The 288,358-nt window shown below is 43.9% G+C and overlaps 9 protein-coding genes across 12 annotated transcripts; 4 read left to right on the top strand and 5 right to left on the bottom strand.

The window, feature by feature from the left end:
• Positions 1–69,128: 69,128 nt before the first annotated feature.
• foxd1 (forkhead box D1) lies at positions 69,129–70,975 on the bottom strand. The gene has a single exon (XM_083794163.1). The coding sequence runs from the start codon at positions 70,771–70,773 to the stop codon at positions 69,595–69,597; it is 1,179 nt and encodes a 392-aa protein (XP_083650289.1). The 5' UTR covers positions 70,774–70,975; the 3' UTR covers positions 69,129–69,594.
• An 8,411-nt stretch (positions 70,976–79,386) lies between these two features.
• LOC310878634 (E3 ubiquitin-protein ligase RNF10-like) lies at positions 79,387–81,321 on the bottom strand (the record flags this gene model as incomplete). The annotated part of the gene is made up of 1 exon (XM_083792987.1): positions 79,387–81,321. The coding sequence occupies one exon, from the start codon at positions 81,319–81,321 to the stop codon at positions 79,387–79,389; it is 1,935 nt and encodes a 644-aa protein (XP_083649113.1).
• Positions 81,322–85,185: 3,864 nt separating this feature from the next.
• LOC310878717 (alpha-actinin-1-like) lies at positions 85,186–87,189 on the bottom strand (the record flags this gene model as incomplete). Its single annotated transcript, XM_083793088.1, has 1 exon — positions 85,186–87,189. The coding sequence occupies one exon, from the start codon at positions 87,187–87,189 to the stop codon at positions 85,186–85,188; it is 2,004 nt and encodes a 667-aa protein (XP_083649214.1).
• Positions 87,190–88,634: 1,445 nt separating this feature from the next.
• On the top strand, positions 88,635–99,194 carry ankra2 (ankyrin repeat, family A (RFXANK-like), 2). Of its 2 annotated transcripts, XR_014571010.1 has the most exons (10): positions 88,635–88,721; positions 90,361–90,895; positions 91,770–91,928; positions 93,023–93,088; positions 93,281–93,378; positions 93,908–94,033; positions 95,083–95,149; positions 96,287–96,367; positions 97,969–98,431; positions 98,503–99,194. XR_014571010.1 is itself a non-coding variant. In XM_083794105.1 (9 exons), exons 2-9 carry the CDS (start codon positions 90,628–90,630, stop codon positions 98,022–98,024), a joined length of 921 nt encoding a protein of 306 aa, XP_083650231.1. In that variant the 5' UTR covers positions 88,635–88,721; positions 90,361–90,627; the 3' UTR covers positions 98,025–98,443. The 2 variants fall into 2 exon arrangements, 1 of the variants encoding a protein (XP_083650231.1); XM_083794105.1 differs by lacking the exon at positions 98,503–99,194 and having other exon boundaries at positions 97,969–98,443.
• A 9,726-nt stretch (positions 99,195–108,920) lies between these two features.
• On the top strand, positions 108,921–160,555 carry LOC310879473 (uncharacterized protein). Of its 3 annotated transcripts, none has more exons than XM_083794188.1 (11): positions 108,921–109,085; positions 110,550–110,601; positions 128,274–128,427; positions 129,351–129,593; positions 130,186–130,401; positions 135,973–136,168; positions 136,983–137,169; positions 138,896–138,959; positions 146,545–146,591; positions 148,467–148,557; positions 159,332–160,555. In XM_083794188.1, exons 1-11 carry the CDS (start codon positions 108,991–108,993, stop codon positions 160,387–160,389), a joined length of 2,403 nt encoding a protein of 800 aa, XP_083650314.1. In that variant the 5' UTR covers positions 108,921–108,990; the 3' UTR covers positions 160,390–160,555. The 3 variants fall into 3 exon arrangements, with proteins under 3 accessions (XP_083650314.1, XP_083650315.1, XP_083650316.1); XM_083794189.1 differs by lacking the exon at positions 108,921–109,085 and adding an exon at positions 109,917–109,983; XM_083794190.1 differs by lacking the exons at positions 108,921–109,085; positions 110,550–110,601; positions 128,274–128,427 and adding an exon at positions 128,632–128,642.
• On the bottom strand, positions 133,267–134,436 carry LOC310879474 (26S proteasome regulatory subunit 10B-like; the record flags this gene model as incomplete). The annotated part of the gene is made up of 1 exon (XM_083794191.1): positions 133,267–134,436. One exon carries the CDS (start codon positions 134,434–134,436, stop codon positions 133,267–133,269), a length of 1,170 nt encoding a protein of 389 aa, XP_083650317.1.
• A 1,392-nt stretch (positions 160,556–161,947) lies between the features above and the next one.
• Positions 161,948–207,037, top strand: arhgef28a (Rho guanine nucleotide exchange factor (GEF) 28a; the record flags this gene model as incomplete). Its single annotated transcript, XM_083792986.1, is given in 27 exon segments — positions 161,948–163,590; positions 164,370–164,988; positions 166,098–166,224; positions 166,540–166,614; positions 169,442–169,484; positions 173,933–174,050; positions 175,947–176,082; positions 176,842–176,897; positions 177,029–177,083; positions 177,290–177,425; positions 177,593–177,705; positions 178,525–178,665; positions 179,056–179,897; positions 181,222–181,347; positions 181,885–182,002; positions 182,517–182,765; positions 183,434–183,510; positions 185,517–185,695; positions 185,995–186,083; positions 186,375–186,566; positions 187,934–188,145; positions 191,042–191,071; positions 191,073–191,090; positions 192,605–192,796; positions 193,665–194,036; positions 200,334–200,574; positions 206,534–207,037. Coding segments are annotated over 27 exon segments (6,393 nt in total). The 3' UTR covers positions 206,728–207,037.
• An 8,629-nt stretch (positions 207,038–215,666) lies between these two features.
• LOC310878632 (glycerol kinase-like) lies at positions 215,667–217,292 on the bottom strand (the record flags this gene model as incomplete). Its single annotated transcript, XM_083792985.1, has 1 exon — positions 215,667–217,292. The coding sequence occupies one exon, from the start codon at positions 217,290–217,292 to the stop codon at positions 215,667–215,669; it is 1,626 nt and encodes a 541-aa protein (XP_083649111.1).
• Positions 217,293–218,407: 1,115 nt separating this feature from the next.
• LOC310878630 (glycerol kinase-like) lies at positions 218,408–220,012 on the top strand (the record flags this gene model as incomplete). The annotated part of the gene is made up of 1 exon (XM_083792982.1): positions 218,408–220,012. The coding sequence occupies one exon, from the start codon at positions 218,408–218,410 to the stop codon at positions 220,010–220,012; it is 1,605 nt and encodes a 534-aa protein (XP_083649108.1).
• Between the last annotated feature and the right edge of the window lie 68,346 nt (positions 220,013–288,358).

Here is a 288,358-nt window from a genome sequence, read left to right as displayed (position 1 = left end):
GAACAGAACAGAGAACATAGAGAGCCAGCTCACATTCTGTGCCATTTTTATTCACACAGCAACAATCCTTCCAGTCCTCCTCCTCCTCCTCCTCCTCCTCCTCCCTCCACCCCAGAAACACTGGAGGGAGGGAGGGAGGGATGAGGCTGGAAGTGTTTACAATCCAGCACAGCTGGCTGGCTCCCCCCAATCTCCCCATGCATACAACCAGCGACTCCATCTCAAACTTTCTTTCTTTTCCATTTCATTGGTTTGATATTACAGGTGTCCAGGTGGAAACCTTGTATGTCCAAAACCCGTTCCTTTATTATTATTATTATTATTATTATTAGCAGTAAGACGCCTTAAGCCAGGGAACGAGAAGTGACCTCGCCCGGCCTAAAGGGTGAGGTCGCATGCGCACATCCGCCTCGTTGACGGCAGACTGCTGGGCGAGCGCTGGCGCTTTGGCATGGTCAGATCAACATGGAATGAATTCTGCACTGGCCATATAAGGAGCATGTCTTGAGTGTACGAGAAAAAAAAGGGCAGGGTACAACACCTATTTATTTATTTTTTTGGCCCAAATAAATGTGTTTATTGTCATGAGTTGTAACCTGCCGAGTTGGCTTTGTCCGAAGCTTTAAAGGTCTTTAAATAAATACTTTTTGAAACGTCTATGGGGATAAAATGCATGGGGAATTATTACCTGCATGGTGCCCTCGTCGTTCTGAAAGTGGGCGGGACTGCGACGACGTTCTATTGATGATTTTGGGGGGACACGAAGGGTGCGTTCGGGAATGCACACCGGGAGCGCACTCGTCTATTAGTTTGCATTGCGCAGTGCGCTATTTGCGAACGCGCCCATACTGTGTAGTATGATCGAGTAGGGCATTCGTTTCCAAAAGTCGAACCGCCCGATTTGATTTGACGTTTTTGTTTTAAAAACTTTGAGCTACACAATGGGGTGTTCACACAATCAGTGCTGCAATGATTCAACTCAAAGTATACAGAGTTCAAGGACTTTTTATTGTTCCATCTTAGGTACATGCATGTATCTAAAAAGCAGTGGTAGAAAGTACATTTTCTTACTGTACTGTATTGTACATATTTGAGGTACTTTTGTTTTACTAAATATTGTACTTTTCACTCCACTACAATTATTTGAAAACTAGTTACTAGTTACTTTGTTAGATTTTGATTACAAAACATACATTAACCACTTCAGGCCTATGTGTATAGGGCGCGTTCGGAAATACCGCACCGGAGCGCACTCGCCTATTAGTTTGCAGTTTCACAGTGCGCTATTTCTGCACGCGCCCATATTGTAACATTTAGCACCCTGAGCTGGAATCGAACCCTGATCTCCAACTCGGCAGGAGAGCTACGTACAGTAGCTCCCTTGGAGGAGCACATCGAGTGGCAAAGTGAGTTCAACGTTGTTTAACGTCGTTTAATCATTAAACGATGTTAAACAACGTTGAACTCACTTTGCATTAAACTTTAATGCAATCAGATAGGACTTTTCTGTCTGGATGTATGGGCTGTCAAGGCAGGCTTTCCCGCGTAACTTCCGGATATGATGAGGATGTCACACGCATACCCTCTAGTCTAGCCCATTCTGACCTGAGATCAGATTCATACGAGGTTTCCCGTGGCCACACACTGGTCTGATTAACCCATTCTGACCCGAGATCAGATTATAAAAATGTCAGTCCTTCTTCGATTTTTCAAAAATAGCAGACCTACAAGCTCGTAGCGCGCCACTCTGACAACACTTGTAGGCATTACATTTAGTTTGACTCAGTTCCACAGATAAATATTGTGAAAATAGCCGAACTATAAGCTCACAACGCCTCACACACTGCAGCATGCGACGCGCTGTGAGCTTGTAGATTTGTCTATTTTCACAATGTTTGCCCCTTTCTTACATAATTTGACAATTCATCTACAAGCTCATATCGCGCCACCGAGTGGCGCGATACGAGCTTGTAGGTCTGCTATTTTTGAAAAATCGAAGAACGACTGACTTTTTTTTTAGAATCTGATCTCAGGTCAGAATGGGTTCATCAGACCAGTGTGTGTCCGGCGGAAACCTCGTATGAATCTGATCTCAGGTCAGAATGGGTTAAGCCACCTGTTGAGTGAGACAAAATTGTTGCTGGGGACCTCCCCAAAATAATGTGGGGTACCGACCCGACCAAACCCACCCCCCCAGTTTGGGAACCATCTAAATTATAATTGCACTTTTTATACGTGACCGTCATGAGTCCTCTCTGGAAATAAAAAAAACGGATCACTCCAACAGACGCTTGTGCAAAAAAAAACGTCACCACAAAGTACATTGTTATTTCCAACTTGATCACCATCACAGTCCAGGTCAATAATAAATGAAGGGCTGCTGGATCATTCATGTGTTGGAAGTTGATTCATCCCCCAAAAAGCCACAAATACCACATTTTATTGACTCCCATACTCTGGCCATGTCATCTGAAGTGTTATGGTCATTCAATTATAGGCTCATAATACCATTTTTATGGCCTTGGGGGTCTTCGACAGGGGGTCCCGGGACCACCATATAGGGGGTACACTCAGTGTTACTATAGGGGATCCAGTGCACCACTGATAGGTTTTTCAGAAAACTGTCATGAGTTGGAACTGAAGACATTTTCTAGGATCTCAACGGGTTAAGCACTACTATAAAGAAAGGGTTCCCAAACCTTTCAGGCCATGATCGACCCCCCCAAATTAATCCATTCTGACCTGAGATCAGATTCATACGAGTTTTCCACTGGACACACACTGGTCTGATTAACCCATTCTGACCTGAGATCAAATTCTAAAAATGTCAGTCGTTCTTCGATTTTTCAAAAAATAGCAGACCTACAAGCTCGTATCGCGCCACTCGGTGGCGCGATATGAGCTTGTAGATCTGCTATTTTTCAATAGCTAAAGCATAACATGATGCCAACACCAAAATGGGTGCCCGGTCAGAATGGGTTAATCAAATTATCTGAACTATGGGAACCCTCCACCCCTGACAAGCACTTGGAATCATATACTGTAGTTTGACTCGGTTATACAGATAAATATTGTGAAAATACTAGCCAAACTAAGCTCACAACGCCTCGCACTGCGAGTGGCAGAGCTATAGAGCTTTTTCACAATATGAAATGCTTTGGCAAAACCCATTAAAGATCTCGACTCCCTACTCGAACTCAACTGACCTGAAAGAATGACTGAACTCAACATACAATGTGACTTAGTAGAACCTGGTATAGTAGCATCCTCTGCCCCCACCATTTGTTTTGGGGATTCTTATTCCTTTATTGATAGGGAACAGTATACAGACATGAAAGGGGGGGAGAGATGGGGAGTGACACGTGGCAAAGACCGTGCTCGGGAGTCGAACCCGCGGCCCACCGTCCGGCTGGCTTGGCAGCCTAGTATCGGTGCCCAGGCGGCTGAGCTAACCGTCCGGCTGGCTTGGCAGCCTAGTATCGGTGCCCAGGCGGTTGAGCTAACCGTCCGAGCCGCATTGATGCTTCATGTGTGACGCTGCGGTCTGTAGCATGATTGGCTTTAATTTACCGGGGGGAGGAAATCACAAAAAGTTAAAATGTTATGGAGATAACAACTATGGCCCACAACAACAAGAATATGCAAACATCCACCAAGTTGTTGTTCTGGACAAACTCGTCAATGTGTTTATTGCAATGTGTGAGTGGTGTGGCTGTGTGTACGTGTGCACGTGTGCATAGTGTGTGTGTGTGTGTGTGTGTGTGTGTGTGTGTGTGTGTGTGTGTGTGTGTCAACCAGCTGTGGCGCTCTAGGGATTAGGGAATCAAGCAGAACGATGCATGATGTTGGCCACGCAGCATGGCTACATGTGTTTATTGTCTGAAAACAAAAGCACATGAAGCACCGCCATGAGCACCGCACACAGACTGACCCTCTTCTGGACATCCTATCTGAGCCACGCCGTGAAGACATGTGTTTTAAGAGCAAACCAATATGCTCGCACAGAATCAGACATTGGTGTCATTGATATTATTTATAATATAATCTCATGAAATATGTAAAGATTAGGGGGCTCACGACCTCAGCCTGAGGACCTCAAAGTATAATATCTTCCCCAGATTATAGACTTATATCTCTTCAGTCTAATGGTTAAGATGATGACTTTCCACACAAGAGACCCGGGTACAAATCCATCCACAAATACACGCATCTAACTATAAAAAAGTATGTCCTGGTCATGACGTTAAACTGTTCCGTTCGAGAGGACCGGCGACCCTCGAATGTAAACTATGGATCAACTATAAATGCACCAATAAAGGCAGAAAAGCTTCAAAATAAATAATCCTGGGCGCTACACTTCCTCTGCCAACCTGGGGGGGGGGGGGCAGCGGACTGACCTCATGCTTCCTTCTATGCATGAGGAGTCCAAGCTGCTTCTTTTCACTTGACAGGGGAGAGTTTCCCCGGCCGGACGTATAGCGTGTGGAAGGAACACGTTATTCCGACCAGTTCCTTTCCCCTCCATCAGGCGCCCCGGCTGGCCAGGGGGAGGCAGTTTAGAGACCAGGAGTTCCTTTCCCCTCCATCAGGCGCCCCGGCTGGCCAGGGGGAGGCAGTATAGAGACCAGGAGTTCCTTTCCCCTCCATCAGGCGCCCCGGCTGGCCAGGGGGAGGCAGTTTAGAGACCAGGAGTTCCTTTCCCCTCCATCAGGCGCCCCGGCTGGCCAGGGGGAGGCAGTTTAGAGACCAGGAGTTCCTTTCCCCTCCATCAGGCGCCCCGGCTGGCCAGGGGGAGGCAGTATAGAGACCAGGAGTTCCTTTCCCCTCCATCAGGCGCCCCGGCTGGCCAGGGGGAGGCAGTATAGAGACCAGGAGTTCCTTTCCCCTCCATCAGGCGCCCCGGCTGGCCAGGGGGAGGCAGTTTAGAGACCAGGAGTTCCTTTCCCCTCCATCAGGCGCCCCGGCTGGCCAGGGGGAGGCAGTTTTGCATGTTTCTGATTCTGTATTTTATTAGGAAATAAAGTCCACTCAAGGGTATAAAGGTGCAGAACCAATAGAAATCACATGCAGTCAGTTGAATAATAAAAGTCTGCACAGTGCTCCCGCATGTCAAAGACGTTTTATAGGCGAAAGGTCAATTAAGTGAAGCTTTGACTGGGAGCGCGTTAAGGCACAGTGTGCAGAGTTTTATTTTGGTATTTTCACTCTCTTCCCGTGACGGGCAGGTAATTGGCCTTTTGTTTGAGAACATAGGATATAAATCATATAATATTGGCCTTTGTTTAAGGACATAGGATAGATGAACTCATCTGATATGATTCTTACAACGATGTGAATCTGGGGCATGAGCGTGTTTCTTCTAATCGTGATACTATCTCATCGTGATACTATCTTCAAACGGGTTAACCCATTCTGACCTGAGATCAGATTCAAACGAGGTTTCCACTGGACACACACTGGTCTGATGAACCCATTCTGACCTGAGATCAGATTCTAAAAAATGTCAGTCGTTCTTCGATTTTTCAAAAAATAGCAGACCTACAAGCTCGTATCGCGCCACTCGGTGGCGCGATATGAGCTTGTAGATCTGCTATTTTTCAATAGCTAAAGCATGACATGATGCTGACACCAAAATGGGTGCACGCCCGGTCAGAATGGGTTAATGGATAAACTTTACCAAACACTTTTAATGTGTTGTTCTCTACTCATGGTGTGTGTTTTCTGATTCACGCTGCCAAAAACTGTTGCAAGAATTTTTTGGTTTATTTTTCATCTATTGGTTATTTCAACATTTTTAATTAAGTAACAAATCTGTTTGAGGATTCAAGGAGGACAAATATTTTCCTAGCCTAACGCCGTCGGGCAAACATTTGCAAAGCACAGAGGGTCTACTTCACTGGTAATAGCCTCATTTTATAGTTTGTTCTACGCCCGTGCCCCTCGCCTAAATAACATGTTTAAAAGGGCATTTCTATCTATCCAACCATCCAGTTTTGGCTCATGTTAAATGCTAAACCTTTCTCTCTTTTAAACCCCCCTCCCCACAATTTAGACTACAATTCTAAACTGGCTTCACAATAACATCTGTCGGTTCACTTATGCCCTCATTATGTCCAAAAAACCAAAACGGTTACTTTTCAGGACACTCAAATGAAAATAAATAGCATTAGTAGCATATCTGCTACTTTTGATACTGTTGTGTAGCCTGTTTCTGGTCCCGTCGGGAGTGGATGGTAACTTATAACGTCATGTTGTAGTCACTGGGTTGTAGTCATTAGGAAATAACTTGTCATGTTGTAGTCACTGGTCAGTGGTTTGTAGTCATTAGGAAATAACTTGTGTCATGTTGTAGTCACTGGTTTGTAGTCATTAGGAAATAACTTGTGTCATGTTGTAGTCACTGGTTTGTAGTCATTAGGAATTAACCCTGTGTCATGTTGTAGTCACTGGTTTGTAGTCATTAGGAATTAACCCTGTGTCATGTTGTAGTCACTGGTTTGTAGTCATTAGGAAATAACTTGTGTCATGTTGTAGTCACTGGTTTGTAGTCATTAGGAAATAACTTGTGTCATGTTGTAGTCACTAGTTTGTAGTCATTAGGAATTAACCCTGTGTCATGTTGTAGTCACTAGTTTGTAGTCATTAGGAATTAACCCTGTGTCATGTTGTAGTCACTGGTTTGTAGTCATTAGGAAATAACTTGTGTCATGTTGTAGTCACTGGTTTGTAGTCATTAGGAAATTACTTGTGTCATGTTGTAGTCACTGGTTTGTAGTCATTAGGAATTAACTTGTCATGTTGTAGTCACTGGTTTGTAGTCATTAGGAATTAACTTGTGTCATGTTGTAGTCACTGGTTTGTAGTCATTAGGAAATAACTTGTGTCATGTTGTAGTCACTGGTTTGTAGTCATTAGGAAATAACTTGTCATGTTGTAGTCACTGGGTTGTAGTCATTAGGAAATAACTTGTGTCATGTTGGAGTCACTGGTTTGTAGTCATTAGGAAATAACTTGTGTCATGTTGTAGTCACTGGTTTGTAGTCATTAGGAAATAACTTGTGTCATGTTGTAGTCACTGGTTTGTAGTCATTAGGAAATAACTTGTGTCATGTTGGAGTCACTGGTTTGTAGTCATTAGGAATTAACTTGTGTCATTTTGTAGTCATTAGGAAATGACTTGTGTCATGTTGTAGTCACTGGTTTGTAGTCATTAGGAAATAACTTGTGTCATGTTGGAGTCACTGGTTTGTAGTCATTAGGAATTAACTTGTGTCATTTTGTAGTCATTAGGAAATGACTTGTGTCATGTTGTAGTCACTGGTTTGTAGTCATTAGGAAATAACTTGTGTCATGTTTTAGTCACTGGGTTGTAGTCATTAGGAAATAACTTGTGTCATGTTGTAGTCACTGGTTTGTAGTCATTAGGAAATAACTTGTGTCATGTTGTAGTCACTGGTTTGTAGTCATTAGGAAATAACTTGTCATGTTGTAGTCACTGGTTTGTAGTCATTAGGAATTAACTTGTGTCATGTTTTAGTCACTGGTTTGTAGTCATCAGGCCTAGATCAGATCACACAGGCCCTTTTGGAACACTACAGACCAGGCTTTCCTCCGAGGTGGTTATACTGTAGCTTTTGTGTGACACTGACTAGTGTAGTATGATCAAGTAGAGCATTATATTTATTTATGACAAAAAGTTAAAATATGGAGAGGTCTCTCTGCCCTACGGCAACGACACACAAACGGTAAGGGTTTAGCTGTGGGGCAGCGGGACTAACTATAATGGTTTTCATGTTTTTTTGATAATGCACTGAAATCAGTTTAATCGTGTTTTAATCAGCATATAATCATGTTTGAATCAGGCAATCAGCATGTAATCATGTTTGAATCAGCATATAACCCATTCTGACCTGAGATCAGATTCTAAAAATGTCCTCTACATCCTGACAGTTTCATTATTAACCCATTCTGACCCGAGATCAGATTCTAAAAGTGTCTTAAAGGTTTTTCAAAAATAGCAGACCTACAAGCTCGTATCGCGCCACTCGGTGGCGCGATACGAGCTTGTAGATCTGCTATTTTTAAATAGCTAAAGCATAACATGATGCCAACACCAAAATGGGTGCCCGGTCAGAATGGGATAATCATGTTTGAATCAGTTCAATCATGTTTAAATCAGTTTAATCGTGCCCAAAACAAGTCCCCCCCCGTCACAGTTGCAGAGCTGCAGAACATGATACATTTCAGATCGTCTTTTTTTTCCAAGTGGTTGTTATTGTTACTCATAAGACCGTGAAGAGGGCAACGAACACTGTCGAAAATTGGTTTATGTTACGGCCCGAAGACCTGACGGTGCACTTTGGTGTGCCGTTTACCCAAATCTACACGTATAGGCCACACACACACACACACACACACACACACACACACACACACACACACACACACACATCAAAAGCACAGGAACTGGTGGTGCTTTAACGCAAAAAATGTGTACTCCTTCGTACCACGGTGATGCACGTGCCAGCCAGGAAATAAAGACGATCTACAAGACCATAACGTGTATGTGTCGGCGCGCGCCGTGCACTTACAGATCGGCTATTTTGTGTTGGCGTGCGACACCGTCCCATGAACGAACGTATACAGAGCGGTTTAAATGAAAAGTGTCAGAACACTGTGCAGGCCCGGCCAATTTTCGAGGCGATTGCCTGAAGTTGAGAAGCGGCTCTGGGTCTGTGAGTGATTGTGGCGCTTCTCTTCACGCTGGTGATAATCATGTTTTTCCAGTGGGGTGAAAGTGGTACAAATGGAGCAGGGGGGGGGGGGGAAACGCTTAATCCATTCAGGACGGGAACCCCTTTTGGTGTTTTTTAAAAGCATTATGTTATACTTTAGCTATTGGAAAATATAGCAGACCAGATCAGGTCTGCTATTTTTTCGAAAGTCGTGAAAATCTGGTGCAAATCTTTGAATATATATATTCTTTCAGAGCGAACGTTTTTAACTCAAATCTTTGCTTCTGGGGGGGGGGAGTCCCTGCATGGAACTACATATTTTCAGATGGGGGGGGGGGGGGGGGGGGTCCGCAGCCAAATACAGATAATTCTGGGGGTCCTTGACGTGAAAAAGTTTGAGCACCACTGACATAGAAACATAGGTTTTTCAGAAAACTGATATATATTTTTTAGAATCGGCCTCAGGTCTAGATTGGTTAAGAGAGAGAGAGGAGAGGGGTGGGGGGTTAGAAAGCCTGGGACATCATTACAAACCACACATTTTTAACTCCCTTCACCCACGAATGACACGTCCCCGATAGCAGATTCCAGAGCTGTTGCTTTGGAAATTAGAGCAGAAACAAAAAAAAGTTGAGGTTTGTGTCGTTATAACGCGTTAAAACTGCATACAGATGTCCACGCACGCACGCACGCACGCACACACACCCACACACTTATCTGGGTTCTTGCTTAACATCATCATTTATTTTACAAAGCCCTTTTAAGAGCATAATTCGCATACACCCCATTGACCGATCACAACGGCCAGTGACTATAAGCTTTGGCCCGTTTCTAGCTAAGGCTAAGTCGCCCTGTGAGTCTTTTAGGGTTCGAACCCCCTGCCCCCAAAAGGTGGCACCTTTTGGGTCGGTGTCACGCTCCCTCCCTCTCCTATACATAGCCTTAACTCTTATACGGTTTCAATCCACTCCTTTTGTGTGTGTGTGTGTGTGTGTGTGTGTGTGTGTGTGTGTGTGTGTGTGTGTGTGTGTGTGTGTGTGTGTGTGTGTGTGTGTGTGTGTGTGTGTGTGTGTGTGTGTGTGTGTGTGTGTGTGTGTGTGTGTGTGTGTGTGTGTGTGTGTGTGTGTGTGTGTGTGTCGGCTCTGCTCTGCTCCATTGTGGCGTAATCCCTCATTGTCCAGCCCCCTGATTGGCCGGCTCAGTGTGTAAGCTCTCCTGTCAGAGGGGAATCATCCAGTGATTAGCCTCCGCAAATTACAAGGGATGATCCCGTGTTGTCTGTTCAGTCCTCATTAAGCGCTACAAGCAGAACCACCCAAAAACAGCAGGACTATAGCCTACCACCCCTGGACCTCTAGCCCCTGGTCCTAGACCAGGGGACCACCCCAGGACCTATAGCCTATACCACCCCTGGACCTCTAGCCCCTGGTCCTGGACCTGGGGACCACCCCAGGACCTATAGCCTATACCACCCCTGGACCTATAGCCCCTGGTCCTGGACCAGGGGACCACCCCAGGACCTATAGCCTATACCACCCCTGGACCTCTAGCCCCTGGTCCTGGACCAGGGGACCACCCCAGGACCTATAGCCTATACCACCCCTGGACCTCTAGCCCCTGGTCCTAGACCAGGGGACCACCCCAGGACCTATAGCCTATACCACCCCTGGACCTCTAGCCCCTGGTCCTGGACCTGGGGACCACCCCAGGACCTATAGCCTATACCACCCCTGGACCTATAGCCCCTGGTCCTGGACCAGGGGACCACCCCAGGACCTATAGCCTATACCACCCCAGGACCTATAGCCTATACCACCCCAGGACCTATAGCCTATACCACCCCTGGACCTCTTGTCCTAGACCAGGGGACCAGGACCTATAGCCTATACCACCCCTGACACCTGGAGGTCTGCAGAGCTATAGCCTACCACCCCTGTCACCTGGAGGTCTGCAGACCTATAGCCTACCACCCCTGACACCTGGAGGTCTGCAGAGCTATAGCCTACCACCCCTGACACCTGGAGGTCTGCAGAGCTATAGCCTACCACCCCTGACACCTGGAGGTCTGCAGACCTATAGCCTACCACCCCTGACACCTGGAGGTCTGCAGAGCTATAGCCTACCACCCCTGACACCTGGAGGTCTGCAGAGCTATAGCCTACCACCCCTGGCACCTGGAGGTCTGCAGAGCTATAGCCTACCACCCCTGACACCTGGAGGTCTGCAGAGCTATAGCCTACCACCCCTGACACCTGGAGGTCTGCAGAGCTGCATGTATGTGTGGTTGGTGTCTCTTCTGTGAGTCGCAGCCATTGTACGAGTCAAAGCTAATTAGCCACCTTTTAACCCATTCTGACCTGAGATCAGATTCATACGAGGTTTTCCACTGGACACACACTGGTCTGATGAACCCATTCTGACCTGAGATCAGATTCTAAAAATGTCAGTCGTTCTTCAATTTTTCAAAAATGGCAGACCTACAAGCTCATATCGCGCCACTCGGTGGCGCGATATGAGCTTGTAGATCTGCTATTTTTCAATAGCTAAAGCACGACATGATGCTGACACCAAAATGGGTGCCCGGTCAGAATAGCCCCCCATATCTTCTTTAGATGGTCTGGCATGAAAATAGCTGATATATTATAAGCTCACGATGGTGACACGTTGTGAGCTTGTAGATATTTGGGGGGGAAAGTATGTAGGCCTATATACTGTATGTAAAATATTTCTTCTTGTTTTTTTTCTTCCACTTCTTTTGGCAGGGAATTCTTTCATAATAAAGGCGTTAAGAGTACCAAGCAGATGAGGCAGATTTTACCCTGAAAAGCTCCGCCTTCCATTACACTCTCTAGAAGCGTTTATTTTCCACTGTCACGCTGTCACGCTCCACTGAGCGTGACAGCGACCCAAAAGGTGCCACCTTTTGGGGCAGGGGTTCGAACCCTAAAAGACTCACAGGGCAACTTGGCTATCAGCGTTTAAATTCCACTGTCACGTCTGAACTCTCTCTAGAAGCGTTTATATTCCAAACGAGATGCTTGCTGAAGTTATGGAACGAGGACAGAACATCAGCGTTTTGGTCAAAACTATGGAGAGCTCCGTCCATTAAGAGTAGAGAACGGCAGTGTGCATGCATGAGCGAGACAGGTCTAGGGTCGCTGAAGAATTAAGGAAAGGCAACAAAAAAAACAAATTAATTAAGAGATCTCGTTTGATATCATTAAAAAGGACCTAAAGATGTGTGTACACGTCCAAGACTCCCCACGGTTTGATTAGAAAAGACGGGTATAGGCCGGGCGCCCGCTGGCCTAGCGGTCCAGGCGCATGCCACATATAGGCTCTGGCCTGACAGCGCGTCGCGTGTTCGAGTCCCGTTCATGACGACCTTTGCTGCATGTCTCTCTATCCTTCTCTCCTGTCTGTCTTCACTATCAATAAGGTATACACGTCATTAGCATAATTAGTGTTAAATGAATGCCCTATACTTGATCATATACTACAGCGTCACACAATGGCTCATGGTTGTCGGCTATAGTTCCGTAACCATCTGGGACTGCAATGTTTGGTCAGCTTCTCTCAAGTTTTTGGATTTTATTTTCCTTGATTTGAAATCAACACACGCACACACACGCACACACACACACACACACACACACACACACACACACACACACACACACACACACACACACACACACACACACACACATCTTATTCCCAGACAGACTTGTCTATAGTGTATTGCTTATACAGTAGTAGGCTGACCTCTCATTGTTTGTAGTAGAGAAAAGGTTATAGTCTATATCTGTGAGCTTATGCTGTGTCGCTTTGGCTGTGGATTAAAAAACAGAACAAGAGAAATAATCAGACATTTTTTTTAACCATAAAAGAATAGAAAAGGCCATTTCATAAATGTGTTGCCCGCCCCCAACACAAGGTCTTGTAATACCTAGATCTTGTGCGCACGCACGCAGTCGCTTTCTCTCTTCTCTGGGATTTCTTCTATACCGATTTGCGTGACATAATTATGGATCAAATCTGTACTAGTAATCTAAAGAAAAACTGTTTTGCAAAAATCGACATTCATGGTGGCACTTTAAAACAGTTTGACTGTTTTACACGCTTAACCCGCATTTTAATCAACCCCCCTTCACTGCCGAGATTGTTGTATTACCTTTAGAGCATACGCTGAATTATTTGGGCTTTTAATCCGCGAAAATCCAGCAAAAAAAGCTCCCGTGGTTTGTTATGATCCGAGCGTATCATCCACCATCTTGGTGCACCCGGAAGACGCACACAAGACTCGTCTCAATGAGGCGTTGCACCCCATGCATTTCCATTGGCCTCAATTTCCCAGAAGCCCTAGCAGCCCACAGCATGTGACGATTTCCGGTTTCGTCATCAAAGCGAATGCATCTAGTCTCTTTCTCCGCGACGAAGACGGATTTTATTTTTATTTATTACAATACAGCGGATTAAACACATAAAACAAAAAGCGGTATTAGCGGGGTTGGCAGCGACAGTAACCTGGAGTAATCCATTCCCGGCACGGAAACTGTTTTAACAGGCCATTCTGGAAAATGTGGGGCAGAGGCTCGTCGTTGGCATCCAGGGAGTGTGTGTGTGCAAGATTTGGCATCGACGGGGCCAACGGTGGCGGAGATGAACAGTACGTACACGGAAGGACGGACAGACGGGGTGCAAAACATACTCAAACCCCATGGGGGGCCTTTGGTCTGGTGGAGACGATAAGTTATGTCGATCCATTAGAATTCATGGACATTTTTTTAGTTTTCGTCGCATTCATGAGCCAATAATTTGAGGAAACTCTTGGTTCCCTATACGGCAGTGGTTCCCAAACCTTTTCATGTCAAATTGACACTAATTACTAGCCCCACGGACCCCCATTTGAAGAGATATGCCAGGGACCCCCATAAAAGAAGATTTTTACGGCTCTAGCAGTGATTCTCAACCTGTTTAATTTCAAGGACCCCCAGTTTGACATGCATTAGTCTACAGACGCCCATTTAACCCATTCTGAACGGGAACCCATTTTGGTGTCGGCATCATGTTATGCTTTAGCTATTGAAAAATAGCAGATCTACAAGCTCATATCGCGCCACCGAGTGGCGCGATACGAGCTTGTAGGTCTGCTATTTTTGAAAAATCGAAGAACGACTGACATTTTTTATAGAATCTGATCTCAGGTCAGAATGGGTTTAATCAGACCAGTGTGTGTCCAGTGGAAACCTCGTATAGAATCTGATCTCAGGTCAGAATGGGTTAATGGCATTTCTATATCTCTGAGACCCCAATTTATATTGTTAAATCAATGTTAATTTAACTCAGAGATTTGTATACACTCTCAGAGTTACAGACCCAAATGGACCCACCAAGGGTCCATTTGGGTCCAAACTATCATTTAGCTGGGGACCCCCTGGAGCTCTCTCAAGGACCCCTGGGGGTCCCCGGACCCCTCTTTGGGAACCACTGCCCTATGGAGAGATGACCTGCTGGTCATCACATCACATTAGTAATGTCTTTCAGCTTGACTCCATATCGACTCATAAACATCTCAATGGTTCAAACTATGTGTCTTCGTTATCCGGTGGTGACTTTCTTCCTCTTCGGTATTTCTGGAACGTCGAGGAACCCAAAATTGCTGCAACACTCGATCCCACACCGTGCAAGAGACCATGGAGTACAATGAGAGAAGAGAGAATTAACACAGTTAGGCCTGACCTCAGAATTAAAAAAATCTAAATCCTTTTTATTTTCTGAAATATTTTCACGATTTTTCAAAAATAGCAGACCTACAAGCTCGTAGTGCGCCACTCGGTGGCGCGCTACGAGCTTGTAGATCTGCTATTTTTCAATAGCTAAATTATAACAATGTTTAAAACACCAAAAGGGGTTCCCGCCCAGAATGGGACCGAGACCAGATTCTACTAAATGTCTTCTAAAAGTTTTCTAAGACAGTTTTCTGAAAAACCTATGTTTCTTTATCAAACTTTATCAAACTATACTTCATGTCATGGACCCCCAGAATCATCTGTATTTGGCCGCGGACCCCCCATCTGAAAATATGTTGTTCCAGGGACCTCCCAGAAGCAAAGATTTGAGTTAAAAAAACGTTCGCTCTGAAAGAAGATTTATTAAAAGATAAGCGTCACATTTTCATGATTATTCAAAAAATAGCAGAACTATACAGTACAAGCTCATAGTGCGTCACTCGGTGCCGCGCTATGAGCTTGTATAGATCTGCTATTTGTCAATAGCTAAAGTATAACATATGATCCTTTTTAGTTGAAACGCCGAAAGGGGTTCCCGTCCTGAATGAATTAACCCATTCTGAACGGGAACCCATTTTGGTGTTAGCATCATGTTATGCTTTAGCTATTGAAAAATAGCAGATCTACAAGCTCATGAGCTTGTAGGTCTGCTATTTTTTGAAAAATCGAAGAACCACTGACATTTTTAGAATCTGATCTCAGGTCAGAATGGGTTAAGCCATGCGGCGCTCAGTAAATATGTCCTCTCGCTGTTTTATTGGCCTCACCGGGACAAACAACGGACGCACTTCGACTCCAGTCAGTAAACAGGAAGCGGCGTACTTAAGTGCTTGCATGATAACAATCACGGCCAAGTGAACACAGGTGTGCGTAATTGTCCGATTCATAGCTAACAATAATGTCTAGATTCATCACGCTGAATTGATACCAGCGCGTCCGCGGAACCAGAAAACGACCCCTTTAACCTCAAAGGGAGCAACAAGCAGCACGATCAATGTGATATACGACGGGTTCACGTGCACGTGTGCACACACACGCACGCACACCGACGCGCGCACACACACACACACACACACACACACACGCCGACACACACACACACCGATGCACGCAGTGCCACGCACACACATGCACACAGTCACACACAGTCGCGTGCACACAGAAACGTTCTTACTGCAGGAAGAGACAATGAAATAAGCACACGCACATGGAAACACATCTGCACATATGCACGTGTGTGTGTGTGTGTGTGTGTGTGTGTGTGTGTGTGTGTGTGTGTGTGTGTGTGTGTGTGTGTGTGTGTGTGTTTGTGCGTACATGCGTGCGTGTGTGCCTCGTCCGTCTTGCTGTTCCTATTAATGGCCCATCAGATGTCGTTATTGAATCTTCTATCGTTTGCAATATACTGTACATTATAATGTCAATCGGAGTGTCTGAGGTTTTGGGCCAACTTTATTGTATTACCTTATAGTAATCCTTTACATAAACACTTTGTTTCCATGCAGTGTTAGGGTTGGGTTAGTCTTTATTTATTTTATTTATTTTATCATAAATTCGTTTCTACTGGTTCTACCGAGTGATAGACACGCCCCTCGCTGCGGCTTCAGCCAATAGCATTAATTTCCTGTTTGCATTTCGGACCCGGATATGGAAAGATGGCTGATGATTTGAAATGGCTGTAAAAACGGATGCTTCAAAACGGATCTGTAGAAACCAATATGGCGTCACTTTGTCCATTTCACTTTTAACAGTCTATGGATGAAAATGAATTTCGGAAGGTGACTTATTATGACTGATTAAGTCACTGACGTAATTTTTTTTTAAATGTCTTCTAAATCATGACAGTTTTCTGGAAAACCTTATGTTTCTCTATCAATGGCGCTCAAGGACCCCCAAAAATTATATGTAATATGCCTCCGCCCCATCTGAAAAATATGTTGTTCCAGGGACCTCCCCATGAGAAGCTCAAGTTAAGTTAAAATGTTCACTCTGTAACAATATATTCAAAGATTTGAGGCACATTTTCACGATTTTTCAAAATTTTCACGATTTTTCAAAAATAGCAGACCTACAAGTTATCTAAGAGCTATCTGAGAGAGATCTGCTATTTCTCAACAGCTAAACTATAACATAATTCTTAAAACAGCAAAAAGGGGTTAAAACAATGGTTAATGTGGTTAAAAGCTATATAAGACTATAGTCCTTAATGAATAGGCTAAAAGCCAGCGTTGTGCTACCGAGGCCTGGCTTCATGAGCATCATCATCATAGGCCTATAATATCCTCCCCTGAGGGGACTTGACCTCTCAACATGTGAGAGTTTAAATTTAACTCACACACACTTATACTTAACCCATTTTAGGCGGGAGCCCGTTTTGATGTTTTAAACATTATGTTATCATTTAGCTGTTGAAAAATAGCAGATCTACAAGCTCATAGCGCGCCACCGAGTGGCGCGCTACGAGCTTGTAGGTCTGCTATTTTTGAAAAATCGTGAAAATGTGGCACAAATCTTTGAATATATATTTCAGAGCGAACATTTTTAACTAAAATATTGGCTTCTGGGGGGGTCCCTGGAACTACATATTTTGAGATGGGGGGGTCCGTGGCCCAATAGAGATAATTCTGGGGGTCCTTGACATGAAAAAGGTTGAGCCCCACTAACATAGAAACATGGGTTTTTCAGAAAAAGGTTAGGATTTAGAAGAATTTCTTTGAATCGACTTCAGTGCAAAATGGGTTAATGTATCAACTAACAATTCAATTCCAATTCACTTCAAAGGAGGCTATTATTGGCATGGGAAAAAACAGTTTTTAAAGGCCTACATTGCCAAAGCAAATAATAAAATAACTTGAGAAAACAAAACAAAAAAAATAGAAATTGTTATATAATTCATATACATATGTTGGTGAAGTGTATTTAAAGATCTTTGATGTGAAGCTTTTTGCTTCTTTTACGAGACATTTAATGGTTTTACTGCATGATATTCCAGTGACATTCATTTGCACTTTTTTTTTTTTTTTATTAATTAAGGAAGCCATATATCCTTTAATTCATGAATTGTCAAACATTTCCAAGTAGATGTTAAAACAAATTATTTACTTGGGAGTAAATATGGCATTTTATGATTCTCAACCTGTGGGCCATATAAGGATATTGCATGTGGGCCCCATAAAAATTGGCAAAAGACTTAAGATTTGAACGCTAAAATAATAATTATGTTTCATTTTATAAAAGTTCATGGTATGTTTTCTTTGAAACCTTGACAGGAAAATAGTTTTCATTGCGTTACAGATAAATTATCCCATTCTGACCGGGCACCCATTTTGGTGTCAGCATCATGTTATGCTTTACCTATTTAAAAATAGCAGATCTACAAGCTCATATCGCGCCACCGAGTGGCGCGATACGAGCTTGTAGGTCTGCTATTTTTTGAAAAATCAAAGAACGACTGACATTTTTTAGAATCTGATCTCAGGTCAGAATGGGTTCATCAGACCAGTGTGTGTCCGGCGGAAACCTCGTATGAATCTGATCTCAGGTCAGAATGGGTTAAAGTACAAGTCCACTGAAATCAGAACAACACACAAATTAACTGAACCAGCTGAGAGCCATCATGGTATTATACTTTAGCTATTGAAAAATAGCAGAATGAAAGCGCATGTGGAGTGCACGCACAAAGCACGCACAAGAACACAATCAGCACGAGCACGCACACACCAACCACGCCTGCAAACCACGCATACGCATTACGCGCGCATATTAAAGGCAATAACAACTATAATTTGTACTATTAGGGGGTCGTTCGTTAAGCGAATCGTCCAGAATAATGTACAGTATCTATACTGTTCAATGCCATTATATTTATTTATTGTTGATGTTTCTTTTCTTTTTTTTCTGTTTTTTTTCCTCCACATAGAGGCCTAAAAAGTTAAAAGTTATGAATTTGACATCTTGAATCATTATGATTTGAGTTATTTTCATCTTCAATGAACAATCATAATTAGCCTTTATTCTAAAGGATCATTTTGCCCTCTAATATTTAATTTAGTTTTGAAGTCTATGATTTTTTAATGGAATGTGATATTCACATACAATGTATAAAACTAAAATATTCTAGTTTTATTTAATTGATATAATGACTATATATATTCCCTACCCATTCGTACAATTATAGGCAACCTATATATGCACAATTCATTATAACAGTTTTCTGAAAAAGCTATGTTTCTATGTCAGTCGTTGTTCGATTTAAAAAAAATAGCAGACCTACAAGCTCGTAGCGCGCCACTCGGTGGCGCGCTATGAGCTTGTAGATCTGCTATTTTTCAATAGCATAACATAATGCTAACACCAAAAGGGGTTCCCGCCCCCAAAATGGCTTAAGTCAAAAGCAGTGCAGATATTGTGGTTCTCAAAGTTGGGTCCAGGGACCCCCAGCTTTCTTTGAAGGTACCCTAACAACTGCTCATGGGTTTTCCTTGTAATACAGAGAGAGAGAGAGAGAGAGAGAGAGAGAGGGAGAGAGAGAGAGAAACCAGTGTTGTAGAACCTATTTAGTCTCGAGTTGATGAGCATGAACTTGAACGCGCGCGTGTTGCACTTCTGGGAACCTTACAATTAGGGTTATAACAGAGCGAGAGCTTTAAAGCACCACCAAAACAAAAACAAAGTGGTCACTCCGCGCCCCCCGGCGCATTGCATGGTGACATTTAACAGCGAAGGAAAGCCATTTCCTCCGCCATTCAAAGCAAAACGGCTCATAATTGAGCCGAGGAGGGAGAAGTCTGTTGCAGTTTGGAAGGAGAAAGAAGAAGAGGAGGAGGAAGAAGAGGAGGAGGGGGGAAAAAGAAAGGAAAGAAAACGTTGGATATTCTTTTGAGGCTATTCCACGTGATTGTTAACCCATTCTGAACGGGCACCCATTTTGGTGTTGGCATCATGTTATGCTTTAGCTATTGAAAAATAGCAGATCTACAAGCTCATATCGCGCCACCGAGTGGCGCGATACGAGCTTGTAGGTCTGCTATTTTTTGAAAAATCGTCAGAATGGGTTAATCAGACCAGTGTGTGTCCAGTGGAAACCTCGTATGAATCTGATCTCAGATCAGAATGGGTTAAGAGGCCTGTGTTTATTCCTCCGGCGTTTGGGGGGGGGCCCCAAATTGGTTTACTTTTGAGTTAGTATAATTTTGATATGACACCAAAAATATCCCCTTCTTGACTTGAACACGCATGCACCCATTTATGGGGGGGGGGAGACGGGGGGGACGGGGGACCCTTTGTAGTCTCGGGTAATGGTTATTCATTACGGGTGTCAGGATAAGTTTATGTTCTCATCCAATTTGAGCAAACACAGAAACAAACATTTCTTTAAATGAAAGAGCTCAGAGGTTCCGCCTTATCTGTTCAGCTGGATAGCGTTAACAAACGATGCCATTAACCCGTTCTGACCTGAGATCAGATTCATACGAGGTTTCCACTGGGACACACACTGACTGGTCTGATGAACCCATTCTGACCTGAGATCAGATTCTAAAAAATGTCAGTCGTTCTTCGATTAAAAAAAAAATAGCAGACCTACAAGCTCGTATCGCGCCACTCGGTGGCGCGATATGAGCTTGTAGATCTGCTATTTTTCAATAGCTAAAGCATAACATGATGCCGACACCAAAATGGGTGCCCGGTCAGAATGCGTTAAAGAAAAGGTCCAGGGGCATATCAGATAGCCTGGTCATCTGTTATAACCCCAAAGAACGCTCATTTTCTCCCCCCCCCCCCACGTCCCCGATAGAAATCTTGGGAATGTTTCTTTCTACACAAACTCTTTTTAGAGTCAATCACTCGTGTGTCTTGTGAGTCGACGGGCCGGCAGGCAGACAGAGACAGGCACCCTCACTAAGTCCAGTCCGGTCTAGTCCGGTCCAGTCCACACATCATGCAGACAGGCACCCTCACTAAGTCCAGTCCAGTCTAGTCCGGTCCAGTCCACACATCATGCAGACAGACACCCTCACTAAGTCCAGTCCGGTCCAGTCCAGTCCAGTCCACACATCATGCAGACAGACACCCTCACTAAGTCCAGTCCAGTCTAGTCCGGTCCAGTCCACACATCATGCAGACAGACACCCTCACTAAGTCCAGTCCGGTCCAGTCCAGTCCGGTCCACACATCATGCAGACAGACAGGCACCCTCACTAAGTCCAGTCCAGTCTAGTCCGGTCCAGTCCACACATCATGCAGACAGGCACCCTCACTAGGTCCAGTCCGGTCCAGTCCAGTCCGGTCCACACATCATGCATTGGGGAAATAGAGTTTCCCTTCGTATTGTCATCATCCCAGCGTGTGACTTAAACTCAACAGAGCTGTGTTTGTACAATATGTGTGTAAAACCCATGGGGGGATATATTATGGCCTTATACGAGCAGCACAGCAGCACTGCCAATGAATGGCTATAGAACTAGTCAAATGGACCCCAACGGGTCCATTTGGTTCCATTTGTACACAGTCTCTCGAAGTTCAATTAACGATCCATGATTTTACAATATAAACTGGGGGTCCCAGAGATAGAAATGCCATTAAAAGGGGGTGCCTGTAGATTAATGCATGTCAAACTAGGGGGTCATTGGAATTAAACGGCTTGAGAATCACTGCTAGAGCCGTAACAATATTCTCTTATGGGGGTCCCTGGCATATCTTTTCAAATGGGGGTCCACATGCTAATTGGTGTAAATTTGGGGGTCCTTGACATGGAAAAGGTTTGGGAAGCACTGGGATAGGGTACTTGAATTAAAACAATAATCAGGTATAGCTAAAGAGAAAATAACGTAAAGCAGTATACATTTGAATCCACTGAGAGTTTAATCTATACTTTGTACATTAAATAGCAGATCTACAAGCCCTGCACAATGCATAGCATGGTTGGTGATGTGCGCTTGTAGATCTGCTATTTTAAGGCCTGTGTGTCAGTCAAATCATGCATGAGGTACAGGTAATAGCTGTGCACCGCCACCTGGCTACAATATATACCTTCTTTGGCCTAGAAAGCGTTTATTTAAAAAAAAAAAGTCAATTTTATTTAACAGTGGCGACTTGAAAAGTGTTTTTTTTCCTCCGTCCCCCACATTTAACTCTCACTCTGCATTAAGACCACTATCTACGACAAGGAGGGCAAATTAATTATTAACCTCTCACATCTGCTCGCCATTACGCATTACGCGCGTCCCCTCCCCCCCCTCCCTCCCCCCCACCCGTGGTACAGGGCTCGCGCACCATGCAGAGCCGCAGACCATGCAGGCCTGGGGTCTCCCCCCCCCCCCCCCCCCCCCCCCCCCACCACACACGCGCACACACGCACACGCGCACACACACACACACACACACATGCACAATTTACAATTTAGGCATTTAGCAGACGCTCTTAATCCAGAGCGATTTACAGTAAGCAAGAACATAAAACATGGATATACATCATATCACTGTAAATCCCTGGAACATGTGACGCGTTTAAACCTAAACACCATGTGTGTAATAATAAAATGCCAAGTGTTTATTAATGGTCATACAATACAGTAGAACACGAGTTCACTCAAACACCTCACGAGAACACCTAGTGTTCGAATTCTAAACACCCATATGACTGACTTTGATTGTAAAAACTAAACACGTTTATGTGTTTAAAAAGTGTTACAGGCAATTAAACATGTTCTTCTGTTTATAATCTAAACACTGTGACACGTTTAAAAAGTGTTACAAATATGTGTTTAAAACAGTTTATAACCTAAACGCTTGGGTTTAGTGTGTACATATAAATAGTCATCATGCGTATAAGCTAAGAACCTAACAGTGGAATATGGCAGTATATAATGAAACCATGCATGCGTACGACTACACACACACACACACACACACACACACACACACACACACACACACACACACACACACACACACACACACACACACACACACACACACACACACACACACACACACATCCTGTGTTTGCCTTCTAATTCTTTACATCATAATTAGAAATCCATTAAATTATAATGTCTTTATAGTTTATCAATTGTTTATTTTGTACAGGCCTATATACTTAATATATACTTAAACAGATTCATCCACAGTTCACACATACTGTATATATATCTGCAATACTGTAGAGGACATGGTTTTTTATTTTCATGCATTTATTTGGAGGTATTAATTAATAGAGCAGACCAATTAATAGCCCAGTGGTTTTCAACCCTTTTCATATCAAGGCCCATTATTTATTTCGGCATTTGAGCCACGGAACCACCATTTGTGTGAGATTTAGCCTCTCGGACCCAAAACACAGAATATGTTGTCCACAATTCCATTCTGTATTGATGTCGGTACCATTAGGGGAGACGACAGGCAAACGTTGATCAAAATAACAATTCTTCTATATTCTCTAATTAATTGTGTATAGACTTCTTGTATAAATTAACTGATGCAGATGCAAATTTAACTCTTGAGAGCCTAAAATGAAACCAAAATGGACCCGTACGGGTGCATTTTGGTTTGGAACCCCTTTTGGTGTTAGCATTATGCTATGCTTTAGCTATTGAAAAATAGCAGATCTACAAGCTCATAGCGCGCCACCGAGTGGCGCGCTACGAGCTTGTAGGTCTGCTATTTTTGAAAAATCGAAGAACGACTGACATTAGAAACACAGCTTTTTCAGAAAACCGTGGATGTAGAAGACATTTTTTAGAATCTGATCTCAGGTCAAAATGGGTTAATGTTATATGCTCTCAAGAGTTAAAGATCTATAATAAGGGTCCATTTGGTTACCAACCCTCCCCATCATTTCTCTGCATGGTGGAACCACCTGGAACCCCCATGGTTGAAAACCACTGACTGGGCCTCTCTATAATACTGCCTGTTTCCCCCGTCCGTCTCCAATATGAAGGCCCATGTTTGATGAACATGTGTTTTTCAAAATGAATGATGGTCGTTTTGGGTTTTCCCGCGGAGGAGGCCTGCTAACATGTGGAGGGAGGTGTAGGGTCGAGGTGGGAGGTATACAACACAGACTAATGGACGAAAACACAGGAGTCTATTTAGCCCGCGGGGCTGAAAGGAAATGGTTCCCTTTCTCTCTCCTCCTCACCGCTAAACACTGGGCTGGGCTCGATGCGTCTTGCTTTGGATCAAAGGCCATGTGGACGCGAACAAAGTACTGCAGTACATTTACTTATTTTGAGTATATATCCCTATACTTGCGAGCGTTTTGTTTAGTACTTTTGGATACTATCAAGTGCATTTCAAAGACGGAAACAAATGGAGCCTTACGGGTCCTTTTGTTCAGGGGGGGGGGGGGGGGGTCTGTGCCATTGCCAATTTCATGCATACCAAACTTGAAATAAATACATTACCCCATTTAGGCCTGACCTCAACATAAACAAAAAAAAAATCTAAATCCTCCAGTTTTCTGAAATAAATATTTTCACGGTTTTTCAAGAATAGCAGACCTACAAGCTCGTAGCGCGCCATCGAGTGGCGCGCTATGAGTTTGTAGATCTGCTATTTTTCAATAGCTAAATTATAACATAATGTTTAAAACCAAAATGGGTTAAAAGGTTTGAGAACCACTGATGTAGTCCTATTTGAATGTAGGGTATGTTTTTTTATCCACATGCAGCTAACAAGCTTCACATTTTAAGTGTCTATAAGTGAATGAAAGTATGGCGAAGAGAGCCATGGGATTAAAACTAATCTTATATGAAACATTGGCCACGTCAAAACAAATATAATTCAGTTAAGAGTTCTTAGTTCGCGGCTCAATTAAAGTAATATCCTCACATATGCCATAACTTCCACTTGAGCTCTGAGTGCCTTCATTACAACGATTTGGACTGTGGCACTAATGGAGATCTGTCTGCTTTGCACAAGAAAACTTTTGAAACTTTTTATATACTTTAAATATAAGTTAATCTGTCCCAGTGGAGGGGGTCCAGACAAGACCACCACGTGTATACGTACATGCATATGTATATTATTTGGTGGGGGAAACTCAAGACTACTTACTTTAACCCATTCTGACCTGAGATCAGATTCTAAAAATGTCAGTCGTTCTTCGATTTTTCTAAAATGGCAGACCTACAAGCTCGTATCGCGCCACTCGGTGGCGCGATATGAGCTTGTAGATCTGCTATTTTTCAATAGATAAAGCATAACATGATGCTGACACCAAAATGGGTGCCCGGTCAGAATGGGTTAAAAGTATAGCGCAACTCCATCATTTTGTCGTTTTTTTTCAGAAAGGCTGTTAAAAATCTGTCAAAAATAATTTCAAGTATTCAATCAATAAATCAAATAATCAAAGTTAAGCTCCTATTTAACACATTTTTGCAAGGCTCTAAAGAAGAATGTTAAGGACCCCGTCTACACTGGCAGACAAATCTGGCCTGAATCTCTAGCCTGAAACAGATCTGTGCCACATCAAGATTTCAATCTTGGTTTGTTTAACGGACCCATTCTGACCGGGCACCCATTTTGGTGTCAGCATCATGTTATGCTTTAGCTATTGAAAAATAGCAGATCTACAAGCTCATATCGCGCCACCGAGTGGCGCGATACGAGCTTGTAGGTCTGCTATTTTTTTTAAATCGAAGAGCGACTGACATTTCTAGAATCTGATCTCAGGTCAGAATGGGTTAATCAGACCCAGTGTTTGTCCGGCGGAAACCTCGTATGAATCTGATCTCGGGTCAGAATGGGTTAAATAAGCCAAAAAAAAAGAAAAGGTCACATGGAATCAGATTTTTACAAGTCACATTCAGAGGTCGTTTTCAAAATTTGAGGAGATCCGTCTCAAGTCTGAAATTAATGCACGGTTTCGGGGCCACTTGTAACATGCTCACGGCCCGCCAGTGGGCCCGGGCCCACAGGTTGAGACGCCACGCAGCGGGCAGCCAGGAGGAACATCTCCGCATGGAGAGAGAGAGAGAGAGAGAGAGAGAGAGAGTAGGATTTGACCGAACACTTCCATTAATTCGTGAGCCGCTGTATCACAGGCAGAGAGGCGGCGTCGGGGGGTGGGGGGAATTCTTTCAGGTCAGGGACAAAAGCTTTGTTTTGAGGACCTGCTTATAGCGCTCTCTGCCTCGGCGACCTTTGCCCTCCGCCAGGCCTCTTTAGTAAGAGAGCATAATCCAACTGACATGGATTTAAACAAACAGTGTAATCCACAACACTCCTCCTGCATGCAGGTTGTCTTATGTGTCCTGGTATGACTGACTGTTAAGGAGCTGGCTCCAGGTCAGTGGTGGAAGGTATAGCCAAGTGCTGGATTTTAAACCCTATATATTAATAATAATAATAAAACTTTATTTGTATAGCACCTGTCATGACATGACATGCTTTACAGAACAATGGAGAATAAAAGAAAAGCAAGGCAACGACATTAAAAAACAAGCAGTAATGCAGTACAGTGAGGACATGGAAAATAAAAGATCAATTAAAGGCAATGTTGTAGAAGTGGGTCTTGAGCTGAGCTTTAAAAATGTCTACAGAGGCTGCCTGACGAAGGTACAGTGGGAGCTTGTTCCATGCCGACGGCCCGTAGAAGCAGAAAGCTGCTTCCCCGTATTTTTTAGTTGCCATTTTTTTGGGCAAAGCGAGCAGGCCAGCAGTGGAAGACCTTAGGGGGCGGTTTGGGACATATTTAGGCAGGCAGTCATGAAGGTAGGAAGGTGCGAGACCATTGAGAGCTTTATAGACAAGTATAGACAATATCAGTGGTTTTCAACCTTTTCTTATCAATTAAGGCCCATTATTTCTTCAGCATTTAAGCCATGAACCACCATTGATTGATTGATTGAAATATTTATTAACAGTTTGTAGAATTTACAGTACATTTTAAGCACAAACTCAATACAAAGACTGTTAACTGTGAGTGGACGACCCAATTAAGCATTACACTTGTTTACAACAGGGTCCACATTGTTCAATTCATCAAAGATTTTGATGAGGTTTTGAGTCACAGACCCAAAACTAAAGAATATTTTGTTGTAGTTGGATACGATTTTGTCCACAATTCCACGTTGTATTGATGTGCTAATGAAGTACCAATGTGGTACCAACTATCACTTTACGCTATCAAAGGGTTAAAGATCCAAGAGTTGAATATCTGATAAGGATCCATTTGGTTAGCAACTCTCCATCATTTATCTGGGGACCACCTGGAACCCCCTCACTGGGGGTCCACTCCCCGTGACCACTGGTTGATCATTTATCTGGGGACCACCTGGAACCCCCTCACTGGGGGTCCACTCCCCGCGTGAGCACTGGTTGATCATTTATCTGGGGACCACCTGGAACCCCCTCACTGGGGGTCCACTCCCCGTTTATCTGGGGACCACCTGGAACCCCCTCACTGGGGGTCCACTCCCCGTGACCACTGGTTGATCATTTATCTGGGGACCACCTGGAACCCCCTCACTGGGGGTCCACTCCCCGTGACCACTGGTTGATCATTTATCTGGGGACCACCTGGAACCCCCTCACTGGGGGTCCACTCCCCGTTTATCTGGGGACCACCTGGAACCCCCTCACTGGGGGTCCACTCCCCGTGACCACTGGTTGATCATTTATCTGGGGACCACCTGGAACCCCCTCACTGGGGGTCCACTCCCCGTTTATCTGGGGACCACCTGGAACCCCCTCACTGGGGGTCCACTCCCCGTTTATCTGGGGACCACCTGGAACCCCCTCACTGGGGGTCCACTCCCCGTTTATCTGGGGACCACCTGGAACCCCCTCACTGGGGGTCCACTCCCCGTTTATCTGGGGACCACCTGGAACCCCCTCACTGGGGGTCCACTCCCCGTGACCACTGGTTTCTGGGGACCACCTGGAACCCCCTCACTGGGGGTCCACCCCCCTCACTGGGGACCACCTGGAACCCCCTCACTGGGGGTCCACTCCCCCTGGAACCCCCTCACTGGGGGTCCACTCCCCCTGGAACCCCCTCACTGGGGGTCCACTCCCCGTTGAAAAAGCATACTGCCCCTATATGGTTGAGCGAAGTCCCTCAGGGCTCTAGTCTATACTAGTGTGTTTTCTGTTTTTGCTCAACATAAAAAACATCTTCGCTGAAAATAGGTGATTGTTGATCATTCAATCACTGTCTGTGTCTCTAACCACTGTCTCTCCTCTCCACTCAGACGCAGTGGCGTGCACAGATAGACACTAGGGGGTGCTAGAGCACCCCCTGCCCTTTTGGCAATGTGCTCTAAAAAAAACAAAAAAATTAAAAACTTTTCTTTTTTTTTCTTAATTTGTAGTGTGTGGACCATGGTGACATTGATCAAATCTTGATAAAAAAACGCTTCTACTATATTATTTTGGCCTCCACAATCTAAAGCTATGTTTCTATATGTCAGTGGTTCTTCGATAAAAAAAAAAATAGCAGACCTACAAGCTCGTAGCGCGCCACTCGGTGGCGCGCTATGAGCTTGTAGATATATAGCTAAAGCACCAAAATGTGCTGCACAAGGTGCCCTTTTTTTACTTGAGCACCTGCCCCTCTAAATGTCTGTGCACGCCACTGCTCAGACGGACACACCTGCAGCAGGTACCCCAATTACAACTAATACATATTTCCGCACAAGTGCATTAAAATGTTACTTGCCCATTTGGACAAGTTGACTCTTGGTTTCATGTTTTCTGAGCCAACAATATTGTCTGACATTATTGTCTCCACCAGGCCGAAGGCATGGGGGGAGAGTATGTTTTGCACTCCGTCCGTCCGTCCGTCCGTGTGTCCGTGTGTGTGTCCGTGAGCAGCTAATCTCGGCCACCGTTAACCCGGTCGATGCCAAATTTTGCACACACACTCCCTGGATGCCAACGATAAACCTCTGCCCCAAACTTTCCAGAACGGCCTGTTATAGCGCCACCAGGAGGCCGCTTTGTGCAAAACAAGTTTTTGCACAGTACACCTACAGATTTTGTCCAAACATCGCGCAAATTGGTACAGTCTCTCTAGAGCCATTCAACGAAACGGGTCTTTCAGATTTCTCAGACTCCATCCTGATTGGTTAAGATTGGCTTCCAAAGTTCACAGGAGTGCTCAGTTTCAAACAAAATGCTGCAAATCATGAACACATTGCGTGATTTCCGTCAAATTATGCACGCACATTCCCACTAGGCCGAGGACGAAATGCCACATGAACAATTTCAACTCAGCCTCAAGGTGGCGCTATAACTGGCCGAAAAGTGTTTTTACCTCTAACTGCACGGATCTGTGGATAACTTTGTATGCCAACTCCCTAGTTTACTTTTGTTGCCCTTTTATCCAACCACCAGATGAAGGCAAGCTGCAATGTCCTACATTCCTATCCTGGTGGAGACCTGTGCCCAGAAGGGCACTTTTTCTAGTTATGGATAGGACTGATCTATCTATGGCTGTGTATTTGGAATACATGAAATGTTATGTAAGATCACAAGACATTCTAGGGCTCTTGTAAACTGAGAATATTCATCTAATATTCAAGTAAACATATATATTATTAACCAAAACCAACTTACGGTTAGTTGATTTAAAATGTATTTGTGTGCTCGTGTTCCGGACAACAAGTGAGTTTTGTGTGTCCGGACAAATGAATGGGAAACGTACTTGTCCGAAGAACAAGTGCCTCAAAAAGTTAAAGGTATATTCAGTGATTTCACTCAAAAAACCTTAGGTTTCGTTTTTGGCCTGGGACCCAGCCTTTCGTCCAATCAGGATAGAGAGTCAAAAACGAAACCTAAGGTTTTTTGACCCCCAGGGGTTAACTGGGGACAGGGAGGAACTCCTTATATGGTCAGCACACTCTATAGTAGAGAGGATTATCACAACAAAACAAAAAAATAAGTGATATTTGAATTAAGTGAAATCACTGAATATACCTTTAATGTCAAGCCCTGCTCATGTTGTGCGTTGTAGCCACAATGGGGGGCATGTGTTGGTGGCAGTGGTGGAAAGTAACTAAGTACTTTTACTTAAGTACTGTACTTAATTACAATTTCGAGGTATTTGTACTCTACTTGAGTATTTACAATTTCCAGTACTTTTACTTCTACTCCACTATACATCTCAGCGAGCCAGGATTTGTACTTTTATTTCACTACAATTATTTGAAAACTTTAGTTACTAGTTACTTTTGGCGATTTTGATTAGAAAACAAACATACATTAACCACTTCAACCCTATACATTTTGGCCATTAGAAAATAGCCGATCTACAAGCTCACAATGCGTTGCATTGTGAGCTTGTAGATCGGCTATTTTCAATAGCCTCTGTACACATTTTGAACTTGTGAAGTGGGACATTCTGCAATATGAGTACTTTTACTTTTAGTACTTTAAGTACATTTTGAAGCTGATACTTTGTACTTTTACAATTCTGTACATTTTCAATTCTGTACTTTTACTTGTAACAGAGTAGTTCTTAATTGCAGTATTGGTACTTTTACTTAAGTAAAACAATTGAGTACTTTTTCTTAGTGGTCAGTCGGACATTCGTGGCCAGTTAAAGCCCGACACACACCGTCTGCGACCGCCGCGGCACAGTATTGCCGCGCGCCATAGCCGCACGGCAACACCAACAGGACGTGGCGCGCTGCCACGCGGCTGGGGAGTTTTGTTTACTATATTCCATTGCCACGCCCACGGATAGCCGGGTGGAGGCCGCGCGGCAACGCCTGGAAAATAGAACAGCGGTGCATCGGCGCGGCAGGCGAGGCGTGACCGCGCGCCAGCGCGCGTCGGACGCAGCCGGTGTGCGATAGGTTAATTGAAAATAATGGAGGCGGCTGCGGGACGCAGCCGGTGTGTGGTGGGCTTTAGACTCACCCGTGGCTTCTGTGTGCGGTCAGGCCTCATACACACATGCAGAACACATGTTCTGTGTTCTGTCTGTTTGATGGTCTGGCCTCATACACACATGCAGAACACATGTTCTGTGTTCTGTCTGTGTTTGATGGTCAGGCCTCATACACACATGCAGAACACATGTTCTGTGTTCTGTCTGTGTTTGATGGTCAGGCCTCATACACACATGCAGAACACATGTTCTGTGTTCTGTCTGTGTTTGATGGTCAGGCCTCATACACACATGCAGAACACATGTTGTGTGTTCTGTCTGTGTTTGATGGTCAGGCCTCATACACACATGCAGAACACATGTTCTGTGTTCTGTCTGTGTTTGATGGTCAGGCCTCATACACACATGCAGAACACATGTTCTGTGTTCTGTCTGTTTGATGGTCAGGCCTCATACACACATGCAGAACGCATGTTCTGTGTTCTGTCTGTTTGATGGTCTGGCCTCATACACACATGCAGAACACATGTTCTGTGTTCTGTCTGTTTGATGGTCTGGCCTCATACACACATGCAGAACACATGTTCTGTGTTCTGTCTGTGTTTGATGGTCAGGCCTCATACACACATGCAGAACGCATGTTCTGTGTTTCTGTCTGTGTTTGTTGGTCTGGCCTCATACACACATGCAGAACACATGTTCTGTGTTTCTGTCTGTGTTTGATGGTCTGGCCTCATACACACATGCAGAACGCATGTTCTGTGTTTCTGTCTGTGTTTGATGGTCAGGCCTCATACACACATGCAGAACGCATGTTCTGTGTTTCTGTCTGTGTTTGATGATGGTCTGGCCTCATACACACATGCAGAACACATGTTCTGTGTTTCTGTCTGTGTTTGATGATGGTCTGGCCTCATACACACATGCAGAACGCATGTTCTGTGTTTCTGTCTGTTTGATGGTCAGGCCTCATACACACATGCAGAACGCATGTTCTGTGTTTCTGTCTGTGTTTGATGATGGTCTGGCCTCATACACACATGCAGAACGCATGTTCTGTGTTTCTGTCTGTGTTTGATGATGGTCTGGCCTCATACACACATGCAGAACGCATGTTCTGTGTTTCTGTCTGTTTGATGGTCAGGCCTCATACACACATGCAGAACGCATGTTCTGTGTTCTGTCTGTTTGATGGTCAGGCCTCATACACACATGCAGAACGCATGTTCTGTGTTCTGTCTGTTTGATGGTCAGGCCTCATACACACATGCAGAACGCATGTTCTGTGTTCTGTCTGTTTGATGGTCAGGCCTCATACACACATGCAGAACGCATGTTCTGTGTTCTGTCTGTTTGATGGTCTGGCCTCATACACACATGCAGAACACATGTTCTGTGTTCTGTCTGTGTTTGATGGTCAGGCCTCATACACACATGCAGAACACATGTTCTGTGTTCTGTCTGTGTTTGATGGTCAGGCCTCATACACACATGCAGAACACATGTTCTGTGTTCTGTCTGTGTTTGATGGTCAGGCCTCATACACACATGCAGAACACATGTTCTGTGTTCTGTCTGTGTTTGATGGTCAGGCCTCATACACACATGCAGAACACATGTTCTGTGTTCTGTCTGTGTTTGATGGTCAGGCCTCATACACACATGCAGAACGCATGTTCTGTGTTCTGTCTGTGTTTGATGGTCTGGCCTCATACACACATGCAGAACACATGTTCTGTGTTTCTGTCTGTGTTTGATGGTCAGGCCTCATACACACATGCAGAACACATGTTCTGTGTTTCTGTCTGTTTGATGGTCAGGCCTCATACACACATGCAGAACGCATGTTCTGTGTTCTGTCTGTTTGATGGTCAGGCCTCATACACACATGCAGAACGCATGTTGTGTGTTCTGTCTGTGTTTGATGGTCTGGCCTCATACACACATGCAGAACACATGTTCTGTCTGTGTTTGATGGTCGCGTCCAATGGTTGAGTCAAGTGTAAAATCAGTCATTACAACGGCATCAAGGCCTGCCCAAATACACTTTAGTCTACTAGATTTAGTGGACTAAAATCTTATATTTAGTCGACTAAAACTAGACTTAACACTAAAACATTCCAGGTGACTATAAAATGTAACTAAATAATAAATGAGAACTATTCAAGAGACTGACAAAAATCAACACTGCAGTACTGCTGCATGTGTTTGTGGCCCTTGCCACCTCCTGGCTTGGCCTGACCCCCCCCCCTCCCCCCTCCCTTATAAAGGTTAATCAATATCTGGGTTGACCTTTGACTGGACCCCCAACAACCCAACAATGTGATTCTGGGTCCACTAAACGGGCCTGGCCTTGCTGTCGAGGCACGCCTAATGAGTCATCTTTGCTTTACAGTGTCGTCCGGGGGGGGCGACACAAAGTACAGTACTTAGGTAAATGTACTTAGTTACTTTACACCGATGAACAATTTTACAATTTACAATGTAGGCATTTAGCAGATGCTCTTAATCCAGAGCGATTTACATTAAGCAGCAAAAGGCATGGCAATACTTCAACAAACATAAAAGTTATCATGAAAAATGCGTAAGCTAAGAACCAAACAGTGGAATATCTATCTAATGAAACTATACATATAAACTATACATATATACTATGTTATACTATAAAGTGCTGTGACTAATGCAATTCTAGTGCTGTCTACATAACATGCTATAAGTCTGTATCTAAGTCTACAAAAGTGCTATCTAAGGAGGTAACGGATGTAAACATGCAACTTATAAACAAAATATAAATTATATTACAGTATAAATATGACATTGTCCCGCGTGCTACACAGGCCTTACTGTACTGCTGACAGTGATTTGTATTAATTCATATTAAAATCAGTTGAGCAGCTGGGGTGGATTTGTTTTTCTTTTATGTGCTACACAATCGTCGTGGTAATAAACCAAATCATACTTCTTCTTTTTTTTTACAGGCTAAAGCTGGACTGTTTAGACCAATAGCCGTTTTTAAATGGAGACATTTGACACACATTATTGGCCCAGGCAGTAAATCATTAATTCATGACTAGGCCACATATAAATAATTCTGTCCACAATAAGCACAAGCAGTTTACTTTCATATTATTAAGAAAAAAAAGAATGACACAGATTCTATTACTGCCACAGCAGTGGTCAGGTCACATGGTCAGCTGGTCACATGTGGAATGTTTGCTGTAGGCCTACAGTAGTATGATGTGTTAATAATATAATGTCTGGCACACCTCCCCCTACATACACAGACACACACACACACACACACACACACACACACACACACACACACACACACACACGCAGACAGCCATCCATAATGCCTATATACATTCATTCTACGTCGCCATATGACGTAAGACATGCTGTGGGGGGTGGAAAAAATAGGCGATCTGTAAGCTCACCACGCGTCAAGGACGCGAGGTGTGGTGAGCTTACAGATCGCATGTTTTTCAACGAGCACGACACGGCCATACCGCCCAAGCATAAATCAGGCTTAACACACCGCGGCACCGGCTGCAGCCATTGGCCCGGGTCTTTCTAGGAAAACCTGGGTCTCCCAGAAGGCCAGACTCCATATTATCTCTCGCTCCAATAATTCCTCACAAACGCTGCGTGTGGCTTTACTGTCCCCGAGTGCTCTGTGTGTGTGCAGCAAGAAGGCTGGACATGGACATGCAGGAGCTGGAGGTATTTTAGGGCTGGTTCAAATGGAACAACATGGAAATCAAAACGACGATTGTTATCAAACCTTTGCCTATAGACTAGAGTATACACGATTATTATTTCAAGTGGATCTCTAATTGTTTTTGGTTTTTTTACGATATTTCTTGGGGCTTTTTGCCTTTTATTGATAAATATATGGTAGGTTGACAGGGAGAGAGAGATGGGGGGAGGGGGGTGACGTGCAGCAAAGGTCGTCGGGATCGGGACTCGAACCTGGGACAGGCTGGATTAGCAGCCTATAGGTGCCTGGACCGCTAGGCCGGTCCGGGCCGTGGATGGGCTATTTTCACTATTTATTTTCTCTACCATTGTACAAGGAAGAATAATACAGGGTTAAGTGGTTAATCAGACTAATCGACTTAGTCGATTATAAAACATAAACTTTTTGATTGTAAGAAATGATGTAAAAAATGTAAAATTATTATTTTATTATTCGCTTAACCTACATGAGCAAGATTAAGTCTGCTATTGGTTCTAAATATCAGTTTCAATATAATGTCAGTTCAGTCACCCATGCCTTAATCCAAACATTTTTCAAAGGAGCCATATTTGCGTTTGTTTTGTTTTTGTCGACTAAAACTAAGATGAAATTTTTTCGTAGACTACCTTTTTTCACTGACAAAAACTAAATGGAAACTAAATGAAAACTAGGCTATGATGACAAAAAGTAAGGCTAAATGTATTGACAATTTCTTCAACAACTAAAAACTAGACTAAAATGCTAGGAAGGGGACTAGTGGACAAAAGATCCAGTATAAGTCATTTTAAACTTGGTTGCATGGTGAAAATAGCAGATCTATAAGCTCACGTTATGTAGATCGACTATTTTCAGCAAGTGTAAAATCAGTCATTACGACGGCATCAAGGCCCGACAAAATACATTTTAGTCGACTAAATCAACTGTAGATTTAGTCGACAAAACTCACGAACAAGTGACTAAAATATGACAAAAACTAAATGAAGTTTTAGACTATGACTAAAACTAAAATTGAAATTTGCTGCCAAAAACAACAAAATATTAAAACACCCAAAGGCCAACTACTGTACATCTCCTGATTATAGTACCTTGGGACCATAACAAAGTCACATATTGTTTACGCATTTAAACAATTCTATTTAAATCATCGTCAATGTGTAATATCAATGGTGTTTTGTCAGGTGTGTGTGCTGTGAACAAAATGTGTAACTCAGCCTTTTTTCATTATGTCACATTAAATTAATGGTAACCAGACGAGCAAGATAGAAAAAAAGAAGTACAAGGAAAACAGTGTAAGGTGTATGCATTCACAGACACACACAAACAGTGTAAGGTGTACACATTCACAGACACACACACACACACACACACACACACACACACACACACAGTGTAAGGTGTATGCATTCACAGACACACACACACACACACACACACACACACACACACAGTGTAAGGTGTATGCATTCACAGACACACACACACACACACACACACACAGTGTAAGGTGTATGCATTCACAGACACACACACACACACACACACACACACACACACACACACACACACACACACACACACAGTGTAAGGTGTATGCATTCACAGACACACACAAACAGTGTAAGGTGTATGCATTCACAGACACACACACACACACACAGTGTAAGGTGTACACATTCACAGACACACACACACACACACACACAGTGTAAGGTGTACACATTCACAGACACACACAAACAGTGTAAGGTGTACACATTCACAGACACACACAAACAGTGTAAGGTGTACACATTCACAGACACACACAAACAGTGTAAGGTGTACACATTCACAGACACACACAAACAGTGTAAGGTGTACACATTCACAGACACACACAAACAGTGTAAGGTGTACACATTCACAGACACACACACACAGTGTAAGGTGTATGCATGCACAGTCACAGACACACACAAACGGTGTAAATAGGTGTACTCATACACAATCACAGACACACAGTGTAAATAGGTGTACTCATACACAATCACAGACACACAGTGTAAATAGGTGTACTCATACACACACACACACACACACACACACACACACACACACACACACACACACAGACAGTGTAAATAGGTGTACTCATACACAGACACAGACACACACACACACACACACACACACACACACACACACACACACACACACACACACACACACACACACACACACACACACACACACACACATTGTAAATAGGTGTACGACATACACACAGAGAAACATAGACAGAGATAATCATTTTTTTTAAACATTCCGGTGATTTTTAGAATAGCAGTTTTCTTTAAGACAGGGGTTAGTTTTAGGAGGTTTTTCTTAAGTATCTCCTCCTCCATCGTTATAGCCAGAGGCAAGTGTCTCTTATGCGTCCTCATATACACCGCAAATAGCCAATCTACAAGCTCATAACGTGTTGCGGATACAACACGTTGTGAGCTTGTCGATCGGCTATTTTTGGGTGCGCGACACAGGCATGATGATGACATGCGGTAAAGGCCGTGTCGGATCCGGGAGTCGAACCCGCGGCACACCGCGACTGGATCACCAGTCCGGTGCCCAGACCGTTACGCTACGGCCTGGGCCATGATGATGACTTTTAACCTGGACTCAAAGGGCCTGTTCCTTCCTTTGAGTTTTCCCTTTCCAAGTTCCTATATGGGACTAACATTATACAGGCTTCCTGGACTGGGGGCAAAACAAAAAAAAAGCCTAAGAAAAACACATGTGTTAAATCCTTTGAAGAGACTTGGTTTGGTATAGAAATAATCATAGAAGAAATAAAGTAAATTATATTTGCTTAAGTATGTCAGAGAATGTTAACCCATTCTGTCCGGGCACCCATTTTGGTGTCAGCATCATGTTATGTTTTAGCTATTTAAAAATAGCAGATCTACAAGCTCATATCGCGCCACCGAGTGGCGCGATACGAGCTTGTAGGTCTGCTATTTTTGAAAAATCGAAGAGCGACTGACATTTTTAGAATCTGATCTCAGGTCAGAATGGGTTCATCAGACCAGTGTGTGTCCGGCGGAAACCTCGTATGAATCTGATCTCAGGTCAGAATGGCTTAAGTCCAGAAACCTCAGAGTGGGAGGACTAGCGGGATTCATTTATGGATGCGGACGGATTTCGGCATTCTTGTAATATTCCCAAGGAACTAAAGATAGCAAGGGCCATAAAATACACATGAATTGCTGTGTACAACGCACGCACGCACACACACACACACACACACACACACACACACACACACACACACACACACACACACACACACACACACACACACACACACGTGCTGTGTTCACACAGGCAGATGCAAAGCTATACAGTCTACCAGGCATTGTCAATGGAAGCCATGCAGCGACACGAAGATGCAAAGCTACATCCCACGTTTGTAGGTGCTGCAAAAGCTATACAACAGCTACAAATACTTAGCATCTTTGTATCTTTTGCATCTGCCCATGTGAACGCAGCCACACACACACACACACACACACACACACGCATGCACGCACGCATACACACACACACCTTCAGATTTGCACACAGATCACACTAAAATCACAAATTCAATATTGTTTGACAGAAATAGCCACCATACCTTTTCCCATTATTAAGTGGTTAGATAAATTGCTTTGTGCAATATATAATGGCCAAAAACAATTGACACTCGTGTTTATGATATAACTGTATATGTTAATGTTCAGTGTTTTTCATCATCAAAAAGCATCTGCTGTATATAATGTCCTACACATGTGTCTTCCCTGCGTCTCTGTGGTGGCTTGTGTTTGTCAAACAGTTACGCTGATGGGTTTATTAAAACAGGTCTCATGCCATCATATTCCCTCTCTCCTCTCTCTCTCTCTCTCTCTCTCTCTCTCTCTCTCTCTCTCTCTCTCTCTCTCTCTCTCTCTCTCTCTCATGAAAAGCAGAAACACATTTCTGTACATTAAAGGGATTGTGACATTTTAAAAAAGGTTTTGGAATTGTTCTTGTTTTCTTTAGGTTTTCTAATCTCAATTGCACCCAAATAACATGAACTTTTAACATTCAGTAGATTTTCTGTGATCTGGGGTTTTCTGGCTCAAACAGGTGCTCTGATTTGCCGGCAGTAAGTGACATCACTTACTGCAAATCCCATATATGTCAATGGGATTTGCCAGCAGATGTCACTGTGTTGCCTGTTTTCATTGTAGCTCAAAAGGCCCAAAAAAACCCAAAGAAAACTTCAGACCACAGAAAATCCACTGAATGTTCAAAGTTCAGGTTTTTTGGGTGTAATTGAGGTCATAAAACCTAAAAGAAAAAAGAAAATATATAGAAAAATAAATTAAAATGAATGTCATAAAACCTTTAATAGACGTGCATTACTAGAAACAAAGACGCAAAATAAAAAAAAGTTAAACAAGATCTTTCAAGTTAAAGAGTATAACCGGCCGCAAAGAAAAAGAAAACACTAGTCCACAGTTCTTTATATACAAACTATAGACCGGTGCCTGGCTGTAGAGCACAGAGTCTGTAACGATGGAAGTTGGAGCAGCCCCACCCCGGCTACGCAATTTGTACCCGTGTCAGAGTACCCGTTCCGACCATCTGTCTGTGTCCCTTTTATGCCCATATGTGGAGATTTCTGTATGTCTCTGTGTCCCTTTATTCCTATATATGGAGTTCTGTGTCAGGCATGCCCAAATATGAACCCTTGTGACGTCAGAACAGAACAGCTCCATATATGGAGAAATAAGGGGTGATCAGGTCCAGAGCCCGGGCAGAGTCTTTGGAGCTGGTTCTGGACAGTCGACAGTCGTAGCGCGCCACCGAGTGGCGCGCTACGAGCTTGTAGGTCTGCTATTTTTGAAAAATCGAAGAGCGACTGACATAGAAGAAATTTTTATAGAATCTGATCTCAGGTCAGAATGAAAACGTGTCAGGATGTAGAAGTCATTTTTAGAATCTGATCTGCTCTCAGGTGGGCGGGGAGGGTGTTCCACAGTTCGGGGGCGGCCGAGCAGATTGATATATAGACTGTGGTTAATAACTGGAGATGTGTAAATAAATGAGGAATAATGCAGTGGTTCTCAAAGTCCCAGGTGTCTTCGATGGGGTTCCAGCCATGCAGGGACCATGCAGCAACCAGACTGAGATGGGGGTCCGGGGCCAATAATTACATATAATTCTGGGGGTCCTTGACATGAAATAGTTTGAGAACCCACTGACATAGAAGCATATAGGGTTTAACAGAAAACTGTCATGATTTAGAAGACATTTTGTAGAATCAGTTCTCCAGTCTAAATGGGTTAATGTCTGTCGCCGAATCATAACTCATATCTTATCTAATCATTCATAGGTCATATCCCCGTCAATCATAACTCATATCTTATCTTATCATTCATAAGGCATATCCCCGGCACACTGCCCTGAAAAGACATGATGATTAACCCATTCTGACCGGGCACCCATTTTGGTGTTGGCATCATGTTATGCTTTAGCTATTGAAAAATAGCAGATCTACAAGCTCATATCGCGCCACCGAGTGGCGCGATACGAGCTTGTAGGTCTGCTATTTTTGAAAAATCGAAGAGCGACTGACATTTTTAGAATCTGATCTCAGGTCAGAATGGGTTCATCAGACCCAGTGTGTGTCCGGCGGAAACCTCGTATGAATCTGATCTCAGGTCAGAATGGGTTAAACACAAACACGACTGCAGGCCAAACCATGCATACCATTTATATACACGCAGAGTTCGGGATATGCAAGGTTTTCCTCATGTTGTTTATGCCGTGTTCGCAAACGGGACTGCAACAAGTTACCCACAGCAGTGCTGGGGAAAGTACTCCCATTTTTGAGTGGTGCAACCACTCCTATATAGAGAGCTATGTGTGTCCCTGGGTCCCTGGGTCTGTCCCTGTCTCGGTCATAGAGTTATATATCTATAGAGAAGACACCCGAGTTCTCCTTCCATCCACTTGCATTAAGTTGCTCAAAAGCGCATGAGGCGGATTCACTCCTCCTTCCTGGTAGGAACAGAGTGCATTCTGGGATGGATTGGCCCCAAACACATGAACGCACTGCTGTTGACTATGATTGTGCCGTTTATGCGCGTTCACGTATGAAACATTCGTTCACGTGTCATGGCCCCAATCACATGAACGTGCGCAATGATAGTCAACGGAGCAGCGCTGGCTCGAGCTGCAATACCAAATCCGGCCACTATGTCCATTTCGCCTCAGGGTTTCCTCTGGGTGCCTTCTCTAGAAATATATACTCTAAGGTCTCGGTCCCTGAGTCTGTCCCTGTCTGGGTCCCTGAGTCTGTCCCTGTCTGGGTCCCTGAGTCTGTCCCTGTCTGGGTCCCTGAGTCTGTCCCTGTCTGGGTCCCTGAATCTGTCCCTGTCTCGGTCCCTGGGTCTGTCCCTGTCTGGGTCCCTGGGTCTGTCCCTGTCTGGGTCCCTGGGTCTGTCCCTGTCTGGGTCCCTGAGTCTGTCCCTGTCTGGGTCCCTGGGTCTGTCCCTGTCTGGGTCCCTGGGTCTGTCCCTGTCTCGGTCCCTGGGTCTGTCCCTGTCTCAGTCCCTGAGTCTGTCCCTGTCTGGGTCCCTGGGTCTGTCCCTGTCTGGGTCCCTGGGTCTGTCCCTGTCTCGGTCCCTGGGTCTGTCCCTGTCTGGGTCCCTGGGTCTGTCCCTGTCTGGGTCCCTGGGTCTGTCCCTGTCTGGGTCCCTGGGTCTGTCCCTGTCTCGGTCCCTGGGTCTGTCCCTGTCTGGGTCCCTGGGTCTGTCCCTGTCTGGGTCCCTGGGTCTGTCCCTGTCTGGGTCCCTGGGTCTGTCCCTGTCTGGGTCCCTGAGTCTGTCCCTGTCTGGGTCCCTGGGTCTGTCCCTGTCTGGGTCCCTGGGTCTGTCCCTGTCTGGGTCCCTGAGTCTGTCCCTGTCTGGGTCCCTGAGTCTGTCCCTGTCTGGGTCCCTGGGTCTGTCCCTGTCTGGGTCCCTGGGTCTGTCCCTGTCTGGGTCCCTGAGTCTGTCCCTGTCTGGGTCCCTGGGTCTGTCCCTGTCTGGGTCCCTGAGTCTGTCCCTGTCTGGGTCCCTGAGTCTGTCCCTGTCTGGGTCCCTGGGTCTGTCCCTGTCTGGGTCCCTGAGTCTGTCCCTGTCTGGGTCCCTGAGTCTGTCCCTGTCTGGGTCCCTGGGTCTGTCCCTGTCTGGGTCCCTGGGTCTGTCCCTGTCTGGGTCCCTGAGTCTGTCCCTGTCTGGGTCCCTGGGTCTGTCCCTGTCTCGGTCCCTGGATCTGTCCCTGTCTGAGTCTGTCCCTGTCTGGGTCCCTGAGTCTGTCCCTGTCTGGGTCCCTGAGTCTGTCCCTGAGTCTGTCCCTGTCTGGGTCCCTGAGTCTGTCCCTGTCTGGGTCCCTGGGTCTGTCCCTGTCTGGGTCCCTGAGTCTGTCCCTGTCTGGGTCCCTGGGTCTGTCCCTGTCTGGGTCCCTGGGTCTGTCCCTGTCTGGGTCCCTGGGTCTGTCCCTGTCTGGGTCCCTGGGTCTGTCCCTGTCTGGGTCCCTGGGTCTGTCCCTGTCTGGGTCCCTGGGTCTGTCCCTGTCTGGGTCCCTGGGTCTGTCCCTGTCTGGGTCCCTGGGTCTGTCCCTGTCTGGGTCCCTGGGTCTGTCCCTGTCTGGGTCCCTGGGTCTGTCCCTGTCTGGGTCCCTGGGTCTGTCCCTGTCTGGGTCCCTGGGTCTGTCCCTGTCTGGGTCCCTGGGTCTGTCCCTGTCTGGGTCCCTGGGTCTGTCCCTGTCTGGGTCCCTGAGTCTGTCCCTGTCTGGGTCCCTGGGTCTGTCCCTGTCTGGGTCCCTGAGTCTGTCCCTGTCTGGGTCCCTGGGTCTGTCCCTGTCTGGGTCCCTGGGTCTGTCCCTGTCTGGGTCCCTGAGTCTGTCCCTGTCTGGGTCCCTGAGTCTGTCCCTGAGTCTGTCCCTGTCTGGGTCCCTGAGTCTGTCCCTGTCTGGGTCCCTGGGTCTGTCCCTGTCTGGGTCCCTGAGTCTGTCCCTGTCTGGGTCCCTGAGTCTGTCCCTGTCTGGGTCCCTGAGTCTGTCCCTGTCTGGGTCCCTGGGTCTGTCCCTGTCTGGGTCCCTGAGTCTGTCCCTGTCTGGGTCCCTGGGTCTGTCCCTGTCTGGGTCCCTGGGTCTGTCCCTGTCTGGGTCCCTGGGTCTGTCCCTGTCTGGGTCCCTGGGTCTGTCCCTGTCTGGGTACCTGAGTCTGTCCCTGTCTGGGTCCCTGGGTCTGTCCCTGTCTGGGTCCCTGGGTCTGTCCCTGTCTGAGTCCCTGGGTCTGTCCCTGTCTGGGTCCCTGGGTCTGTCCCTGTCTGGGTCCCTGGATCTGTCCCTGTCTGAGTCTGTCCCTGTCTGAGTCTGTCCCTGTCTGGGTCCCTGAGTCTGTCCCTGTCTGGGTCCCTGGGTCTGTCCCTGTCTGGGTCCCTGAGTCTGTCCCTGTCTGGGTCCCTGAGTCTGTCCCTGTCTGGGTCCCTGAGTCTGTCCCTGTCTGGGTCCCTGTCTCTGTCCCTGTCTGGGTCCCTGGGTCTGTCCCTGTCTGGGTCCCTGGGTCTGTCCCTGTCTGGGTCCCTGAGTCTGTCCCTGTCTGGGTCCCTGGGTCTGTCCCTGTCTGGGTCCCTGAGTCTGTCCCTGTCTGGGTCCCTGAGTCTGTCCCTGTCTGGGTCCCTGGGTCTGTCCCTGTCTGAGTCCCTGGGTCTGTCCCTGTCTGGGTCCCTGGGTCTGTCCCTGTCTGGGTCCCTGGATCTGTCCCTGTCTGAGTCTGTCCCTGTCTGAGTCTGTCCCTGTCTGGGTCCCTGAGTCTGTCCCTGTCTGGGTCCCTGGGTCTGTCCCTGTCTGGGTCCCTGAGTCTGTCCCTGTCTGGGTCCCTGAGTCTGTCCCTGTCTGGGTCCCTGAGTCTGTCCCTGTCTGGGTCCCTGTCTCTGTCCCTGTCTGGGTCCCTGGGTCTGTCCCTGTCTGGGTCCCTGGGTCTGTCCCTGTCTGGGTCCCTGAGTCTGTCCCTGTCTGGGTCCCTGGGTCTGTCCCTGTCTGGGTCCCTGAGTCTGTCCCTGTCTGGGTCCCTGAGTCTGTCCCTGTCTGGGTCCCTGAGTCTGTCCCTGTCTGGGTCCCTGGGTCTGTCCCTGTCTGGGTCCCTGGGTCTGTCCCTGTCTGGGTCCCTGAGTCTGTCCCTGTCTGGGTCCCTGGGTCTGTCCCTGTCTGGGTCCCTGGGTCTGTCCCTGTCTGAGTCCCTGGGTCTGTCCCTGTCTGGGTCCCTGGGTCTGTCCCTGTCTGGGTCCCTGGATCTGTCCCTGTCTGAGTCTGTCCCTGTCTGAGTCTGTCCCTGTCTGGGTCCCAGAGTCTGTCCCTGTCTGGGTCCCTGGGTCTGTCCCTGTCTGGGTCCCTGAGTCTGTCCCTGTCTGGGTCCCTGAGTCTGTCCCTGTCTGGGTCCCTGAGTCTGTCCCTGTCTGGGTCCCTGTCTCTGTCCCTGTCTGGGTCCCTGGATCTGTCCCTGTCTGGGTCCCTGGGTCTGTCCCTGTCTGGGTCCCTGAGTCTGTCCCTGTCTGAGTCTGTCCCTGTCTGGGTCCCTGAGTCTGTCCCTGTCTGGGTCCCTGAGTCTGTCCCTGTCTGGGTCCCTGGGTCTGTCCCTGTCTGGGTCCCTGGGTCTGTCCCTGTCTGGGTCCCTGGGTCTGTCCCTGTCTGGGTCCCTGAGTCTGTCCCTGTCTGGGTCCCTGGGTCTGTCCCTGTCTGGGTCCCTGAGTCTGTCCCTGTCTCTGTCCCTGAGTCTGTCCCTGTCTGGGTCCCTGAGTCTGTCCCTGTCTGGGTCCCTGGGTCTGTCCCTGTCTGGGTCCCTGGGTCTGTCCGAGCACGAAAATAGCGTTTGTTCACCACAAAGTGTCCCTGTTGCACAGCCTAATGGAATTAACCAACTTAAAAAGTGAAAAGTGAAAAGTTTGAAAGTGAAATATCCCTTTAAGTTAAAACAAAAAGTGAGTACTTCTTCTTCCATCAGTGTGTATTAAAGCATATCTCCAAATATCTCTCTCTCTCTCTCTCACCGTCTTAAATAAACATACAGAGAGCACGCACACACGCATGCATGCATGCGTGGTGTTGAAGTATGTCCTATGGCACTTAGGTAAGTGAACCCTGAAGATATGTACACTGTAAAAACCCGTAGTGCTCCTTTATCCACCTGGTATACTCTTGAGGTATAGTACTTGAGTAAAAGGCCTGTATTCAACATTTTACTTTGAGTAAAAGCACAAAAGTATTGGAAATTTGGCATCAAAATATAATATACTCAACCCATTCTGACCGGGCACCCATTTTGGTGTTGGCATCATGTCGTGCTTTAGCTATTGAAAAATAGCAGATCTACAAGCTCATATCGCGCCACTCGGTGGCGCGATACGAGCTTGTAGGTCTGCTATTTTTGAATTTTTTCGAAGAACGACTGACATTTTTTTAATCTGATCTCAGGTCAGAATGGGTTCGTCAGACCGGCGTGTGTCCAGCGGAAACCTCGTATGAATCTGATCTCAGGTCAGAATGGGTTAAAGAAGCGATCTACTCAGTCCTCACCCATTGAAGGAAGCATGAGCTCAGTTCGCAGCTCTCCCCAGGTTGGCAGAGTCAGAGTAGCGCCCAGGATTACAGTTTAGAGGAAATTGGACACCGGGTGAAAAATGTGTTACAAAATCATGGGATAAAACAATTGCTCTATTTAACACTTGTTGCAACCAAAAGAAAATCACTTACCCTATACCTAGTATACAGTACGTACTCGTGTACTTTCCCCAGAGGGGTCATGCCTACAGTATATGTTCCTATATGTTCCCTCATTATTATTTTTTATCCAAATTATTTGGTTCTTTCGTTCGTCAGTTCATTCATGTATTCGGTTGCATTGGTTCATTCTCTGAGTTCCATTGACACTCCCTCCATGCCAGCTCCCATGCGCTCACAACCCTCCAGAGAGCACATTATGTTTTGTTTTCACAGCCCTAAAATATCCTCCTATAACATTTTGACGTAAAGCTCGATGATTACTTGTTGAAACGGATTTCCCTCATTTGTCTTATATATACATGTTGGCGCTATACGGGGCTGTCAAAATCAGTTCATTAGTTTCACGGAATGCATGCACAGAAATGTTTTACTGCCACATGCATCGCATAATTCCACCCACTCTGCTCTGTTATCTGATGGCTGAGATGGAAAGAGAAGCTGTGCGTGGATCTATGGGGGGAAACGGAGAGACAGAGACATCTCTCCGTTTCCACAAAGATATACACAGAAAATGGGAATATTAGTAGGAATGGTGATTATTATTAATCATGGCTGATTAGTTATTCATCCGTGATCAATCTGATAACAATATTTGTGTGGTTTTGACCTACTTGGCACATAATCAAAGGTTGAAGTGGTGATTGATTGGTGAAGACGGTATAGTGAACGCACATCCGTGGCCCAGCTAGCTGCAAGACAAACACTATCCTTCTTTCTTATAGTACAGGATTGCACCCTTCATGAATCTTTTTATTTATTACAATTTTTGGTCGTAATTCCACACGTGTGTGCTATCTATCGTTTTACGTTGTTGTACGTCAGTATCAGGCACTGTGAATCTCTCACCTACAGCCTCAAGGCATGCTAGGATGCTGAGTATAGAGTTGCTATATACTGTACTTACGGGTTACTATTGACTCCAATGAATTCCACCAGAGTTTGGGTTTCGGCAGCAGTTTGACACCCAGTGTGACAAATCTGCCGGCTCGAATTGCAGGGAAGAGAAAATGACGTCGGCGACCGTTCCTCATCATTAGCTTCCTTGACATTATTAGCTTTAGGCAATTTTTCTTTTCCGGTTCATTTGTGGGGAATTTTCAAAATAAAATACCTCGTACATTCGGCGGGCAGGGAAGCGACAGCATGCCTGTTCTGTTCTTCGTCAGGCATGCCCAAATATGGAGTCTATGCAGATGTCAGAACATCACTGTGATGTCAGAACAGGCCAGCTCCATATATGGAGATCTAGGGGTGATCAAGTGTGACTAATTAGAGCCCTGTCCAGATCCTGTGCATGCAGAGGCCCTGACTGTCCAGGCCTTTTGTGGCAGTTCTGGACAACCGTGGGTCCGACCGACTCGAGGCCGGGCACTGCAGTCCCTGTGGTGGTGTGGGACGTGCGTGTCGAATTTGAAGTCGGTGGGACGAACGGTTCTCAAGTTACAGAAGTGGATTACCGACGTACTGTACGTACAGAGACATTTATAGATAGATGTGCTACAGCCTATAGAAACACAGCACTGACGTGGTTAAAGGGGTATTTCTCTTTATAGATAGATGTGCTACAGCGTATAAAAACACAGCACTGACGTGGTTAAAGGGGTATTTCTCTTTATAGATAGATGTGCTACAGCCTATAGAAACACAGCACTGACGTGGTTAAAGGGGTATTTCTCTTTCAAAGATGGGCGGCTGTGGCTCAGGAGATAGAGCAGGTCGTCCAATGATCCCTGGGTCGGCGGTCCGAATCCCAGCTCCTCCTGTCCACATGTCGAAGTGTCCTTGGGCAAGACACTGAACCCTGCATTGCCTGCATTGAGTCGGTCGGTGTGAGCTTAGTTGCCACCATTGGTGTGTGAATGTGGGAAGTGAGGACGCTGGCGTCGACTGTTCGCCGCTTCACCTCCCAATGTATGAATGAATGAACCGTTGTAAAGCGCATTGAGCACTATAAAAATGGAATTCATTATATTGGAAAGTGAAATATCCCTTTTTAATGTATGTTTCGTAATAATGTAAATCTACAAATAATTAGCGGAGTAAAAGTACAATATTTGCACAGAAGTAAAAAACAATATTGGAAATACTCTGGCTAAAGACAAAATACCAAAAGAAAGTAACCTACAGTATTTAAGTAATGAGTTACTTTACACCACTGACTATACTGTTACTGTATGTTTGTTTAAGTGTGTGTGTGTGTGTGTGTGTGTGTGTGTGTGTGTGTGTGTGTGTGTGTGTGTGTGTGTGTGTGTGTGTGTGTGTGTGTGTGTGTGTGTGTGTGTGTGTGTGTGTGTGTGTGTGTGTGTGTGATTTAGTGTTATTATCCTTTAAAACGCAGCCTGTTCTGCCCTCCTCTGGTGTTTACTTAACCGTAATAGTTGGACAGAGAGGTGTTGCTGAAAGAATAGCAGCCAATCACAGGCCCTGTAACGGCCGTTTCTAGGCCACGGCACACGGAGAAGCTAAACATTACGCACCACGCAACCTTGGTGAATGAGAATATTCTCTCTCCCGCGTACTGTACGACGTCGTGCATACAGCGTGCGTATGTACTGTAGGTTACATACTGTGAATTGTGTGTAAGCATTTGCATACCGTACATGTGGGTGTGTATAGGTTAACAAAAACCAGGAAAGCATCTGTCTAATTTCAGATTTTAGCATTCGTTATATTCTGCTTATTTTTTTTTCTTTTTTTTAAACCTTGAGCGTGTGAGAAGTGAGAACTATACCGTTTTAGAAGCAGTGTTGTTTTTGGCAGTGGGCCTAAATTTAGATTTTAGTTTTAGTCGTATAGTCTCTTTTCATTTAGTTTTAGTCACATTTTAGTCACCTGGAATGTTTTGGTGTTAGTCTAGTTTTTAGTTGATTTTAGTCAACTAAAATGTATTTTGGCGGGCCTTGAAATAGCCGATCTACAAGCTCACATGTGAGCTTTATAGATCGGCTATTTTCAGCATGCATCCGGTCGACGAAATCAACACTGCTTGGAAGGCATAAAAACTGCCTCGTAAGTCTTAATGGGTTAAATCTATCGCTTCCTCAACCGGCTTCAATCTCTCTCTCTCTCTCTGTCCATAAAAACAGTGGATAGCGGGCTCTCTCTCTCTCTCTGTCCATAAAAACAGTGGATAGCGGGCTTTCTCTCTCTCTCTGTCCATAAAAACAGTGGATAGCGGGCTTTCTCTCTCTCTCTGTCCATAAAAACAGTGGATAGCGGTCTCTCTCTCTCTCTCTGTCCATAAAAACAGTGGATAGCGGTCTCTCTCTCTCTCTCTGTCCATAAAAACAGTGGATAGCGGGCTCTCTCTCTCTCTCTGTCCATAAAAACAGTGGATAGCGGGCTCTCTCTCTCTCTCTGTCCATAAAAACAGTGGATAGCGGGCTAAGGCTTTCCCAGTGGATTGTCAGTAGGATAAACATCCAGCCATGAATAGCCTGCATTGAGGTGTGTGTGTGTGTGTGTGTGTGTGTGTGTGTGTGTGTGTGTGTGTGTGTGTGTGTGTGTGTGTGTGTGTGTGTGTGTGTGTGTGTGTGTGTGTGTGTGTGTGTGTGTGTGTGTGTGTGTGTGTATAAGGGGGGAATCCATGCAGGGAAACACTGGGGTCACCCAGCAGCACCCCACCTACTGAGGAGAGGTCACCCCACTGACCCCACCGCCAGTGCTGCTGGACAAAGTATATACTCGAGTAAATACTCAAGATTTCAAAAGTATACAAATCACGAAAGACATGTGGCATGTGATGTGCCCATATAGACCCATTCAGAAACGGGTCCCCTGCTTAGAGTATATATATTTATAGAGAAGGCACCCAGAGGAAATCTTGAGGCGAAATGGACATAGTGGCCGAATGAAGGTATTGCAGCCTGACCCCAAACACATGAACGCGCTGTCCGTTGACTAACATTGTACACGTTCACGATGGACGACACTCGTGCGCGTTCAACGGCAGCGCGTTCATGTGTTTGGGGCCACTCACCATTGCAATCCGTCCCAGAATGCACTCTGTTCCTACCAGGAAGGAGGAGTGAATCCGCCTCATGCGCTTTTGAGCAACTTAATGCAAGTGGATGGGAGGAGAACTCGGGTGTCTTCTCTATAGATATATAACTCTATGGTCCCCTGGTCGCAGCCAGCAACGTATTTCCTGTAGGCGGAGAGGACATATCTACGGTGTAAACTCACATCTCTTCTACTACAGTGAATGGTAGAGTGACTGATGTTAGTCTGCCTCAAACGTTACTCTTTTACCTGCTTTTTACTAACACTAACTTTACAAAGATGCTCCAGAACATAGAGGTGAACCTGTGTAGTTTATGGCTGCTCCAACAGTAGTGGCAACATTCAACTTGGGAGAGAAACGGAATGTCAAAAAATACACCATGTGTATTTTACTTCATACTTTAAATGCTTAGTATGAGGTATACTTATATATATATATATATAAGTACAGCAGCCTTGTGTTCATACAACAGAAAGATTGGGTATTGGGTATAGACTGACGTTATGCACCTTTCACTGCTTCGTCTCAACCATTACTCTATGGCTCTGGTCTCAGCCACCGAGGTGTATTTTTTGACATTCCGTTTTTCTCCAAAGTTGAATGTTGAAGCAGCCATAAACGACACAGGTTCATCGTGATGTTCTGGGCATCTTTGTAAATTGTTAAGGTGCAGAGGTTTGTCGTTGGCATCCAGGGAGTGTGTGTGCACAGTTCGCCCGGGCCAACAGTGCTGGAGATTAGCTGTACGCAGATGGATGGACGGACGTGCACACACACACACACACACACACACACGGACGGACAGACACACGGATGGAGTGCAAAACATACTCTCTCCCCATGCCTTCAGCCTGGTGGAGACAAAGATCTAGTGTTGCAAGTTGTGGCTATAGTGATGGTGATGTGTGTAATGTGTTCATGTTGGACTGAGCCCCTAAACTGTCCTGTTCTACTTCTGACTGACTGACTGAACAAGCACAGCAGAGGATGAGACCACAACACTAGGAGGAATCAATTAACATCTGCTATAAAAGCAAATGGAGCTGTGTCAACGCTGCTAGGAAATCCATGCCCTGGTGTCAACACGCATGCACACACGCACGCACACACCAATGAGACACAGAGTGAGTAGACAGAAATGGTGCATGCCATCTTATGATCATTAGGACCAATTATATGAAGATACGGCTAGAAATGGGTGCCATATAACGCCATAATTCACCACAAGCATGTCTGTAGGATCAGATGTATTCATTATTTTAGTGACCAATTTGCGCATCAGACGGTCAGACCATAATAGCTTATTTGTCAAATAACATTAAAGTGCACCTGCAAGTAGCAACAACATGTCATGTTGATAACACAGCATTGTAACTAAATTAAGCATCATGGCCAAGCAATAAATCAAATAAATAAATGCAGCCTACCTTCATACACAGTTGAACTGAATCTTCCTGCCCCTTAATTGCTGACTTCTTGTCGAGTCCCCAAGTTCTAGCCTGCAGGAAAGCAGATGATTCTGCCACAGGAAAAAGGAAATCCCTGGATGTACGCAGTGGTATTATAGTCTGGTCATGCCAGGCTATACTCAAGTTGGTCTGGTTCTTTGTAACGTAGGTTATTTAGTTGTCCTCCTCAGACTTGATAGTTTGGACTGGAGTGCACCTGCTGCTCTCTCATTCCAGTCTTCGTTTCATTTTTACTTGTTTTGTTGGGTCAGAATTTGGCCATTGTGAGAGCAGACAGCAGCCCAGCTGTACTGTAGCAGTATTATTTCATTTGTAAATGGTCAATATTGTTTTTGTTATTGTCATTGTGCTGCAGACAGCTGTTGAAAAGATGATTCACTTGGCAGACATAAATAGCCTAGTTGATAACCCATTCTGACCGGGCACCCATTTTGGTGTCAGCATCATGTTATGCTTTAGCTATTGAAAAATAGCAGATCTACAAGCTCATATCGCGCCACCGAGTGGCGCGATACGAGCTTGTAGGTCTGCTATTTTTGAAAAATCGAAGAGCGACAGACATTTCTAGAATCTGATCTCAGGTCAGAATGGGTCAATCAGAACCAGTGTGTGTCCGGCGGAAACCTCGTATGAATCTGATCTCAGGTCAGAATGTGCTAGTTGATAAAATAGTCGATTGTGTGGCCAAAAGGCTCCATAAATGGTGTTACTTTACTGTATACTGTACTTCCTTCCTTATTCAGACAGGTGTTACCAATGATACTAATTAAGGCTCTGTCCAAGCCGTGCAGACAGGCAGGCCAAATCCAGACCATCTGCTTTCCTACCCAGATTGAACTCAGAAAAAGGATTAAAATCTGATTCACAAATTACTTTCCATGTGTTTGGTTTATCTTTTCTATTTTTTATTATTATTATTCCAAATGTGATTCCAATCTGGATAGTGGTCCATGAGCCAGACAAGATTTCATCATCAAATGAGGTCCAATTAAGCCATACCTAGCTATTAAATAGTTTGGATCCAATATAAGTACATGTTTATGATAACTCTTCCACAGGAGTAGCTTTTTCATATCACACATTTAGTTATTGTCCACCTACACCCCCTGTAGGCCTACTGTATATACATGATAGCTGAATAGGATGAAATCCATTAAGAAAGTGTTATCGCCATGAAACTTCTCCAGTTGATTACTTGCATGAAGAAAATGATTTGTTTTATTACAGCTTTTCTGAAATTGTATATTTTAATATGCAAATTAGGTGTTATATAGGGAAGATATGCTGGAATTTGCATACTTGTCCAGGATCAAAATTGGATAAAGCTGAGTCCAACCTTCGTGTGTGTGTGTGTGTGTGTGTGTGTGTGTGTGTGTGTGTGTGTGTGTGTGTGAGTGTGTGTGTGTGTGTGTGTGTGTGTGTGTGTGTGTGTGTGTGTGTGTGTGTGTGTGCGCGCCACACAGCGAGGGCACAATGGCACTTAATTTGATGATAAATTGTGGCTGCCTGGCTGAAAAGTGAAACTCTCAGTTCCACATGTTGTTTTTAACTCGTGTTTATGTTTTTTCCATAATGAACGTCCTACAGTACTTCGTCATATACACAAAGGTTTGTATAGATCTGCAATTTCTGCTATTTTCCCCTTAGAAGATTAAAGTGAAAGTGTGTGTCTGTCTGTGGCGTTTTAGAAATACTGAACCAAGTATCACTAAATAAAATAACAATTGGATCCATTGAAACACCGTTTCCCCCACCATTTCCTCAAAGGTTGGATGTCCTTCGATATATATACACTTTCTCGTCTTTGAAAACGTCTCTCATCTCCAGCAGAGATCCGCTCAGAATCCACTACGGAGTCTATACGGTTGACCACCCTGAAGCTGCAGGGCCCACCGGGGACCCCCTCCCTCCCCCACCGGGGACCCCCTCCCTCCCCCACCGGGGACCCCCTCCCTCCCTCCCTCCCAGCGAGGCAGCTCAACTTCAACTATTTGATAGGAGGCTCCCCCGAAATGTTGTGACGGGGTCCAGGAAGCCCCCGCTGCCCGGGGGAGGAAGTATCACATTTGAAACGGCAGATCTGAACTCACTATGGGCTAAATGTTTTCTGGGGGTTTGACTTTTAACACTCTGTCGGAACGGAAAACCAGCTCGGCTATATGCCATGAACAAAAGGAGGCTTTCAGCATGCAGAAACCCCCCCCCCCCCCCCCCCAACTCCTGTACCACAGAAAAGATTGCAGATCTACAAGATCTTGTAGTACTAGTAGCCAGTGCTTACAGTAGGTGGACAATGTAGGCTTTACTCAACTCTGCACTGCAGTCAAAGTAGAGATACTCCTGGTCAAATATTACTGGAGTAGCTGCTTTAAAATAAAAACACTTCAAAGTATTCAAAAGTAAAATAAAACAAATACATTTAATTTGTAAATGTCAGAGCACTGCTGTTCACTGATACCTGCACAATGTGACAATGAGGTTGATTCTGAAGTATACAAGAACGCCCGGTTTGGTCTGCAAATTAAGGCCCATAACTCTTTAAATCAAGACCTGAGGTTGGATGATTTTACAAATGCCTTTTTCTAAATCAGTTTGTTTTTTTCTCCCAAGATTTCACTGTTCAAACATATAGCAGATGTACGAGCTGTATACAAACTATCGAACATTTAGCTGACGACATTTAGTGTGTTCTTTTTCAAAGTGTCTAATTTATGCCAGGGGTATTATATAGGCAACCGTAGGCAACCGTAGGCAACCATAGGCAACCGTAGGCAACCGTAGGCAACCGTAGGCAACCGTAGGCAACCGTAGGCAACCGTAGGCATGGGTGCCAACGCTGGCAGAGGGCGGGTAATTACTGTCACACTGGCTGAGTGTTAGAGAGATGACTACGCCACGCATATGTCAGAGCCACGGGTGACGGGTGAGACTTAAATTCTGACCTGAGATCAGATTCATACGAGGTTTCCACTGGACACACACTGGTCTGATGAACCCATTCTGACCTGAGATCAGATTCTAAAAAATGTCAGTCGTTCTTCGATTTTTTCAAAAAATAGCAGACCTACAAGCTCGTATCGCGCCACTCTGGTGGCGCGATATGAGCTTGTAGATCTGCTATTTTTAAATAGCTAAAGCATAACATGACGCCGACACCAAAATGGGTGCCCGTTCAGAATGGGTTAAGGGGAATCGAGAACCCCGTTTATTACAATGGAGAGCTGCCTATAGTGGCGCGCGGCTGCCCCTTCCATGCCTGTTGTTGTGATCGGCACTTTGGAATATGTTTCGACACTACTACAACAAGCGATTACACCGTTTAAAGTGGATTTTCATCACCAGCAACTCAGCGATCGGTGCCCCTGGCTGTTCAAAGTAACTTTAACCAACTCAGCGATCGGTGCCCCTGGCTGTTCAAAGGTAACTTTAAACATAGGCAGTCTATGAAGGACGGCCGTAAATTGTAGGCATTCAACCTGTAACCGCCGGCCACGTATGTCGGACTATTGGATACATCGGATCGCACTAATGTATGCCCCCCCGCTTCACGGGCCCAGACCTGTCTGTATAGAAGACACATCATTATGTGGATGGTTTACCAGGTTTCACGTCGTCATAATAAATCCACATTAGCTGTAGCCTATATTACTACTACTACAGATCACCGCCGTGTGTGCGTTTAGACGTGCAGGGTCCAGAGTCAGACTCCAGGTTAGAGGAAACGTGGTGCAGGTTGTGCTTTGTGTCAGGCTAAGAGCCTGGCTGCCCGACAGTGCTTTGTGTCAGGCTAAGAGCTGGCCTGGCTGCCCGGCAGTGCTTTGTGTCAGGCTAAGAGGCAGCGCTGCTGCCGCTGCGGTGTGGGTTACCTGTGGGTGTCACTGTGATGGACGGCCTCCTGGGAGCGCCCTGACATGTTTATGGGCCAGTGGCGTTGTTGCATGTAACGAAGCGTCTCTCTGAGGCCCGCGGCGGCCACGGGCCACGGGCAGGACGTCCCATGTGTGTGCGCGGCAGGCGGGGAGCATGCAGAGCCCTTTGGGGCGCTTCATCTCGCTGACTGCATGGGTGTTTTAATGGCGTATGTGTGGATGCAGACGGCCATGAAAAGATGGCTGCTGAGTGCTGACATCTCACAGCTGCAGCTGGACTTCTGGTTGTAAAGAAAAAAGCGCGCTGGTTCTCAAAGGTTTTCGTGTCGAGGTGAGGACCCCCATTTATGTGTGTTTGGCCGCAGACACCTCCCCCACCACCTCCCCGCCATCTGAAAAGATTAGTATTAGGTGCCAGGGACCCCCACATGCAACATCAACGCATTTATTAGTTAAGTTTAATGTGGTGAAACTGATTTTGATCCTATATTTAACTCATTTTGCTGCAGGGACCCCTCTGGAACCCCTCAAGGACCCCTGGAACCCCCTCAAGGACCCTGGGGACTCCTGGAACCCCCTCAAGGACCCTGGGGACTCCCTGGAACCCCCTCAAGGACCCTGGGGACTCCCTGGAAACCCCCTCAAGGACCCTGGGGACTCCCTGGAACCCCCTCAAGGACCCTGGGGACTCCCTGGAACCCCCTCAAGGACCCTGGGGACTCCCTGGAACCCCCTCAAGGACCCTGGGGACTCCCTGGAACCCCCTCAAGGACCCTGGGACTCCCTGGAACCCCCTCAAGGACCCTTGGAACCCCCTCAAGGACCCTGGGGACTCCCTGGAACCCCCTCAAGGACCCTTGGAACCCCCTCAAGGACCCTTGGAACCCCCTCAAGGGACCCTGGGACTCCCTGGAACCCCCTCAAGGACCCTGGGGACTCCCTGGGACCCTCCACTTTGGTTTAGACGAATCCATGGAGCGGTATAGCCAGGTGTAGGCAATGACTTCTGAGGTGTCAAGCTGCGCTTAATGGTACACCTCAGTTATGGCTGCACCCAGGGCACCCCAAGAGCTATAGCTGCTTTTGTCATACGAAGCGGAAAGAAAAATAAAAGTGTTATCTGGAAATGAAAGTGGTTCGTCAGAGTGATGCTTATATATAAGAAGAACCATTTTTTCGTTCCAGAAATAACGTATTAATCTTTCAGACCAAGGGTTCAAGAAAGAACCCTTAAACCACATCTATATACAAGCTCTTCTGTGAATGTTTTTTCGTCCTGCAGGGCATGACGTTAAAACTGTTCCATTCGAGAGGACCGGCGACCCTTGAATGTAAACAGCCACGAAAGGAAACTATATGGAAGGAACTATGGTGAATGTTTGCCGCGAGAGACAGAGTTAAACAGTGGCGTGCACAGACATTTAGAGGGGCAGGTGCTCAAGTGAAAAAAAGGGCACCTCAATTGTGCAGCGCATTTTGGTGCTTAAGCTATTGAAAAATAGCAGATCTACAAGCTCATAGCGCGCCACCGAGTGGCGCGCTACGAGCTTGTAGGTCTGCTATTTTATTTATTTATCGAAGAACCACTGACATAGAAACATATAGCTTTAGATTGTGGGGGCCTAAATAATATAGTAGAAGCGTTTTTTATCAAGATTTGATCAATGTCACCGCATGGTCCACACACTACAAATTAAGACAAAAAATAAACCTTTTTTTTTCTTCTTTTTTTTTAAGAGCACATTGCCAAAAAGGGCAGGGGGTGCTCTAGCACCCCCTAGTGTATCTGTGCACGCCACTGGAGTTAAACAAAATGTAATGCCTCAACTTCTACAATTCCATGTGCGCGTCAGGGTGGGGGATCCCCGGTTCAAATAGGATTCATTTGGGGTAGTATAGTAGTAGCAGTACAGCCTGAAAAGGTTGAGAACCACGGCTGGTTCTTTCGTGGAAAAAAGAAAACATTTAAGAAGAACCCTAGAATCTTCTAACATCGGGGTATATACGGCGGTGACCTCCGCCGCAGCCTGAGCCTATAGAGCCGTGTTCTATTTATTGTTGTAACTTAAGTCGTATAGATGCCTGTATAGGTAAAGCTCTGTACTTTGTTTCAAGTGGACAGCGTCATAAATCCTGCTCTAACAAATGGTTTGTTTCAACCCAGGCCTTGTTGTTTTATCATCACATTCTGCACAGGCGTGATGGATCAGCTGTGGAGCGCCCGGTTGTTTGTATGAGCTGGTTAGCGGGCCAAAGCAAACATTAGCAGTGATGGAGGAAGTATGCTCAGATCTTTTTACTTAACCCATTTTCGGCGGGAACCCCTTTTTGGTGTTAAGCATTATGTTATGCTTTAGCTATTGATAAATAGCAGATCTACAAGCTCATAGCACCGAGTGGCGCGCTATACGAGCTTGTAGAGCTGCTATTTTTGAAAAGTCGTGATAATGTGGCGCTAATCTTTGAATATATATTCTTTCAGATGGAACGTTTTTAACTCAAATCTTATGGGAGGTCCCTGGAACAACGTATTTTCAGATGGGGGTCGGCGGCCAATTATAGATAATTCTGGGGGTCCTTTACATGAAATAGTTTGAGAACCACTGACATAGAAACTGGATTTAGAAGACATTTGTAGAATTGTCGGCAGGTCAAAATGTGTTAAGTAAAGGTATAGCAATTACCCCCCATATGAAAATACTCTGTTACTGTAAAAAAAAAGAAAAGAAAGGAGCTTCAAAGTTTTACTTGAGTAAAAGTACATGGCCTATCAAAATATACTTAACCGATTAAGACCTGAGGCTGATTATGCCTTTTAAATAAGTTATCACTTCTCTCACTTTCAAGATTTTTCTAAAGTGAGAGTGTAAAAAACTTGCATGTGCAAGCTCGCAGTGTGGCACGAAGTGACATGCTTGTATATCTAATTTTGAACATTTTTGTAGTGAAATTGTTACAACTTAGTCCAACCTTTTTATTTATTTAAATAGCTGATAAGCTCACATGTTGGGATGCGATGCATTGTGCTGAGTTTGTAGATCAGCTATTTTCAAATATAGCCTAATTTAGTGGTTATAATGTATGTGTTGTACAATCTAAAACTGCAACTTGTAACCAAAGTGTTCAAATAGTTGTAGTGGATTAGAAAACAGAAGTACAATATGTGCCTCTGAGATAGTGCAGAAGCTCATGGCAGTGGTTTTCATCCATTTTCATATCAAGGACCATTATTTATTCGGAATATGTTGTCGTTTAATAAGATTTTGTCCACTATCCATGCTGTATTGATGTTGGTGTACCATAGGAGAGATAACAGGCAAACGATCAAAATAACAAAGTAGACTTCTTGTAAATGAAGTAACCAACTGTCCATCATTTAGCTGGGGGGGACCACCTGGAAACTCCTCAAGGACCACTGGAGGTCCCAGGGCCACTGGTTGAAAACCACTGCCGTATGGTATTGAACATTTTAAACATTTAACCCATTTTGGGGCGGGAACCCCTTTTGGTGTTAGCATTATGTTATGCTTTAGCTATTGAAAAATAGCAGATCTACAAGCTCATAGCGCGCCACGCTACGAGCTTGTAGGTCTGCTATTTTTGAAAAATCGAAGAACCACTGACATAGAAACATAGCTTTTTCAGAAAACTGTCAGGATGTAGAAGACATTTTTAGAATCTGATCTCAGGTCAAAATGGAAGTATATAGGCTACCTCAAAATTGTACTTGCGTAAAGCATTTGAGTAATTGCACTCATAGTTATACTTTCCGCCAAAGCAAACATGCATGGCGCATGTAATGGGGGAATGAGAAAAGTAAAGAAGGAGTGAATATTAACGCTGTGAGACTGAGTGAGAGCTGAGAGGTATCGCTATACATAACTCTCTCTACGACGCAGATCCCCGATCAGCCGAGTTCACATCGAGGTGAGAGACAGACTGCCACAGATGTAGGGCAAATGAAAACACCCCTGGACGTCTTCAGCTAAATAAAACATGTGCATCAACATGTCCCTGCATGCAGCAAGCACAGTCCAGGTCCTTGTGGACATTAATGTGGGACATCTGGATTAGGGCCAGATCAATCAAACCAAGACTATTATAGTCAGATCTAAGACGAACGTCCCTGGATGAATCATAGTCAGGGAATATTATCAGAATAATGTCAAATCATGGGAATAAATCTCTTACCAAGACTTTTCTTCACCAACGTGTGTTTGTAAAGGTGTCTACTAGCTGCATATCCCACGTTGGTTTCTATTCAATCACCCTATAGGGCAGTGGTTTTCAACCCTTTTCATATCAAGGCCCATTATTTATTTGGCATTTGAGCCACGGGACCACCGTTTGATGACATTTAGCCTCTCGGACCCAAAACTAAATCATATTTTGTTGTCGTCGGATAAGATTAATATGTCTACAATTCCATGCTTTTGGGCCAATGGAATTGTAGACATAATCTGGAATTGTAGACATAATCTTATCCGACGGCCAAAAGTTTTGGCCAACGAAATTAACTCTTGAGAGTAAACCAAATGGACCCGTATACGGGTCAATACTTTTACGCTCTCAAGAGTTAAAGATCTATAAGGGTCTATTTGGTTATACCAACTCTCCATCATTTACTGGGGACCACCTGGAACCCCCTCAAGGACCACTGGTGGTCCCCGGACCACTGGTTGAAAACCACTGCCCTGGGAATTTTTGACAGCTGCTGAAAGTTGGGGTACCATCAACAACCAATATAAGGCAAAATGCAAAATACTTTATAAGTAGCATGTGACATGTCAAACTAGGGGGTTTTCATGATTCTGAATCCATTCCAAGCATTACGTTTTGCACGAAAAACACTCCTTGGTCTAAAAACGGCCATAGCTGTCATCACAGAGATGAGGTCAGCTCAAGTGGCTATGGCCGAAGGTATATAGGCCTATTTTTACGATATTCAGTATTTACAATTCTCAATACTTTGACTTCTACTCCACTATATACATCTCAGGGGGAAATATTGTAATTTTACTCCACTACAAATATTTGAAAACTTTAGTTACTAGTTACTTCGTAGATTGAGATTATTATACAAAACACACTAACCGCTTATTTCAGCCATTTCAAAATAGCAGATCTATACAAGCTCACAAGAAGTCGCGCTGTGAGGTGTTGTATGAGCTTGTAGATCGGCTATTTTCAAAATATTGTTTATATATTTTTAATTTATGAAATGGGACATTCTGCACAATGACAATGAGTACCTGCTTTTATGTTTGGTATACTTTTGAGTATATTTTTCGATGCTGATGTACTTTTTGTACCTCACTCAAGTACATTTTGAATACTTTACCGTAGTATTTCTACATTGCAGTATAGTGATACTTTTACTTAAGTAAAACATGTGAGTACTTCTTCCACCACAGACAAAACATGCACGCACACGCACAGTCACAGGACAATTTTAGAAAGGGATTAATGGTATATTTTAATTAAACCTATATGGCATTAACCTGTTTCACAACATGGCAGTTTGGAATGAAACTTATATAGCCTATACTTATATATAGCCTACTTAGTAAAAACAATAGCTTATTGGTGGTGGCTCTGATTTGCAGTGGCGTGCACAGATAGACACTAGGGGGTGCTAGAACACCCCCTGCCCTTTTTGACAATTTTGCTCTTAAAAAAAATGTTTCTTTTTTTTTCTTAATTTTTAGTGTGTGGACCATGCAGTGACATTGATCAAATCTTGATAAAAAAAAACGCTTCTACTATATTATTTAGCCCCCCACAATCTAAAGCTATGTTTCTATGTCAGTGGTTCTTCGATAAAGAAATAAAATAGCAGACCTACAAGCTCGTAGCGCGCCACTCGGTGGCGCGCTATGAGCTTGTAGATCTGCTATTTTTCAATAGCTAAAGCATAACATGATGCTAACACCAAAATGGGTTACCGCCCCAAAATGGGTTAAGGCAACCAGCCGGTTCAACGCGCTGCACAAGGTGCCCTTTTTTCATTTGAGCACCTGCCCCTCTAAATGTCTGTGCACGCCACTGCTGATTTGACACAAGCAGCATGCTCAGAATAACAGGTTTACTTTTCATGCCTTTGAAGAATGAGCGAGAAATTGTGATTTCGCTTGTTAACATTATATTAATATATATAACATATATTCACCATTAGAGTTGGTATATAGTAAATCATTGTCTGGATATGAATCGCAACAGAACATAAAGTATACTTTTATATTTTATACTAAAATCCTAATATAATTATATATAATATTATGCTAGTGTACTAACACTAAAACGCATGTTCTATTCATTACCAAATAAATTGTTTTAGATAATGCATGCACAGACAGACAGACAGACAGACAGACAGACACTCTCTCACACACACAGACACTCTCTCACACACACACACACACACACACACACACACACACACACACACACACACACACACACAATCACTGTGCTGCAAAACTGCAGATCAAAGAAGACCATCTCAATAACATGTTAAAGAAAGAAAGAAAGATGGAAGGACTGAGGATTGAGGAAGAGAATGAGCTAAAGGTTTCACAAAAGGAAAATTGGTGAAAGTTCTCTCTCTCTCTCTCTCTCTCTCTCTCTCTCTCTCTCTGCTCTCTAATTAGGGTCGCATTCAGCGGTGGCATTAGTTCCCAAACCGTTTTAATGTGGCGGAAAGCAGCGCTCCTTTTAGAGAGAGAGAGAGAGAGAGAGAGAGAGAGAGAGAGAGAGAGAGAGAGAGAGAGAGAGAGAGAGAGAGAATGGCACATGGACACATTCTGCACCTCTCCCTGGGTGGTGGTGGTGGTGGAACCTATTCATTCTTTTTATTCCTTTCTTATAACTCTATCTCTCTTTTTCTTTTCCTTTTAATTCTTTGATAGACATGTATATTAGCCTATACATTCACAGCATTCGTTTTCAGATCATATCATCATACAAACTTATACAAAGACATGCGTCCGCGCAAGTGCACACGTCCATGCAGGTGTAGTATAGGCCTATACTACTAACTAACTCACAAACATGGCGTCCAGCCGTTCACCCAAATGCATATGGTTATGGATCCATGTTACTCTTCCGCGAATGAACACTTTATGGTTTTCCCGTTATAGCCTATAATTCCCGTATCCTATATATGGGGAAATACATTGTCATCATTTACACCATGGGGTTCAAATATCGAGAACTTTGTCTCATGGGAACTAGGCCTATATATGATTTCGGCCGGGTTACGTGCAACTGCATGCATGGCGATTTGTGTTTGGAAAATGATGTTAAATAAGTAGCCTAATTGTTATTATAGGTATAAAAGGAAGGATATCTGACCAGGTGGTCAACATCAGTTTATCAGATCATAACTAACTGAAAATGCGTTCTAAAAAAAATAAGAAAAATATCACTACATTATGCCAAATCTCATGTATAGGCTACCGTTAATTATAGCCTATAGGCAAGTGCAATGGCCGCGGGGGCAATTATACATTTGTTGTGAATCCATTATTATTAATTATATGAAATGCATATATTTATGTCAACATATTAGTCTTTATGCTTTATGTGTTTTTAGGTCTTCGTCAAACGAAATATATATTTTTTTTAATTATTTGTCAAATAAAAATGTGATTGTCCATAATTATGGCCTATAGAGTTCACTATCGGTATAGTATATGGCCTAATGTAACATAACGGATAACAACAATATATAAATAGCACCTAATTAACTTCCATGCCCTTGAAGTGAATGTATATGTATTAACACATGCAGCAAACATGATAACTCAAACTTTCTCCCAAATGTAAACTAAACTTTAAAAGCTATATCTTAACCTTCCTTCGATAAGAAATTAGTGTATAGTTTATAGGTCTGTTGTAGGACAAAACATTCTCAATGGACCGAGTAGTAACAACAACAACATTGACAACAACACATCTCATGTTGCCAAACAAGACCCATGCTTATATTCCTGGATATTGTTTAGCACAGAGGTCTTCAACAGGCGGTCCGGACCGGGACCCATAGGGGGGGGTCCTCAGACTGAGATACTGCAGCTAGGGGTCGCCAAATCTTTGTATGATAACATGCGGGGACTTTACTTTTTATTGTTTTAAACGTTATATACACTTGAGTCTTGAAATCTGATCTCGCAATGCATACATGTCTGGGGGGGGGGGGGGGGGGGGGGGGGGGGGGTCTCCAAGCAGTGGTTTGGTGTACAGGGGGTGAAAGAGCAGACCAAGTACGGAGCCAAAGGTCAAGTTTATAAATAAAAGTATATAGGCTATTGAGGGTTTCTCTCTCTCTCTCTCTCTCTCTCTCTCTCTGTATACTAGTCCTTCATGGCCTGAAAAACGTTGAAGACCCTTGGCCCAAATTGGCTCTCAAAGTGGGTTAGGTTATCTTTGCTTCTTCTCACACACACACACGCGCACACACACACACACACACACACACACACACACACACAACACACACACACACACACACACACACACACACACACACACACACACACACACACACACACACACACACACACACACACACACACACACACACACACACACACACACACACACACACACACACACACACACACACACACACACACACACACACACACACACACACACACACACACACACACACACACACACACTGTGTGTGTGTGTGTGTGTTGTGTATACGCAGCATGTGATTTATAGTGTTATGGTTTAGTGACCTGCATGCAGTGTGGCCTGTCAGTTGGCTACTATAGGCTACTATAACTGAGCTGCCCATATCATACAAACCACTCCCGGTCAGGTCTTGATTTGGAATCAGTTTTTATCCTATATATAATATAGGCCACATGAGAGTCTATAAAAAAAGGTATAGCAAGACCGAGAGTGGTCTGGGCGAGTGGTCTGGGCGAGTGGTCTAGGCGAGTGGTCTGGGCGAGTGCAGGTCTGGGCGAGTGGTCTTGGCGACTCGCCAAAAAGTCAAGTCCACTCGGCCCAAGCAGAAGGCCATTCGGCCCAAGCAGAAGGCCATTCGGCCCAAGCAGAAGGCCATTCGGCCCGGGGCGAGATGACTTCCCCTTTTGGCGACAAGTCTTCACTTTTTGGCTTTTGGTGTTTTCTTCACTTTCAGCAACTGCAGCCTTTGCTAGCTACTGTGCTAAAGCAACAAAAATAACATCCGTGCGCAAACCAACAAATTTATGGTGATATATACTATTATATTATTATTATTATTATTATTATACTATGATGGTGAAATTATATCAATGGAAAATAAACAGGCTAATACATACCAAGTATTTAATGCTATAAAAACATGAAAATAGATTAGGCTCCTTCTTTATACTAATAGCATTAATAGCATACAATTCATACCATAGACCGCAGGGGAAAAAATGGCTACTCTCAACCGCACAAGAGGAGATTAGACCCCATCCCTCCCAGAGAAAATCCCATAGCCTGGAAGGACGATCGGCCTGGCTCGGCCAATGATTGAACGACTCGTTCGAGTGACTGGTGGGTCCGTGCCATAGAGTATGGTCCGTACGGGAGATCCTATAGTACAGGACCGAAATGAACGAAATGAAATGCTTTCTGTTTACAATAGCAGAAGAAGACAGCTTGGATTAATTTAATGTAAACATTGTAACATTGTCACCATAACGTGGTTATTATTAGTTGCTTTGGAATGTACCTGCCATGAGGTCATAATAACGCAGATCACATCTATATATATAGCGAGATATGTACTTGTTTTAGATACAGGATTGATATATAATATATATAATTATTTCGGGCCTTTAGAGGGCAGCAACGGACCATCTTGGGGCTTCACTTTCGGGTCGAGTGGACTTCCCCTTTTGGCGAGAAGACTTCACTTTCCGGGGCGAGTTCTCTCGGACAACCCGCCCCGGAAAGTGAAGGCTTCTCGATCAAAGGGGAAGTCCACTCGCCGAGGCGAGTAGTCCGGTATTCTAAAAAAAAAACATTGTAGGATAATGGGGTCTCATGATGAGACCCCATTAGCCTACAATGTTTATTTTGTATTTTTAAATTCAGCCACAGGCTGATATACATATATAGAGACGCCGTCCCCCCGTCCCCCGTCCCACAAATCCTATACAGGTGAGTTCATTGAACCAAAATGTGCTATGGATGCGCGCACCGCATGCCAAGCATGCAACACCCTCATAGACCCGGCCGGCGATGAGAAACAGTGCAATAGTGACGTCCCGCGCACCACCGTGCAATAGTTGCACGGTGAGAGCTTGTAGATCTGATATGGATTCGTGCTAAATGAATCATGTGACGTCTACGTTTATAAGTTTATAACTGCAGCCATGTAGCTGCACGCATGCGTGCTACAGGCCATAGCGGCCAGCCTAAAACAACGTTACGCCAACATTGCTGAAGTTCTACATCGCATTGTTTACTTTTTACTTAATTTTTAATTTTTTTAATGCCCCGCGATTTCGTTGTATGTCCGATTTAATGATTTATACTTCCTCGCACGTTAGTGTCTAGACTTAGACGCGTTGGTATAGGATAGGCCTACATTGAGTGTTGGTCTGCAGCATTGCAGTGCACACTCGGGAAAACGGCAGTTTTCACGAATAACGCTCTATTATAGAGATAGTAACACTTGGAAACTTTAAAGTCATCTAAACGGCCAAGAATAGTATAGGATGAATAAAGCCTCTGGCCCTTTGTTTTGTCCAAACAGCTACGGGGTATCATACAGGAACTAAATGTCTGCTGTTTTATTTTCACTCAAAGGTGAAGAATATTATTATTATATTATAGCCTTTGGCAGCAGCCTTACGTCTAATACTGCATGGTATTGGCTATAGCCGTAGTATAGTGGCGGTAAAACCTATAGTATTAGGCGACTATATATTATTTAGCTGTTAGGCTATTCTGAATTTAAAAGATGAGAAACACTGGTGTTTGATATTGATCGATTGATTGATTGATTGAAAAGCAGACTTGCAAATACTGTCATTATACAGCAAAGCAATTCATTGATTATTACTAATAATAATATAAAGCGGAAATATTTGTCATCACCGGCACCGCACCGCACAAATGCATTTAGTACTGAAGTGGCATATAGGCCTATGTAGGCCTATACTTTTCCACTACAATTATTTGAAGACTTGTGAGTCGTGACTATATATCACAAGTTATAGGCTATGCTGATTTTGATTCGTATTACAAAACAAACTTTAACCACTTAAACCCCTATTTTATACATTGCATGGTTGGCAACCGAGTCTTATGCACACCTGATATTATGCTCTGAGACGGCCGGGTGCGGATATATACAGGCAGGGCTCAATGGAGTCAGAAAAACAAGCACAAGTGCATAAAGTCTGCACTTGCAATGCGCGAACACTTTATTACCGAAACGTTGCAGACGGTGTGCGGGTCTTTATATGCCCTTGTGCATGTTTTCTGAATACATTGCACATGGTTAAATTGTATATAGGCCTACAGCCTACATGTATAGGCTACAACTGTTACAGTATAATTTTACTTTGGTACTTGAGTATACTTGGATCAGCCAAAACTTTTTACTCAAGTTTTGTTTTTCTTTATTTTTTTAATATAGGGCCATGCCTTTTGTAACGGGGTGCATGTATAGGCGTATACATCTATAACTTGTAGTCGTGTATATAGTATTTTATTATATCCTATACTTTTACTAATAGTATATAAGTGAAAAATCGGGCTATATTATTCTACCTAAAAACGCAGCAGATGATGAACTCATTCATGGTCCAAACAGCCAGGACTTGGCTGCCTGCGTGGCTACCTAACTAGCAGGACTTGGCTGCCTGCGTCTGCGTGGCTACATAGCAGGAATTGGCTGCCCGCATGGCTAGCCTCCATGGCTATATTTCCCAATTGAATCAGTCATGTCTCGATTCCTCCCTTGTCCCTATTTAGTCATCCCTCTGACTCTGTCAGTAGCCTGTTTGTGACCTTTAGAGAGAGAGAGAGAGAGAGAGAGTAGTGTCCACTGTCCTCTCCCCTTGCGTGTTACATCATCATCACGCAATAAGTGTCCTCTCATGGCCTAGTGAACTGACTGTGAGCTTTTATCCTTACTACTACATAAACACGCACTACACACACACACACACACACACACACACACACACACACACACACACACACACACACACACACACACACACACACACACACACACACACACACACACACACAGGCTACAACCATCCTTTCAGGCTCAGCTCATGCAGGCGAGGCGCTCATGCAGCAAGCGAGGCTGTGACACGCATGCAGTCAGCAGCAGACCGGCACGCACGCACGCAAACACACACACACACACGCACACACACACACACACACACACACACACACACACACACACACACACACACACACACACACACACACACACACACACACACACACACACACACACACACACACACCTCGGAAGCACTGGGCCAAGAGTCTGGGATGGTATTTAATAGAAATCAAAAATCTTGTAGGCCTATAGGCTTAATTCTGTCTGATATGGATTTAGGCACTAATCCATGGCTATATAGTGTTTGTCCTGCAGTATAACAGAGTCACCCCATGAATGTTTGTCTGAACTAGCGCTTTAATAAACAGAAACTACATATAGGTCTACATTTTCAGTCTGGACTATACATCTCAGGCAGCCAATCGGGAGAGAGAATTAACCCAACCCCTGCAGCATCCTTTCCAACGTCGGGCTTTGGGAAATGACGTCATAATGGTCTATAGGCTTATATGGACTTTTAAGGCTTAATTGTTTAGAGAGTATAGGCTGCAATGTTTGTTTAATTAAAGAAGTCAGGCGCCCCTCCTCACTTCACACGAGTGTGACCTTTTTAATATAATATAGTGCTCATTGTTTCGCATCACTATAGTTAGCATGCAGAGTTCTCTCTCCTGATTGGTGCCATTTGGTATCCTGGACATGGTATATTTATTGTTTAGGCTAGAGTTGCATGGAGAGAGAGAGAGGGGAATTAGGGAATATTGAATGGAGCTAACACTTATTTATATATATATATATATATATATATCACGCTATTCATCACACATGTAGGTCCTCGATCGGCAGCGCCGTGCCGCAGGGCATAAATAACCTGCATGCATTGCGTGCAGATAAGCGGCGCCATAGCTACCGTTTCATTCGTCTTATTAATGATGATGCACATGCATGGCATGCATGAGCTAATTTATTTAGCCTACATTTGAGCCTCATGCACGCGGAGATAATATAACACATGTGAGCCATGCCTGGGGCAAACTATATATAAGACTATTATATCTCATGTTATCTTTAAATTGAAAAACTATACTGTGGTGGAGTAACTTTATAGCCTCAGTTGTATATAGCCTATAGTACTGTAGGTTTATACTCGAGTAAATTGTTTGAGAAGGCTAGCTATATATGACATATAGTGTATATGTTCGCACGTCTCTTATGTTTTGATGAATTGAAAATGGTGGGCCCTATTTTAAACAAGTGTAAATGCTTTATGGTGTCGTCCACTCACAGTTAACAGTTTTTTGTATTGAGTTAATTGTATACTTGAAATGTAGGCTACTGTAATTCTGCAATCAATCAATCAATCAATCAAAGTCCTACTTTATTTTAGTATACTATTTGTTGGCTACCGGTATTTATGGATTGGATACTATTTTGAAGACAAATATTGCACCTTTTGACTCCATATTTCTAGGAGGGCCATTAAGCTATATATAGGCTACATTATAAATGAACGACTTATAAGCCCTCATCCATTGTCATTCCACCATGCATATATTATTATTATTGCAATTTGCAAACTAATAACGACACCAATGAAAGATTCACGGAGGTCTACATGTCTGTTTTCTAAAGATGCACCGTTGCCTGTGCACTGCACTGCACGCAGCTGTTTGAGATTAGCCCCATCCTGTTCAAAACATAGCCCCCTGTCACAACCATAAACTGTAGGTCACAACTCGTAACACCTTGACGTCTATACCGTATAGTAGGCCTACCGTGCATATTATGCAGTCCTGCAGGGTTCAATTCACTCTGTTCATTGATGCTATATGTTGATGAATTGAATCAGGGACCACAAACTACAATGGAAACAAGTCCCCACTATACGTTTTAGCCTACATGTCTGACTGTACCTCGTGCTGTTTACATTTCTGACCAATCAATCAATCAATCAATCAATCAAAGAGTATAGTGTTTCGATAAAACAAGGGCCACTAATAGGATAGAGTTGTTGTTTTTATGTCTCCCTTATATATTGAACTATTAAGAACATTGAAATTAAATCTTGGCCGTTTATTTTACAGTTGACAAGTGTTAATTTAATATTTTTAACCTATTGCATTGTTCGTGCAGCTATTGCTGCCGTTTTGCGGTACAGATCAAAACATCACAACATTTTGAAGAATTGGACGCTTTCTAAGTTTCTATCCCTTCAATGTGTGATGGATGACTAAATTGCATTCATAAAAGACCAAATAATAGGATTAAAACTGACATGACACTATCAGATAATGAAATAATCTGCATGCTCAAAAAGTTTGATGACATGAGTTTACAAATAAAATAGGCTATAGCCTCTTTGGTGTATATAGCCTATAGCATTTCAATGGCGTTGCATATATAGTTAATAAGGTTATTTCCAAACAATTTATCTTTTTGAAAAAACGATATTTATTCTTATTGAAAAACAGACTGTGTAAAAATATCACACTTCAGTTACACAATACTTGCCCCCCCCGCCCCCCAAAAAAAAGTACAATGTTTTATTACTGAAATAAACACATACAACTGCATATAAATGTCTGACTTTCTTCTGGGTTTTTTCTCAGTACAAAGTACAAATCAAAACAAATAAGAACAATGTTTTGATTTGCCAATTTAAAAAAAAGGAACATTGAGGTGTTTGACGCAAATACATAAGCCTATTTTAAAAACCATGTGATCATTTTAAACCTCATTAAACCCCTGAACCTGAGACGCCATACTAAACAGTGACTGAATGGAATGGTTAAACATTTTGATTCACTCAAAACTCAACATAAATATATATATTTTTTTAACAGCATGAATAGGCCATAATAGGCACGAATATGGTTTATTTTGTATGTCCATCATCCTTGCTGCGTGCTATCAAATAAAAAAAAACCATACAAAAATAATCCTACCTTCAAAGAGAGGGACGTTTTTTGTTTTTGTCTCTTGGGCAAAAACTTGTAGTTTTTTGAAAAGAAATTAACAGCCGTTGATAAGTCTGTTTGGAAAGTTTTCAACCGCCGTGTGTAAGACAGCTCCCGGCCCATGGATGATGCCATTCGGAGGCTGGCTATTGGCCGACGCGGTGGCCAGGGATGGGGGCAACACAGTCCGGTGTGCGGTGGCGGCCGTGGGGCTTAGCGAGCCGCCGATGATACTCTCTATGGAGAAGGGAGAGCGCTGGACGGGCGAGCCGGACTTGCTCTGGATCGTCGTCGGGGCCGTCTGGATGGAGGATGGAAGCGGGGGGTAAAACCTACTCCTTGCCAAGTCCGTGGCGGTGGAGGCTGTGGTGGTGGGCATCAAAGATGGAGCGGGGATAACGGTTCCTCCCGTGTGGTGCTGCTGGTGGTGGTGCGAGTGCCTGGAATGCTGCTGTTGTTGTTGTTGTTGCTGCTGCTGCTGCTGCTGCTGCTGAAACGCGAACAGCGCGGTGGTGTGCGTGTGGGCATGGTAAGACCCGTGGAGCTGGATCCCGTAGCCGCATCCGTACGGGCCGTAGCCGTACGCCGCGGCGGCGGCGGCGGGGATAAAGCCGTTGTGCTCCCGCTGCAGCAGCATCAAGTCCTGCGTCTGCTGCCGCTTGAAGCGCTTCCTCCGGCGCAGGAAGCTGCCGTTGTCGAACATGTCGGCGGACTCCGGGTCCAGCGTCCAGTAGTTGCCCTTGCCCGGGTTGCCCGGCTCCCGGGGAATCTTGACGAAGCAGTCGTTCAGCGACAAGTTGTGTCGGATGGAGTTCTGCCAGGCCGGGAACTTCTCCCGGTAGTACGGGAAGCGGCTGCTGATGAAGTCGCAGATCTCGCTGAGCGTGAGCCGCTTCTTGGGGCTCTGCAGGATGGACATGGTGATCAGGGCGATGTAGGAGTAGGGCGGCTTCACCAGGGTGTTCTTGCCGCTGCTGCTGCCGCCGCCGCTGCTGCTGCCGCTGCCGCCGCCGCCGGCCGCCTTGCCGCCGTACGAGTCCCGGGACGAGGAGCTGGTGGTGTCCAGCAAGCCGGGCGGAGAGCCGGCCAGCAGCATGCCGTCGTCGTCCGCGTACACGGAGCGCGCGATGTGCAGGCCGGCGTCTCCATCCTCCTCCTCGCCCTCGCCGACCACGTCGATGTCGGTCTCCTCGGACAGGATGGAGGCATCGGACATCTCTGAGCTGAGAGTCATGATGGTGGGGCTCTCCTCACCACCAGACCCTGCGCCGCGGAGGAAGAGATGCTGCTTTCACGGAGCTATCCCTCCTAACCCTCCTTTCTTTTTTTCTCTCTCTCTCTCTCTCTCTTTTTTTTTTTTTATAAACTCATGGGAGAGAGATGGAGAGAATAGCACGTGGTATAGAAGATGATAATTCTCCTATATCGTCCTCACTTTCCACATATTTTTTTGTTTTTTTGCTTTTCGCCGACAAAAACATATACGGTCATCCGAATGTATAGGTAGGCTATGTCGCTGCGGTGATGTGTGACATATATATACACATATATATATATATATTTGTGCAGGGAAACGTGAAAAGGGACCTTTTCTCTTTCCAGACCTGAGTCCATCCGAAGGGCGGATCTTCTGTCTGGCTTTATACCGCCCGGCCAGCCCAGATAGATCACATGGCGCCGGGACGTCACCGAGCGTGCAAAAATGAAAAAATAACAGGAAAAAAAAAGCTCTTTGAAAATTAACTGAGTGGTTTTAAGAATGTTGGTGTGGCCTTATGCTTTTTAGTGGTCATCCTGGTACAGTGCACATATGGCTAATCTAAAACCTCCCGTTCTTTTTAGGAGGGGGACATACAAAAATAGGTTATGATTAGAAAGGGCCTGCATGGGAACAAACTAAAGCCTGCATGTTACCCATATACATATATATATATATATATATATATATATATATGAATTGACTATATTAACAATTTGTAATTGGATCTGATGTGTGTGTGTGTGTGTGTGTGTGTGTGTGTGTGTGTGTGTGTGTGTGTGTGTGTGTGTGTGTGTGTGTGTGTGTGTGTGTGTGTGTGTGTGTGTGTGTGTGTGTGTGTGTGTGTGTGTGTGTGTGTGTAGGGTGGGGGGGGAGAGAGGAAGGGAGAGAGAGAGGGAGAGACCGATTTAGGCAGATTATTGCTTATATTTAACTATGTGCGTTTTACTTCTATTAGGCATGCATGATGCAGCTGTAGACTATATGTGTTGTATTGTATGTATTGAGCAAAGATTGATAGTTGAGAGTTGTATATAGCCCTATAATAGAGTATTGCAAATTGTTTATAGGCTATAGGCTATACTCTATACACACCATGCACCGCAGTCAGTTTGCGTGAGTTATAGCTATAGCCGCGAGCATTTAGTGTTGTAGAGTCAAGTGTTCGCTCCGATGTGTGCTCGCCTCGCATCAGACACGCAAAGAGTGAGAGCACGGAAATAAGGAGCTATGCCGTGTGGGCGGCTGTGTGCACTTTATATGCAGACAGTGGTGCAAGAAGTAGGTTACTCAGATGTTTTTCTACACAATACAATACAATACAATACAATAATATACAAAAAGGCCTGTATTCAAATTGACTTCTTGAATGACAAACGTAGGCAAAACATATAGACCGATTCACAGAGGGTTTCCTGGGTGCGGCCATTACTGAGGTGTACCATTGAGTGCAGCAGCACTGATTAGCTACACCTGGCCTACTGCAGCACCTGCTCAATGGATTACCCCTCAGTAATGGCCGCGCCCAGGGCACCCCTCTGTGAATCGGTCTATAGGCCCTACTACATTTTTCGAATTATTGGGCATATATATTTTTTAAAAGAGCTGCTCTATCTTTATAGATTGGCTATTTTCGGAGTGTCGAAACATAAGGGTATATATATTATGCCAAATACTATACTTGGCTAAAGCAAATATTCATCCAAATCGGCAAAAGTAAAAAGCCGTCAAATAATTTTATATAGTGTCGTAAAAAGTATACAATGTTTTGCTATAATATGGCTATATAGTGAACTAGAAGTATAAAATATGTTAGGCCTATATGCGCAACTGAAGTAAAAGTATGGCCTATAGGCCGTATAGCATATAGACCTATAGGCTCGCTGCCTGAGCCTGTGTGCAAAGAAACTTGTTAAGTTAAGGGTTTCTCGCTACACCTGTATACCGTAGTATACCGTCAAACCCCGCATGGGCTTTTCATTTAACTGCAGTGTATATAATTATTATTTTGTCAAAACCTCTAATTGTTATACTTTTCATTATTGGTTAAGATAATGAATCCCTGCGCACACACACGGACACGCACACACACACACACACACACACACACACACCACACACGCGCACGCGCACACACGCACGCACGCACACACGTCACACACACACACACACACACACACACACACACACACACACACACACACACACACACACACACACACACGTCAAACACACACACACACACACACACACACACACACACGTCAAACACACACACACACACACACACACACACACACACACACACACACACACACACACACACACACACACACACACACACACACACACACACACGTCAAACACACACACACACACACACACACACGCACACACACACACACACACACACACACACGTCAAACACACACACACACGCACGCACGCACGCATACACACACACACACACACACACACACACACACACACACACACACACACACACACACACACACACACACACACACACACACACACTTTCACTTATAGTTCGAACACGTGTGCATGAGCTTGTATATAGCCTATATATCGTCTATTCAATAGATTATTTATTTATTTATTTATTTATATTGTGACACTGTAGTGTGCATGTGCCTATATAAGGCATTCATTTAGTGAATTCTTAATTTATAAAAAGTCGACATATATGGAGATTATGATATGAACACCTGAGGATTTTACTATACAGCTGCAACTTGAAATCCATGCACTATAAAGTGTGTTAATTGTGAAAAACATTTAAATGTATATAGCCTTTATGTTTTTTAATATCCACTTGTCACTATATTTACATTCAATATTGTATAGCATATAAGAATCATTTTAAAGAGTAAAACAAGAACGCATATAATTCAGCATAATTATGGCGAGACTCCATGCATGGTTTAGCTATCAGGATTATAAGATTTGCAATTGTTTGTAGGCATACTTTTTTTTTTTTTAAGTTTCCTATTTTTTCCTCATTGACAAAGAAAAAGTCCTGCTTTTTACATGACATTTGCATCCAAATAATGTGTTATTAATTATGTTATGCAGGCTTTTAAGTTTACGAGAGATAGCCATACATCTCCCTTTTCAGACAGTGTAAAATGGAGAAACATATATTGTCCGAATTTAAAGTGTGTTGTTTTTAGCTTGCGTGCTTTCTCCTTTCTTCTAAGGAAACGTATAGGGAAATGTTTCTTCTAAACAACAATAATGAACAATCACAAGCCTATATATAAGCCTTCGAGGAACTCATGAGGAACAACAGGTCATGAGAAGTATATAATTAAATATCCATTCTAATTCTGATATAGGTATAGGCTACTCAAGTTTCAAGTTATAATTGTGTACCCCATATATAGGCCACATCCCTGGTCTGAGGGCGGTGGGGAGAACGCCGAAAATAGCCGATCTATACAAGACACCTTGTTGTGGATGTGGGCTCCTGGAAGGATCGGCTATTTTCGGCTTAAAAACGCATGGAATTGGGGTATTTCCCACAAGGCTTCGGCTAAGATATTTGCGTGGGAAATGAGCGGGCCCGGCCAAATAGGCCTACGAAGCCAACTCAGGTCAAGTTGCCCGGTGAAGGCTTTTCATATCGGATTGTTGCCTCCTGTTAACTTTTGAAAAGCCTCCATTTACATAAATAGCTCCATCTAGCGTTCAACGTGTTTCCTGCAGGCCCTATAAGGACGATTGATTGATATCGAGGCCTCTTTTAAAGTCAAAGTTCTTAGTTTGCTCTTAGTTATAATTCATGAAGTTATATATTTTTATGATGTGTCGACATATATATGTAGGCCTACTTATTGTATATTTAAAATAATGAGCTTAGCCTATATTCATGTTATAGGTCACATAACATTAAAGAACAACACATTTGGCTTTATAATCCAACACAGTCTATTGTCATAAGGTATAGTTTCCAGTTTCCACTAAGCACAATAGCAATAAAATGTGTCAACAAACAGCATTTTTAAATTAGCAGCCTATACATAAATGTAAAATATACACCTTGCAGACATTTATTTCAGCAGCTATATAGATATCAATATCCTTGATTATAGTCTAAATGGAGAAAAAAAATATATATACCCAAAGGCTTTTTACAACTATTATTTTTAACAGGCTATTATAGTGGCCTGCATGTTATTATTATATATTTAAATCTACTGCTCTAAATCTTGAACAGTAAACAATTCCGTTTCGTTTTAGAGTTGCTCCCAATGTGGGACTTATTAAGTCACTATAGAGTGTAAACTTTTTATAGATTTTTATAAATCTTTTCAAGCTGCCCATTTTTTATTCCAGCATTTAATCGAATCATTGTGACATTAATTGTTCCCATAAAAGGAACATAAACAGCCGTGATATCTCGGCCACTAAAATTGTGAAGTTTGAATTCATTTTGCACATTTTATTATTATTATTATTATATTATTGTTGATGCACAGAAAGGTTTATTTTATATACTGTTTATCAACCTCTGGTCCGGGGACCCCCAGTGGTCCAAATGGACCCTTAATTGGGTCTTTAACTCTGAGACTGTGTTTCAAATTTTATATTATATTTTATATACTTCTGTATCTCAGAGGCATTTTTTTTTGTTTGACGGCTTTATTACTATAGGCCTACTAGTTATTTTTTGCATATTTGGATAATTAAGGCAAAACAATAACCAAGCCTTATTTCAAAATATCAGACCTACAAGCTCACAGTGCTTCCTCGTGCGTTGTGAGCTTGTAAATCCGCTATATTCTCAAAAGATTTGTATAAAGCATTTTGAAACAAGGCGACGTTGTATGAGCACTTTTACTTTTGTTATTATATACAAATATATAACTATAGTACAATTTGATGCCAATATTGTTGGCTATATACTTGTATACTCATGTGAATACAGAACTTTTAGCCTATATATACTTGTACGCCTGCAAATACCGAGTATTTTGTGGTATTGTTATGCCATAACTTATACTTATAAGTTAAAAAAAAAAAAAAACTTCTTCACGGTCCACCACTGATCAATCAATAAATTCAATAAATCAATACAATTTGAGAATCATGACTCCTCCTCCTCCTCTATGGGTTTTCGCTAAATTCGCATGGAGTCTTGGGTCTGTATTGTATACATTTAGCATCATGTTATGCTTTAGCTATATTGAAAAATAGCAGATCTACAAGCTCATAGCGCGCCACCGAGTGGCGCGATACGAGCTTGTAGGCCTAGGTCTGCTATTTTTGAAAAATCGAAGAACGACTGACATAGAAACATAGCTTTTTCAGAAAACTGTCAGGATGTAGAAGACATTTTTAGAATCTGATCTCAGGTCAGAATGGGTTAAAATATAGGGGTGATTTTTCTTCTCCCCCCCCCCCCCCCCCCTCCGGAGCATGACAGCACTGCACGTGAAGCAGCTTGCTCGCATGTGTGGTTTAAAAACCACTTCTAAAAGTGTTCCCTAAAAAATAAATCCCCCTCCTCTCCTCCGCCGATGGAGGAAGAAGGGTGTTTCCGTGCCACCGGGTACCACCACGAATAAAGCACTTACCCCCCCCCCCCCACACACACACACACACACACACACACACACACACGCACGCACACGCACGCACACACACTTCCTTCAACATGCCTCCCCGCGCGGCCTTGCCCTGACAGAACCCATGAATGTCACCGCAACAGTGTCGGTCGGTCGGTCCATATAATCTATAGCATGTAATTCATATGTATCACAAAAGGCAGCACAATAATATAACTGTCAGGTATGGAAACCTCTTCTCTTGCTTATTATAAGTTCGAGACAAAACCGTTATCTGGGTTCCAAATAGCTATTATTTAATATTAAGTCATATACAAGCTTAAAAAATATATAGGCTGCTTTTCATTATTTGGTTCAATATATAAGAGCACACTTTCTTCGATTTAACGTTCCCTAAAAAAGAGCTTCAAGATCCATGTTTTGTCCAAGAAGGACATAATATATAATGACAATAAAAACTATAACAAGTCGAAATTATGGAGATATCATGAGGCTTCTGGGCTCTCTGGCCGACAGTATGAGCGAAGTTAAAAAGATTGTGCGTGCGCTGTAAATGTATTTAAGGCATATACATCAGCAGCGGGCTATATAGCCGCGTGCATGACCTGTTTGAATGTTTAATTTTTTTATTTTTTATTTCAAGACCTTTAATTCGGTTGGTTGAGGGTGCATATATAAATATAGGCCTATAAGGGCGCACTATAGGCCTCAAATTGTTGGTTGTTGGGGCGTTTACCTTAATTTTGATCATACATTCATAATTAAACATTAGCTAGCTATAGCTGGGTTTTGTCACATAAAAAGAGATATCGTCTATAGGACATGAAACATGTTTTCAAAATACTTTATCAAAACAGGCTATATAGGCTATACATTGCAGCAGATTGATATGCCAAATGTGCAAAAAAAAAACGCAATGAATTTTCTCTTAGGCTATATGAAAGTTTGTAAACTTCAGGTCCATGACCGTGGTCCCCGAATGGACCCCCATTGGGTTCAATTTTGTAGCCTACACTCTCGGAGTTACACACCCGTGAGGGTACGTTTGATCCCCGGGGGGTCCCCCCGGAGGCGGAGCCAGGACCAGACATTGAGAAACTGTTACCTCGTTTCCACATTAGACTGTTCTTCGGTCAACACTCTGGGTCACAACAAGTGCAGTGCTGTAGCCTGGGTTTAATGTTTTAGTCGACTAAATCAACTGTAGATTTAGTTGACCATATAGTCAACATTTAAGATGACTAAAATGTGAGAACTAAATCAAAATTCACTGTCAAAAATGAACACTGTGGACAGGCCAACCACATCTCCACATCACATGAATTGTCTTGAGCATCCATCCGTCCATCTTCAACCGCTTATCCATAGTCGGGTCGTGGGGGCAACAGCTCCACCAGAGTGTTCCATGACTTCCCTCTCCAGAGCAACATTAGTGACTTAATTCCTGGGGGATCCCGAGACGTTCCAAGGCCATGTGAGTCAATGTGTTTCCTCCAACTGCGCCTTGGTCTTCCCCGGGGCATCGAGAACTTCCCTCAGAATCTCCCCAGATCGGATCCGTGGCCAAATATAATTTGACAATTGAATAGTGATTGTGTTGTTTGTTTCAATAACATGTCCCCAGGTAAGGAAGACATTTTTTACTTACATCATTTCACCAGGAGAAGAACCCATCATCAGCTTCAATAAAATGTGTCCAGTTTCTTTCTTCTGTTTAATGACTTAAATTCCAACCCGAAGATGTATTTTCTGTTTACTAAAGAGTTGGAGAGACGAGGAGACCCAATTCTTACTGAACACTAACAATAACTAAATATAAAGATTTAAAGGAGCATTCAGTGATTTGAGTGATTTGGGGGAAAAAAAACCTGGTCCGCCCCGGTAACAAGATATATGCACGTGCACACGCTTTACAGTGGGGGAAGTGCAACAGGCCAACAGCACGTGCACCAAGGCCCTCCCTCACTCGATCATGATTGGAGGAAGGCCCCTCTCATCCTGATTGGATGAAGGCTTTCTCACCCACCACCAAAACCGAAACTAGGGTTTTTTGACCCCAGGGGCTGGGACAGCACACTTATATGGTCAGCACACTTTATATTAGGGAGGATTATCCAAAAATGAAGTGAGTGGTGCAACTTTGTGTGTGTGTGTGTGTGTGTGTGTGTGTGTGTGTGTGTGTGTGTGTGTGGGGGGGGGGGGGGGGGGGGGGGTTGGGGGGGTTCCAGACCCACCGGAACGCACCCAGGGTGCCGGCCCGGTTCCGGCGTGCTGCCCCGCGTCCAAAACGGTTGAGAAATGACAGAGTTACCGTGTGGGGGTCCCTCTCTACTGTACTGTACTGTACTGTCACTGTACTGTACTGTGACACCCGAAATCATCATATATACAGTTAACATGTGCGTGTGTGTTTGTGTGTGTGTTAGGTTTCGCACAGGTGGTGAAAAACAACCATGCTGTTTTCGTGTTCAGACGCACCCACCCAGCCAGCCAGCCAGCTATACCCACACTATACCGTAAGGGAATACTCAAAAAAAGAGTGATATTTGAATTAAGTGAAATCACTGAATATACCTTTAACACTTATTTTGACAGAAAATATCACTCCGCCATAATAGAAAATAGCTGATCTACAAGCTCAAGATGCTTGTACTGTATGTCGGCTGTTTTCACATTCTTTGATAGTTTTTTTTTAGGGAAAAAAAAGAATGTCTTTGGACATTGGAAAAAAGAATAATTCATATTTTTGGGAACCTTTTTGCTTTAGGAAATAAAATAAAAATAATTGCCTATACTTATGACCAAAAATGGCTCAGGGATGCAGACCTTTAGTATGCAGTGCCGTTTTTGAAAAATAAAATAAAAATAAAATCGTATACCGCCTGTTAACCATTTTCTGCATTCCCCGCACGAGTGTATAGCCTATATACGCTGCACGTCACGCAGGGAATAATTATGGTATACCGTCTGAAAAAGCTATAGACTACAGCACTGGTGTCTACTTTGTGCGGACGGCCATGGACGTGCTGATCAGAAGCTTCTGATACTTCTGCTTTTTCTTTTTCTTTCCACCGCCTCGCTCAACCTGCACGGCTTGTGGAGGAGCAGCGTCCACCATGACGCTGTCCAGCTGCAGAAGCCGCTCGAAGCCCTGGCTGAAAGACGTCTGGAAGTCTGGGACACTGCAGTCGACCCCCTCATCGTCGTCGTCACTCACCCAGGGCCCTGCACCACGGCCGCCGTCGCCTCTGTCTTTACCGACTTTCAGCATCCGTGCAAAGGACATGCATGTCGGGTTGTCCTCCACGCTACCGCCTGCACTAGACGCAGTGCTTTGTCCACGCAGACACGGGAACGCGTCGTTCCAGAGCGGCCCGTCATCGCCTCTGCGGGTTGCACCACCTTTCAGCCTATGTGCATAGGACGTGACGCTGCAGTCATCCTCCATGCGGTCGTCCTGCACAACAGACGAAGCACTCTGTCCGTCCAGACGAGGGAACGTCCCCTCGGAGGACGGCGAAGGAGGAGCCGGATGACCGTCCGGGGATTCGGGGAGGGCGTTGTCGTGAGGCGGTGACTCGAACGCCGGGAACTGCTCAAGGTTGGTCGGACCCAGACGCACCTTCGGATAGTTCCCCCATTTCCGGTTCTCCTCCCTCTCGATACGCTTCTCCCTGCGCCGCTCATCGCTCGCCTTCTTCGCCTTGAGTTGCCGTCTTTGCTCCAGCTCATCCGCAAAGGCGTCCAGAGTTTCCTTGGACACGATGGGCGGCTGCAAGTCTAGCTCACAGATGCTGTACTCGCAGGTGAGAGGCAGGTGAGCCAGATAGCGGCGCCTGCGGCGGACGTCCTCCGTCACCGTGTGTCCCTTTATCTCCACCAGTGTGGCAGTGATGGTGTCCGGGCAGTCCTCCAAGCTGCCGCACTCGCGCACGAGGCAGCGCAGGTTCAGCGGGTGCAGGAACATCTCCTGGCAGTCCTCGGCTTGGTAGAAATAGTGGTAGGGTCCATGTGCCACGGTGGCCGGGGGGCGGCCTGCACGTCTCGCCTGACCAGAAGGGGTGCTCGCCTCAATAGGTGGGGGCTCTGGAGAAGCAGGTTCTTCCTTCACACTCTCCTGAATGCCACTAGGGGGGTCCGCGTCATCACAGGTTGCCTCCTCTGGGGTCTCGGACACCTCGTCGTCAAAGGCAGAGGAGTAGACCAGCTCGGGCCTGCAGGTCATCACTTCCTTCACAGGGGAAGCAGGTGTGTCCAGAGTGAACGAGGAGCGCAATTTCCAATTCCTCAACGCAGCTTCCTCTCTCAGCCACAAGAGGCTCAGGGCACTCTTGATGAAACGGGAGGAACCCTCGTCCGCCTCTTGACTGAGCCGTGCCCGCAGCGCAGCCTGCTCTCTCTCCACCAGGCTCAGCACCTGTTGCGGAGAGGCCAGCAGCAGCTTGGAGTACGGGCCGAGACGCGCGTCTCCAAATCGAACCGGTTCCACCACCTTCACCCACCGAGCGCTGGGCATGGCCACGAGAGCTCCCCTTTCTCGGCGCGTCAGACGCATGGTGATGAGATCGCCCACCGCGTACTGCCTGGTCTCCGTCGCCACCACGCTCCGGAGGTCGGCGGTGTGCACGGCCTCGTGGCAGAGGGGACATTTGGCCCAGCTCGTGTCGCTGAGCGACAGGTAGTGCAACATGCACGGCAGGCAGAAGACGTGACCGCATCGCGTGATGTTGGCCGCCAGCGGCGGGTACAGGCAGATGGGGCACAGGGGCACCTCGTGGCTGTAGATGCACACCTGCTGCACCCAGTCCCAGTTAACCAGCGTGTCCGGGTCGGTGAAGTTAGCTGTATAGTCCTGGTCGTCGCAAACCACAAACTGGCAATTGGCCTGCAGGAAAAGTTCCTTGTTGAAGGGCCTAGGGGGTTCGTACTGCATGTTCCTGTGCGGGGCCCCGCGTCGTCTATCTGTTACCCCACATTGCCATTTTCCACTTCGCAGACAGGGTGTCTTGTAAACATTGTTGTTGTTCTGTGAATCGGCGCAATGATGAGAGCCTTTAAAACCGTTGTGTCTTGCTGGTAGGGCCAACAATTGATTGGATACTCTGTGATTATTATTACACTTGCCATTTGTTTTGGGTTGGGTATTGCGGGATACAGTGCCAGTGGAACGTGAAAATGAAACGTTGCTGACGTTGGTATCAATCGCGAAGGTCGGCTGAAGAGAGAGAGAATGGATGACCACTGACCACTGAGAGAGGATGAATGCCGTGCGCTGAACGGAGACAAAACCCCAAAAATGGCAGCTGTTTCTAGAGGAAAAACACTATAACACGACAAGGACGCCGAAGTTAACTACAAAATTTACAATTATAATTAGAACAAGAACTTTAAAAATCAGTATTTATACTATACCACTGGACAGCATCAGAGCTAGTGTCATATGGATATACGGGCATGTCCATATATGGGCATATACTGATGACATTCAACTTCAAACTTGAGTTTCAGGGCCGATTCATACTCCTATTTTAGAGCCGAATAAAAGTCGGTTCGGCGCTGTAGAGCCTACAATTTGACGTCATTTGAGGTTCGGGGGGGGGGGGGGGCGGGTACCGTCCTAAAGTCGTCTCTTCGGTGCTACTGAAAATGTCTGACGAGCCGAAATCATTCAGGCACTACAGCGCCGAAACAGCGGTAAAATAGGAGTACGAATCGGCCCTCAGAGAGCGAGCCCGAGGGAGTGCGGTGCCCAGCATGAAGTTGGTCAACTTCATCACAAAATAATCATATATGAACCGGGACCCCCCCCCCCCCCCCCCCCCCAGTGACAATTGGAATGTATGACTTGAGGCATAGTTTGACTCGGTTCCACAGATAAATATTGTGAAAATAGTTAATCTTCAAGCTCACAACGTGAGGCGTTGTGAAGCGTTGTGACCTTGTAGATGTAACCCATATATTATCCTATAGGTTTAATGTAAAAACGCCATTGACAATGAAGGGAAAAGTTACGTCATCTTGTCCCTAACACATTAAACATTAAATGCCATAAACAATGTTTGTTTTGTCACCGTTTGTTTTACATCACCATTACATCACCTAATCAACATGAGTTAGACTTTAAATTAGCGCCCCTCACTTCACACGGGTGTGATTTTTTTAATGATATCTTAAATTACAATTTGGCCAATGTTTGACCAGGTTTTATAATTTGTTGATTATACTTTTAATGCAATAACCGTCTTTTTTTCATTTCTTGTCTTTTCTTCATTTTTGTGTGTGAAAATAGCAGATCTACAATGTGAGGCGTTGTGAGCTTGTCATCTGGATATATTTCACAATATATGTGGTATAATGGGTACATTTAAAACGAAAGCACAAGTCAATAGAAAAACTGATCAATATGCCAATAGTCTTATATGGAGATCCAGCTGTCCAGAACCACCGGCCCAACCAATATGCCCAAATATGGGCATATCCTGGTGACATAATGATCTCCATATATGGGCATAATGATCCCCATATAAGGGGATAATATACTGGTGACATTTAATGATATGGGCATAAAAGGGACAAGGACAGATAGACCAAATATTCTGTAGGCACAAAGGGAACAGCAGGTATACTCTCTATTGTATAGTCCTGAGGGCCATGCAATCACAGACAGACAGACAGACAGACAGTGGGGTTCTACATGAGCCTGGTGACACACAGCAATAAATAGCCAATCTACGGCTAGTTGAACTATTCAAAAATGTTTTTCAAATAAACCATAAAAAAAAGATTGAAAAGACAGAAGAGTATACGTGAATAAGTGGTAAGTAAGTATTATGAATAAGTGGTAAGTAAGTATTATGAATAAGTAAGTATTATGAATAAGTGGTAAGTAAGTATTATGAATAAGTAAGTATTATGAATAAGTGGTAAGTAAGTATTATGAATAAGTGGTAAGTAAGTATTATGAATAAGTGGTAAGTAAGTATTACGAATAACTAAGTATTATGAATAAGTGGTAAGTAAGTATTATGAATAAGTGGTAAGTAAGTATTATGAATAAGTGGTAAGTAAGTATTATGAATAAGTGGTAAGTAAGTATTATGTATTAAGTAAGAAAGTAAGTAGCTTACATAAAGGACATCAAAAAGCAAAAGCATCCTGTTTAAACGGCCAAGCTACAAGCATTTTGTTCAAAACACAGGCCACACCTGCGAACTTTAGATGTCAATCTAGCCATTAAGCCAATCAGGATGGAATATGACAAATCAAACAGATCCATCTTGATCACATGACTATAGAGATCATGTGCACTGAATTGCGTGAAATTTTGATCAAATCTGAAGGAGTAATATACAAAAAAAAAATGTTATTTGTGTGCTTCACAATAATGTTACATTTGGGAGTTGGCTAAGATTTGATACTGTATGTGCAGCATGCTTACAATTTGGACTACCTCCATCTCCAAACAGACCCTCATGAGGTTCAGTATCAGTATCATGGTCAATGTCATGGTCAGTAATATCATGTCAGTATCCGTATCATGTCAGCATCATGGTTTGGTCCATCTCATGGTCAGCATCATGTCAGCATCATGGTTACTATCATGGTCAGTATCATGGTCAGTAATAATGTCCGCATCATGGTCAGTATCATGTCAGCTTCATGGTCAGTACCAGTATCATGTCAGCATCATGGTTACTATCATGGTCAGTATCAGTATCATGTCAGCTTCATGGGCAGTATCGGTATCATGTTAGCATCATGGTCAGTAGCATTAGTGAAATAGCAGCAAAACCTCATTCATTACAGAAAGATTTGCTGTTGTTAGTCTGGATTCTCACCTTTGACCAATCCGGTGTGGTTGAACCCCCATCGGAATAGGACCCAGGATTACTGAATCACTCAAGCCTCTCCACCACGGCAAGGTCACAGCAAAAGGAGAGGATGTGGCCCTTAAAAGGGCCGTTGTTTTAATTCATTTTATTTTATATTTCTTCTGTGCAGTGTCTTGAGGGTTAGTTAGGTTTGGTCCATAGCGTAGGAAGGAGTTCTCCCTAACCTTTCAGGCTTTCAGCTATTGCCCGCATACCGCCATATCACAGCCTCTCGACTTCAGAAAAAATAAAGAATACACTTTTGCTATACTCACCAAAACAAATACGGCTTTAAGATGTTGAAAGCCTACTTTCCTTGGTGGGAACACTCTGAGCCCCCCATGCACCTCCCGTCTAAAATACACCTTTTGGCCAGGAAAGAAAATATTCCACCGGACTCCGCTCAGATGTGGTCAGTGGATTTTCTATTGACAAGATCTGTAGGGGTGCAGGGGAATAACTAAAACATTTTACCTATAGGGTGAAATATTTAATTTTCTGGACAAAAAGTGTATTTTACACGGAAGGTGGGGGGGGGGGGGTGGGGGCCTAGAGTGTTCCCACCAAGAAGAGTAGACTTTCAACACAACTTTGTTTTGGTGAGTGAAACCATCTTTGTGTTGGTGAGTAGTAGTGAAAGTGTTAAGGAGAACCCGTCCAGTTAAGGATCTAGTCGAGGGCTAGTGGAACACGACGTTGATGGTTCCATGGGGATTTGGGTGCTGGAATTCACAGGAGTGGTCAACAATGAAGGTTATTTATAGTTTTATTCAATCTTATTTATTACAATCTTTTATATGTTTTTATTGTTTATTTATTCTTATTCTTATTATTCTCATTCTTAATCATTTATCACAACACATTTGTTATCTTGTAACAAATGTGCCTGTGCCAAAAGGGACCGTGTCCCCCGGTTGTTGCCAGGTTCAAAGGTCACTCACACCATACAGTGCGGTGGAGAAGGACATGTAGTCGAGGGCTCCGGGTGTAGCATCAGGGCCAGTGTAAGGGGCCATGTGGGTGATGCAGTACTCTGCCCGTTCGGATGGTAACTCCTCGCGCAGCTTGTCGGCTAGGATGTAATTCTTCTCTCCTGCCAGGACTTTGAAAGAGGCCATGACTTGTTCAGCAGTGTCGGTGTCGGCGGTTTCACGGGACATAAAGTCGATAAAGGCCTCGAAGGTGACCAGACCAAGTCGGTTGACATTCACGTTGCTCATGGCTTCACCCGGTGAATCTTTGGCAATATCAACGCCCAGGCTGATGAGGCAAGCCTTGAACTCCTCTGCGCCCAGAGTACCAGAGCGATCCCTGTCAAAGTGTTTGAAGGAACATTGGAACTCATTCATCTGCTCCTGGCTGATGCCCTTGGCATCCCGCGTCAGGATCTGGTTCTCAATCTCATTGATTGTGCGAGCGATGGTGGTGGTAAGCTGCTCCCAGCCCACACGGATGTGCTCCATAGTGTAGGTGGTGTGCATGTTCTCAAAGATGAGTGCTTCCTGGATGAGCTTGTGCTCTCCCTCTAGTTGGTCGATCTTTGGCTTGTAGTTAACAATGCTCTTTTCATACTGACGCAGGTGTTTCAGCTGGTCCTCCAGTGTGCCTTGCATCTCGATGGAGATACGGCCAATTTCTTCCATCTTGGTCTGGATCCAGGGTCTGATGTCATTGGCTTGCTTGGCAAACTGTTGACGCAGATGCTCATTGTTCTGCTGCTGGTCATGCGCATTGCTCAGGGCCTGGTCGCGCTGAGGCACTAGCTGTTCGACCTTCTCCCATTTGATGTTTACATCCTGGAGGCTGACGTTGGTATAGGGGTTGGTGCTAGCCATGTTTAACTGATGGGTCAGGGCTGTCTTGGTGATCTCATTCTGAATGCCTAGAATGGCCTTCCGTTCTTTGTCTGCACTTGTAAGAGAGGCTTTGAACTGCTCGTTGGTTGTGCTTAAATTATTGATCTCCTCTATAGTGTGCACAATGAAGAGACCCTGCAGTTCCTCCATAGCAACTTCCATCCAGTTATTAAACAGAGCTGCCCTTTTGGCAAAATCAAGGTACAATTTGTCAATGGCCTCCAGCAGCTTCTCGGTTTTCTGCAGAGTCTCATTACGTTTCAGGACTAGGGCTCCCAAAGCATCCCACTGTTCAGAGATCCTTTGGCAGTGAGCGCTCACAGTAGGAGAGTCATAGTAGTTCAGCTCTTTCAAGTCCTGTGCGATGGTAGAGATCTTCTTCACACGGTCCTGGTGTGGGGCAAGGTCGCTCTTAAATGCCTCATGTTTCTTCAGCAAGACCTTGATCTCTGGCAGAGACACTGTCTGGTAGTCCTGTTGCTGCAGCATGTCCTCCTTACCTTTGGTCCAGGCTTCATGAATGGCTGCTTTTTGGCGGAATTTCTCTGCCAGGTGGTCAAGTCTCTCCAGCCTGCGAATTGCACTCTTCAGCCATTCTTCATAGCCCTTTTCCGCTCCCTCCAGGTTTCCCCACTCATTGGAAATGTCCGACACCATTTTGCCCTCGGAGGGAATAAAGGCGGGCCTATTGCTGAGCCTCAGCTTGGTCTGCAGGGTGTTCAAGTTTATCTCTAGCTGACACTTCTCCTGCACTTTGGGTGCCTTGTGGAGGCGTCGGTAGTCCCTGAAGTCCTCCAACTTCTGTTGCATGGCCTGCATGGTGTTGTCTGGAACACGGTTTTTCAGCCAAGGGATGGTGCTACGGATCCACTCCAATAGATCACTGGCGAGCTTCTCGTATCCCTTCATTAGCTGCTCATTCTCCTGGTTGACATTCAACACCTTGCAGATCCGGTTGGCGGCCGTGTCTGCCTTCTGTTTGCCCGAGAATGCGTGGTAGTAACACGACACGTACGTCATGATAGCCTTCTCATCTGGCCTCGGGGTGCTGACGATATCTTCCGCATCCAACATCTTGGGGATGTCCAGGTATTTCTCTGCCACGGCAAAGGCAGTATTAAGGTTGTTTGTTGAGTCATCCTTGTTCAGTTTATCATATTCAATGAGCTCTGGACGGTGCCGATGAATGAGGGCACAGAATGCCAGGCCATCCTTCCAGCTGATGTGAAAGTTCTGGACGTTGACGTTGTCGTAGGGCGCAGTCTTCTTCTGACACCACAGCAGCAGGCCCTCCTTGGCGGACCTCTCCTCCACGGAGATGTCTTGGATGGTGAAGCGGAGGATCATGGTCCACATCATGCCGAGAGTAAGCTTGACATTTCCGTCCACAATCTCCTCCGCTCCGATGGAGACCAGCTTCACGCCTTTGCTGGCAATGAAGTCCAGTGCTCTGTTGACGTTGGAGATCTTGTGGACTTGCATGCTGCCTTTCTCTGGTTTGGCCAGACGTTCGCCCGAGATGACTTCCAGCAGCGTGATGAGCTTCAGACCATCACGGAAGTCCTGCTCTATGTTCTCAATCTGCTTGCCTGCTTTCCTAAGGTGGGAGTTGCACCAAATTGTGAAGGTCTTCTTCTGCCCCTTCTCCCATGCTGGATCCAGAAGAAGCTCGCAGTCAAATGCTTGTTGCATGTAACCGTGCTCCATGGCCATTGTTAGTGTTTATCTTCTCTTCTCGGTTATCTCCCAGAAACAAAATTATTTCTTCACTACTGCTGAGTCTTGTAGTGTAAGCTCGTTTTTCTGAAATCACAGTGGCTCCAAACTCAACTATTCACTAGCCATCAGAACCTCAGGTTTTTAAAGGAGGCTAGGTGTGATGTCACTGTTACATCAGCGACATTGTCTGACTTATTGACCAACTAGATAAAGTGGCACAGGTCTCCACCAGGGCAGGTCAGGTTGTGGCTTCATGGTGGCGCTATAATAGGCCAATGTGAAAAGGGTGCCATACTGCCATTTCTTCTTATACGCCTTGGATTGGGTGATTTGAGGCATTTTGTTCCAAAAATGTGTTTTGCAAAAATCCACCTGATGGTGGCGCTATAACAGGCCAATGTGAAAAGGGTGGGATATATTCCTCAGCCTATAGGAAAGTCAGTGAAAGATTCCACGAAAATTCCACGCTGCGTTCATGATTTGAGGCTTGTTGTTCAAAACGGGCCAATCATGCAAACTTTGACAGCCAATGTTAGCCAATTAGGATGGAATATGAAATATCGGACAGATCCGTCTTGAACACATGACCGTAGAGATAGTGTGTAACGTTTTGCGGTATGTGGACAGAATCTGGAGGAGTAATATATAAAAAAATGTTTTTCAAAAGAGTGCAAAACATAGAGTCATACTCATAGCCTACTCTCTCCCCATGCCTTCGGCCTGGTGGAGAGTGGAGACAATAATATTAGACCCAAGAAAAAAAGAAAAGAAAATCCTAGCTGCGCATGCGTACATCGACCAAAACAAAGACCACCACCGACACAGACAGCTGTGGTGGCACGGATATATATCTTTAGATCTACATATAAACTGCAATTCCTTATCGGGTAATAATTTCCATCTGTTGTATAACATATAGTAATGGTGTGTTGGCTGATTCTTCGTGGTTTAAGGAGGTTCAATTAGTTTCTTATAATAATATCTGCCAAATATAGCTAGCAATGTTGACACCACGCTAATGTAGCTAACAGCTTGCTAAGTGGTGGCATATCCATAGTGGTTTTCAACCATTTTCATATGAAGGACCATTATTTATTCAGCATTTGAGCCACGGACCACCATCTGATGATATTTAGCCTCTCAAGACCCACTACTAAAGAATATTTAGTTGACGTTGGATAAGATTATGTCCACAACATAGGCTGCAGTATTGATGTGGTGATCAAAATTACAATTCTCTAATTGTGTAGACTTCTTGTAAATTAAATAATGTTACAATAATGATCTATAATGGTCCATTTGGTTACAAACTCTCTGCCCTCTCCCTACGCTCATTCTGTAGGAAGATTTAACATTTCAGTGAAATTGTCCTCCATCATACCCTGGGATGAATTAGCTTTTTTTTTTGGTTGAGATGTAGCCCCATATGTGCCCTCTCCCTACGCTCATTCTGTAGCTCCGAGATGAGGTCACACACTGGGCCCCTCCCACCGCGTTTCAGCAGTTTCCACAATAAGTGTTTCTTATCCTTAGCACACCATTAATCCAAAACGTGTAGGGCCCATGCAGGTTTACACTAATTCAAATTTAGGATCGGCCCAGAAAATCCAACTAGAGATTTGAACTGAGCCTTTACGTCCCGTATTTTGTCAGTCGCTTCCATGTTTATCAAGGAAGTTGAAAAGCTTTAGCGCCTCCCCGGCGCCTCCCCTGGTCGAAAATTTCCAACTGACTTCAGTTCACTCGACATGCACGTGCACACGCACACTTCCTTGATAAACATGGAAGCGACTGACAAAATACGGGACGTAAAGGCTCAGTTCAAATCTCTAGTTGGATTTTCTGGGCCGATCCTAAATTTGAATTAGTGTAAACCTGCATGGGCCCTACACGTTTTGGATTAATGGTGTGGTAAGGATAAGAAACACTTATTGTGGAAACTTGCGCCGTTTCTGAAACGCGGTGGGAGGGGCCCAGTGTGTGACCTCATCTCGGAGCTACAGAATGAGCGTAGGGAGAGGGCACATATGGGGTTAGTTGAGATGCAAATTCAGTGCTACTCACTCAGGTACGCTATTATTTCACGCCACAACACATCGATTATTTGCCAAAAATAGCTGATCTACAAGCTCACCACGCCCCAGAATAGGGATGCTCCGGCTGGGGGTTCAAGTGGTTAACAAAAGTGGCATTTTAAGTTTTATGCATATTTAGATTTTTGAAATAATATCGTTAAACGCAAGGAATTTATGCCAAAATAACCGCAACGTCAATTATTTTTCCTTTTAAGATTTGTTTTGGGCTTTTCTGCCTTTATTGATAGATACAAGTGAAGAATGACAGGAAAGAGGGGGAGAGAGACGGGGCGAGACGTGCACCAAGGGGGTCGTCATGAACGGGACTCGAACAGGCGAGTCCTGTTGGCTCAGGCCTGTATGTGGCATGCGCCTGGACCACTAGGCCCTGCGTGTGAGACTGAACGACAGTAAAACCTGGCTCTTTTTGCTTGAATCTTGTCTCTTATAGTGTCACGCTGGCTCCAGTGCATCAGAGTGACGGATAGATCCAGACCTCAGTGTCTCTCGACCCAGGCCCTGGCCCCAGTGAGAGGTACCAGGCCCTGGCCTCAGTGAGAGGTACCAGGCCCTGGCCTCAGTGAGAGGATCCAGGCCTCAGCGTTTCTCCACCCAGGCCCTGGCCCCAGTGAGAGGAACCAGGCCCTGGCCTCAGTGAGAGGATCCAGGCCTCAGCGTTTCTCCACCCAGGCCCTGGCCCCAGTGAGAGGAGCCAGCCATGGACAGCAGTGAGAGGACGCCAGAGGACATGGAGGGCATCTGCATGCTGCCAGACCTCACCACCATCAAGACGGAGTCGGTGGGCCCCGGTCCGGACGACCCCGGCGGCGCGCAGAACGTGGCCATGGGCATCAAGTTCATCCTGCCCAACCGCTTCGACATGAACGTGTGCTCCCGCTTCGTCAAGTCTCTCAACGAGGAGGAGAGCAAGAACATCCAGGACCAGGTCAACTCGGATCTGGAGGTGGCTTCTGTCCTGTTCAAAGGTAACCTCGCGTCGCCAGGCTTTCCACCGCGGAGGAAAGCCTGTTCTGTGTTACAAAATAACCGTGTGAACCCGGTTGGGAGCGTATGATGATATCGCTATGTCATGTTGTAGTCATTGTTTTGTAGTCATCATCAGGCCGGAAACATCAATCTGGAACTTCCTTTCCCTCAAACCGGAAGAATAACTGAAAGCGCTCCTCGTTCTCTCATAGTCTGCGTGTTTTATTGGGGAAAAATCGGTTGGAGTTTTTCAGCCCCAAGGTCCCCTAGCTGAGAGAGAGATGAAGCTGGACCCCCCACTACGTACATATTGTGTATAATTGTGTTAAATAACATGTTGGTGGTGTTTCAATGACTTTTCTTGTGACCACAAGAGGTGAAGTGATGGATCGCACATGTGAGGTGAGGTGATGGCATATCACCGACTTTTAATTTTCTACATAGCAGAGATGGACGCTTAGGCTACTTCATCGGTGTGACATCACACTGATGAAATATATGAAATTGTCCGCTGACCCCCATCTGAAAATGTGTTGTTTCAGGGACCACCTCCCAGAAGCAAAGATTTGAGTTAAAAAACGTTCGCTTTGAAAGAGTATATATTCAAAGCTTTTGCACCACATGTTCATGATTTTTCAAAAATAGCAGACCTACAAGCTCGTAGCGCGCCACTCGGTGGCGCGCTATGAGCTTGTAGATCTTGCTATTTTTCAATAGCTAAATCACAACATAATGTTTAAAACACCAAAAGGGGTTCCCAATCCCGCCCCAAAATGGGTTAAATCGTCGTTAAAAAGTCTTTATATTATATCACAAAACACATAAAATAAATGCTGATACTAAATGCTACTTCCATCCTTTTCTTCCTCCCAGCGGAGTGCAACATCCAGACGTCGCCGTCGCCCGGGATCCAAGTGCGTCACGTCTACACTCCGTCCACCAACAAACACTTCAGCCCCATCAAACAGTCCACCACGCTGACCAACAAGCACCGCGGCAACGAGGTCTCCTCCACACCGCTGCTGGTGCACTGTAAGTACAGATATATAGACCCATACTGTACATACTGTACATACAGTCCACCACGCTGACCAACAAGCACCGCGGCAATGAGGTCTCCTCCACACCGCTGCTGGTGCACTGTAAGTACAGATATAGACCCATACAGTACATACTGTACATACAGTCCACCACGCTGACCAACAAGCACCGCGGCAACGAGGTCTCCTCCACACCGCTGCTGGTGCACTGTAAGTAGAGATATAGACCCATACTGTACATACAGTAGCATCAAACAGTCCACCACGCTCACCAACAAGCACCGCGGCAACGAGGTCTCCTCCACACCGCTGCTGGTGCACTGTGAGTAGAGATATAGACCCATACTGTACATACTGTACATACAGTCCACCACGCTGACCAACAAGCACCGCGGCAACGAGGTCTCCTCCACACCGCTGCTGGTGCACTGTAAGTAGAGATATAGACCCATAGCTCTGTTTTCCTGCCCGATTCCGTCATTCCGATACCCATAACTTGAGTATCCGTCAAGGTTCAAGGTTGTACTTTATTGCTACATCTTGTGTACAGGTACATAAGAGTCAAACTTATTTTTGTTTGGCTTCCCTTCAGACAATGCAGCAGCATATACTGTATATATAACATAACATCAAACCGCAAACAATATACCAAGTAAGAAAATAATCGAGGACAGTGGTTCTCAAAATGGGGTCCATTTGTTCGCTGTAAATATCTCAAAATATTTTGTTCCAGACCCTCAGAAGCAAAGACTAAACAAAACAAGTTTGCTTTATAATAACCCAAAAAAAAAGAAAATAGCACTACAAGCTCATGGCCAATGTATAAAATGACACGGATGCTTTCCCAATTTTAATGTGTTAAAAGGTTAGCGATAGCAGCTTTAACTATTAAAAAATATATAAATTATAACCCTATATACAGATTTTGTTTTTATACAAGATTATGTGTGTTGTGTTTGATGTTGTATTTGACATACAACATTACTTCTGTAGTGAGTGCAATAAATACAACTCTCACATTCACCACCTCACGACCACCTAAAAAATGATGATGATGATGACATTCACCTCTTCTCATCTTCTCAGCCCTGTCTATTCATCAGCTGGCAGCCCAGGGGGAAATGGTGTTCCTGGCCAGTAGGATTGAACAAGGTAAACTGCTATTTGTTGTCATGTAGAAAGCACACTTCCAAACGATAGGGAGGTATGAGTTGAGAGGGGAACTCAATTAAAAACCGGTAGTGCTGTTAACTACCGGGGCGGCGGTGGCTCAGGGGTAGAGTGACCGGATGGAAGGTCAAAATGAGTTAAAAGTTGTGATTGTGTTTTGTCTTCTCTGAACAGAGACGGTGATCAACCTCCAGGACGAGGAAGGCTTCACCCCCCTCATGTGGGCAGCGGCACACGGACAAATAGCCGTGGTGGAGTTCCTACTTCAAAATGTGAGAGTACCAGCTTTATTCTCGGGGTTATATAGAGCGTCACAGTCCCTCCCCTTTTCAGAACAACGAGTGGCCCAGGAAATGAATCCCAATGCATATTTTCCATAGGCATTTCAAAACGTATTTATTTAAAGACCTTTTAAGCGTCGTACGAAGCCAACTCTTGTCGTGACAAATCATGACAACACACACAATATTTTGGACCAAACAAATAATTACAAAGAAGAAAAACAACAAAAGATGTGTTGTAACCTGACGTTTTTTTATAGCTTTGAATATATATATTCTTTCAGAATTTAACTTAAATCATATTTTGAGATTGGGGTCCAATACCTATAATTCTGGGGCTGTCCTTGACATGAAAATGTTTGAGAACGACATGGGACATAGAATCATGGGTTTTTCAGAAAACTATCAGGATTTTAGAAGACATTTGTAGAATCGTCCTCAGGTCTAAATTATAAAACTTGTTTTACTATGGCATTCCAAAAAAAGAATCTGCCTCAAAAACCTTTTCCCCTATGTTTAGGCTGCTGACCCAAACCTCCTGGCCAAAGGCAGGGAGAGTGCGTTGTCGCTGGCCTGCAGTAAGGGTTACACTGACATAGTGAAGATGCTCATTGACTGTGGAGTCGACGTCAATGAATATGACTGGGTAAGTTAGTTTGTTAGTTAGTTAATGAATATGACTGGGTAAGTTAGTTTGTTAGTTAGTTAATGAATATGACTGGGTAAGTTAGTTTGTTAGTTAGTTAATGAATATGACTGGGTAAGTTAGTTTGTTAGTTAGTTAATGAATATGACTGGGTAAGTTAGTTTGTTAATGAATATGACTGGGTAAGTTAGTTTATTAGTTAGTTAATGAATATGACTGGGTAAGTTAGTTTATTAGTTAGTTAATGAATATGACTGGGTAAGTTAGTTTGTTAATGAATATGACTGGGTAAGTTAGTTTGTTAGTTAGTTAATGAATATGACTGGGTAAGTTAGTTTGTTAGTTAGTTAATGAATATGACTGGGTAAGTTAGTTTGTTAGTTAGTTAATGAATATGACTGGGTAAGTTAGTTTGTTAGTTAGTTAATGAATATGACTGGGTAAGTTAGTTTGTTAGTTTGTTAATGAATATGACTGGGTAAGTTAGTTTGTTAGTTAGTCAATGAATATGACTGGGTAAGTTAGTTTGGCGGCTGTCTGTCCTCTGTCGGTCCTAGTTGAACATCCACTGCCAGCGCTCCACAATCACAAACTATGCAGGTCGTGCGGTCGTGCGGAGTACAGTCTTTCCCTTCCCGATACATATAACTTGCATAGATACCGAGTACCGATCCGATACAAGTGTGTACTAAAAAGAAATAAATCAAATAAAGCTAAGCCAGTGGTTCTCAAAGTGGGCTCCAGGGACTCACAGTGGTCTTTGAGGGGGTTCCAGATGGAGACAAATTGAGACTCCTGCGCAGATGGACCCTACTCCTCTGTAACTTCCATTTCTCAAAAGAAATCCAAAAGATCCATTTTTTGGGTTGCCAATGCACCTTTCCGTGACCCCACTTTGTGTCGCGACCCGTAGCTTGAGAACCGCTGCATTATGTCATACATGCACAGTGTGAAACATTGATATTGTACAGTAGTTGTCACTGAAGCAGTCTGTGTGTGAGTTTTACTGTGTGGTGGTGAGTGACCCTGTCACTCTCTCTGGCTTTCAGAATGGAGGCGCCCCTATTCTGTATGCTGTCCACGGGAATCACGTACGCTGTGTGGAAATCCTCTTGGGTGAGAACTAACCGTCATGGAAGAAGCACTCTGAACTTACATCATGCTTTACTTAAGTAAAAGTATCAACACTGAAATGTAGAAATTCTCTGTTACAAGTAGAAGTCCCGTATTAAAAATGTACTTGAGTAAAAGTATCCACATCAAAATTGTGCAGAATGCAGATTTTCTTTTTTGAAAATGGCCGATCTATAAGCTCACAATAGAGGTCTGCTATTTAAAAAAATTATATATATATATATATATGAAGTGGTTAGTGTGTTTTAATAGTAACTAAAGGTTCCATATTATTGTAGTGGAGTAAAAGTACAATATTTTCCTCTGATATGTAGGTAGGGTAAAAAAATAAAATTATTGAAAATTGTATATACTGAAGAAAAAACAGTATTTTTCAAAACAAAATTGTTCTTAAATGTGTAACTGTGACAGCCCTAATGGCAGCCATGTTTCATGTACTGTATCTCCATACATACAGTGTCTGCTTTGATTATAGTCAATCCCAAGCCTCAGACCAAGTGTTGTCACTGTCGGGCAGAAAGGGAACGGAGTGGCATTTCCTGAAGAGTTGATATTTTGGACATAGCAGAGATATGTCAAACAGCAGAGATATGCTGCTGTCACGTAATGTTTGGACAATAACGCATTAATACCACATTGAGACACAAAGTGAGCTACAGATGATGTGACACGTGTGACTCACTTGGTGCAGCAAAGGCTTCACATTTGGTTCCATCTGGAGATGGGTGGGTGGGTGACCAGACAGTGGCCTTGTGGTTAGAGTGTCCGCCCTGAAACTGGGAGGTCAGGGTTCGATCCCCGGCCGGGTCATACCAAAGACTGTAAAAATGGGACCCAGTGCCTCCCTGGCTTGGCACTCAGCATCAAAGGGTTGGATTGGAGGGTCAAATCTACTAATCAAATGATTCCCGAGCGCGGCACGGCTGCAGTTCACCGCTCCTTGGCTGCGGCTCACCGCTCCAAGAGATGGGTCAAATGCGGAGAACAAATTTCACTGCGGTAACGTGTGTGACAAATCGTACGACTTTGACTTGATGTAGTATTATTGATGAAGTTAATCATGATGGGTTTACTTTCAGACAGTGTTAAGTGTATTAATGGCATTATTCTGGCTTGCAGAAAGTGGCGCTGACCCCACCATTGAATCTGATTCTGGGTTCAATGCCATGGACATGGCTGTAGCTATGGGCCATCGGAATGGTATGTATGTTCACTTAGAGGTCTGTAGTACATAGGCCCACCTTCTTTTCCCCTCTACACCAAATACAGTACCTTGAAAATATCCAGTCGGCAAGGTCAGTTCAGGATACCAATTGTATCCAATCAGAAGTGAGGAAAACCTCACTAAGATGATTTATCGGCTTCAATTTTGTAGTGTTCCAGTTTCAGTTCTGTCTGTGTTTTACCCATTCAATCCGGGAAAGCATCCGTGTCATTTTAAGAAAATGCATTATTTTATACTTTAGCTCTTCAAAAATAGCAGATCTACAAGCTCGTAGTGTGACACAAGGTGACCCGCTATCAGCTTGTATATCGTGACAATTGACAATTCACAAATAATGGCAATTTGTCCAAATCTTTGAATATATAGTTTAAAGTGAAACATTTGTACTCAGATCTTTGCTTCTGGGCGTTCAACAACATATTTTGTGATGGGGCCTCAGGTCTGAATCGTATTAGAGTTCTGTCTGTGGACTCCCTTTTTTGCCAAGCCTGGGAGTCGATGGGCGCTGATGGGGCGCTTGTTTATATATAACTATGGACTAGACCGCGACGGAGGCCATCTAAAGCTAAAGCGAGCGAGACTGATGACATATTGAAGCTGTGCCACGGCGCAAATGTAAACACAACCTAACAAGACTACAACTCTAATGTAAAACACAACCTAACAAGACTACAACTCTAATGTAAACACAACCTAACAAGACTACAACTCTAATGTAAAACACAACCTAACAAGACTACAACTCTAATGTAAAACACAACCTAACAAGACTACAACTCTAATGTAAAACACAACCTAACAAGACTACAACTCTAATGTAAAACACAACCTAACAAGACTACAACTCTAATGTAAAACACAACCTAACAAGACTACAACTCTAATGTAAACACAACCTAACAAGACTACAACTCTAATGTAAAACACAACCTAACAAGACTACAACTCTAATGTAAAACACAACCTAACAAGACTACAACTCTAATGTAAAACACAACCTAACAAGACTACAACTCTAATGTAAAACACAACCTAACAAGACTACAACTCTAATGTAAAACACAACCTAACAAGACTACAACTCTAATGTAAAACACAACCTAACAAGACTACAACTCTAATGTAAACATAACCTAACAAGACTACAACTCTAATGTAAAACACAACCTAACAAGACTACAACTCTAATGTAAACATAACCTAACAAGACTACAACTCTAATGTAAACATAACCTAACAAGACTACAACTAGGCCCAGGCCGTGGCGTAACGGTCTGGGCACCTGACTGGTAATCCAGTCGCAGTGTGCCGCGGGTTCGACTCCCGAGCCCGACACGGCCTTTACTTCATGTCATCCCCCCATCTCTCTCCCGTTTCCTGTCAGCCTACTGTCTGTCCCTTCAAAAATCAATAAAAGGCGTAAGCCGCAAAAAAAAAAAAAAAAAAGACTACAACTCTAATGTAAACACAACCTAACAAGACTACAACTCTAATGTAAACACAACCTAACAAGACTACAACTCTAATGTAAACACAACCTAACAAGACTACAACTCGTCTGTCTGTCTGTGTGTAGTCCAACAGGTGATGGAGGCACACTTACTGAAGCTGCTGATGGGGATCAGAGAATGACCAAGGGGGGGGTCCTGTCGATTATTTTGGGTGGTCGCGACCTGAAAAGTTTTAGAAACACTGAAGTAAGGCCTTGTGTGTACACGACACAAAAGATCAAAGGTGAATGAAGTTAGTGTTTTTTTTAAATGTCAAATATGATGATTATGATTATTATTATTATTATACACATGATGCAGACTGCACCAGCCATTTTATTCTTGTTCTTTCTTGACTCTGACAGACTGCAGTAAGTTATATAGTCACACTATTGTATAAGCTGTCAACGTGAGAGGTCAAGGGATCAGTTGTGCCATGATGTAATAGTACATCAGTGTTTGTTCATATAGCTGTGTTAACCTTTACGCTGCGTTCAGACTTGAATTTAACCCATCCTGGGTGGGAACCCCTTTTGGTGTTAGCATTATGTTATGCTTTAGCTATTGACAAATAGCAGATCTACAAGCTCGTAGCGCGCCACCGAGTGGCGCGCTACGAGCTTGTAGATCTGCTATTTCTTTAAAATCGAAGAACGACTGACAGAAACATAGCTTTTTCAGAAAACTGTCAGGATGGCCGAACGGAGGCAGCGGTGGCCGAACGGTTTGCGGAGCGGTCTTGATATCGGAAGGTCGCTATAGTTCGTATCCCCGGACCGGCACGTTAAAAATTACCACCGCTGAAGTGCCCTTGGACAAGGCATTGAATTCCCTACCATGAAATGTTCTATGAGCAGGGCCTGGCTGTAAACAAGTTCTTGAGCTTAGTCCAGTTACCCTGGGTAAATATAGTACCTTTCCTTTCATGTAGAAAATATTTTTGGAATCTGATCTCAGGTCAGAATGGGTTAAATATTCGCCTCGGTTCGTCCCGTTTGTGCTGCACCGGGTCGCCCCCCCGCGGCCGCCCGCGCAACTTCTCGTCTTTGCGTTGACTTTGTATGTAATGGCGCCGCTCTAACCATCCACGTCTGAACGCACCGTTAGTACAATTTAGTAAGAGTTTCATAATGTTAATGTGGTGCTATTTTCCTTTGTGTGTGTAAGATTTTGTGCTTTTTTTTCCTCCTGTGGTAATTATCATGTACAACAACAATATAAGTTATTGCCTTTGTGTACAAATGTTAATTTATGTTACGTTTAGCCTAAAAGGCTCATCCAGGTGAAATTGCCTGACAATTAAAACTCATCATTTGGATTTTGTTTCTTGTAGAATTATTATTATTATTATTATTATTATTATTATTATTATTATTTTAACAATAACATTAACTGCATTCCATTAATACATGTGTATGCTTGATCCTAAGCCACAGAAACGATTTAAACAGTAGGCCTATAGACAATGTTCAGGAAAAAATAGCACATTTCAATGAACAACCTGAGGGCCTGGGCCTATTTAATCCATTAATAAAAATGTGCCCATCGTCAACAAGCGCCTCTAGACTGTAGCTTTCATAGCACTAATTTGGGCAACCACACTCGGGCACATCATGACCGTGCACTTGAACTTGACGGTGATTTACGTCATGGGCCCCACGATGGTGTTAACTGGTGGAAAGTGGTGGAAAAGTGAGATTAACTTTACTCGTCTATTCATCAAAGCAAACACTTAATACCAGAGCAGCAGTCGTGGAACATTTGGTGACCCTCAGTCCTGTCAAGTCTTCTCAACACCCCTGGGATTCCACTCTCCTTTAGTTCGCCTCCTTCTTGGAGGGCTCGTCAAAGACCAAGTTCAACACAGAGATCTGTAGTAGTGTTAATCCATTTAGCCCCGATGACGCATCTGTGTCAACTTCATAGCTTTTAACCACTTTAACCATTATTTTTAAACGTTAAGCTGTTGCAAAATATTTTTTCAAAGATCTTGAAAATGCGGCGCAAATATTTGAATATATATTCTTTCACAGCAAACATTTTTAACTAGTCGTATCTTTGCTTCTGGGAGGTCCACAGAACAACATATTTTGAGATGGAGGTCTGCGGGCCAAATACCTATCATTCTCTGGGTCCTCGATGTGGAAAAAGTTTGAGAACCACTGACATGGAAACATACGTTTTTCAGAAAACTGTCGTGATTTAGAAGACATTTGTAGAATCTGTTGTCAGGTCTTAGTGGATTAATCCGGTACGGAGGGCCCTCTGCTAACACACACACGCGCGCACACACACACACACACACACACACACACACACACACACACTGTGTGCCTGCATGTCATCATGACACCCACAGGAACGCTGCTCAGAAAGTGGACGTGTTTATGTGAAACGTGATAGCAGGTGTAAAACTATCCCCACCTCCCTCCATGCTCATCTCATCAGCTATAAGGCAAGCCGTACAGAACCGACTGGCATGGAGAAGATCAAAGAATTATGGCCACAATAAGCTCTCAAAGAAATCTGTCATTCCCACACATTTGGCATCACAAGTGTTGAGCATCGAAATGGAAACGATTCCAAAAGTCTGAAAGTACATATTTCACTAGTGAGGTGATAACACGACAAAAAAACCTTGTATGTCCATATTTCGATATGTGTTGTAGTAAATGTACGCCGGCCCTCCTACGTCGTTATAATAGTGTCACAAACATTGGCCCAAAATAGCCAAATCTACAAGCTCAACGCATCGTGATGTGATGAGTTGTGAGCTTGTATAGATCAGCTATTTTTCACATGTTAGTAAGTGAAAGTTGAGGCAATTAAGTCTGTCTGTGGGTTTTATAAATATTGAACCAATAAAAAGTATTAACAAGAGCTTGTGCGACTAAAGGAACACAGATTATTTATTAAGTAACAGTTAAGTAAACAGTATAAGTAACAGTTTTTGGACAGTTTCTTTGGACATACAAGGTTTCCACACCCGTCAACCACGATACAAGAAACGTATCTCAAACAATAGCGTGATGGCATTGGCAGTTGTTAACCCCGTGTCATCCGCTGAATACATATGAAATCGTTTGTTACATTAGCAAAGTCTTGGAAAGGGGAGAGCCCTGAGAGAACAGCTTGGGGGTAATGGCAACCTCATGTGTTTGCTTCATTTTCTGCACAAGGAAAGCAAACTGGGTTCTGAGAAGTCATAAACAACGAGAACAACGTTTCAAACACCCAGTGATGTACAGCATCTAAGTACATTTACTCAACGCATACTGTACAATATTGATTCTTTCACGCTTTACTGGAGTATTTCGAATTTTCTGTATTTTTACTTCTAACTCCACTACATCTCAGACTTTGTAGATTTTGATTATTATTACAAAACATGCATTACCCACTTTGGCCGTTTGAAAATAGCAGATCTACAAGCTCACAATGTGTTGCGATGCGACGCATTGTGAACTTGTAGATCGGCTATTTTCAAAATTATGTTTGTTTTTTTGTTTAGTTTTTTACTTATATTTTTTTATCCCACGATTTTGTAACCCATTTTTCACCCCTGTGTCAATCATCTAATGTGATCCTGGGCTCTACACACCCTCCGCCAACCTGGGGAGAGCAACGGACTTAACTCATGCTTCCTTCATGCTTGAGTGTCCAAGTTGCTCCTTTACACCTGACAGGGGGGAGTTTCCCTGGTTGGACGTAGCGCATGGAAGGAACACGTTATTCCAACCAGTTCCTTTCCAGTTCCTTTTTATACAAACATAGGACATTCTGCATAATGAAGTACGTTCTACTTTTGGTACTTTTAAGTACATTTCACACACTTTTACTCCCACTTTAACTTTTTTCCACCACTGTCAAACACCCAAGTCAGTCCACAGCACGACCTCATCTTCATAACTGATGGATCCATCTTTGCATGGACCCTCTTTAGAACCCAAACGAAAACAAACCTGACAAGGAAAATGTATGTATACACAATTCCGGGATGTAGTTCTCGCTGAAGTTTAAACTTTACACGTCCATAATCACAGTAATAACCACATCGACACACGGACATGAAAGTCATAGGTTATGTATCTGTGATTTGTGAGTGAACGGTTTGAAAGGAGCCCCCACACTCGTTTCCTAAACAATTTGCACAATATGTAAATGAATGATGATGATGATGTTTTGGTGTAATAATGCTAAACACGTGTTTCTCGCTCTCGTACAATATGTAGAATTTTCATGTTAAGGTATTAATCATTCTATAAACCTATGTTCTTGCTGTTCACCCTTTAGCCGACCAGTTGAGGAAATCACAGCATGAGGTTTAAAGCGTTGCTTTTTTGCCTTGCATTTGGGATTATTGGAGAAGACGCTTTTGAAAAATGCTACTGCTAGTTTGACCAATTCAAATACTTAATAATAAAGTAGTATATAGTTCAACCCCCAAAAAATATTATTTTTTTAGCGTTGAATTCATGGAGATATTTGTCGCATTCCTTTTTTTTTTTCTTTTTTTTTTAAGATATTTTTTTGCGGCTTACGCCTTTTTTATTGATTTTTTAAGGGATAGAAAGTAGGCTGACAGGAAACGGGAGAGAGATGGGGGGGATGACATGCGGTAAAGGCCGTGTCGGGTCCGGGAGTCGAACCCGCGGCACACCGCGACTGGATCACCAGTCCGGTGCCCAGACCGTTACGCTACGGCCTGGGCCATTTGTCGCATTCCTGAGCCAATAATGTGATGACCCGTGACCCGGTCGTCACATTATTGGCTCAGGCTGTGATGGTTCAAGTGACACCCTGTCTCATCAAGTCTCCTCATGAGGGCTCAAAGCTCCATCGTACTGGGAGTCTGGGACTCGGACAGACATCTCATTCTCCAAACCGCGGCACACCAAAAGGCTGTTGGAAGGGACACACACACGTCATAATTAGGACTGTCACGGTTAATTGTCACACCAATAAGTCTAAAGGCTTCGTAATGAAAAAGTGCACATGGCAGATATGACAGATAACTGAAATATGCCAAGAAATGTCTGACATTTTTGGCAGTTGGTGGGCAGAGCCATTGTGGGTGGGCAAATTTCTATTTTAGTTTTAGTCATAGTCTCTTGAATAGTTTTCACTTAGTTTTAGTCACATTTTAGTCACCTGGAATGTTCTAGTGTTTAGTCTAGTTTTAGTCGACTAAATGTCATACGACTTTAGTCGACTAAATCTACAGCTGATTTAGACTAAAATGTGTTTTGACAGGCCTTGATGTCGTTGTAATGACATATTTTACACTCTGGTTGCATGCTGAAAATAGCAGATATACAATCTCACAAGAGAGATTGTATATCTGCTATTTTCAGCATGCAACCCAGCATAAAACTGGATCTCTTGTCCACTAGTCCCTTCCTAACATTTTAGTCTCGTTTTTATTTGTTGACGAAATTGTCAGTATATTTAGTCTTAGTTTTAGTCATCATAGATTCATTTTTATTTAGTTTCTATTTAGTTTTAGTCAGTGAAAAAAGGTAGTCGACGAACATTTTTCGTCTTAGTTTTAGTTGACTGGTGGGCGGCCACGCCTCGACATGAGCAGACGTCATGCGTGAATGTTGGATTTGACTGTTATGAAATCACTCCGTCTCCCTGGAAGCTGTCTCCACCCAGGGGTGAAGCTGTCTCCACCCAGGGGTGTTCTGTAACAATCAGCACCCAGCAGGGCTTCATCTCAATCAGCCAACATCTGAAAAAAATTAATGGACAACACAATGATAATTATAATGTTGGAGGCTGGAACCAAATTGCACTTCTGTTTATTTAAATGAACTAGTCCAGACCATGTCCGTGCAGCAGGGTTATGACATACCCAAAGTATGTTTTTGTTCTCTATTGTTCTCTCTGATTGATGAAATGGGGGTCCGTCCGTGGCCTAATAATGCATATCAAACTGGGGGTCCTTGGAATTAAAATGGTCCCTGGCTGGCATACCTTTTCAACTGGGGATCTGTGGACTGTTTTCCTCTGCATTTTCCAACCAAATTCAACTGTATAGTCTGTCACATCACAGGTTTATTTTACAGATGTACTGAAATTCTTTGATGTGCAAGCTCCCATTTTCACTTTTCAAGAAAAATAGAGATGAGCAGAAAAGAAGGAAAACGGATATGAGACATATTCATGACCATGCGTAGAGTAAAATAGGCTACATAAATTGCATGATTAAAAACAAATGGCAATGGAATTAGTACCATTGTTGTCATACAGTATATAGGTAGGCTGTGCATATGCTTTAATAACATATTTGCAGGCCTTCTCATCCAACACTTCACAGGCTTCAAAGTTGTAATCCTATCGAAGTGGAAGTTGGATATGTTGCAATGCTTCGACACCAACTTAACACTTGTTTTTAGGGATTATGGAATTTATGGTCATGGATTATGGCCATAGCTACAATCTGTGTGGACTGTGAAGGTCACCTTTGATCATCAGATGATAAACCAAATTATACATCATTATAGGCATCTATTTTGTCATGTTAGTGTTCAAAAGTCACAAAGATATGGTGTACAAATGTCAAATAGTGAAATCTATCTTTGAGGTAGATATGTGTGAATTTAAAAGGTGCTGATACTTCCCCTTATTCATCGGTCAAAGTTGAAACATAGGCTACTAAGCTCATTCAGGGGTTATTCCAAATATTTCTTAGGAATCTGTCAAATCCCTCTGTGTGGAGTTATAAAAACAGCATGCACTTATGCCTTTGCACTTGATCGTTTACTTTCTGAAGATTATTTTCAAGGAGGGATTATTAGGACATTTGGAGCAGGTTGCTTTATATCGGCCAGTGATATATCAACTAGCATTTATCTCACAATAGGTAAACCAAATGTACAACACAGCTTATTAAAAAACAAAACAATCTGTAAGACTTTATTTTTTTATTTTTTATTTACCCAGGGAAGTAGCTGAGCACATGCAGGTGCTCATTTTCAGCAACGCCCTGCACATAGAAACACACACGCGCACACACACACACACACACACACACACACACACACACACACACACACACACACACACACACACACACACACACACACACACACACACACACACACACACACACACACACATTAAAACCTGGGAGCTGACCAGCACAACCACAGTCTTATACTGTTGGCCACTAAGCAGCTCCAGGGGGAGCAGTTGGGGGTTCAGTGCCTTGCTCAAGGGCACTTCAGCGGTGTTGGGTGAGTGATGACAATCACTTCCCCACCCAGAGTTTTCCTACCCGTCCAGGGAATTGAACCGGCAACCTTTCGGCAACAAGGACGCTCCTCTAACCCTTAGGCCACCGCTGACCCCAAACTTTCATTTCAACATTTTTATGCACGTTCTTTCAAATGTTTGATCTTTCATATAGGCTATAAAAAAAATCTAGTTATAATCACAGTCTTGTACGTTTGTTTTTATAGATTCTATAGGGAGAGAGAGAGAGAGAGAGAGAGAGAGAGAGAGAGAGAGAGAGAGAGAGAGAGAGAGAGAGAGAGAGAGAGAGAGAGAGAGAGAGAGAGAGAGAGAGAGAGTGAGAGAGTGAGAGTATAGCTGTATATATAGCATTTGGTTCCATACACTCTGAGTTAAATTAACTTTGATTTTACAATAATACATTCGGGTCTCAGGGATAGAAATGCCATTAAATGGGGGTCCGTAGACTAATATGCATGTCAAACTGGGGGTCCTTGAAATTAAACAGGTCGAAGATCACTGCCAGAGCCGTAAAAATCTTCTCTTTTATCTGGCATATCTCTCCAAATGGGGGTCCGCGGGCTAATTCATTAGTGTCAACTTGGGGGTCCTTGACATGAAAAGGTTTTGCGAAACCACACTGGGTTAATTGACTTCGTCGTCACGCTGCCTGGCTTTAGCCTGTTTGTTTATTTGAACTTGACTGTGTGAGGTTAATCAACAATGTCTACAAAGCTGCAAAGTGGTGATTACTACAGGGACGTGATTAGGCTTTGCACACGTACGGTGAGTGAATATTTAAGCCTCTGGAGTATTTATCCAATTCATTAGTCCCTTGAACTCTTCTATTGTAAACTGCTTTTTTTCCTGCATAATCCTTCCCGAAAACAAATTCAAACGAATATAGGCCTGTTATGTATAGAGGAAGCTTGTAGATCAGCCTGCGGTCTCTGAGAACATTCAGAAACTTGCAGCTGCAGCTGCTGAAAGTGCCCCGAAACGTGAAGAAAACTCGCCAGAATGTGAAGAAGCGTCGCCCCCCGCGGCGAGTTTGCGTCACGTTTCGGCGAGTTCTCAAGATAACTCGCCAAAAAGGGTAAATGTGGCGAGTCTTCTTGTTACCGTATAGAGGGTAGAGCGCGTGACATCATCATCAAACCTGGAAGCTACGCAGGAACTATACTATCCACACAGAAAAGTCCTATCTGATTGCATTAAACAACGTTAAACAATGTTAAACTCACTCTGCATGTTGCTTTGCCACTCTATTTGCCACTCGACGTGCCATTCACTTTAAGCATGCGCATACCCTCTATTTGGCCACATGTCGTGCACAGACCCCCATCTGAGAAGTTGTTGGGCCATGCAGGGTTGATTTTAGGGGGATATTTGTGTTGTTAAAAATGTACAAAATTATTAAAAAAAAAAATTCTACAGTAAAAAGAAATCACACCTGTGTGAACTGAACTGAGTGGTCCCAACTATATGTACTGTACTGTACTGTACTGTACTGTACTGTACTGTACTGTACTGTACTGTACTGTACTGTACTGTACTGTACTGTACTGTACTGTACTGTACTGTACTGTACTGTACTGTACTGTAGTACTCATAGTACTGTACTGTACTGTACTGTACTACTCGTAAGACAGACAGACAGTCAGTAGCCACGGTATAAATAGGGTTTGACGTGGGTTTCATTTCGTTGAGGAACCCACTGCAGGGGGTCCCCGGACCCCACTTTGGGACTGACTGACTTTACTTGTGTGAGGCATTTCATAACACATGCTCCTCACGCCATCTACAGGACAGGATAGGTAGTACAGCAAATAGACTGAAGCATGAGATGTTATCAAACTTTATCATTATTCATTTATACCAATTTGTACCAATTTTAGATTCCGTTTGTAGCCTATACTCAAAAAAGTAAAGGGAAATTTGTGTAATTTAGTTTAAAAATATTTATATACATAGGAATTAGAGGCCAGAATGAAATGCTATACCGTGTTAAAGCTATAGGATATGGTTCATATGGTAGCATTACAATTGTTTACAAGAGGGTCCATCCACCATGTTCAATTCATCAAAACACCTAACCTACTCTACACAGACATTGGCCTATATCTCTTTTTGGATTTTCATCACACTTCTCTGTAATTTAAGACTTGAATTACTCACTTGCACAAAAGTGATGATACAAATACAATGAATGAACATTATTTCCCCTGTTATATTTTTCTCTGCCACACGGTGGCAGCATTATATTAATTCACTACCATAATGTATCGTTTTTTTAACAGGTGGTTTTGATGGCACCATAATAGTTTACATTACTTGAGAACCATTGGTTCTCAACGTAGGGTCTGGGGGCCCCTATAGGGTACCTGAGGGCGTTCCTGGGGGTCCCTAGCTAAATTAGAGACAGTTAGGAAATAGGAACCAAATGGACCCTTAATTGCTCTGTAACTCAGAGAGTGTACAAAATGGAACGAAATGGACCTGTTAACAGTGATTTTACAATATAAATGGGGGTCCCATAGTCATAGATAGAAATGCCATCAAATGGGGGTCCGCGGTCTAATTTAAAATGTCGATTTTGCCATGAAAAAGTTTGAGAACCACTGTCTAAAGCCCAAACCACACTAAAGCGTCGGGAATAAACAGTTTTTTAAAACCACACCAATGCAAATCATTGAGTTGCAAGGAGTTGCATATTGGTGTGGTTGACCTTAAAAACCGTTTTGACCCGACCCTGGCCTTTGGTGTGGTTTGGTCTTTATTTTAAATTTATTCAGTGATTTCATTGTTGCCCGAGGACCCCCAGTTGAAAAGATATGCCAGGGACCCCCATAAGAGAATATTTGTACGGCTCTAGCAGTGATTCTCAACCCATTTAACTTCAAGGACCCCCAGTTTGACATGAATTAGTCTACTCTATACGGACCCCCATTTAATGGCATTCCTATCTCTGGGACCCCAAATCTATATTGTAAAATCAATGTTAATTTAACTCTGAGATTGTACAAATTTGTACACTCTCAGGCCCCTTTTCCACCGGTTGGTTCACAGTGGGAACCGGTTCAGTTCTTTTTGGTTTTTAGTCCATGAGCCATATAGCTCCAAAATGTAAACGTTAATTATGAATTGAGTGGGCAAAACCATACCTATATTAGATTGTTATCACCATTAAACTTCCCCAATTGAGTACTTACACGAAGACAATGATTTATTGTATTACAAATTTTACATTTTTATGTATGCAAATGAGGCATTATGTAGGAAAATATGCAAAATAATCAAAAATATGAAAAAGCTACTACTGTGGAAGGGTTATCATGTATTAATTTACTTGTATTGATCCTATAAACAATTTAATATAGGGTATAGTTTGCCCATCAATTTTGGAGCTCTGGCTCATGGACTAAAAACCAAAAAGAACTGAACCGGTTCCCATTGGGAACCAACCGGTGGAAAAGGGGTCTCAGAGTTACAGACCCATAATGGTCCATTTGGTTCCAAACTATCATTTAGCTGGGGACCCCCTGGAACTCCATCAAGGACCCCTGGGGGTGTCCCCGGGCCATAATTTGGGAACCACTGACGTGTACACAGTGCACTGATACTGCTCACACACGGCTTACTTTCAGAGCCAACTGTCATCCGTTAGGTTGCATTGTGTCCATGTTGAGAGGAGGAGTATGGGAGGAGTTATTCTGGGACGAGAAAGAGGAGACAGAATGAACACACAGAATCACACAACTCTTTCACCTGTGTGAGGAAATAACAACTTAACTACCCCGGTGTATATCTGACACTGAAACAACCTGACTTTGAGAGAAGCAGAGGAAGAAATAATGGTTTCAACATGAATGGCGCGGTGGAAACCGAAGAGTTTATATGGACAGGAATATAAGTTTGTAAAGGAGCGGATATACAGAACAGAGAGAGAGAGAGAGAGACTCAGGTAACGTTGATGCCGAACACAAAACAACCCATTTACACTTCGTCACACAACGGTGGCACTCGTCGAGACAATTACATATCAGAGAGGTGAAAACATAGAGCTGCTATTGAACGACTGTATTATTTCATACAGCATGGCCATCATTCTTCATCACCGCCTTAATTCGTGACATTGTAGTGCGTTTGTTGCGTTATTATTGGAACGGAATCATTTATGTTTACACAGGTGTCTAATGTCTATAGTGATTTTAAACACAAATGTAGGCCTATGTATTTTTTGGTCGTAACAGGGTTTTATAGTAGCCTGCCCTACATGGAATAGCTAGATATAAAAATGTTTACACTACAGGTTTTGTCTATTTTAGGACCAAATTCGTCCTTCAAAGTTGTCATTAATTGGCATGTAAACACCTGCAGGCTAACGTGTGTGTGTGTGTGTGTGTGTGTGTGTGTGCGCGCGCGCGTGTGCGTGCATGTGTAGCCTACTTTTACTTGTAACAAAACAAAGTGTGTGTGTGTGTGTGTGTGTGTGTGTGTGTGTGTGTGTGTGTGTGTGTGTGTGTGCGTGCGTGCGTGTGTGAGAGCGAATGTGTTGTTTAAACGAAGGTCATTTAATTGTTCAGCTAATCTCGCATAAAGGCTCCATCCATGTTTGAGAGTGGTGAGAGTGCTGATAATGACCCATTAGGCCAAGTATCATGGGAACTGTTTTCACTTTCTTGTGGCCTGCCTGCTTATCTCTGTATGTGTGTGTGTGTGTGTGTGTGTGTGTGTGTGTGTGTGTTGTGTGTGTGCGTGCGTGCGTGCATGTGTGGCTGTGTGCGTGCATGGAGGACTGGGATAACTGGACAGTGGACACACTACTCTGTAAAAGTGTTTTCCTGCCCTAGCCCCGCTACGTAAAGTTTCTGACATTTGGAGTGTAAACAAACTGTATGTAGGGTTTCCGAGAGGGGCTAGTCCTGCCCATGAGTCAGTATCATAGGTCAGTATAGCCCACTGTCTTTCAAAGTGAGTTGGTGACAAGTTCAACAAGCAGTTTTTCCAGTTGTAATTCCAGCCAAGATCAGTTACAGCTTTAGTAAAGGTCAGCCATTGTTTTCCTTAGTTACGCTGTAGCTATAAAACCATACAGTACAGTAACAGTACGTGACTCTATGACATCCAGTTGTCTTATCATAGCACTGACAAAGTTGGAGAAGAAAGTAGCTACTATAGAGGTTCCCAAACCTTTTCACTTCACATAACTGTGGGTTTCACATAACTGTGGGTTTCACATAATTGCTGTGAAGTTGAACTGTGGTTTTCAATTAATTTGTGTTAATTGTTCAGCCCCAGGGGAGGATCATTGCTTTAATACCCCTTTAAAAACAACACATTGACCGTTGTATTACCCCGGTGTAAAACGCATCTTTTTCTTTTCATATTTATGTATAGTGACATGAAGATGTTTTTGATCTTGTAGGAATTGGGCGCACAAGAAGATGGAGCTCAGCAGAAGAGAAGTACCTCTGTATGTAAGTAACGTTCCTACATGTTCTGTGTCCGTGTCAGAGCTGCAGATATGTTCTGTGTCCGTGTCAGAGCTGCAGACATGTTCTGTGTCTGTGTCAGGGCTGCAGACATGTTCTGTGTCTGTGTCAGGGCTGCAGACATGTTCTGTGTGTCTGTGTCAGGGCTGCAGACATGTTCTGTGTCTGTGTCAGGGCTGCAGACATGTTCTGTGTGTCTGTGTCAGGGCTGCAGACATGTTCTGTGTGTCTGTGTCAGGGCTGCAGACATGTTCTGTGTCCGTGTCCGGGCTGCAGCCTGCAGACATGTTGTGTGTCTGTGTCAGGGCTGCAGACATGTTCTGTGTCTGTGTCTGTGTCAGGGCTGCAGACATGTTGTGTGTCCGTGTCCGGGCTGCAGCCTGCAGACATGTTGTGTGTCCGTGTCAGAGCTGCAGACATGTTGTGTGTCTGTGTCAGGGCTGCAGACATGTTGTGTGTCTGTGTCAGGGCTGCAGACATGTTGTGTGTCTGTGTCAGGGGCAGGGCTGCAGCCTGCAGACATGTTGTGTGTCCGTGTCAGGGCTGCAGACATGTTCTGTGTGTCTGTGTCAGGGCTGCAGACATGTTGTGTGTCTGTGTCAGGGCTGCAGACATGTTCTGTGTGTCCGTGTCAGAGCTGCAGACATGTTCTGTGTGTCCGTGTCAGAGCTGCAGACATGTTGTGTGTCTGTGTCAGGGCTGCAGACATGTTGTGTGTCTGTGTCAGGGCTGCAGACATGTTGTGTGTCTGTGTCAGGGCTGCAGACATGTTGTGTGTCTGTGTCAGGGCTGCAGACATGTTGTGTGTCTGTGTCAGGGCTGCAGACATGTTGTGTGTCTGTGTCAGGGCTGCAGACATGTTGTGTGTCTGTGTCAGGGCTGCAGACATGTTGTGTGTCTGTGTCAGGGCTGCAGACATGTTCTGTGTCTGTGTCAGGGCTGCAGCCTGCAGACATGTTGTGTGTCCGTGTCAGGGCTGCAGACATGTTCTGTGTGCATGTCAGGGGCAGGACTGCAGACTACAGACATGTTGTGTGTCCGGGCTGCAAGCCTGCAGACATGTTCTGTGTCCATGTCAGGGGCAGGGCTGCAGGTGAAACTGAAGCCAGCAGGGTTTCACTCCCCTGGGAGGGCTGGACCTCGTACCGCCCGCTCACCAGATGACAAGGCCCTGCTGCCCAGACAGCCTTCTGGGCACTAGTGTTGATTTCGTCCACTACCTCTTTTTCACTGACGAAAACTAAATGGAAACGAAATGAAAACTAAGCTATGATGTCTAAAACTAAGACACACACACAGAAAATGTTCGGCAGAAAATGGCAAAAAAATCATTTTCGGCCTATTCGGTTTCGGTCCGAAGAGGAAGAAAATATATCACTGAATAGTGTATGCAATTAATGCATTCAAAAGGGCTGAATAAATGTTTTATGGTCCCATAATAGTGATTATTATTTAAGTTAAGTTTTGCCATAACCATTTATTTTGCCATAAATCAGGTAGCTTTAATATCGGATATTCGGTATTCGGTTTTCGGCCAAGAATTTCCCTTTCGGTGCTTCCCTAATTAAAAGTACAATATTTGCCTCTGAGATATGTAGTGGTCGTGGAGTAGAAGTGAAATATTGGAAATTGGAAATACTCCCGTAAAGTAAAAAGACATCAACATTGTACTTAAAGGGACACTTCACCCTTTTTGCAAAAAAATATATGTTAATAACGTTTAGAAGCTTTAGAACACTTTCCTGGGGGTATTTATGTGTGTAATATGTGGTTTTAGTTATTTTAGATTGTAGCAGTGAGCCTGTTGTCTCTGATGTCATGGACACTGGGCTCACTTCCTTCCTGGACTACATGTTGTCTCAGTAAGACAGCTCTCCCCCTATCCACAAGGAGGAGCAGTGCACCAAAGAATTATGGGAATTGTAGTCCAGGAAGGTAGTTAGACCAGTGTCCATGACATCAGAGACAACAGGCTCACTGCTACAATCTAAAATATCTAAAACCACATATTACACACATAAATACCCCCAGGAAAGTGATCTAAAGCTTCTAAACGTCATTAACATATATTTTTTTGCAAAAAGGGTGAAGTGTCCCTTTAAGTACAGTACTTTTCACCACTGTAAAGGGGCATGGTGGGATTCAGACGGGGAGAATGTATCTACCTATTGTTTATTAGCTTCGTAAAAATGGAGCCCATAGCGCTCGTGTTTATCCATTGAATAAATACACATTGTCCGTTGGAAGCACCTTTTTGAAGGTGTGTTTAAACTATTAGTGTGTAGGAGGAGTGTTCTTTTTTTTAACATCTGCCTGCGGTGGTCCAGTCCTCCACACACGTATCAATATCATCATCACCAATATCATCAACGAGGGAGGTTGAGGAAACCTCTCTCGTTTCCGCTTTCTTTCTTCCTCTGTCTCTTTATTTAATTTCACAGGCTCCATAATGTCTGTCTGTCTGTCTGTCTGTCTGTCTGTCTGTCTGTCTGTCTGTCTGTCTGTCTGTCTGTCTGTCTGTCTGTCTGTGAAGTAACAATTTAACGGTTTAGTTCAGATTTTTGGACTTAAAGCTTTAGGAAATACTGCAAATTGCAAAGATATGAATTGGTTCCCTGTGTCCCGTGGTGGGAGTTCTGGTCTTGATTAAGTAGTTCCGGTCATTTTGTGGGGCTCTGGGGGGCCACGCGTTCAAAATATATTAATTCACAAAACTAGCGTAATTTGTATTGTTGACTATTTATACCATACAGCGCAACGTTCGTTCAACTTTGACCTCTCTGTCACATGGAACTATTGTTGTGTCCAGTATCACTACGACAGCATGCAGCACAAAGCCATATAGTTCCAAGTGACAGAGAGGTCAAAGTTCAAAGAAAGTTGCACTATTTGGTAGAAATAGGTAAACCATACAAATGATGCTAGGTTTGTGGATTCATTTATTTTTAATTAGTGTCCCCCCTGTGCCCCCCCCCCCCCACCAAATGCCCGGAACTACTTAATATTTACCAAAACCAGACCAGAACTCCCACCACGGGACTCAGGCAATCAATTAATACCTTTGCAACCAGTGACTATATTAATGGCAAGTATTATTAATGGCAAGTTATTTCCCAAGTAAATCTGGCCCCAATTACACTGGCATGCAGCCAAATCCAGCCTGAATCAGATCTGAGCCACATCCAGATTGGAATCGGATTTGTTTAAATGAGTCATGTGACATGTTGGACTCATTTAAAACCCATTCTGGGCGGGAACCCCTTTTGGTGTTTTAACTAAGCATTATGTTATACTTTAGCTATTGAAAAATAGCAGGGGGAGGGAGGGTACCGTCCTAATGTCGGCTCTTCGGTGCTACTGAAAAGCTCTGACGAGCCGAAATCATTTGGCACTACAGCGGTAAAATAGGCGTATGAATCGGCCCTGACATGGAAAGGGGTGAGAGAACAACCTACGCTTTTCAGAACATTGTTAGGATTTCGATGTAGGTCACCTACTAGTAGAAAGACAGTACTCCTCTTTCTCTCGGCGTGCCAGGCGAGGATATCCTTCAAGCAGAGCAATATTCCAGATTGCGTCATGCAGGATAATGTTGCTCTGTGTGACCTTTTTAGTTACAATAAGTTACAGTATTTGGTCCCAAATCCGTTCCTAATGGGTTTGGATGTTATAGTCTTTGGAGACAGACTGTTGACTGTTTTGCCAATAGCTATAGGTTTTCACAGATCGTGGATGTTTAGCTTCTCATTAGTGGTATGAATGAAGCGTGACCTCATTTGACCTTTTAAAGCACACAGTAGTAGCGTGGTGACGTTTTTGATCCGAGACCCCATTATGTGTCGCAAGTAAATATCCCCTTTTTACTCTTGTAGTAAGTTTGCATATTTGGGGCAAAATGTCTAAAATATCAATCCAGCAATGCAAAGACAAAATGTACTTTGCAATGCTTTTGAACACTTTTATAAGTATTTTTTAAAGCAAGTATACTTGACGGAGCAACTTTCACTTGTCATTGAGTAATGTTTGACCAGGAGGAGGATCTTTACTCAATCTATCTATACTTTAGATTAAGTACTTAAGAGTCTTGCTCGGGGACACCTCGACACATTGGCAGGTTTAGGAATTGAACCTGGGACCTTCTGCTTCCCTCTCTATCCATTGAGCTATGGCCGGCCGTCCACCTCTCAATGCTAGTCGTTCAATCAGTGGGTACAGAGCTGTTTTTTATAAAGAGTGTTATTCTAACACGCAGTGGCAGAACTAGAAAGTACTGTACTTAAAATACAATTTTTAATAATAATAATAATAATAATAAAACTTTATTTGTATAGCACCTTTCATGACATGAAATGCAGCTCAAAGTGCTTTACAGAACAATGGAGAATAAAAGAAAAGCAAGGCAACGACATTAAAAAACAAGCAGTAATGCAGTACAGTGAGGACATGGAAGTGGGTCTTGAGCTGAGCTTTAAAAATGTCTACAGAGGCTGCCTGACGAAGGTACAGTGGGAGCTTGTTCCATGCCGTCGGCCCGTAGAAGCAAAAAGCTGCTTCCCCGTATTTTTTAGTTGCCATTCTTTTGGGCAAAGCGAGCAGGCCGGCGGTGGAAGACCTTAGGGGGGCGGTTTGGGACATATTTAGGCAGGCAGTCATGTAGGTAGGAAGGTGCGAGACCATTGAGAGCTTTATAGCTTTAGGTACTTTTTACTTTTCTATACTATACTTCTAGTCCACTACATCTCGGAGGCAAATATTGTGGTACGCAACTAATTGAATCCTTTATTTACTGTGCAGATTATTGTTACAAAACACAAATTATTAACCAGCCCTATTAAAGTACTTTGGCTATTTGTAAAATAGCTGTTCTACAAGCTCACAACGTGTCGCGTCGACTCGTGTGCATGCATGCGTACAGTGTGCGTGTGTGTGCGTGGGTGGGTGGGTGTGTGGGTGGGTGTGTGTGTGCGTGCATGCAGGCCTGTGTTTATTCAGGTGGGAGTATTATTCCAGTGATGTTCTTAGCTGTGTGTTATTGTTGGCTGCTGATGTGACATCACCTGCTAGAGGGGCTGTGTGTGTCTCCTAGTGTTTTGGTTGACTTAGCTTAGCTACATTTGTGTTCGGTGGCAGTGATGAAAAGTTAAGTACATTTACCTAAAGTACTGTACTTTACAATGTTCTGTAAAGTAGGCTATACAACAATACAATGTTTTGTACAATTGTACAACAGTGTATTTCCTTTTCCATTGTACTTTTAATTCACTGCATTTATTTGAAAACTTTGGTTACTTTACTAGTAACTTTGATTATTCTATTACAAAATATACATACCACTTCCGCCATGTATGCATTTTGCCATTTGGAAATAGCCGATCTACAAGCTCACAATGCGCATTGTGAGCTAGTAGATACCAGACCGGTGCCTGGCTGTAGAGCACAGAGTCAGTAACGATGGAAGTTGGAGGTCCATGCCCCACCCCGGCTATGCAATACCCGTTGTACCCGTGTCAGAGTACCCGTTCCACTCATCTGTCTGTGTCCCTTTTATGCTCATATATGGAGACTTCTCTATCTGTCTCTCTGTGTCCCTTTTATTCCTATTTATGGAGTTCTGTGTTTCCGCCATGCTCAAACATGGAGTGTTGTGACGTCGGAAACAGGCCAGCTCCATATATGGATGGACCCTGGGCATAGGGGCCATGTCGAGAGCCTGCAGGGCAGAGGCTTTTTGTGGCGGTTCTGGACAACCGTGCGTCCGACCGACCGACCTGACACCGGGCACTGCAGCACTCCCTGTGGGGGTGTGTGGAACGCGCGTGTCGAATTTGAAGTTCTCGAGTTGCGTAATGCAAACCGTACAGAGACATTTATAGATGGATAGATGCTATTTTCAAAGGATTTGTATACCGGTATATGCTTTACTTTGGCACTATTGATACTTTTACTTCAGTAAAACATGTGAGTTCTGTTTTTTCCACCTCTGGTGTACTTTAGCTCCATTTCTACGGTGGTGCCAAGTGTTGCCACAGACTGACTGCCTGCCTGGTGTGTTAAGCCATTAAGTCATTATCCCATTCTGACCTGAGATCAGATTCATACGAGGTTTCCACATGGACACACACTGGTCTGATTAAACCCATTCTGACCTGAGATGAGATCAGATTGTAGAAATGTCAGACGTTCTTCGATTCTTAAAAAAATAGCAGACCTACAAGCTCGTATCGCGCCACTCGGTGGCGCGATATGAGCTTGTAGATCTGCTATTTTTCAATAGGTAAAGCATAACATGATGCCGACACCAAAATGGGTGCCCCGTCAGAATGGGTTAAGACCTGAGAACAGATTCTACAAATGTCTTGTTTCTGTCAGTGTAAGTTTTACATGCCAAGGACCCCCGAAATGATATGTATTTGACCGCAGACCCCCATTTCCAAATATTTTTATTGTACCAGAGCCAAAGATTTGAGTTAAAAAAATATAAGATTTGAGTTAAAAAAGATATATATATATATATTCAATGATTTGCACACGTTTTCACTATATTTCAAAATGAGCAGTGCTACAAGCTTGTAGATCTCAACAGCTAACGTTTAAAATCATAGTTAAACACTATAAAGGTGGTACAGTACGGATGCGTCCTCGGGTCTAAGTGTGTTAACTGAAGCGGTGGATATCTGTAATGTAACCTGATGGTTTTCTCAGAGCGCTCATGTCGTCATGTGTCACATTTCACAAGAAAAATCTTACTCTGCCAGTTTTATAATCGTAGATTAATTTAAGCACAATGAGAAAGGCTTCCCATGAGAAAGGCTCTCTGCTAAACAAACATAGACACGCACACATGTACTCACATGCACGCACGCACGCACACACACACACCTGCACAATGTAATTTTTCTGTCAACAGTTCACACAGAACAAGATGAACGTTTTGCACAAAATGCACCTTTTCGCTTTGCATAATGTTATACAACGATGGTGGAAGGCAAGTAATGTGCATTTACTCAAAGTACTGCACTTATAAGTACAACCTCTTGATACTTTATTGTTCTCGATCTTCAGGGGCAAACTGCCAATAACGTACTCCACTACAATTATTTGACAGCTTTAGTTACTTTAGTTACTTTTCAGGTTGAAATTATTAATACAAAACACATATTATTCCAGGAAAACCATTTTCTTACCTTAATTGGATGTGATTATGTCTAATAACGAGTGGTGCAGGTGAACAATTCCATGACTCCATCCAGAGCGCACCGCGGCTGTCTTGGGTCTCGCTTTCTGGTCATTATGAGAGATAGACGTGTAGAAACACAAATTCGAGCGATCAAAGATTTTCACCTGTACCACTCGTTATTCCATATAATAACATCAGATTATGGTAAGTTATAAGCACTATTTTAAACACTTTGGCAATAGAGGTTATGCACGTGACATCATTATACCCGGAAGGTATGTCTGGCCTTGACAGCACATACAGTATACATCCAAACAGAAAAGTCCTATCTGATTCCATTATTCAACGTTAAACTCACTTTGCCACACACTTTCTATAAATCTATGAAATAAAGATCGCACTTGTACTTTAGTACTCAAAACTATATTTGGATGCCAATACGTTTGAATGCAGGCCTTTTTCTTTTTTTACTTGAAACGTAGTATTTTACTGTATATTATTATTGCTAAGTAAAAAAAGTCACAGTACTTGTTCCACTACTATCGTCAACAAGGAGACTCAACTTGGCGTCCATGTTCTTTTAATATGTGAGCATTGAAAGGCTCATGGTGGCATGTGATTTCTGTGACAATCCTTTTGACATGTTGGCTAAGCTATTGGTATCTCATTAGCACACCAGATTTAATCAGAGGTATGTGCTTCAGCCCGAAGTGTGACAGAAAGGCCTACAGTTCCAAACAGGCAAACTTAACCCGTTTTGGACGGGAACGCAACTGTAGCCTTGGCTTTTAACCTTTTATTTTAAACTTTAGCTGTTGGAAAATAGCAGATCTACAAGCTCATATATCATTATCTTGTAGATCTGCTATTTTAGAAAAATCCTGAAAATATGGAGCAAATCTTTGAATATATATATATTCTTTCAGAGCGAACGTTTTTTAACTCAAATCCTTGCTTCTGGGGAGGTCCCTGGAACAACATATTTTCAGACTGGGGGTCGGCAGGCAATTAAATATATTTTTGGGGGTCCACCTTGACATGAAATAGTTTGAGAACGACTGACATAGAAACACAGGTTTTTCAAGAAAACGGTTGTAGAATCTGTTCTGGGGTCTAAACGGGTTAATAAAGCTCCAGGGTGATAATTGATATCCCACAGCTTTGTTATGACGAGTGCTTTCGTTTTTCTCGTTGGCGTGCCACATGACAGCCCACAGGCTCTTTCTCAGAGATATCTAATCGATCATATTTGTACACAAAGCCTTTTCTAACATGCTCTGAGGGCACTTTGAATATGAGGCGATGATGAATCGGCATTCAGCGTGACTGAAAGGTTATAGCCTAGTAGCCAAACAATGAACCCAGACATGTTGTGTACACCAACGTTTTATGTTTGAAATGTTGAGTATGGGTCCCCATAGCATGTAGAAACTGCCGGATGCTACCTTGCACATGTTGAGCTATTTTCATAATTGGCATAATATGTGACCATACCATTAAAAACCTATAGAAGGCAAAATATTCAAAATTTCATCATGCTTTATGTAGCATGTGACATGTCAAACTAGGGGGTTTTCATGATGCTGAATCCATTCCAAGCATACCATTCTGGCTACTAGACTAAAATGGGTTGTGAGAAGAACTAAGAAGCCTCATGATTCTGTAGAATATTATGCCAAGTCAGTGCCTCTCCCGACTCCCCGCTAGATGTCTGATCAAAGTGAGACCACTAACGACCATTAATATCAGTGTTGAAAGACTGAAAGAGGATTAGTCGTTAAAGGGACACTTCACCCCTTTTGCAACCAGATCCTATTTTAATGATGTGTGGGACAGTTTAGTGGACAGCTGATTGGACGTTGCGGTAGAGCGCGACCCTCGTCCTACTCGTCTGGCAGGTATATCTCTTTGTATCCTACTGTCTGGCAGGTATATCTCTTTGTATCCTACTGTCTGGCAGGTATATCTCTTTGTATCCTACTGTCTGGCAGGTATATCTCTTTGTATCCTACTGTCTGGCAGGTATATCTCTTTGTATCCTACTGTCTGGCAGGTATATCTCTTTGTATCCTACTGTCTGGCAGGTATATCTCTTTGTATCCTACTGTCTGGCAGGTATATCTCTTTGTATCCTACTGTCTGGCAGGTATATCTCTTTGTATCCTACTGTCTGGCAGGTATATCTCTTTGTATCCTACTGTCTGGCAGGTATATCTCTTTGTATCCTACTGTCTGGCAGGTATATCTCTTTGTATCCTACTGTCTGGCAGGTATATCTCTTTGTATCCTACTGTCTGGCAGGTATATCTCTTTGTATCCTACTGTCTGGCAGGTATATCTCTTTGTATCCTACTGTCTGGCAGGTATATCTCTTTGTATCCTACTGTCTGGCAGGTATATCTCTTTGTATCCTACTGTCTGGCAGGTATATCTCTTTGTATCCTACTGTCTGGCAGGTATATCTCTTTGAAAACCTTTTAGTGCTACGATTGTGCGCGGTGGAGACGACAATTAACACATCTTGCTACGTTTGATGCGTTTGTGTGACGCTGTGCTGTATTATCAAGTAGGGCCGTTAATTTAGGTAAAAAACACAAAAAGTTAGAGATATGATGTTTCTGCCTGACTGATTGATTGAAATATGTATTAACAGTTTGCAGAATTACAGTACATTTCAAGCACAAACTCAATACAAAGACTGGTAACTGTGAGTGGACGACCCAATTAAGCATTACACTTGTTTACAAGAGGGTCCACACCTTGTTCAATTCATCAAAACATTTAGAGACGTATACAAATAAACACTTCTATATAGACAAAGAACAGAACAGGAATTCATCATAAAGGGAAAAGAAACATATACAGTGATGAGGGAAAAAGGGGTGGGCGGTGGGGTAGGGATTCAGATTTTACGGGGGCCAGTTTGGAATTGCAGCCGTCCGTAGGTGCCCTTTTAACCCATTTTGGGCGAGAACCCATTTTGGTGTCAGCATCATGTCGTGCTTTAGCTATTGAAAAATAGCAGATCTACAAGCTCATAGCGCGCCACCGAGTGGCGCGCTACGAGCTTGTAGGTCTGCTATTCTTTGAAAAAATCGAAGAGCGACTGACATAGAAGACCTTTTTAGAATCTGTCGATCTCAGGTCAGAATGAAAACTGTCAGGATGTAGAAGACATTTTTAGAATCTGATCTCAGGTCAGAATGAAAACTGTCAGGATGTAGAAGACATTTTTAGAATCTGATCTCAGGTCAGAATGGGTTAAGAAGTCAACAACAACAACGATCTTCCATCAGTGGTGTCAAGCTGCCATGTACAGTAGCGTTATATTGAGCTGTTGTTGTGTGCTGCTGTACGAGCGAGCCCTTTCCTCTCACCCCCCCCCCTGTCCTCCCATACTCCCCACCCCCTCCCCTGAGCACAGAGCTGTGGGCCTTCTGGTTCCCTGAGCCACCACACACCTGTTGTTCTTGTTTGTTTTTCCCACTGCAACAGCAGCTGAAGGTACAATACAGTATATGTGTAGCGTCTCCCTGAGGGCACTGAAACAATATATGGGAATGCCCATATATGGAGTATTATTATTGTTTTACGTTTTCGTGCCAGGGTATAGGGCGTAAAATGTGTGCTAAAGTAATTGGTGAGGCCAGGCAAGGGCCTCGGGCCAGCCCATTTAGGGCCCAGCTGGTATGGCTGGGGCTTTAATTTTGTCGGCCTGTTGAGAACTCTAGTTTTCGAATAACTTTGGGGCGGGCCCGTCTAGAGTTTGAATAGACTGGTATCAGTCAAAAGGGAGACATCGAAGACGAAGGACGGGTGGGTAATTAATATCAACCTATGGAATGTCAGAACAGGTCAGCTCCATATATGGAGATCTAAGGGTTTGAGGTTTGAGGTCAGATGTAGGCCTAGAGTTGCTGGCCGGCTCCATATATGCAGATCTAGGTGATGATTCAGTATTCTCCATGTATGGCTATCCAGGGTTTGATGAGGTCATTGTCGTGATCTTCATACTGTATATGGAGACTGACATATTGTGTCACGAGGCGTGAAGACTGACGTCCAAATATGGAGCGTGTCACGAGGCGTGACGGCCGGGCGGGCGGAGTGTCAGATTTTGCAGGTTTTCAGAGTAATCTGCGCCCTACGGTCACAAATAACGGCTCATAATGTAGAAGACGATTTTTCCAATTTTAAAGCGCTATGAAGGAAATCCAATTGCAACAGGCGCTTGTGGAAGGCCGTCCGTCACACACGGTCTCGCCCGCAGCTGGCGCTGATTGGTTTGACCCGGGCACGGGGCAGGTTTCAACGCCAACCCCTGCATGCGCCATCCCAGATGGAGGCTGTTATGTATTGTGAACTTGTGAACTCAATACCGTCCCCCCCATCTGTTGGGGTAAATCAAATCAAATCAAATTAGGGGAGCCCAGGATCGACCTGGGAACCTTCCTGTCCGTTACGCGTTACCACCCATCCTGCCTCCTGAGCCACTACAGCTCCATATAGAGGGCATGCGTAACGTTAATGGCAAATCGAGTGGAAAAGTGAGTTTAACGTTGTTTAATGCAATCAAATAAATAGGACCTTTGTGTTAACTTTGGATGTATGGACGGTCAAGTCCAGAAAGAAGTTTTATTTTTCCACTCAGTAGGCGTTCCCGCAAAACTTCCAGTTATGATGATGATGTCACACGCATACCCTCTATCTATTGGACAATGAATGGGTGAAATTGCTCTATTAACCCATTCTGACCTGAGATCAGATTCATACGAGGTTTCCACTGGACACACACTGGTCTGATCAACCCATTCTGACCTGAGATCAGATTCTAGAAATGTCAGTCGTTCTTCGATTTTTCAAAAATAGCAGATCTACAAGCTCGTATCGCGCCACTCGGTGGCGCGATATGAGCTTGTAGATCTGCTATTTTTCAATAGCTAAAGCATAGCATAATGCTAACACCAAAATGGGTGCCCGGTCAGAATGGGTTCCTCATTGGAACACATTAGGCTGTGTTTGACCTAAACACCTTCCAAGACAGCTTGAATAATTGATTCATTGAGTCATTGGAGCTGGTCCCAGTACAGTGTCACGGTCATGAGAAAGGCCAAGGCCCACAGGCTGAGGAAGGATTTGGCTGATGTCTGTCATCTCATCCAACGGGGTTAGATGCAGAGGACCGAGTCTTTATAGAAACAGGACTTTTATAAGTGGAATAATGACGGGCAGAAGACCGAGAGGGGAGTGAATGAAAGTGGGATCGTCCGGTCGTCCCGCTTCGCACCGCTTCCTTTCAGTTGACCCGAGAGAGCGTGTTCTCTCTCTCAGCTCGGAGGGTTTCAGATGACAGAGGAAATGCACATTGTTGGCGGAACACAGGGCAGGCCGCGTGCTCCGGAGACGGAGGGGTTCCCTTCCTTGAACCTTTTAAGCTGGAGACCCAGATCAGTCCTTTTACTCCTTATGCAATCTGACCATGCAGTCGTCAAACCTCAGCGGGTGAGAGGGGCACGGTGGCACAGTTGGTAGTGTCATCTCATCAGCACTGGTGGAAAATGTATTGTGTGCCTGTGTTACTGTTACAAGGGCCTGTTTCCACATTCTGCTTGAGTAAAAGTGCAAAATTATTGGCACTTGAATAAAAGCACTCAAATCTTTAAAAAATAAATAAGAGGAAAAAAAAAATAAGTATAAAAGCTATACATGTAGCAACATGTATACATAATACATATGTATATACTTGCACGCTCTGCTTGCGCAAGTAATAATATAATTATTATTATTGGTTTTCAGCAAACTTACGTTTACTGAAAACTTAGAATAGGCCTCAGGTCTAAATGGGTTTATGTATGTTTCGTAATAATCTAAATCTACAAAGTAACTATAATAACTAAAGCTGTCAAATAATTTTAGTGCCGCAAACAGTACAATATTTGCCTCTGAGATGTAGTGGAGTAAAGTGATGAGAAAGAGACAGATTTGTTATGACAACAGCATCCTGGTGTGTGTGTGTGTATGATATCAGCCCCCTTCCCCTCAGGCATCAGACACATAAACAGCATCTCTCAACACATTCAGGGCTTATCAAGGTGATCCGTCTGCTCAAACTAATGTCCTTCTGTGTCACACTCATATCGTTGCTGCCGGGCGCAAACCTTGTGTATCCAGAACTGTAACTTATTTTTTTTAATCTACGTTATAAAACCCACAGCCACAATGAATTGTTTTCTTCAGCTTGTATAGATTGGCTGTTTCTGCTACTTTTGCATGACACTTTTGCCTTCCGAAGTAGAGCTTTAATTTACAAGAAAGAAATTACACCTGTGTGAAGTGAGGGGCGCTCTTATCATACAAGCAAATAACCAATCTGCAACCTTTAGCTTGCCAGATGGGTTATTTGCAAACATTTCTGGAAAGAATTCTGCAAATGTTTGAACATTTTGGAACGCAAATCTTGTCTTGTGGGGCTCCCTCCCTCCCTGGCTCATTTCAAATGGGGGGGCCAGTGGGTCCTCCTCCACTTCAAAACATTTGGGAACCAACGGGGTTAGATGCAGAGGACCGAGTCTTTATAGAAACAGGACTTTTATAAGTGGAATAATGACGGGCAGAAGACCGAGAGGGGAGTGAATGAAAGTGGGATCGTCCGGTCGTCCCGCTTCGCACCGCTTCCTTTCAGTTGACCCGAGAGAGCGTGTTCTCTCTCTCAGCTCGGAGGGTTTCAGATGACAGAGGAAATGCACATTGTTGGCGGAACACAGGGCAGGCCGCGTGCTCCGGAGACGGAGGGGTTCCCTTCCTTGAACCTTTTAAGCTGGAGACCCAGATCAGTCCTTTTACTCCTTATGCAATCTGACCATGCAGTCGTCAAACCTCAGCGGGTGAGAGGGGCACGGTGGCACAGTTGGTAGTGCTGTCGCCTCACAGCTAGAATGTCCTGGGTTCGATTCCCGCTCGGGACGATGTGGGTGCTGGCGACGTGTTTCCTACTCCGCGTCATCAGTGCCCATACCCGAAGGCGGGGTTGGCGAAAGGGCCTTTCTGTGTGGAGTTTGCATGTTCTCCCCGTGTCCCCTCACAAAAAACATGCAGGAATCCTGGTCATTAAACTACCTCCCCCTGGCCAGCCGGGGGGAGGTATATATTTTTTTATATAAAAAATATATATTTAAAAAACCTCAGCGGGTGCAGCCCGTTGCAGCACTCGGTCATCCATCCTCACCTCGACACGGGAGAGCGCTTAGTCATCATTCATGTCGGGATGGAGAGCGCTTAGTCATCATTCATGTCGGGATGGAGAGCGCTTAGTCATCATTCATGTCGGGATGGAGAGCGCTTAGTCATCATTCATGTCGGGATGGAGAGCGCTTAGTCATCATTCATGTCGGGATGGAGAGCGCTTAGTCATCATTCATGTCGGGATGGAGAGCGCTTAGTCATCATTCATGTCGGGATGGAGAGCGCTTAGTCATCATTCATGTCGGGATGGAGAGCGCTTAGTCATCATTCATGTCGGGATGGAGAGCGCTTAGTCATCATTCATGTCGGGATGGAGAGCGCTTAGTCATCATTCATGTCGGGATGGAGAGCGCTTAGTCATCATTCATGTCGGGATGGAGAGCGCTTAGTCATCATTCATGTCGGGATGGAGAGCGCTTAGTCATCATTCATGTCGGGATGGAGAGCGCTTAGTCATCATTCATGTCGGGATGGAGAGCGCTTAGTCATCATTCATGTCGGGATGGAGAGCGCTTAGTCATCATTCATGTCGGGATGGAGAGCGCTTAGTCATCATTCATGTCGGGATGGAGAGCGCTTAGTCATCGTTCATGTCGGGATGGAGAGCGCTTAGTCATCATTCATGTCGGGATGGAGAGCGCTTAGTCATCATTCATGTCGGGATGGAGAGCGCTTAGTCATCGTTCATGTCGGGATGGAGAGCACTTAGTCATCATTCATGTCGGGATCGGCTTGCCTTGCAGCGTGTTGTCATTTGCATCCACAGCAGTGAAGTCCTCAGTGTTTATTTACCCCACGTGCAACGACGTAGAGTCTGTGGGGGCCACGGGGCCATGGCCCCCATGAAGATTCCCAGGGCCCCTTTAGGCCCCCATGAAGATTTTCGTGGACATTTTACATTTACATTACATATTTTCTGGGAATTCCGAACATTTTGGACCTCTCCGCCGTCAATCTGAGAATCCCATCGTCAAATATTCGGGAAAACAGCGCCTCCCCTGTTGTTCCTCAGAGACACCGGCCGTCCAAGAGGTGTTAAAAAGTGCTAATCGGGTTTCTTTTGTAGTTGTTCTTGAGGCGTGACATAATAACACAGATCAAGAATTCACCAAAGAGACCTAACCCTACACAGACTAGTGAGACTACACACTGACTCGAGAAAAGACCCATATCGTCCAAAATAGGCTGATCAGTCGCTGTCTGTGTATAGGCTAATTCATTGGTAAAAGTATGCTAAATAACTCATTTTTAGACCATTTGGGAAATAAATAAATCTGCGGCGGCTGCGGGGGGGGGGGGGGGACGGGCCCCCTTGAGGATTGATCAAACTCTTCGGCTCTGAGTGCCCACGTGTATTACGGTACTTATTTCCCTTTGTCAAGCCTATAAAGGCCTTTTCCGGCGGGGAGCGAGTGACGCAGGCGTTGTCGCCTGGATCAGTGACGATAGGTCTGCTCCAGGTCTGCTAATCTTTTTTATTTTTTATTGGGACCGCCGCGGCCGTGAAAATAAGTTTGCGTAATCGCACCCTCAACTTCTCCGTGCTTCCCAAAATAATCGGAAATGAATGACTAGGCGCGTCAGTCGCTCTGGAGTCGTCTGAGAAGTCCTTAACTATACAAATGTAAAACTTCTGACAGTAGTGTTTAGTGACAGTAGTGTGTACATTGTGATCTGCATGGACCATACACAGTACACAGTATTGACCGAAACATGGTCCCTTACAATATGTGACATGTGTGATGCATAGAGAAATGAGGGCAGACACACACACGCACTCGCACTCGCACTCGCACTCGCACTCTCTCGCTCACAGCCAAATACAGATCTTGGGGAGGTTGAGCACCACTGACATATAAACAGGTTCTTCAGAAAACTGTCAGGATTTAGAAGACTGATGCCTCAGGTCTAAAATGGATTAATACAATATAACTTATGTACAATTTGGGTGGTTGTATTTGGTCTCTCTGTTCTTCTATTGAGACACGTCACACAGCCTTTGACACGATAGCGTATTCCATTAGTTTCCCTGGTTAAAATGTCAGGACTTCAAGCAAGGGAGTCGCGGGTTCAAATCCGGGGTAGAACAGGAAAGTTACATATTAGTGCAGCTATAAGTGGAAGTTGTGTACAGTATATACAGTAAAGAGGGCCCCCAGCTACAGTAAATGATTGAGATTGGTTCCATTTGTGCACTCAGAGTTAACCCATTTAGACCTGGGAACAGTTTTCAGAAAAACTTATGTTTCTGTGTCAGTGGTTCTCAAACTATTTCATGTCAAGGACCCCCAGAATTATATGTAATTGGCCGCGGACCCCCATCTCAAAATATGTAGTTCCAGGGACCCCCCCAGAAGCAAAGATTCGAGTTAAAAGCATTCACTGGGAAAGAATATATATTGAAAGATTTGCACACGTTTTGATGATTAAAAAAATATAGCAGGTCTACAAGGACCTTGTAGATCTGCTATTTTTCAACAGCTAAAGTTTAAAATGATGGTTAAAGTGGTTAAAAGCAGATGTGTCTCCGTCCTAAATGCGTTAAATGACCCCTGAGGACGTTGCTGTGTGAGGTCCAGGCAGTGTGCTCTCCCACAGTGCAGTGTTTCCCAGCGCGGTCCTCGTACTCCCACACGTTCCATCCATCATTAACCTTGGAGTTGATGCTAACCTTGGAGTTGACACGCATGCGTGCGTGCGGCCGTGCGTGCAGCCGTGCGTGTGTGCGGCCGTGCGTGCGTGCAGCCGTGCGTGCGTGCGGCCGTGCGTGTGTGCTCTATTGAAAGGCCTTAACATGATTTAGATTCAAAATGACATTTTTTGATTTAGTGTTGTTCCACACTGCCTTGCTTTATATCCAACACTCATCTTTTGCTGATTTTATTTAACCCATTTTGACCTGAGATCAGATTCTATAAATGTCTTCTAAATCCCGACAGTTTTCTGATAAAGCCATGTTTCTATGTCAGTGGTTCTTTGATTTTTCAAAAATAGCAGACCTACAAGCTCGTAGCGCGCCACTCGGTGGCGCGCTATGAGCTTGTAGATCTGCTATTTTTCAATAGCTAAAGCATAACATGATGCTAACACCGAAAGGGGTTCTCGCCCCAAAATGGGTTAAAACATATATACAGTATATATATTTGTCCTTGCAGGACCAGGTCCAGACTGCAGCAGTGATTTTATATAAAACATATATACAGTATATATACAGTATTTATCATGTGTGTCCTTGCAGGGCCAGGTCCAGACTGCAGCAGTGCTACAGGACCCTGCAGCGTGTGCTTCAGAAGAGGCAGAGTTCTACGTTCTCCTCCAGGGTTCTACGCTGACCCACGTGACCGTGGCCAGGAGAACGTCTGATGCTCTGTCTGTGTGCTTCATGGTCCCTGGTAGGTCCATAGTACCTTCTTTATAATGCTCTGTTCTGCTTCATGGTCCCTGGTATACAGGTCCATAGTACCTTCTTTATAATGCTCTGTTCTGCTTCATGGTTCCTGGTAGGTCCATAGTACCTTCTTTATAATGCTCTGTTCTGCTTCATGGTTCCTGGTAGGTCCATAGTACCTTCTTTATAATGCTCTGTCTGCGTGCTTCATGGTCCCTGGTAGGTCCATAGTACCTTCTTTATAATGCTCTGTCTGTGTGCTTCATCATTCCTGGTAGGTCCATAGTACCTTCTTTATAATGCTCTGTCTGTGTGCTTCATGGTTCCTGGTAGGTCCATAGTACCTTCTTTATAATGCTCTGTCTGTGTGCTGATCCAAACATGTGACGTATCATGTTCTGTCCGAGGAAAACCATGTATGTCTTAAAAGTGATCAAAAATAAAACGAATAAAACAAAGGTTGGGTTGAGCGTGTTCATCAGGGAAAGAGTTCTTTATCAATTAGATAAAGAGTAGAGTGTTAGAGTGGTCGGATGGTAACCGCATGGTTCCCAGTTCGAACCCGGGCTCCCCCAGAGTTACTGTCAAAGTGTCCTTGAGCAAGACTCTGAACCCCTAATTGCTCCTGATGTGTTGGTTGGTGCCTTGCATGGTTTCCGCTGCCATCGGTGTATGAATGTGTGCCTAAATGGGTGAATGTAATCCACAATCTCTGTAAAGCGCCTTGGATAAAGGCGCCATATAAATGCACCATTTACCATTTAACGGCACTAATGAGCCTGCACACTAACTACGAATTTCACCCACCTTGGTTGACAATAAAGATTGATTCTGAATGATTCTGATCGGCAGTCCGTCGCTCCATTGATTCTGATCGGCAGTCTGTCGCTCCATTGATTCTGAGCTCAGCGTTTGTTTCCCCCTTAGGTCACGACCAGCCAGAGAGGGTCTCTGTGACCGTGTTCTGCGTGTCGGAGGGCACGCTGCGGCCCTGTGGCGGCCCCACCTCTGTGGAGTACCTCAGGGACGTGGCTCAGGACATCGCAGAGTATCTGAGCGCCCACAGGGACCACCTGGACCCCCACAGCTGGCTGCAGGTCCTACGGAGCTTATCCCAACGGAGCCACCACCTCAGGGACACAGACCTGTGTGCCGGTCACAGTGAACAAGGTTATTATTATTATAGTAGTTTTGATTTTTTAGTGTTTTTGTTTTTAGTGTTTTTTTTATTTAGTTTTGACTTAATTTTTATTTGAGCTAGTTCTTGTTTTGGACATTCTGGTTTTAGTCCTTATTAGGGAGGTCTTATTTGGGACCTTATTTGGGTCTTATTTGGGACTTATTTGGGAGGTCGGGGCAAAGTAAAAAAAGATCACACCTGTGTGAAGTGAGGGGCTCTCTTGTCATCGTACAATATCCAATATTTTTTTTTAATTTAATTCATCTTTTCACCATGATCATGACAACTGAATTTATGTGATACATACATACATAAGCCCCGAGCTGAATTAAAAAAGCTGATTTGCTCGTCCACATATTACGTACATTCTCCTTTCATTGTCTGGCATTAAATTTTTGTGTTGCCACAAAAAGCCGATTTGTTCAGACACACATGACCTAAATTCTCCTTTCATTGTCAATGGCAAATGTGACATCACACGAGTTAAGGACATAGGAGGGAAATAACTGATTTTAGTTAGTTTTAATTTGTTTGTAAACGCAGTAATTTTTTTTACAATTCTAGTTGTATTTCTGCCGTCAGTTGTAGGTAGCTGTCATAGCCGTAATGATGATGATGATGATGGTGAGGAGGAGGAGGAGGAGGAGGATCAGTCCAGCGATGAGCTCCAGGGTGCAGGTGTTCTCAGGGAGCTGGACCAGAACATCAGCCTGGCTCTGGCCAACATGGACCACTTCCCTCGTCTTCATCACCAGTGGATGAAGAACACACAACAACGCCAGGGTGCCGAGACACCAGGTAAACAACTGCTCGAGCCAATGTGGTCCATTTTAATTTGCAGGTCATTCCATGTATAGCCAATAAGCCAAAAGCAGATATACCAATTTCAGAGTTTTGGTACCTTGAATTTGGGGAAAAGACTTGACCTGATGTAGTTCAGGTTCAGAGTCCCATTTCAGAAAGGATGAGATGTTGGGAGAATAGTTGGGAATCAAATGGACCCAAATGGAACCAAATTGACCCTTACAGGTCCATTTGGTTAAATACTGAGGATTTTACTATGTATACTTTTGGGGCCTCAGATATAAACATGGTAACCTATCAAATGAGTACCACAGACGAAAAACTGTCTAAGTCCAAATTACATTCTGACCCCTCCACTAAAATATATACATTATGGATCAATAGTGTGGACTTAGACTGTTTTTCGTCTGTGGCATTCTCCGTGACCTAATGCCCTATCAACCTGGGGATCCTTTAAATTAATCGCAGTAAGTGCCCGACTAATTGCCCAACTGGGGGTCCCCGACCCACAGGTTGAGAACCTTTGGTGCCTTCAGTGTGGAAACAGTTCACCCATTTAGGCCTTTTAAAAATGTCTTCTAAATCATGACAATTTTCTGAAAAACCTCATGTGGTTCTCAATATTTCGTCTCAAGGACCCCAAAAATTATATGTAATTGGCCTCGGGTCTTACAGCTACTGTAATACTGTAATACAGCTACTGTATTATCTTAGTTTTTTTTTTGTCGGTTGTTCATTGTCTTTTGAAGTTAAAGTGTCCTTGGAGTCCATGAAAGGCGCCATATAAATTCAAGCTATTATTATTGTTGTATTATTATGATATTTCACAAGGCTTGGCTCAAGATAAACCGTGGCTCACTATAAACATGCTTTTCCAGTTATTGTGTTAATCCAGGAAGCCAGGGATTTGATATCGTTGCTGTCGGGTAGAATCCTCGTATTTTCATATTTCGACTTTTTTTCCGTCAATGAATGGAATGCACTACTTGGCCATACTAGTGTTGCACAAAAGTAACAGATTGGCAATTGTTTTGGCTATTAAAATTTTTGTTAAAGTGAAAGTGTTGTCTGTGGGCTTTATAAATATTCAACCAGTTATTAACTGGTAGAGTGGGTGACTAAATAACTAAATAGGAACACAAAAGGTTCTGTTTTTTTTTCTCCATTTCCTGAAAAGTAATGTTTTGGACATACAAGGTTTCTACTCAACATCTAAGTGCAGATATTTCATCACATGGTGTGTTGAGTCAGCCAGCCAGCCAGTCAGTCAGCCAGCCAGCCTGCCAGCCAGCAAACCTGCCAGCCTGCCAGCCAGCCAGTCAGTCAGTCTGCCTGCCAGTCAGTCAGCATGCCTGCCTGCCAGTCAGACTGCCAGTCTACCAGCCAGTCAGTCAGTCCGCCTGCCTGCCAGCGAGGCAGTCAGTTTGCCAGTCTACCGGTCTGCCAGTCAGTCTGCCAGTCTGTCAGTTAGTCAGTCAGTCAACCAGCCAGCCAGAGGCTGCCGTGTGCCAACCAACCTGTTACCACCTCCATTGTTCCTCTGCAGTCAGATTAGCTCAGTCTTCCAGCCGTCAGAGTTGTTTGCTCAGTGCCAGCCACAGTCTCTATCAACTTAATTCCCACACTGCCTGCCTGGCCGCCTCTCCCTCCAACTGCTACACCACGGATTCTAAACCTCTATATGTCATAGTTTATGAATTACAAGGACCCACACGGTTTGATATGCAAAGCCATGGACCTCTATTTGGTACTGTTTTGTTCTAAAAGGTTTATCTCCGGCACCCCAATCTACGTATTGTCCCAAATGTATTCAAACATTTGTTGTTTGTGACACGATTACATCCACGCAGAAGGAGAACGTTACATGACCGTAAAGTGATGCAAGTTTTATTTGGAATGCAGGGGTTCTATTTTATTTGTGGGGGGCATTTCCATGCTTTATTCGGACATACACAGTCAAGAGAGAGAGAGAGAGAGAGAGAGAGGGAAATGTGGACATCAAGTGGGGTGAACCATGCAGGGGTCTTCTGTCAGATCCTAACCACTTGGCCACTGCCGTGTGTGTACAAACGGATCCATTCGTACACTCTCAGAGTCACAGACCCATAAAGGGACTGTTTGGACCCCCTGGTGGTCCCCGGGCCCGACATTGAGAAACGGGTGTGCTACAGCTACAGGATTGTTACAAAGCTGCAATCGGGAACTTATTTTAACGTAGAGTAAGTAATTACAATTAATCACACGGCTTGGTTGAATGCTCCTTTCTGATTGGTGAATCATTCACATGAGCAGTCTGTTATTTCCTCATAACAGACTGTTGTTTAGAATAATAGACGGTTGCTATATGTGCAGCCAGACCATTATCGATCCACGGTGCTTGAGTATTTACTTTATTTTATTTTGTACTTGTATTTTATATAGTGTATTTTATATAAATGTTGTACAAATGTAATGAGGAATGCCAGTGAAGACCGTTTTTCATCTCGGATACATAGCAAGAAAGTCAGAGACTAGAGACTTCTCTTTTCTTTATTACTTTTTTACTTTGCTTTGTTGGCAAATATTGCTTTCCACAGACATTCAAATTTGGTAACAAATTGTCAAAATTCATACCTCACCTTTTTGAAAAGTTGTAAAAGTAAACAACCTTTTAAACCCTATAAGGTTGACACGGGTCCCCCAGGGGTCCATTCTTGGCCCCCTCTTTTTTCCCTTTACACCAAATCTCTTCGCTGAAAATATCTCATAACACGTACACGTTGTGAGCTTAGTACAGATCTTCTATTTTTGCTGAATGTTCTCTCTAATATAGGGAATGGATGCTGGCAGTTAAGTCAAATGGAATAGACACCGAAGTGTTTATAATGGCTTGTAGTCCAACTTTGACTCCAGTTTCTTGGAATCCGCCACCTTGCGCACGGCTTTCATGAAGTCCTCCTGGATGACGTACTCGCGCTCCACACGGATGGCGAACATCCCCGCCTCGGTGCACACGTTCCTCAGATCGGCTCCGTTGAAGCCGTCCGCCATCTTCACGACGGCCTCGTAGTCGATGTCCCCGTGCTTGGTGATGGGAGCCGCGTGGATCCTCAGGATGTCCAGACAGGCCTGCTCGTTGGGCAGCGCGATGTGGATCTTGCGGTCCAGCCTGCCGGGACGCAGCAGCGCCGGGTCCAGGGTGTCGGGCCTGTTGGTGGCCATGATCATCTTGACCCTGTGCAGGGTGTCGAAGCCGTCCATCTGGTTCAACAGCTCCATCAGGGTCCTCTGGATCTCCCTGTCGGCCGACGTCCCCTCGGAGAAGCGGCGGCCGCCGATGGCGTCGATCTCGTCCATGAAGATGATGCAGGGCTGGTGGTCCCGGGCGTAGTTGAACATCTCCCGGATGAGGCGCGCGCTCTCGCCGATGTACTTGTCCACGATGGAGCTGGACACCACCTTGAGGAAGTTGCAGTCCAGCTGACTGGCCACGGCTCTGGCCAGGAGAGTCTTCCCGGTGCCCGGCGGTCCGTAGAGCAGGCAGCCCTTCGGAGGGACGATTCCCACTCTGAGGAAGAGCTCAGGGTTGGTCAGGGGCAGCTCGATCACCTCTCTCAGCTCGCGGATCTGCTCGGACAGGCCGCCGATCTCGGAGTAGGAGACGCTGCCGGGGTCCTCGTGGGACATGTTGTAGACCAGGGGGTCCACCTCCCTGGGCAGGTACCTCATGATGGTCAGGGTGGTCATGTCCAGCGCCACCCTGGTGCCCGACTTGAGCTGCAACTTATCCAGCTGAACGCGACATCCGACCACGTAGCGCGGCCCGTTCGTGGCCTTGACGATGAACTTCTCCTCGGTCAGCTGCTTGAGCACCTCTCCGACAATCTGCCCGACGCTTTGCAGAGCCTTCAGGTGATTCTCCGACTTGTCGTAATCCTTGCTTTGCTCTTTGAGCTGCTCGCGCAGCTCTCTCAACCGTCCGTCAACTTCTTTGTGTTCAAGCAGTTTCTTCCTGTAGTCTTGAAGTGCCCTCTCCCTGATGTCTGCCATTATGCCAACCAACAGCGTTCTTTCACAGCTGAACGGAACACTCGAGCTGCGCTTTGCACCTCAAACCTATGTTCTAATAAATAGTTCATGTGACAAAACTGTGACATCGTTCATATACTGTATGACGTCATCTGGCTGTGACTGTCTATGACATATGACTTATCGTTTGGGCAAGGTTTCAGCCTGATCACTGTCCCATCGACGTCCATCACGACTTCACACCCGTGTGAAGTGAGGGGCGCTCTTATCAACATACATCATCATCTCACCTTCGTCTTCAATGTTTGGGTTTACGCAATGTTTGTGTTTACACAATGCTTGTGTTTACACAAACGCTCAAAACTGGCCATTCATTATCAATTGCATTTAATGTTTGTGTCAGGACGAAGTTTGTGTTTAAACGCACACTAAAAGCTGGGCTAGCACCCCTCAAAAAGTCTAGAACATGTTTCTACTGGCATACTAACAGTCTGACAGGCATTAGTCTCACAACACCGTGGCTCCCGACATGCGTGGATAGGTAGCAATAGCAACCATTTGACACTGTAATTCATATAGGCTCTGACGAACATGTTTTGTGATTTCACTGTGATATAGCTGGGTCACAAATTACAATTAACCACTTATCTACTTTGTTATAATACTTAGTTGACTTAGTTGAGTCCTCCAGGTGTCTATACTCGTTCCCCCTCCTTTCTTTCCTTCTATGCCAATTCCCTGCAGAACGAAACACACGTTGCGATGTGTTAAGAAGCCAGACTAATATCACTAACGACCGGCAGGCTTTTTCTTTTGCCAGCGGCTGATTCACGTCTGGCTCATTAGCCAGGCTAGCGATGTGTCACAACGTGTCGTGACGTGTCGTGTTAACACATTCTGACCTGAGATCAGATTCATACGAGGTTTCCGCCGGACACACACTGGTCCTGATGAACCCATTCTGACCTGAGATCAGATTCTAGAAATGTCAGTCGCTCTTCGATTTTTCAAAAAATAGCAGACCTACAAGCTCATATCGCGCCACTCGGTGGCGCGATATGAGCTTGTAGATCTGCTATTTTTAAATAGCTAAAGCATAACATGATGCTGACACCAAAATGGGTGCCCGGTCAGAATGGGTTAAGTGCTTCATAGTTTAACAGTTAATAATAGTTCCAGTTGTGTTGTGTTGTATAGTGTCCCGGCTCCAGCCCAGAGAAACGGTCCTCACCAGACAGTGGTTTACATGACATGTCTCCTCCTGTCCCCGTCTGTCTGTCTGTCTGTGTTGTGTTGTGTAGTGTCTCTGTCCCGGCTCCAGCCCAGAGAAACGGTCCCCCACCAGACAGTGGTTTACATGACATGTCTCCTCCTGTCCCCGTCTGTCTGTCTTTCTGTCTGTCTGTGTTGTGTAGTGTCTCTGTCCCGGCTCCAGCCCAGAGAAACGGTCCCCCACCAGACAGTGGTTTACATGACATGTCTCCTCCTGTCCCCGTCTGTCTGTCTGTCTGTCTGTCTGTCTGTCTGTCTGTCTGTCTGTCTGTCTGTGTTGTGTAGTGTCTCTCTCCCGGCTCCAGCCCAGAGAAACGGTCCTCCACCTGGCGGTGCGTCTGCGTCTGCTCCGTCTGTCCCGCTTCCTGATACGCCAACCAGGAGGTCAGAGGTTACTGACCTTGCCCAACCAGGAGGGAGACACGCCCCTCCAGCTGGCTCAGAGAACGGGACAGCATGACCTGTTCACGGTGCTCGGGATGTACGGCCCTTTTTTTTATTATGTCACGATAATACAAGATATTAAAGAATAATTCATTTACTGTACATCAGCATCCCGGTACAAATTGTCATAATTATGGTGTATTTCTTTTAGATTTCTTAGTATAATTATATATAATTTGTCTTATGGGAAATTAAGATCTGGGTCAGTGATTTATAAAGGCTCTTGGGAAGGTGTATTAGAATTATTACTGAGGAACTGTATGTCATGGAAAAACTAACATTCATACTTGGACTACAAGAGGATAAGTTCTATAAAAAGTGGGAAAAGTGGGATCTCCTCTTTCAGCCTAGCAATAATGTATGAGGATTTCAATGAATGTATGCCTGTAATGTGAAAAATGCAGCCTTGTTTTTTTGTTTTTATGTCTTATTTTTGTCTTTGTCTTTTTATCAATAAAATTAACCCATTCTGACCGGGCACCCATTTTGGTGTCAGCATCATGTTATGCTTTAGCTATTGAAAAATAGCAGATCTACAAGCTTGTAGGTCTGCTATTTTTGAAAAATCGAAGAGCGACTGATATTTCTAGAATCTGATCTCAGGTCAGAATGGGTTAATCAGACCAGTGTGTGTCCAGTGGAAACCTCGTATGAATCTGATCTCAGGTCAGAATGTGTTAAGTGGAAAAAAATGAGAAAAAACACTCTGGTGCCTCTGAATCCTTCAGAATAATGGCGCTATAGTGCCAGCCAGATGAGGGAGCTTTTATTTATCTGTTCTCTCCCCCATCAGCTCCCCTGAGCCAGCAGACATTATTTAGCTGTAAACCATGCGTTCTCTCCCCCATCAGCTCCCCTGACCCAGCAGACATGGGCCACAGTTTGGAGGTGTGGTCGGACGGCTCCGGCAGCACCCTGAGGTTCTGGCCCGGTTCTGACTCCCTGAGCCTCACCCTGCCGTCTGACCCAGAGTCCAGACCCGAGGAGGGTGTGGTAGCGCTGAGAGACCGGCTGAAAGACGACAACGTCCTCAAACGGGTGAGGAAATGTTACCCATTCTGGGCGGGAACCCATTTTTTGTGATTTAACCCATTTTGACATGAGATCAGATTCTAAAAAATGTCTTCTAAATCCTGACAGTTTTCTGAAAATTGAAAAAGCTATGTTTCTATGTCAGTCGTTCTTCGATTTTTCAAAAATGGCAGACCTACAAGCTCGCAGCGCGCCACTTGGTGGCGCGCTATAAGCTTGTAGATCTGCTATTTTTCAATAGCTAAAGCATAACATAATGCTAACACCAAAAGGGGTTCCCGCCTAAAATGGGTTAAGCATTATCTTATACTTTAGCTATTGAAAAATAGCAGATCTACAAGCTCATAGTGAGGCACCAAGTGCAGCGGTACGAGCTTGTAGATCTGCTATTTTTTGAAAAATCGTGACAATGTGGCGCAAATCTTGGAATATATGCTTTCACAGAGAAAGTTTTTTTTTTTTGTCTTAAATTTTTATCCCACGTTGTAACCCAGTTTTCTTTTCACCCAGTGCCAATTATCTAATGTAATCCTGGGCGCTACACTTCCTCTGCCAACCTGGGGGGGCAGCGGACTGACCTCATGCCTCCTTCTATGCACGAGGAGTCCAAGCTGCTTCTTTTCACCTGACAGAGGGGAATTTCCCCGGCCGGACGTAGCGCGTGGAAGGGACACGTTATTCCGACCAGTTCCTTTCCCCTCCATCAGGCGCCCCGGCTGGCCAGGGGGAGGTAGTTTTAGAGACCAGGATTACGGCATGTTTTTGTGAGGGTATCTACCCTAGGGGACACGGGGAGAACATGCAAACTCCACACAGAAAGGCCCTATCGCCAACCCCCGCCTCGGGTATGGGCACTGATGACGCGGAGGAGGAAACACGCCACCAGTGCCCACAGCGTCCCCAGCGGGAATCGAACCCAGGACCTTCTAGCTGTGAGGCGACAGCACTACCGACTGTGCCACCGTGCCCCCACAGAGAAAGTTTCTAACTAAAATGTTTGCTTCCCGGGAGGTCCCTCAAACAACACATTTTTAGATGAGGGTCGACGGCCAATGACATATCATTTTTGGGGTCCTTGACATGAAATAGTTTGAGAACCACTGATTCAGAAACGTAGGGTTTTCCGAAAACTGTTGGGATTTAGAAAGAATCTGTATAGAATCGTTCTCAGGTCTAAATGGGTTAACGGCCCTGCTATATCTGCATGTTGGGGCAGCCATGATTATTATCCACTGAAGCAGGTAGTCCTCAAACCTTATTGTGCCAAAAGGCCCCACAACAACCCCCCAAATTGTATGTATGCATTTGGTTGCAGATATGTTTCTATACTGCCTGAAACCCTATAGTGCACCTGCTCAGTGCTCAAGTCTTCCGCGTTTGGAAAATGACTTCCGGTTTGTCAGGAATCGACAAGGACCCAAATGCAAGACACGAACGAGGCCGACAGACGATAGGCTAGCATTTTTCTTGCCCAAAATGGGGACACCGGGTAGAAAGTGGGGAAAAAATAACATTATATTATACAGAAATAATAATTTGCACTGTGCTGTTTATTATCAGTATGAAGCCATGTGAACAATGTTTGCCTTTTCTTTTTTTTGTTCTGCAAACAGTTTTCTCTTGAGCTAATAAATACTGAATAAAGTAAATAATGTCGGGCAGACTTTCTTGCTACTGTAACATTGTGTCTACAATAGAACCGAAATGACAAAATGTCAACGGTTTGTTCCAGATCGCAGCGTCCAGGGCTCCTGCTCGTATGGAAGGCAGTGACCACACCCACACTAATGATGCAGGTAAGCTGTCTGTGTCCAGTTACACGTTTAAATGTGTTCACTTTTACTGTGTCCATCCATTGACTCCTAACTGTCCTTGTAATGTTTATTGAGAAACATTGGTTCATCTTGTGGTCCATTTGATGTTACACATACTGTACAGACAAATAAAAAAATAGTAGTGGAGAAACATAATGAATTCAAAACGCTTCAATACAAATACAACTGTACCGCACGATACAATTAAACAGTTACTGTCCTTGCAGACTGCTGCCGTTTTCCGGAAAAAAAACATCCGAAAAACGTTCAAAGAATCCGAAAAAGCTGCAGGGAACTTTTAACGTCCTACCGTGCTACAATACATGCTCTGTGACATGTTTAAATATGATGAACAAGCCCATGCAGTTGCCCTCGATTTTGGATGAAGTAGTAGTAGTACATTTTATGTTGGTCCATTTAAAAGAGCTGACTTACATTCAGTTTATTCCACTGTTAGTGGCACCGAAAAGGTGTATAAGAGGCTTATTTTGCCTAAACAAAACGTAATAACACAATAACGTTGGATTTACAAAACTGAAAACATCGGAACAAATTGAAAAGTAGAAGATGGAAAGAGAAGAGATACAGATCTAAAGTGACTATAAATACTTGGGGTTTCAGTCACTCACTCAACTGACCTGTGTCTCAGTAGGAACCCTGCCTAAAGTGACTTCTGTTATCCCATTCTGACCTGAGATCAGATTCATACCAGGTTTCCGCCGGACACACACTGGTCTGATGAACCCTTTCTGACCTGAGATCAGATTCTAGAAATGTCAGTCGCTCTTCGATTTTTCAAAAATAGCAGACCTACAAGCTCGTATCGCGCCACTCGGTGGCGCGATATGAGCTTGTAGATCTGCTATTTTTCAATAGCTAAAGCATAACATGATGCTGACACCAAAATGGGTGCCCGTTCAGAATGGGTTATGGGAAAGACGTCAGCAAATAGATTCAGACACTGTGGTTGAAAGCACACATGTGATGACGGTGGTGATGCTGGCGTGTTAGTGTGATACTGTGGTTGAAAGCACACATGTGATGACGGTGGTGATGCTGGCGTGTTAGTGTGATGTGTGTGAAGAAAAACAGAAGAGCAACTCTTCTCCAAGTGACTGAGAACAACGTCACTGCACAGGATGAGAGAATCTGTTCAACGGTTAACCCATTAACCCATTCTGACCTGAGATCAGATTCATACGAGGTTTCCGCCGGACACACACTGGTCTGATGAACCCATTCTGACCTGAGATCAGATTCTAAAAAAATATCAGTCGTTCTTCGATTTTTCAAAAATAGCAGACCTACAAGCTCGTATCGCGCCACTCGGTGGCGCGATATGAGCTTGTAGATCTGCTATTTTTAAATAGCTAAAGCACGACATGATGCCGACACCAAAATGGGTGTCGGTTCAGAATAGGTTAAAACCAATCTCCTGGTTGACTACCTTTTTTCACTGAAACAAGAAAACTAAATGGAAACTAAGCTATATTGACTAAAGCTAACACTAATATACTGAAAAAAGATAAAAAACTAAATGTTAGGAAGGGACTAGTGGACAAGAGATCCAAAAAACATGACATTCGACATGAATGACGTTACAGGACAATGATTAAAAAAAAAAAAAAAGGAAAAAAAAGAGAACCATAAATTCAATGTCATGTGCATCTGTTATGCTGTAAGCAAAGCGGACCATTAAGTGACCCTAATGGTCCCGGAAATTTCATAAAAGCAGAGGTTAAAGCCTCAATCTGTGATTTCTATGAAGAAAACCAGCAGGAACAATATTACAAAAAAACCCATCATCTTACATATCGTGTTAATAATTAATGAAACACTGTCACACTGTTTTATGAATCACACATCAGGACTTGTTTTCCATGCAAACATTTTCAGTGCCCGGGATTTTTTCCCCTTAATCCATACTATGCACTAATGCACAGTACAGTGCATGAGACACAGAGCAGTCCCTCTTTTGTCACTGTTGGCGCTGTTGTTGCGGAGCCTTAGCATGTCGCGGTAACTTGAGTGCCTTCAAGATCACTCGGCCATTCAGGAGGGAGGAAAGTCCTCTCGGGCGTAACCAAACCGGACAGGTCTAGTGTCAAAGGTCAAAGCACATGGTCATGAAGCAAGAGTACACCGTTTGGGAACCTGTTGTGATCTACAGGCACCGTGCGAAAACAAAATGCTCTTTTCAGCCAGGAGAACTTAAGGCCATGGCTGAGTGTTTAGTCAGCCTATAGGGAGGGCCCGGGTACGGTTTCAGACCTCTAATGTGCTGAAGGGTCCCCCAGCAGGACACCTAACCCCCACCTGAGGTTCTCAGAACCTAATCTGGGTCCCTCTCAGGAGGTGGTGCTAATCCTGGGAACCCAGAACTCAGAACCTAATTATACTTTATACATGTATTTGTAACAGCCCTTATCTCACAGAAATACGTAAACATGTATGGAATTACAATTCCGTACATAAAATCCTTACATATGACACGACTACTGTTTTGACTGCGACGGAGGCGTGGCTTTCACTAGTACGGAAGTGCTGTTTCACCGTGGCTGGGTCGGGGCTGGGTGAGTTCAGTACAGATGTGCTATTTCACCGTGACTGGGTGAGTTCAGTACAGAAGTGCTATTTCACCGTGGCTGGGTGAGTTCAGTACAGAAGTGCTATTTCACCGTGGCTGGGTGAGTTCAGTACAGAAGGGCTATTTCACCGTGGCTGGGTGAGTTCAGTACAGAAGTGCTATTTCACCGTGGCTGGGTGAGTTCAGTACAGAAGGGCTATTTCACCGTGGCTGGGTGAGTTCAGTACAGAAGTGCTATTTCACCGTGGCTGGGTGAGTTCAGTACAGAAGTGCTATTTCACTGTGGCTGGGTGAGTTCGGGGTTGACATTATTTAATATTTACTATTCTGTCCATATCGGGTTACAACTCGGACAGGGATGAGTCGGCTCTACCGAACTTCGCAACGCTCGACACGGCAACTGGTGTCTCCCGTGGCTTAAGTTCGGTAGAGACAGCGCCCCCCCCTACGTCATTGTCTGTGAGGTGGATTTCAGTGTCCTATGTACAGATGTTTGGGTTTTCTAGTCGTGTATGTATGGAAATGCACTTCCCGTATGTTTACGTATTTCTGTGAGATTGTAAAATAGCAAAAATAACAGATCTACGTCAGTTTAAAAAAAAAGAGGAAAACAAAACAAAAACTGCATGTATGTATCGCATGTATCTGTTTACGAATACTATACCCTATCCCAGTGTTTCCCAACCTGTGTGTCGCGGAGCTTTGGTGCTCCGTTTGATGTGTTCAAGTGCTCTGCGTAATTTGACCGAAATTAAGTTATAGTGTTACTTTCTGTCAAATCAGGCGGCACACTAACTCTCCCCCGAAAGCAATAGCTACTGGGCTGCAGGCTTCTTATAGTTGCGTCGTTGTTGTCACACGTCTAACCATTAGACGTGCGATAACATCAACACGGAACAATAGACTAACGACCCTCGGCCATTGAAATGTTAATGCTTAGATGCATGCACTGGAGCGTGCAGAGCGCAGCCACATGCACGTAGACAGCAGACACATACAGTCCTACATGTCCCGACCTAGCCCAAACATTTAGATTCTCGTAGTCCCGACCCAAACACGTAAAGTAAACGTGACGTTGTTGTGATTAAACATAATGTGCCACGAAACGTTTCATTCAGCATAGTAGGATAGGGCCTATCCTACTATGCTGAATGAAACGTTCACATTGTGAAGTTGAGTACAAACCCTGTCCCGGCCCGGGGCTATTGATCCACTCACTGGTACAAACCCTGTCCCGGCCCGGGGCTATTGATCCACTCACTGGTACAAACCCTGTCCCGGCCCGGGGCTATTGATCCACTCACTGGTACAAACCCTGTCCCGCCCCGGGGCTATTGATCCACTCACTGTTCTTTACTGAGAGCACAGCAGAAACCATGGACCCCCCCCGAAGCATCTGAACCAAACACTCCTGACACCACGGGAAGTGAGTGAACCCCTGCTGACGCTGAAGTGTCTGGAAAAACAAGAGCCAATGCACACTAGGGCATTCACTTCTAGTCATGTTTACTCATCGACTAGTTGTAAAAAACCTATTATGTAAAAAATTAATTAAAAAGATATATATATATATATATTTATTTGGAAATACATATTTGTACATTTAAAAACTGTATACATTGGTGACTATAACTATAAGCTACCTGATCTTGAGGACTAAAAAAAAACAATAAAATCTTATCAACTAGTCAACTAGTACCAAACAAGGTCGACTAGTGGATTTACTAGTTGAATAGTCGACTAGTTGCTTAATGCCCTAATGCGCACACTTCATCAGAGAGGGAAGAAGTGGATTGCATTGTATTAGCATTATATCCAGCGAAATGTAACTAATTTGGAGTCCCATTTCAATATTTCTGTGTTGGAGATTTTGTAAAAGATGCTCACACCTACACACACGCACGCACGCACGTGTATTGACCACTAATGACTGCCTATGCGGTAACCATAGAGATGTCAGGTCTAGCCATTGACCCCAGCATGCAGGGGGGGGTGTACACCACCTCATCCTGAGGAAAACAACCTAATCATTATGTCACTTTGGTCACTTTAACCCATTTAGGCCTGAGGTCGATTCTACAAGAATATCCAGTTTTTCATAACGGTTTTCTGAAAAACCTATGTTTCTGTGTCAGTGGACCCCCATAATTATCTGGATTTGGCTGCGGACGCCTGTGTGGAAATATGTTGTTCCAGTGTTGTTAACACTAGGAAGTCTGAGCAGCCGTTCTGACCGAATTTGAAATTTCAACGTTTATTTTCTTAGCCCATGGAGTCCAGAGAAAGTTCCCCTTGCATGACTTTGTCTAAATATTCGGTTGAAATCATCTCTGTTTTTTTTTCCATTTGAAACATTTTGTAAATATGATTTTAGGCATATATCTCTTACTCAGTCTGACTATAATCGGCCCAATCGACCGCCGTCACCCTTTCTCCCCCTCTCGTCTTTTGTTTGCGCTGCTTGATAATGGTGTTAATGGTGATTCCCCGACATTTCCTTTTCACTAGATATCGTTTCGTAGAGAGCGCCTACACAACCGATGTATATACCAAATGAAAGCCCCAATTCCATAGTTTACATGGTATTTTGATTTTTTTTAAATGAGCAAAAAATGAGCGAGTTATGGTGGTTATGGTGGTAGGGGTGGAGAAAAAATAAGAACACATGCAGACACCTGGAGACGGCATTGTTTTTGTTGTTGTTGTTCAAGGCTGCATTCCATGTCCAACGAATTAAATCATATACGTTTGGCTGGTTAATTAACTTGGAATTTGTTTATTATTTTGATAAGATAATAGGAATATGAAAACAATGATTATTATCATTGTTATTATTATTATTATTATTGAATGCTCGGTTAGACTCGACCCGACATTTACTTTCCATGAAGCGAGAACGCTTGCCGATGCGCGATACAAAATAAAAAGTGTTTGAATAATTCCAACCACATAGACCTCCCGAACCGCTAAATGTTTTGTCAGTCAAAAGAACAGTTCTTTCTGCAAGCGACGTGGAACTTATGTAGGCATGCTGCTGTGGATTAATTTGTTCTGGCATATAGGCTCAATATCGCCAGCTCTTTGTCAGTCAAAAGAGTTCAGCCTGTCCGTCCTTCTTTATCTGTAAACTTTTTCTCTCTCTCTCCCTCTCAGGGAAGCATGCAAATGTTCATGAATTCAATAACTGCACGATGTTATAAGCAGCTGAGCTGGTGTTTCTCCTCAACATGCAGTGCATTTCACGTGTGGAGTTTATTTTTTGTATCACCAGGCTGCAGGCTTTCTATTTAGTGTCTATTTAGTGTGCAAGGCTTACATCCGGTAAGCCACTGTATGCGCTGATTTCCATACACAACACATACACGAACCGTATCCTCTCCTCACCGGATGTTGAATTCACAGTGCCAACGGCCGTATTCTGAACGATGTTTTTTTATTAATTAAACTGATATAACAACATAATGTGGCTAATAATTGTTTATTTGGAATGTACTTTGGCTGGTAATTTAGGTAAATATAACGCGACTCACTTGTATAAGTAATTTACCGCGCACAGGCCGCATTTAATGCAATACATTGGCTTTAGTAATGTTGTTAGCTTATAATATTAGCAACTGTAAGCTAACGGCTGGAGGACTACGGACAATCCGGTCAATAACATCATTACACTTAAACATGAATACAATTATGTCATGTTTACATGCCTAGTCAAGCAGTCTGTACATCGCGTGGGGTCACATATATTAATTACATTGATAACACACAAGAAAAGACAAGTGATCTTGCTCTTTTGGAAGGAAAAAAATAACAACAAAAGGCAGCAACGTGACACTCTTCCATGGCTATGTTGCAATATAGTACTAACGGGCAACGGCAAAATATATATATTTTTCACATGTATTATTAGTTTCATACATTTTAGGAGTGAAAACATGTGTTAAGAAACATTATGATTTAATTCGTTGGAAATGGGATGCAGGCTTGAACAATGTCTTCTCCAGCTGGAGAGGGACGTGTGGGGGAGAGAGTGGCCAATCAAATCGCACCAAAAACACGGTCCCCCTGACCGTTAAGCCGACTGAGTAGTAGTGATTTTTTTTTCAGACTTCGTAGTGTTAAAGGACAACTTTAGTTTTTTTCAACCAAGGTTCATGTTTTAGGTTGTTATTGAGAAACTAAAAGATGAGTGTTCTTTTTTTTTAATTTGCTGCTTTCTTTCGTTTTAGGGATTGTAGCTGTTTTTGACAGGGGGGCGGGGGCATTCGAGCATGGGGCTAAATATGTATTTTTTTTACAAAATTTTATAGCGATTTCTTTTTTAATTATTTACTATAGTCCTAATAAACCCCTGGAAATTTCATCTGGCCACAAAACATCACGAGTTCTACTGAATGTGTCAAACTGACATTGAGCCTATGACACACAGTGTGGCTTCCCCCCAGTAGGCTACCTTCACATTCAGTAGATCCTGTGATTTATTTGTGGCCAGATGTAATTTCCTGGGGTTTATTAGGGCTATAGTAAATAATAAAAAAATAAATCTCCATAATATTTTGTAAAAAAATACATATTTAGCACCATGCTCGAATGCCCCCGCCCCCCTGTACAAAACAGCTAAAATCCCTAAAACGAAAGAAAGCAGCAAATGGGGAAAAAAAATAACACTCATCTTTTACTTTCTCAATAACAACCTAAAACATGAACCTTGGTTGAAAAAAACTAAAGTTGTCCTTTAAGACCTAAGGGCGATTCTACTAATCTAAATCAGTAGTCCTCAGAAACGTTTTCATTTCACGGAACCCCTAAGTTGATAGATATTTGGCTGCAGTCGTGGAAATGTTCTTTCTAATGTTTTTCGTATTCATTCTTTTTTCAATGTTGGAACATTTCGACCTAAAATGACATGCCAAAAATAAGAATGCCAGGATGAATTAGTGAATTAATTAATGTAATCCGTTTTTCTTTTTCGATTCCTTTTAGATCTCAGCAAGGAACTGTGTGTGGAAGAGCCTGACCTGGTGGACAATGTGAGTGTTCTGTACCAAAAAAACAACATTATTCTAATCTAATCTGTACATGTTTGTATGGATGATGGTTGCTGCTGCTAAACACATGGTCCTTGGGGACCAGAATGTTCACTGGGAGCCTGAAAACAGACTCTCAGACACACAAACAGTTACTCTGGCAGTATTAATAGATGTAACTTAATTGACAGACAGAAAGCACTGCCATGCAGAACGCTCCAGACTAAATCAAAGTCTCAAGGTGCTATAACCACCGTGTCTCTCCTCTCCGGAATAATCCTTATGCTTTCTTGCTATGCTGTAAACTAAGGAAAAGGAGTCCGTGTTGCAGAACTGGTGATTTAATAAACAAAATAATAATTCAAAAGGACAAACGTGATCATAGCCAGGGTTCTAATTCTGTATCCAATCTCCGTAGTAACAAACAAAGTCAAATCTCTCTTCCTCTCAATAATGCGACCGCTTCCCTGCACACCAGAACAGAAAGTAAACACAAGATATCCCATAATACTCCTCGTCCCAGCCTCAGCCCGACAACACAGTTAAAGGAACAATCCCCCTGTATATACCTAGGGTTACAGTGCACGGCTCAACAATGGTCAAGAGGTGCACGCACATCCACAAATTGCAACGGGGAGATCCGCACACCGTTTTAAAAGCTCCCAAAATAATAGTGCGGACAAAAAATACGTTTCGGCCCTCAGGGGGCCTTCTTTCGTCAGGCTCCACAATGTCATGGAGATGAGAGAAGGAGCTCTCAGTGAGCACACAGTAAATGTCCTTTCCACTGGACATTTACTGTGTGCTGCCTGTTTTTTATTGAAGCGACACAAGACACATGAAGGTACACTTGCAGAGCAAGTAGGAAAAAGCTGCCCCATAACACTCCAAAACCCAAACATTAAATAGGCCTATAGTACTCGGCCTGTCACGATTACAAATGTAAGGTGGCGGTTAATTGTCTTACCCATAATTGCGATTACCCACTTATTTCTGTGTGGTGTCGACGTGACCTCTCCCAAATTTCTACAACCTTTTGAGAAGCCTCCTGTTGAGCTATACAGTACTGTATATGCTTATTTATTTCATCTTAATATCTGTGAATAAGCAATCTTCCGTCAAGCCTGGCCTCTCAATCTATCATATCCTTGCTGTCCGGAGGAAACATCATAACTCCATTTTTGAGGGGGTTTTCTTCCCCACATACACGTACATTTTGTTCGACTAAATCAACTGTAGATTTAGTCGACTAAAATCTTACAGTATGATATTTACGGTAGTCGACTAAAACTAGACTAACATAAAACATTCCAGGTGACTGAAACTAAATAAACTATTCAAGAGACTATGACTAAAACTAAAATCTAAATTTGCTGCCAAAAACAACACTGCTTGGAACCAATGAAATATTGAACCAATGAAAAGTATTAGCTTGAGCTTGTGACCAAACAATAACTATGTTGGCTCCGTTTGAAGGCAGGTCCCTGTAAAGCTACTCAACTTAAGACGGCTCAGGGGCCACTCGGCAAAATTCCCAAAGTCCAAGCTCTAAAAATGTCAGTATTATTTTGAAACGTTTACTAATGTATTTTGTTACAGGCTACATGACTTGTCTAAAACGTTAAAGAAACGCACAGTAATGAGGCCAAACCCCAATGAACAAAAACATTGTGATTAATGGTGGAGTTACAAAATGAGTCTTCACTCACAAAATGTGAAGAGAACGTATAATAATTAACAGATTATCACAGGTGAATAAATTAGTGGTTAATACTCAGCTGACATCAGGCCATCAGTGTTAATATTTTCACAATATTTTGGATTTATTCTTAGTCTTTTGAATAACACACCACTGCCCCTGTTCTCCACACTGTATAGGTGTTTGAAGAGCATCTAGTCCTGTCCCTGGATGAAGATGATGACGATGATGATGATGATGTGTGTGAGGAGCTCAAGTCCTTCTTACCAGGTACTGATTGACTGCCGTCCTTCTGGGACACAAAATGATGTTGATGCTCTAGTAACACACTTTTGGAAGCCCCTCCCCTGGTGGTCCCAATGTATCTGGCTGCACTTCCAATGTCTTTGTAGGGACACAGTTTTGGGTGAAAGTGGGGTATGGGGGTCTCTGTGAGGTCCAGGAATGTGCCCCGTCACTGGGACAAAGACAGGAATGAGGACACTGTAGTCGGTGTAGTGTGTGGTGGGACAGTAGGCCCAATTCTCCCCTTCCCCCACACACTGTAGTGTGTGGTGGGACAGTAGGCCCAATTCTCCCCTTCCCCCACACACTGTAGTGTGTGGTGGGACAGTAGGCCCAATTCTCCCCTTCCCCCACACACTGTAGTGTGTGGTGGGACAGTGGGCACAATGCTCCCCTTGGGCTTACATCACTGCTCCCCAAATTGTTTTTTTAGCTGGAGACCCAAAAAGAGAAATGTGATTTCTCCCCGGGAATATTATACCAATGTTGTCATTTAACAATGGAATTCTTCTATGGGCGTGTGATAATTCTTTCTCAATAGCTGTAAGTACGTGAGTGCATTTTATTTATATAGCACTTCTCACAGAGAAAACTCACAAAGTGCTTTACATACATGGAATAAGAGCAAAAACTAGAAATGCACTCTGTGGAGGACCTTGTACAAGCAGAGCATCGCAAGTACTGCTACTAACTAATGTCTATTACAACTGCTGTTCTAAACCCTTTAGACCCGTTATTGACCTTATACCAAAGTACCTTAGTTACGTCACCATCAACAGCCAATAAGGGACCACCATTCGAGCGACGCCACCAAAAGTCACAATCCCTGATTGGCCGAGCCAGTCACCGACATATGCAGCCGAAAACAGTACTTGCGCCGCTCGGCTTACGCAAAGTAACAAGGACGTTAATACAGAACAGAAAAAAGGTCCATACAATTGATCTCAAATCAGGACAGCAATACAAACATAATCAGACATCTGGAAATGCCTGTGTAAAAAGTAGTGTTTTAAGTTTGTAGACTTGGATAGTATTTTTAACAGCTTGTTACATAGACAGCACTAGAATTGCATTTTATGTAGTCATAGCACTTTATAGTACACATGTATAATACCGGTATATAATATAGTATGTATAGTTTACATAGATACTCCACTGTTATAGTTTATACATGATTCATGATAACTGCTTTTTTATATATGTGATGTATGACATGCTTTTGTTATTGCTTAATGTAAGTCGCTCTGGATTAAGAGCGTCTGCTAAATGCCTAAAATTGTAAATTTCTTCTTGAAGGAATTTTTCAAACTTAATAAGAGGTTAAAAGGTCACTAAAATCAGATTAAAAAAATAATAGAGCTGCTAAAACCAGGAGGGCGATAAATGATACAATAATAAAATAGGATTTGTGCGACCTACTTTGGTGAGTTCAAAGGAGCTGTACAGTAATTACTGGAGCCGACCGTCCTACATGGAAAACAATCTTTTGTAAACTACTGCCAAAGCCACCTCCAGCATGTCACCCGGCTGGCCTAGAGGTGCTGCTGTGAGAGCGGTTCGGCGGCCATGGTTCTATTAGTGGCACATTTTCCTCTGCTCCTTGCCATGTTTCCTTGATGCGTAAAACATTTCCAAGTTATTGTTTGTGAAAAATCACAAGCCGTGTGAACTGAGTGGTACAACTCCCCTCTCCCCCCCTCCTCTCTCTCTCTCTCTCTCTCTCTCTCTCTCTCATTAGCAGGCAACAGTGCTGCACTATCTCTCTCTCTGTTTCTGGCACAACAGTCATACTAATCGTCATACTAGTGCTCATAGTCTCATCATAGGTGGGTTAACATCACATAGGCGAACACATAGGTGAACATGGACATTGCTGTTCCTTGGAGTGGTTGCACCACTCAAAAAGTCATTCAAGAGGAAAGATGTTTCGGTGATGGAGTGGGCATTGAACCCCTTTTTGTTGTTTTAAACATTGTTATAATTTTGCTATTTTTGAAAAATCGTTGAAAGTGGTGGCGCAAATCTTTGAATATATATTCTTTCAGAGCGAACGTTTTTCAACTCATATCTTTGCTTCTGGAGGGGTCCCTGGAACGTTTTTTTTTTTTCAGATGGGGGTTGGCGGACAATTACATATATTTCTGGGGGTCCTTGGCATGAAAATGTTTGAGGACCACTGACATACAGTAGAAACTTAAGAGTTTTTCAGAAAACTGTCAGAATCTAGAAGGCATTTGTAGAATCGTCCTCATGGTCTAAATGGGCCTAAAAATGGGTCTAAAAAAGGCCATTTTGATGGTCGTGGGACCCACATGGGGTTTGTTGGTACGAGGGAGGTATAGATTATGGTCCGGTCGCTACAGGTTACAGGTCTCGTACTGTTGACTCTGATGAAGACCGCAAGGTCGAAACGTTAGTCGTTTTTGTATACTGAGCACCTAAATAAAAGGCTCTAAATGTCCGTGCTGCTCCAGTCTCTTCTCCTTATGCAACTTTGATGTCCCTGCACCTGTGAAGCACCGGATCAGCCGTTTTAGGCTTGAGGCGCGTTGGTAGACTCCCTTTCTACCAGGTCTCGTACTGTGTTGCAGTTCCTCGGCATTTTGGAGATTCTAATCTTCTCCTGCAAAGTGTTCCATTACAGCAGCTTGTGTGATTCACTGTTGTTTTCCCTGACATAACTGGGCATCGTCTGCATGGTGTTATTGGAACTAGAGGCTGCTTCAACAACAGAATCATTCTACAGTCGGTGACACGTCTGAGAGTCTCCCACTGCCTTCAGTCTGCTGACTGTCTGAACGCTGCATCGTTCAGTCTGAGAGTCTCCCACTGCCTTCAGTCTGCTGACTGTCTGAACGCTGCATCGTTCAGTCTGAGAGTCTCCCCCTGCCTTCAGTCTGCTGACTGTCTGAACGCTGCATCGTTCAGTCTGAGAGTCTCCCACTGCCTTCAGTCTGCTGACTGTCTGAACGCTGCATCGTTCAGTCTGAGAGTCTCCCCCTGCCTTCGGTCTGCTGACTGTCTGAACGGTGCATCGTTCAGTCTGAGAGTCTCCCACTGCCTTCAGTCTGCTGACTGTCTGAACGGTGCATCGTTCAGTCTGAGAGTCTCCCACTGCCTTCAGTCTGCTGACTGTCTGAACGCTGCATCGTTCAGTCTGAGAGTCTCCCACTGCCTTCAGTCTGCTGACTGTCTGAACGGTGCATCGTTCAGTCTGAGAGTCTCCCACTGCCTTCAGTCTGCTGACTGTCTGAACGCTGCATCGTTCAGTCTGAGAGTCTCCCACTGCCTTCAGTCTGCTGACTGTCTGAACGGTGCATCGTTCAGTCTGAGAGTCTCCCACTGCCTTCAGTCTGCTGACCGTCTGAACGCTGCATCGTTCAGTCTGAGAGTCTCCCACTGCCTTCAGTCTGCTGACTGTCTGAACGGTGCATCGTTCAGTCTGAGAGTCTCCCACTGCCTTCAGTCTGCTGACTGTCTGAACGGTGCATCGTTCAGTCTGAGAGTCTCCCACTGCCTTCAGTCTGCTGACTGTCTGAACGGTGCATCGTTCAGTCTGAGAGTCTCCCACTGCCTTCAGTCTGCTGACTGTCTGAACGCTGCATCGTTCAGTCTGAGAGTCTCCCACTGCCTTCAGTCTGCTGACTGTCTGAACGGTGCATCGTTCACTGCCTTCAGTCTGCTGACTGTCTGAACGCTGCATCGTTCAATGTCTGTGCTAACCCTCAATGTGGTCACAGTCATCTCTGTCAGACGGCCGTGGAACCCTCATACAGTATCTCCAAAAATGTTAAAGCAGAAATAACATGCATTTTAATTTTTAAAACTGTTTTTAATATTTCATATCATATTGTCTATGTCCCTCAAAGTTATTTCTAATGGTTTGAGCCTCAATCACCACTCTGATATAACTAGTCCTTGTCATTTCTTTCTGGACTTTGAAAGCAGTTTTAGCTGCAGTACCACAATGTCCTGAGGTGGTGAGGGTGCTGATATGCAGATTATTTAATATTTGAGACATTATAATACTGATGCTAGATAAAACCAGGCGTGTTTCCATTCCATGCTAGCTTGGAAAATCAACAATGGTGGACATTGTAAACAAAGTAGAAATGCAAATTTGGAACTGAAGACTGAAGAAGATGAGGAATTATACAAAGTAGGGTGACATTGATGACATCACGATGAGGACAAAATCAGTTGAGCTGTTCCTGAGAGCAATTTCCATTAATGCACCTATAATATGATATGAAAGACTGATTATTCAAAATTGGTTATTTGTGGGGTTAGAAAACCCATGTGGGAACCCCAAAAACACAAAAGAAATTGAAAAAGTTGAATTTTATGTTATAGGTCCTTTAACTTTTCAGGATTGAAATGAAAAGAATAAACAAAAGTATCGGAGGTAGTTATATTCTTGTTAAACATCTGCATTACTTAATTTTCAAGAAGTCTACACAATTCAATGTTTGCCTGTTATCTCTCCTATGGTACCAACATTGATGTTGTGGACAAGCTCAAAAGGCATTGCTCTTTGTGCTGTTTTTCGAGCTTGTAGATCTGTTACTTTTGTGTGACACTGTAGTATGATCAAGTAGGGCAGTGGTTTTCAACCAGTGGTCCGGGGACCACCCTTGGGCCTTGAGGAGGTTCCAAGTGGTCCGGGGTCCACCCTTGGGCCTTGAGGAGGTTCCAGGGGGTCCGGGGTCCACCCTTGGGCCTTGAGGAGGTTCCAGGGGGTCCGGGGTCCACCCTTGGGCCTTGAGGAGGTTCCAGGTGGTCCGGGGTCCACCCTTGGGCCTTGAGGAGGTTCCAGGTGGTCCGGGGACCACCCTTGGGCCTTGAGGAGGTTCCAGGGGGTCCGGGGTCCACCCTTGGGCCTTGAGGAGGTTCCAGGTGGTCCGGGGTCCACCCTTGGGCCTTGAGGAGGTTCCAGGGGGTCCGGGGTCCACCCTTGGGCCTTGAGGAGGTTCCAGGGGGTCCGGGGACCACCCTTGGGCCTTGAGAAGGTTCCAGGGGGTCCGGGGTCCACCCTTGGGCCTTGAGGAGATTCCAGGTGGTCCCCAGCTAAATGATGGAGAGGTTGGTAACCAAACGGACCCTTATATATCTTTAACTCTCAAGAGTTACATTATTGTTAAACATCTGCATTACTTATGCTAATTTACAAGAAGTCTACACCATTCAATGTTTGCCTGTTGTTCAACGACAACAAAAATCTGCATAACCTTTGCGTCTGAAAGGCTAAATCTCTTCAAATGGTATCCAATAAATAATGGGCCTTGATATGAAACCCACAAAAAGTTAAAAGTGTGCGTTTGGTTACATACAGTACGTATACAGGGGGGATTTGAAAGTTGGGACATTTTGACATGTAGCCCGGGCGAGCCAAGGCTCGAACCCGTACGTGGACCTTGTGATGCCCAGACAGGCCTCTCTAGACACTCTCTAGACGCTCAGCCATAGCCCCACAGAAACCTTGTAACCCCCCCCCCCCCCCCATGTACATTGATATCCTATATTACAGTGTCACACAAATGCAGCAAATAAAATGTCTCAACAGAAGAGCACGGAGACTAAATTCAACCACCCCCCCAAATTGTATGCATTGTTTTGTATGAACATACTCTACCGTACAGATTGGACAAAATTAAGTTTGTAAAACGTATACATTACATAGTGCAGCTTTAACACGAGCTAAATAATAATTGGAAATTATTTATTTTGTAATTTCCTGAAAAGTAACCGTTTTCACTTTCAGTGATGTAAACAGGTTTTCAATGTAATGAGTCCCGGGATGCAGGGATGGGTCTTTTAGAAATGAGTTCCAGGGACATTTTATGAGTCCCACTTCAAAGACGTTAGGAGTCATATTATTTTGCCATTTTTTACAAATTGCAGCATTAGCTACCATCTCATTGTATATGGTTATAATGTGGTTATATATTCATGTAGAAAACAGAAGAAGGAATGATTATTATAACTAAAGCTAGCAAAATAAAACAATCAAAAACAGTACAGTAGTACAGTAGTGCATCCCGTGGATGCAGAGGTCGTTGTTTTATTGCGTCCCTTATACTGTACACTGCGTTTTGGGATGCAAAATGCACCCTATTTTAATCTCTGCATTTTGGACATGCATGGTTTCCAAGCGACGGCAGTGAGAGCAGCACAGGGAGGAAACGGCGCGGCGCGGTGCAGGATTTCCCCTACATTAGCTTAGGGTACAAGTGGTCCAGACATCAAACAATATTATGACAACACGTCACTGAGGCCTTCCATTATGCATCCTTAGTTTATGTTCACACTGTCAGCCTTTTTTTATTATGAAGGGAAGGCTCTGCTCCTGCCCAGAGCTGAGAGACACTGGGTCTCTATGGAAAATAACTATGGAAAATACTGGATATTGATGACAAGGGTGTAGATGTGAAATTAATTAAAGATGGAGTGCCGTACCTGCCCCTGGCCAGCCGGGGCGCCTGATGGAGGGGAAAGGGAACTGGTCGGAATAACGTGTTCCTTCCACGCGCTATGAGTCCAACCAGGGAAACTCTCTCTTGTCAGGTGAAAAGAAGCAGCTTGGACTCCTCATGCATTGAAGAAGCATGAGGTTGGCAGAGGAAGTGTAGCGCCCAGGATTACATTAGAGTGCCGTGATTTCTTAACTTTTTCTGTTGTTGTGTTATGCGTCTTTGGAGTTAACATTACTCTAATAGACCCCCAGGTGTGGTTAGAATATTTAAATATGTCTGTTTATTTTTTTCTCTCTGAAAGCTGAAAGCCTTTGAGGCCAAAGACCCCAATGGAAAATACACCGTTTTTGTGACATCTGATAATAACCCTAACCCCTCCCCTCCCTCATTATCATACAACACACAGTTGTGGGCGGGGCTTAAGTTCAGGTGGGTGGTGCTAAAGTGAAGACCAGGTATATGTAATGAATTGGTGGGTGTGGCCACATAAAAACATATATTCTTTTAACACTTTCTTAAAAAATCATATGTACATCACAAAAATAAATCTCACATTTGGAAGGCGCTCCGCTTGGCCAATAAAAGCTCACTGACCAGGCCCTTTTGTTCTATGCATTCACCTTTTTGGTCATTTCTCATAGGTTTTTATGTTTTTATTTGATTTATTTTTTAAGCCAGCCAGTGTGAACATACCCATAGACTTGTTCATAACTTCCTACTGTGGTGCACCATTCCTTTTCTGATATAACATATGAAATCATGTCTGTTATGTATACTATATAATGTATACATAACAGACGTTATACAATCGTATACAATCTTCCATTTACGTGTGGCATGATGTGAAAGAATAAACCATACAATGCCCTTGGTCACACGCAGGCTCGACGTTAATAGTTCAGACGTGTTATTATATGGAGCACACGTGAAGTTTTCTATGTAAACAAACCTGTAAAGGTCACCACAGAGTGAGCGTGCCAGTGTCCCGGCTCACGCTGCTCGCTGCAGCCTAGAAAGGTCTGTCGCTTCAACCAGGAGATGCAAGTGGATATCTGACCTGAGATCAGATTCATACGAAGGTTTCCACTGGACACACACTGGTCTGATGAACCCATTCTGACCCGAGATCAGATTAAAAAAATGTCAGTTGTTCTTCGATTTTTTTCAAAAATAGCAGACCTACAAGCTCGTATCGCGCCACTCGGTGGCGCGATATGAGCTTGTAGATCTGCTATTTTTCAATAGCTAAAGCATAACATGATGCCAACACCAAAATGGGTGCCCGGTCAGAATGGGATAATAGTCAAATGACCAGGGTATGTCTGAGTGACGAGAAACGGAAGAGGGAATCTTGAAAAAACAAGAATGTGGCCGCCGCCGCACACACTGATAATTTATTAGGACGCAGGATTGAGTAAGATTCATTCCTTGATGAAGGCTGAAACGTTGGATGCATGTCTTATACCAGGGGTGGGCAACTTTGACGATGGAGAGGGCCACTATATTTCCACACTCACTCCAGAGGGCTGCATTGCATATTACGGCCGTAGCAAAAATAGCCGATCTACAAGCTCAAAACGCGTCTCGCTGCGATTTTTGCTTTTTTTTTTTTAAATGAATGTTTTTGTATTTTTGAACTGGAATCCTGAACATTTCAAATGCCTTTCAAATGCCTTTTTAATTATAGTTATGTTCACTTTATGAACTAAATCCAAATACGTTGGACATGAAAAAAAGACTAACATTTGAATACTACTCATTAAGCTACTAATTTAGACTGAAGTAATTAATTAAGGCGGGTCATGTTTGCATGTTTGGAATTCCAACAGCTGAAATCAATAATATACTGATATTAACCTGCGGGCCGCGTTAGGTGAAGGTGGGGGCCGCATGTGGCCCCTGGGCCGCCAGTTGCCTCATGTATGTCTTATACTCTGCATCCTAATACAATATGAGCACTTTGGCTATCAGCGTGTGTGGCCACTGTCTTGTTTGTTCAAGATTCCCTCTTCAGTTTATTCTCCCGTAGGCCCGGCACCGCTTTTAAGGACTTCGGTGTGCATATAAGCATCCTCGTGCATAGTGCATGACGAAAACAATCTCTCAAACATATAATCTCTCAAGACACATTCTGCTAACTGCAGAATCTGTCGGCATCACCCACTGCCCTAAGCAGGCATGTGATGCTGCTGTTAGTAGGAATAAACATTAATATCATTTATAAATATAAATATTTTCGTTGGTTTCCCAGATTGGTGGAAACGGCAGAATGTTTTAACCCATTCTGACCGGGCACCCATTTTGGTGTCGGCATCATGTTATGCTTTAGCTATTGAAAAATAGCAGATCTACAAGCTCATATCGCGCCACCGAGTGGCGCGATATGAGCTTGTAGGTCTGCTATTTTTGAAAAATCGAAGAACGACTGACATTTCTAGAATCTGATCTCAGGTCAGAATGGGTTAATCAGACCAGTGTGTGTCCAGTGGAAACCTCGTATGAATCTGATCTCAGGTCAGAATGGGTTGAGACAGTGGGTGTACTGTACAATGTAACAGAGCTTTGCTTGTTATCATTCAATACATCACGAATAAATCAAGAGGGTTTTATTTGTCTCCCAGAGGTAAATGCATAGTCCACCATCAGTCCACCACCAGTACAGCTGACGTTTTGTTTTGGTTCGGGAGGGCTTCCCGAAACGATAAAAACACAGAACCAGACCTGATCAATGCTTCCGTGTCACGCGGCGGTTCCACCCGTGACCCACTGAAGCTAGTGTACAGCTGGAGCTGGAAGAAGTACGTGGTTGTTATCGATGCGTTGTGCGAAATTGTATCACGGGAGCTGTGTGCAAATGGAAGTTATGGAGGTTACGGTGGCCCTATTGCAATCTGGGGGCGGAAATATAAATTTTTCAGAACCACTTTTGGTGTTTTAACTAAGCATTATGTTATACTTTAGCAGAGCTATTGAAAAATAGCAGATCTACAAGCTCATAGCGCGCCACCGAGTGGCGCGCTACGAGCTTGTAGGTCTGCTATTTTTTGAAAAGTCGTGAAAATGTGGCACAAATCTTTGAATATATATTCTTTCAGAAGACTTTTTTTTCATTTTTTGACGTCGGGCCTAAATGGGTTAAGGCATGCCGACCTCCTATGAGCCTGGGCGCTGCCTTAGATACTCCGGCAAGGCTCTCCTGGAAGACCCCTGCATGTCTCTGCTCTTTAATACCCGGGGTCTTCTGACTTTCACAGTCCACTCCGGGCATCCGGTCCCAGGCTTTGTAATGCTCTGTCCGAGGATCTGAGGCCAGCAAAAGCAGTGTCTTCTTTTAAAACATACTGTTATGTTCAGGCCTTTTCTTAGTGGTTTTTGCCTTTCATCCGTTTTTTTGTGTTACTACTTTGTGTAAATAGCTTTTTTTCCCCTACTCTGTTATCTTCGTTTTAACAATGTTACCCATTGATTTTATGTGCTCTGCTGCTCTTTTATCTTGTTCTGTATAGCACTTTTTAACCGGCTTGTTTGGAAAAAGCGCTATTCAAATAATAAATAAATCATTATCATTGAGGGATGTTGTATGAATGTATGGTTTCACAGAGACACAGCATTCTCACTGTCACCACTGATTTAAAGGGCCACTTCACCCTTTTTTTGCAACAACCATATCTTATTTTAATGATGTTTAGGACACAATGAACACTCCTTTTATGTGTGTAATGTGTGTTTTTAGATATTTTAGTCATGACACGAATGTTCATGACCAAAACTTGTCTCTCCACAAAGAGGGGAAGTGCACCAAAGCATTATGGGCACTGTAGGAATTCAGCAATCCAGTCAAACCCTCCTAGTCAAACACACAGACTATCTACTACACATACTATTAACATTGAGTGACTGCAGTGAAATGCCCCTTTAAACTTTAAAGGATGTAGTAGAAAGTGTGCGTGCGTGCGTGCGTGGCAGGAATTCAGCTATTCAGCTAGTTAAACCCTAGTCAAACACACAGATTTGTTCCGCGCGTGCGCGCCATTCCTTTTATCAGAAGAAAATTAATCAAAGTCCATTTCCTTCTATAGTCGTCTCAGCCATTTTCTCACACACAGATTCACTCGTCAGTCAGAGACTGCGACACAACGACACGAAAAACAATCCGAGAGGCAAATATCAATCAATACACAGATCAATTAATAGACAGATCAATAAGCGGATCATTTAGACAACCTGGGAGACCGACTGTTGACTGTAGTATTCCTCTGGTGTAACCGCCTCAGAGAACCTTCCAGACCAGGTGTGTGACCGGGCAGACAAAATGGACGAAGCGTCTAGACGTTGCAAACGGAAGGTCCAGGAATCACTGAAGCCTCTAAAGGACAAACTGAAGGTCTTTGAGAGAGTTAAAACAAATTACGACAAAACGGAAAATCACATCAAGGTTCAGGCCAGGAACACAGAGACGCAGATTAAGAAACAGTTTCAGAATCTCCGTCGGTTCCTAAAGGAGGAAGAGGAGGCCAGGATCTCCGCTGTGCGGGAGGAAGAGGCCCGGAAGAGTCAGGAGATGCAGGAGAGGACTGCGGTTCTGAGCAGAGAAATGGAAACCCTCTCCGACGCAATCCAAGCTGCCGAGGACCAGCTGAGAGCCGACGACCACGTCTCATTCCTGCGGAACTACAAGACCACCATGGAGGGAGTCCAGCTCACCCTGTACGACCCACCGCCGCTCTCGGGAGGAGAGCTGATAGACGAGGCCAAACACCTGGAGAACCTGACCTTCAGAGTCTGGGACAAGATGAAGGACATTGTCTCCTACACTCCTGTCGTCCTGGACCCCAACTCTGCTAGTCCATGGCTCCTGCTGTCTGACGATCTGGCCAGTGTGAGAGGTGCAGCGGGGGTACAGGAGCTCCCTGTCAACACGAAGAGGTTTAACTATTCCAGTGTCCTGGGTTCTGAGGGCTTTAACTCGGGGTCTCACGGCTGGGATGTTGAGGTTGGAGACAATATAGACTGGTCAGTAGGTGTGTGGGCAAACGCAGAGGGAGACGCAGAGGGAGACGACTGGTATATACGGTTCATTGCAGATGACTACGCTGCATTCTCAGGGCCTCATGGGCAGTGGACTGCTGTCTCGGTGAACCAGAAACTCCGGAGGATCAGAGTCCAGCTGGACTGGGACAGAGGACAGCTGTCCTTCTCTGATCCTGATTCTAACACACACCTACACACCTTCACACACACTTTCACCGAGACGCTGTTTCCTTACATTTATAATTGTGATTTCGAAAGGCCTCTGAAGATGTTACCAGGGAAGATCTGCGTCACTGTGGAAAACCACTGTTAGAACGTCTGATGTCCAATACATACCTACAGAATGTATTGATTAGGAGATCTCCTCTATGGTAATCGGAAGGGATTGGTTTATGACGGGTTACTAATTAATTATTAATTAGAATTGCATGTGATTATTTAATGGTTGTATCATTCAGTTTTGAATTGCATTTTGCATTATAGACCATTATGTTGATTTATGTTTTAATTGCCACTTAATAGCCACTTTAATTGCCACTCAATATAAAAAAAATAAACTCAATCAGGTTATGGTGCTTTTAGTCATTATGGTCCTACTCTGTGGAATTCTCTACTTATGTATTGATTTTAAGATTTGCGACCACATTGTCTTTGTTTAAAGGCAAACTAAAAACCTACCTATTTACACAAGCTTTCAGCTAGATTGTGAAATGTGTTATTCTTATTTTAAATAACTCATTTTCTGTTTTAATCATATGTAATTCTCTATTTTTTTGTATAATTATTGTTTTTTGTACTTACTCATGTATTGTATTGTATTTCATTTCAGCACATTGAGTCCTCGCTTGTGGTGTGAACTGTACTGTACAAATACACTTGACTTGACTTAGCATCAGTTGACTTGACACTAGTAGCATCACCAATGAATCCTCATGTTTTCCATGCCGAGTAGGAGGTCTTACCCTCCAGCATACGATTCAGAGTAACCCAAAGCAAACTCAAATTTTTACATTTTTAAATCTATACAGTAAAGTAAGTAAGTAGCCTTGCCGAGCCATGAGGCCCATAGGGGCGGGCAGGAGCCTATCTCCTGTTTCTGTAGCGTGAGGCAGCTTGATGTACAAGTACACCCCCTGGACATGATGCTAGTATGTCGCGGGTGTTAATAGTTTCATGGCGTTCTTATAATCACTGGTTGTGCAATAATAATTATGTGTAATTTGGAATTGTGAATAGCTTTGCGTCTTTCTTTGCATAACTAACGGTGCTAACATCAAAGCTCAGTGACTGAATGGGTGGACAAACCTCCAATGCTTTGGACAGAAACGGCACAATGCCACCTGTAAATGTCTAAATGCAATGCATCGTTTCATTTACGTATTTGTCAAATATAATCGTTGATTTGAAGAAATGTGCATGTATATGCCAGTGTGTGTGCACTCAGTACTCACTGTCTGTGTCCATCCATACACTGTATGTGTACTGTATATGTGTCCTCGGTCATTACAGTATGTATCAATAAAAATGTCAAAGGTGAAAACATTCTTCTAGTGCGAATAGTCTGTCACTTTATTGATCGTTTCGTCTTTTCTTTCGTTTTATATACGAATGGTGTGAAGAAGCAATGTTTGTGTAGGACAAAGTTTGTGGACACACACTAAAAGCTGGACAATTAATATACCTCAAAAGTACAGTACTTGAATAAATCATATCATATTCATATACCACCCACATGGGATTATCAGACACGGCAATTAACACAGTAAAATAAACAAAAAACAAAGATATTCAGGTGTGTAGCAAGCCCGCAACTCAAACAGATTTCAGACCGTGAACGTAGACCCATCTATAGGTTCATATATAGTAGTTATATGTCACCCCTCGCCTCCTATCCCATGCCCGATAAAGATACTCTGAAAAAGCCGAAAACATGGTGGAAAAGAAACTCAACCAAAGTGTGGTTTCGTTTCACAGGGAGCCGGTGTACCGCCTCGCCCTGCAGAGATGTCCAGGAGGGACGACCGCCGCGCTCTGCTGCTGCTGTGGACGTGACGTCCTCCATGCGTGTGCCGCGGGCGGAGGAGTGGGACGCCTCAGTGAGTCGTCTCAGTGGGGTGACCGGGGACAGCACAGGGACCGACACAGTGGGGTCTATCAGTGGGGTGACCGCTGACAGCACAGGGACCGACACAGTGGGGTCCATCAGTGGGGTGACCGGGGACAGCACAGGGACCGACACAGTGGACTCTATCAGTGGGGTGACCGGGGACAGCACAGGGACCGACACAGTGGGGTCTATCAGTGGGGTGACCGCTGACAGCACAGGGACCGACACAGTGGGGTCCATCAGTGGGGTGACCGGGGACAGCACAGGGACCGACACAGTGGACTCCATCAGTGGGGTGACCGCTGACAGCACAGGGACCGACACAGTGGGGTCTATCAGTGGGGTGACCGCTGACAGCACAGGGACCGACACAGTGGGGTCTATCAGTGGGGTGACCGGGGACAGCACAGGGACCGACACAGTGGACTCTATCAGTGGGGTGACCGGGGACAGCACAGGGACCGACACAGTGGGGTCTATCAGTGGGGTGACCGCTGACAGCACAGGGACCGACACAGTGGACTCTATCAGTGGGGTGACCGGGGACAGCGCAGGGACCGACACAGTGGGGTCTATCAGTGGGGTGACCGCTGGCAGCACAGGGACCGACACAGTGGGGTCTATCAGTGGGGTGACCGCTGACAGCACAGGGACCGACACAGTGGGGTCTATCAGTGGGGTGACCGCTGGCAGCACAGGGACCGACACAGTGGGGTCTATCAGTGGGGTGACCGGGGACAGCACAGGGACCGACACAGTGGGGTCCATCAGTGGGGTGACCGCTGACAGCACAGGGACCGACACGGTGGACTCTGACAGTCTCCTTCTGGTCACTGACACCCCTCCCCCACCCCCATGTCACTTCCTGTCCGAGACCCCTCCCCTGCCGCCACCATGTGACTTCCTGTCCGAGACCCCTCCCCTGCCACCTCCATGTGACTTCCTGTCCGAGACCCCTCCCCTGCCACCACCATGTGACTTCCTGTCCGAGACCCCTCCCCCGCCACCACCACGTGACTTCCTGTCCGAGACCCCTCCCCCGCCACCACCATGTGACTTCCTGTCCGAGACCCCTCCCCTGCCACCTCCATGTGACTTCCTGTCCGAGACCCCTCCCCTGCCACCTCCATGTGACTTCCTGTCCGAGACCCCTCCCCTGCCACCACCACCATGTGACTTCCTGTCCGAGACCCCTCCCCCACCACCACCGCCGCAACCATGTGACTTCCTGTCGGGGTCCTCTCGAAGCCCCTCTCCTCCCCCCCCCGCCTCCGTCCCTCGGCCGTCCTGCGTCTCGCCTGCCGTCCAAGCCCTGGACCGGTTGATTGACAGGCGGATGTCCCACCCTCCCCAGCCCGACCTGACCAATCAGAGAGAGAGCCCGCCCCTGGAAAACGACGGCCTCAGGTATTTTTATCAATAAATAAAAAAACACACAAAAATAATATGTATTAAAGGTACACAATATTCTGTGTCTGGAATTAATAGAGAGTATGCTATGCGCGTGACATCATCATCAAACCCGGAAGTTATGCGGGAACGCCTACTGAGTGGCAAAGAACTACTTTCTGGCCTTCATAGCCCATACATCCACACAGAAAAGTCATGTTTGATTGCAGTAAATGACTTTAAACAACGTTAAATTCACTTTGTCGCCCAGGCCGTAGCGTAACGGTCTGGGCACCGGACTGGTAATCCAGTCGCAGTGTGCCGCGGGTTCGACTCCCGGACCCGACACGGCCTTTACTGCATGTCATCCCCCCATCTCTCTCCCGTTTCCTGTCAGCCTACTGTCTGTCCCTTCAAAAATCAATAAAAGGCGTAAGCCGCAAAAAAATATCTTAAAAAAAAAAAAAATTCACTTTGTCACTCACTTTGACACCCAATCTGCCATTCGCTTCATGCATGTGCTGCATACCCTCTATTGAATTGCATTGAATTTACTTGATTATGAAGGGGTTTTGTTCCATTTGTACACTCTCCGAGTTACAGACCCATAAGGGTCCATATGGTTCCAAACTATTTTAGCTGGGTACCCCCTGGAACTCTCTCTCGAGAACCCATGGGGGTCCCCGGACCCCAGTTTGGGAACCACAGCATCAACACATCAATTGAATTTAGAATTGAAGTGGATCACCCGGTGTGAATGTCTGCTTATGTCTCTGTCCTCTGCGCGCATGTTGCAGTCCCAGTCTGGTGTCTGTGGAAGTGGACAGCGATGATGAGGAGGAGGAGGGTGCCGTGTTGTCCCCGTCTCCTGTCTGTCCTCTGTCACTGGACCGTCCCGTGTCCCCGTCTCCTGTCTGTCCTCTGCGGTCACTGGATGCTCCCGTGTCCCCGTCTCCTGTCTGTCCTCTGCTGTCACCGGACGCTCCTGTGTCCCCGTCTCCTGTCTGTCCTCTGCTGTCACCGGACGCTCCTGTGTCCCCGTCTCCTGTCTGTCCTCTGCGGTCACTGGACCGTCCCGTGTCCCCGTCTCCTGTCTGTCCTCTGCGGTCACCACTGGACCGTCCCGTGTCCCCGTCTCCTGTCTGTCCTCTGCGGTCACCACTGGACCGTCCCGTGTCCCCGTCTCCTGTCTGTCCCCTGCGGTCACCACCGGACCGTCCCGTGTCCCCGTCTCCTGTCTGTCCCCTGCGGTCACCACCGGACCGTCCCGTGTCCCCGTCTCCTGTCTGTCCCCTGCGGTCACCGGACGCTCCCGTGTCCCCGTCTCCTGCCAATAGTGCCGATGAACGGGACAGCAGTGAAGCCTCGTCCCGCGCTCTCTCTGCCTCCTCTGCGTGTGACGTCGTCCCTTCAAAGGTAGGAGGCTTTTCTTTTATGACTATGTTTTATGACATGCTTTTGCCCTCTTCTACAGTAGCAACCTAATACATCCCGTCGTTGTTGTCCTATATATGTTATTGTCTCGCCGAAGGCGTTGCAGAGGCTACATGTTTGGCACCCTGAGTGTGTGTGTGTGTGTGCGTGCGTGTGCGTGTGCGTGTGTGTCTGTCTGTCCGTCCGTCCGTCCGTCCGTCTGTGACCAGCTATAATCTCCTGCACCGTTGGGCCGATCGCAGCAAAACTATGCACGGCACTCACCCTCCCTGGATGCCAGAGCAGAACCTCTGACCCAATCTTTCAGATCGGTATTACTCCTACATATTTTGTCCAAACATCATGCAAATCGCTATGTCTAAAGCAGGGGTACCCAAAAGGTAGATCGTGATCTACGGTACCAGTAGATCACACAGGCTGTGCAGGTGGACCACATGACATGCCCCTGGAAATATATAATGTATATGGATAAAACGGATCTGTCTCTGAACCTCTGATTTGAGTAAGGTGACTTCACTTGATTGATTGACATCACAAAAGGGCAGCTCAAACCCACAATGCAATACTTTGTTTTCAAGAGTGTTTCGAAACAAACGTCAGTAGCATTACAAAGTTATATACAAAGAAAACCTTACATTTCCCCCTCTATTTCCCATTCCAAGTGCGTTTATCTAATATGTAACTATTTTCAGCAATGAGATTATATATATATATTTGTGTGGATAGATCTGGTTGAGCTGGTCATTTTGAAAGTAACTCTCAAGTCTAAAAAGTGTGGGCACGCCTGCTCTAAAGTCATTAAAACAAAAAGGTCTTTCAGATAAAAAACATCATAATTGGTAAATGGTGCATTTATATAGTGCCTTTATCCAAGGCGCTTTACATAGATTGTGCATTACATTCACCCATTCATACAGAAGCCATGCAAGCAATTTGGGGTTCAGTGTCTTGCCCAAGGACACTTCGACATGTGGACAGGAGGAGGAGCCGGAATTCGAACCGCCGACCCATGGATCATTGGACGACCTGCTCTACCTCCTGAGCCACAGTCGCCTCCTGAGCCACATATTTGTGTTTCTCTTCCCTTCCAGGACGTGCGTGACGCGGGGGTCCGTCTGCGGTCCTACTCCTACTCCTCTCCCAAAATCAGTCTGCGCCGGCCTCGCCGACGTGTGGCCGACGACCCCAGCGCCGCCCCGGCCCCTGACCTCAGTCCCGGTCAGTGACTCTGGAGGTCATGGAATGTGACCCGCATAACAAGGAATTTAATTACACTACATGACTAGTGAATGTGTCTAAGAACTGATGTTTGTTTGTTTGTTTTAGTGGGGAGGCCTCACATGACGTTGTGTCCATGTGGAAGCTTATTCATTTTTGAGGGCTATAGGCATGCATGGCTTTAGTTACGTCATGTGGCAGCCAAGGACTATGGACTTTTAATGTTTTATTAGAGCCTAATTAAAAATAATAACCTGTCTATGGAGTCTATATGGACTTTAATGTTTGTTTATGACACTGTGCTCTCTACTGTAGATGGAGTGTTCCCCAGCCTCAGCCACAGTCGCTCTCTCCTTCAGGCCCTCTCTCTGTCTCTGCTCCACCCTGGCAGTAAGTAGGCTACTGTACATACTCTACCTTATTGTCTCCACCAGGCCGAAGGCATGGGGAGAGAGTATGTTTTGCACTCCGTCCGTCCGTGTGTCCGTCCGTGTGTGTGTGTGTGTGTCCGTCCGTCCGTCCGTGAGCAGCTAATCTCGGCCACCGTTAACCCGGTCGATGCCAAATTTTTCACACACACTCCCTGGATGCCAACGATGAACCTCTGCCCCAAACTTTCCAGAACGGCCTGTTATAGCGCCACCAGGAGGCCGCTTTGTGCAAAACAAGTTTTTGCACAGCACACCTACAGATTTTGTCCAAACATCACGCAAATTGGTACACAGTCTCTCTAGAGCCATTCAACCAAACTTTCTTTCAGATTTCTCAGACTCCATCCTGATTGGTTAAGATTGGCTTCCAAAGTTCACAGGAGTGCTCAGTTTCAAACAAAATGCTGCAAATCATGAACACATCGCGTGATTTCCGTGAAATTGTGCACCCACATTCCCACTAGGCCCAGGACAAAATGCCACATGAACAATTTCAACTCAGCCTCAAGGTGGCGCTATAACTGGCCGAAAAGTGTTTTTACCTCTAACTGCACGGATCTGTGGATAACCTGGTGGAGACCTGTGCCCAGAAGGGCACTTTTTCTAGTTATTACTTATTTATTTATTTATTTATTTGACAGGGACAAAGCTCATTAATCAACATTAACACAGTTTTCACCTCAATGTAAATGGGCCAGAGTTAGCCAGAAGCTAATTTTCATCTAACCAGCTCAGTGGCCTTGTGGTTAGAGTGTCCGCCCTGAGACTGGGAGGTCGGGGTTCGATCCCCGGCCGGGTCATACCAAAGACTCTAAAAATGGGACCCAGTGCCTCCCTGCTTGACACTCAGCATCAATGGGTTGGATTGGGGGTAAGTCCCTGCGACATACTAGCGTCATGTCCAGGGGGTGTGCTTGTACATCAAGCTGCCTCACGCTACAGAAACAGGAGATAGGCTCCTGCCCTATGGGTCTCATGGCTCGGCAAGGCTACTTACTTACTAATTTTCATCTGTAGTCCCTGGGCAGGCTCTTAACCCATTCTGAACGGGCACCCATTTTGGTGTCGGCATCATATTATGCTTTAGCTATTGAAAAATAGCAGATCTACAAGCTCATAGCGCGCCACCGAGTGGCGCGCTACGAGCTTGTAGGTCTGCTATTTTTGAAAAATCGAAGAACGACTGACATTTTTTAAATCTGATCTCAGGTCAGAATGGGTTAATAATGAAACTGTCAGGATGTAATAGAATTTTTTTTAATCTGATCTCAGGTCAGAATGGGTTAAAAGATGACTGATAAAAGAAAGAGTGTATACATAGTGTGCCAGCACACAACACCATGCATTGATGCCTCTGGTGTTGTGGTTTACTGCCCTATATCGCTTCATCTGTACTCTGTTGTATGAGTGGAAATACAGTAGCAGATCTGCAAGCTGACACGCTGTAAAGTGTCACGTTATTTGCATGTATCTAGTGCCTTTATCTAGGGATGCGATGCGGTACTGTACATAATTATGGAAACTCTTGGCCCGATACCGATGTTGACTTGTGACTTGGCCTGTCTTGCCTAAACATAATACAGGAAGTGAGGATTAAACTAATGACTAATTGTCATCATTGTGTGACAAAGTATAAATAAGGCTTAAAGGAGTAGTTCACCCAAAACATTACTTGTTATTAATAATTAACAATTACACAGCCCATGGAATGAAGCCTTGAATTCATGGAGATTTATTCTATTTTATTTGATTGCATTCCTAAGCAAATCATGTGTGCAGAGACTCAGAGAGTCTCCTACTGACCTGGTCATCAAAATATTTGCTCAGGAATTGGGACAAAATTATCTCCATTCTAACTCAAACTTTGTTCATGCCAGGGACCCCCAGAAGAGGAGATTTGTCTTAGAATGTTTAACGTTATTCAATGATTTTGGAGATTTCTTTCAAAAAATATTAAACAAATAGCAGTTATTTTTGAGGTTTACTGTTCTAAACCAATGTTCTAAAATCCTAAGAGTTTTCAGAAAACTGTTGCTATGTATACAGTAGTCTATAATAGCAATATATGGATAAGATCTAAAATAACACAGATGTGTTAACGGTTTAAACTCATCAGTAAAGCAAACATGGCGACTGCAGCAGATGATGTTACGCCAACAAAAGCTGTTGATGCGTGACGGTGCGTGGGCAGTGCACATACTGTACAGTACTGCATGTACAGTACAGTACAACCTCAGGCAATGTTGGCATACATTTGCATATTACAACCGGGAAGGCATCTGTGTCATTTTAGAATATTAATGTCTGTTGTAAACTTTGCTTTGGACAAAAAAACACAGTGACAAAATTCCACGGTGAATAATACAATGTCTTAACTTGTTGAAGCATCTGTTTAACCCATTTAGATCTGAGGACGATTCTACAAATGTCTTTCTGAAAAACCTATGTTCTCAAACATTTTCATGTCAAGCACCCCCAGAAATATATAATGTAATTGGCCGCCGACCCCCATCTGAAAATATGTAGTTCCAGGGACCTCCCCAGAAGCAAAGATTTGAGTTAAAAAACGTTCGCTCTGAAAGAATATATATTCAAGATTTGACCCACATTTTCAAAATAGCAGATCTACGAGCTCGTAGCGCGGCACTGCATGACAGAACCTGGTAGGCCGTCAGGTTTTAGTTGGTGATGATATTCACTCTGGTTGCTGTTATTAACACTACATTACCTCTCAACCTTGTAATGAATACAACTAACAGTTTCTCTTCTGTCTTGGTTCTCCACAGAGCAGAGAGGGGCCAGTCTGTCAGAGCAGCCACATGAGAAAAGGTATTTACAGTGGTGGGAGAGAAGTACTCACATTTTGTACCTAAGCAAACGTACGTACAGTACCAATACCACAATGTAGAAATACTTCATAATAATTCAAAATGTACTTGATTAAAAGTACAAAAGTATTCGCATTTCACACATTTGGCAGGATGTCCCATTTCACAAGTTTCCAAATGTATAATGCAATTGAAAATAGCCCATCTACAAGCTATCGTGAGCTTGTAGATCGGGCCGAGTATGCATAAAGCTGAAATGGTTCATACATGTTTTGTAAAAAAAAAAAAAAAGATATGTACATCCCCACCGGTTCTTTGAAAAAATATACCTATATATATAGTGAAAAAATTGTGTCTGCACACAATATTTTATTTAACCAAGAAAAGCCTTATGTCTGATGAAGCCCTCGCTGTACATGGGGCAAACGTTGCCTTTGTCAGTTAAATAAAACATGGGAGATCAGTCTATCGTGTGAGGATATTCCCTTTTCACTATTTATGAAACCACCAGACAGACAAAACCACTTTCACTTTCATTTTTTAAGAATTACTTTTGCCACTTTATCTGGCGCTGCTCTGCGGCGACATGGGCATAAGGGGCTACGCTTGCATGCAGGCCCTTTGTCTAAGACGGATTTTTTCCTCTGGAGACAAATAATAAAGAACTTGAACACTTATGTATGTGTGTGTATAACACACTGTAGCATGACAAAGTAGTAGGGATCTAGGGAATCAACTTACCAAAAAATATTAATAATACAAAGAACAAGGTTTCTGCCCGGAAGCAGGGATAATAACCATGACATGCTTTGTTGCTTTAGTGACGACGGGTGACTGTATTTGCACGCTATTGTTGTGTTATAAAATCTTGTGACACCAGGTTGATTTTTTTTAGGTCAGCCACGGGTGCTAAAAAATCTCTTCCTTCCAAGTGACAAATGAATTAGAGACACTCAGATATCAGATACATGAGCCTGAAGCTTTTCTATCATTTCATCTGTCATGTGAAATGACTTTGCTCTAATCCCTCCGCATGGGAAGTGTCATCTTACTGTCATATGGCATTAATGGGAGAGCGGGATAGTTTCCCAGGGAAATCTATTACAGCTGCACTATGTAGCCTAACTGTCTGTCATAATAATAATAATGAATTGCATTTTTATAGCGCTTTTCCAAGTGCTCAAAGCGCTTTACAATGGTTCATTCTTTCATATATTGAGAGGTGAAGCGGCGAACAGTCGACACCAGCGTCCTCACTTCCCACATTCACACACCAATTTTGGCAAGCTCACACCGACCGACTCATTGGAGGCAGTGTAGGGTTCAGTGTCTTGCCCAAGGACACTTTGACATGTAGACAGGAGGAGCCGGGATTCAAACCGCAGACCCAGGGATCATTGGACGACCTGCTCTACCTCTTGAGCCACAGTCGTCGTGTTCCAGCCCGGGTTTTAACCCATGTCTCCTGTGCAAAGTGAGATGGGAAACAACAGGAAAGCACGCACATCTCAAAAACTCTACGGACCGTTCTGAACAAGAATACGTATACAGATGAGAGGAGATGATGTTCGCACACGGGTCTTGAGCTCCAAAAAAGTGCATTAACCCATTTTGGGGCGGGAACCCCTTTTGGTGTTTTAAGCATTATGTTATACCGTTAGCTATTGAAAAATTGCAGATCTACAAGCTCATAGCGCGGCACTCGGTGCCGCGCTATGAGCTTGTAGATCTGAGCTGAACGTTCTCTGAACGTTCTTAACTCAAATCTTTGCTTCTGGTGGCCAATTACATATACATTTTGGGATCCTTGACATGAAATATTGAGCATCTCTGACATAGAAACATAGGTATTTCAGAAAACTGTCAGAATTTAGAAGATTTCTTTGAACGTCAGGAATAGATGCAACGTTTTTGGAGCTCAAGACCGGTGTGTGAACTTCATCTCCTCTCACCTCCTTGTGCAAGTGCTCACATGTGTCACCGTTAAGCTCATAGAGCCTGCCTGCTTGCTCTGTGGAGAAATTAAATTTGTGTCAAACCAGAAACAGGATCTTGTCAAAGGTCATGTCTAACCTATACATTAATTTTAATGTCTCAATAGACAAGCAGGGAGACCAAACCACCCCAATTGACCTATAGCTAAGCCCCTCCCCAAACTGCTATGGTCCAATCACAGCTAAGCATAACATGGGTTAGAGTTAGACAAACCTTTTCCTATATTATGATAAAACATTGTTTTAAAAAATAAATGTCACGCACATATTTTTCCAGTGCATATGGAAGAGATTTGGAAGAGATTTTGAAGGTCTGGTTCCAAAAATGAAACTGTATCTAATGTGTAAAATCCATGATATTTACATTGGAATGAATGAGCACGGCTGGGAAGTGTCCAAGTGGGAGTGTCTAAGTGGGTGAGGGCAGTAAAACCGTGCGCTCAAATACAAACGTGGTCTTAATTACTACGTTCATTTTGTGTGGGATGCTCTTTTTGGAACCATTCCATGTGCTTTGTGCTCAGTCTCATTCATCTAGTAACACACTCTCTCTCATTCACCACGCAGTAGCTCCATCTTGTGGAGAACATCAGATATGACACTGAATGTGAATCATTTGACAAAAATGATGCATTCACTCCATGCCAGGGCCTTTAGTTTGTGTCTGTTCTATCATGTATCCATGCAATATCTATGGGCACCAGGCCAACATCTTCCAGTGGTGGACTAGCCTTGGAAACGCAGACGTTTTTATTTCAAGGAAGAATGGTGGACTAAGCACTTGACTCCAGTCAAGGTATAGAATAGATACTCCTGGACAAATATCATTCCACTATAACTGAAATAACTGAGTACTTGCTATTAAACATACTCAACATATTTAACATAACATATTCAAAACACATTCAAAAGTACTTGCTTTTTAAAAATACTTAAGTGGGGTTAACTAATTCATGATATATACTTTTTCCCTTCCTAGAAATGTAGTGGAGTCGATGCTCAAATAAAGAACAGATACAGTAAACAGTACCAGGCGTGTGTGTGTGTGTGTGTGTGTGGTACCGTGTGTGTGTGCGTGTGGTGTGTGTGTGTGTGGTGTGTGCGTGCGTGTGCGTGTTCTACAGAGAGAACAGGTTCCGTAAGCGTGCCCAGTCTGCTGACGAGGACAGTAGAACAGTGGAACTGGCCGAGTCCCTCCAACACCTCACTCTGACAGAGTTCCTAAAAGAGTATGTGGGGATCGCCCCTCCTCTCCGTCTAGTAGTGGAGGGATCGCCCCTCCTCTCCGTCTAGTAGTGGAGGGATCGCCCCTCCTCTCCGTCTAGTAGTGGAGGGATCGCCCCTCCTCTCCGTTAGTGGAGGGATCGCCCCTCCTCTCCGTCTAGTAGTGGAGTCTGTAGAGTCCTAGTCTAAAGACCATGTGGCACGTTTTGGCACGTTCACTAGCTTTAGCACGTTCACTAGCGTTGGCACGTTCACTAGCGTTAGCACGTTCACTATAGCGTTTAGCACGTTCACTACTAGCTACAGTTCCTTTATTCCAATAAACTGTAGAATCGTCTAGAATAGATCCTATTATGTCACCTTTCACTAGCTACAGCTTTCACGGTCTAGTGTCCGTCCTCTCCTCTCTCATGCGTGTCTAACATTTAACGTCTAAATATTTTCTTTGTCATTTAACAACACAGGTTTCTAAAGGTAGCTTCATGCATACTACATCAGAACAACCAAAGTCATTTTGTTTCGGGATGGCTCCTCTACGTGGGGGGGGGGAATAAAGTTGTGTGGAATTTGCGATGGAGGTGTGGATGTTTTGCCCCTTTCTAGTGATAGGTTAATTGTCTTTATGAATGGATTTCACTGCTGATAGAAGCTGGGCTGAATGCGGAACATCTGACCAATCACAGTGGCCAAACTAGTTTGGGTATAGTCAGAATTCACAACATCTCGGAGGCTTTAACAACAACAACAGCCAAAATAAATCAGTTCTGACCCCCACCCGCCCACCCGAAGCTATGAATGACCGTCAGCCGAACCTATGAATGATGTCATAATTGTAGTCGTTTCCGGCCTGTTCTGGTGTACTATGCATTAGGCTAAAGCATGAGGTGTTTGTTCTTTTTTTCTCTGAATTAATATGAAATATTGTCAGTGACTAACTCAAATAATCCTTATCTGTATTTGTCTCTCTGATATTTCACTTTTCTGAATGCTTATGTCAGTTATGATGACAACCATCACAACACAGTGTCTACTGTCTTATTGAATGTACTGCTGATGCTCATTTCAGCCCCTTAGCCTTTCTCACCTTCAGATGATGATGTTTATGGAGACTGTCTGCGAGAAGGAGACCTGGCACGGTGCTGTACACTACAGTACAGTACACTACAGTACGTCTTAAGTTATGAAAACAAAGGCAAACGCGCCACGTAATGCAAATTCCTCTGCTTTACAGAATCGAAGAGGAAACGTTTGATCAGAACAGCAGCCCGTCCAAGGTCGAGTCTGAGAAGTACAAAGTTATTCGCACCTTCAGTTTCCTAAAGAGCAGGATGTCGAGTACACGCAACAAGGTAAAAAACAACAACAAGGCATTGTTAGCAGTGCTTTTTCACACCCCGGTTCTCAAAGTGGGGTCAGGCCAGGGACTCTCCTTAAGAGGATTCTAAATTTGGTGTCCTTGTGGAAGGTGTCCTTCCGTTTAGCTAAACTCCTACATTTAGTAACTCTGCCAACCAGAATGTTAACCACTTGAACCCCCATTCATCCATATTCTGGGGGAAACATTTGCCAAAAGCTCACAGCGTGTGGCTTGCCTTGCATATTTGCAAGACAATTTAGTGTAGTGTATCGGAAAAAGCAGCGCACACAAAGTACAGTGCGACTCAGGGTCCGTTAGACTAGAGGGTTTAAGTGGTTAAACATTGTGTTTCGCTGATGTTTTGGCCTGTCTGCACCTTGGGTTCTTTTATCTTGACTTCGTCTCCGGTTCATCTTTCAACGGTTTCTACTTTCAGACGCAAACAAGCATGTTTTCCAACAAGCAGGAAATGTTATTGGAAGTGTCTCAAGGTCTGAGAGGGACTGACTAAACAATGTTAGTCAGTTCCTTCAGTGACTCATCTCTGATTTGCTCTGGCTCTAGTTGTTGCTGTTCTTACCCTCCATTACACTGCCGCAGTGCTGGACAATATACTGCACTCAAACCCAGTTACTTGAGTTAAAGTATTGATACTCCTGGTCTAAAGAAAAGTTGCTGTCAAATGTGTACTTGGGTTAGAGTGCTGGAGTGCATTAAAAATAGTATTCAAAAGTAAACATTTATTTTTGAATAATAATGCATTGACATTTCGACATTTCTGAATCTGAAAGAATTTCTGTGGGGGAAAAAAAGAAAGAAAAATAAATCAATAATAGTAGATGTTATGAAGGGCCCGTATAGCCTAATGTGTAATAAACTGAGGGTCCTTCCTTGAGTTGAAATGTTGATGTTTGAGAACCACAGCTGTAAAAAATCCACACTTTATTGTAGATCAGATTATTGTGCTAATGTTAATACAATGGTTGGAGTGGTCTTCTTGCTCTTATGGTGAAGAATGTTGGGTCGTAGGACCACTAGTGGCCAACAGGAGGCACTGCATGAAACACAAAGTGGAATGCATCCCCGGCCCCAACCAGTGTTGATTTCGCCGACTAATACTATGATGAAAAAATGTCATCGACTACCTTTTTTCACTGGCGAAAACTAAATGGAAACTAAGCCATGATAACAAAAACGAAGACTAAATATACTGACAATTTCGTCAACAAATACAAACTAGACTAAAATGCTAGGAAGGGACTAGTGGACAAGAGATCCAGTATAAGTCATTTTACACTTGGTTGCATGCGGAAAATAGCCGATCGCGCTGCGACACGTTGTGAGCTTGTAGTGTAAAAACAGTCATTACGACGGCATCAAGGCCCGCCAAAATACATTTTAATCGACTAAATCAACTGTAGATTTAGTCGACTAAAATCTTATGATATTTAAGACTAGACTAACACTAAAACATTCCAGGTGACTAAAATGTGACTGAAACTAAATGAAAACTATCCAAGAGACTATGACTAAAACTAAAATCAGAAATTGCTGCCAAAAACAACACTGGTCCCAACCCTAATAGTGACTCAGGAGTACAGTAGAAAGTGTGGCACTGACTCCGCGCTGGAGGACCCGGGGTTCAACTCATCGTACAGTACAGTACAGTACAGTACAGTACAGTACAGTACAGTACAGTACAGTACAGTACAGTACAGTAGGAGTAGGAGTACAGTAGAAAGTGTGGCACTGACTCCGCGCTGGAGGACCCGGGGTTCAACTCACCGTAACACGGGCCATAAATCCATAGTGTAACATTTATCACGGAGGACTTTAGGATGTGCCTCTTTTTGTTCAGCGTCTGTGTCTCTTTCATGGTCCTCCAAAGGGGAAAGGGAAGCAGAGAGAGGCCAAGGCCAGGCAGCTGAATGGACACAGCTTCACCTCAGGCTCCATTATGGGTCCCAGTGTGTGTGTTATCTGTGACAAGCCCGCGCACGGCAAGGACCTGCTCCATTGTACCAGTAAGTATAGCAATAAAACACAGCTTCCTCTATAGTCTACATGCAGAGTCCAGTTGGTTTCTCAAACACAGCTTCCTCTAGTCTACATGCAGAGTCCAGTTTGGTTTCTCAACCTTGTCTCTGGATCAAAGTCCACTTGAAAAGCCCTCACTTTTTGGCTGCCATGTGAGAAAAAAAGGGTCACCTTTTTAACTGTGAGCTTGTAGATTGGCTATTTGTTAGATTATAATCAACACATTTTACTATTGGATCTTTCTTAACCCATTCTGGGCGGTCTGGTGTTTTAAGCATTATAGGTTATACTTTAGCTATTAAAAAATAGCAGATCTACAAGCTCATAGCACGCCACCGAGTGTCGTGCTACGAGCTTGTAGGTCTGCTATTTTTGAAAAATCGTGAAAATGTGCCTCAAATCTTTGAATATATATTATTTCAGAGCGAACGTTTTTAACTAAAATCTTTGCTTCTGAAAGGTTCCTGGAATAACATATTTTCAGATGGGGGTCGGTGGCCAATTACATATAATTTTTGGATCCTTGACATGAAATATTGAGCACCACTGATACAGAAACATGAGGTATTTCAGAAAACTGGAGGATTTAGAAGACATTTTTTTAATTTCTACGTCAGGCCTAAATGGGTTAAGCTGAGCAGTTTTGGAACCCTGGCCTGCTTTAAAGTATTAGAACCTGTTGTTAAAAGTATCATCATCATCATCGTCATGCTATTCTCCTCTAACCCTACTCTCTCCTCATCTAGGTTGCACTGCATTGGTCCACAAGGCGTGTAAGGAATATGCTCCCCCGTGTATGAAGGTGAGTTCAGTTCCCTGAGTGATACTTGTCATTTGGTAACAGTGTACATCACCAGTACATGTACTCATGTGTACAGTCAGGCATTTAACACTGTTCTGTAGATCAACCAGTCTGTGTTCTTTGTATTGTAGAAACTTCAGGATAAGTACGCTGTGACCAAGAGCAGGACGGCATCGCTGCCACAGAGTGAGTCTGAAAGATTAACCAACACCTCATTGTTTATGAATCTGTCAATCATTGCTGTCATATAGAAACTCCTCTCCTCTCCTCTCCTCTCCTCTCCTCTCCTCTCCTCTCCTCTCCTCTCCTCTCCTCTCCTCTCCTCTCCTCTCCTCTCCTCTCCTCTCCTCTCCTCTCCTCTCCTCTCCTCTCCTCTCCTCTCCTCTCCTCAGATTTCACAGTGAGGGACAGCTCTTCACAGTGCACTTTCCCCACCTGTCCCTCTCCGCCTGTCACGTCGGCTAAGGAGAAGGACACTTCCCCTCTTCTCACGTCCACCTGCAGGAGTTTCCACAATGCTTATGACAGGTTATACAATAGAGCACACGCCACATCACAAACAACCATGTTATGGGTCAAGAGTATACAGTGAATATGACGGATGAGGATGCTGATAATGACAATAATATTACAATGATGGAATTACTGTAGTGAATGTGAGCTAAGTTAGCTAACTAGCTGCTGCTCTCCTCCAGGTTCAACGAGAGTCCAGAGACAGAGTGTGACGGCTGGAGGACTCCTGGACAGTCGGATGATCTCCTACATATCATGGATTCCTCCACGTCCACCGACTCCTCTCTGGGGGAAGGTAGACGTCTATGTCCATGTCTACTAGAATGCATTCTAAACATGCATTATGATCTTATAACACTGCATGATTACAATGGTCAGAACTCATGGTGCATTAGAATAGTAATCATAACATATTATAAAAATATAAAACATCAGTATCCTCATGTTTCAAAAGTTGCATTTCATTGAAACCACGATGACCTTGGCATACATCACTGAGGATACGTCCCAGGTGCATCCATGCAATATTTTTTAAGGTCATTCATTTTTAGTTCAGTAACTACAGCATCACACAAAAGTATAAAAATTAGTAGATCAGCGAGCTTGTAGATCTGCTACTTTTGCTATTTTTGAATTTGAATCCTGAAGAGTGACAGTTTTGGACATCATATGAGGTTTCCACCCGACGGAGACAAAGGTCTTTGCTGAGAACGTAGTCTCGTGTAGCCAGACAACTGTTCCACAATCTCCGAATGCTATCTAGAGTCTGGAACTACAGCTACCGGAATCCGAGTAAGGAAGCTGCCATTTCCGTTCACGAAAATATATTTTAAAATATATTTTAGAGCTTATTTTTTTATTTCCTTTTCTGCTAAGCAGCAAGCTAGATTATTCTATTACCGGTATTCTATTTATATTAGGATAAAGATGTGCACGACTGTAAAGACGAAACAGAAGTGGCAAGGAGTCTCCACTTCCGCTTTATAGTTTACTCATGATAGCTCTTCCGTTGGTCCAGACTGTATGATGAAAGCATTTGGAAATTGCGAGAGGCAACAGTCTGTTAACGTGAGACTACTGAGAACGTAACGAGGCCTCTGCGTCTTTCTCGTAGACTGCGTTGACGCAGGTCTCCTTGGCGACCTCACGTCGGACGCAGTGGATTACGAGGCGGAGTCCTGGAGCCTGGCGGTGGAACCCGACTTCTGTAGGAAGCAGGACAAACGAGAGGTCAAACGACAGGACGTGATCTATGGTGAGACGCCAATACACCATGACCACTGAGATGGACATGAACCACAGCCAGGATCCTTAACAATTCAATTCAATTCAATTCAATTCAATTTGGCTTTATTGTCATGGGACAACATACGTTTACATTGCCAAAGCAAAAAGTGTGTGTGTGTGTGTGTGTGTGTGTGTGTGTGTACAATTGAGAGTTAGAATCTCCAATAAATCAATTTCTATGTACCGAGATCACTCGATGCAGAATACGCAACAATGATTAGTAGGCTTCCTTAGGGTGGTTGTGTTCCATTTGATGTCCCTCTCCTATCACAGCAGATCATGAATCTTGCTGCTGTGTTTGCTAATCTGCGTGTGTGTGTGCGCGTGTTCATACGTGCGTGTGTGCGTTGTGCTGCAGAGCTGATGCAGACAGAGCTGCACCACCTCCAGACGCTGCGTGTGATGGCGGAGGTGTTCCGTCGCGGTGCGAGGGACGAGGTGCATCTGGACGCCGACGCCCTGGAGAGGCTGTTCCCCTGTCTGGACCAGCTGGTCCTGTTCCACCTCGCCTTCTTCAGCGCCATGAAGGAACAACGACACTGCTCCTCCACCCAGCTTCCAGAGGACTCCTCCACCCAACATCCAAGACTCTGCTCCACCCAGCATCCAGAAGACTCCTCCACCCAACATCCAGAAGACTCCTCCACCCAACATCCAGAAGACTCCTCCACCCAACTTCCAGAAGACTCCTCCACCCAACTTCCAGAAGACTCCTCCACCCAACTTCCAGAAGACTGCTCCACTCAGACTCCAGGACTCTGCTCCAGTCTACGCCACTGCTCCACCACCCAACCTCAAGAAGACTCCTCCACCCAATTTACAGAAGACTCCTCCACCCAGCATCCAGAGGACTCCTCCACCCAACATCCAAGACTCTGCTCCACCCAACCTCCAAGACCCTGCTCCCCTACCCAACCTCCAAGACCCTGCTCCCCTACCCAACCTCTGGAACACTCCTCCACCCAACCTCTGGAACACTGCTCCACCCAGACTCCAAGACCATGCTCCCCTACCCAAACTCCAGAAGACTGCTCAACTCAGACTCTAGAACTCTGCTCCACCCAGGGTCTACGACACTGCTCCTCCACCCAACCTCCAGAGCAGTGCTCCACCACCCAGCCTCCAGGACCCTGCTCCACCCAGCCTCCAGGACACACAAACTACCTCATCCAACACATAGGAGACGTCCTGCTGCAACAGGTAGGCTTCTCTTTGAGCTTGTCGATCTGCTATCCCTCTATTTTTGAGGGGCAGCCATGTTGTTTGTTTAGGGCACTTTTATCGTGTGACAGCGCTTTGTTTAAAAGGCTCCCCTCCACTCTGAAAAGTAACAGTTCATGATGTTTCCACCAGTATACCATGGTTATTATTCCACCAGTATACCACGAAAGTACTAGTTTCGCCCGGGACTCGTATGCACCGTCCCAGCCGCCCCGCCAATGTTGATGCGTATGCACCGTCCCAGCAAATTGTGCCTGATACGGCAGTATGTATACATAGGAGCCTTACCTTTAATCCTCCCAACACTAAAACATATCGTCATTACGTCACCATCGAAAACCAATTACACTCTGGCATTGGTTCCTTTTCCACATCTTTATTACGTCATCATTGAGAGCTAGTTATACAGATGTATGTAATCTGGCACCACTGCCGTATCAGGCACAATTTGCTGGGACGGTGCATACGCATCAAAATTGGCGGGACGGCTGGGACGTTGCGTACAGCACAAAGTAACCACAGTATACCGCTAATCAACTTACAAATTACATATACATGTATTATGTATATACATAGATAGATGTATAACTAGCTCTCAATGATGACGTAATAAAGATGTGGATTAAAGGACCCAATGCCAGAGTGTAATTTGTTTTTGATGGTGACGTAATGACGCTATGTTTTAGTGTTGGGAGGATTAAAGGTAATGCTCCTATGTATACATGTATGTAATCTGGCACCACTGCCGTATCAGGCACAAGTAGTCATTACTGAGATTTGACAGTTTGTAATGGTCGAAAGTACTTGCGCACTCTGCTTGCACACTAGTAGGCCATTTATGGCCTACTAGTGTCTCTCTAGGGCCATTCAATGAAACCGGTCTTTCAGATTTCTCAGACTCCATCCTGATTGGTTAAGATTGGCTTCCAAAGTTCACAGGAGTGCTCCGTTTCAAACAAAATGCTGCAAATCATCAACACATCGCGTGATTTCCGTGAAATTGTGCACCCACATTCCCACTAGGCCCAGGACAAAATGCCACATGAACAATTTCAACTCAGCCTCAAGGTGGCGCTATAACTGGCCGAAAAGTGTTTTTACCTCTAACTGCACGGATCTGTGGATAACCTGGTGGAGACCTGTGCCCAGAAGGGCACTTTTTCTAGTTTTAGTTGTTTTAGACCGGTGACCGCTGCCAGTAATACTCGTGCCCGTCAGGAACATTAAATGTTTTGCCATACCTGTTGCCAGAGCACCCACTCACAGCACCTAATGGACCACTTCTATGTGTTTGTTTGTGTAGTTTTCAGATGAGAATGCGGAGAGAATGAAGCAGGTGTATGGTGAGTTCTGCAGCCATCACAACGATGCGGTCAGCTTCTTCAAAGAACTGCAGCACAATAACAAGCGCTTCCAGCACTTCATCAAGGTACTACTTATTGCCCCTTTTGCAACCAGAGCTTGTTTTAATGATGTTTTAGGACACAATAGTTTGTATGTGTGTAATATGGTTTTTTTTAATTTATATTTTAGCCATGTGTTCATGACCAAAAACCTGTCATTGAAAATGTGGTCTCACTTTCCTTCCTGGACTACAAAGTCACACCTCCATGCAGCCTCCCCCCCTCTCCACAAAGAGGGGAAGTGCACTAAAGAATTATGGGCATTGTAGGAATTCGGCAATCCAGTCAAACCCTCCTAGTCAAACACACAGACTTCATTATTTTTCTGGCCATAGGGTGCAAATTTCAACACATACTGTTAACATTGAGTGACTGTAGTCTCTTCCAGCGGTGAAATGTCTAAAATGTTTAAAGGCTGTAACTCTCCGCTTCTACCCAGGATTTGAACCCTGTTTCCTCAGGCTTTTTTTTGCAAGTATATGGCGTACACACAGAGCGCTCCCTTTTTCCAACAAAAGTGCGTCTGTCAAACTGACTTTTCTTTTTTATGTCACCATTTCAAGCAACAAAGCAACAACTCGTTGGTACGGCGGAGAGAGATCCCAGAATGCATCTTGCTGGTGACCCAAAGGATCACCAAGTATCCTGTGCTGTTGGAGAGGATTCTGCAGTACACCCAGGGTGAGTCCTTTGCTACCCTCTGCTGGCTAAATGGAGGAATAACAAGTTGTACATGGACGTCGATGAGAAACTTACAGTGTGTCTGACTAAAGTTTCCCTCAGCCTCAACACCAGCTGTGAATGACATTGTTTGTGATCTGTCCACAGCCCTCCTCTGAGACACAGAGTGAGCACAAATGTCTCATCTGAGACAAATCTCATAATGAGCATTAACCCATTCTGACCGGGCACCCATTTTGGTGTTGGCATCATGTTATGCTTTAGCTATTGAAAAATAGCAGATCTACAAGCTCATAGCGCGCCACCGAGTGGCGCGCTACGAGCTTGTAGGTCTGCTATTTTTGAAAAATCGAAGAACAACTGACATTTTTTAGAATCTGATCTCAGGTCAGAATGGGTCAATCAGACCAGTGTGTGTCCAGTGGAAACCTCGTATGAATCTGATCTCAGGTCAGAATGGGTTAACGTCTTCTCCCATATTCGATAACTATCTGCGGTCACATCTCCCGTTTAGAGGACACGGAGGAGCATGCGGACATGGCGAGGGCGCTGGGCCTCATGCGGGAGGTGATCGTGGCCGTGGACCTGAGAGTCAGCGAGTACGAGCAGGACCAGAGGCTGCAGGACGTGTTGAACCGCATGGAGAGCCGCAGCTCGGCCAAGCTGAAGAACGGACTGGCCTTCCGGAAGCAGGACCTCGCCGGGCAGAAGCTCAAACACCAAGGCCTGCTCCTGTGGAAGACCGCCACCGGAAGACTTAAAGGTCTGCTCAAAAAAGACGCACGTTATAACGCTTCTTTTAAAGATGGAGTGCCATGATTTTTTTCCAACCTAAAACATGATCATCAGGTCTTATTGTTATATGAGGAAGACGTTTTTCAAGTGTACAGTATTTGTTAAAATGTCATTTTTATGTGGGCACCCCCACCAGTTCATTAAGTATGCCTGGTTTGCCTGGTGGGTGGTGATGAGTGTCTATTTCAAACAAAGTGTTTTTTGACATATTTTGACAGCAGGAATTGCCTGTCATAATTTGAGAGGACGTATAGGGACTTAGGGCCGATTCATACTCCTATTTTAGAGCTGAATAAAAGTCAGTTCGGCTCTGTAGAGCCTACAATGTGACGTCATTTGAGGTTCGGGGGGGGGGGGGGGGGTACCGTCCTAAAGTCGGCTCTTCGGTGCTACTGAAAATGTCAGACGAGCCGAAACTACAACGCCGAAACAGCAGTAAAATAGGAGTATGAATCGGCCCAAAGTCCTACTCCACCTCCCAGCCAACACTCCCCACTGACAGGTAGTAGAAAATAATCACGGCACTCCATCTTTAATAATGTAATCTCCTTCATCCCTTCTGCCATAATGTAGGGGCTTGTTATGGTGATTGTTGGTTATCTGCTGAGATTTCCTTGCTTCTCTTTTCAAACACAGATGTCTTGGTCCTCCTGCTCTCTGACAGCCTCATATTCCTTCAGGAGAAGGACCAGAAGTATACTTTTGCTACTGTGGTGAGTAGCAACTTTTCTCTTCTACTACTAATAGAGCCGGCATGCTTGCTCAGGGCGGGATTAATTGACTCTTGACCACTCTTGACCAGCTCTAATATCATATTCATTCATATGATATTTGACAGTTAGTTGTTGTGCAACGGTGAGGTAAGAAGACCTAGAGGGGCTTATACGATAGCCTCACCGTTTACATTGCATACTTTTCCTCTTTTACTATTTTGAAAAAACATTTTTGAATAGTTCAACAGTTCAATAGTTCAATCTGTAGACTGGCTATTTTAACTATTCAAAAATGTTTTTCAAAATGGTAAAAAGGAAAAAAAGGCAAATAAGTTTAGGGATAAGGGGTTTGCGCCCTCCCAGCCCTGGCAGAGTAGTTCTGGAGTAGTTCCAACGGATTGTGTGGTCCTGGTTTTGCCCTAGTAGCGGGACTGATTGAGGGTAGCTACTGGGACGTAAGTCGGCACTTGATCACTCCCGGCTGGGTCGCCTGAGTGCAGGGGTATGATGTTGGTAGACCCGAAACCCTGTTGACCTCAGGATACATCACTGAGGATACGTCCCAGGTGAATCCATGCGATGTATTCTTTAGTTATAGCATGCATGGACGAAAATGGAGCCCTATGTTTCTACAAGTTGTACAAGTCATGTTGTACAGTCAGAATAACGTTATGTTTCTACATGTTGTACAGTCAGAATAACGTTATGTTTCTACATGTTGTACAGTCAGAATAACGTTATGTTTCTACATGTTGTACAGTCAGAATAACGTTATGTTTCTACATGTTGTACAGTCAGAATAACGTTATGTTTCTACATGTTGTACAGTCAGAATAACGTTATGTTTCTACATGTTGTACAGTCAGAATAACGTTATGTTTCTACATGTTGTACAGTCAGAATAACGTTATGTTTCTACATGTTGTACAGTCAGAATAACGTTATGTTTCTACATGTTGTACAGTCAGAATAACGTTATGTTTCTACATGTTGTACAGTCAGAATAACGTTATGTTTCTACATGTTGTACAGTCAGAATAACGTTAATAATGTTTCTACATGTTGTACAGTCAGAATAACGTTATGTTTCTACATGTTGTACAGTCAGAATAACGTTATGTTTCTACATGTTGTACAGTCAGAATAACGTTATGTTTCTACATGTTGTACAGTCAGAATAACGTTATGTTTCTACATGTTGTACAGTCAGAATAACGTTATGTTTCTACATGTTGTACAGTCAGAATAACGTTATGTTTCTACATGTTGTACAGTCAGAATAACGTTAATAATGTTTCTACATGTTGTACAGTCAGAATAACGTTATGTTTCTACATGTTGTACAGTCAGAATAACGTTAATAATGTTTCTACATGTTGTACAGTCAGAATAACGTTATGTTTCTACATGTTGTACAGTCAGAATAACGTTAATGTTTCTACATGTTGTACAGTCAGAATAACGTTATGTTTCTACATGTTGTACAGTCAGAATAACGTTATGTTTCTACATGTTGTACAGTCAGAATGACGTTATGTTTCTACATGTTGTACAGTCAGAATAACGTTATGTTTCTACATGTTGTACAGTCAGAATAACGTTATGTTTCTACATGTTGTACAGTCAGAATAACGTTATGTTTCTACATGTTGTACAGTCAGAATAACGTTATGTTTCTACATGTTGTACAGTCAGAATAACGTTATGTTTCTACATGTTGTACAGTCAGAATAACGTTATGTTTCTACATGTTGTACAGTCAGAATAACGTTATGTTTCTACATGTTGTACAGTCAGAATAACGTTATGTTTCTACATGTTGTACAGTCAGAATAACGTTATGTTTCTACATGTTGTACAGTCAGAATAACGTTATGTTTCTACATGTTGTACAGTCAGAATAACGTTATGTTTCTACATGTTGTACAGTCAGAATAACGTTATGTTTCTACATGTTGTACAGTCAGAATAACGTTAATAATGTTTCTAAATGTCTCTCCCTGAAGGACCAGAAGCCTCCGGTGGTCTCCCTGCAGAAGCTGATCGTTAGAGAAGTGGCCAATGAGGAGAGAGGGATGTTTCTGATCAGCGCCTCGGCCGCCGGACCCGAGATGTACGAGGTTCACACCTCCGCCAAGGACGAGCGGAACACCTGGATGAGGCTCATTAGAGAGGCCGTGGAGAGGTAGGGGGGTGATGAAGTCCAATAACTGTGCATTATGCTTTTCTAAATCTTCCGAAGTTCCGACTCCTCAGCAACAGGCATTTGGAATGGAAGCTTGTTTTGTGATTTCCACGTTGACACTTTAGTTTCAAACAAAGGCTATTTGTGTTTGTGTTTGTCAAGTTAAAAACGTTTTTTTTTACCCAGGGTCCACAGAGAGGTGGACCGCGGTCCGCCTATTGAGGACCCCTGCATTAGAGTGTAATATCTACAAGCAGTTGATTGACTGTTCCCCGTGGTGTTCCTCTGTGTGTCTCTAGCTGTCCAGAGGAAGAGGAGGACACCAGCGAGCCTGAGGAAGAGAAGAGAGCTGCTGACGCACGCATGCACAAGATCAACAAACTGCAAGGTACTGTAGTCCACAAGACCCACAAACTGCTGGGTATTGTAGTCCACAAGACCCATCAACCTGGGGACCCCCCACACGGTAACTCAACCGTTTCGGACGCGGGGCGGCACGCCGGAACCGGCCCGGCCCCTTGAGCGCGTTTCTGGGGGTCTGGAACTTATCATTTTTGGGGGTCCTTGATATGAAAATGTTTGAGAACCACTGACATAGAAACATGGGTTTTGTAACTTTTTTTCTGAAAACTGTCATGAAATCGTCCTCAGGTCTAAATGGGTTAATCTTTCTGTACAGAGAGTGTGGTCAGTAATGATCAGCAGATCTGCCAGAGCCTGGAGGAGAAGCTCCAGATGTATGCAGAGCTGTTTGCACTGACCATGAACACCTCCACCCCTCCAGCGCTGGAGGCCTGCAGGCTGCTGGTCCAGCCATGCTCCGAGGAACCTCCCCAGGCCACGCTGCTGCTGGCTGCAGCTCTGCAAGAGGGTGAAAACAATACTCTGTCTATTGTTGATAGATAGATAGATAGATAGATAGATACTTTATTTGTCCTTTCGGAAATTTGTTTTGTGCACAGCAGTCATCAGGATATACATAAAACATGCAAACAAACAGATCACACAGTACATAGACAATAAAGAAACAGTGCCAACAGAAGGCCACCAGTCATAGTTCCAAGAGGCATCACATCACACTTTATGCACGGAACTGAGATGGGGCCTGTTTGTTCATAAGCCCTATACTTATGGGAACAAACGATCTTGAGGCCCTAGCCTGCAGGGAAGGTACCATATACCGTCGCCCTGATGGTAAAAGATGGTATTGGCTGTGTAACGGGTGTGTGTTGTCCCTAGTAATAGCTTTCCCCTTCCTGAGTACCCGGGTCTCATACATTGAGGTCATACTCTCAAATCGTACCCCAGCTATTTTACTGGACACGCTGATGATTTTATGGAGTTTGTTCTTATTAACCAATGATAATGAGCCATACCATGAAACAAAACAAAATGTCAATGCACTCTCCACAAAGGATCGATGAAAATTGTATTGTATTGTCAGGCAGTAACCTCATATCTACATGTTTCAACTTTTTATGACCCCCCCCCCCCCTTTTTCCCCCACTTAATTTAACGCCTACTAATACAATTTATATAGCGCTGTGGGCGCTGACGTTGTGTCCTCTCCTCTGCGTCATCAGTGTCCATACCCAAGGCGGGGTTGGCGAAAGGGCCTTTCTGTGTGGAGTTTGCATGTTCTCCCCTCACAAAAAAACATGAAGTAATCCTGGTCTCTAAACTGCCTCGCCCTTGCCAGCCTGATTGAGGGGAAAGGAACTGGTTGGAATAACGTGTTGGAATAACCATGCGCTATGTCCAACCAGGGAAACCCCCCCCCCCGATCTACAAGCTCATAGCGCGCCACCGAGTGGCGCGCTACGAGCTTGTAGGTCTGCTATTTTTGAACAATCGAAGAACAACTGACATTTTTTTTAATCTGATCTCAGGTCAGAATGGGTTCATCAGGACCAGTGTGTGTCCGGCGGAAACCTCGTATGAATCTGATCTCGGGTCAGAATGGGTTAAAGACTAAGAACACAAAGACAACACTTTTTTTTAATAGAAATAAAAGGTTGAAAAGGGGGATTAGAAGAATTGGGTAGGGAATGTGAGTCTGAAAAGGTGCACAGAGGGTGCACAGAAGTGGCAAAAATTGCCAATCTGCAAACTCACATCACACACACACACACACACGCACACGCACACGCACACGTACACGCACACGCACACACACACGTACACACACACACACACGGTATTAAGTTGCGTCCACTCTCTCTCTCTCTCTCCCTCCAGCGGACAACCTGCGAACCACGCTGCGCTCCAGCGCTTGTCCGAGTGGAGGACGTGACCCCGCCCACATGGAGAGCAGGGTCCCCGTGACGCCGTCACACCGCCACGATGACGCCTCACCACCCGCGGACCCCCACGGAGACCCCCCCGCTCTGCAGCCCCTCACTCACTGTCAACACGACGTAGACCCAAATGCCGGCATTCTTCACCTCAAGGTATGACATGGTATTATTATGATGATATATAGCAGCCATTCTCAACCGCTTTCATTTCAACGGGGAGTTTGATATGGACCGGGCCACCCCAAATTGATGGGATGTTTACTGTATCTCTGGGACCCCAGTCAACACTGTAAAATCATCAGTGTTTATTTAACGCCCGTAAAGGTAAAAGGTGGTTGCACAACCGGACGTGTTTTTCGGAAAACCGACTGAAAAACGCTACTAAAAATCCGAAAAACGCAGCAGCGTGCCGCGCAGGGACCTTAATAAAGCTTTAAAACGCAGCAGCGTGCCGCGCAGGGACCTTAATAAAGCTTTAAAACGCAGCAGCGTGCCGCGCAGGGACCTTAATAAAGCTTTAAAACGCAGCAGCGTGCCGCGCAGGGACCTTAATAAAGCTTTAAAACGCAGCAGCGTGCCGTGCAGGGACCTTAATAAAGCTTTAAAACGCAGCAGCGTGCCGCGCAGGGACCTTAATAAAGCTTTAAAACGCAGCAGCGTGCCGTGCAGGGACCTTAATAAAGCTTTAAAACGCAGCAGCGTGCCGCGCAGGGACCTTAATGAAGCTTTAAAACGCAGCAGCGTGCCGCGCAGGGACCTTAATAAAGCTTTAAAACGCAGCAGCGTGCCGTGCAGGGACCTTAATAAAGCTTTAAAACGCAGCAGCGTGCCGCGCAGGGACCTTAATAAAGCTTTAAAACGCAGCAGCGTGCCGTGCAGGGACCTTAATAAAGCTTTAAAACGCAGCAGCGTGCCGCGCAGGGACCTTAATGAAGCTTTAAAACGCAGCAGCGTGCCGCGCAGGGACCTTAATAAAGCTTTAAAACGCAGCAGCGTGCCGTGCAGGGACCTTAATAAAGCTTTAAACGCAGCAGCGTGCCGTGCAGGGACCTTAATAAAGCTTTAAAACGCAGCAGCGTGCCGTGCAGGGACCTTAATAAAGCTTTAAAACGCAGCAGCGTGCCGTGCAGGGACCTTAATAAAGCTTTAAAACGCAGCAGCGTGCCGCGCAGGGACCTTAATGAAGCTTTAAAACGCAGCAGCGTGCCGTGCAGGGACCTTAATAAAGCTTTAAAACGCTAGCAGCGTGCGTGCAGGGACCTTAATAAAGCTTTAAAACGCAGCAGCGTGCCGCGCAGGGACCTTAATAAAGCTTTTTAATCATGATTTTATGTATTCGTTTTCGGTGGAAGCACACACAAATTAGGCGGGAAAAATGAACCGAACCGGTTCAACAGGCGGGAAAACCCCGGTGGAAGAGGCGGGGCCAGAGTGAGTCGACGGGAATTGTGCCAACTTTTAATGACCTTACGGTGGACCAATTATACGGTTGAAAATGGGCGAAGTCCTCCTTTTAATAATAATCATATCTTCGTATGGGCCGTACGTGTCACTGCTGTAACCTCTTTCCCATTTCTACCCAGAAGTGAGTCTCAGTATCGGTTTTTTGTGAATAATTTAGCGTCTTCTATTAGAGTGACATTTCAGTCTTAATGTGATGAATTATAGATGAGCTCATACTAACGGCATGCAGGAGTCCATTAACCCATTCTGACAGGGCACCCATTTTGGTGTCGGCATCATGTTATGCTTTATCTATTGAAAAATAGCAGATCTACAAGCTCATATCGCGCCACCGAGTGGCGCGATACGAGCTTGTAGGTCTGCTATTTTTTTTTTAAATCTAAAAAAACGACTGATTTTAGAATCTGATCTCAGGTCAGGGGGGTTGCATGTTTGCATGTGGGTTCGTCAGACCAGTGTGTGTCCAGCGGAAACCTCGTGTGAATCTGATCTCAGGTCAGAATGGTTAAGTTCTCCTGGGTGTTTTTTTTTCCCTTATTTTTTTTTGGTCCATTAAAAATTGATACGAACGGAGAATTATTATACAATCTCCATCACGCCTCCATCTGTTTGTGCTGTCGGGGCACATTTTACCTGACCTGCAGTAAGTGTGGATAATCGTTACCGTTGGGCCTGAAACCTTGTATCTCAATATTCAACTTTTTGTGCCTCACACATCGCGTCGCTATTAACTCTTGGTAATCGGCTATTTTGGCACAAAGATTTGTAAAAGTACAGTTGCAACTCATATCTGTTTTTACTGAGAATATAACGTGGTTAAAGGTAGGGTAGGCCTAAGTGATTTTCTTTGGTGAAAATAAGCGTTAAATAGCTCTATATTCTGATAGTTGCTCATTGCTATAGAGTGTTTGTTAGTAAGTAAGGAGTCCTTCATGCTCTATATTAATCAGAAAATGTATTTTCAGGTCGGGATACCAATTTGATCCAATCAGGATAGAGAACTCATAGTCAGGATACAGATATTGATGAATGATGACACAATTATTTGGGACAATAATCTACGTAATCTAATCCAGCCTGAAGGTGGCACACATGTTGCACAATGAGACACAAACTCATTTGACTCACACGAGAGGAACCAAGGATTAACCTGTGACTAAAGATGTTGAAACCATGTCATCATCCGATGAAAGACTCCGTAACCCGGCTAATCTATGTCTGTATACATCTGTACTTACAGTAGGGCTGTCATGATTAGGTCTTTTTATTATTGTCACACAAATGATTGCAAATGATTAACGAGTTACGATGTTTTTTGTTGTTGAACACTGGACCATATGAATCATTCTTTGTGGCGTTTCAGGTTTTGAAACATTGGCTTTGACAATATTTCATTACTTTATACTTTTAGTGTAATTAGCCGATCTACAAGCTCACAAGGCGTCACATCGCGACACATTGTGAGGTTGTAGATCTGCTATGTGTGTGTGTGTGTGTGTGTGTGTGTGTGTGTGTAATTGTGTGCGTGCGTGTCAATGTGTGTGTAATGTTTATGTGTGTGTGTGTGTGTGTCATCTGTAAACAGGTGGCTCAGAGTGTCCAAAGCCTGACACAGTTTACTTTATAGTCTACAGGTGAGTAACCCTCAATCTTTCCACTGTCACTTCTAAAACCAGCCATATGCACGTCATCTATTGGAAGTGACCTGTGCCTGCCTGCTGCCAATCTGTTTACAGTACATTATGTAATGATATCTTTTTTTGGAAACAGGTGATACCCCTATCCTGTCTTACCGTGTTCTAGAGTTCACTTATTTGGAAAAGACGTGTCCCTTATTGATCTGATAGGGCCCACACTTTGTCCTTCAGTCATGGGCATCAATCAATGACACATGTCTCTTACACGTTCATGTGGAGGAAAAAATAGAAAGGCAAATCAACAAAGGATATCTGCATAATGTATATTATACATATAGCATATCTATCTGATACAGTATGAAGTTAGAATGAGGTGCATCAAAGAAGCAGCAGGTAATACAGTACATACATTATATTAGACATTAGGGTGCAAATACATAATTTCAGCATATTGTCACACATGAGTGACTCATTGAAATCCCAAGCAATCAAACAAGCCTGCTTGCGGTGAGGACAGATAGCGGTAGATAGTTTTCTTTTCATTAGTTCCATCCCCAGGTTGCTTATTGTGTTCCAGCAACAGCTTCAGTAAACAAACACACTCTATCAGGGTGCATAATCATGCATGCATTGTCTGAACTGGAGCCATGCTGTAGCAATGAGCTGCTGCAGAGACAGAGACTAACACCACGCCTACGTTGTCTTCACTGAGAGACATGAGATACACTTTATTTCAACTTTACTATATGCATGTTGTTGCTGACAGGACCTTGTATCTCTCAATATGTCATCTTTTAATGTTTTATGATTTTGTTTGTATGATCTACAAGCTCTCGACGCATTGCATGGGGGGCGTGGCATGGGGCATGGCAAACTACAGTATTGGTCAAAATTGGTCGGCAATCAATTACGTGTGCTGGGATTGTCATCGGACACCTTAATGATGAGATAGATGCCACCTTTTTTGTTGCCAAAGGCAGCACAGCAGTTAAGATACAGTTACAGGACTGTAGCTACAGAAGAGTAAAGTAAAATGAGAGGAGAAGAAAAGAAAGGCTAAAGTTAGACATCTTTCTCCAGAAACGGGCTTTATATTTCAATCGCGATGCCGTGAAAAATCTGAAATCAGATCCGAACCTCGGATGTCTGATCAGCACAACGGACAGCGACGTAGTTTTCGAGTAAACAGCCAGAGAAGATCCTAATTATAACAGTAGTCTACGCATGCCCCCTATAGCAACCGGCTCAGGGCAAAAGTAGTTTTTAGTGGTGCCGGTTTCAGATCCATATAAAGCGATATAATCTATATAATGTGCGTGCGTGTGCTCCGGACAGTTCGTTGGGTGGATGGCGGGCGTGGTATCTCTCCGTGCAATGACCAATGCAACACTGCTCCTGATGCACATGTTGAGAACCCCGCGTGTGTTGTTTTTGCATGCGCCTCACTGGCTTCAAGTCCCCTTCTCTCATCCTCATGTCCTCATGTCCTCTCGTCTCGTGTCCGTCCCCAGGCGGCGGTGGCCATCCAGGACACCTGCTACGAGGTCCAGCGGCTCCTCGTCCGGGAGAGCGATGCGCGGCCCGAGGCCCAACCCGCCGTGCGTGTGGCGCAGCGCCCTGCAGGAACGGGAGAAGCAGCGCAACCTGGAGAAGCAGCGCGAGGAGGTGGCGAGCCGTCCGCCGCTACAAGGGCGCTCCATCAGGCAAGGAGGAACCACTTAGTAGACCCTCTGTTTACTTGGACCTGAGGTGGTCCTGGACGTAGTGTTTTCCCCCCTCTACACCAGGTCTATTTGACCAAAATAGACGCCTATTTTCGGCACCCCTAAGAATGTTGATGCTAGTGCTCTAGTGGTAAGAATTATCAGGGGTCACCAGACACTGATTTCAGTCATTTTAGAAGAGTCTTATAATGGGTCAAACTAGCATACATTTTCAGAAGCATCTTCCATAAAACTTGTTGAAGTCTCAATCTGAGATTTCTTCAACTGCTTGGCTGTACTGTATGTAGAATAGCAAGAACATTATGGGTGTCTTCTACATATTGCGCTTCTAGTAAATTCCCCCATGGGATCAATAAAGTTTTTTTACTGTATCTACCAGTGGCGTAATTAGGCTTTATCAGCCATGGGTTCTTAGAATGAAAGGGGCCTTGTACAGTACATGGAAATGGGTTATTTGTCGGGTAATTTGGACCATTTGGGACGGTTCTGGCACGTTTCTACCGTAGTTACTTTGGCCAAATATTACAATGACTCACTGAGTGCTGAAATGAAGGACGTAAGAACATACTTTCGTTGGTTACAGAGAGGGTAAATATGAAGTGTTGGCCAAAAGTCTGAGTTTGAGGGGGTTCCCGACGGCCGGCCGGCGCTTCCTTCTCCCATCACTGACGGGAGAAGGAAACGACGGCTGGCTGTCGGGGGCCCCCTAGTGGGGCGGCCCATGGGTTGACAAAACCCAACCCACCCTATGGATATTACGCCTCTGGTATCTACCCATCTACCTCTACTGTATCTACAGTATCTACCTCTACTGTATCTATCTACCCATCTACTGTACCTACTGTAGGAGAGGCAGCGCTGGGAGAGGGAGAGCCAGGCCAGGACCGGCCAGCAACGGGAGCAGGAGGGCCGGCTGGAGGAGAGGGAACGGCAGTGCCACCTGGAGGCGGAGAGGCTGCGGCGCGACAAGGAGGCTCTGGAGGAGCAGGTGGAGGAGTACCAGCTGAGCCTGGAGCGGCTCCGGGAGGGCCAGAGGAGCGTGGAGAAGGAGCAGCACAGGCTGGAGAGGCTCCGGGAGGGCCAGAGGAGCGTGGAGAAGGACACCCAGAGGCAGGAGACCCAGCAGAGGCTGCTGCAGAGCTGGAGGCGCAGCCGCCAGAGGAGCCTGCCCTCCTCCGTGGCACGGGCCATGGTGGTCATACCTCTGGATGGCCAGCAGGTGAGGAGCCATAGATAGAAAAAGCCTAGGGCACCAAATTGCTCAGATGCAATCTGTGTCACGCTGTGAGCTTGTAGATCGGTAGCCTCGGAAACCCAGACGTTTTTATTTCCAGGGAGAGAAAAAAAAGTCTGGGACCGAGTCCACTTCAATTCGGCTTAGAGTAGCGCAAACGTCGATCACTCTCTGCTGATTTCTGATCACCTTTGTTAAATTGACGCACACACGTACACACACACACACACACACACACACACTCCTCTCTCTCTCTGTTGCTCTAATAAATTAGTCTCATGTCGCGCAGCTGCGTCTAGATTCTCCCGGCGGATCCTATGCCATAGAAAGCATAGGTGGACCCGGCCCAGGCTAGTAGATCGGTTTGTGTGCCAGGGATACATACTGTACAACTTTGACTACACTGGGCTAGAGCAGCAGTGCTTCTGTAAACATTTTAATTAGCTATTTTTGAATTTGAATCCTGACATAATGACTTTCACGCCAGACAGCGGTGACATGTCAGACATGTGGGCTTCAGGCTGATCTACTCTGTGCTACATTATATCTTAGGTACTGTGTTGGTTCTTCTTGTGAGAGCCTTTCTCATGCAACTGCGTGTGGCTCAGGAGGTAGAGCAGGTCGTCCAATGATCCCTGGGTCGGCGGTTCGAATCCCGGCTCCTCCTGTCCACATGTCGAAGTGTCCTTGGGCAAGACACTGAACTCCAAATTGCTCCCGATGTGCTGGTTGGTGCCTTGCATGGCTTCCGCCGCAATCGGTGTATGAATGTGTGTGTGAATGGGTGAATGTAAAGCGCCTTGGATAAAGGCGCTATATAAATGCACCATTTACCATTTGTGCAGACAGAGCCTGGCTGTGTGCTTCTTCTTGTGAGAGCCTTTCTCCTGCAGACAGAGCCTGTCTTGCAGCCTGAGGTGTGTGAGCGAGCGTTCCCATTCATTTCCACAGAGAGATGCTTAATTCATGGCTGATGTATGACCTTTGCTAATGAGAGTAATTTCACCTCCTCCTCCAACGCAACTCCACTCCGCTGATAAACCACGCAAATGATTGATTATAATTAAACCTCTGCTGGAAAGTTGAAAAATACATAAATTAAAGAAATCAGACAGAATGATTAAAAGCCAGAGCCACGCTGACGCAGAAAGAAATCAATCGATTTCCCAAATAACGTAAATGATTCATACGGACACTTTATTTGAAAAGCAGCTAAAGGGGAACACATCCTCACTGTTTATTTAACCCTGAGAAAAATGTAACCAATGGCTTTAAGCAACTAGTCGACTATTCAACTAGTCGACTATTCAACTAGTCGACTAGGAAATAATTTTTTCTCCCGTTTCTGTAGGCCTCAAGATCACCTAGAAAGATTATAGTTATAGTCACCACTGTACACAGTTTTTAAATGTAGGTAGTTAAACAACTAGTCGACTAGGCAACTAGTAAAAATCATAAATCATAGGCCATACTTTTCGGGCGGCCGGGCCTGTTGAGAACTGAGGTTGCGGGAAGTCGTGGGGAAATACAGTAAGCCGACTTGGCAACCCTGATTAGGATACATGAGGGTCACGTTACATTATTATTCCGTGTCCCCCATCATTAATTTACTCCCTGAGCAGGTTGTACATTCATTCATTCATTCATCCATCATTAATTTACTCCCCTGACCAGGTTGTACATTCATTCATTCATTCATTCATTCATCCATCATTAATTTACTCCCCTGACCAGGTTGTACTTTCATTCATTCTGCTCACATTCCCCTGGGCTTCATTCATTTGTATCCTTCTGTTTGAGTGAATTAACTAATAAGTACAAGTAGAGATGGGTAGTGACCAGATACGTTGACTCAGTATATACCCGAGTAACATTTTGTATGAATTGTACTCGTTATAGAGTAGAACATGTCACGTTTAAGATTGACGTCGAGTCTCAGTCCATTTTAGATTTACGATGTGAACAATTTAGAATAAAAATAATATAATATAATAATAATAATAATAATAATAATAATAATAATAATAATAATAACGTAAATCTTTTCTCATGGTTCCTCTACATTCTATAAACCCCTTCCAGACCCCCCCCCCCCCCCCCCCCCACACCCCCGGAGGCCGCAGGTCACGGGGTCACAGACGGATCAGGTGACATACACACCATCCTCTCAGCTCCTCTAATTAGCTCTGCTGTGTGTGTGTGTGTGTGTGTGTGTGTGTGTGAGACGGTGTGTGTGTGTGTGTGTGTGTGTGTGCACACGCACAAGCGAGCACCTTAATGTCCCCACAAGTATAGTATAATTTGAGACATGTAGACACTGAGGACTGTTTTCCTGGTTCTCACAACAGATATGGTAGACTCAACAACATGTATTTGTTTGATACCCATTCTGACCGGGCACCCATTTTGGTGTTGGCATCATGTTATGCTTTAGCAGATCTACAAGCTCATAGCGCGCCGAGTGGCGCGCTATAGGAGGTAGGTCTGCTATTTTTTGAAAAATCGAAGAATGACTGACATTTTTAGAATCTGATCTCAGGTCAGAATGGGTTAATCAGACCAGTGTGTGTCCAGTGGAAACCTCGTATGAATCTGATCTCAGGTCAGAATGGGTTAAGATTTACTTTTATTGTGTCATGCAGCGACGTGTTGTGAGCTTGTATGTCGGCTATTTGTTGGCTTTATAGAGCGACGCAGTCCCGCCGCCTTTCATGACGACGGAAATAATTCCAAATGCAGTTTGGAATAGACATTTCATTTATTTAAAGACCTTCTAAGCCTCGTACAAAGCCAACTCGAGTTGGCACAATTTTTTGGGCCGAACAAATAATTATAATGATACTTTTTTGGTCCCAAATATTGTGTTTGTTGTCTTGATTTGTCACAACTCGAGTTGGCTTTGTACGACGCTTAAAATGTATTATTTTTGAAAATGTCTATTGGGTTTCAGTGTCTTGCCCAAGGACACTTCAGCATGTAGACAGGAGGAGTCAGGATTCGAACCACCAACCCACGGCTCATTGAACGACCTGCTCTACCTCCTGAGCCACAGTCGCCCCTACATGACATGTGCACATGGTCAACGGTAACGTTAGTGGACGGCAGACGGGCCGGCGGTGGCTCAGGGGTAGAGTGACCGGATGACAACCGCAAGGTTCCCAGTTCGATCCCTGTGGGCTCCCCCAGGGTTAGTGTCGAAGTGTCCTTGAGCAAAATCTCTGAACCCCTAATTGCTCCCCGATGTGCAGGTTGGTGCCTTGCATCATGCATGGTTTCCTCCGGCATCGGTGTGTGTGTGTGTGTGTGTGTGTGTGTGTGTCTACATGTCGAAGTGTCCTTGGGCAAGACACTGAACCCCAAATTGCTCCCGATGTGCTGGTTGGTACCTTGCTTGGCTTCCGCTGCCATCGGTGTATGAATGTGTGTGTGAATGGGTGAATGTAATGCACAATCTATGTAAAGAGCCTTGGATAAAGGCGCTATATAAATGCACCATTTACCATTTAGACGGTATACGCTTTTTTTCCTCCATTTTCTACATATACCCAGCCACACTCACCCACCCATGCCCTGAGGGTTATTATCGGTCCTCACAAGTATAGGGATACAAATGGGTGTGTGTGGCTGTTGGGTGGGGTGAGCCCGGCCCACCCCACCCCAGTGACCCCTCCCAGCCATCCAGTGTTGATGTAGAGAGGGGGTCCGAGGTGGAGGAGAACAGAGGAGGCTATTACAGAGGAGGGGGAGGGGTAGGAGGAGGAGGTGAGGGTTTGTTTGTTATTTTAGGGAGGGGGAATGAACTCACACCTCTGCCCTTAACATCAGACGTTCACAGGCTTTTAACAAAAAATGAACCACTTCAGCCCTATGATTACAATAGGCTATTCATCACACTGTGAGCTTGTAGATCTGCTATTTTAGAACATTTGGGGGGGGGGGGGGGAAGTTTTTTAAATAATTACATTGTCAAATTAGGGTCACCATGTTGGAAGTTATTAACAAAAGGACGGGCACCCCTTTTGGGGTTTCCCATGTCCAGCTTTTGGTGTGTGTGTGTGTGTGTGTGCACACACAAACTTTGTCTTTCACAAACATTACATTCTCATTGACAATGAATGGACACTTTTATGTCATGGTGTCTGCAGTGACGTATCCAGGAATTGGGTTTTTGGCAGGCTATAGATATACCTGCCAGACAGTAGGATACAAAGAGATATACCCGCCAGACAGTAGGATACAAAGAGATATACCTGCCAGACAGTAGGATACAAAGAGATATACCTGCCAGACAGTAGGATACAAAGAGATATACCTGACAGACAGTAGGATACAAAGAGATATATCTGCCAGACAGTAGGATACAAAGAGATATACCTGCCAGACAGTAGGATACAAAGAGATATATCTGCCAGACAGTAGGATACAAAGAGATATATCTGCCAGACAGTAGGATACAGAGATATACCCGCCAGACAGTAGGATACAAAGAGATATACCTGCCAGACAGTAGGATACAAAGAGATATATATACCTGACAGACAGTAGGATACAAAGAGATATACCTGCCAGACAGTAGGATACAAAGAGATATACCTGACAGACAGTAGGATACAAAGAGATATACCTGACAGACAGTAGGATACAGAGATATACCCGCCAGACAGTAGGATACAGAGATATACCTGACAGACAGTAAGGTATACAAAGAGATATATCTGCCAGACAGTAGGATACAGAGATATATACCTGCGGCTGCCAGACAGTAGGATACAAAGAGATATACCTTCCAGACAGTGAGTGTGAGAGAATTACAGTTCAACGTTCCGCCAGTAGGGGTCAGCAGGGACGAGACTACACACAAGGACTAAACTGGGTGAAGGAGGTGGTCAAATTAATTAATTAAAGGAGAAAAGTTCAGGAAACGAAGATTTTGTCCTCTGGGTTCATTTTTGTTTAACTAGGGCAATGACAACTGCTGTGTAATTATTTTTAGGTCAACATTATGTGAATAATTTGCCCGTAGCCTTAATTTATTCACTAGGACAATGTGTGTGGGGGGGGGGGGGCATTTTATCAACCCTTTAAGTTCACCTCATGAACCCTAGCGTCCCTATTCTGGGGGCGAACATTTATCAGAGCTTGTAGATCTGCTATATTTGGCAAAAATATTTAGCGTATAGAGTGAAAATAAAAGGGGGGGGGGGGGGGGGGGGGTACTAGCACAGAGCCCGGGGGTACTCCTGTCAGCTAAGTACAGGCTTTAAGTGGTTAATAGATTAACATTACTGTGTCAACAAGAAGGAACTCCCCCTGGTGTAAGTCCCAACGGGATTCGCCCTACTGTGTGTGTGTGTGTGTGTGTGTGTGTGTGTGTGTGTGTGTGTGTGTGTGTGTCGCATCAATGGATTCATAATCCCTTTCCACCTGGCTATATACTGTATAGGACTGAGAGACTGACAACACAGTGTGTTTTTAAAACAGTCACAGCATTGACGGACTCACTTCAACTTGAACTCGTTCCAGTACAATATTATGGGCCATTCTGACTGGGCACCCATTTTGGTGTTGGCATCATGTTATGCTTTAGCTATTGAAAAATAGCAGATCTACAAGCTCATCGAGTGGCGCGATACGAGCTTGTAGGTCTGCTATTTTTGAAAAATCGAAGAGTGACTGACATTTCTAGAATCTGATCTCAGGTCAGAATGGGTTCATCAGACCCAGTGTGTGTCCAGTGGAAACCTCGTATGAATCTGATCTCAGGTCAGAATGGGTTAATTGGTCAAGTGCAATCATTCAGTGGTTGGTTTCGTGTTGTCTACCATCACTTTCCTGTGCCAGCACAGGTGCACGTAACAGTGGCTGGTTGTTTTTGTCTGCAAATTTTGATTTTAGTTTTAGTCACAGTCTCTTGAATAGTTTTAATTTAGTTTTAGTCACATTTTAGTCACCTGTAATATTTTAGTGTTAGTCTAGTTAGTTTAGTCGACTAAATCTATAGTTGATTTAGTCAAACAATTTTTATTTTGGTGGGCCTTGATGCCGTCGTAATTGTTTTTTAAATTGAAAATAGTCGATGTACAAGCCCACAATGTGAGCTTGTAGATCGGCTATTTTCAGCATGCAACCAAGTGTAAAATGACTTATACTGGATCTCTTCATTTAGTTTCCTTTTAGTTTTTGTCAGTGAAAAAAAGGTAGTCGACGAACAGTTTTAGTCGACGAAAACAACACTGCACTAAACCGAAATGATCTCATCTTCTCTACATGTGCACCAATCAGGACTCTGGCGTGCCAGGCGGGCGTGCTGACGACGGCTCAGTGTTTGTGAACGAGGCTGCGTTGGCGCGGAACAACAACCGCCATCACCATCACCACCACGCAGGAAGTGACCCCGCCGCGCACAACAGCCTCAACACCCTGCTGGCCAGGTCCAACCACCGGGGGCGCTGTTCTGCAGAAGCCCAGGGACGGACCACAGCAAGGACGGGCTTCCTCTGCACACCTACTGGGGAGCTGGGAGGTTAGAGAGAGAGAGACCCACAACCCAGTGTTGTTTTTATACGCAGCACGTTTCTATTTTAGCTTTAGTCACAGTCTCTTGAATAGTTTTCATTTAGTTTCAGTCACATTTTAGTCACCTGGAATGTTTTAGTGTTTTAGTTTCTGATGGTATAGGTGTTGCACTCCATCTCCTAGGGGTCTAGGTCCATCTCCTAGGAGTCTAGGTCATCTCCTAGGGGTCTAGGGTCATCTCCTAGGGGTCTAGGTCATCTCCTAGGGGTCTAGGAGATGACCTAGAGTGCAGCTGTCCCCAAACGTTTTTCGCTGTGCACCCCCAGTTACCTCCTAACCTAGCTGACACCCCCCCCCCCCCCCCCCACACACACACACACACACACACACACACACCATCATAACCAAAAAATATACAGTGATTTGCTCAGTTGTGAGCTCGTACGTCGGGGGCATTTCCGGGATTTTTACGCCATCCGTCGCGTGACAGAGTGTAAAGCCAAAGGCCTTCTATAAGTGGTTAATCAGTGTCCAGTGACATCCAAACAGCTCCCAGTGCCTCCGCACAGGCCCTGCACACCCCCCAAGAACAGACAATCAATGCCCCCCCCCCCCCCCCCCCCCTCCTCTATTGACCCCCACAGGGGGGGGGGCTGACACCAGTGTGTGAATCACCGCTCACATGTTGATGACCGCCTGATTGGAGCGATCGATCGGAGAAAATCTTTATAAAACTCATTACAGAGACACTTGTCATCGTGGCCGTAACGTAGCGGGGCGGCGGGGGGGAAAGTGGATGGAATCAGAGACGCATTCATTGCACAATATGAATCTTTATATCGCATCTTTCTTGTTTAGTGTGTCTGCATCGCAGGTTTCCATACATGTCTATACTCTGCACTTATGCTAGAGATGTGCACGACCGAACATTTCTGAATTATTATTTTTTCTGCCTGGATATTGCACTGGTCTATCAATTATTATTATTCATTAACAAACGGAAATAAAAGCTGTAGCATAATGTGCATCTTTTACATGACACGACTATAGAGCAACTGACTTTTCAGAACGTATTTATTTAAAAGACCTTTTAAGCGTCGTACGAAGCCAACTCTTGTCGTGACACATCATGACAACACACACAATATTTTGGACCAAACAAATAATTACAAAGAAGAAAAAAAAAAAAAAAAAGTGTTGTAACCTGACGTTTTTGTCTACTTTCTAATTATTTGTTTGGCCCGAAATTTTTTGTTTATTGTCATGATTGGTCACGACAAGAGTTGGCTTTGTCCGCGGCGTAAACGTCTTTAAATAAATACTTTCTGAAAACTCTATGAGGAAAATGCATTGAGATTCATTTCCTGGGCCACTCGTTGTTCTGAACGGGGGAGGGACTGCGACGCTCTATTGACGCCACTAGCTGTGTATCGTTTACGACCGTCAGTAACTCATATTTCATGTCGTCTGTTTCTAGCGAAAATGAAACTATTTCAGCAGCAGTAACAGTAGCAATAGCAGTAACTATTCCACCACCTCTGAATGCTACTGTACATTGTCTGCACAACTACACTACACTACAGTACAGTACAGTACAGTACGCCTCCTGCAGAGAGCCGAGAGCGGAAGGCGTCATTCTGTTCATCATTTCCGTTGACGAGAATATCTTTAAAAAGAATATCCTTCAAATATATTTTTGAAGTTTCATTTCATTTCAAGCTATACAGTATACAACCCATTTTTGGGCGGGAACCCCTTTTGGTGTTGGCATTATGTTATGCTGTAGCTATTGAAAAATAGCAGATGTACAAGCTCATAGCGCGCCACCGAGTGGCGCGCTACGAGCTTGTAGGTCTGCTATTATTTTTTTTAATCGACGAACGACTGACATAGAAACATAGCTTTTTCAGAAAACTGTCAGGATGTAGAAGACATTTTTAGAATCTGATCTCAGGTCAGAACGGGATAATACATATCCGCCAACTATTTCGACTCACTGTGGAACATAACATAACGTATGTGACTGGAAAAGGGGAAACGGAAGTGTGGAGGGAGGCGAAGATTGCGAGTCGACAGCCTGGGTCGCCAGAGACTACATAGGCTTGTAGATCTGCTATAGTTCACTGAACGTTTGCCCCCCCTGCCCTGGCCTCTGACCAGCGATGTTAGAGTGTTCATGTGGTTATCTGTGAAACATACTGCAGGCTGTGTTGTTTCACAGCGATACAGGAAACACAATCTCTCTCTCGCTGTGTCTTATCGATCGGCTTATTAACCTTTCTTCTTGCTTATTGACCACATGAGAGCCCTCAGTGAAAACCCCCCAGTCACTTGTTAACTAGACTGAGGGTCTATCCTTTTCCCCCGATGGCGTTCAAATCCTCAGCGTTCATTGAACTCTTAAGAGGTGTACAAACGGAACCAAAACGATCTGATCTGATTCACAAAAGGATGAATTAACACTGTAGATTTCACTGTGTTTTACTGTATGTATATCAGACATTCTGCCTACAAGGCGTTTTTTTTTCTTTTTCTTCCCTTGGTCCCAGGAGGATCATCTAATGATCAACAATGCTATATGCTCTCTCCTCTGACATCTGTGATGGCATACAGGACAAGAAAGTGTATGGTCGCAGACTTTCAACAAAAAGGCGTTTTGTTTTAATCAAAAATATATCACTTACCGTACCTTTTAATCAAAAATATATCACTTACCGTACCTTTTAATCAAAAATATATCACTTACCGTACCTTTAATAATATAATGATGGGTCCAAAATAGGGCCCCCAGGGTGAGAGTGGGTTAAGTGTCAATTTCTGTCAAAGGGAGTAACAAGTGAGACTTTGTCCCCTGGTGATACCCCCGCTGTCTCATCTGTCAGAGCCCCTCCCCTGTCCTCCCGGTGCCTATAGCATCGTTAGTTAATGAGGCTACTCCTCCGACAAAGAGCTGCTGTCTAATTAATCAAAGACAAGACACATTCCGACTACAGTGAGCACAATGAGGCCATTTATAGTCCCATGACATATATTACCAGCTATAGCTACCGCGGCGCACCTGCGTCTTAAGGTTAGAGAACACATACACGCACGTGCACAGGCACGCACGCACACAGTGGTGTAAAGTAACCGAGTATATTATGTTTACACAAGTACTGTATAACCTAGTATGAAGTCCTGAGGCCGATTCTACAAATACCTTCTAAATGAGTTCTCACACTTTCAAGGTTGTATTGTAAGTAAGTTGAGCTTGTAATGATAATAATAACTAGAAAAGTCACAATTTTGAAAAATTGCCAGGTGTGGTTGCCGCAAGGTTGCTGGCTGCAAGGGGATTTATAAACGATTGTAAAACATAGATTGGTTATGTAACCAACAACAGCCAATTAGCTGCTATACAAACGTTATGCAAATAAAATAAATAATATATATGTCACTGTAGGCCCTTGGAGCATAGAGGTAGGAAGGTGCAAGGCCATTGAGAGCTTTATAAACAAGTAAAAGCATTTTTAAATCAAGCCCATCAACAACCGGGAGCCAATTAATGTAGTGAGGCTAAAACTGGAGTAATGTGTTCTCTCATCTTTCAAACTCTGGCTGCCACATTTTGAACAGCTGTTATTTTTGAATAGCTTTAATACAATTATCTTCCAGCTTTCCCAGTTTTAATGGGTCAAGTAAAAATGTTGAGATACTTTTACTTTACTCAAGTATTTTTCAGGACTTTATAATTCTACTCCACTACATCTCAGGCCCAGGGGCACGCGTGTGCACGAGAGCACGTACGCATGCATGCACGCATGCCCGAGTAGACACACACACACACACACACACACACACACACACACACACACACACACTCACACTGTCTCTTCTTTCCACCGGTCATGTCTGAGCGAACAGGTGTCATTGTATCCTAATGCCTGCTTCATACATGCTTATATACATTGTATCCCAACGGCTGGTTCATACCTGCTTACATTGTATCCCAACGGCTGGTTCATACCTGCTTACATTGTATCCCAACGGCTGGTTCATACCTGCTTACATTGTATCCCAACGGCTGGTTCATACCTGCTTACATTGTATCCTAACGGCTGGTTCATACCTGCTTACATTGTATCCCAACGGCTGGTTCATACCTGCTTACATTGTATCCCAACGGCTGGTTCATACCTGCTTACATTGTATCCCAACGGCTGGTTCATACCTGCTTACATTGTATCCCAACGGCTGGTTCATACCTGCTTACATTGTATCCCAACGGCTGGTTCATACCTGCTTACATTGTATCCCAACGGCTGGTTCATACCTGCTTACATTGTATCCCAACGGCTGGTTCATACCTGCTTACATTGTATCCTAACGGCTGGTTCATACCTGCTTACATTGTATCCTAACGGCTGGTTCATACCTGCTTACATTGTATCCCAACGGCTGGTTCATACCTGCTTACATTGTATCCTAACGGCTGGTTCATACCTGCTTACATTGTATCCCAACGGCTGGTTCATACCTGCTTACATTGTATCCCAACGGCTGGTTCATACCTGCTTACATTGTATCCTAACGGCTGGTTCATACCTGGGTGTGCGCCGTGTCGTACACTGAAAATAGCAGATATACAAGCTCACAACACGTGACGGCACGATACATTCTGACAGCTTGTAGATCTACTATTTTGTGTGCAACTAAGTGGCGAGGAAGATGGAAATGATACGTTAAAACATGTCTCTGGCCTCCTCCCTTCTTATATCTCACAGTGAGTACGTCAGAGAGGCTTATTGTTGGTAGGATGCGAGTCTCTCCCTGTTTCAATGCTCTAGACCTGTGGTTTTCAACCATTTTCATATCAAGGCCCATTCTTGTTTCAGTATTTGAGCCACGGAACCACCATTTGATGACATTTAGACTTGCTGACCCAAAACTAAAGCATTTTGTTGTCGTTGGATAGTGATAAAGCAACAAATGAGGTAGATTTTTCAACAGGAATTAAATCATCCACCTGTATGAATGGAGGCATCAGAAAAAAATACTAGTTGGATGTGAAATCATTTTCATATTTAAAATTTCGTGTACTTTTATAAAAAGCCTGTGATTGATTGAGTGCTTGCTTGATTGATTGATTTTTTTCTCTCACAGTATACATTTCAAACGAAAGCACAGTTCAATACAAAAACTGTTAACTCTGGACACGCCATGATTCAGCACTCAACACTTGTTTACAACAGGGTCCAGGCATTTTCAATTCATCAGAACATTTAGAAACGTACAGATATACACTTATATAAAGACAGGAAATCATCATATGAAGACAGTAAAAAAGGGGAAGAAAACATATACAGTATGGGGAATAGGGTCTATTTTTACGGGGGCCAGTTTTGAATTGCAGCCGTCCGTCCGTAGGTGCTCTTTTTTTTCTTTTTTTTTTTTTATCCCACGATTTTGTAACCCATTTTTCACCCCTGTGTCAATCATCTAATGTGATCCTGGGCTCTACACACCCTCCACCAACCTAGTCCCCATATATGAGGGACAAGGGGAGAGCAACGGACTTGAACTCATGCTTCCTTCATGCCTGAGTGTCCCAAGTTGCTCCTTTACACCTGACAGGGGGGGGGGGGGGGAGTTTCCCTGGTTGGACGTAGCGCGTGGAAGGAACACGTTATTCCAACCAGTTCCTTTCCCCTCCATCAGGCGCCCCGGCTGGCCAGGGGGAGGCAGTTTAGTGACCAGTTCCTTTCCCCTCCATCAGGCGCCCCGGCTGGCCAGGGGGAGGCAGTTTAGTGACCAGGATTACTGCATGTTTTTTGTGAGGGTACACGGGGGAGAACATGCAAACGTAGGTGCTCTTTGAGAGTGGTTTTGATGTGACAATAAAAGCTAATTCTGATTCCATCTTTGTTTACAGTGGTTACAGTTGGTACTAAACAACCCTTTTGCTTGTGATTTTGTCGTCGACCCAGATTCAGACACGGGTCATCACAGCGCCGTGAGGCGGGCCTTGTCATTGCCGGCGGCGGTAACGGCAGCAGACCAAAACCCCGGGCCCCACCGCCGGGCCCCCCGACTAGACCTCTCTGCACTGCTGGTGTCCATGGAAACAGAGTTTGGGGAGGAGGAGGAGGAGAGCCAGGAGGAAAACATTGTGTTCCTCTGAAGGTGGAAATGGGTTTTTTGTTTGTTTTTGTTTTCACGAGAGACGATGCAGGCAAAGGTAGCTGCCAGCTGCCTCACTCACTGCTCACATCAGTGGTTTTCAACCTTTTTTCATTTCAAGGTCCATTATTTATTCTGCCTTTAAGCCACAGACCACCATTTGATGAGCTTTTAGCCTCGCAGATTTATTTAGAGCTATTTTGTTGTCGTTGGATAAGATTCTGTCCACAATTCAGGCAAACGTTGATCGAAATGACAATTATTTTACATCTAATTGTGTAGACCTCTTGTAAATGTATTAGCCTATGGTATTTAACCCATTCTGACCTGAGATCAGATTCATACGAGGTTTCCGCCGGACACACACTGGTCTGATGAACCCATTCTGACCTGAGATCAGATTCTAAAAATGTCAGTCGCTCAAAAATAGCAGACCTACAAGCTCGTATCGCGCCACTCGGTGGCGCGATATGAGCTTGTAGATCTGCTATTTTTCAATAGCTAAAGCATAACATGATGCTGACACCAAAATGGGTGCCCGGTCAGAATGGGTTAACAATAATTTAACCCGTCAGGGTCTCATTTTACACTCTCAAGATCGAATAAGGGTCCATTTGGTTACCTGCAACTCTCCATCATTTAGCAGGGGACCACCTGGAACCCCCCTCAAGGGCCACTGGTGGTCCCTGGACCACTGGTTGAATTCTGATTGATTCTGATTTGTACTTACAGTAGGCCCTGTTTAGACCACAGCGGTCTCTAGTGAAAACGGCAAAACAAAATATCAGATGTGCCGTGCAGGTTAGACGGCAACAGAGTTTTCTGGGGTTGAAAACGCAAAATTAAAAACTGAAACCCCGTTCTTCCGAAATGGAAATCTTTGAAAGCCCTCCGCCTCACGTCTCCATGTAAACGAGTAATGATGTAATAACGCGTGCCGTTATGGCTTGCTCACGGTGCTCTCTTTGACCATAAATTAAAGCATTCATTAGTCACTGTCCTTTGAAGGCAACAGTTTGTACTTGAAAATGAACATCATGTGTTCCATATACAGAAGTATATAGACGGGCGAGTCACCCGTAATATTAGAAAACACCGCCCTCCTCACTTAAAATAAAAACTCACACTTGTGTGAAGTGAAGGGCGCTCTTATCATCATATACATCATCACACATCATCACATTCCATTGTTTTACACAGCAGCGTTCCCACAACATACATGCTCTATACACTGGGAATTATCTTAGTGAATTGTCATATAAATCATATAAATCAAACCAAAATGAAATCATAATTTGCTATTCTTCTTTTGACAAGTACTCATAACTATAATGCTAATTATGATGAATTAATGATAAAGTATTGCACTTGAATATTAAAGGGTTGTACATAATATGTTTTTGTAAAAAAAAAAATCTAAAAGTTGATTGTTAAAAAGTCAAAGCTCTATTTTGATAGTAATCATACTAGTGTGTTTTCACTCTGTTCAGTAACAGAGTTACTGGTTAAGGGTTATCCAGCACTTTAGTAAACATAGACAGAGAACCAAACAAAGATGCATCTATTAGTGTTCCAGTTCCAACGTTGTCTGCTCAATTCTTCCAATCACTTCCAATATAACTTGTTTATTCCGTAATCCTGTATGAGTTGAGATTGGTTACCCAGTTATCCTGACCTGAACATTTAAGGCCTATATCCATAGTCTGGGTTTTCGGTGGTGAGGTGACCACCACTCCGGTGGTGAGGTGACCACCGGAGCTGTAATAACGTGGAGCGGTGGTGAGTAAAAACAGAGAGAAGGGCTGGGAAGAGCGGTGGTTTGCTCTTACGACGGATCAGTGACGTCATATTATAGTTGCGGTGGTCACCTCACCACCGATAAATCAGACTATGAATAACGCTTCAGCCTATGTTCTCTACTAAGTCCTGCTCTGCTAAATCTGGTGTATTTACGCTACATCCTTATGTAATGTCCATTAATATACGCTGTCCCGTCCAAATAAACCAATAAAGTAAAGTTCTGTTTCCTAAAGGTTAACTTACACTCCCTTTACTGAGTTAATTCAGTGGCTTCTCAAACGTATTTATTTTCATTTTCTTTTTTTTTTTTTTTTTTTTTCTCCCCAATGTAGTTCCAATTTCTTCCCCCACACACTTCTGTGTTGTCACTGCTGTCCTACTGACTCACCTGCCTACTGATTGTCACTGCTGTCCTATACTGACTCACCTGCCATGTGAGGAGGACTTGGCACCTCTGTCCCAACTCCTCCTACTCCCACCCATGATGACTCCCTCCCTGCCTGCTGACAGGCATGCAGTAGCGGAAGAAGTACTTTTTTTTAAAGTAAAAGTATCAATATTCAATACTGCAATGTAGAAACACTGTTGCGAGTAAAAGTCTGTGTAGCCCCCATGCAGCCAAGACCCAGCCCGCGACAGCCCTGCCAATCGGACTCAGCCCTATTGGCACGACAGGTTGCGCGTTGGTCTGGCGAGTGGGAGGCCCGGGTTCAAGGAAATAAACATGTGCAATTGAGACCGAGGAAGCTGAACGTGGAAGTGTTGGCTGCTTATTGCCCATTGTGCATGTTTCTTTCCTTCCAGGGAGCAACATGGAGTCCTCTGTACGGTCTTTGCTTCCTGTCCTCTTTTAATAGTCCTTGTCCTAGACCAGGAAATGTCTCACGTTCCCCCAGGCTTTCGTTTCTTGAGCCGTATAGCGAACGGAAATAAAAGCCTGCGTGGGTATACCGCTTGTAACGCGGCGGGTTCAAAGTTCAAACCCCTAGAGTCTAGGGCCTAGACTCTACTACTACTTTGAGAACCACTGTGTTAATTCTCATCTTTCTTGAGAAGTTCGATTTCTTCCGTAAGATGTTCTTGTGCCAATGATTTCAAACCCGATTTATGCTCACTTTAAAAAAAATATATATAGCAAATCTACAAGCTCACAACGTGTCACAGCATGGCACGTTGTGATCTTGTAGATCTGCTAGTATTTTGGTGTGCAATGTGGTGGTGCATATCCAAGTATAAATCGGCCATTGTCTCTTAAAATATTATGAACTAGAACTGCACTCTGTCGAGTGCATACTTGCTTGTTGCACACTAGTAGGCCATAAATGGCCAACTAGTGCGCAAGCAGAGCGCGCAAGTACTTTCGACCGCTGTAAACTGTCAAATCTCAGTATATATGTGCCTGGTTTGCTGGGACCAGATTACACAAATGACCATATTTCTTACGTCATCATTGAGAGCTAGTCATATATATACACACCATGTACTCTGGTCCCAGCAAATCAGGCACAATTAGCTATTTTATTTTACTGATTATGTATATAGTATACGTATGTCTAGCTCTAAATGATGACGTAAGACATACGTATACATATACTATATAGAGTATGTAGTTGTAAGTTGATTAGCGGTATACTGTGGTTACTTTGCGCCAAAAACCGTGCCAGCCAACCCGCCATTTAATGCGTATGCAAATAAAACAGCAGATTTGTGCCTGGTTTGCTGGGACCAGATTACATAAATGACCATATTCTTACGTCATCATTGAGAGCTAGTCATACATATACACACCACGTACTCTGGTCCCAGCAGATCAGGCACAATTTGCTATTTTATTTTACTGATTATGCATATAGTATACTTATGACTAACTCTAAATGATGACGTAAGACATACGTATACATATACATATACTATATAGAGTATGTAGTTGTAAGTTGATTAGCGGTATACTGTGGTTACTTTGCGCCAAAAACCGTGACAGCCAACCCGCCATTTGATGCGTATGCAAATAAAACAGCAGATTTATGCCTGGTTCGCTGGGACCAGATTACACTAATGACCATATTTCTTACGTCATCATTGAGAGCTAGTCATACATATACACACCACATACTCTGGTCCCAGCAGATCAGGCACAATTTGCCATTTTATTTTACTGATTATGTATATAGTATACGTATATAGTATATAGTATATAGTATACGTATGACTAGCACTAAATGATGACGTAAGACATATGGTCATTTATGTAATCTGGTCCCAGCAAACCAGGCACGGATTTGCTGTTTCTTTTTTGCATACACATCAAATGGCGGGTTGGCTGTCACGGTGAACGAAGACCGGGCGAAATTATTACTTGCGCGCTCTGCTTGCGCAAGTAATGATACTCCACTTTGGTTCATTTTCAACTGTCTTGTTGTTGTTATTTTGCTATACTGTACATACATTCTATCAGCAGATGTGTACAGTAGGAGCTCTGTTGTTCTGCAATGATTCTGATGTCAATATGGTGATTGTAGACAGATCTTTGTATAATCCAGTATAGCTTTATTTATTGCCAATGTATATTTTTAAACATTTTAAAATGCTTTTGGATGGGATGGATTTAAATAGTATGCTACAGATGCATATGTTGGCATATGTAATTGTGTGTGATGTGTTATACAGTATAAAGACTTGTAAATAAGTATTTCTGTGTGTAGTGTTTCTTCCCTGGGGTGTGTGTGTGTGTGTGTGTGTGTGTGTGTGTGTGTGTGTGTGTGTGTGTGTGTGTGTGTGTGTGTGTGTGTGTGTGTGTGTGTGTGTGTGTGTGTGTGTGTGTGTGTGTGTGTGTGTGTGTGTGTGTGTGTGTGTGTGTGTGTGTGTGTGTGTTCGTTCTGATGGACTGGCAGTGCATGGTATATATAGGCCAATACAATCTGCAATAAAATAGGCCTATGTCGTTTTTTATTTTATTTCTGTCAAATAAAATATTCATTCGATCAAAGCAGTGATTGATTGATTGAGGTATTTATTAACAGTTTGCCGAATGGGTACATTTCACATAAAAGCACAACTCAATACAAAGACTGTTACTGTGGACCACTGATAAAGTATTACACTTGTTTACAACAGGGTCCACCATTTACAATTAATTCAGAAGAATCAGAAGTGATAGGCCTAACACAAATCCCACTGTCTGCTGCTCAATATAGGCCTATAGGCTTACAACAACAATTGAGCATTGAAACTTAACTGTGCTACAAATAATAAATAGCCAGCCTATTTATTTCCAAGTAGGTAGGCTAAATAGTAGCCTATTATAGGCTACTATTACTTTTGATTGAAATATTTATTAACAGTTTGCAGAATTTACAGTACATTTCAAGCACAAACTCAATACAAAGACTGTTAACTGTGTGGACGACCCAATTAAGCATTACACTTGTTTACAACAGGGTCCACATTGTTCATAGACATTTCTATGTAGCTAAAGTACAGAACAGGAATTCATAATATAGGAAGCAAAAAGGGAAAAGATACGTATACAGTGAGGGGAAAAGGGGGGGGGGGGATTCAGATTTTACAGAGGCCAGTTTCGAATTGCAGTCATCCGTAGGTGCCCTTTGAGAGCGGTTTTGAAGGAGTCAAGGGATTCACATGTCTTAATGACTGTTGGTAGGGCGTTCCACATTTTGGTGATTTGGTGATTTCCTACTTGGAAATAAATGTAGGCCTATAATATAAATGAATAAAAATAGCAAAGCAAATAGCAAAGCTATATTGTCAGATTCAGAATGTCTTAATCTGTATTTATCCCCCCCCCCCCCTTTCATTGTATTATTAGCTATCTCACGTGCATGGTTTGTCCAATCAGATTATAGCCCGCTGTTTGTGGCGGCCTGGCGGGCGTTTTCAAACGACGTGACGGCGACGCTCGAGCGGAAGTGTTTGTGTGCCTATTTTTCCGATGAATCAATCGATAAACTAATTTCAAACCTGCACACGTTTCCACGGCGTTTTCGGCCTCTATTCTACTTTACATGTCGTTTGGTTTGACAACGTTACAACGTTCTTTACGAAATGAAAGGAAGTAAACAAACAAACAATGTAACTTAATGTTATGGAAGAATGAAGGAGAAGAAACAATTTAACATGCAGGATGAGACGAAAAATATCGACGTTGAGTCAGAGCTGCACGACGCACGTTGCCTTGTAGAAGTCAAGAGTCGGTTTTCGGCGAACATATGCCGAGTTAACTTAGGAATGATAGATACATTATGAGTTATTAAGTACATTATGAGTTATTAAGTAGGCCTGAGTCATATGAGCATAATGAGCTCCAGAGCAAGAGCAAGTTCAACAGCTGAACTTTGATGAAGTGGTTTGGAGTTGGACTGCAGGACACGTGACGGTGACACCTTCCTTTGATCCTTACACTTACAACAACAAAGCCAAAGGTAAACTGAACTGACTGTCACTTTTCTATGCTGGTTTATTGGATATATTATAGCCTATTGGGCTAATAAGCCTAATAACATTGACGTAAAATAGCAAGATGAACACGCGCGCAGGTTACTAATAATGGCGTAGCAGCCTACTATTTATTTAACCTGAAACAAACTTGACCGCGGTGCTGTAGGCTACTGTGTTTTGACGTGAATGGAATGCAAATCGTTTAGGCTACAATTAAGTAACACCTGACTTTTTTTCTCTCCACATAACTCTGACCATGTATTTTCATGCTGAATAAGAGTTGCTCTTTCCACTGCATAATTAGTCATTTGTTTTTAGTTTGTTGCCCTGCTGTTTATGTATTGTTGTTTTGCTCCTGGCATTTTGAACTCGACCAAAGGTCTGACGTGTGTGTGTGTGTGTGTGTGTGTGTGTGTGTGTGTATGTGTGTGTGTGTGTGTGTGGTCAGTCTGACACAAAGTGCTTATATACATGGGATTTAATTTGTTTGGTTTTGGCACAAAGTGGCTGACTGTGTCTTTTGGTTATTTATTATGGTGATTGATTGATATAATATCACAGACCAAGACATGTTGTAGCTGTAAAATTGTGTTGTATAGGGCATAGGCTATTAAACATTTTCATAGATGGCTTCAGACTTGTTTGACAGCATGCATTATCTATTAATATGGCTCGTGTGATACTAATGTTTCTATTTTTACTTTTTTTCTTCATGTTTCCTTTTTTTCTTCATGTCGTTTTATTGAGAAAACATGTCACATTTTAATGTGTTTTTTGGTGTGGACTGTGGACTATGTGGAGTGAAGCCGCCGTTCCTATATTTTGGGCATTATTAGGCTAAAAGTTTTCTGAAGATTTTTTCAGAACATTTCAGGCGAGGTAGGCAAACACCTGAGGCCCCCAGAGCAGTAAGGGCTCCCTGAGGGCCCATTAGTGTCAGTCAGAAGGGCCCTGTGGGGATTCTTTAGCCCAGGGTAGTCTCAAGAATGATCCTCAGCTCGCTATTAAGGCTAAATATTGTTGCTGTTGGGCAGAAACAGCTTTTTGAGTGGTGCAACCACACTAAGGAACAGCTTTGTCCATGTTCACCTATGTATGTGACGTTCACCCATGCGTTCACCTATGTATGTGTGAGCATCATATAATGAGTACCAGTAGGGTAGGGAGGGAGAGAGGGGGAGAGGGAGAGAGGGAGAGAGGGAGAGAGGGAGAGAGGGAGAGAGGGAGAGGCAGAGAGGGAGAGAGGGAGAGGGAGAGGGAGAGGGAGAGGGAGAGGGAGAGGGAGAGGGAGAGAGAGAGAGAGGGAGATTTTTATTTGTTGAGGGGCGCGTGTATATGATTTGATTTGCTGAGCATGGAATGTGATTTATGAATATGTATGATGATGATAAGAGTGCCCTGACGTCACACAAGTGTGATTCTTTTTTATAATAAAAAAGGATGGTTTAGGACAAGATTTCCAGCCGATTGCAACGATGAACGGTATTTCGTTTTTCTGTCCTTTTCGTATTTCAGCCTTTTTCAGATAAGATGAAACCTTTTTGATCCAGGATACGACACACCGTGAGCTTGTAGATCTGCTATTTTCACTATACTTATTCTAACTAATAAGCTAAAATAATTCATGGATTTTTTTTAATTCAAGAAATTCTGTTGAAACAAACAAAAAACCATCAACATACAAGTGTGAAACACTGGCATACGCAATATTAAACTATTGGCTGGGGTATGTATTTTTTGAGTGGTGCTAGCCACTCCTATACGCAGCAATGTGTGTATTTATGTATGGATGTATGCTATGTTTGTCTCTGTGTCAAAGCAAGGACATACTGTTTTTTTCACTACCAAGTGTCACTGTTGTTTGAAACACTGGCATACGCAATATTAAACTATTGGCTGGGGTATGTATTTTCTGAGTGGTGCTAGCCACTCCTATACGCAGCAATGTGTGTATTTATGTATGGATGTATGCTATATTTGTCTCTGTGTCAAAGCAAGGACATACTGTTTTTTTCACTACCAAGTGTCACTGTTGCGCAGCCACACACACACGCCAACATGTGCGCATTGCGGATTCATGGCATGCAGCCATGTGCACATACAATATAGCCTAAGCCTATATTGTTAAATAGTGTATGGGTTTTAGACACACAAACACAAAAGTAGACTTAATGTAATCAGACAAACTTCTTTACTGTGCTGCTTAGCTAAACTAAAAAGTTTGCTTTGGACGAATTCATCTCTTCTTTGATGGAGGAGGAGGCATTCTGGTTGCGTGATAACACCACACAGCAGCAGTAGACTCTCAGACTACTGGAGCCGTACGGCTGTGCTGTATTGCTTATGAGAACATGCACCCGGGTAACAGTTAAAGCTGTTGTTATGCAAAGTAGTAGCCGTTTGAATTTGGCACGGTACTTGCCTGTGAGCTTGTATTTTGGCATTTAAAAAAGAAAACAATGCATCTGTGCTATAACTTAATGTTTGACTTGATTTTGGACATGGTTTCTGCAGGACCACAGCCCCTATAGTATGGAGTATAAAACCAAACATGGGAAAAATATTATTAGCATTAGCACTCCAGCGGCACTCCAGTGACAAAGTGTTGCGTTCGACCAATTTGCAGGATTAACTCCATAGAGGGCTAGTACTCCTGCAGAGCCACCCAATCCTACATACAGTAGGTTAGCTTTGTTTGATGTATTTCGCTGTCATTAGCAACACGCTGACTAGGGCACCACAAACCAGAGTTTTTTTAAAGTAGCTGTTCTCTCTCGACTCTTTCGTATCCCAGCCCATGGCTTTCTCGACTGCTTTCTTCCATCGCCCGTACTTAATCTCGGTCTCTTCAGGTTTGATCTGTGGCTCAAACCTCTCGGAGGCGACCACGCCCAGGTCCTTGGGGTCGAGACTCACCACGCCGATGCCTTGGGCGGCCCCTGCCACCATGGCTGCTCCGAGGGCAGTGGTCTCCGGCATGGCCGACTTCACGACAGGGATGCCGAGGATGTCCGCCTGCAGCTGCATCAGCAGCCTGTTGGAAGTCATTCCTCCGTCCACTTGCAGCTGCGTCAGCGGTATCCCGCTGTCCTGGTTCATGGCATCCAGAATCTCTCGTGTCTGGAAGCAAACGGCCTCCAGTGCGGCATAGGCTATGTGACTTCTGTTTGTGAACTGTGTTAAGCCACACATAATCCCTCTTGCACTGGGGTCCCAGTAGGGGGCATACAAACCAGAGAATGCTGGGACAAAATAGCAGTCGCTGGACGTTCCTGTCGACGCAGCCAAAGTCTCCACCTCACTAGAGGACTGAATGATGCCCAGGTTGTCTCGCAGCCAACGAACTACAGCTCCACCTATAGCCACAGAGCCCTCCAGCGCATAGCATGTAGGTTTGTCTGGACCAAGCTTGTATGCCACAGTGGTCAGGAGACCATGGTTAGAACTCACAGGCTTAGATCCAGTGTTTAGAAGCAGAAAGCAGCCAGTTCCGTATGTGTTTTTGGCCTGTCCATCCTGAAGGCACATCTGTCCAACAAGTGCTGCCGACTGGTCCCCAAGACAGCCTGAAATAGGTATGCCTTTAAGAGCTCCTGTTGATATGTAACCATATATTTCTGAGGAACTCCTCACTTCGGGCAGTATCTCCATTGGAACCTCAAAGTATTTGCAGAGGGACGGGTCCCACTTCATAGTGTGAATGTTGAAGAGCATGGTTCTGCTGGCATTTGACACATCAGTGCAGTGGACTCCATTGGATTTCCCTCCCGTCAGGCTCCAGATGAGCCAAGAGTCTATGGTACCAAACATGGCTCGCCCGGACTGGACCGCCTGTTGAACTTCGTCCACATTGTCCAACAGCCAGCGCAACTTCAAGGCACTGAAATACGTGCTGATCGGAAGACCCGTCTTTGGCTTGATGTGGTTCATGTTCTTACCAGGTGCTTTGTTGATCATCCGCTCCACTGTCGACTGGGTCCGCAAGTCCATCCACACGATAGCATTGTAGAGAGGCTCTCCTGTCTCTTTGTCCCAAACAACGGTGGTCTCTCTCTGGTTGGACACTCCAATCGCTTTGATGCTGTTGATTTCGATGTCAAGCTCGGCGAGTTTCTCACACGTTTTCTCTATACACTCGTACACCGAGTGGAGAATCTCTTTGGGGTCCTCCTCCACCCATCCTACTTTGGGGAGGCTCTGTTTGATCTCCACTTGATGATGGCTGATGACGCTTGCGGTTTTGGAGTTGAACACCATGAATCGAGTGGAACTAGTTCCTTGGTCGATGGCAGCAACAAGGGTGATTGACATGGGTGAATCTATGATCTACGGTGGCAGTGATTGCTGTAATACTGAGCTGAACAATAGCTATCCTTTCTCCAAAGTCTTTCTATAATCGCTGCGACGGCTCTCTGTTTTGTCTCTGTCTCACACTGTCCCTGTATGTTATTATATCGTTATACCCATACATCATACACACATCACGCATCCACAACACGTCATGGTCATAGGCGAGTCTTGATGTTTTGTGTTGAGTGTGGTTCTGAAAGAGACTAAAGCCAAATCCCAATACCCCAAATCTCGGCCATTCTCCCACTAGAGCTTGAATGGCATCGAAGTCAGTAGCCCCAGCATGCATTCCCTACTGAAAAGCTCTTGCACCTGCCTGCAACCCCCCTCGGCCCGGTCTGCCATAAAATAATGTTTCTATTGGACTTGCAGTGTGTCTCAGAAGGATCACTCAGCGCTACTACAAGGCTATGAAGAGTTGTAATACTAAATTATCATATTCAGCCACCAACTGGGTGAAGTTGAAATAGGATGTGGGATTAGGCCGGGTCTACGAACAAAAGAGCGTGCCTTGTACTAATATTAGTACTCGATAGTACTCGATTTAAATGTAAAGAATCACACATGTGAAATGAGGGGTGTTCTTGTCGTCGTACATCAATTTATGTTAGCGGACATCTGACTTTGCTACATAAGGTACATCAATTATGGTGGTCCCTTATTGGCCAAGCGCTCCTCCCACCAACATGTGATTGGTTAGCCAATTTGCTCGTTTACATATGATAGTTTTTCCTTCAATGGCGTTTAATGTTTTGATATTTAATTTACGTCATTTAGTGGAATTATCAGCTCTTGTCATCATACCTCATGCATTGTCTAAGCGAGATGTGGTAAGCGAGATGCGATAAGCGAGATGCGATAAGTGATAATAGAGATGCGATAGGCGAGATAAGAGATGCGATAAGCTAGAAGCGAGATGTGAGAAGCGAAAAGCGAGTATGATTGTCTATAGAGGCTGTCGTAGACCATGTATGACGTGGCTGTGATGTGTGCATGTTGTATGAATGAGCCGATATATTTCCTGTGTACAGTCAGAATAGTGTCATAAACAAGGTCACAATATGGACTCCTCAATCATGGCCGTGACGGCTGATGACAATATGACGGGTCCACTAGTTGCTGCCATCGACCAGGGAACTAGTTCCACTCGATTCATGGTGTTCAACGCAAAAACAGCAGAACCCATCGCCTATCATCAAGTGGAGCTCAAACAGAGCCTCCCCAAAGTAGGATGGGTGGAGGAGGACCCCAAAGAGATTCTCCACTCGGTGTACGAGTGTATAGAGAAAACGTGCGAAAAGCTCACCGAGCTTAATATAGACATTGACAGAATCAAAGCGATTGGAGTGTCCAACCAGAGAGAGACCACCGTTGTTTGGGACAAAGAGACAGGAGAGCCTCTCTACAATGCTATCGTGTGGATGGACTTGCGGACCCAGTCGATAGTGGAGCGGATGATCAACAAAGCACCTGGTAAGAACATGAACCACATCAAGCCAAAGACGGGTCTTCCTATCAGCACGTATTTCAGTGCCTTGAAGTTGCGCTGGCTGTTGGACAATGTGGACGAAGTTCAACAGGCGGTCCAGTCCGGGCGAGCCATGTTTGGTACCATCGACTCTTGGCTCATCTGGAGCCTGACGGGAGGGAAATCCAACGGAGTCCACTGCACTGATGTGTCAAACGCCAGCAGAACCATGCTCTTCAACATTCACACTATGAAGTGGGACCCGTCCCTCTGCAAATACTTTGAGGTTCCAATGGAGATACTGCCCGAAGTGAGGAGTTCCTCAGAAATATATGGTTACATATCAACAGGCGCTCTTACAGGCATACCAATTTCAGGCTGTCTCGGGGACCAGTCGGCAGCACTTGTTGGACAGATGTGCCTTCAGGACGGACAGGCCAAAAACACGTACGGAACTGGCTGCTTTCTGCTTCTGAACACTGGATCTAAGCCTGTGAGTTCCAGCCATGGTCTCCTGACCACTGTGGCATACAAGCTTGGTCCAGACAAACCTGCATGCTATGCGCTGGAGGGCTCTGTGGCCATTGGAGGGGCGTTAATTCGTTGGCTGCGAGACAACCTGGGCATCATTCAGTCCTCTAGTGAGGTGGAGACTTTGGCTGCGTCGACAGGAACGTCCAGCGACTGCTATTTTGTCCCAGCATTCTCCGGTTTATATGCCCCCTACTGGGACCCCAGTGCAAGAGGGATTATGTGTGGCTTAACACAGTTCACAAACAGAAGTCACATAGCCTATGCCGCACTGGAGGCCGTTTGCTTCCAGACACGAGAGATTCTGGATGCCATGAACCAGGACAGCGGGATACCGCTGACGCAGCTGCAAGTGGACGGAGGAATGACTTCCAACAGGCTGCTGATGCAGCTGCAGGCGGACATCCTCGGCATCCCTGTCGTGAAGTCGGCCATGCCGGAGACCACTGCCCTCGGAGCAGCCATGGTGGCAGGGGCCGCCCAAGGCATCGGCGTGGTGAGTCTCGACCCCAAGGACCTGGGCGTGGTCGCCTCCGAGAGGTTTGAGCCACAGATCAAACCTGAAGAGACCGAGATCAAGTACGGGCGATGGAAGAAAGCAGTCGAGAAAGCCATGGGCTGGGATACGACGGTACCGAAACCTTGCTCAAAGAAGGACTCGAATGAAGTAGACACGTCATAGATAAGCAGCAGTTTGAGTGTGAACTATAGGGACCACCATCCTGATTGACCCTGTTGTGTCTGTTTCGGGTGATGGGTTAAGACAATTTCTTTTCAAACAGTGTTTCCCTGTACTATGCCAGTGCGGAAGAGGTAACATAAATATAACAAAATAAATTTAAAAGATGCAATCCTGGGGAATTGCAAGTGTAGTTGCCTCTATAGGAATATTGTCCAATCAGAAGACATGTACACATGATGAACGGGCTGAACGTCTGATTGGACAGAAAAAAGTAGAGTTATTCTCCAATCAGAGGAGGAACAAAAGTTGTGATGTTTTTTTTCCCCGTTTGCATCCGTTTCTACTTTTTAATAAAAGGTAATTATTTTTATTTTTGAGGGCCGATAGCCCCTCCTATGTTCAGCTTTGAGCGTACGTGCTAACACAAACTTTGTCCTAACACAAACATTAAATGCCATTGACAATGAAGGGACAATTTTCAGTGTTTGTGTAAACGCAAACATTGCATAACACAAACATTGAAGACATCAAGGTGAGGACGCAAATTCTGATTGGCTGGAATGAGATGATGTACGATGATAAATCGCACCTCATTTCACACAGGTGTGATTTTTACATTAGCACGCCACCCGTTGCTTAAACAAACGTTGTTGTAATTGATGTTGTAATGTTGCAATTCGATTTTTCCAAATTTGGAATTCCTGTCTTTTTTTTTTTCTTCTACTATATTGCAGTATTGATACTTTTACTCAATTACTTCTTTTTTTTCCACCCCTGGCCAGATGTATGGAGGATGGAGATGACTGGAGGGCCAAACTACAGAGAGGAGCGATGACTGCATCTACACTTTGACCCAGCTGGCATCGCTTACACGGTTACACCACTGATGACGTCTAGTAGAGGACGGCTAAACGTAGGAACATTTATTCTTTGTTTTGTTTTCTTGTTGCTGCTGCTGCTTGTGTTGTATTCTGTCTGACACTAATGTGATTCAAGCTCTTTCCTTCTTTCGTCCTTTCGTTCTTTCGTTCTTTCTCTCTTTCTTTGACCGACCTTCGTGTTAACCCCTGTGTCTACTGTCCTCACAAGTACAGTGATACCTGTGTGTGTGTGTGTGTGTGTGCGTGACTTGACACAGAGGGGGATAGTCTTCTGAAAGCCTTCTAATTAGTGTCCTGATGGCTGGAGGTGGCGGGCAGATGAGAGGGTTACCTGTCAGCAGCGTATAGTACATGCGTGTGTGTGTGTGTGTGACATGCGTGTGATGTGATGATGGAGCGTCCGTGACAGAGGGTGTGGGGACTGTGATGCTGCACCCGGCCGTGACTGCAGGCTAATCCACCACAATGTACATGCTCATTAGGCCTCACACCCACCTGTCTGCTCCTCAATGGGACACTCATCCTGGAGCTTTATCCTTCTAAATGACTTAATTGTGTGTGTGTGTGTGTGTGTGTCTCTCTCACGCATTCACATGCGAGAGAGGTACAGTATATACAGTAGGTATCTGACTGTTCGGATAAAGCTGCCCATCTTCCATAATAGGTTTCATGATATCCTATACCGGGGGATTCAAACCCCTGATTCTACCACTCTGAAAGAAAGTAAATCCCCACTATAGGCAAAGGGGTAGGTCTGAATTCAACCCTATTGAGACCGGAGGACCATCAAAAAGGCTTCTGAACCCTAAAACCCATGTTGGTTTTCAAACTATTTAATGTCAAGGTCCCCCAGAATGATAATGTAATTGGCTCCGGACTCCAATCTCAAATATGTAGTTCCAGGGACTCCCTCGGAAGCAAAGATTTGTGTTAAAAACGTTTGCTCTGAAAGAATATAATTGTATTCAAAGATTTGCGCCACATTTCCACGATTTAAAAAAAAATAGCAGACCTACAAGCTCATATGAGCTTGTAGATCTGCTATTTTTCAATAGCTATAAAATATAATATAATGATTAAAACACCAAAAGAGGCTCCCGCCCGAAATGGGTTTTAAGGGAGTAACCAACCACTGCAGATGTACTGGTTAATACAATATAACTAGTACATTTGCAGTGGTTAACAATACTCCAGTTAGTTCGTTCAATACCATATTAATGCTCCGGATTGCACCTTTTATTATGCATAGCCTACTCATAAATGATCTAATCTTCAAGATTCAGGTTTCTACACCTTCAGGAAACTGGTGTTTATGGTCTTTTTTGTCAGGGTATAGGCACGCAAGCTGCCTCACCCTCCTCTGTCACGGTGTCCTTGTGAATTCACTGGAGCGTGATATGAGCCAGTGAGTCGCAGCAGCGCTCCACTGTGTGCTCGGCTTGTGGTCGTAATAGCTGAGGCCGTTGAGTGTCTTCCAACCGCACAGATGGCAGCAGTCACTGGATAGCATGTAGCCCCCCCCCCTTTTTCTAGAGACCCACACTCACTCATTAGGACTGCTGAAAATGAAGTCTGTGCAACACCTCCGTCTGCCCTGTCATCGTTGTGTTGTGGAGAGGCCAGATGTTTTGACACGTGATGACGTTAGAAATGGACCCCAGTATAAAAAGGGGACTGGAGGTTGTCTCGTGTAACCCGGGGCTCAAGGCTGAACATGGCTTTATTGTAAGAGGCCAAGAGCCTGAACTGAATGAGGACATGGTCCGAAAACTAAAGAACCAAAAGAATGTTGACGAACAACTAAATAAGATAATTTGAATCCCTGAGCAGCTGCTCAAAATGTTACTTGCACAATATACATGGAGAAATTAATTTGATTCAGATTTAATTCCATACACATGTATGCCTAATATGGGGCGGTATAGCCTTACATTCAGTGTGAGTGACCTTGCACTGCTGTGTTGTTGATCAAACACTAATTTCTCCTTGTCTTTGTGAATAAATGCGTATTTTGTACCTGTAGGTATATGTGATAAACCCATGATCACCCAGCCGTTAGTCATCATTACCGTCCTCATCCAATGTTTTCGCCCCACTTATCTTCCGAGTGGGTGGGTCTTCTATACATGCATCTGTGGGTGCGTTGTGAAGTCTGACCCAGCCAACACACGGAGACAGTCAGTGTGAGGTTTAAACGCTGAGGCGTTGCTTTTACTCAACAGGGGTTTTCCCAAAATCAAACCAAGTCAATCATGCGTCAAATAATTATGTCAATTATCCCACTCGGGGTTTCCAAAACAACATGGGCGGATTCACGGGGGACGTTGCTGTCCTATCTTGCCTATACAATTGAAAGAGAACCATAATCAGGACAATGATCAATATGGAGGATTATGCTAGGGGAGATAATATAGTGGAGCGTTCACTTGGCACCCGATGGGAGGTCCTTTCTCTGTACAGAGCCAGCTTCACAGGGAGCTAGAGTTCTGTGTTAAAAACACCAACAACAATTTGATTGCCAAGTTGCCAACCCAGCCAGCGCAGCTGTCCTCAGAACAACAGGCAGTGTGCATGCAGCCAGGTATAGCAACACATCATTTTCTGAAATTAGCCCTTCGCTAAACCCCACCCCAAATAGCCAATGCAAGTAGTGTAGCAACCGTTGCTATGGAGGACAAGCTTTCGTCACCTCATAGCTGTCAATGTCATTTTGCAGAGCTGTGTTGTTGAACACATACACAGCTTAACCGTCGGAGAAAGTAAAGGCTCATTCATAGTCTGGATTTTCGGTGGTGAGGTGACCACCGCTCCGGTGGTGAGGTGACCACCGCTCCGGTGGTGAGGTGACCACCGCTCCGGTGGTGAGGTGACCACCGCTCCGGTGGTGAGCTGACCACCGCTCCGGTGGTGAGCTGACCACCGCTCCGGTGGTGAGGTGACCACCGCTCCGGTGGTGAGCTGACCACCGCTCCGGTGGTGAGCTGACCACCGCTCCGGTGGTGAGCTGACCACCGCTCCGGTGGTGAGCTGACCACCGCTCCGGTGGTGAGCTGACCACCGCTCCGGTGGTGAGGTGACCACCGCTCCGTTGGTGAGGTGACCACCGCTCCGGTGGTGAGCTGACCACCGCTCCGGTGGTGAGCTGACCACCGCTCCGGTGGTGAGCTGACCACCGGAGCTGAAATAACGTTGAGCAGTGGTGAGTAAAAACGGAGAGAAAGGCTGGGGCGGTGGCGGTGGTTTGCTCTTCACCGCGGCTCGTGACGTCATGTTGTAGTTCGGTGGTCACCTCACCACCGACTACGTATGAGCCTTTACACGACTCACCCACCCAGGTGATGGCAGTAATACTAACTAGTGACTAGTCTTACTGTGCGACCAGGGCTAGTCCAGACTAACTTTTTCACAGGTAGCACTGGTGCCACCTACCTTTTCAGTTGGTAGCGCCACCACAAATTAGGTAGCACCAACTTATTTTTCTATAGCACCGCAGCGCTGTATTAATACATGACCTTATCACCAAGGCTAGCAAAGGTTTTCTTGGCTGAAGCATAAATGCCTTAAATTAAGCACATAACATGTTATATTTCTCACTCACACATTCTATAGGAAAATAGGAAATTATTATAATGAATTAACCTATAGTGCATTTTTCCATATCGTTATTATCATTTGGCTATATGAAACAGAAATGAGACACACCCCTTACCTTCTGCATGGGCATGTTCAACCTAATGGCCAATATAAAGGATATTTAACACTGAGGTGCCCACGTGCCCACTCTTCCTGCACCCTTTTGCAATGTGAAATTGCAATTAGTTGATGTTGGATACTGTTTCTCCCTCTGTCATTTCCTCCTTCGTTCTAGTTTTTTTTTTAAATGTCATGCACATTTTGTCCAGTGCATAGCCTACCACAGGTTGACTAGATTTAGAAGACATTTTGATGCTCTTGCTACTGAAATGTTCCATATATAAATTTATATGGAGAATTCCCGTCATTTAACATCTGCATCTCGATGGGTGACAAGGACAGCTTGCCCTGCCTCCTCGCTGCTAACGTGCCTATTTTAATTGTCCCTTTTCAATGTATTCATGATGGCATTCAAAGCGGGTGAAATTAGGGCACGTATACCTGCCGCCATGAACCTGGCCAAGGGAGCGGCGCTAGCCGAGGTGCTGAACTCTGGCCTCACTGTGGATCAGTGTTGATTTCGTCGACTAAAACTGAGACGAAAATGTTCGTCGGCTACCTTTTTTCACTGACGAAAACTAAATGAAAACTAAGCTACGATGACTAAAACTAAGACTTTTTCGTCAACACATACTAAGACTAAAATGTTAGAGAGGGACTAGTGGACAAGAGATCCAGTATAGGTCATTTTACACTTGATTGCATGCTGAAAATAGCCCGATCTACAAGCTCACAACGTGTCACGTTGTGAGCTTGTAGATCTGCTATTTGTAGTGTAAAAATAGTGTAAAAACAGTCATTACGACGGCATCAAGGTCCGCCAAAATGAACTCCTATGGTCACGGGGCCTTCCGATAGGCTCCTCCTACTAGTAGTAGTAGGGGATAAGCAAGCTTGTGTGTGTGTGTGTGTGTGTGTGTGTGTGTGTGTGTGTGTGTGTGTGTGTGTGTGTGTGTGTGTGTGTGTGTGTGTGTGTGTGTGTGTGTGTGTGTGTGTGTGTGTGTGTGTGTGTGTGTGTGTGTGTGTGTAAAATGCAAAAAAAGATTGTTAAAAGCGTTAACACTGACGAATCATCCACCCCCTCCCCCCCCACACACACACAGTGAGATCTTGTGTGCCACATATCACTGTCAGAGAGAGAGGGGAGGAGAGAGAGAGAGAGATTGGTCTGACATACGGAACTAACAGAACAGGAGAATGTCTGCCAGAAAGCATTCTCAACAACACAACAACAAGAGTTGAAATAAGTATTACTGCTAAATACATTTAGAATACAGTGGGTCTTGGTGGTCAGAACAGCATGAACAACCTTTGATGATCACATGAGCCCAAGTTCTAGACCTCAAGTTATAGGCTAAGTTTCCACACAACGACTCTAAGGTATATTAATGAAAATAAGTGGTATTCCACTTTTAACCCATTTCGAACACGAACGTGTGGAACACGTGGCCTTCCAGTTCCCCGAAGGCCTCTCTCTCTCTGCCCAGTCATCTACGGTCACCCAAGAAGCATTTCCTAGCAGTGATGCTGATGACATCATTGGGGCCTGCATGAGGCGAACCGGAGACCTTCTGACTAACCAGATCATGGCCTCTCTCTCTCTCTCTCCCTCCGCTATATGGGAAGAGGAAAAAGGGTTACCGTGTGTGTTTGTGTGTCATCATGTTTTCTTTTATTTTATTACAGTGTGTGTGTGTGGGGGGGGGGGGGGGGGGGGGTTGTTGACAAGAGGTAGAATAATGCAGCATTTCAGTGGTCATGGCTTCATGCTTCTCTGTGGCCGTGTGTGTGTGCATGAGTCAGCAGGCGTCAGGAGTATGGCGGCGATGCCCCCTGTCCGTCGTCACCACAGGCAGATGGAACCGAGACCAACTAGGGCTGAGTGGAAGCCACAGGCAGGCCACAAGCCCCCCCTCCCCTCCCCCCCCCCCCCTCCATTTGGTCACACTCGCAGACCACACACCTCTATCGTTGTTTGCGCCCGCCGCTGACACACACTCCTCAGGCATGCGTCTCTTCTCTTTAGCTGCGTTTTAATTACAGACTTTGGGGTTGGGAGCAGTCAGCAGTGAAGTGCAAATTTCAGACACAATGCCGCAATTAGGGGGGGGGGGGGCGGGCGACGCTGCTCAAAGACCTCGTCACAACATCACAACAGGGGCCTAATCTGTGGAGAGGAGAGAAACACAAGGGTGGCCGCCATTGAGCCATTAAAACCGGGAAAGCAAAGCATGTCATTTTAGATTTTAATTTAGACATTTTGATACTTCAAATATATACCGGTAGCAGAAATGGGAGATATACAAGCGCATAGTGCATCACTTTGTGCCACGCTAAGACCTTGCAGATCTGCTATTTTTGGAAAAAATATGAAAATGTGTGCAAATCTATGAAAAGATTTTGAGATGGGGTCCGTGCACAAATACCATAATTTCGGGGGTCGTTGACATTAAAAGGTTTTGAGCACCACTGATATAGAACCATGCGTTTTTCAGAAAACTTGTTTTCTTGCATTTAGAAGGTATATTTGTAGACTATTTTGTACTCTCTCACAGACATTTATGAGCACTGTAGATTTTACTGTGTGGCGGTAGCAAGAGGCTTATGATAAATGCAACGAGAATTGTAACCAATTCACTTTGTATAATTGTCTTTCACTGTTTACAGTTCGTTTCACCAATTTCCTCCGTGTGTTATTGTGAAATCCGCCCCATTCTCTGGCTTGTTGTTTTAGAATGACACAGCACCAATAAAGAACATTAGATGAAGGCCTTTGTCCCGAGTGGCATTTATATCTTTCTAAATACTTCTTTGCAAACACGTGTAATTGAGTCCGTCACTGAGTCAGAGGACAACGTGATTTATGCGGCAATTATGCTATCTATTTATTCTTGTGTGCTTGTGTTTATTACGACCGAGCGAGTATGCAGAGATTTCAACCTCGGCTGGGCAATAAAGTTGTAGCTTATCTTATGTTAGTTTAGTTATCAGTTTGATGGATGCATTTCAACAACCTAAACCCATAATATACTTAGTTGACGATGGTCCCTGCTGGCCTGCTCCTGGCCTGGCCCGCTCCTTTTTTCCCCTCTACATGACACTGAAAATGTCCAATCTACCAGCTCACAACAACTCACGTTGCAATCCCTTTTGAGCTTGTAGATCAGGTATTTTTTGCCAGTCGTTTGCCTTATTATTACGTGGGATACATGTGGTTACTGTATATCCCATTAAAACCGGGAACCGTGTTTATTTAAATGTTTCACATTGGCTATTCCAAACATATTTTGAAAGTGTGAGAGAACTACTGATTTAGAAGGCCTGTCTTAATTAATTAATAACGGTGGATTTTCTGGCCCTTGCTTCCTTTTGTAAATTAACTTATTGTGACAGAAGTAGTCCTGCCCGAAGACCAGAAGCCTCAGATCTCCCTGGACCAAGCAGGGCTTCTTCACCTGTGGCTCATTCGCTGGTACAGTAGATGTTTGGCTTCCATTGTGGGAGACCCCTGGTTCAAATCCAGGAGGTTGCATAAGCATAACTTTAAGCAACAACTTACTGTGTGCGTGTGTGTGTGCGTGCGTGCGTGTGCGAGCGCGTACCGCATGGAACACATTGGAACAGCCTAGGGCACAGTAAACCTCCCACACAATGGAAATGTGAACAGCATGACGCGCACATAATGACTTATCAGTCAGTTAACTTTTAATGAAGGGAAAACCGTTTTAGCACTGACTGGATTACTGCCCGCATTACATCATCCTTAATCTAGAAACACTGCGTTGTGATTGCAAGGCTCCGCCAAACGGTTGCCGTTTACAGTAATACAGTATACCAGTAGTTCCAGAACCATGGATTGCACTTCCAATTGCAATCCAGGGGAAGTGGACCAATGTTGTTTTTGTCAGCAAAGTTTGATGGTTTCAGTCATAGTCTCTTGAATAGTTATCATTTAGTTGTGTACGCATTGCATTTGTGTGTTCCGGAACATTCAAGGAATATTGTTTGGGATATACTGTACAGAACATTACAAACTTGAGCTTGTAGATCTGCTATTTTCTCATAGTGCGGCACCGAGTGCCGTGCTACGAGCTTTTAGGTCTGCTATTTTTTGAAAAATATTGAAAATGTGGTGCAAATCTTTGAATATATATTCGTTCAGAGCGGACATTTTTAACTAAAATATTTGCTTCTGGGGGGGGGGGGGGGGGGGTCCCTGGAACAACATATTTTGAGATAGGCGTCGGAGGCCAATTTCATATAATCTTGGGGGTCCTTGACATGAAAATGTTTGAGAACGACTGACGTATAGAAACATGGGTTTTTCTGAAAACTGTCAGGATTTAGAAGACAATTTTGTAGAATCGTCCTCGGGTCTAAATGATTTTAAGCCAGTGAGTTTGTCCCCCCTGGGTGTGATGAGCAGCTCGTCATGATTCACTCTGGCTTTTATCACCTCTTTGTCTGTCAGCTTTCAACTCGGACAACAACAGCTCTTTCCTCCTCTGCAGTCACACAGCTTTCTGAGAACAAGTCTTCATTTATATCGATCTGTGAACCCTTTCAGTCTACTCTCCAGCCCATAGAGCCCCATTGTGAACCCGGACATGTTGACTACACCAAGGTTTTATGTATGGATGCACCGAAAGGGAGATTCTTGGCCGAAACTGAAATATAGAAAACAGTCGGCCGAATACCGAATATCCGAATATGATTAATTTTATATCTTTTTTCCTACAATTGTTGTCATAATAGTACGGCAGTTAACCAAACCTATTGTGCATTTTATGACTAAAGCATGAAACTTTCTACAGTGTTTCTATATACTATGAAGTTTGTTTTCAGACGTGGAACCACTTCTGAGTTGATGTCTGTAACTCGTTAGAGGCTGTACACATATCGGGTTGTCAAAAACATGCATTTTTCCCTTTTTTGCAGGCACAAAGACAGTATATCAATAAGAAGAGTTCTGGAACCCACTAGTCATCATCAAATTGCTTTAATAGGTTAAATTAACAGTAGAAGATATGTCAATTGGGTTTCATGGGTCATTAGGTCACACAAACACCTCACATAAACACACACAAAAATCGGATTTTCAACCATTTGTGTTCAATTGGATTGAGCATTTGACATCTCTTCTTTCATGACTAAAGCATGAAACTTTCTACAGTGTTTCTATATACTATGAAGTTTGTTTTCAGACGTGGAACCACTTCTGAGTTGATGTCTGTAACTCGTTAGAGGCTGTACACATATCGGGTTGTCAATTTCCCTTTTTTGCAGGCACAAAGACAGTATATCAATAAGAAGAGTTCTGGAACCCACTAGTCATCATCAAATTGCTTTAGTAGGTTAAACTAACAGTAGAAGATATGTCAATTGGGTTTCATGGGTCATTAGGTCACACAAACACCTCACATAAACAGACACAAAAATCGGATTTTCAACCTTTTGTGTTCAATTGGATTGAGCATTTGACATCTCTTCTTAACATATCCTATTTGCAGTAAAGAGTGTCTACCATGCAATGACATTATTAGAGAGGCCTAACAGTCTCCTGAGCATGAACAAAGGGCAGACTTTTTGCACTTGCATCGCTTCGTGCACCCTTTCTTACAACCACAATGTATCAGTTCATAGCAGCTCTGTGAGGCTTCTGGAAGGGTGGTCCACAGTGGCTGCCATCCCAATTCTTCTTTCACCCCAATCAGAAGGGCTAGGCTGGATGAAGGGAATGGCATAGAAGCCACATTGATGACCAACAGGGTACATTGGCACAAGTCCTGTCGAGTAAGATACAATCAAACCAAACTGCAGCGACGGCGGAAGTTGCCAGAAGAGGTGAAACAGTCTGTAGTACCCAAAGTTCACACTCGGTCTACTGACACTGACAGCCATGTCTGTACTAAGGACAGGGTGTGCTTCTTCTGCAACAAGTTAGCAGGCTCTCAAAAAAAAGAAAAACTCAGAAAAGTGCTAAGTACATGAGGCTTCAACAAAACAGTTGGACTTCAATGTTGGACAAGCTGCTTTGGAAACGGAAGACACTGAGTTACTAGGCAAACTTGCACCTGGGGACATGATAGCCCTCGAGGCAAAGTATCATCGAAACTGCCTCCGGATGCTCTACAACAAATCAAGACAGGCTCATTCAAAGGATGGACATGAGGAAGAGACTCAGGTGCATGGTATTGCTTTCGCAGAGTTATTGGCCTTTATGGAGGAAAGTATAAGGTGATGACTGCGACCCAGTATTCAAACTGGCAAACCTGGGTAAACTGTACCAAGAACGACTTAAACAGCTCGGTGCTACAGTAGATTATCGTGTCCACACAACCAGACTGAAGAACCGGCGTATGTCTCAGTTACCTGATTTAACGGCTTGTACACAAGGAAGGGACACACTATTAACATTTCAGGATGATATCGGAGATGCTCTCAAGAAGGCCTGTGATCACTACCGTGATGCCATGCATTTAGTGAGAGCAGCACAAGTGGTACGGAGAGAGATGTTTTCCAAGAAGTTAAACTTTGATGGCTCATTCCATCCTAACTGTCAGAAGGAGTCTGTACCTACATCTCTTTTGGCCTTGATGAACATGATCCTGGATGGGGCCAACATCAAACACCAGACTCGGCTTCTGGAAAAAGGAACTTCTACCGCTGCTCTTTCAATCTCACAGCTGTTGGTTTTCAACAGTGTCAAACATACACGAGCAGAAAAGTCATCAGGTACAGTACGTCACAACCATAACCGTGAAACTCCACTTCCTCTGTATGTGGCAATGAAAGTCCATGCTGTCACACACAATAGAGGGCTAATTGACACTCTCTTCAGTCTGGGTATGTGTGTGGCATATGATCGCCTGCTGCAGGTGTCAGCTGACATTGCCAATGGAGTCTGCCAGCGTTTCATGGCAGAAGATGTTGTGTGCCCGCAAGAAATGCGCAATAGACTCTTCACAACAGCTGCGGAGGACAATATTGACCACAATCCAAGCTCTGGAACAGAAAAGGACTCCTTTCATGGCACTGGGATCTCCTTGATGCAGCACCCTACACATGAAAGTGTAGGCTCTGACCGTGGTGTGCTTGTGATTAACCAGTCCACTCTATCCACTAGGTCATTACACCAATGTGCCACCAGTTGCTCGGAGACAAAGACCTTCAGAGCCCCTCCAGTAAAAGGCCCTTTAAAAGTCTTGATAGCAAGAACAAGAGAAGAAGAAGATGGGTGGTTGAGAACTGTGAAGGCAGCCTTGGATGATCCAGAAACCAACCAGGCAACCTGGGTGTCATGGTCTGCCTATCATGCTCACATCCAGCAGACAGTAATCCCCCCTGCAGTCATCAATGCACTATTGCCTTTATTCCTGGACAACGCACACTCTGCTGCCATGATAAGACATTCAATGGACCTCATCAGAGCAGCACACGCAATAACCCTCTATTGCGTGTGACAGCATGGACTTTCATTGCCACATACAGAGGAAGTGGAGTTTCACGGTTATGAAACGCTGGCAGACTCCATTGGCAATGTCAGCTGACACCTGCAGCAGGCGATCATGTGCCACACACATACCCAGACTGAAGATAGTGTCAATTAGTCCTCTATTGCGTGTGACAGCATGGACTTTCATTGCCACATACAGAGGAAGTGGAATTTCACGGTTACGGTTGTGACGTACTGTACCTGATGACTTTTCTGCTCGTGTATGTTTGACACTGAAAACCAACAGCTGTGAGATTGAAAGAGCAGCGGTAGAAGTTCCTTTTTCCAGAAGCTGAGTCTGGTGTTTGATGTTGGCCCCATCCAGGATCATGTTCACCAAGGCCAAAAGAGACTTCCGCCGTCGCTGCAGTTTGGTTTGATTGTATCTTACTCGACAGGACTTGATGACTGTTGGTCATCAATGTGGCTTCTATGCCATTCCCTTCATCCAGCCTAGCCCTTCTGATTGGGGTGAAAGAAGAATTGGGATGGCAGCCACTGTGGTCCACCCTTCCAGAAGCCTCACAGAGCTGCTATGAACTGATACATTGTGGTTGCAAGAAAGGGTGCACGAAGCGATGCAAGTGCAAAAAGTCTGCCCTTTGTTCATGCTCAGGAGACTGTTAGGCCTCTCTAATAATGTCATTGCATGGTAGACACTCTTTACTGCAAATAGGATATGTTAAGAAGAGATGTCAAATGCTCAATCCAATTGAACACAAATGGTTGAAAATCCGATTTTTGTGTCTGTGTTTATGTGAGGTGTTTGTGTGACCTAATGACCCATGAAACCCAATTGACATATCTTCTACTGTTAATTTAACCTATTAAAGCAATTTGATGATGACTAGTGGGTTCCAGAACTCTTCTTATTGATATACTGTCTTTGTGCCTGCAAAAAAGGGAAAAATGCATGTTTTTGACAACCCGATATGTGTACAGCCTCTAACGAGTTACAGACATCAACTCAGAAGTGGTTCCACGTCTGAAAACAAACTTCATAGTATATAGAAACACTGTAGAAAGTTTCATGCTTTAGTCATAAAATGCACAATACCTTCCATATGATGAGCTTAACTGCCGCACTATAAATGGTTATGGTAAAATAATCATTATTGGTCCACAAAACATTTATTTAGCTCTAAGTTCACACGGGTGTGATTTTATTTTATTTTACATACTGTAGGCCTATGCTGCCTCTTTTAAACTGCCTCACATTGTTGTTTACATGTAATTAGTTGATTTGACCCCCAATCCAACCCTTTGATGCTGAGTGCCAAGCCAGGGAGGCACTGGGTCCCATTTTTACAGTCTTTGGTATAATGACCCGGCCGGGGATCGAACCCCGACCTCCCAGTTTCAGGGTGGACACTCTAACACTCTAACCACAAGGCCACTGTCTGGTCAACGCCCTATAGATCTGACCGTGTAGAAGGCGGAGAGAGAGCCTGTTTGATGACATCGGTGTGAGACCACTTTGATGATGTCATCATTTCTAGGAAATGCGTTTTGGCGTGACTCTAGATGACAGGGCAGCTAGAGTAGTATAGAGAGACCCTTCTGGGAACTGGAGGGTCACAGGTTCGACCCCCGGCTCGCCTGTACATGTCAAAGTTTCCCTGAGCGAGCCACTTAACCACACCCAGCCCCCTACCACTCATCTAAACGCCATCTGAGTGAGCCCTCCTCAAGCCACCATACTCCCCTTTTCCTCTTTTTGAGGGCAGCTTTTTATACCTTTATTGATGGAGGGAGGGAGAGGGAGAGGGGGGGGGGGAGGAGGAGGGAGGGAGAGAGAGAGAGAGAGGGGGGGGGGGGGGAGGGAGGGAGGGAGGGAGAGGGGGAGGGAGGGAGGGAGGGAGAGGGAGAGAGGGAGAGAGACTCCAGAAGGAAATTAGTTTTGTCCAACAGCTCCAGTGTAAAACATACATACAGAATAAAAAGAGCATGAACGGGACTCGAACACGCGACGCGTTCTCTTTGCACATATGTGGATATATTTACAGTAGCAAAAAAATGGGGGGGGGGGATTATTATTTTTTTAAACAGGAATTTGGGTTTGGCTTCTGCGTTTGTTTATTCCTACTAACAACCCTCTGGGCTCCATTTTCGTCACCGCTAAACCGCCTTATCCCTAAACTTCTTTGCCTTTTTTTTTTACTATTTTGAAAAACATTTTTGAATAGTTCAACTAGCCGGTCAAGGTCAAGACTGGCCATTTTAACTATTCAAAAATGTTTTCCTAATGGTAAAAAAAAGGCAAAGAAGTTTAGGGATAAGGGCTTAAAGGGACACTTCACCCTTTTTGCAAAAGAATATATGTTAATGACGTTTAGAAGCTTTAGAACACTTTCCCGGGGGTCTTTATGTGTGTAATATGTGGTTTTAGATATTTTAGATTGTAGCACTGAGCCCAGTGTCTCTGATGTCATGGACACTGGTCTCACTTCCTTCCTGGACTACAATTACCAAAATACTTTGTTGCACTGCTCCTCCTTGTGGATAGGGGAGGTCTGTCTTACTACACATGTACACATGTAGTCCAGGAAGTAAGTGATCCCAGTGTCCATGACATCAGAGACACTGGGCTCACTGCTACAATCTAAAATATCTAAAACCACATATTACACACATAAAGACCCCCAGGAAAGTGTTCTAAAGCTTCTAAACGTCATTAACATATATTTTTTTGCAAAAAGGGTGAAGTGTCCCTTTAAAGTTCTCAGTCCTGGGGACTGATTTCAGTCCTGAGGATTTCATAGGGGTCATTTAATGAGATAAGTGCAGATTTGCAAAAAATCATTTTCAGTCTTGGGATTTTTTGGGGCTTTAAGCCCTGGGTTTAGTGGTGATGAAAATGGAGCCCGGTATGTCCGCAACGGAGCATAAACTGGGGCATAACGGATGAAAGGCAGGAGGTTTCCTGGGAGCATAATATACAAGGAGAGGTGTGGCGTTTTACAACGGGATAACTCATGTCAGGAGCAAACGTGCATGTCAGGCCAGAGACATTGATCACCAGGGCCATGTCATAGCACTGAGCTTAACCCCTTTCAGGCGGCAACCCCCTTTGGTGTCTAAAGCATTATGTTATGCTTTAGCTATTGAAAAATAGCAGATCTACAAGCTACGAGATTGTATGTCTGCTATTTTTGAAAAATCGTGAAAATGTGGCGCAAATCTTTGAATATAATATATTCTTTCAGGGCGGACGTTTTTAACTCAAATCTTTGATTCTGGGGGGGTCCTTGGAACAACATATTTTCAGATGGGGGTGGAATAGTTATGCATATAGTTTAGATTTAGAAGGCATTTGTAGAATCGTCCTCAGGTCAAAATGGGTTAATGAGCAAATCTGGACACATAGGGGGCGGCGGGAGCTGTCTCTTTCCCCGGGAAGACTGTCAATCAAAACTGAGACATGTCACGCCGGTATCAAACGAGGCACATATCTCCACGACAAGACAAGGAACACCGGACCCAGATATCACACTCGCTACACAGTGCTATTACTATCAAGGTGAATGAGGGTGCAGCCTGTGACACGCTGATGGATTAGAAATCTCCATGTCGTAATAAAGTCACACGATTATGGACACGATTACCGGTTGAAATATACTGCACATCGTCAGCAGCGCTGTGTGCTTCTCAAGTTCTTTGTTGTCAACAAACTGTTTTGGCAGGATTTAGAGTTACAATGGCTCACGGAGGGAGGAAGGGAGGAGGAGGAGGAGGAGGAGGAGGTATATTTACAAGAGTATTTTCGGTAGACTTGCTGTTGATAAAACAGGCTTTTGTTACTTAAAACAGGCTTTTGTTACTACAAAATGCCTCCTATTGTTTCATGCGGTTTGCCAGATGGTGGGAAAGTTTATCTTTTGATATCCAGTTGGGCCACTTTAAGAAACGAGAGGCTTTTAAAAGATCAAAACACAATATTAATGTTGAGAGAGAAGGGAAAATAAAGATAAACCCAAGGACTACAGTAATGCACTCTAATTCAGACTAAATGGTCACAGGGCTTAGATCAAATCAAGTGTGTGTAAGAGCAAACTAGGGGTCTTCAACAGGTGGTCCGGAGCCCCTATGGGGTCCTCAGAGTTACCACAGGAGGGCCTCCAAATGTTTGTGTGATGGGATATCCTTTTTTACATTAACCACTTGAACCCTAGCATCCCTAAGGAGAACTTTAGCTATTTTGCTCATTTCCAGACCATTTAGGCCTGACGTAAAAATAAAAATAAAACGTTCGCTCTGAAAGAATATATTCAAAGATTTGTGCCGCATTTTTACGATTTTTCAAAAATAGCAGACCGACAAGCTCATAGCGCACCACTCGGTGGCGCTCTATGAGCTTGTAGATCTGCTATTTTTCAATAGCTAAAGTATAACATAATGCTTATGGGTTTTAAGTGAGGGATTCAGTTGTTAAATGTCTGAAAATGTACATTAAATCCAACATGATAGTCAGCGGCGGCCCTTAGAGAATTCGCGCCCTATAGGCCGCATCCCACGGGGCCGACCCTTCCCTTCCCGACTCGCGCACTTTTCTTTTCACAGAACGCGACACAAAACGAACCAGCAACGATGTCGTCCATACCATATAGATCCATGCATTATTAGGCTATCTTAATCAATAAGTCCTTTTTCGTTTGAGGAGCTCCTCAAACGAAAAAGCCTTTCAGGCTACGTTTGTGCTGACTCTTGCATGCCGGCCGGCCCTAATGATAGTGCTGTAAACCAGTCTATACGAAGCTACCTATGATTCTATATATATATATATATATATATTATATATATATAGGTTTAATCTGCAACACAATTTTATAGGCCTACACTTCGTCTGTCTTTCAGCTAAGGGGTTCTTGGCCTGAAAAAGGTTGAAGACCCTGCATGTACCATATAGAGCTAAACCACTTCTATTTGCTTTGCTTTGTTCTACATAAAATGGCAAAAAAATGAATCACACACGTGTGAAGTGAGGGCGGGCACTCTTATCATACATCATCTCATTCTGGCCAATCACAATGTGTTCTCACTTTTGTCTTCAATGTTTGTCTTTATGTACACACTTTTGTCTTCAATGTTTGTGTTTACACAAACACTCAAACCTGACCATTCGATGTCAATGGCATTCAATGTTTGTGTTTACACAAACCCTCAAAGCTGGACATATATATATATATATATATAGGAGGGGCTAGTGCCCCTCAAAAACAAACTACCTACAAGCGCACAATGCATTCTTGCTCTGAGCTTGTAGTAGATCTGCTGAATGTTTGCTTAGTTCTTTCTTTGCTATGGTGTACTGTACGTATGTCGGGCCTATTGTGCCATGCCCAGAATAGGGACGCGGCTATAGGGTTCACATGTGGCTTCATGCGAGTAATAAGATACTGTCCATCACGCTCCCCCAGTCAGTCAGTTGTTGTGGTGGTGGAGGAGGAGGGAGATGAATTGTGCAGGGGGTCGTTACAACAGCGCTGTGTTTTCAGTTCACCTTCATACATGACAGATAGACATGCAGAAAGACACAGTGACTGGTGATTGTATTGTCCCCCTCCTCTCCCCCGTCCCCGTCTTCATATTACAGAAGTATGATACGACCGACTGTCTCAAAGGGACATCATCAGTAGCGGTTGTGACAGCCAATTTACTCCTGCAGAAAACAAACCATTCCTGGCAGCCGGGGGGGGGGGGGGGGGGGGGGTGTTGGGGGGGTTAGACCTGGCTGGCTTATTGTCTTGTTGAGTTGAATCGCTCAGCATTCTTATCTACTTTATGCTCGGTTTTGTTTGCGTTTTCTCACTGTACGTAAAGCACTTTGTGAGATCTCTCTGTGAAGGGTGCTATATAAAAAAGAATTGCAGTACTTGGCTTAGTTTACTGCAACACATACAAATCCCATGGAAAGGAACCTATATACTGCACTGCGCAGCATTATATGTATTGTTTTTTCCTGTAAATTATCGGCCTACTTGATCATACTACGGCGTCACACAAAAGCATCAAAACAAGTAGCTACCTTTGCAGCACCTACTCAAAATGCTACAGTTTACAACGTGGAGCCGAGTCCTTTAAAGGGATTGTGACATTAAAAAAAAAGGTTTTGGAATTGTTCTTATTTTTTTTAGGTTTCTAATCTCAATTGCACCCAAAAAACATGAACTTTTAACATTCAGTAGATTTTCTGTGATCTGGGGTTTTCTGGCTCAAACAGGTATACTCTGATTTGCCGGCAGTAAGTGACATCACTTACTGCAAATCCCATATATGTCAATGGGATTTGCCAGCAGATGTCACTGTTTTCACTGTGTTGCCTGTTTTCATTGTAGCTCAAAGGCCTTCCAAACCCCAAATAGTGCGGCAGATAGTCTCATCATATGGAAGGTATTGTGCATTTTATGACTAAAGCATGAAACTTTATACAGTGTTTCTATATACTATGAAGTTTGTTTTCAGACGTGGAACCACTTCTGAGTTGATGGCTGTAAGTCGTTGGAGGCTGTACACATATCGGGTTGTCAAAAACATGCATTTTTCCCTTTTTTGCAGGCACAAAGACAGTATATCAATAAGAAGAGTTCTGGAACCCACTAGTCATCATCAAATTGCTTTAATAGGTTAAATTAACAGTAGAAGATATGTCAATTGGGTTTCATGGGTCATTAGGTCACACAAACACCTCACATAAACACAGACACAAAAATCGGATTTTCAACCATTTGTGTTCAATTGGATTGAGCATTTGACATCTCTTCTTTTATGACTAAAGCATGAAACTTTCTACAGTGTTTCTATATACTATGAAGTTTGTTTTCAGACGTGGAACCACTTCTGAGTTGATGTCTGTAACTCGTTAGAGGCTGTACACATATCGGGTTGCCAAAAACATGCATTTTTCCCTTTTTTGCAGGCACAAAGACAGTATATCAATAAGAAGAGTTCTGGAACCCACTAGTCATCAAATTGCTTTAGTAGGTTAAACTAACAGTAGAAGATATGTCAATTGGGTTTCATGGGTCATTAGGTCACACAAACACCTCACATAAACACAGACACAAAAATCGGATTTTCAACCATTTGTGTTCAATTGGATTGAGCATTTGACATCTCTTCTTAACATATCCTATTTGCAGTAAAGAGTGTCTACAATGCAATGACATTATTAGAGAGGCCTAACAGTCTCCTGAGCATGAACAAATTTTTGCACTTGCATCGCTTTGTGCACCCTTTCTTACAACCACAATGTATCAGTTCATAGCAGCTCTGTGAGGCTTCTGGAAGGGTGGTCCACAGTGGCTGCCATCCAAATTCTTCTTTCACCCCAATCAGAAGGGCTAGGCTGGATGAAGGGAATGGCATAGAAGCCACATTGATGACCAACAGGGCACATTGGCACAAGTCCTGTCGAGTAAGATACAATCAAACCAAACTGCAGCGACGGCGGAAGTTGCCAGAAGAGGTGAAACAGTCTGTAGTACCCAAAGTTCACACTCGGTCTACTGACACTGACAGCCATGTCTGTACTAAGGACAGGGTGTGCTTCTTCTGCAACAAGTTAGCAGGCTCTCAAAAAAAAAAACTCAGAAAAGTGCTACGTACATGAGGCTTCAACAAAACAGTTGGACTTCAATGTTAGACAAGCTGCTTTGGAAACGGAAGACACTGAGTTACTAGGCAAACTTGCACCTGGGGACATGATAGCCCTCGAGGCAAAGTATCATCGAAACTGCCTCCGGATGCTCTACAACAAATCAAGACAGGCTCATTCAAAGGATGGACATGAGGAAGAGACTCGGGTGCATGGTATTGCTTTCGCAGAGTTATTGGCCTTTATGGAGGAAAGTATAAGGTGATGACTGCGCCCCAGTATTCAAACTGGCAAACCTGGGTAAACTGTACCAAGAACGACTTAAACAGCTCGGTGCTACAGTAGATTATCGTGTCCACACAACCAGACTGAAGAACCGGCTTATGTCTCAGTTACCTGATTTAACGGCTTGTACACAAGGAAGGGACACACTATTAACATTTCAGGATGATATCGGAGATGCTCTCAAGAAGGCCTGTGATCACTACCGTGATGCCATGCATTTAGTGAGAGCAGCACAAGTGGTACGGAGAGAGATGTTTTCCAAGAAGTTAAACTTTGATGGCTCATTCCATCCTAACTGTCAGAAGGAGTCTGTACCTACATCTCTTTTGGCCTTGGTGAACATGATCCTGGATGGGGCCAACATCAAACACCAGACTCAGCTTCTGGAAAAAGGAACTTCTACCGCTGCTCTTTCAATCTCACAGCTGTTGGTTTTCAACAGTGTCAAACATACACGAGCAGAAAAGTCATCAGGTACAGTACGTCACAACCGTAACCGTGAAACTCCACTTCCTCTGTATGTGGCAATGAAAGTCCATGCTGTCACACACAATAGAGGGCTAATTGACACTCTCTTCAGTCTGGGTATGTGTGTGGCATATGATCGCCTGCTGCAGGTGTCAGCTGACATTGCCAATGGAGTCTGCCAGCGTTTCATGGCAAAAGATGTTGTGTGCCCGCAAGAAATGCGCAATGGACTCTTCACAACAGCTGCGGAGGACAATATTGACCACAATCCGAGCTCTGGAACAGCAAAGGACTCCTTTCATGGCACTGGGATCTCCTTGATGCAGCACCCTACACATGAAAGTGTAGGCTCTGACCGTGGTGTGCTTGTGATTGACCAGTCCACTCTATCCACTAGGTCATTCATGCCACTGCCACAAGCCTACACCAATGTGCCACCAGTTTCTCGGAGACAAAGACCTTCAGAGCCCCTCCAGTAAAAGGCCCTTTAAAGTCTTGATAGCAAGAACAAGAGAAGAAGAAGATGGGTGGTTGAGAACTGTGAAGGCAGCCTTGGATGATCCAGAAACCAACCAGGCAACCTGGGTGTCATGGTCTGCCTATCATGCTCACATCCAGCAGACAGTAATCCCCCCTGCAGTCATCAATGCACTATTGCCTTTATTCCTGGACAACGCACACTCTGCTGCCATGATAAGACATTCAATGGACCTCATCAGAGCAGCACACGCAATAACCCTCTATTGCGTGTGACAGCATGGACTTTCATTGCCACATACAGAGGAAGTGGAGTTTCACGGTTATGAAACGCTGGCAGACTCCATTGGCAATGTCAGCTGACACCTGCAGCAGGCGATCATATGCCACACACATACCCAGACTGAAGAGAGTGTCAATTAGCCCTCTATTGTGTGTGACAGCATGGACTTTCATTGCCACATACAGAGGAAGTGGAGTTTCACGGTTACGGTTGTGACGTACTGTACCTGATGACTTTTCTGCTCGTGTATGTTTGACACTGAAAACCAACAGCTGTGAGATTGAAAGAGCAGCGGTAGAAGTTCCTTTTTCCAGAAGCTGAGTCTGGTGTTTGATGTTGGCCCCATCCAGGATCATGTTCACCAAGGCCAAAAGAGACTTCTGCCGTCGCTGCAGTTTGGTTTGATTGTATCTTACTCGACAGGACTTGTGCCACTGTGCACTGTTGGTCATCAATGTGGCTTCTATGCCATTCCCTTCATCCAGCCTAGCCCTTCTGATTGGGGCTGGGTGAAAGAAGAATTGGGATGGCAGCCACTGTGGTCCACCCTTCCAGAAGCCTCACAGAGCTGCTATGAACTGATACATTGTGGTTGCAAGAAAGGGTGCACGAAGCGATGCAAGTGCAAAAAGTCTGCCCTCAAGTGTACTGCCCTTTGTTCATGCTCAGGAGACTGTTAGGCCTCTCTAATAATGTCATTGCATGGTAGACACTCTTTACTGCAAATAGGATATGTTAAGAAGAGATGTCAAATGCTCAATCCAATTGAACACAAATGCTTGAAAATCCGATTTTTGTGTCTGTGTTTATGTGAGGTGTTTGTGTGACCTAATGACCCATGAAACCCAATTGACATATCTCCTACTGTTAATTTAACCTATTAAAGCAATTTGATGATGACTAGTGGGTTCCAGAACTCTTCTTATTGATATACTGTCTTTGTGCCTGCAAAAAAGGGAAAAATGCATGTTTTTGACAACCCGATATGTGTACAGCCTCTAACGACTTACAGCCATCAACTCAGAAGTGGTTCCACGTCTGAAAACAAACCTTTAGGTGTGTAGATGATATGCTGAAAGTTTCATGCTTTAGTCATAAAATGCACAATAGGTTTGCTTATCTTCCGTACTAAAAGAAAACTTCAGACCACAGAAAATCCACTGAATGTTCAAAGTTCAGGTTTTTTGGGTGTAATTGAGGTCATAAAACCTAAAAGAAAAAAGAAAAATTAATGGAAATGAATGTCATAAAACCTTTAAGCCAAGGTAACAACTTTGGACATATCTGGGTTTCCGCCCGGCAGACGACGTGTATACTGTAGCTTGATGAATGGGGATAGACGGAAGAGCAAGGAAAATGGGATAGAATGTTCCTTGTGTAGAGGATAATACTTTTCGGAAACCTAGCTTGTATGTCCAATACTGGGGGACGAAATTGATCTAATGTGGTTATTATTTTGTTACAAGGTCTTGTTAATGTGTTCCGTTGGTTCTATTATTTATAAAAAAAAACACAGACACACACTTTTCTCTTTCACATAAAAGGCTTCCAGCAGACAGCGACGGTGTTACTGTGTATGAGGGATTAGCGGAGAACACTTTGACTCAGGACGGTGTGATGACTCCAGCTAGACATACGGTGTATAACACATTCTGACCTGAGATCAGATTTATACCAGGTTTCCACTGGACACACACTGGTCTGATTAACCTATTCTGACCTGAGATCAGATTCTAAAAATGTCAGTCGTTCTTCGATTTTTCAAAAATAGCAGACCTACAAGCTCGTAGCGCGCCACCGAGTGGCGCGCTACGAGCTTGTAGATCTGCTATTTTTCAATAGCTAAAGCACAACATGATGCTAACACCAAAATGGTTTCCCGCCTAAAACGGGATAATGTCCCTGATTTAGAGATGAAAACCTGCGTAATTTGCTGAGCCTGCTGGCATTGGGGATGACATACGGCCTTAAAACTTCACGCTGGGGAGTTTGGTGCCTGGCCGTTTCAGCTCCTGTAAATCAGCCCAAGGAGCGTAGAAAGAATTGCAGCCCACAGAAATTGCAGCCCACAATCAGATACCACCCAGTCCTTGGCCAACCTCTGTGTGTGTGTGTGTGTGTGCGTGTGCTGAGTGCTTGCGCGAGATATACTCCTGTGCTCACAGTCTGTGTGCATAAAACGTGTGTTATCTTTTGATGGAGGCCATTTTTTCCCCTGAGAAACTGAAATGTAAGTGAACTTCAAGAGACTGTACTTGCCAATACACAGGCAGCACATCATAACTACTGTAAAAGAGTACAAGACTAAATATTTAGGTGGCCAAATAATATGCCCTTCATCTAAATCACTATTTGACATTCTCACTGTGGCCTGCATGCAGTAGCAAACACTCCACGATGTCCACAATGTCTTTGATCTATAAACACCAGTCAATTATAACAATTTACATTTGTGGCAGTTAGCAGGTGCTCTTATGCAGAGTGACTTACAAGTGTGTGTGTGTGTGTGTGTGTGAGTGAGATCAGAATAAGTGTAAACATGAACTCTAGTAAATAAACAATGTAAAATATATAGTCACATAATTAGAGGAATACACTATAGGATAGCAGGTAAACAATGGACCAGTTGTACCATCTGTCTAAACGACATGCTATCTAAGTAACATTATGTGTTATGATTATCTGTACTGGGTTTGATTGATCCTTGATGAGTCTGTGTGAAAATATGGCTCTCGGAAGAAGTTGTAGCCTATACTTGTGGATTCTCGCAGTGGCGTGCACATATAGTCACTAGGGGGTGCTAGAGCACCCCCTGCACTTTTGGCAATGTGCTCTAAAAAAAAAAGAAGAAAAAAAACATTATTTTTTTTGTCTTAATTTGTAGTGTGTGGACCATGGTGACATTGATCAAATCTTGATAAAAAACGCTTCTACTATATTATTTAGGCCCCCCACAATCTAAAGCTATGTTTCTATGTCAGTGGTTCTTCGATAAATAAATAAAATAGCAGACCTACAAGCTCGTAGCGCGCCACTCGGTGGCGCGTTATGAGCTTGTAGATCTGCTATTTTTCAATAGCTTAAGCACCAAAATGCGCTGCACAAGGTGCCCTTTCTTTTTTCACTTGAGCACCTGCCCCTCTAAATGTCTGTGCACGCCACTGAGCCTATACTTGTGGATTCTCGTATACATTCAGAAAGACGGAGTGAAATGTGTCCTTGCAGGCTGGCATACGAGCACCGAAATCTGACATCACTGCTGCTGTAGAGGCCCCCCCTACCCCCCCCCCCCTCTACCCCCCCCCCCCCCCCCCTGGGGTGCAGACGGAGTTATTTTTTGTTTTGGATTTGGCGCTGCGGGGAAAAAGGAGAGCGTACGTGGGCCAAAGTATAGTTTGAACTACTAAGTAAATGTACTGAAACCCAAACAAAACCCAACACTGTAACATCTGCAAAACTGATTTTAGAATAGCATAGAAAATACAGTAAATTCACTGTTTTTTTTGTATTATTATATATTTCATTCTTTCATTCTTTCCTGGTTGTAGTTCTTGTGCTACAGTATAGGCTATGCCATGTGCAGCCTGCACTATTTTTCCACTGGCGTATAAAATGTCCCAACGCTGTTCCTGGAGAGACACGTCATCTTATTTACAGTACAGTAAATGTACATGTCAATGCTACAGCTTTTATCACTTGTCGTCTATAGAAAATACAACACTTCTGACATGACAGATTTACCAATCTGAGCACGGGTACCGTATTGTTCAGAATTTAAGACGACACTCATTATAACACAAACCCCATTTTTCAAGACTCATTTGTGGAAAAAGAACATTTAATGTCAAATAAAATAGTCTAGTCCCTGATTAGAATACGACCCCACTTTTTACGATATTTCCATATCTCTTATATTCAGGCCAATAGGGTAATATAATTAATTTTATACAGTACGGGTGTTTTAATCATTGAGCTTTCACAGAAAAATTTAATGAGACAGAGAGTCTTGCTCAGTGTTTCTAGCTCAATGTATCTCAAACCGATTTTTGGCTATTTTGTGCCAGGGATCCTCCAGAAGCAAGTTAAATATGTTCACTTTAACCATTATTTTATACTCTGGTTATTCAGAAATTGTGAACATTTGTGCAAATCTTTGAATACTGTGTATATTCAAGGACCCCACTTTAAGAACCAGTTGTCCAGCTGGAGAAGTTGGCACCACGATGTCATTGTCATATAGACGGTGAATCTGCTAAATAAGGTCATGGGGTTATAATTCTGCTCTGATTCAATCCTTTATTGACCTCCTAAGATCAAACCTAGGGCACTCTGCGCTCTCTCTCGGTCAACCACTTAAAGGACAACTTTAGTTTTTTTCAACCATGGTTCATGTTTTAGGTTGTTATTAGAGAAAGTAAAAGATGAGTGATTTTTTTTCATTTGCTGCTTTCTTTTGTTTTAGGTATTTTAGCTGTTTTTGACAGGGGGCTGGGGCATTCGAGCATGGGGCTAAATATGTATTTCTTTACAAAATTACAAAATTTTATAGCGATTTTATTATTTACTATCCTACTAGACCCAAGAAATTACATCTGGCCATAAAAAAATCACGGGATCTACTGAATGTGTCAAACTGACATATTGAGCCATGACACACAGTGTGGCTTCCCCCCAGTAGGCTACCTTCATATTCAGTAGATCCTGTGATCTTCTGTGGCCAGATCTAATTTCTTGGGGTCTAGTAGGACTATAGTAAATGATAAAAAAATGAATCGCTATAAAATTATGTAAAATAATACATATTTAGCCCCATGCTTGAATGGGGCTGTCAAAAACAGCTAAAATCCCTAAAACGAAAGAAAGCAGCAAATGAAAAAAAAATTACACTCATCTTTTACTTTCTCTAATAACAACTTAAAACATGAACCTTGGTTGAAAAAAACTAAAGTTGTCCTTTAAACCCTCTAATCCAGTGGTTCCCAAAGTAGGGTCTGAACGTTTTTAACTCAAATCTTTGCTTCTTGGGGTCCCCTGGAACAACATATTTTCAGATGGCAGTCCGCGGCCAAATACAGAAAATTCTGGGGGTCCTTGACATGAAAATGTTGATCACCACATGATATATAAAACAGGTTTTTCAGAAAACTTTTAGGATTTAGAAGACATATTGTTTTTAGAATCTTGCCTCAGTCGATAAGGGTTAAGGTACTGTATTAGAGATGAGAGATTTATCTCTTTCAATTCAACTTGTGCATTAAAGTCTCTGACAACTTTTATTCTGCCACTCAGAGGTCTTATGGGAGGTCTATGGAATGATCCTCATGGTGTTGTGAAGGTTGTTTCCACGCGCGGCGCAGTGGGCCTTAGCAGGGGCGGCTCATTTTATTTATCATGGGTGTCAACCGCAGAACACTAATAAAAAGCCCGGGCAATTCCAGCAACGGAATGGATTTCAAAATGAGAAGCTATGAAACAGCTTAAATTAAGCTCCGCTGTAATAACAACATAAATTTTCACCAGGCCTCCATTTTTACAACTTTGGGAGTTGGTTAAAAAGAAAAAAAAGAAAAACCCTGTCTCTGTACTTTTGAGTTTTTACAAGATATCGTCACTAGTTGGGCAGAAACCTTGTATCTCCATATTTCAACTATTATATTGTTGCCTTTCGGGTAGAAAACTATTCTCTCCGTATTTTAACTTTTGGTGCTTTTTTGGTAAATTATAACGCCCCACTTGATCAATCATACCATCACAAAAAAAAGATCTACAAGCTTAAAATGAGGCATGAAGCTAATAGTTTTGAGCTTGTAGATCTGGTACTTTTGCTATTTTAGAATTTTTGGACATAATGTGGTTTCCACCAGACGTATACAGTATGTCTATATGCTCCTGTCGCAAATGAATGCCCTTCAGTCTTACAAGAGTGTCACACAAAAGTAGCAAGAATGGCCAATATACAAGCTCACAACTCATCACGCATGTGACAGTTTTTGAGCCTGTAGATCTTTTTGAATGATTTTGGAATGTAAAATGACTAAGTCACATCTGGGCGGCTGTGGCTCAGGAGGTAGAGCAGGTCGTCCAATGATCCATGGTTCGGCAGTTCGAATTCCGGCTCACCCTGTCTGTTGTACATGTCAAAGTGTCCTTGGGCAAGACACTGAACTCTGCCCCACTTTTTTTAAACTATCTCCTCATGCACCACTCGCCCTACAAACTTCCACTTGGTTACTTTGAGCATAGATAAGATATAAATAATAGAGACGGCACTAGATGGAAGGGGAATCCCGGTACCGTCTCTATTATTAATATATCAAACCGAGTGGAAGTGTGTAGGGCGAGCTAAAGTTTCTAAATTGCTAGATTGCCTCCAATGAGTGGGTCGGTGTGACCTTAGTTGCCACCATTGGTGTGTGAATGTGGGAAGTGAGGATGCTGGCGTCGACGTCGACTGTTCGCCGCTTCACCTCCCAATGTATGAATGAACCATTGTAAAGCGCTTTGAGCACTTTGGAAAAGCACTAAAAATGCCATCGTCTGCGGGTTTAAAAAAAAGAAAAATAAAGTTGAACCAATGAAAAGTAATGTATTACTAAGAGCTTGCGGCTAAAATAACTAGATCCATTGGAACACATCCATCCATCCATCTTCAACCGCTTATCCGTAGTCGAGTCGCGGGGGCAACAGCTCCACCAGAGTGCTCTAGACTTCCCTCTCCAGAGCAACATTAGTGACTTCCTCCTGGGGGATTCCGAGACGTTCCAAGGCCAGTCAGTCAATGTATTTCCTCCAACTGCGCCTCGGACTGCCCCGGGGTCTCCTCCCAGTGGGACGTGCATCGAGGACCTCCCTAGGGAGACGCCCGAGAGGCATCCTAACCAGATGCCCGAACCACCTCAGCTGGCTCCTTTCCAGGCGAAGCAGCAGCGGTGCTACTCCGAGTCTCTCTCGTGTGACTGAACTTCTCACCCTATCTCTAAGGGAGATGCCTGCAGCCACCCGTCGAAGAAAACTCATTCCGGCCGCTTGTATTCGCGACCTTATTCTTTCGGTCATGATCCCACACTTCATGACCATAGGTGAGAAGGAACGAAGATCATTGGAACACAGGTTTTTTAAATCATTTCCTTTACAGTAGCAGTTTTGTTTTGGACATTGTTTCCACCCGACAGGATATTGGCAATTACATTATATAGCAGAACTTTGAAGCCAGGTGTCATGTCTGTTGTGGGATACTGTGTTTACTCTATAGGCCTGAGGCTGGTCCAAAAGAACAACTTTATATGAAATGAAAATGTGTTTTAATTGAAACCACACGTCTTTTTTTAACTCGTGATGAGGTAATGCTGTATTTCTCTTCACAGTCTTGCCCGCCAAAGCTGATCTAACCCATGACATCATTTTATCAAGATCCCAGTATATCGTTGATGTTGGGTGGAAACCATGTCCAAAACGTATAAAAATAAAAAACAAATGCACCTTTGATGTATTGAAAAAAATGTTTTAACATTTTTTTATGAAAGTACAGCAGTACAATACGTTTAAAACATAAACATTGTGGTCAATTAAGTATTCAACACTCATATGCATGGCACTGGTCCGAAAGTGTTGATTTTGTCGACTACCTTTTTTCACTGACAAACTAAATGGAAACTAAATAAAAACAACTAAATATATCGACAGTTTAGTCAACAAATAAAAACTACACTAAAATGTTAGGAAGGGACTAGTGGACAAGAGATCCAGTATAAGTGATTTGACAATTTGCATGCTGAAAATAGTCGATCTACAAGCTCACAACGCGTCGCAGCGCGACACGTTGTGAGCTTGTAGATCGGCTATTTTCAGCAAGTGTAAAAACAGTCATTACGACGGCATCAAGGCCCACCAAAATACATTTTAGTCGACTAAATCAACTGTAGATTTAGTCGACTAAAGTCTTGTGATATTTAGTCGACTACATCTAGACTAACACTAAAATATTCCAGGTGACTAAAATGTGACTAATACTAACTGAAAACTATTCAAGGGAGTCGGGACTATGACTAAAACTAAAATTGCTGCCAAAACACTGTAAGGGTTTCAGTGATCAGAGGTCATTTTCTGCAGCATGGTTCAGTTTGTGCTTCCTGCTGAATTATTGAAGAATACAACAACTATAACCAAGCTGTCACACTTTAGAAAACAAACAGGGAAACCAGCATCATGCTATTGGATGTTGGTGACTCACCGCAACACATGAGTCATTTTCACATGTTACATGTTCTTCTCAGAAGCTTCATTAAATATGAATGGATGACGGTGTGTTGTTTTCCTTCTTTGTAGTGGTGTATAGGCTACTACTGTTTTGGTGTCCCAAGGACTTGCAGAGACGACATCGGTATCACAATTACTCTGACAACTGTGTCACATTTCTTTAAAGCATTAATTTTATGAAGCCCCGTTTTGAGTCCCCGTTTTGGGCATATAATATATATATATATAAGCGAGAATTCTCAAACGTTGTCCAAACAGTCCAATCTCAAGATCGCAACGCATCCTGATACGATCATGTGTTGTTGTGAGCTTGGAGCTCACAGCAGACTGAATTGGATTTGTTTGATCTACAAGCTCAGATCTACAAGCTCGTCGCAGCGCATTGTGAGCTTGTTGATCTGCAATTATTATTTATTAAACAAAAAAAGCACAGGTCTAAAATGGGTTAAACAAAAAAAAGCTAAATTACAATCCCCACCCCCAGAACCCCCGAAACAGTTGACAGTGGACAGATGGATGAATGTTCTGAGCCAGTGTGTCCAGAGGGAACACCTCTGGCTGGATGTGACCTTCACACATGACCTTCATCTCCCATCCTCTGGCTGTCTGTGACATTCACACATGACCTTCATCTCCCATTGTCTGCAGCAGACTCGGTCACAACTCACAGTACGCGATGGCTGCAGTATAGTTCAGTGATTCTCTGCGTATTTAACGGACGGCACGCGTTTCATAGTATTTTTTAAATCACAGTAAAATTCATTGAGTTCCTCATTATTGATCATTTAGTCGGAGGACCCCCTGGAACCCCATCAAGGACCCCTTGATGGGGTAGAGCAGGTCGTCCAATGATCCATGGGTCGGCGGTTCGAATCCCGGCTCCTCCTGTCTACATGTCGAAGTGTCCTTGGGCAAGACGCTGAACCCCAATTTGCTCCCGATGTGCTGGTTGGTGCCTTGCATGGCTTCCGCTGCCATCGGTGTGTGAATGGGTGAATGTAATGCACAATCTATGGCTATATAAATGCACCATTTACCATTTATCCGCCAGACCCCGTGTTGAGAACCAGTGCTGTTTAGACCAGTGGTTCTCCAGCCTTTTTGGCTCAAGGAGGGATGAGTATGTCAGTAGAAGGACGCTGGGGTTGGAACTCCAGGACAGGAGATTTATGGATGTAGTGAAGGAGGACATGATGTTACAGTAGTCTGTGTGAGAGAAGAGGAGGCAGATGACAGGGTGAGATGGAGGCACATGATTCGCTGTGGAGGCAGAGGACCGGTTGAGATGGAGGCACATGATTCGCTGTGGAGGCAGAGGACCGGTTGAGATGGTGGCACATGATTCGATGTGGAGACCCCTGAAGGGAAAAGCCAGAAGGAAAAGAAAACCCTATGTAAACCTTTAGTTTCAGTATTTGTAAACCCATTTTGACCTGAGATCAGATTCTAAAATGTACTGTACATCCGACAGTTTTCTGAAAAAGCTATGTTTCTATGTTTCGTTCTTCGGTTTTTCAAAAATATCAGACTCACAAGCTCATAGCGCGCCACTCGGTGGCGCGCTATGAGCTTGTAGGTCTGCTATTTTTGAGCTTGCAGATCTGATATATTTCAATAGCCAAATTATAACGATGTATGTACTGTAACACCAAAAGGGGTTCCTGCTCAAAATGGGTTAAGATACAGAATGCCACTAGGTGAACTTGAGAGATTAGGACAAAATTGTAAATAACTTTTATTTAAATTTGATTTAGATCAAATAATGCACTACAGTAAGTACAGTTACAGTACAATGTAATGTTTCTTTAAAGCTTTTTTACTGATGGAGTTCATGAATGCTGCTTATCCTGATCTCACACTTGACGCACTGGATGGGAAAGAGCATCTCCTGAATGTTGTAAAAACTTGTGTAATTGTTGTAATCATCAACACCACACCGCACTATTATACAGCCAAACATTCCCTGCCTGGATGGTCTCCTCATCCTTTGAAATGTGCTTGCTTTGTGTGAAGTTCCCACTTGTTTCTCAGAGCGTGTGCAACTGTGTATATATAGTTATATACTGTATATACGCGAGAAGCGACACCCTGAGTCATTATCATGTCCCTCTAAAGTCCTTTTAGGAGGAACTTGCCACATCCAGAACCTTGGTGTGATATTCCCGCACTCTAATAAAGTCTTTCCCCCATATCGCACTGTATGTGCAAAACTGAGGCAATGAAAATACATGTATGAATAAATAAACATGTTCCAATGGTCAGTGGCGTGCACAGATAGACACTAGGGGGTGCTAGAGCACCCCCTGCCCTTTTTGGCAATGTGCTCTTTAAGAAAAGAAAAGAAAACATTTTTAATTTTTTTTAATTTGTAGTGTGTGGACCATGCGGTGACATTGATCAAATCTTGATAAAAAACGCTTCTACTATATTATTTAGGCCCCCACAATCTAAAGCTATGTTTCTATGCCAGTCGTTCTTCGATAAAAAATAAATAAATAGCAGACCTACAAGCTCGTAGCGCGCCACTCGGTGGCGCGCTATGAGCTTGTAGATCTGCTATTTTTCAATAGCTAAAGCACCAAAATGCGCTGCACAAGGTGCCCTTTTTTCACTTGAGCACCTGCCCCTCTAAATGTCTGTGCACGCCACTGCCAATGGTTCCAATAGACTGCCATATGTTTCCATCAGAGTTTGGAAGCACTCGTTTTCAGTAAAGCAACGTCCTGCTGCCTCTTGCATTATGTGCTAATTATAAACAGGTGGTACACATGGGCCAGTAGAGTGATATCTATAACGAGCACTTCCAAACTCCAGCACTTAGAAAGATAATCGCCTGCAAGGACAACAAAGTAGCTCATAACATGTATACAGTGGATTTTTATGAACCAAACACTTTGAGGATAGAAAGAGAATAATTCAAGCTTTCCGTAAAACAGCTGCAATGTTGGTGAGTTTGGCGTTGTTTAATACAATCACATAGGACTTTTCTGTTTGGATGAATGCGCTGCCAGTGGAAGTTGCACCTAGCAGTAGCACCTTGCCATTAACTTGTAGCTTGTAGATCGGCTATTTTCAGCAAGTGACGGCATTAAGGCCCGCCAAAATACATTTGTTTCGACTAAATCAACTAGATTTAGTCGACTAAGATCTTATGATACTTAGTCGACTAGAACTAGACGAAGACATTCCTGGTGACTATAAAATATGACAAAATGAAGTTTTATTCCAAAGACTATGACTAAACTAAAATAGAAATTCGCTGCCAAAAACAACACTGGTCACAGCCCTCTTGTTAATACTTGTCTTTTCACTTTCACGTTCAAAGTGCTTCTAAAATAGTGAAAATAGCCAATCTGCAATGTCACGCGTTATTGCCCTGCGTTGTTGTGCGCGTTATGAGCTTGTAGATCGGCTATTTTGTGTGCCGCTGTAGTATTTATTGTCCATTTCGGTTTCCATTAAAAAAAAAAAACACACAAAACAAATTACACCACTGATGGATACAAGAAGAATTGCTTTTTTTTTGTTGCTCTGGTCGGCTCCCAGAGGCGTCATGTTGTGGATGAATGTGCGTCACAGAGGATATGCTGTTTCATATTGGTGATGGATGGCGTGGTGTTGTGAGGGTCTATTCTGTGGAGGGCGTATTAATCATTATTAAACAGGGCCTTAAATGCTTTTTTGCCTGCGCATACCGACGTTGATTTAGACTCCTTGGGGTGTCCGTTATGGAGAGCTAACGCGCGGCCGAGCGGGTTTCCATAATGAAGTACTTAAATACTCACATGTCGCATCATAATGCTATAGACGCAGAGGCTCATGAGATAATGCTGTTAAACTGTTTTAACTGACATGGTCAAGGGCACTCGTACAGGACATAACGTGTGTGTGGAGCGCGCACGCGCACACACACACACACACACACACACACACACACACCTTTCATACTGTAGTGTTTCACAAATTGCACAGGACTTAATAAGTAATATTTACATTCATGATTATTCACCTTGTATATCTCTGCTGTCGGGAGGAAACCTCATAACTTCAAAATGTTCATTTTTCAGGAAATGGAAAAAATATAAACTTTTCAGGAAATTAAGAAAACCTTATATTTTTTTAAAACAAAGCAACACAGCCTCATCAAAGTTGGTGTTGTAACTTTATATATATTGTCAATTACTTCCATGAGAGGCGGTGGAGTTAGTTGCTTTAGCAGACAATTTGAGGGTCCAATGGAGTTGAGAGGTTTTGTCCAAAGCACTTTTTACTACTTTCCATTGGTTCAATATTTCCGAAACAACACACAGACGTAAAGGGTGTTCAATAGCACTGATTTATGTCAAAAACATAAAAATGTTAGTTATGAGGTTTTCCCCCCCGACAGTAACTTACAGAGTTCATGCTTATACTCTATACTTATTCTAATCTCACACTTGTAAATCGCTCTGGTTATAAGAGCGTCTGCTAAACGCTTAAGTTGTAAATTGTAAATGTCACCACCGTGTACAGACAGTCAGACACACAAACAGCAGTAAGACAACGTAAAACATTAAAGTGATTTTGATTCAACGGCTCGTTATCACAAGATGAAAGTCACTTTCAGAGAGACAGTATAGTTTGCTGGCGCAATAAATGTAATTACCTCAACTTGAGAGAAGTCATCAATCTATGCCGTTTGGCCATTTACAAGAAGCAAACGACACTCATTAAGGTTTGACTGTTATCACGGCAGCATTTCTCTGTCTCTCCATTCTACAACATATTACACATGGAAGAGGCAGAGGGGGGGCCTGGGCCGGCTGAGCGGTCCAGGCACCTTAGCTGGTAATCCAGTCTGACGGCGTGCCGCGGGTTCGAGTCCCGAGCACACTGAGGCTTCATCCACACCTACATAAACGTAGCGTTTTCGTTTTCGTTTTCATTTTCGTTTTTTTAAATCTCTCTGTCCATACGACACGTTTTTTTAAATCTCTCTGTCCATATGACCAATGGCAAGACCCATGCAAAACTCCGTTTACATTGTCCACACAGGGAACACACAGGCGGAGTTTTAAAGAAATACACTGTGGCAGGAGTTTTCCAAAAGATGCGTTTATATGGACCAAAAACGCGTTTGCGTGTGTGGGCGACCCCCCCAAAACGCATATAAAAACCTACGTTTACCCGGATACGTGTGGACAAGGCCTGAGCACATGCTCAGTGTAAACAGGAACTGCGATGATGGAGTGTTCCAGCAGAGGTGCTAGAGGTGCATGAGAGTTGCTGACACTGAACTGAAATAATACAAAGGATGTCACAAAAAGAGAATAGTACAAAGTTGATTTTGTTTTTATTTTAAAAAGTATATCAATTTCATAACTGTGGATTTTTTTTTGTGTATAACAGACGGAAAGATAAAGGACAAGTACATTCACTAAATGTTTTTGTATATTTTCTTTTGTGGAATTTCCATGTTCTTTAGCACATGTCAAACTTTTATTTTTGTGAAATGACAAAGGAACATGGATACTGTTCATTCAAGTGCTGTGGATGATACAAAACATTTGAAAAGGGAAGGGTGGCTGCTGTTTAATTCTCAACTGGATCTCATTATTTACATCACAAGTTATGAGCTTTCTATCTAGCACCTCTGCTGGAACACTCCATCGTCGCAGTTCCTGTTTACACTGAGCATGTGCAAACCTCCCGCAGGAGCCTAGGCCGCGCCTCCGTGCACTATCCTTCTTATTCATAGAGCACCGAAGTCTGACGTCACTTTCAGTAGAGGGCGTCAGTCCCCAGGTTCATGTATTTATTTAGTTGCATTGAAATCCCCATTGAGGCGATTTGAGATCGCCTCATATAACAACTGTGTTTGAAAAATGAACATGTCACCCCGGCCGCTTCACTCATATGGATATGAAGAATCAACTGACTGAGAGAAAACGCTAATGTTACTGCTACTGAATTAGTTAGATTTTCGCTAGAAGCAGACTGTATCATATATGAGTGACTGACTGTTGCAAACGATACAGAGACACCTCCCTGACAATAACGCCGAGACAGCTTGTTTATTTTTGGACCACAACGCTTATAGTAGACGATATTAAGATCACCCCATGTTATTCTCCATAGAGAAATTACTTCCGCGAACCAGGGGAATGGTCGGGATGAGCGAGTTACGTCAGGACTTCGGTGCTCTATTCTAGGATTCCCCACATGGTCAACAAACATTTGAGTGTGAGAATGCATAGACAACAGTACCCATGATGCATTGCTGAAGAGATTTCCTGGATTCCCCACATGGTCAACAAACATTTGAGTGTGATAATGCATAGACTACAGTACCCATGATGCATTGCTGCAAGAGATTTCCTGGATTCCCCACATGGTCAACAAACAATTGAGTGTGAGAATGCCATTATTGTTATTTACCACAAGAATCAGCTTTATCTCCATATAATCACACATGGAGAAGAATAGAAGAATCACCTGGCATGATGGATCCTTGAAGACAGCCAGGTCTCCATGCAGGAATCACTGTTGGATGAGCTGAGCTGCAAATTCAGTCCCTGATGAGGACTAAGATGATAATTATCAGGATACCTCCAACCAAACACAACTTCTACTCATCAGAAGACGACTTCCAAACACAATCCACGACTATACTGGTGAGTTTGCAGCAACACAATTTGGTGAAAAGTTTAGCATTTAAACAGAGCTGAGACCGAGCAGTGTGAAATTTGAATGCTGACATGTGAATAACTACTGTGTCAGGAGCATGGGCTTTGTCGAGGGGCTTCCAAATGGACCGGTACATTACAGGACTGTACTGTAACTCTGAGAGCAGAGTTATGGACCATTACAGGACTGTATACTGTAACTCTGAGAGCAGAGTTATGGGTGTCCTTGAAATTAAACAGTTTGAGAACCACTGATCTAGGAATAAATCTAAATGCCATTAATAATTGTTAACCCATTGAGGCCTGACCTCAAAAAAAAAAAAAAAAAAAAAGAAATCTAAATCCTCCAGTTTTCTGAAATAAATATTTTCACAATTTTTCAAAAGATAGCAGACCTACAAGGTTGAGTGGCGCGCTATGAGCTTGTAGATCTGCTATTTTTCAATAGCTAAATTATAACATAATGTTTAAAACACCAAAAGGGGTTCCCGGCCCGCCCAAAATGCGTTGTGCGGCTACGAGATAGTGCACTTCTAATGTAAATAGTACAGTTAGAGTATAGATCAGCCATACTGTCAACTGAAGCATTCAAAATATGACTGTAAAAATGAAATATCATTATGATAAATGTCAATGATGTGGTATCGTCATGGCATAGGCCGACATACAGTACTTGCCGATACCAGCATTTTAGGCAGTATTTAGTATTTATGACAGCTTTTCCAATACTAGAATCAACATCGAAAAAAAAACTAACATTTACCACCATTCAGATCAAGACCCAAAAGATACATTTCAGGACCCAAACTTACAAAAAGAAAAATACATTATTATTAACCGCTTAAGCTCTATTTAAAAAAATCACACCCGTGTGAAGTGAGTTTTTTTTATTTGAAATATTTATTAACAGTTTGCAGAATTACAGTACATTTCAAGCACAAACTCAATACAAAGACTGTCAACTGTGAGTGGACGACCCAATTAAGCATTACACTTGTTTACAACAGGGTCCACATTGTTCAATTCATCAAGGGGCGCTAATAGTCTAACTCATGTTGATTAGGTGATGTAACAGTGATGTAAAACAAATGGTGACAAAACAAACATTAAATTCTCTTTATTGTCAATGGAGTTTTTAAAACAAACATTGAACTAAAAACAAACATTAAGCCTGTATATTCAAAAATAGTTAAATTAGCCGGTCTACAAGCTCACAACACACATCGCAAGCCGACGTGATCTTGTCGACTATTTTCACGAATGTTTTTTTTTTCTATCAAAAGGTTTTTATTTTATGGTCATGAATGAAATCTCATAGTACGTTTTTGGGTGCCCATGCAGCTTTGTGTGTTTGTGTGTACCCCATCGTGATGGTTTGATTGGCTGAGCACCCCATAGCGATGATTTGATTGGCTGAGCAAAGTACGTATTGAGGATAAAAAGTGAGGACAGAATAGGACGGAAAAGTGAGGGCGCAAATTGTGATTGGCCGGAACGACATGATTGTATGATGATGATGTATGCATAATGGCGCCCCTCACTTCACACAAAGGTGAAATGAGGACCAATAAAGCTTTATTATTGTCAAAGAAGATACTGAAAAACTGGAATTGGAATTGTCGGAGTTGAGGCATTACATTTAGTTTGACTCGGTTCCAAAGATACACATTGTGAAAATGGCTATTTTCACGTTTGCCTCTCTATTACGTATACTATTTGACGAGTTCACCAATTTGCTTAAACGTCATTAAATTGTCACTTTAGTAATGCACAGTGTTGACTTGGTAAATGGTAAATGGTGCATTTATATATAGCGCCTTTATCCAAGGCGCTAGATTGTGCATTACATTCACCCATTCACCCACGCGTTGTGAGCTTGTAGATCAGCTATTTTCAGCATGCAACCAAGTGTAAAATGACTTATACTGGATCTCTTGTCCACTAGTCCCTTCCTAACATTTTAGTCTAGTTTTTATTTGTCGACGAAATTGTCAGTATATTTAGTCTTAGTTTTAGTCATCGTAGCTTAGTTTTCTTTTAGTTTCCATTTGTTTTTGTCAGTGAAAATAGGTAGTCGACGAACATTTTTCGTCTTAGTTTTAGTCGACGAAAACAACACTGCCATCCAGCCACTCTACCCCTGAGCCACCGCCGACTTGTTTACTGTTGAGTGATGTAATGTTGCACATGAAGCAAATCATAGGGACCCTAACCCTAACCCACCCCCCCTGGGGGTCTCCAAACCTTCAGTTTGGGAACCACTGTATTACAGTAGGTCTACATCTATCATCAAGGTTGTAAAACTGCAATTATTTCACCATTTACCCATAATGGCCTGTGGTGACAGACCTGTTGCATGTTCTCTATAGTCTCTAGCCCATTCTAGGCCGGCACCCCTTTTGGTGTTAGCATTATGTTATGCTTCAGCTATTGAAAAATAGCAGATGGGGCGCTACGAGCTTGTAGGTCTGCTATTTTTGAAAAATCGAAGAACCACTGACGTAGAAACATATAGCTTTTTCAGAAAACTGTCAGGATGTAGAAGACATTTTTAGAATCTGATCTCAGGTCAAACTGGGCTAGACAACCAACCTCAATATGTGTGTTATGATGCGTCACACATGCTCCCATATGACCTCGTCCCCCCACCCCACCCCCCCAAAAAAAAGCCTTGCCGAGCCATGAGGCCCATAGGGGCGGGCAGGAGTCTATCTCCTGTTTCTGTAGCGTGAGGCAGCTTGATGTACAAGTACACCCCCTGGACATCCAATCCAACCCTTGATGCTGAGTGTCAAGCAGGGAGACATTGGGTCCCATTTTTAGAGTCTTTGGTATGACCCAGGCCACTTGAGCTGGCATTCTACTATACTGCAACCAAAATGAGGGATGACCATAGAGCATAAAAATGACAAACCCTATAACCATTATTTATTGGGCATTTGAGCCACGGACCACCATTTGACGAGATTTAGCCTCTCGGACCCAAAACGTAGAATGTGTTGTCGTCGCAAGATTTTGTCCACAATTCCATGATGTATTGATGTTGGCGCCATAATAATAATAATAATAAAACTTTATTTGTATAGCACCTTTCATGACATGAAATGCAGCTCAACATGCTTTACAGAGCAATGGAGAGAAAAAGAAAAGAAAAGCAAGGCATTAACATTAAAAAACAAGAGCAGTAATACAATACAGTGAATAACAAAACATTTAAAGATCAATTAAAAACAAGGGTGTAGAAGTGGGTCTTGAGCTGTGCTTTAAAAATGTCTACAGAGGCTGCCTGTCTCTGTAGGAGAGAACATGGCAAACGTTGATCAAAATAACAATTCTTCTACATTCTCTATTTGTGTAGACTTACATTATAGAAGTAATGCAGACGTTTAACAATAATTTAACTGCGCTGCGAGCCTGCGACACGTGAGCGTGTAGATGGGCTATTTTCAGCAAGTGTAAAAACAGTCATTACGATGGCAACATACATTTTAGTAGACTAAATCAACTGTAGATTTGGTTGACTAAAATCTTATGATATTTAGTCGACTAAAACTAGACTAACACTAAAACATTCCAGGTGACTAAAATGAACTATTGAATAGCGTATGACTATAAAACTAAAATAAAAAAACAACACTGAATAGAATGAAACACAAATTGAATTGAATTAGTTCAAACTGTCTCAGTTTTACTTAACTAAAAGTGAGAATGCGTGTATATATATATATGTGCAGTTGGTCTACTCTATAGACAGTGGCGGGATTGCATAATTTTTGCAATCATTTGCAACATTGCGTCTATAAAACGTATTATACCACCAGCACTTATTTTACTGCAGTCAATCTATTCCTATACCGAGAGAGAGGAGGGGGTCGCAAAACACAGAAATAAAAAAGGCATTACACGCACGCACACACACACACACACACACACACACACACACACACGCACATACAATTATGCATCCTGCTTATCTTAGGTGGCCATCAGCAAGGCATGGATGAGTCAGCAAAAAAACAGCCCCTGAAAGGAATATATATTGATTTAGAAATAAAGAAAGGAGAAATCTCATTCTGTTTGCATTGCAAATGGCAAATGGCTTAACATTTTATGACTCTATATGCAATGTGCATTCCTTATCCTCGATGCATGTCGTCACTTCATCAATGTCGGCTGGAAACCTTGTATGTCCGAAGCAGTTTGAAATAGGCGGGACAAAATCTACAAGCTCATAGCGCGGCACTCGGTGCCGCGCTATGAGCTTGTAGATTTTTCCCTGCTATTTTTTTCCCCTGCTATATATTTTTTTAGCGGGAAAACGTGGCGCAAATCTTTGAATATAAATATATTCTTTCAGAGCGAACATTTTTAACTCAAGTCTTTGCATCTGGGGGGTCCCTGGAACATCATATTTCCAGATGGAGGGTCTGCGGCCATATAGGCTACAGATAATCCTGGGACAATGTCCGTGACATGGAAAGGTTTGTGAACCACTGACATAGAAACATAGGTTTTTCAGAAAACTGTCAGGATTTAGAAGACATTTTTAGAATCTGATCTCGGGTCTAAATAATACTTTCATTGGTTGAGCTTGTAGATATAGGGCAGGGTTCCCCAATAGGCGGCAACTTGTGGCCCCTGGGAGAATAAAAAAAGGGGTCCCAGTTATAAATGGCATTACATGGGGGTCAGTAGCCTATGCATGTCAAACTGGGCATCCTTTTCAAATGGGGTCTTGCCCTGAAAATTTATTTTCAGGGCAAGACCTTGCGTGTGCAGACTCGGCCCCCAGCCTGGTACGCTAGTCAAAATATGGCCCTTGAGGAAAATTTATTGGGGAACCCTGATATAGGGCATACATGAGGCAACTGGCGGCCCGGGGGCCACATGCGGCCCCCACCTTCACTAAACGCGGCCCGCAGGTTAATATCAGTATACTGATATATTATTGATATTCAGCTAATTACTAGTATTAAAGTGTTATTGTCTTTTTTTATGTCCAATGTATTTGTATTTAGTTCATAAAGTTAACATATTAACTAAATGCATTTGAAATTAAATAAAAAGGTTACACTTTTCAGGATTCCAATTCAAAAATGGCAAAAAGATATTCAGGATTTCAATTAAAATATAGCAAGAATAGCTGATCTACAAGCTCAAAACGCACCACACAAATGGCGGCCACAACTGCTATACCTATATTTCTCTTACTTTTGCGTGACAAAGTATTTCATTAATTTACAGATTAAAGCTGAAATAATTAATATGGAGGTACAAGGTTTCCGCCCGACAACAAACGATATCTTGTCACGTTGTGATTTAAGCTGGCGGGCTGCCATCAAGTGGAAGGTCACTGCGGTTCCTAATGAGAGAAATAAATTACTCTGCCAGTTGACGGGACATCAGCTCATTGCATTTAAATGAGTCGGGGATTGGCAATTATTCCGCTGTTGCAAAAAAAAAAAAACAAGTCACAAATGTATTTGACCTATAAAAAGGCCTGTTCAAAGTAAGCATCACATTTATGTGCATGCAAGTAAAGGGCCCGTTTCACTTTCCCTCACTCTGTAGTTTTCGTTGGGGACATTTCCCTAGTCTATTGGGTTACTATACAATGTCGTAAACGTCCCATGTTTTACTGCTGCTAGATCTCGCAAGAGTGTGTTGCTGGGACAGAAAAAAGGTCGATAACGGTTGATTTTTTTCCCCCCAGATTTTTCTCTCTGGAGAAAAGCCATTTTAGTGTCCGAATGTTGGGAAGATTGTGTGGCTGGTGGTGATCGGGTCGGGTCCAATATGGACCGATTCCGTAACGGGTCTCATGGTCGCAGCCTACGTATTTCCTGTAGGCGGAGACAACACATCTGCGGTTTCCCCGCACCAAGCTTCTACTACAGTGAATGGAAAAGTGACTGATGTTAGTCTGCCTCAAACGTTACTCTTTTACCTGCTTTTTACACTAACATTACAAAGATGCCCAGAACATCGGGATGGACCTGTGTAGTTTATGGCTGCTCCAACAGTAGTGGCAACATTAAAAAAATAAAATAAAAACCTGAAAGAATAGTTCACACGCTGTGTTCACGTCCACTCGAATGAATGAATAGAACCACAACCTGCTTCCGGTCTCCTAGAGGCGGGGCACAGGAAGATACAGGAAGTAAACCGGGTCTTGCTATCCCTATTCCTATTTTGTCTTGGATGTTGCTTTCTCATTGTATTGGCTTTAGTTTCATATACGTACACTAGCACGACTGAGAGGTCATTTTGACCTTTTTTCCCCCTTCTTTTTTAGATTTAGAAGTTTATTCTCTTTGCCCATGAAGCGTTCAGAAGGTTCCCCTTCCATGACCACATCATCATTCCATCATCTCAGAAAATGTTGACATCTGAAAATGTTTCTAAATGTTCTAAATATTTACATACTGGTGCACAATCTGAACAACAATATCAGTTTCTTTGGAAGTTACTTAAAATTTAAAGTTATGAAAATGTGACATATTGGCAAATTTACATACTGTATGTATTAACCCATTTTGACCTGAGATCAGATTCTAAAAATGTCTTCTACATCCTGACAGTTTTCTGAAAAAGCTATGTTTCTATGTCAGTCGTTCTTCGATTTTTCAAAAATAGCAGACCTACAGTGGCGCGCTACGAGCTTGTAGGTCTGCTATTTTTCAATAGCTAAAGCACAACATAACGCTAACACCAAAAGGGGTTCCCGCCCCAAAATGGGTTAAAACATCATCTATTTTCCAGTGTTAAGGATGCACTACCATTTTGAATCTGGCACGTACAGTATATTCCATCCATATTTGATTCATAATATCCATATATACAGTACAAGGTTCCCTCAGACCCCCCCACGCATCATCTTTTAACATTAACATTAATCTCCAGTAACGGTTCTGGTTAGGTTCCCACGATATAGTGGGAAGCCGTTTCTCTTCACCATGTTGACTCCGACGTGCTCCACATTTTGTCACATGTCGTACAGAAGCCTTGTATCTCCATTTGTCGTATATCATCACGCAAAAGTAGGTGATCTACAAGCTCACGGTCACTATTTAAAAAAATATATTTTCACCTAAACATCATCATTGATGTTCATTGTTTAGTCTTGCAATGCCATTGGTCATGATATTTGATTATAAATACCCCCCTCTGTACAGAGGGGGGTAACTTCAAAATCTATGGACTCAATACAAACAAAAACAAATTTTAACCTGTGACCTTTATCCTTTAACCCTGAAGAAAGTAAGTAAAATGCCTGGAATATATATATTTTTGTGATCCTTATGGGTCAAATTGACAGTGGTTTTACAATATAAATTGGGGTACCAGAGATAGAAATGCCTTTAAATTGGGGTCCGTAGCCTAATGCGTGTGAAACTGGTGGTCCATGAAATTAATATGTTTTGGAATCACTGCTATAGAGCCGTAAAAATCCTCCCTTATCGGTGTCACTGGCATATGTTTTCAAACGGGGGGTCCGTGGCCTAATACATGTTGATTTGGGGGTCCTTGACACGAAATAGTTTGGGAACCACTGGCCTATATCACAGGTTTTTTGATGCATTTCAAGAAAAAAATGTATATTTTATCGGACATACAAGGTTTCTGCCGGACAGAGTCGATTAATATTGCACACGTGATTCTGAGAGCCAATGTTCTTACAGAATGCCACACGTCGTTAACACTGTAATCTCTGCTCCCCCAGTGGGGGGGGGTCGGGTTCTCACGAGTGGGAAGAAGTGTCCTCTTCCCTCATGGGTGGGAACTGGAAGTGGGAAAAGACAACAAACTTGGGGGGTTTCCCTCCCGGCCTCCCCCCCCGTCCCCCCCTCCCCCGGGCAGGACAGGTCACACTGCGGCAACAGATGTTTTTTTTTAGATGTGAGATTATTGGGACAGAAACTCGAGACCGCTTCCCCCTGGATGTAATTTAGGAAACGTCCCATAGTGGAAGCATTACGTCCCGTGTAGGAGAAAGCATAACTTTTGGCCTTTATTACGCAGCGGTCATGGGACTTTGTCGAGACACACACACACACACACACACACACACACACACACACACACACACACACACACACACACACACACTTGTATTGCTATACTTGTGAGGACATCAGCATTTTAGGACGGCATTTTATGTGATCTACATAAGCTCACAGTGATCTATAAAAGCTCACTGAGTTTGTAGATTTGCTATTTTCAGGGTGTGACGCTGGCGTGCAGCTGCAAGCCATAAAAAACAACCTCTGTCTGTTTCTCAAATTCTACTATACATTTGGTAATACAGAGTATATTGCAGTATCACTGCAATTGGCCCTCACAAGTAATGGTAATACAAGACAAGTGCTGAACACGCACACATGTTAATAAATCATTCACAACACTCATTCAGAACAGGATCAAAGCATTTAGGAAAGTATTGGTCATGCGTAATTGGTCACAAACGATGGTGTCGGATGCACTCGCGTCGAATAAAACTTGCATGGAGCCATCATCATCAGTGTCGGCATTCATTAGATTAGAAGATCGTTTGTGACTCTAATTATAAGTGCAGTCTTGGTACTGTGGTGCTGTCAAAATCCCCACTAATGTTTCAAACGACACATCATTTAGTCTCATGGCTTGCAGAAGTTGTAACGAGACAAATTAATGGCAATTTTGGAAATTGTCCTGTAATTGTGGACGGAAGGAGATCAGCCGGGGGAATAGGAGCGTCAGGGGCAGTATTGTAGTTGCTGTACCGCACTGTTTTCTTTTTTTTTTTTGCGGCTTACGCCTTTTATTGATTTTTGAAGGGATAGAAAGTAGGCTGACAGGAAACGGGAGAGAGATGGGGGGATGACATGCAGTAAAGGCCGTGTCGGGTCCGGGAGTCGAACCCGCGGCACACTGCGACTGGATTACCAGTCCGGTGCCCAGACCGTTACGCTACGGCCTGGGCCGCTGTACCGCACTGTTGTGACCAAAAGAGAGCTGAGCCAGAAGGCAAAGCTCTCTGCCTACCCAGCAATCTCCATTCATACTCTCACCTATATGGTCATGACGTAAGGTTGCGGATACAAGTGGCCAAAATTAGTTTTCTCAGATGGGTGGCTGGCATCTCCTTCAGAGAGAGGGTGATAAGTTCAGTCACGCGGGAGAGACTCGGAGTAGAGTTGCTGCTGCTTCGCTTGGAAACGAGGCAGCTTATAGGTTCGGGCATCTGGTTAGGATGCCTCTCGGGTGTCTCCCTAGTAGGGCACGTCCCACTGGAAGAAGACCCCGGGCAGACCAAGGATGAGTTGGAAAATATCACCAATAACTGCGGACCGCCTCGGGATCCCAGAGAATGAAGTTAGAGGGAGAGGGAAGCCTGGAGGTCTCTGGTGGAGCCGTTGCAACCGGGATCTGATGGTAATTCCGATGAGCATTTGTCCGACATGCGGAAACAACAGTCTGACTAGCGCTCGAACATGCACTGCTCCCGTGCTAGCGGTTATACATGGTTAAGTTACGGTTTGAGGTATAGGTTGTCGGTCTAATGACTGTCGGACCAATAATAGTGTCGGAACTAAAGCCTGTACCCGTTGCCCCCACAACCCGACTACGGATAATCGGTTGAAGATGGATGGATGGATTATAGGCTTGTAGCAGATCTTGAAGATCTGCTATTTGTTGCTACTTTTGTTTGACGCCAAGCGACAACACGTTGGACAAAGTAGGGAATTCATGTATGAAAAAAAAAGGAAAACAAATACGAGTTCTTCTGCCCGACGGCGACAATTATGTTACGAGTTAAATGAACAGGCAGGATTCTTGCAGTGAAATGTCTTGGCCCGTTTGAAAATGTATATGATCCCTGTAATCGTCCAATCTGTCACAGTGTGTGATAGTTGTGTCTAAGTGCCTTGGCGGATAGAAGCATTAATAGATGGATGAGGAAAGCGTTATTCTCCATTACGGCGGCTCTGGGAGTCAGCAGAAATATTTGTCTTCATAAACACACTAGCCATTTGATTCATGTGCATAGCACATTCATCACCGACACACAGGCAAGACCCATTAGATCCCAATGCTACAACTCTACCATGACTAACCATGAAGGAAAGGCCAACACACTATAGGTGCCGCGACTATCGATTATCATACATTTCATTAATTAATGTTGTTTGTTTATGTTGCCACGCAAACATTGCCAAAATAGCAGGAAGGACAGATTTTTCAACACCATGCACTACAGCTGTACACACCTTTTTAACCACTAAAACTGTATATAATTCATTGACCGGAATCTCCCTGCAGGGGCCTTGACTAGGCCTCCTCCCTTTTACACCAAAACTCTCACCAAAAGAGTACACGTTCAGGCAGGGCCAGATTTATCACTGGCCCAGGGGGGGCTGCAGCCCAGGGGTCCTCCACTTAAAATAATATATATATATATATATATATTATGATGAAATGGTCAAGTAATGCAATGCAATTCAAGTGAGATTTGTGTTTTTAGTTATTGTATATTTAGTTTTATTAACCCATTCTGGACGGGAACCCCTTTCGGTGTTTTAACTAAGCATTATGTTATACTTTAGCTATTGGAAAAATAGCAGATCTACAAGCGCGCGCCACTCGGTGGCGCGCTATGAGCTTGTAGATCTGCTATTTTTGAAAAATCGTAAGAATGTGGCACAAATCTGTTAATATCTATTCTTTCATGTTTTTTTTTTTTTTTCGTCCTCAGGTCAAAATGGGTGGCGCTGCCCCCAAATGTTGGCCAAATCAAATGCTGTATATAAGGGCTCGCGGGGCCTAAAAAAATACTCTAGCCCAGGGGCCTCGACTCCAATAAATGCAGCACTGTGTGCGTACAGGTCACAGCGTGTCTCTGCATGGCGCGCTGTATGTTACTGTACCTTGTAGAGATCTGCTATCTGCCATCGGAATATTTGCCTAGTATTTTGACCGAAGGCTGACCTTATTATGACGACATGCCCGGAATAGTGACTCTAGAGTTCATGCGGTTTAAGCCATTCTGGGCGGGAACCCCTTTTGGTGTTTTAAACATGATGTTATAATTTAGCTATTGCAAAAATAGCAGATCTACAAGCTCATAGCGCGCCACCGAGTGGCGCGCTATGAGCTTGTAGGTCTGCTATTTTTGAAAAAACGTGGAAATGTGCCTCAAAGTTTGGAACATATTTTTTCAGAACAAACGTTTTTATCTCAAATCTTTGCTTCTGGGGGGAGGTCCCTGGAACAACATATTTTCAGATGGGGGGGGGGGGGGGGGGGGGGGGGTCTCGGAGGCCAATTACAGATCATTTTTGGGGTCCTTGACATGAAATATTGAGTGATATAGGCCTATAGAAACATGAGGTATTTCAGATTTAGAAGATTTTTTTCCCGGCCTAAATGCGTTAAAGTGCCTGGAATGGCAGTGTGCTAATTAAACGCGCGGAGCAGAATTACTCATCGTTATCTTGACCCAGCTACAGTGTCCGTGCATTAACACATTCTGACCTGAGATCAGATTCATACGAGGTTTCCGCCGGACACACACTGGTCTGATGAACCCATTCTGACCTGAGATCAGATTCTAAAAATGTCAGTCGTTCGATTTTCAAAAAATAGCAGACCTACAAGCTCGTATCGCGCCACTTGGTGGCGCGATATGAGCTTGTAGATCTGCTATTTTTAAATAGCTAAAGCACGACATAATGCTGACACCAAAATGGGTGCCCGGTCAGAATGCATTAATCCCCTTAGCCCGAGGCTCAGGCCACTAACGTGATAAGGTCATTAGCCCGACGTGGGAGCGCTCAACTGGAAAAAGTCCATTAAAAGACATGAGAGCCACTGCTGTATTAATATCGTTCCATATCGCCGCTGATGACTGGGAATACCACGTATGTCCAAAAGCGTTAATGTTCAGGAAATGGGGGGCAAAAATAATATGCGTTTAGTCCTGCGCAATTAATCGAAAACAGATCGAGATCTAGATTCAAACTCTCAATGCATTGTAGTTATACTACTTATGTTTTGTTATTGGTTTGTTTTTATATTTCCATGGACACAATGAAAATCGTGTGATGATCGTGATCTCAATTCTTGTATTGTGGAGGAAAATCGAGATTCAACGTTTTTAGCGAGAATCGTGCAGCACTGCATGTGTTTCAATGGATCATCCAAGATAATGTTATTAACCCATTTAGACCTGAGAACGATTCTACAAAATGTCTTCTAAATCATGACAGTTTTCTGAAAAACCCATGTTTCTATGTCAGTGGTGTTCAGCCCTTTTCATGTCAAGGACCCCCAGAATTATCTGTATTTTGCCGCCGACCCCCATCTGAAAATATGTTGTTCCAGGGACACCCCAGAAGCAAAGATTTGAGCTAAAAACGTTCGCTCTGAACAAATATATATTCAACACATTTTCACGATAAAAAAAAAAATAGCAGACCTACAAGTTCGTAGCGTGGGACTCGGTTCCGCGCTATGAGCTTGTAGATCTGCTATTTTTCAATAGCTAAAGTGTAACGATATCTTGTTACCTTTCATTGGTTCATTATTTACGAAACCCACATATAATAGACTTAACCACATGAAACCAAAAAAGATGAGCATATTTGCTTTCGAAAGAAAAACATATAAAAAAAAAGTTGAAATATTATGGAGATACAAGGTTTCCGTCGTCCGACAGCGACTGATAAACTTGTGGGAATAAACGACCGGGGCTCATTTATTGGGAAATGAACAATCTCAACAGTGATTGTGCTCGGGCATCAGTCCAGCGTCTAATGGGCGCGCTCTCTCTCTCTCTCTCTGTCTCTCTCTCTGTCTCTCTCTCTCTCTGTCTCTCTCTCTGTCTCTCTGTCTCTCTCTGTCTCTCTGTCTCTCTGTCTCTCTGTCTCTCTCTGTCTCTCTCTGTCTCTCTCTGTCTCTCTCTCTCTCTCTCTCTCTCTCTCTCTCTCTCTCTCTCTCTCTCTCTCTCTCTCTCTCTCTCTGGGTCCAGTGAGCGCTCTGACTGGCCTCTCTATGCAGGACATATTAGCCAGGCCATTAAGCCTGTGGGACGATCAAAGTGGATAAATACTCTCAGGCCTCCCCGGCCTCCTCCTCGTATCTCCGTTCACAATCTTCCCAACGCTCCGGTATAGCCTCATCAGACACTGTGGAATTCAGCCCCATATTATGAAGAGGAAGCCGTCATCTTCCACAGCTATAGAAGATCAGAACCCATCAGACCGGAAATTTAACCATTTTATCTCATGCTTTAGCTATTGAAAAATAGCAGATCGGTGGCGCGCTATACGAATTTGAAGGTCTGCTATTTTTGAAAAATCTAAGAACCACTGACATAGATAGAAACATAGCTTTTTCAGAAAACTGTCAGGATGTAGAAGACATTTTTTAGAATCTGATCTCAGGTCAAAATGGGTTAAGGTGGCCGTTGAAAGGCTATAATATGAGAGGCTGTCTGGGACACCAAAGCTTTACGTCCGAGCCCCGGCGTTTCCCATGTAGCGTGCAGACCTCGTATGAATCTGATCTCAGGTCAGAATGGGTTAATCAGACCAGTGTGTGTCCGGCGGAAACCTCGTATGAATCTGATCTCAGGTCAGAATGGGTTAAAGTACTGTACTGTAAAACAGCAAAGTCTCCTTTGGCGGCGGTGGCTCAGGGGTGGAGCGTTAAAATGACGTTTTCATGTGGACATGCCCGCCAGTTCATTAACCCATTCTGACCTGAGATCAGATTCATACGAGGTTTCCGCCGGACACACACTGGTCTGATGAACCCATTCTGACCTGAGATCAGCTTCATACGAGGTTTCCAGTGGACACACACTGGTCTGATGAACCCATTCTGACCTGAGATCAGATTCATACGAGGTTTCCAGTGGACACACACTGGTCTGATGAACCCATTCTGACCTGAGATCAGATTCTAAAAATGTCAGTCGTTTAAAAAATTTTTTTTTTTCAAAAATAGCAGACCTACAAGCTCGTATCGCGCCACTCTGTGGCGCGATATGAGCTTGTAGATCTGCTATTTTTAAATGGCTAAAGCATAACATGATGCTGACACCAAAATGGGTGCCCGTTCAGAATGGGTTAAAGGACCACCATTTTTTTTTCCTACTCGGTCTGTGTCTCATAGGAGGGCTGTGGGCAGTTTAGAAACCGTCCTCCAGTGACATCATCGATGGGGAATACAAGCTAATAGAAACGGCAGGCTTTCTAGTCGTGAAAAGTTGCAATGCGAAAATGGAAGCCATCGTTCTCACGATAATGAAAATCTTTGTAAAAAAGTCTTGTTTAAAAAAAAAATCTGCCTAATGATGATGTCACTGGAGGACGGTTTCTAACTTTCTAAACTGCCCACAGCCCTCCTATGAGACACAGACTGAGTAGAAAAGAATCGTGCCATTTTATCATGATTATTAGTGAGGACCTATTATAATATGAAGATTGGTTGAAAAGTGGTGAAGTGGTCCTTTAAGTTTGCCTGGTGGGTGGTGTTCCACCTGAACTGAAGCAGCACCCACAGCTGTAGTTGTATGATGGGAGGGGTTAGGGGTGATATTGTGATGTCACTATATCACTGTTTTTTTCCCCCCATTGGTACGTTTGACTGTCAAGGTTTCAGCCTTCAGGAAAAATCCCTAAATAGAACGGGAAGACATCATTGCACATAACAAGTAACCACACCAAGGGGTCTATAATGAAGTATACTGTCCCCTCATAGACATTAGACACATGCAAAATTGGAAAAAATACATAAATCACGGCACTGCATCTTTAAAAGGCCATGCAAGGCCATACACACACATTCATTAAAACAATGTCGCGTGCGTGGGTGCGTGCGTGCGTGTGGGACAGGGGGAATCCTTTGAGGAAACGCAGGAGACGGCTGCGAGAAAAGGAAAAGGAAAGAAGATGTAATCCCTTAATCACGACAGTGCTTGACATTAAACAAACACACAGGGAGGATTTCAAACAGATCTCTGCTCTGACTCCTCATGATGCCGGCGAGAGATAATGAGACAAATCCAGCGGATGGGGAAGGAAGTATGGCAGCCACACACTGTGCAAACCCTCGGTCGTAATGCGACTCCTGAGGGTGTGACAATGGAACCCACGCGGTTCCATTTGCACACTCTTTAGGAGTTATTTAGATGAACCCTGAGGATTTTACTCTGTATACACGTCGCATACTGTACCTCCTGCCCACGCACGCACGCACGCACGCACGCACGCATACACACATGCACGCACGCACGCATACACACACACACACACACACACACACACACACACACACACACACACACACACACACACGCATCCTGTTGAGGCCCCCTCTCTCGCTCGCTCTCTTTCATGTGCTATCAGCCAAAGATTGTGTTTGTTTACTAGCGTTCTCTTGTCGACAGCAACCCTGTGTGTGTAATATATCCATATCTCTTCCGAAAGCCAAGAATGTAGCCATGCGTGGGCGGGCGTTCTACTCTCCCTGAGCAGCACTGAAACGCCTGATGCAACTTATTGTCTCATGTTGCATTTTTTATTATTATCATTATATGTTTTTACTGTGGCAAGGTTTGCCGAATTATTGATTCCATAAACGCACAGTGGCGGAATAAGTAATATAATTCCTTAAAGGCATATTATGTAAATTGCAATCAATGACATTTGTTTTTACCGGCCTCATCCTCCTATAGCAGCAGTAATCAGCCCCTGGAGTCGTGGGGTGGTAAACCTGCAGAAACACATTGCCTCTGGATATAGCATAAATTAAGTGCCTGGTGCTGGGAGTCTGGTGCAATGCACAGGTCCTGGTCCTGGTGAGAGCAGGAGTGGACCTTGTGAGAAGTAGGAGGGGCCTGGACAGGAGTCAACCCACAGAGCCTAGTCCTTCCACGCGCCAGAATGTGGTTCTCCCAGTCCCGGCAGAGTAGTTCCGGAGCAACGGATTGTGTGGCCTTGCTCATTCCCCTATGGTCTGATTGAGGGTAGCTACTGGGACGTAAGTCGGGATTTGATCAACCCCGGCTGGGTCGCCTGAGTGATGGGTATGATGTTGGGAGACCCTGAGAAACCCTGTTGACCTCAGGATACATCACTGAGGATACGTCCCAGGTGCATCCATGCGATGTATTTTTGTATATATCCTGAGGCGTTCCCAGGCCAGTGTGGCTATAATAATCCCCCGCATCTGGTCCTTGGTCTGCCCGGGAGTCTCCTCTGGTCCTTGGTCTGCCCGGGAGTCTCCTCCCAGTGGGACATGAAGCGAGGACCTCCCTAGGGAGACGATCGGGAGGCATCCATACTAGACGCCCCAACCACCTAAGCTGGCTCTTTTCCAAGTGAAGAAGCAGCGGCTCTACTCTGAGTCTCTCCCGGGCCGCGTGACTGAACTTCTCACACTATCTTTAAGGGAGATTCCAGCTGCCCGTCTAAGAAAACAAATTTCGTCTGCTTTTCTTTTTTTTTGTATATAATTCTTTTTTTTTAATTTTTACATTTTCACATAAAGATGAATCGTAAATGTATACAGATAATGTGAGACAAACTAGTAAAGGTATAAATTAAAAGCACAATACAATAAAACAGACAAGAAAAAGAACAGCCTTATTCTCTCAGTGACCATATAGGTCAAGATTGCTCCCTGGAACAACATATTTTCAGATGGGGGTTGGCGGCCAATTTCATATAATTCTGGGGGTCCTTGACATGGAATATTGAGAACCACTGATATAAGAAAACTGTGTCAGGATTTAGAAGACATTTTGTAGAATGGTCCTGGGGTTAAACTCACTGCCAGAGCGGGCGGAGAGGAGGGTCCTCTTCATCTTTGAGCAGATCCACATGGGCACGGCGGGGAGAGGTTCCATGTACAATATGGAATATTAACAAATATGCATGTTTATTATCGCTGAGTTTCTAAATGAATGATCATAATTCCCGCTACAGGTAACATAACACATGAAGTATAGGAAGAGGTCCAGAACCTGATGCATAAGACTCACTTGTCTTCGGAAATAAAATAATGTGGCTATATACTATTTATTACAAAACAAAGCCTAATGAATGGAATTCAGATTTATTTATTATCATTATTTTAATGTTATTGTTAGTTAAAACATTATTTCAACTCGAGTGTAGTGACGACTCCGGCCGCCCCCCTTGCCCCCCCCCCCCCTATCAAAATGAGTGACATGTCATTTCTGTCTGGGGAACGTGTGGCGTGGAAGTGGAACTTTAATACTGACACGCCTGAGGAAGATTCAGCTAGTTTTATTGGGGAAGTGGAACTTTAATACTGACACAAGATTCAGCTGGTTTTATTGGGGAAGTGGAACTTTAATACTGACACAAGATTCAGCTGGTTTTATTGGTAACGAGACAACTCACCCCGTTTCTGTTTTCCTCCCAGAATTTTCCCCAGTGAGGGGTGGGAGAGGCTGGACAGCAGACGGCTGGACTTTGAATTGAACTATAAACTTTCATGACAGCAGACAGCCTAAGTACAAATATAATTTATGAAAAGCTACTACAGTGAAGTCTGTTCACAGAAGTTGTTGTAGCATCTGTGGGGATTATCTGACGAGGTACCATTTGAGTGGGTAAAACCTTACATATACTAAATAATACTAAATTGTTTATAGGGTCAATATAAGTAAAATAATATAGCCTTTCCACAGGAGTATCTTTTTATATTTTTCCAAAAAGAATACAAACAGCCAATAGCATATTACAAAGTTATCCCCCTCACTGGTGAAAATTCCGGGTGGAAAAACGGGCACCCACCGGGGTGAGTTGTCCAGTATTCTTTTTATTCAGCTGTACGAAGGCTGTTTTTTAAATAGTCGTTACCCTTAAAGCTCACAAAAGCCTCATAAAGCGAAGGTTTTTCTTTTTTTACCTGAGGGCTGCTCGTCACGCGTTGAGCGCCATCAAAACATGCGTGCCTCACACTCAGAACTACACCTAGTGTCAAAAACTGACATTCCTCTAAGCGTCTGTCCAGCCTGTGATTGTTCAATGCTAATCCTTCTTGAAGGTAGGCTACATAACGCGTCTTTCATGTGCGGACATGTTTTGTCTTTTTAAGCTTCCGTGAGTGCTCAAACTCTATTTACTTTGTTCCCTCTATATACACACCAAAACTCTTTGACAAAAATAGCTGATCTATGTTAAAGCTCACAACATGTTGTGGTCCTCCTGATTCTGACTTTTGTACCAGATCTCTTGCAGGAGGGATGTGAAAATTCACCTCTTACATTAAAGATGTAAGTGCCGAGATTTATTCCCACCCTAGAACATGATCATCAGGTATTGTTGTTATATAAGGAGGAAGATTTCTTTCAAAATAGTGTACCGTATTTGTTAAAATGTCGGCACTCCCTCTTTAAGTTGTCTGCTATTGCTTGTTTATACGCGGTTGTGTGCCAATGGCACACGACACAAGTTACTGTTGCGATGCAACGTGTGCTGCGAACCATCTAAATTATATTGACTCTTTCGGGTGGGAAAACCTCATTATGACAAACTGTTACTTTTCAGGATTCAACTTCAAACGTAGCAAAAGCAAAAACGTATCTACAATTTCAAAATATGCCTCTTCGCACCGCGCTTTGAGCTTGTTGATCTGCTACTCGTGATGCTTTTGTGTGACGCTGTAGTACAGTATGATCAAGTAGGGTGTTTAGAAAAAAAACAGTTAGAATATGGAGATACAGTGGCGTGCACAGATAGACCCTAGGGGGTGCTAGAGCACCACCTGCCCTTGCCCTCTGGACAGCCTTTTTGAAAAAAGAAGAAAAAAAAGTACAGTGTAGGCTACAGTATGTGGACCATGGTGACATTGATCAATTCTTGATACAAAGCTTCTAATATATTATTTATGCCCCAAAATCTATAAATCTCACACTATTAAGGCAACCGGCCGGTTCCACGCGCTGCACAAGCCCAAGGTGCCCTTTTTTCACTTGAGCAACAGCCCCTCTAAATGTTGCAGCCCAACAACAACGATACTTAATTTTGTCGGAGTTCCCCAGGGGCCATAACTTGGTCTTCTCCTTCTCTCCCTCTACAACAACTTTTGTCCCTGTTGGCGTGTTCTCGTCGTCCCCTCCTCTCACGTGTGAATGAATTTGGAATGTTTTTAAACGAGCGCCCACGGGGCTCGAAAGCAGAAAGGTTTGCACGCATTTTCATCCAACGCCCCAATATGCAAATGTCAAAGTAAATGTCGGCATCTATACTCTTGTCAGGTCGGCACACAACTAAACCGTAAGTGAGCTACAGTAACCCATGCATTCCTGAACAAGAGGCAAGATGAAAGAGACGAGAAGGAGGGGGAAAAAAAGCATCACATGAATTAGTGAAATGAAACAGCATGGCAGCAATAGGCGGTTTCCACCGTGTAAGGAAAATAATCTCCTTGCGGGGGAAACTGCGGCTTTGAATGCATACATTGTTGATAATAATTATACTGACAATATTAATTCTTGGGAGATGAGTGCAGCGAGTGGTGAATATACATAATTCACACGCACACATTAAAGCAGCACGATGTGACTTTTCTTTTAATGAATAAAATGAATAATTAATTATTTTTTTTGTCCAAGCTGTATGGTTATTAATACAATAGATAACTTACACTATCACTCCCAAAGGCTTCATAAGAACGAGTCAGGTAGTTCTCTCACTGGTGGATTTATTTTCTCTCACAAGAATAACCCAACGTCAAAGTATAACAAATTAGATCACATTAGAATAAGCGTACAGAAACAACATAACAGAAAACGAAACAATGACAACTCGATGTCAAAGAAAATACAAACGCACCGCACTGGCGCTGCTGCATGAACCAAAGGGAATGAGAACTTCTTAGACATCCCTCTGAAGTGCCCATAACGACACGGCGACACACACTGAAATACAATTGATTTCATCAGGCATCGATAATGACATTTGAACCACACATGTCAATGTCTCAATGTAAAGTTTATAACTTATCAGTTAACCAACACCTGTTGGTAAGCACCACGGTGCAAACAAACCAGGCGACCAGGTCCGACCTCCCATTCGTCCGACCATTACTAACACTATCCCTAACCTAACGAGTGATTTGTAACCTGCAGCACAGGTGATTTGTAACCCACAGGTTGGACTGACGGGAGGTCTGACTTAACAGTTTTAATGCCGGGATGCTTGTGGGTGTAGTGTTCTTTCAGTATACATTGGGGTCCTTGCCTGGTCTTTTCCTACGCACTTGTCGCCTTTTGTACGTGTGCATAGAACACCTTTTGGACATACAATAATTCTGAGTCCCCACAGCAATCTATGTGGCTGAAAATGGAGTCCAGGGAGAGGCCTTAAGGTGACATTGCATTAGGTGACATTGCATCATATAGCAGAGTTTATTCTGCTGCTCATTTCCCAATCAAAAGTGATTGATTGCTTCTAGAGAAAAGCAAAAAGCCCCAGGGCTTTTCCTGCAGGCACAACTCACACAGAGCCAAGGACATCATTGAAAAGAAAAGCCTTTATTTGTTCAGCGAAGGCATTTTAACTGTTGCATATCCTTGGTGTGCCTGAAGTATTAGCCCAAGGGCTTTTCTTTTTTCTCTCTAGTCTATACACAGTATACTTTAAATTGACTTTGTGAACACCTTGCATTCACCTGAACATCCAGAGTTTACCATATCAAACCGTGAGAACACACACGCGGTATCTTTTGTTCTTTGCTTGCTTGCTTGATTGATTGATTGATGCATCTTCTCTTGACAGGGAAAACACACTTGTGGGTGACTAATCACTAAACTACCAAAACTATGCAAACCAATAACACATGTCGACCTCCTGTGTAAATAGTGTTACTTTATAGCACCTTGCTTACATTTATGTCATATTACGATATGTAAAAAGAAAGCAAGGGCTCGCAACTCACTTTAAAGCTGCTATAAGCAATAATAATATGTCCACATTTTAATGACCTTTTTTTGTATTCAGACAGCCAGCAATGGGTAAAACGCTTCCAAAACAAATGTAGTCTCTGTGACACATCTAGGGGCCACAATCTGCATTCAAAGATGTTCCTAGAAGCTTTGTCATTGGTCGGGAAAAAAAAAACCTGGTCGCAATGACTAACCAATCAGCAACTAGACAGGTAAATCGACCAATGACAAAGCATCTAGGAAAATCTTTGAATGTTGTACAGTTTTTGAATGTACAGTTTTGGCTCAGCAGCACCAATGGAGGATGTTGCGTTACTTTTCTTACCCTGAAGGTTTGACCAGATATTACGATATCGTAATATTTTTTACATATTATGTAAAAATTAGGGCCGGGACTAATTGCGATTAATTTAGATTAATTAACTACAGAAAAATTAATCGCGATTAACTACAGATAAATTAATCACACCTTTTTTTTCACCGCGGAACGTTTCTCACTGGGTGCTTTTCTGTACATACTATAGTATGAAGTAAGTACAGCTTTGTGATGTCACTGAGATGTACTTGTTACTGTTACTAAAACAAATTCAGACCTCCAGTTCTAGGCAACACAGAATGGGGTGACTTTTTATTATTATTTCCACAACAGGTATATTAATGACAGTAAAATGTTGAAAATGAGTGGTATCCTGTAGTCACTATTCGTTGATTCACTGGGATACCAAAAAACATTTAAAAAAAAGGTTTCTCGCTGTTCTCGGGTTGAATATTGATATGCGATTAAAATGCGATTAATCTAGATTAATTAATTGCAAAGCCTCTGATTAATTAGATTAATTTTTTTAATCGAGTCCCAGCTCTAGTAAAAATCTTTCTCTCCGAAGATGCAGTATATGCCACAAGGAAAACTTGACATTATGACACGTTGAAAATGTATACTTGACATGATCACATGTAACCTAACCACTTCAACCCCAGCATCCGTATTCTGGGGGGAACATTTTGGCAAAACTATAGCTGATTTACAAGCTTGTAGATGTGCTATTGTTGGCGTGCTCTACATCAACTGTCCACTTGCATCGTACCAATAACAACTGTTGTATTAATACAAGTGACTTCATAAAACATCCATACACAATATAATCTATTACTAGTTCAAATGTTCTTGACATACGGTAGAATCACATCCAGATATCTCCTCTAGGAAGAGAAGAGAAGAGAAGAGAAGAGAAGAGAAGGGAGTTTTAATTGTATCAGACACTTCAAGGCACAGAACCTCAAGCAAAGCAAATACGATTATACAATGACATTAGGATGCATAAAACAAAATAAGTAAACAAAAACAAACGGTGGTTACAGTGCAGAAGAGAAGAGCGAGAAAAATAATAAAGCAACTCACTCAAAGGCAGAGGCAAACAGAAAGGTTTGTGTTTTAACTTAAGATACGTAATAAATAAATCTGTATTTATATCGGCAAGATGACGTCTTACTGCCTTAAACAAGTACATAGACTTGGCTGGTACATGGCGTAATTTCGGAAAGCCACTCTCAAAAATAGAGCGGTTACAAAGTGTCCCAAGGGATTTGGGTTGGAACAAATGTATATGTGATAGTAGACACCTTTATGAACACATTTGTGGAGAAAGCTAGTGGTAAGCATTTTTTTGCAGATTTCCACACATTTCACTAATTTTCCCTTATTATCACTCCTCTCCTCTCCACAGCTGTTCACTCCTCTCCTCTCCTCAGAAAACTATAGGTTTGCTCAGTGGCGTGCACAGACATTTAGAGGGGCAGGTGCTCAAGTGAAAAAAGGGCACCTTGTGCAGCGCATTTTGGTGCTTAAGCTATTGAAAAATAGCAGATCTACAAGCTCATAGCGCGCCACCGAGTGGCGCGCTACGAGCTTGTAGGTCTGCTATTTTATTTATTTATCGAAGAACCACTGAAATAGAAACATATAGCTTTAGATTGTGGGGGCCTAAATAATATAGTAGAAGCATTTTTTAATCAAGATTTGATCAATGTCACCACATGGTCCACACACTACAAATTAAACTTTTTTTTTTTTTTTTTTTTTAAGAGCACATTGCCAAAAAGGGCAGGGGGTGCTCTAGCACCCCCTAGTGTCTATCTGTGCACGCCACTGGGTTTGCTGCCGCTCTGTTTTTTGTTCTGGCTTTCCGAAATTACGTCATGTGCCAGCCAAGTCTATGGACTCTATCTAACTATGAGGAGAGGAGAGAGGAGAGGACATGTGAAGAGTGTTCACATGAACTATGGACTCTATCTAACTATGAGGGGAGGAGAGAGGAGAGGACATGTGAAGAGTGTTCACATGAACTGCTGAGGTGGAGGTGGAGGCGGGGGTGGGAGGGTAGGGAGGACTCTATAGCCTCCACTTCAGGGCAGGTGGCTCTCACAATAAGACCCGCTGAGTGAAGTACTTGAGCTGTGAGATTAATAGCAATGATAAGACTGTAATGAGAGAATGAAGGACGAGCAACAAAGCTCCAAAGAGGAGAAAAGAGACACCGCAAACAGAGACAGAGGGGGTTTGAGGAGAGAGAAAAGGGACAGACCTTGAGAGGGAACAAGGCCACCTGGCCGTGTGCCAGCAAAATGTCAGCAGGCCATAGATTAGTGGCATTGCATTAACCCCCCCATCCCATTAAAATATTACATCCACATTAGTTGGTGCTGAAGGGGGGGCGGTGCCTTGGGCTCGGTTTATACTTCGTCGTACCACGGCGGCGGACCGCGGCGCCACGCAGCGAACATAGCTGACCTAATGGCCCAGATCTGTGACGCCTTCCCAGCTTGTTTTGCCGGTCGCTCTGTTTTCGGGAGTCCAGGCGTCCTCGGAGTCACTGCAGGGACGCCGCCACATGTCTGTGTGATAGGAACTAGATGTATATTTTTATTTACCAATTGAATCCTATAGCATCCCATATTCCGAGGGGAACTTTAGCCAAAAATAGCCGTCCAAGTCCAAACCAACGATTCACCGCCGATGACAAGAGATCTCCGTCATTAACCCATTCTGACCTGAGATCAGATTCTAAAAATGTCTATTACATCCTGACAGTTTCATTATTAACCCATTCTGACCTGAGATCAGATTCTAAAAGTGTCTTCGATTTTTCAAAAATAGCAGACCTACAAGCTCGTATCGCGCCACTCGGTGGCGCGATATGAGCTTGTAGATCTGCTATTTTTCAATAGCTAAAGCACAACATGATGCCAACACTAAAATGGTTGCCCGGTCAGAATGGGTTAACCGTCTGTCTGATGTGTCCCTTTTGTGGTTTTGGGTGAAATCACCCCTGAGCTATGTCTCTGAGAAATATTGGAGGGGAGCCTCGCCCTATACCGGCGTGCCCCTTTTGTGCCCATATTGCCCATAGATCTATGATGAGTGCAAACTGACTGTGAAAAGTGGACTGGTTAAGTAATCAAATGGCAGGTGTGTGGGGTTGCCATGGCAATCAATTGGCTGAGGCAGAGGCTGGGAATTAGGCTCATTAGGTCCACTGACCAGAGCCTGACCAGGGCCTTTTGTGGTGGTTCTTCTTTTTTTCTTTTTTTTTTTAAACATATGTTTATTGATTTTCTTTAAAGTACAAAGAAGTATTTTCAGAACAATTTACATATATCCCCCCCCCCACATCCCCATGGCAGCACAAATACAAACAAAAACTTATCACAAAATTATTTGACAATAAATACAGAACAAAAATAATAATGACAAAACTAAAAATAAAACGAAAATAAAACACATTACATACAGTTAAACAAAACACATTACATACAGTCAAACAAACAAATGCACAGTTCCCTACCCCCACCCCACAGCTGGCTACTCCAATTAACCACTATACATCCAAAGCCTCTTCAATATCACCTCGCTTAATGAAGTCCAAGAACTTCTCCCATATCTTATAGAATTGTGGTGGTTCTTCTGGTCAACCATGCATCTGACCGACTGAAGGCCGGACACTACACTGCACTCCCCACATGGTGGTGTGTGGAGCGCCGCACACGTGTGTCAAATATGAATATGAGACGTGCAGGTGCATTTATTGTAAGATATATAATCATGTAATCTAATGACTGCCAATTGCCTCTTAATTATAAATGATAAACACGATCAGAGAGAAGTCATGAGGCACTGAACTCCAATGAGTCATGACCATGCCTTGTAATAAACTCTTGATTACCACCCCACACACGCTGGCTGAGCCTTCAAAGCATCTACATCAGGAAATAATTACAGTGTAGGCAGGCATCTCGGTAATTGAATGTACAGCAAGTTAAGATATGGTGACAAATTCATGCTCCACTCCCCTTTCCCCCCCGAGGCAGGTTGCATTCAGACGCCAATCGAATCCACCTACAGAGGAGTGTGACATCCATACTGACCAATAGGGTGCCTTGATGCAGCGTAGTGAGAGTCACGCTTTTATTGGGAAGATGTTATTGTTCCGGTTTGAGGGAAAGGATGTTCTGGTTTAGACGGTTCCGGCCTGATGAATACAAAACAATATCTACAACATGACATAACGATATCATCCTGATGACTACAAAACAATGACTACAACATGACATAACAATATCATCCTGATGACTACAAAACAATGACTACAACATGACATAACGATATCATCCTGATGACTACAACACAATGACTACAACATGACATAACTATATCATCCTGATGACTACAAAACAATGACTACAACATGACATAACGATATCATCCTGATGAATACAAAACAATGACTACAACATGACATAACTATATCATCCTGATGACTACAAAACAATGACTACAACATGACATAACGATATCATCCTGATGACTACAACACAATGACTACAACATGACATAACGATATCATCCTGATGAATACAAAACAATATCTACAACATGACATAACGATATCATCCTGATGACTACAAAACAATGACTACAACATGACATAACGATATCATCCTTATGACTACAACACAATGACTACAACATGACATAACGATATCATCCTGATGACTACAAAACAATGACTACAACATGACATAACGATATCATCCTTATGACTACAACACAATGACTACAACATGACATAACAATATCATCCTGATGACTACAAAATGACGTATAACAATATCATCTGCTCCCGACCAGGATCATAAACCTAACCTATCCTGTCCACCCATGGGTCAAACACCGGGAAAAGAGACTCTCCCTTGTTCCGTCAGACACATTTGTTTTCTTTATATTGCTATGGACGCTAAGCGCTAAATGAAATTTCATGTCTTGTTGGTTTTTGAATCCTAAAAAGTAGCGTTTGTGGACATACTGGTTCCCACCCCGACAGAGACGATACTGTACTGTATGTAGTTGCCTGCAAAACGCCAACTCTTCTTCTTTTTTTTACCACCCGTGTAATTGTTCCTGTTACTGGAACATGTTCTCTGGTTAGATAACTGATAATGGATAGCTGGTTCTCAGCATTGGATCGTGGGACCCCCCCCCGGGTCGTTGAGAGGTCTGTGATTGATAGTTAGGAAACCAAAATGGACCCTTTTTCTGGTCTGCAGCTGGGAGGCGACTGAGGGTGAGTGGGAAGATAGCTTCCAGTGCAATAGCTATAGATACAGCAGACAGATCCTTGATCCCCACAGGGGAAAATTCACCTTATAATGGCAGCAGAGCAGATACAGGATTGAGGGGGGAAAAGGAATGAGGAGACCCTGGATGGGTTCCGATCCGGGCTGTCAAGAATACATTTTGCGTTCATTTGGTGCCTGGATCTTACACATTACATTAACTGTATATTGTGGGGAAGACTTTTACAGAAAATAAAAGATCAAGAAGCTTTGTCGATCTATGTTGAGCGAAATCTTTCCCCAAGATAACGGAAAACAGACAACAGAATAGAGCCCTGAGTTTAACCCATTTTGACCTGGGAACGATTCTGCAAATGTCTTTCTATGTCAGTCGTTCTCAAACACTTTCATGTCACTTTTCACGATTCTTAAAAAAATAGCAGATCTACAAGCTCATAGCGCGCCACTCAGTGGCGCGCTATGAGCTTGTATATCTGCTATTTTTCAATAGCTAAAGCATAGCATAATGCTGACACCAAAATGGGTTAACCATTATTCTTTATTATATGATAGAATTGTCTTCAACTTGTCTTTGTCTTCAAACACACAAAGTGCTTTATTTTTCGGTGTGAAATATATCCGCCTACAGGGGTGTCCCTCCGCAGCACTGTGCACTGCAGCCCCTGAATGTCCTGGAAATGGATTTGGCTAACATCAGATTAATAATGTAACGTTACCCTCCCTTTTTCTCTGGGAAACCATTAGGAGTGAATGATGAGGCTGAGACCTGTGCCAAAAACTCCCAACAAAGACACAACAACCGTCTCCACTCCACCTGACGCACGCAGGCTTATTATCATGGGTGTATAGTTTTGCACGTTGCCGATCTTTCTCTTTCATGTTGGTAACTAGACAATTATGCATAATTTGCACTGTGTCGTTTAACCCATTTTGACCTGAGGACGAATGTACAAATGTCTGAAGTTTTCTGAAAAACCTCATGTTTCTATGTCAGTGGTTCTCAAACCACCCCCCCTTGACCAAAGATTTGAGTTAAAAACTAAATATGTTCAAAGATTTGCTCCACATTTTCACGATATTTAAAAAAATAGCAGACCTACAATCTCGTAGCGTGGCACTCGGTGCTGAGCTATGCGCTTGTAGATCTGATATTTTTCAATAGCTAAAGTATAAAATATAAGGCTTAACCCTGTAACACCCAGCACCAAAAGGGGTTCCCGTTCAGAATGGGTTAACCCATTAAAACCTTTTAAGAATGGCTTAACGGTATCGTACACCGCCAACAGCAGAGGTACAAGAGGTTGTGTGACGGGCTGCATGTGAGCTTGCAGATCTGCTTTTTATATATACACTGTAAACTAAGCCTACATACAAATCATTATTCGTTTAATTAAAAGTCAAACGCGGCTGCAGCTTGATTTGCATGATGGCACTCCGTCAAATATTAATAGTCACCTGTCAACCGACGATGCCAGCGAACATCAGCGGAATGCTGTTGAGCAACAGATGGCGGTGTGTTTGTTGTGGGTTTCTGTCCTGAGTGCGTGTGTGCCTGTGTGTACTGTATGTGTGTGCCAAATGTCCCCACACAAGTATAGTAGAATGTGAGGAATAGACATTGTGAGGACAGTTTCGGTCGTCACGAGAGACATTGTTGTTTATGACGTTAAATATATTTAGAGTTAGGTACACACAGGGGAGGCCTTGGGGATCTGGAGCCCCGTTTCAAGACCAAATATGAGGCCCCCATATCCCCCACCCCCCCCCCATCACTCTCGACAATTACGCCAGCAACAACTGCTCTCCTGATCCTGTCGTCCCTTCACAATACAGTGTCTCCCCTTTACCTCCCAATGCCGCACATCTTACCCATTAACTGGAAATAGGTGTAACTTAACAACATGGGGGAGAGAGAAAGAGGCAGCGAGTGAGACAGGGTGAGAGAGAGGGCCTCGGTGGAGGGTGGAGGCCCCCTAGAGCAGTGGTTCCCAAACGTCTTCATGTCAAGAACCCCCAATTTGACACTAATTAGCCCCGCGGACGGACCCCCATTTGAAAAGATATGCCAGGGACCCCCAATAAGAGAAGATCTTCACGGCTCTAGCAGTGATTCTCAACCCGTTTAATTTCAAGGACCCCCCAGTTTGACATGCATTAGTCTACATTAACCCCCATTTTATATTGTAATCAATCAATGTTAATTAATGTAACTCTGAGAGTGACTCGATCACCCCGGCTGGGTCACCTGAGTGAGGGGTATGATGAGGATACGTCCCAGGTGCATCCATGCAATGTTTTTTTGTTATAGCCTATGATATGTAGTGTAGAGTAGAAGTAATAGCCCAGTAAAAGAAAAAAAAAACCCTCCAAATTCAAATACTACTGTACTAGTAAAGTAAATGTACTTGGTTACCTTACACCACTGCATGCACAATTGCGTATACATTAATGTGTGCGTGCGTGAGTGCATCGGTGTGCATGCATGCATGCGTACATACATACGTGCGTGCGTGAGCAGCGCTGAGCGCTGAGCCCACACACAGCAGATAGGGTTGCCTTCCAGTCCAGGGCAGACTGAGGGATGTGTCCCGTGGGACGGCTTCATGTTTATTTCATCAGCTCTAGTGTTGCAGGACAGGCCCGTCTCGCCTCACCTGTTTCTAAGGACGCTCTGCATGCGAGATGATGCTGCTGCTGGCATATACAGTAGGCCTACTGTGTCCATGTCCTGGTTTTACAGCAACCCTATAGCTGCACCGCTCTTTACAATGGCGTAAACAAAAAGATGGAAAACACACAAGAGATAAAGGGCTCCATCCCTTATCTCTAAACGTATTTGCCATTTTATACTGTTTGAAAAACATTTAAAAATAGTTCAAGTAGCCAATCTACATCGAGACGTTGTGAGCTTGTAGATCGGCTATTTGAACTATTTAAAAAAGGTTTTTAAAAATAGTGAATAATGGCAAATTAGTTTAGGGATAAAGGTTAAGGGGTGGCGCAAGATATAGCTAGCTACAATATAAATAACATGTAAGACCGAAATCAAATCAACTATAAAACCAGTGTGGTTCTCAAACTTTTTCATCGTCAAGGACCCCTATAAAATCGACATTCATTACAGCCTGCCGAACCCCATTTGAAAAAGATATCCCAAACAAAATAATAATGAGTGCTTTTCCTTTCGGTCATCCTCTTGTCAGGTGGAAACTTCTTCCGTTACAGTCCAGTGTGGGTACGGTAGAATAAAGGGAGGTTATTGTGTGGTCATACGTGCACCTATAGGTCACAGCAAAGACACCATTTAATTTACGGCGTGTGTGTGTGTGTGTGTGTGTGTGTGTGTGTGTGTAAGCCTAGACCTCGGGAACAGACACCATTCAGAGCATGTCTAGAGACCGGGAGCTATTGTACGAGAACAACAACAGCTCACTGACATACAGTAGATTTATGCTGGACCGTTGCACTTCTGTATGAATAATTGAACCATCGGAACCCTAGAGTGCCTTATTTTCTGGGGCAAACATAACATTACATTTCCAACCTCGACTTCAACTTACGGGAATGTGCTCGGGTGTCACAGTGGAAAAGTATATAGCTGCAGCCCCACCACCCACCAGCCACCAGCCACCACCCCCGAGGAGGTGGCTGCATGTGGGCTTGAATCGACCGTACGCGGTGCATTCTCTTCTCTTGTGGGGGTCCCTGCAGGCAAAATGTTTTCAGATGTCCTCGCAACCACTGACCTAATGTTACACCATTTTAATTGAAAAATCACACCCGTGTGACGTGAGGGGTGCTCATATCATCGTTACATCATGTATATATCAAATATATATCAGTGTGAGGGCAGTCAGTGGTTCTTCAACCGCTGAACAAGTAGAGAATTTGACCTACATATGGTGTTGCTTAAAAGTCTCTGAACGAGCAGCAACCTGGCCAGGTGCTTAATTGGTTGAAGTAAACAAGTCATTATGATAATCCAAGCGTGACTAGACACATGAATGCATGAATAATTCTTTTCAAATCCTGAAAGGACAGAAAAGTCACGGTTGGAAAATGAGTAAATTACTGGGCTTATATACTTCTTAACGGTTTTGAGACTTGGCATTTATAAATTACTGTAAGTTATAAGAAACGAGGGCAACGAGAAAATACTGTATAGCGAGTTCATCAAGTAGAAAAGATGTGCTCCTCTGAGGTCTAGACTCCACACTCACTGAATGGGCATCCGAGGTAGATTATTGTGGTCCAGTAACCTCGCCTCACCAGGCTTTCCACCTCGGAGGAAAGCCTGTTCTCTGTTCCAAAAGTGCTGTGTGAACCGGTCTGGAGCGGATGATATCGTTACGTCATGTTGTAGTATTGTTTTGTAGTCATCAGGATGATATCTTTATGTCATGTTGTAGTCATTGTTTTGTAGTCATCAGGATGATATCTTTATGTCATGTTGTAGTCATTGTTTTGTAGTCATCAGGCAGGAACAATCAAACGGAACTTCCTTTTGCCTCAAACCGTAAGAATAACAATAAAAGCTCTCGTAGCCTGTAGCTTTTATTGAGAAAAAATCAGTTTGAAGGAAAAGGAAGTTCCGGAAGATTGATGACTACAAAACAATACTACAACATGACGTAAAGCGATATCATCCTGATGACTACAAAACAATACTACAACATGACGTAGCGATATCATCCTGATGACTACAAAACAATGACTACAACATGACGTAGCGATATCATCCTGATGACTACAAAACAATACTACAACATGACGTAGTGATATCATCCTGATGACTACAAAACAATACTACAACATGACGTAGTGATATCATCCTGATGACTACAAAACAATACTACAACATGACGTAGCGATATCATCCTGATGACTACAAAACAATACTACAACATGACGTAGCGATATCATCCTGATGACTACAAAACAATACTACAACATGACGTAGTGATATCATCCTGATGACTACAAAACAATACTACAACATGACGTAGCGATATCATCCTGATGACTACAAAACAATACTACAACATGACGTAGCGATATCATCCGCTCCCGAGCGGTTCATGAACCTGACATGGAATGGTGCCCAGGCTAGTGGTCCAGTCACAGCTGGAGGTGTGGCTTATTTCGGGTGAAGACTAGTGGCTTACTGTGTCTCAAGAACGACGCAGGAGCGCAAAGCACCAACGAACTGGCCGGATGTATGGAGAACCGGGATGACTGGAAGCGACAATGGAGGGCTCGTCTGAGATAACGGGCCGGAGGGGAAAGAGTTGTGGCTCTGGCGTTGTGGTTCTGCTCTGGCCTCCTCCGGGAGGTGTGCGTGCACAGTTTTACGTCGATCCGTCCAACGGTTTCAGAGATTAGCAGCTCACAGACAGACGGACGAACGGATGGACGGACAGGGGGGGGAAACACAGTCTCGGCCACGCCTTCTGCCTGCCGGAGACAATAACTTTATTAAACGACAGCAAGGGAAGTATTCCAGGCAGAGTTTCAAATGAGTCGATCTTAAAATCAAAATTAGCTCGGCAAGAAAATACTCGAATCGGCATACGTTACAATTGGCAAAGCATTTTTGGGGGTTTCAATTACATTTAAAAAATATATAATCTTTGACAGTGCATAACACCACTTT

Source organism: Protomyctophum parallelum (assembly GCF_964188405.1).
Source record: "Protomyctophum parallelum genome assembly, chromosome: 21".
NCBI classification, from domain to species: Eukaryota; Metazoa; Chordata; class Actinopteri; order Myctophiformes; family Myctophidae; genus Protomyctophum; species Protomyctophum parallelum.
This window is presented reverse-complemented; position numbering and strand designations above follow the sequence as displayed.

What these genes read in the sequence shown, in the direction of transcription:
- ankra2 (XM_083794105.1), top strand. Translation starts at nt 90,628, where the DNA reads ATGGACAGCAGTGAGAGGACGCCAGAGGACATGGAGGGCATCTGCATG. An exon ending in GGCTTCTGTCCTGTTCAAAG is followed by an intron (nt 90,896 to 91,769) that starts GTAACCTCGCGT and finishes TCTTCCTCCCAG; the next exon opens with CGGAGTGCAACATCCAGACG. An exon ending in GGCCAGTAGGATTGAACAAG is followed by an intron (nt 93,089 to 93,280) that starts GTAAACTGCTAT and finishes TTCTCTGAACAG; the next exon opens with AGACGGTGATCAACCTCCAG.
- foxd1 (XM_083794163.1), bottom strand. Translation starts at nt 70,773, where the DNA reads ATGACTCTCAGCTCAGAGATGTCCGATGCCTCCATCCTGTCCGAGGAG.
- LOC310879473 (XM_083794188.1), top strand. Translation starts at nt 108,991, where the DNA reads ATGGCGCGGTGGAAACCGAAGAGTTTATATGGACAGGAATATAAGTTT. An exon ending in AGCCTGACCTGGTGGACAAT is followed by an intron (nt 146,592 to 148,466) that starts GTGAGTGTTCTG and finishes CACACTGTATAG; the next exon opens with GTGTTTGAAGAGCATCTAGT. An exon ending in GCTCAAGTCCTTCTTACCAG is followed by an intron (nt 148,558 to 159,331) that starts GTACTGATTGAC and finishes AGAACCTTCCAG; the next exon opens with ACCAGGTGTGTGACCGGGCA.